The sequence below is a fragment of the Tachyglossus aculeatus genome, chromosome 2, assembly GCF_015852505.1.
Source record: "Tachyglossus aculeatus isolate mTacAcu1 chromosome 2, mTacAcu1.pri, whole genome shotgun sequence".
Classification (NCBI taxonomy): domain Eukaryota; kingdom Metazoa; phylum Chordata; class Mammalia; order Monotremata; family Tachyglossidae; genus Tachyglossus; species Tachyglossus aculeatus.
The window spans coordinates 40,591,105-40,868,204 of NC_052067.1; the positions used below are offsets into that span (position 1 = coordinate 40,591,105).

The window sequence follows — 277,100 nt, forward strand, 5'->3', positions numbered from 1 at the left end:
AAAGCAAAGCTAACCCTGTGTGTGTGTCCAACAGCAAAGAAAAAAAGCATTCTTGCTTCCTCTCTAGTCTGCTTTTCTGTGCTACTGTTTGAAATTCCTCATTGAGTCTCTGCTTGACCTTGAGTTAAACATTCAGCTCTTCCTGTGCCTCACTTGTCCTTTGCTGGTAATACCAGTGGCTCTTAGGGCTACTGTGCAGTGCTCTAAGGTTCTTTGTCATACAACGTTTTCCGTTTTCCCCCACTCCCTCTCCCATACTGTGGATCTACAGAGCATGTAATAATGGCAGCATTAAAGAAAAGGCAGGGTGGTAAACTGACTGGGGTGTGGCGGGGGTGGCGGAGAGAGGATAGTCCTTGTCTCTTCTTTACGGCTCTGTCTCCAAATGTCCACCTTTAATTTTTGGAGAGGAGCGTCCTCCCAACCTTCTGCCCTTCACTGTCCTCACTGGGCCACCCTGAAGAGGTAGTCTGGCCTAATAGAGCACAGGCTTTGTAGTCAGAGGATCTGGGTTCTAATCCGGCTCCGCTGCTTGTCTGCTGAGGGAACTTGGCTTAAATTCTCTGTGCCCCAGTTTTCTCTTCTGTAAAATGGACATTAAATAGCTGTCCTCCTTCGTACTTAGACGGTGAACCTCACGTAGGACATGGACTGTGTCCAACCAGATCATCTTATATCTACCCTAAGACAATATAGTACATAGCACAAAGTAAGAACTTAACAAATACCATTATCATTATTACTAGTATTATTATTAATCAACCTGAGCACTTGACGTTGTGCTTGGCACTTAGTAAGCATTGAATATATACCATAATTAATATTATTGCTTAGTGCCTTAATTTCACTGGAATTCATCCAACCACATAAGAAAACCCACCAGTGAAATGGTTTGATTTTCATTTGGTTGTCACCTTCATAGCTCAGTGCTTGTGTCTTTAGGGCACGGTGTTAGGACACACCTAGCTAGAAAGCAGCATGGCCTAGTGGAAAGAGCTGAAGCCTGGGAGTCAAAGGACCTGGGTTCTAATCCTGGTTCTGCCACTTGCCTGCTACCACTTCACCTGCCTCAGTTCCCTCATCTGCAAAATGGGGATTCGATACCTGTTCTCCCTCCTACTTAGACTGTGAGCCCCATGTGAGACCTGGAGACTGTGAGCCCACTGTTGGGTAGGGACTGTCTCTCCCAGGCGCATAGTACAGTGCTCTGCACACAGTAAGTGCTCAATAAATACGATTGATTGATTGATTGATCTTATATCCAACCCAGTGTTTAGTACAGTGCTTGGCGCATAGTAAATGCTTAACAGAAACCACAGTTGTTATTATTATTAGAAATGAGTGGGTCAATCAATCAAACAATAGTATTTAATGACTGCCTATTCTGTGCAGAGCCCTGTGCTAAGCATTTGAGAGGGTGAAATAGAGTTATTAGATATTATCCCTGCCTTTGTGGAGTTTACATTCTGGCAGGAGATACTGACTAAAATAGATTACTGGAAGTGGAAAGGAACAGAGTTTCAACGAAACATACAGAAGTACTATGGAGAGGAGGAGGGAGAGGGGAGGTGAGTACCTAAATGCTTAGATATCATTCATTCAATCATATTTATTGAGCGCTTACTGTGTGCAGAGCACTGTACTAAGCGCTTGGGAAGTACAAGTTGGCAACATATAGAGACGGTCCCTACCCAACAGTGGGTTCACAGTCTCAACGAAATGCTGACTAAAATGAAAGTAAGGAGGGAACTAGGGTTGGGGAGAGAGATAAATCAGGGAAGATCTCCTGGAGGACAGATGCTTTCAGGAGGGCCTTGAAGATGGAGAGTGCTGTGGCTTAATAATAATAATAATAATAGTAATGGTATTTGTTAAGCGTTTACTATGTGTCAAGTACTGCTCTAAGCACTCTAATTAGGTTGTGGCCCACTTGGGGCTCACAGTCTTTATCCCCATTTTAAGATGAGGTCACTGAGGCACAGAGAAGTTAAGTGACTTGTCCAAGGTCACAAAGCAGATAAATTGCCGAGCTGGGATTAGAACCCAGGTCCTTCCGACTCCAGGCCCATTGAGGAGGGAGTACCAGGCATCAGGGAGGGTTTGAGCAAGAAGTCCGTGGCGAGAGAGACGAGATCGAGGCACAGTGCGTAGGCTGGCTTGAGAGGAGAGATGCGTACGAGCTGGGACGTAGTGGGGAGGATTGAGAATTAATCGGGGAGAGAGAACTGTCTGAGTGCCTTAAAGCCGGTGGTGAGGAGTTTCTGCTTGATGCAGAAGGAATGGATAACCAATGGAGGTTTCTGAGGAGTGGGGAGACATGAGGAAAAATGTGTTAAATTCATTATAATGTTAGTCATCCCAAAATACTGTTATAATGATTTACATTGCCTTTCTCTAGGCTACGGAGCTGCAAATGAATAGGCAATGAGTGTCAGAGGCTCCCTGCAACTAGGCTACACATGGGAGTAAATGACTGTTTTTGCAAGCTGTATTAACTCTTTCAGGGTGCTAGAGTTGTTTGGTGTACTGCAGCATCCCAGTATGCCTAGCAGGCAGCACGGCCTAATGGATAGAGCACGGTGCTGGGAGTCAGAAGGATCCGGGTTCCAATCCCAGCTCTGCCACTTGTCTGCTGTGTTACATTAAGTCACCTCACTTCTCTAGGCCTCAGTTCCCTGAGCTTTAAAATGGGGATTAAGACTGTAAACCCAACTTGGGACATGGGCTGTAGTCTAACCTGATTAGTTTGTCTTTACCCTAGCAGTCCCTGGCACGTACTAAGCGCTTAACAAGCACCATTAAAAAAAAATAAACAGGTACAGAAAATCTGTTTTTCCTTTGGGTCAGACTAGAATTATGACTGTCAATCCTTCAAATCTGACACGTGTCATTTTCAATCACCCATCCGATTTCCAACTTCATCCAGCATGGCTCAATGGAAAGAGCACAGGCTTTGGAGTCAGAGGTCATGGGTTCAAATCCCGGCTCCGCCAACTGCCAGCTGTGTGACTTTGGGCAAGTCACTTAACTTCTCTGTGCCTCAGTTACCTCATCTGTAAAATGGGGATTAAGACTGTGAGCCCCCCGTGGGACAACCTGATCACCTTGTAACCTCCCCAGCGCTTAGAAAAGTGCTTTGCACATAGTAAGCGCTTAATAAATGCCATTATTATTATTATTATCCCTTTGCAGAGATGGCTGTAGCAGACTTCTTTCCTGGTGCACCCTCTCCTAACTAACGTCCCCATGAATTGAAGAACGAGGCCCTAAAAGTTCTGTTCTTCAGGCACCTTGCTCGGAATTGGTATCGATCTCTCGGAAGTAATTTATTGGGTGCAGCTATTTCTCTTAGGACAACAGAAGCTGGGACCCTGTCATTCGGCACTGAAAAGTTGGCATAGACATGGCAAGGAAAACCAGACTCGCAGGGTACCAAAAATTTGCTGCCTCCTTCTGATTTTTCTCTTCGACTCTGCAATGGCTTTTAATGTTTCCTAGACCAGAACCTCCAAGCCCTATCTCTTCTACTGATCCCACGGTCACCAGAGCAGTTTCTTAGGAATCCCCATTAAGAGGGGGTGGGGAGCTTTATTCTGAGGGAGGGAAATCCACTCTTGATCCCTGCCACCTTTTCTTCATTCATTCATTCATTCAATCGTATTTATTGAGCGCTTACTGTGTGCAGAGCACTGTACTAAGCGCTTGGGATGTACAAGTTGGCAACATATAAAGACAGTCCCTACCCAACAGTGGGCTCACAGTCTAGAAGTCTTCCTCCACCAGGCATAGGGCACTGGCATCAAGAAGCAGCATTGCTTCTGGAAAGAGCAAAGGCTTGGGAGTCAGATGACGTGGGTTCTAATCCCAGCTCTGCCACTCGTCTGCTGTGTGACCTTGGACACGTCACTTCACTTCTCTGTGCCTCAGTTCCCTCATCTGTAAAATGGGGATTAAGACTGTGAGCCCCACGTGGGGCAACCTGATTACCTGGTATCTACCTCAGCGCTTAGAACAGTGCTTGGCTCATAGTAAGCGCTTAACAAATGCCATCATCATTATTATTAGCACAGGCTCGGGAGTCGGAAGACGTGGGTTCTAATCCCAGCTCCGTCACTCGTCTGCTGTGTGACCTTGGGCAAGTCACTTCACTTCTCTGCGCCTCAGTTCCCTCATCTGGAAAATGGGGATTAAGACTGTGAACCCCACGTGGGACAACCCGTACCTTGTAGATACTCCAGCGCTTGGCACATAGTAAGCGCTTAACAAATACCCTAATTAGTACTATGGAAGTGGCATTAATAAAGGACCCCACGGTCGCCAGAGCCGTTTCCTAGGAAGCCCCTTATGGGTGTTTCATGTGGGAAACTTTAGTTTGGGGGCCGGGGCCCCACTCTCCAACTCTGCCACCTTTTCTTCCTTCAGCTGGCAGAGGGCACTGGTGATCTTGGGCTGCATTTGACAGGTAGCAGATCCAAGCTGCGGTGCGCCTCAAACAGTTCCTAGGCACGGTGCTCCTGAGCTCAAGGGCTGCATCCCTGTCCTGTATTCCCCTCCCCTGCGATCCAAGGCTGCATCCCTGCCCTGTATTCCCCTCCCCTGCGATCCAGGGCTGCGTCCCTGCACTTTACTTTCATCTCCTGCGATCCAGGGCTGCACTCCTGCTCTGTATTCCCTCTTCCCTACAATCCGGGGCTGCATCCCTGCCCTGTATTCTCCTCCCTTATGATTCAGGGCTGCATCCCTGCCCTGTATTCTCCTCCTTTATGATTCAGGGCTGCATCCCTGCACTTTACTTTCCTCTTCTGCGATCCAAGACTGCATCCCTGCCCTGTATTCCCCTCTCCTGCGATCCAGGGCTGCATCCCTGCCCTGTATTCCCCTCTCCTGCGATCCAGGGCTGCATCCCTGCCCTGTATTCCCCTCTCCTGCGATCCAGGGCTGCATCCCTGTCCTGTAGTCCCCTCTCCTGCGATCCAGGGCTGCATTCTTGCCCTGTATTCCCCTCTCCTGCGATCCAGGGCTGCATCCTGTCCTGTATTCCCCTCTCCTGCGATCCAGGGCTGCATCCTTGCCCTGCATTCCCCCTCTCTGCGATCCAGGGCTGCATCCTTGCACTTTACTCCCTTCCACTTTGTTCCAGGGCTGCATCCCTGCCCTGTATTCCCCTCTCCTACGATCCAGGGCTGCATCCTTGCCCTGTATTCCCCCTCTCTGTGATCCAGGGCTGCATCCCTGCACTTTACTCAATCAATCAATCAATCGTATTTATTGAGCGCTTACTGTGTGCAGAGCACTGTACTAAGCGCTTGGGAAGTACAAGTTGGCAACATATAGAGACAGTCCCTACCCAACAGTCCCTTCCAGTTTGATCCAGGGCTGCATCCCTGCACTTTACTCCCCTCCACTTTGATCCAGGGCTGCATCCTTGCCCTGTATTCCCCTTCTCTGCGATCCGGGGCTGCATCCCTGCCCTGTATTCCCCTCCCCTTTGATCCAGGGCTGCATCCCTGCCCTGTATTCCCCTCCCCTTTGATCCAGGGCTGGATCCCTGCCGGCTGGTGGGCACTTTCTTGCTGCGACCCCGCATTTTCCCGCAGCGGGCTCCGGCCAGCGAGGGCTGTTGCGGGGTGCCCAGAGGGGATTGGCTGGGCGCAGGCGGGGGGCACTGTACTGAACGCCCAAGGGGACGCCCCCCTTCCCCCTGTTGCAGCTTTCCTCCTGTCCGCCGGTGGGGGGTGGGGGGGCGCGTGCACGCGCAGGCTCGCGCCCGGGGAGTGACGTCACTCCCCCCCTCGGGAGCGGGGCACGAGGGCGGGCGGCGCGCTCCCGCGCCTCGGCCCCGCCCCCTGGCCGCGGCGGGCGGCGCTGATTGGCTGCCGGCTGCCAGCCCGGTGCCGGCGGGCGGCGCTGATTGGCTGCCCGGTGCCAGCCCGGTGTCGGCGGGAGGCGCTGATTGGCTGCCGGTTGCCAGCCAGGTGTCGGCGGGAGGCGCTGATTGGCTCTCTGTTGCCAGCCCGGTGTCTGCGGGCGGCGCTGATTGGCTCTCCGTTGCCGGCCCGGTGTCGGCGGGCGGCGCTGATTGGCTGCCGGCTGCCAGCCAGGTGTCGGGCACCGCGCGGCGCGGCACGAGGGGCACGAGGGACACGGCGGGCACGGCTTGGCCGCAGGGAGCCACGGCTCCCCCCCTGCTGCCAGACGCCGGACCCCGGGGGCCGAGACGCCCCCCGTGCCCCCCGGGCATCCCCCCCCCGGTGCCCCCCGTGCCCCCCGTGCCCGCCCTGCCGGTCCCGGGGACGCGCTGCCCGCTCCGCCGGGCCCGGGCCCCGGACCGGGCGGCTGAGCCAGGCGCTGTCCAGCTCCCATCTTGCTGCAGCCCCTCCGGTCTGCCGAGTGAGTAAGGGGCACCAGGGCTGGGGCTGGGGGCCTGATGGGCCGGGGCAGGGGTGGCAGGGGCTGCGGTGCCAGGGCAGGGGTGGCAGGGGCTGGGGAACTGCGATCCCGGGGTTGGGGACCTGAGGTGCCAGGGGAGGGGACGGGGCTGGGGGCCTAGGATGCCAGGGAAGGGGTAGGGGCTCTGGGGTGCCGGGGTTGGGGGCCAGAGGTGCCAGGGCAGGGGCAGGATGGCAGGGGCTGCGGTGCCAGGGCAGGGGAGGGGCTGGGGAAGTGCGATCCCGGGGTTGGGGACCTAAGGTGCCAGGGGAGGGGACGGGGCTGGGGGCCTGGGGTGCCAGCGCGGGGGCCAGGGCAGGGGCAGGGGAGGGGCTTGGGGACCCGAGGTGCCAGGGCAGGGGCCGGGGCTGGGGGCCTGGGGTGCCATCAGTAGGGGTGGCGTCTGGGAGCCTGGGGGGCCGGGGCAGGGGCTGGGGGCGTGCGGTCCCAGCAAGGGAGGGGGCTCGGGGCATACGATCTAGTCTGGGGACCTGCGGTGCCAGGGCAGGTAGGGGCGGGGGCTGGTGGGCCCGGGGTGCCAGGGCAGGAGCAGGGGAGGGGGCTGGGGGCCTGGGGTACTAGTGCAGGGGCACGGGAGGGGCACATGCGATCCCGGAGCAGGGGCAGGGGAGAGGGCTGGGGCTCTGGGGTGCCAGGGCAGGGACAGGAGAGGGGGATGGGGCTCTGGGGTGCCAGGGCAGGGACAGGGGAGGGGGCTGGGGCTCTGGGGTGCCAGGGCAGGGGCCGGGGAGGGGGCTGGGGCTCTGGGGTGTCAGGGCAGGGGAGAGGGCTGGGGCTCTGGGGTGCCAGGGCAGGGACAAGAGAGGGGGCTGGGGCTCTGGGGTGCCAGGGCAGGGGCCGGGGAGGGGGCTGGGGCTCTGGGGTGCCAGGACAGGGGCAGGGGAGGGGGCTGAGGCTCTGGGGTGTCAGGGCAGGGGAGAGGGCTGGGGCCCTGGGGTGCCGGGGCAGGGGAGGGGGCTGGGGCTCTGGGGTGTCAGGGCAGGGGCCGGGGGGGGCGGCTGGGGCTCTGGGGTGCCAGGACAGGGGCAGGGGTGGGGGCTGGGGCTCTGGGGTGCCAGGACAGGGGCAGGGGAGGGGGCTGGGGCTCTGGGGTGCCAGGACAGGGTCAGGTCGGGGGGCTGGGGCCCTGGGGTGCCAGGACAGGGGCAGGGGACGGGGCTGGGGCTCTGGGGTGCCAGGACAGGGGCAGGGGAGGGGGCTGGGGCTCTGGGGTGCCAGGACAGGGGCAGGGGACGGGGGCTGGGGCTCTGGGGTGCCAGGACAGGGGCAGGGGCGGGTCGGGGGGCTGGGGCTCTGGGGTGCCAGGACAGGGGCAGGGGAGGGGGCTGGGGCTCTGGGGTGCCAGGGCAGGGGCAGGGGAGGGGGCTGGGGCTCTGGGGTGCCAGGGCGGGCGGGTCGGGGGGCTGGGGCTCTGGGGTGCCAGGATAGGGGCAGGAGAGGGGGCTGGGGTTCTGGGGTGCCAGGGCAGGGGCAGGGGAGGGTGTTGGGGGCCCGGGGTGCCAGCGCAGATGAGGAGGGGGGGCAGGGCAGGGGCAGGGTGGGAGGTGGTGGCCTGAGGGTCTCAGGGCAGGGGAGGGGGCTGGGGGGCCTGGGCTGCCAAGACAGGGCAGGGAAGGGCTAGGGGAGTGGGGTCCCAGGGCAGGGGAGGGGGCTGGGGGCGTCGGATTCATTATTCATTCATTATTGAGCGCTTAGTGTGTGCAGAGCACTGTACTAAGCGCTTAGCAGGGGCGGGGAGGGGGCTGAGGACGTCTGGATGCAGGGCAGGGGCCGCGCTTTGGATCAGGATATATGGAGAGGAGACAGGGGAAGGGGCTGGGAGCATTGTTGCCGGGGTGTTTAGGGAAGGATGCTGGTCCCTTTGTGGGAGACGAGGGAGAAGGGACAGACGGAGGGACCAGCGCGGGCCGGTATGGACAGAAGGGCCGAGAGGTGGGGAATAAATGGATGGGCAAAAGAGCAGACACGCTGCAGTCGCATGGGGCTTCTGAGATGGCAGGGTTTGGGGCCTGGGTCTCTGCAGGAGTAGGGGACGAGACAGCCAGAAGTGGTCCATTCCTGGTTGGAGCAGCCCCCTCCCCTATGGGCTGCAACATCCCTTCTGCCCCTTCCCCATCCCCCAAGTGGGACCCTGACTTTAGGTGATGCTTCAGGTGTTTGTGGGTGGGGGGAGAGGGGGACAGTTGGGATGTCACTGTTCTGCCCCGAAAGCTCCCTGTTTTGGCAGCAAAATCCCTTGCTCTAAGACTTCTGGTTTGGAGTTTGGTCTCCCCTAGCCCTCCACACCCCATCCCTATTTCTCCCCCATAGGGTCTTCGCTGGGTCAGGCCTGAGGAGCCCAGAGGGACAAGGATCCCCCAACACCCATCCCCACCCTTGACTCCTCTCAGCCTCTGCGGCCATCCTCCTTCCTTCCTGGCTTTGGCTCACGCAGCCCTGGCAGGGTTAATTCCTCGATGAAAATCACCATGCCCTTTGGGTGTGCCTTTGTGAGTGTGTGTGTATGTGTGAGAACGGGTTTGTATATCCACTACTGCATTTACTGCCAGAAAAGAGTCTCCTCTTCCTGCCGAGGTGGCTGAGTGGCCGGCTGTTTCAATAGCCTGGGCTGTGTTGGTGTTGAGTCCTCCCCGCAAATTGACAATTTTACTTCTGCTGAACTTCACCAAGGATACGGAGCATTGGCCTCTTCCCCTCACCTTCCCAGCCCCCATCACCCTGCAGTGTGTCCCCGTGACGGTCTCTGCCACCTCTTCGCCCCCTTCCCCAAGGACCCGTTTCAGTCATGCCAGCCTTGGTGCCATCACAAAAAACGCCACCCTGGCCGGGCTCACTGTTTTTGATTCTGTAGTAGGACCAATCGTTCCAGTTTTATTAGGGGACAATCAATATGCTATCCATCTTGCATCAGCGCGTGTTGTAGACGGTTTGTCTCCTTTCCATATGTCCAGACGCGAGGCCGTGAATTGAGTCTCGAGCTTGGAATTGACAGAGCGTAAGACAGTCTTCTTTTTCTCTCCCCATCCGCTTTTCCTTTTTCATCCACCCTTCTGCTCCAGGCTTTCTCTTCTAAAATTGGAAACCGAAGTATCTAAATCTGTTGATGAGAAGCCCAAGTTCATAAATCACTCTTGACAGGGCCAGGGCTAGACGCCTCAGCCCCACTCCCTAAAATCTCATTTTCCGAAGTGGTCACTTCCTAGAGGATAAAGGTCACTGACGCTGTGATCCTAGGTCCATGTGGCTTTAATCTGCACCCCACTTTCCTTCTTGGATGGGTATTTATGTGGTAGGGAGTGAAAGTTGGGACAGGATTTCATCCAGCATAGGATGGAGAAGCAGCATGGCCTACTGGATAGAGCACGGGCCTGGACTCAGAAGGTCCTGGCTTCTAGTCCCTGCTCCTCCACTGGTCTGCTATGTGAACTTGGGCAAGCCATTTAACTTCTCTGTCCCTCAGCTCCCTCATCTGCAAGATGGGGATTAAGACTGTGAGCCCTATGTGGGACTCGGGCTGTGTCCAAACCGACTATTTTATTTTATTTTATTTATTTATTTATTTTATTTTACTTGTACATATCTATTCTATTTATTTTATTTTGTTAATATGTTTGGTTTTGTTCTCTGTCTCCCCCTTCTAGACTGTGAGCTCACTGTTGGGTAGGGACCATCTCTATATGTTGCCAACTTGTACTTCCCAAGCGCTTAGTACAGTGCTCTGCACACAGTAAGCGTTCATAAATACGATTGATTGATTGATTGACTATCTTCTATCTACCCAGTGCTTAGAACAGTGCCTGGCACACAGTTAAGTGCAACGTGGCTTAGTGGAAACAGCCCGGGCTTGGGAGTCAGAACGTGGGTTCTAAACCCGGGTCCGCCAGTTGTCTGCTTTGTGACCTTGGGCAAGTCACTTAATTTCTCTGTGCCTCAGTTACCTCATCTGCAAAATGGGGATTAAAAGTGTGAGCCCAACTTGGGACAACCCGATTACCTTGTGTCTACCCCAGCGCTTAGAACAGTGCTTGGCACTTAGTTCACACTTAACAAATACCCCTTAACAAATCTCCCCCTCCCCATCCCGCCGCCTTACCTCCTTCCCCTCCCCACCGCACCTGTATATATGTATATATGTTTGTACATATTTATTACTCTATTTCTTTATTTATTTTACTTGTACATATTTATTCTATTTATTTTATTTTGTTGATATGTTCTGTTTTGTTGTCTGTCTTCCCCGTTTAGACTGTGAGTCCACTGTTGGGTAGGGACCGTCTCTATATGTTGCCAACTTGTACTTCCCAAACGCTTAGTACAGTGCTCTGCACACAGTAAGTGCTCAATAAATACGATTGATGAGGAATACGATTGAATGAATGAATGAATGAAAATACCATAATTATTAAATACCATTAGGATGATGACGAGGATGATGAAACAGTTCTTGTTGCCTCATGCTTAGAAAGTTGTATCTGTTTCTTCGCTGGTCTCCCTGGTTCTATCCCTTTCCCCCTCCAGTCCGTGAACACATCTCCACTTGTGAAGAACGTCCTTTGTCTTCCCATTATGCTGTACGTCAAGCAAAAACTGCCTGACCAGCTTCGTCTCTCCTTCGACTTTCCCTATGTCACAGGACCAGCTGTCTTCCCCCGCTCACTCCATTCCTCCCAAGTTAACCACCTAGCTGTACCCTGCCAAATCGGGCAGAACACAGCTCTCCCCCTGGAAGACCCTAAAACCCTTCCCCAGTTCCCTCTCAACATCCCAAGTCATATCAACTCTAGGACTTATTTATCCCTTTCCTTTGCAGTTGTGTATATATGTGTAATCCGTTGGGTAGTCAATTGTTTATTCTGATCATTCCATTTGCGATACCTTTGTGTCGGTCTCCCCCATTAGGGTGGAAGTTTCTTGTGGACAGGGTGACTTGCACATCCGTTGAGCTTTCCCAAAGCTTTCCCAAGTGTTTAGTACAGTCAATGGCACATCGTGGGTGCTCAAAAACTCCCATTACTACTGCTTCCACTGTGGAGCAGGGAGGTTTGAATCACCGCCTGAATTTCCGGGGACACATGATCTTCCATTAGTGACTTGAGCCAGTCTTTCCTATGTCTTCCCCTTGAGATAAAAAAAAAAAAAACTGATATAAATCTCAGATTTCTTATGAATGGACGGGTTGGCTCACTGACAATAGTTGAGGCTTCACAGGTAAATGGGGCCATTCTGATTGTAAGAAGGCCTAGGCAAATGCACCAGGGAGATCAATCAATCATATTTGTTGAGTGCTTACTGGGTGCCGAGCACTGGGCTAAGCACTTGGGACAGTGCAGTACAACAGAATTGGTAGACACATTCCCTGCCCACAATGGGTTTACAGACTAGAGGGAGTTTATTGTGGATTGTCATGCCCCCAAGGTCAAGGTGATGATAACCATAATGATAACAATAACAGTAAAAATAATAATAATATTTGTGGCATTTGTTAAGTGCTTATTATGTGTCAGGCACCATACTAAGCGCTGGGGTGGATTAGAGAAGCAGCGTGGCTCAGTGGAAAGAGCCCCGGCTTGGGAGTCAGATGTCATGGGTTCCAATCCCGGCTCCGCCACTTGTCAGCTGTGTGACATTGGACAAGTTACTTCACTTCTCTGGGCCTCAGTTACCTCATCTGTAAAATGGGGATTAAGACTGTGAGCCCCACGTGGGACAACCTGGTCACCTTGTATCCTCCCCAGCGCTTAGAACAGTGCTTGGTACATAGTAAGTGCTTAACAAATGCCATCATTATTATTATTATTATTATTATTATTATTATTATTATTATTATTATTCAAGCAAATTGGTTTGGACACAGACCCTGTCCCACATAGGCCATACATGTCTCACAGTTTTAATCCCCATTTCACAGATGAGGTAACTGAGGCACAATGAAGTTAAACATCTTGCCCAAGGTCACAGAAACAGGCAAGCAGCAGAGCTGGGATTAGAACGCAGGTAGGGCCTTGGTACCAAGGATGATGGACAAACCATTCCATCATTCTCATTAAGTCCTTTATACAGTGCTCTACACATAGTAAGCACTCAATAAATACCATTGATTGATTAGCATTATAATGTTTGTTAAACACTTTCTAGGAGTCTTTGTGTCCCTTCAGACTGTTATGGGCAGGGAAAGTATCTGTTTATTCTCTTGTATTGTACTCTCCCAAGCCCTTTGTAGTGCTGTACACCTAGTGAACGCTCAATACATACCACTGATTGATGTGTCAAGCCCTGTTCTAAGCACTGGGGTTGATTCAAGTGAATCAAGTTGGACACAGTCCTTGTCCCACAGGGGCCTCATTTCAACCTTTTTGGGCCTCAGTTTCCTCATCTGTAAAGCAAGAATAAGCTGAGCGTAACCCAGCTTCCACAAAGGGATGTGGGACAGACTTTAACTCATTAAGCATTTGGGAACCCTAATTCCTGCATTACTGCATAAATTGACAGTTGTATGCTCGAAGACCGGTGAGATTAGAGCGAAACTTGGCCTGGTGGTTAGAAACTGGGCTTGGGAGTCCAAAGGACCTAGGTTCTAATGCCCGCTCGGCCACCTGTCTCCTCTGTGACCTTGAGCAAGTCACTTGACTTCCCTGTGCCTCGATTACCTCATCTGTATGATGGGGATCAAGACTGTGAGCCCCAGGTGGGACTGTGTCCAATCTGATTAGCTTCTATCTAACCCCAGTACTTAGTACAGTGCCTGGAACAGAGTAAACACCTAACAAATACCACAAAAGCAAATGACCAAAATGTAGATGGACCCGCTGGAACAGCATTGAATATGTACATGGCGTCTCGTAATCCTGGCTCCACCTCTTCTCTGCTGTGTGACATTGGCAAGTCACTTCACTTCTCTGTGCCTCAGATATCTCATCTGTAAAATGGGGATTGAGACTGTGAGCCCCGTAATCCTGGCTCCACCGCTTGCCTGCTGTGTGACACTGGAAGTCACTTCATTTCTCTGTGCCTCAGTTATCTCATCTGTAAAATGGGGATTGAGACTGGGAGCCCCACATAGGACAGGGACTGTGTCTAACTCGATTTGCTTGTATCCACCCCAGCACTTAGTACAGTGCCTGGCACATAGTAAGCGCCTAACAAATACCATCATTATTATAATCCCATCTCCTTCTGTAGGGGACATTCGTTCCCTCTCTCCACTCTCCCACCCAGTGAAATGTCCCAGCCCGAAGCCCAGTGGAGAGGAAGTGTGAAAGGGCCACCTTGAATTAAAATTGTTTTCGAAATTATGGTATTTGAGTACTTACTAGGTGTCAAGCACTGTAGTAAGCACTGGGGTAGAGAGAGATTAACCAGGTCAGCCACAGTCCCTGTCCCTCATGGGGCTCACATTCTAAGGAGATGGGAGATGTTGAATCCCCATTTTACAGATGAGGTAACTGAGGCACGGAGAAGTTAAGTAACTTGTCCAAGGTGTTCACAGGCAGTCAAGTGGTGGAGCTGGGATTAGAACCCAGGTTCTCTGGCTCTCCAGCCTGTGCTCTTTCCACTAGGCCATGTTGGTAGGAGATTGTGGAGATAGGGGAGGGAAAACCTGTGGCATAGAGCAGGCTCTCATCAGACAGCTCCCTCCCTCCCTGACTCCAAAAACACTTACTTTTCCTTTCTTCATTCAATCAATCAATCGATCAACAAGTGGGTTTTTTTTAGTGCTTGCTCTGTGCAGAGCACTGTACTAAACGCTTGGGAGAGTATAATACAGCAGAGTTAGTAGACACATCCCCTGCCCACAACAAAACTTATAGTTTTGAGGGTCTGAATCTCTCTGCTGCTTTTTCCTTTCTAATCTTTAGAAAGGGAAATCAACCTCTCTCCTCCAACCTCGCTGCAAAACCCGTGTCAAAGGGTATAATTCTTTCAGCCTACTCTGGTTTTGTCTGTCTCGTTCATGGTCGCTTTGTTTGCATGTGATTTTCCTGAGGGTCAGCCATGCTAGACTGTAGTGTCCTCAGAGGAAGGAGTGAGTCATTTACAAAAATGTTATTAATTAGCCTCTGCTATCCCTTCAACCAAAGCTAGCACAGTGACAGATAGGGTGGTCCCAAAGGATAAAGAGGGGGCAGACACCCTACGTAGAAATGAGTCTTGTATTTCATTCCCAGCCTACATGTCAGCTGATCCCTCTAGAGCCCCAGAGAAATCCAACTAATAGGATTTTCCTCGGGTGCTCAAAAATCAGGGTCTATCAGTGCTTTTATTGGGTGCTCACTGTGTGCAGAGCACTGTACTAAGCTCTTGGGAGAGTACAACAGAGTTGGTATACACATTCCCTGCCCACAATGATTTTACAGGCTCTTCAGTGGAGTCCAAGGAAGCTTTTTATAAAAGGATCAGTCCTTCACTATATATATATATGCACTTATTCTGAAGCTTCCTTTCCATGTCGCTGTCCATGAACCTGGTACATCCCTGAAGCTTTCCTCAAAATATAGTTGCGTTAGGAAGTGGCCGAGTCTAAACCTGTAAATAATAGAGACTTCCCGTGTTCCCCGACATGGCCTAAGACAACATGCCTCTACATGTCCTGGAACCTTCTTCAGGCCCCCAGAGAGGTGGTCTCCAAGGAGACCCCCATCTCATGCTCCAGGTAACATGGATATTCTGTACAGCAAACAGCTAGATTGTAAGATCCTGAGTGCGGGGATTGTGTCTTCTAACTCTACTGCACCTCTCCCAAATATAAACATTGCCCTGCCCTGTAAGTGTGCAGTAAATACTACTGATTGATTGATTAAAGCCATGCCTGTAGGGAGCTGTTCCCCTCCGGGCTCATCTCTTCACTAGGGAAGAGAAAAGGAAGACAGTGGACAGTTTCAGGCAAAGCCTCTTTCATGGCAGCAGCACTGCCATGAAATTCATGACTTTCATGGCAGCAGCTCTGCCATGAAATCCATGCAATTCCTGCCAGCAAGAATTGGCACTGGATTCAAAAACAACAGTCAACATGCCTGTCGATGACTCTTCAGCAGTGCAAGGTTGCTGAACTAACCCTTTCAAAGAAATATGGGAAGCAGCATTGCTTAGGGAAGAGAGCATGGACCTGGGATTCAGAAGGACCTGGGTTCTAATCTTGCCTCCATCACCTGTCTGCTGTGCGACCCTGGGCAAGTCACTTCACTTCTCTAGGCCTCAGTTCCCTCATCTGTTAAATTGGGATGAAGATTGTAAGTCCCATATGGGACAGGGACTGTGTCCAATCCATTTACTTTGGATCTACCCCAGTTCTTAGAACAGTGCTTGACAAATAGTAGGTGCTGAACAAATACCATCATCATCATTGTCTGGAGGGGGCAATGAACCTTTATTCTCCCTAGCTTTCCTCTGTGCTAGCCCTTCATGGACCCATAATCCATTTTCAAACCTTTCTTAAGGCATTTGTTTGAACCTGTTAATAACCTGAGATAAATTCCTCCTGCTGGTTGAAGAAATGCCAACTTTAACCTTCACTGGGGGTCCCCGGCCCTAGTTCTATTGAAGCGTTTCCCCAGTACACCTCATTACTGGTACAGTTTAAAGGGCTTCAGTCTCTTTCCCTCTCAGCCTTCCTTCAGATTTTTTATTATGCTATTTTTTTAAGCATTTACAGTGGACCAGACACTGTTGTAAGCACTGGGGTAGATACAAGCTAATGAGGTTGGAAGCAGTCCCTGTCCCACATAGGACTCACTACCTTAATCCCTACGTTGCAGATGGGGGAACCGAGGCACTGAGAAGTAAAGCGAATTGCCCAAGGTCACATAGCAGACAAGAGGTGCAGCTTGGATTAGAACTCGGGTCTTTCTGAGGCTGCTTCTCAGCCACTGTACTAAGCACTAGAACAATGTGCATGAATGAGAAACAGTGCATCCCAATGGAAAGAGCAAAGGACTAGAAGTCGAGACCTGAGTTCTAATCCTAGACCTGCCACTTGTCTGCAATATGACCTTGGGCAAGTCACTTAACTTCTCTGTGCCTCCGCTTCCTCAACTGTAAAATGGGGATTAAATACCACTGCTCCCTCCCCACTTAGACTGTGATCTCCATGTGGGCTAGGACTATGTCTTATCTGACTTGATTGTATCTTCTTAAGTGCTTAGTACAGTGCTTGCTTGAAACATAGTAAGTGTTTAACAAATGGCATTATTATTATCAGTGACAGGGACCGTGAACAATCTGATTAGCTTGGATCTACCCCAGTGCTTGGTTTAACAAGCAGATGCTTAACAATTGCCACTATTATTTTTATTGTTATAACGAGAATTACCATAATTGTTTTATAATCATATATTATACATTGTTTTATAATGTACAGTTATATAATATATAATTACAATAATATTGATAATAAAATTAGTTAGGGTTCCTATCTGACAAGGGGATTATAGCCTAAAAATAAATGGGGCAGGCATGGAAACAGTGAAGACAGACATGTAAGGCATTGGGAAAAAACAGAAATGAGAGAGAGAGAGAGAGAGAGAATGCTAAGAAGCAGTGTAGCCCAGTGGAAAGATCATAAGTCTGGGATTCAGAGGACTTGGGTTCCAATCCCGACTTTGCCATGTGCCTGCTGTGTGACCTCAGGCAAGTCACTTAACTTCTCTGTGCTTCAGTTGCCTCATCTGTAAAATGGGGGTTAAATCCTATTCCCTCCTATTTGGACTGTGAGCCTCATGTGGGACAGGGACTATTTCCAACCTGATCAACTTGTATCTACCTCAGTGCTCAGGACAGTGGTTGGCACATAGTAATCGCTTAATAAGTACCATAATTATCATTAATACTCCTCAATAATTGGTTACTGGTGCCTACTGAAAGCCTCAAGGTGGGAAAACCACCCAAGTGAAGTGTTAAATTGAGTGTTTTGGTAATTGGTTCAGCGAAGTCAGCCTATCTGGGCAATCCAGCATCAATTCCCCCAACCACCCTTGAACTCCTTAAGAGAACACAAAGCTGCTCCATTGCTCCTGTTCAGTAATCAATCAGTGATATTTATTGAGTGCTTATGATGTGCAGAGGACTGTACTAAGCGCTAGGGAGAGTATGATACAACAGAATTAGTAGTCATGTTCCCTGCCCATAATGAGCATACAGCCTGGGGGATACCAGTCAAATGATTTTCAGAAGCTGTTGCTTTCCAGTCCCACCTCCTCAGGGCTCTTTCTGTTCCAAGAGAGAATCGTCCCTGAGCACATTGGCTGTTGCTGCCTTTTCTGGCTCTGATTTCCTCTGTTCACAGCCAGGGACTTGTCTGATTCCTGGGATTGAAAGAGACTGAGGGGGAAACCATCGCAGTTAAATAATCAATCAGTGGTTTGAACTGAACCGAGTTCTCAGGAGAATAGTTTAGAGTTGAGAGCTGCGATCCCTGCCCTTAAGGAGCTTATGATCTAGAGGGAGAGGAAATAAATTGTAGGTAGGAGGAAGCAAACAAGTTTAAAGATAGGTACTTAAAGACCGTGGGAGCTGGCTGTGGGGTGACTACTAAAGATGCATAGCTGGTAAAGACTCGAGTGTGTAGGTGACATGGAAGGGAGGGAAGATGGGAGATTAATCAGAGGAAACTACTGAGGGATTTCAGAAGGAAACACAAGGTGAAGAGATAAGAGGTCCCTTCTCAGGTTTCCCTTCCCAGCCTCTTCCTGCTTAGATTGCTACACCAGCATACCCAAGACAGGGGCTTGGGAAGGACCAGAAGTTTGGAAGAGGAGCAGGAAGATGGAGGAGGCAGGCCAGGGAACAGCCACTGAAAAATCACCATCATCTCCCAAAAGCATATCCTATAGCCCTGCTGTGGGAGTCAGAAAGACTTGGGTTCCAATCCCAGCTCCCCCACTTGTCCGCTGAGTGACCTGGGGCAAGTCACTTGACTGTGCCACAGTTACCTCATCTATAAAATGAGGATTAACACTGTGAGCCTCATGTGGGACATGGACTTTGTCCATTGTGATTAGCTTGTATCTGCGCCAGCACTTAGTTCCATGCCCGGCACATAGTAAGCACTTAAATACTGTAAAAAAAAATTCTCAAGCTTTGGGTTTGTCAGTATTTTTTAAGTACTTACTGTCTGCAGGGCACTGAGCGCTTGGGAGAGTACAACACAATAATGTAACACCCACAGTCCCTGCTCCCGATGGCTTCCTAATGAAAATTCTGTCTCTTCATCGCACAGAGACCTTTAATTTCAGGCGATCCAGGACAAAAGCAGACAAGTGGCAAATTTGCCTGCTGCTTAACTGAAAAGCATAGAGAAGGTAAACAATCAACAACAAAACACCCAACAGTTCCTTTAGAGGCTTAGAGCAATTTAAAGGAAACTACCCTCATTTTTATTTGGGTAATGCCATGAACACTTAAAGGATGAATATAGAAGCACTGCGACACACCTTTAATTGTCCTTGAAATAGCTCACTTTAATTAAAGTATGTGTTTCCAAACCTCAGATGTATGACTGAAGTGGAGTTCAATTTGTGAGCTGAGCAGCAGAGCCCATGCATTTAAGAAATCCCAAAGAGGTTTCTCTTCTGCCACTGGGTTAGTTAGCTGGGGAGTCTCTAATGTGGGCAGGGAATGCGTCTGCCATTTCTGCTGCACTGCATTCTCCCAAATGCCCAACACAGTGCTCTGCACACAGTAAGCATGCATTAAATAATAATAACAATAATAATAATGGCATTTATTAAGCGCTTACTATGTGCAAAGCACTGTTCTAAGCACTGGGGAGGTTACAAGGTGATCAGGTGGCCCCACGGGTTGCTCACAGTTTTAATCCTCATTTTACAGATGAGGTAACTGAGGCACAGAGAAGTTAAGTGACTTGCCCAAAGTCACACAGCTGACAATTGGAGGAGCTTGGCATCCTGTGTGTTCTGGGATATATTCAGCTATCCAAATAGTTCAGGTTCAGCCTTAGTCAAAATTGTAGCCTGGTGCAGTTTTTAGTTTGGCGATCTCAGGCTAAACGTCAAAGGTCCCCCTTCACCCATAAGCCCCTCTTTTTTTTTTTTTTTTTAAATGGTATTTATTAAGCACTTACTATGTGCCATGCACTGTACTAAACACTGGGGTAGATACAACCTAATCAGGCTGTACGTAGTCTATGTCCCATGTGGGGCTCACAGTCTTAATCCCCATTTTAGAGGTGAGGTAACTGAGGCCCAGAGATGTTAATGACTTGCCCAAGGTCACAGAGCATCAAGCGGTGGAGCCAGGGTTAGAACCCAGGTCCTTCTGATTCCCAGGTCTGTGCTCTTTCCACTAGACAACACTGCTTCCCTGGTTCTCTGTATGGTCTCACCCACTCCCTACTGTTTGGTTTGGACAACAGTGAGTTCAGATCCAAATTGAGCTTCTGATAGCACTGTCATAATTCTAGTAATTTTTTTGCTAAGGACTTACCAAGCACTGGGGTAAATGCAAGATCATCGGGTCATATACAGACAGCCACATGGGACATGCCATATGGTATTGACACCTGTCTACTTGTTTTGTTTTGTTGTTTGTCTTCCCCTTCTAGACGGCGAGCCTGTTTTTGGGTAGGGACCGTCTCTATATGTTGCCAACTTGTACTTCCCAAGCGCTTAGTACAGTGCTCTGCACACAGTAAGCACTCAGTAAATACGATTGAATGAATGAAATGAATGAATGGGATTTACCATCTAAGTAGGAGGGAGAACAGGGATTAAATCATCATTTTACAGATTAGGAAACTGAGTCACAGAGAAATGAAATGACTTGGTCACACAGCAAGCACGAGGCTGAGGTGAGATTAGCACCCAGATCCTCTGACTCCCAGGGCTGTGCTCTTTCCCCTGGGTCATGCTGCTGTGGCTCCTACCTCTGGACATTATACCAAAACCACCAACTGAGTACTTTTGCTTCTAAGTGTAAATAAAGTGAGGAATAGTAGAGTCTACAGAGCTTTGTAAGAATGAGCTCAGATCACCTCTTCTCTGCCTGTGTCTTGCTGGAGAACCCAAGGTAAATAGTCACTCAGTTTGGATCTTAGAAGAAAATGATGCATGAGATTCTTACCATAAGGGTTCCTTGTCTTGCCAAACCTCCTCCACCAGCTCTAAACATGCTATCTCTCAGCAAAATCATCAAAGAGCCTGAAAAAGCTACCAGGAAAAAATTGGGGTTATGCCAGGAGGCAGAAACTACAAAGTCTTGCTTTGAATCTGGCAATTGCGTGGACCAGGGCTGTGCCCGCATCACCTAGCTCAATGACTCTCCTTGGCATAGATCAAAACCAGCACTCTTGAGGACACTTGTGGGGTACTACAGCAATGAATCTATTGGGAAGGAAGAAAAGGAAGACAAGGAACCCTTATGGTAAGAATTTCATGAATCATTTTCCTCTAAGATTCAAATGGGGTAACTGTTTATCTTGGGTTCTCCAGCAAGACACAGGCAGAGAAGAGGTGACCTGAGTTCATTCTTATAAAGCTTTGTAGGCTCTACTATTCCTCACTTTATTTACACTTTGAAGCAACAGTGCTCAGTTCGTGTTTTGGGTGTTAAGTGCTAAACTCCCATTAAATTGAATGAGTCTGTGAGTTTCTGGTGTACTGTACTGAAAATAGAATGGCACGAACTTTTGATAGTTTACAGATGAACCCTGAGGTGATTACTTTTTATCTACTGCAGCATCGAGCCCAGGGCTGGGTACCTATTTAGCATCCTCTAGACTGTAAGCTCATTGTGGGCAGAAAATGTGTTTACTAACTCTGTCATACTCTTCCAAGTGCTTAGTACAGTGTTCTGCACACAGTAAGCACTCAAAAGCCATTGATCAATTTAATAAATACCGTGACAGTGCACCTGTGATTTTTATCCAGTTCAGCCACCATCACTTCTACACTTAACCACTGATTTTTTTTTAAACATGGTGTCTGTAAAACTCTTATTATATGTCAAACAGTGTTGTAAGTGCTGGAGTAGATAGAAGTTAATCAGATTGGATATAGTCCTTGTCCCACATGGGACTCACTGTCTCAATAGGAGGGAGAAGAGATATTTATTGTCTTTGGGTGTAAATTCCTGTACTAAACATTGTCAGAGTACATTATGATTTAATAATATGGGTCAGACACTGTGTCTGACCTGTTTAACCTGTATCTACCTCAACACTTAGAACAGTGCTCAACACCTAGTAAGAACTTAACAAATACCAGCATGCAGCAGAAGCAGCATGACTCAGTGGAAAGAGCACGGGCTTTGGAGTCAGAGGTCATGGGTTGGAATCCCGACTCCGCCAATTGCCAGCTGTGTGACTTTGGGCAAGTCACTTAACTACTTTGGGCCTCAGTTACCTCATCTGTAAAATGGAGATTAAGACTGTGAGCCCCCCATGGGACAACCTGATCACCTTGTAACCTCCCCAGCGCTTAGAACAGTGCTTTGCACATAGTAAGCATTTAATAAATGCTCTCATTATTATTATTATTATTAAATATCACAATTATAATTATTATTAATTTCAACACCATTTAAATTGAACTGTGTGACTGCTTATAACACCTTTACATCCAAAATGCCTGTCTGGGTTTATTTAGAAGCATTAAATGGTCTAGCTTCCTGAGTTTTCATTCTTATTGAAATCTCAAGATTCAGATTTATCAGAGACTTAGGTATGAACTCAGGAAATCAGTTGGATCAATCAGCCAATCAGTCAATCGTGTTTATTGAGCACTTACTGTGTGGAGAGCCCTGTATGCTATAACAATAAAACAGACACATTCCCGTCCCACATCAAGTGTACAGTCTACAGGGGAAGACTGACATTAATGTAAATAAGTAAAGTTACAAATATGTACCAAAGTGCTATGGGGCTATGGGGGTGGTGGGGAGGGGATAAATAAATGGAGCAAGTCAGGGTGATGCAGGGAGCAGTTGGAGAAGAGGAAAGGAGGGTTTGGTCAGGGAAAGCCTCTTGGAAGAGATGGACCTTCAATAAGTCTTTAAAGACAGAGAGAGTAATTCTGTGTTGGATATGAAGAGAGAACATTGCTTTGCACATAGTAAGCACTTAACAAATGTCATTATTATTATTATAAGAGGGAGGGCATTCCAGGCCAGAGGCAGGATGTGGGTAAGAGGTCAGCGGCGAGATAGATGAGAGAGATGGATGTACCGTGAGAACATTGGCATTAGAGAAGTGAAGTGTTTGGGCTGGGTTGTAGTAGGAGAGTAGCGAGGTGAGGTATGAGGGAGCAAGGTGATTGACTGCCTTAAAGGATCATTTAACTTGAGAGCGATCTTTTTTGAAATAATACCATTTCCCATAAACTCAGTGTTTGCCCTTTCCTACGGCCAGCAATGATAAGGGGCCCAGGGCCTAAGTTGCTTCCACTGTGCTAAACCCTTGTCTTGTATATTCTATCAACTTTTTCCCTTCTGTAATTCCTGAGGAATACAGAAACAGGGGGAATGATTTTCATATCAAAAGGCTCCCACTGCTCACGCACGCATGTGCACACACATGCACAAAGAAAGCAAGCTCTCTTATTCCTACATACGGGTACCTCTATAAGATTTCTGTGAGGCTCACATTACAACCCTTACCTAAGTTTGCCCTCTTCAGCGTGGTCATATGCCACTGGCCAAAGTATGTTTTATCTGTCACAGATCTGAGATAAACTATATGATATAATTGCTCTCAAGCTTTTGAACTAATTTTCAGTGAGAAAATATTGAAGGGTAACAGTAGTACTACTAGTAATAACACTTGTGATTTTTGTCAAGCCCTCTCCTTATTGCTGGGGTAGATGCAAGATATTCAATTCGGACACAGTCCCTGTCCCACCTGGGGCTTCCTGTGTACCTAGAAGGGAAAACAGGAATTAAATCCCAATTTGCAGATGTGGAAAGTGCATTCATTCATTCATTCAATCATATTTATTGAGCGCTTACTGTGTGCAGAGCACATTTTAGGGAAGTTAAATGACTTACCCAAGGTCACACGTAGGAAAACAATGGAGCTGGGATTGGAACCCAGGTCTTCTGACTCCCAACCCTGTGCTCCAGCTAGATTATATTCCTGGGTAGTCGCTAACTTCACCTGAGATCCAGTTGCAGCCAACGTCTTGTTGGTTCTGCCATGGAAATCGCCAGTGATTTTGTCTCCCTTCATGACGCTGACAATAGAATTGGAACGGGATGGAAAAGCAATTTCTCAAATTGAAACTGAAACCTTAATTGAGCTGGACACTGTGATTTGGACTCACAAAGCTATGTACATAGATAAAATTTATTTGAACGCCTGTTACCCCCTCTAAACCGTTAACTCCTTGAGGACAGGGACCTGGTACTACTGTTGCATTGTACTCTCCCAACTGCTTAGTACATTGGTCTTCTCACAGTAGGTGCTCATTAAATGCCATTGATTCCTTGGAGGCTGCGCATGCATGAATTGCTTTGAAATGTTCACGAAATGAGGAGGAAACAAGGCAGTGAGAGAAACGTTATATGCTGAGATACTAGAGCTTGTCGCATTAAACTTCTGCTATGGTGCACAAGAGACGAAAGCGCAATTCAACCCAGAGCTAAAAAGTCAATTCCATTTCCTGTTTTTGTGAAAACTCACTGCCTCCATCCTCCTTGGTTGCCAAGAGGTCACTTTCTCTTTTCCAATGACAGGAAGCCAAAGTAGCAAAAGGAGTTTTACAAAGCTGAGAGGCAATGATTTATTTACAGGGAAACAATGAGGCTTAGTGGATAGAGCACTGGCTTGGGAATCAGAAGGATCTGCGTTGTAATCCCAGCTCCTCAACTTGTCTGCTTTGTGACCTTGGGCAAGTCACTTTACTTCTCTGGACCTGAGTTTCCTTATCTCTAAAATGGTAATATAAGACTGTGATCCCCCTGTGGGACATGGACCATATCCAGCCCAATTTGTTTGTATCCACCCCAGTGCGTAGTACAGTGCCTGGCACATAGCAAGTGCTTAACAAATGCCACAAATATTATTATTGTTTTTATCAAGCCCATGAATTCCTGCACAGGGAGCAAACTCTTCAAAAAATGCAGACTCCCACACAGATTTGCTAATAATGATAATAATAGTCATTATGTTTTTAATGGTATGTGTTAAGCACTTACTACATGGCAGGCACTGTACTAAGCTCTGTGGTAGATAATCAGGTTGGACGCAGTTCATGTCCCACATCGGGCCCACAGTTCAAATCCTCCTTTACAAATGAGGTAACTGAGGCCCAGAGAAGTGAAGTGCCTTGCCCGAGGTCACACAGCAGATATGTGGCACAGCTGGGTTTGGAACCCAGGCCCTCTAACTCCATCATCATCATCATCATCATCATTGGTATTCCGTGGCCTGTTCTCTTTCCACTGGGCCATGTTGCTTCTCAATACTCACTCCTCTCTTTCTCTCTCTCTCTCTCTCTCTCTCCCCCACCCTCCCTTTCTCTCTCTCTCTGTGACACACACTGTCTCTCTTCTCCTCCCTTCTCTCTGCATTGGCAGTTTTCTTAAATTTTTATAACCCGCTCTCTTAATACTGGGATGAATCTGCAGACTTCGGAGGCTGCTGTAGAAGGGCACACTGAAAGCATCTGGAATGTGATGTTCAAAATATCGATGGTCGGGTTGAAAGTCTTTGTGACAAGAGCCTCCATTGCCATCTGCTGCAAAAACCCCTGCCAGACCCTGCCTAGGAAGCAGCTACTCCTGGAACCTTAATTTAGAAGTAGCATTCACCTAGAATAATTGGTGGAAAATTCAATAAGATCTCTTCAGGATAAGGATGATCAGATTACCCATTGAATTTGCAATTTCCAGGCCCATTTTCATTTGCCAGAAATGAGATTATGGGCACAATTATGCTTGATGCAAACACCTGGTACCTAACCAAGAAGGCTAGGTGGTCTCTTAGTGTCGGTGGTCTTTACATGTGTTTTATCTAGTCATTCCCCTTCAGGAAAATCACAGTTCTGGAGGGTGTTACAGGTGAGAGGGATTGGGGTGAAGTCTTGGAAAAATGTATCAGAGCGCACATGGGATTTTCCTAACATATTATCAGGGGAGTCACTAACGACTGATTGATTGATAATAATAATAATGGCATTTATTTAAGTGCTTACTATGTGCAAAGCACTGTTCTAAGCGCTGGGGAGGTTACAAGGTGAACAGGTTGTCCCACGGGGGGCTCACAGTCTTAATCCCCATTTTACAGATGAAGGAACTGTGAGACACAGAGAAGTTGCGTGACTTGCCCAAAGTTACACAGCTGACAATTGGCAGAGTGGGGATTTTATTATATTTCATGAATATAACCCATGACCTCTGACTCAGTTGTATTTACTGAGTGCATACAGTGTGCAAAGCACTGCACTAAGCACTTGGGAGAGTACAAGTGAACAATAAATGGACATATTCCCTGCCCATAATGAGCTTACAGTTTAGGAAGGAAGACAAACATTAATGTGAATAAATACATTACAGAGATGTATGTAAGTGCTGTGGGGCTGCGAGGGGGGATGAATAAAGGGAGCAAGTCAGGGTGATGCAGATGGGCATAGCAGAAAAGGAGAGGAGGGCTTAGTCAGGGAAGGCCTCTTGGAGGAGATATGCCTTCAATAAGGCTTTGAAGTTGGGGAGAGTAATTGTCTGTCAGATATGAGAAGGGAGGGTGTTCCAGGCCAGAGGCAGGAGGTGGGCAAGAGGTTGGCCGTGAAATAGATGAGACTGAGTACAGTAAGAAGGTCAGCATTAAAGGAGTGAAGTGTGTGGCCGGATTATAGTTGGAGAGTAGCGTAGTGAGTTAGGAGGGGGCAAGGTGACTGAGTGCTTTAAAGATTGACAAAACTGAGGAATAGGAAAATGCAGGTATAAGGGAAAGATCAATAATTCAGGCTTCGGGATATTGAGGTGGAGGCAAGATACCGAGGAGAAGATGAAAGATTATGTGGGAGTGGGAAAGGCCAGAAGTTACTGTTAAGGTTTGAATCATTCTAAGAATGGTCCATAATCCTAGTTGATGGGAGTTCAACCTGAAGGAGCAAAGATGGAAAATGATTTTCTTTGGGTATCTGTTGTGAATGAAAATGCTGTAGGTTTACCTCAATGGAATCCAATGCCAAATTGTTTTCTGGACTCGGGTTCGCCAAGGAATGTCACTAATCCATAGAAAATCTGTGAGTGTTTTGATTTGCTTTTCGAGCTTCAATGTAGCTCCAAGCCAGTGTGCATTTGTACAGAGAAAGTGAGAGAGAGGAAGAGACCCACCTTTCCTTGGTTACCCATGTATGCATTACACTTACAAATGATTCCATTTAAGCCTAGAGTTATTTATATTCATGAAATTTACTTCCAACCTCCTACTTCTGATGATGGCCCGACACTGTTCAGGAATGCTAAACTATTGGGACCAAGCCATGGTTGCTCTGATAGTTTGATGCCATAGGCCTGGAAGATAAAGATTTTCCTTAGAGGCTTTATGGCAGAATGCTAACAGCTCCAAGTTCATTAGGGAAGTCTCAGCTAAGTATCTGAAATGCTAAATTAGTCTTTGCTTTTAGAACTAGCCAGCATGAATGTGTGAGAACTGTAAAATATTATGTGAAAATGGCAGTTTATGGCTAACTCTATTATCTAGCAGCTGATGGTGCGATCTGTGGATTTCATCAAGCCTTTTCATTTTCCTCCTCACTCCCTCATTCATTAATTCAATCATAGCTATTGAACACTTACTGGGTGCAGAGTACTGTACTAAGCGCTCTCACCCTTACTGAGAAATAGAGTGGCCTTGTACTTAGACAGTGAGCCCCGTGCGGAACAGGGACTGTAGCCTAATTAATTAATATCTCTCCAAGAGCTTAGAACAGTGCTTGTCACAAAATAAATACTTAACAAATACCATCCTCCCTGCAAAACAAACAGACTAAGACAAAAACCCCAAAGAGCTTCTCATCCTAGCTCCGCTATCTTCCTGCTGTGTGACACTGGGCCAGACACTTAACTTCCCTGAGCCTCGATTTCCTCTTCTGTAAAATAATGATTAGATAACTGTTCTCCATCTCTCCCGCAAACACCTTCAGACTGAAGCCCGGTATAGGACAAGGACTGGCTCCAATCTGATTATCCCATATAGTAATGATGACATTTGTTAAGCACTTACTATGTGCAAAGCACTGTTCTAAAAGCTGGGGGGGATACAAGGTGGTCAGGTGTCCCACGTGGGGCTCACAATCTAAATCCCCATTTAACAGATGAGGGAACTGAGGCTCAGAGAAGTTAAGTGACTTGCCCAAGGTCACACAGCAGCAGACATGTGGCAGAGCCGGGATTAGAACCCATGACCTCTGACTCCCAAGCCAACGCTCTTTCCACTGAGCCACGCTGCTTCTATCCAACGCTGCTTCCATCTGTATCCAATGCAGTGCTTTCCATAGTGCTTTACAACAAAGGGAACTACCTAAATAATTCAAGATCCAGGGCCAGGCAAACCCTATCTTCACTACTATTGTTAACAAAAATTAAAACTAGTTCTGCTAACACCACTTTCTCACCCATTCCTCCACTCCTTCTCTTCCACACATCTGTCCAACGATATCCTCCATAGAATAAAAATAAGCTGCAAATATTCATTTTTGACTCTGAGCCTAGGTTTCATTCTCTACTTTCACCTCCCCCAGTTAATAAGCAAATACATGTATAAGGTTTGATCTTTCCATGATACTAGAGACTTACTTGTTAGTAACAAGAAAGTGATGTTAGAAGCAGCATGGCCTAGTGGATAGAGGATGGGCCTGGGAATCCGAAGGACCTGGGTTCTAATCCCAGCTCTGCCACTTGTCTGCTAAGTGACCATGGGCAAGTTACTTCACTTCTCCCTACTTTAGTTACCTCATCTGTAAAATGGGGATTAAGAATGTGAGCCCACGTAGAACATGGACTGTGTCCAACCTGATCATCTTACATCTACCCCCACGCTTGCAGCACCTGTATATATGTATATATGTTTGTATGTATTTATTACTCTATTTATTTTATTTGTACATATTTATTCTAATTATTTTATTTTGTTAATATGCTTTGTTTCGTTCTCTGTCTCCCCCTTCTAGACTGTGAGCCCACTGTTGGGTAGGGACCATCTCTATATGTTGCCGACTTGTACTTCCCAAGTGCTTAGTACAGTGCTCTGCACACAGTAAGCACTCAATAAATACGATTGAATGAATGAATGAATGCCTGGCGCATAGTAAATGCTTAACAAGTACCATAAAAAAAACTAAAACTTCGAAGAGAAATGCTTAGTACAGTGCTCTGCACGCAGTAAGCGCTGAATGAATGAATGAAGTCCTCTTCCGCTTTTGAATTGCTTCAAAGACAATTTTAGCTGTGTAAAAGCAGCATGTGGCATAGTGGATAGAGCACAGCTTGGAAGTCAGACGGTCATGGGTTCTAATCCCAGCTCTGCCTCATGTTTGCTGGGCGACCTTGGACAAGTCACTTAACTTCTCTTTGCCTTGGTTCCCTTATCTGTAAGATAGGGATTAAGACTGTGAGCCCAATGTGGGACAGGGACAGTGTCCAACCCGATTATCTTGTATGTATCCCAGCGCTTAGAACAGTGCCTGGCACATAGTAAGCACTTAACACATATCATCGTTACTGAGAAGCAGCGTGGCTTAGTGGAAAGAGCACGGGCTTGGGAGTCAGAGGCTGTGGGTTCTAATCCCGGCTCCGCCACTTGTATTCAGGATGACTCTGGGCAAATCACTTAACTTCTCAGTGCCTCAGTTACCTCATCTGTAAAATGGGGATTAAGACTGTTAAGGCACATCTCCTTCAAGAAGCCTTCCCTGACTAAGCCCTCCTCTCCTCCCAATCCCTTCTGCCCCACTCTTACTTGCTCCTTCATTTATCCTCCCTCCCATCCCCACAGTACATATGTGTATATCTATATATATGTATCTGTATTTTATTTATTTATTTAGTTATCTATTTATGTATATTAATGTGTGTATCCCCCTCTAGATTGTGAGTTCATTAAGGGCAGAAATGTGTCTGTTATTGTACTCTTCCAAGTGTACAGTACATTGCTTTGCACAGACTCAGTGCTCAGTAATAGTAATGGCATTTATTAAGCACTTACTATGTGCAAAACACTGTTCTAAGCGCTGGGGAGGTTACAAGGTGATCAGGTTGTCCCACGGGGGGCTCACAGTCTTAATCCCCATTTTACAGATGAGGGAACTGAGGCACAGAGAAGTTAAGTGACTTGCCCAAAGTCACACAGCTGACAATTGGTGGAGCCGGGATTTGAACCTATGACCTCTGACTCCAAAGCCCATACTCTTTCCAGATGCTGCTCACTTAGATGATGAGCCCCATGTGAGACTGGGACCATAACCAACCTGATAAACTTGTATCTACCCTATCGCTTAGGACAGTAATTGTCACATAGTAAGCACTTAACAAATACCATTAAAAGAAAAAAAAGACACTCAGAAGTGCTTTTGTCCCCTAAAATCCAAAGCGAAGTTGGATTTCTGAGCTTCTCTGAGGAAAAGCACTTTGTAAATGTAACCCTATAATGAGAACAATAGTAATAATTCATGCACTTGTAAGAAGTGCAATTCGGGCTGTATCGGGCCTGATTTGATCATAGTGTTTCATGGATTTATTCAACCAGAGGTTATTTTGTCTCTCCACTGCATTGTGCCTGTAACTGATATTTAGAGAAATCACCCACGACTTCACGGTCTTTCCACGAAGCTGGTCGGTTGTCGAATGAATGAATGAATACTTATTCGGAACGTTTTCCTGCAAAATTCAGAAAAAGAAAACAAAATTTAAAATACAAAAATTTCATCGTGCAGCTTGCTGTGCGCAGGGAACCTGTCTGCCAACTCTTTCATACTCTCCCAAGTCCTTAGTACAGTGCTCCGCACACAGTAAATGCATAACAAATATGGTTGATTGATTGATAGATCAATACATAACACTCAGGGGAAAGATAAAAAAAAATCCCAAAAGCAGATTTTACCCTGATCAAATGAGAAACAAAATTAAATCTCAGTTTAATTTTCATTAATAATTTTGGCATTTGTTAAGCACTATGGAGCAAACACTGCTGAACACTGGGATGGATACAGTGCTGTCAGATCAGATACAATGCACAAAAGGGGCCCACAATCTAAGGATATAGGGCTCAGAGTCTTCAATCTTGTCTTGTCTTATGCCGTCGAGTCATTTCTGACCCATAGCGACACCACGGACACATCTGTCCCAGAAAGCCCCGTTCTCAATCCGCAATCACTCTGGTAGTGGATCCATAGAGTTTTCTTGGTAAAAATATGGAAGTGGTTTACCATTGCCGCCTTCCATGCAGTAAACTCAAGTCTCTGCCCCTGACACTCTCTCTCTCACCACTGCTGCCCAGCATGGGTGAGTTTTGACTTGTAGCAGATTGCCTTCCACTCGCTAGCCACTGTCCAAGCTAGGACAGGGATGGACAGGCCTCTACTTGACTCTTCCTCCCATAGCCGAGACTGGTAGAGTACTAGAAACTCCCCAGGTGCGACCCTGAGAGAGGTAGAGTCTTCAGTACATATTTGAAATGTATTTAAGCAGATTTTATTTATTTTTATGATAGCATTTATTAAGCGCTTACTATGTGCAAAGCACTGTTCTAAGCGCTGGGGAAGTTACAAGGTGATCAGGTTGTCCCACCTGGAGCAGATATTTAATCAATTTCATCCACTCCAGAAATATCTAATGCCAGGCATTAGCTTGGGTTTAACCTGAAATATATATCAGCACCTGGAGCTAGCTAACCCATTACTTCTTTTAGCGTAAAGCCAACAGTGCCTTCTGTTTGAGTTTACTGAACTTAATTCTTTTCAGAGAAATAGCAGGATACTAAATGGATTCTTTAATGCTCAGTAACTACTAATCCCAAGACCCGGGAGACCGAAAGCTCATTGTGGGCAGGGAATATGTCTGTTTGTTGTTATTTTGAACTCTCCCAAGAGCTTAGTAAAGTGCTTTGTGTACAGTTAGCGCTCATGAGTCAATGAATGCATGAGGGAATGAATGATACATGTGGAAAAAAGGATGATTGTAGGATTCTGAGGTATACTAGCTAACTACACCTGAAGTAAGTGGTTAGAATGGCAAAAGATGTCTAATAGAAGGGAAATTTTGGTAATATACTGAGGAGAAATGACTGTATTCTTGGTTTACAGAACTTGAATATTCATTTGTGAAGTCTGATGCATGTTTGTGGGACTTGCAACCATACAACATTTAGCTTTTTAAGTTTCAATTCTTACTGAGTTTTTCAAAACAAGATCAAATAGGAAAATGCAATGTTTTCATTGGCGGAGTTGTTTGAAATGAGGTTCCTTTAGACAGGTACTTGTTTCAGGCTCTGTCACCTAGATTAAGCTTTTATCTTTAAATGAATCTAATCTTCTAGCAGAAGAAAGAAAATCCTGTGTAAAGGATTTTTGAGCTTATGAACTTTGTTCCCTGTGAACTTTTAAAACCTCTTCTGCATTTCATTTGGGCTAAAGCAATTGTCCAGGCCATTTTAGATAATGTAGTCATAGAATTACAGGATAATAGTGCCGGAAAGAACCTCCGAAGATCATTGGGGCTGTTGATTTAACGGGAGGCAGCGTGGGCTAATGGAAAGAGCAGGGGCCTGAGAGTCAATAGATCCATGTCCTAGTCCCATTCTGCCATTCGTCGGTTGTGTGACCTTTGGCAAGTCACTTAACCTCTCTGTGCCTCAGTTTCCTCATCTGTAAAATGGGGATAAAATTTCTTTACTCCCTCACCCTTTGCCTATGAGCCCCATGTGGAAAAGGGAATGTGTCTGCTCTGTCTATCCAGCATTTCTCTGAGCATATGACACAAAGCAAGTCTTTAATATATACAACTATTACGATTTGGTCAAGCCCCCTCGCCCCCCCGATGAATTGCCCATTGTTGGATAGGGACCGTCTCTATATGTTGCCAATTTGTACTTCCCAAGCACTTAGTACAGTGCTCTGGACACAGTAAGCGCTCAATAAATACGATTAAATGAATGAATGAATGAATTACTAAATCGTCAAGGGGAGATGATTGTTTAGTGGTTGAACTACAAGAATGCAAAACCAAACATTCAAAATTAAATATGAAGCTACTTAGGGTGGTATAAATGTCTTGAACCCAAACAATAACCCATAAAATTAATTTAAGCTGGAACTGCTTAATGTAATTGTTTTTACACCGCTGTCCCGAAACTGTAATTCTTTCAAATTTCTAATGTAGTTATTTGGGGTGATCAGGACTTGATTGAAACAAGGATCTAGGCCCTTTGATGCTTCACTTAAACTGAGACTCTTCCTGCAACAACCTGTATGTTAAATTACTTTTATGATAATTTGAGTTCTCATCTGAAACCAAGAGGTTTTGAGGAATAAGATCTTCACTAATCACGTAGGGATGGTGCTTTGTTTGGGCTGAGAGATTAAGTAGTGCATGAGAGTATACCGATGTTGATTGTGTTGAGGTTAAGGACTGGAAAAGACTATTTTTTATATCCAAAATATAAATCTATTTAGATGCTCTGATTTTCTGTGTTTTCAAGTATTCATTGCATCCTATGACCATTTGTGCTTGGCTCAGTGTAATGATAATAATAATGACGATGGTACTAGTTTAAGCCCTTATTATGTTTCAAGCACTGTACTACATGCTGGGGTAGATACAAGCTAATCAGGTTGGATACAGTCCCAGTCCCACCTGACGCTCACAGTCTAGGTAATGTACTTTATGGATTTTCTTATTTCAGGTCCGTCTTCATTAATCGTCCTTCTCTCGTGTTGGAGAAACCATGGGGAGGAAACTGGACCTCTCCGGCTTGACAGATGATGAAACAGAGCATGTCCTTCAGGTGGTCCAGAGAGACTTCAACCTGCGCAAGAAAGAAGAACAACGACTGAGGTGGGACCATCTACACATTTACAGTGCCCCCAAATCTCTGCCAATGTTGGTATTCATTAAGTGCTTAGTACATGCCAAGCACCATTCTAAGCGCTGGGGTAGATAAAAGGTAAGCAGGTTGTCCCACATGAGGCTCACAGTCTTCATCCTCATTTTACAGATGAGGGAACTGAGGCACAGAGAAGTGAAGTGGCTTGCCCGGGGTCACAAAGCAGAGATGTGGCAGAGCTGGAATTAAAACCCACATCCTCTGACTCCCAAGTCCGGGTTCTCTGTGATCTGGGACTTGTGTTCCCCAGAAAATGCTCTCAGGGCAAATGGGGTTTCACATCTTTATTTTCATTTGGTTTCATAATTGCATCAAGTTAAACTTGTTAAGCACTTTAGTTTCTTCACCAGTTTATCGCAGTCAAAACAAATATGACTCATCCCAGCCAAGTCTTTTGGTCTCCTTAAATAATTGATCACCAAAGACTCTGTCTTCTATGAGTTTTTTTTTTCAATCATATTCATTAAGCACAAACTATGTGTGAGGCATTGTTTTAAGTGCTGGGGTAGATACAAGCTAATCAGGTTGGGCATAGTCCATGTTCTACATGGGGCTCACAGTCTTAATCGCTATTTTACAGACAAAGTAACTGCAGCACAGAGAAGTGAAATGACTTAACCAAGGTCTCACAGCAGGCACGTGGCAGAGCTGGGATTAGAACCCAGGTCCTCCTGACTCCTGGGCCCGTTTCTATCCACTGGCCTATGCTGCTTCTCTGCTACAGGTTATATTGAAGGAATTACTGAAGCTTCCTCGTAAAATATGTCTTGTGGTAGCTGTGACTGGTCATAATCGGTGATTAGCGGCAGTAGCAGTATTTTCTTTTTACGAACTGCAATCATCTTTCTTTCCATGTGGGAGATTTATATATTTGTGGATGACTAATGAGGCTGATCTAAGACCGGTAAGTTTTGCTGCCAATTAGAAAAAACATCTCTGCCGGAAATGGAGGTGGCTCATGGTTCTTTGCCTAATCCTAGAAAGTAAAAACACGGGTGATTTATCTTCACAATAAAAATAATAATGGTATTTGCTAAGTACTGGGGTAGATACAAGGTAATCAGGTTGTACCAAGTCGGGCTCACAGTCTTAATTCCCATTTTACAGATGAGGTAACTGTGGCACAGAGAAGTTAAGCGACTTGCCCAAAGTCACACAGCTGACAAGTGGTATTAGAACCCATGTTGTCATTCTCCTTTGTGCATGCTCACATTGTTCCAGGCTTTTTCTAGTTAACCGTTAAGCATGTTCGTCATCCAGTGAGCACTGAAATAGTGTGGATGAATGAATCAAGAAAGGCTATTACTTTTACCAGAGTTATGGATTGAGTGAGGGCTGGTTCTGAAGTCCTTCAGCACGTGGTTGTGAAGTGGCATATTCCAAACTTTATATTAATGCCCAGAAGCAGAAAATTTCAAAATGGCCTCTAGTAAGCCCCAAAAGAGATAATTCAGTTCCCTAAATTGCCTCCCTAAAGCTTAGGGAAAAGCACATCTCCTCCAAGAGGCCTCCCACGACTAAGCCCTCATATTCTTCTAATAATGATGGCATTTATTAAGCGCTTACTATGTGCATAGCACTGTTCTAAGCTCAGGGGAGGTTACAAGGTGATCAGGTCCCTGTGGGACACCACGGGGGGCTCACAGTCTTAATCCCCATTTTACAGATGAGGGAACTGAGGCACAGAGAAGTGAAGTGACTTGCCCAAAGTCACACAGCTGACAATTGGCGGAGCTGGGATAAGAACCCATGACCTCTGTCTCCATAGCCCGTGCTCTTTCCACTGAGCCATGCTGCTTCTCTAGACTATGAGCCCGTTGTTGGGTAGGGACCATCTCTATATGTTGCCAACTTGTACTTCCCAAGCACTCAATACAGTGCTCTGTATACAGTAAGCACTCAATAAATACGATTGAATGAATGAATGAATTCTCTTCTCCCACTTGCACCCTTTAACTGTGCCCCATCGCTTAGCCCCACATCACTAATGTATATATCCATAATGTATTTATTTATATTAACGTTTGCCTCCCCATCCAGACTGAAAGATCACTGTGGGCCGGGAACGTGTCCACCAACTCTGTTATGTTTTACTCTCCCAAGTTCTTAGGATAATGCTTTGCCCACAGTAAGTGCTCAGTAAATATGATTGTTGATCCACACTGGATCCATTCTACTGTAGGTTGTGTTGACCAGCTTCTCTTCTATATTCACTTTCTTTCTCTCTACCTTACCCACCTTGAGATTGTTAAATTTTTCTTCAAGGATTAGGTGAACTAAATTCCATCAGTTTTGGTTTTTTGCTATGTTTAAAACTGAATAGATCATTCCCAATGCCTTGTTTCTTCTCCGTTTTATTTCATTCTATGGTAGATTGATCAGCAGCAGTTGAGATTTAGGATGCTATAAAAAGTGAAACAAACTATTGATTTCATTCAAATCGCAATGCCCTTTGGTCTTCCATTTCCTAAATCAAATTTATTGATTAGCCACTCAGTCGTTGTTCAGTTGCCTTTGTCTGACCTGATGCCATTTTTACATTTTACAGCAGGTGAGCAGGGAGTGAGAATCCCTCAGCGGGATAGCCAGTAACTATAATAATAATACTATTTATTAAGTGTTTCCCATATGCAGTTCCTCAGGTTGAGCATGGATTTTCACAAGTTGCATTTGGCAGAGAATTCTTACGTGGTTTATAGAAGTCACGGAAGACAAATATGTTTCTGGGCCCCCAAAATTAACATCTGCAGGAAACTCTTGATCTTGGCCTTTGGCTCTCTTTCATAGTGATTAATTTCTTTCAGCCAGTTTCATCTCAGTTTCTCTATTTTCCAGGAGGGTTTTACTTTTAAAAGTCAAGGTTTTTCCCCATTGGGTTCATTGTGCGCAGGGAATGTGTCTGTTTATTTTTATATCGTACTCTCCCAAATGCTCAGTATAGTGCTCTTCACACAGTAAGCACTCAATAAATACGCTTGTATGAATGAATGGTTAAGGTGCAATAAAAGTATTTAGATCTCACCACCATTTGTAAGCTCTTCGTGGGCAGGTAGTGTGCCCTGTCCTTGTGGTGTTTCTCCCAAGCGTTTGGAATAGCTCAATAAGTCAATCAGTCAAGTATATTTGTTGAGCACTTACTGTGCGCAGACCACTGTACTAAGCACTTGGGAGAACACAGTATAACAGCATTGATAGACACCTTCCCTGCCTACAGTGAGCTGACATTCTTGTTCACTGCCCTTATTAGATGCTCAGTGAATGCCATTATTACAGCTTCCACTCCTCCTTCCCAAGGCCATGGACAAAGGAGGCCAGTGGGTGAAGATAGTGAGTATCCCTCCACTTTAAAGAAGGAGATAATCTTTCCCATCCTGTATCCATGGGTGGTGGGCACATCTCTGTGATTTTATGGGTAGTAGACAACTCTGCTGGATGGTTCACCCCTCTCTCAGCCCCACAGCTTGGCCTAATGGATAGATCATGGGCCTGGGAATCAGAGGATGTTGGTTATAATCCACTCGTCCCCTACTTGTCTGTTTTGTGACCTTGGACAAATCACTTCACTTCATTGGGTCTCGATTCCCTCATCTGTCAATGGGGATTAAGACAGTGAGCCCTATGGGGGACATGGACTTTGTCCACCCCAATTTTCTTGTATCCATCCCAGTGCTTGGCACATTGTAAGTGCTTAACAGATATGACTATTATTATTTTTAGTATTACCTACATACCCATCATTTATTTATATTAATGTCTGTCTCCCCCTCTAGACTATAAATTCACTTTGGGCGGGGAATGTGTCTACCAACTCCAGTGTATAATACCCTCCCAAGGGCATAGAAAAGGGCTCTGCATACAGTAAGAGCTCAATAAACATTATTGATTGGTTCTGGTTCTGGGCATTTCCATCTGAGACTGAGGCAATAATAGTGATAATTAGGGTATTTGTTAAGCACCTACTATATGCCAAGCACTGTACTAAGTGCTGGGGTAGGTAAAAGATAAGCCCCATCTTATAAGTGTAAGATATAAAGATAAGCCCCAGCTTAAAGATAAGTGTAGGTAGGAGGTAGAACATGTATCAAATCCCCATTTTGCAGATGAGTGAACTGAGGCACAGAGAAGTTAAGTGACTTATCCAGGTCTCATAGCAGACATATGGTGGAGCCAGGATTAGAACCCAGGTTCTCTGACTCCTGGTCCCATGCTCTTTTCCTTAGTCCGTGCTACTTCTTGTGGTCTGATTTTCAGCCAAGAATAGTCCTGTTCTTAACAACTACTCTACTTGGCCCACCTATCAAGTATAGGTGTTGTTTAAATGGGTTTTCTATGTCCTGGTGAAGAAATTAGTTGTATATTGTTTTCAATAAGAGGTAAGAAGTCTTACCTCTTGGTATACAAATATTTCCCTAAGGGAATCCCATGCTACAGAAGCACAGCACTGAGGCAAATATACTCACATCCTTCCAAACTCCACACCACTCATGCCAAGAAACAGCTTGGTGCACTGTTTGGATTGTGTTTTTATCTTTTTAATATGGCTTTAATCAAGTGCAGTCTTACTGTCTGCCTTATTGTTATCTCCTATTTTGGCAGTAGTGAAATTTCAGGACTTTATGAACTGCTTTGTAAGGACCTATATCCCTTGGAAAAATGACCTTGTGGCTCTGGATAAATACCAGAAGGCATTTGGAAAAATCTCTCCAGTTCTGGAGTAGGTTACCAAATGGACTTCAGAACATAAGAACAAATGCCTCTTTGCTATTTAACCAAATGGTGGTATTTGTTTAAGTGCTTAAGTAAGCACTGGGGTAGATACAATATAATCAGATCGGACACAATCTTTGTGCCGCATGGGGTTCGCAGTGTAATGGGGAGAGAGAACAGGTATTTAATCCCCATTTTCTAGAAGAGGAAACTGAGGTCACGCAATAGGTGGAGGAGAGTTGAGAACCCCAGGACTCCCAACTCTCAAGTCTATGCTCTTTCCATGGCCACTCTGCTGTGAGTACTCTCATGGAAATGATTTCATTTCTCCAACAAGTGTAGCATGTGCATGCATGCTTACACAAACATGCACACACTCTCTCTCTTTCTCTCTCTCTCTCTCTGTCTATCTCTCTCTCTCTCTGTCTGTCTCAAGTGTAAGCCATGGACAAAGCATGTGTCTACCAACTCTGTTGTATTGTCCTTTCCAAGTGCTTAGTATAGTGCTCTGCACACAGTGTTCACTCAGTAAATACCATTGATGACTAAGTGTACCTGTGCTCTAGGTTTGTTAGGAATCAGGTTATCAGTGGGTGGCAATTGCTGGCTTCTGTGGCCAATACGTACGGCAGGATGAAAGAGTGGAATTCCACTCATGGGCTTTAAGGTCTTCTCAGATCCCTTCTTCCCAAACCAGTCCTCTGGCCAAATGACTTTCAGGGAGCCGCAGGCTTGCGGATTGTTTCTTGGGTTGAACAGTGACCAAGGTCAGAGTGGAAAATGCTTCCAAGAAATGTGACACCCGTGTTGACGGAAAAGCCTGTGGTTTGCTTCAGATTCTGTGCCTAGGAAGACTTAATCAGTCATTGAGGCTGTTTTTTGCTTCCCATTTGCCACCTGGGCTAATTCACTTGAGTTACTAGGAGCTGTCGCTGATGTGGGCTGCCAGACAAATTGCATTCATGCTTAACTTCCACAGTTTTGAGGGTAATAAGTGCCCACTGTTGGTTCATTACTGTGTGTCTGTTCTGGCAACAGGACTGGATTCACTCCCTGGTACACCTGCATTAAGGCAATCTGAGAACAGTGCTTACTTAAGTAAATGGAAGCTCCCTGGAGTGAGTGCAATGTGGGATAGAGACTGTGTCTAATCAGTTTCTAACAATAATAATAATTATGGTACTTGTTAAGTGCTTACTGTATGCCAACCACTGTATTTAAGCACAGGGATAGAGACAAGCTGATCAGATTGGACACAGTCCCTTGACCCACATGGGGCTCACAGTCTTAATCCCCATTTTATAGATGAGATGACTGAGGCCCAAAGAAGTGAAGTGACTTGCCCAAGGTCACACAGCAGACATGTGGCAGAGCCAGAAATAGAATCCAGGTCCTTCTTACTCCCAAGCTTGTGCTCTATTCACTAGGCAACACTGCTTCTCAGCGTTTGCATTGTATCTACCCGGTGCTTATCACAGTGCCTGGCATATAGTAAGCACTGAACAAATACCACAGACCTTATCATTTTTACAGGTTGGAAGACTCCCAGGCAGCTAAATGAATCCCAGTCCTTTAGTGGGGCTGGAGGGGAGAGAAGGGAAGGGAAAAATTTAGGACTTGCATTGCCACAGTGAGCCACAGTGGCATTTTGAGTTCACTTTAATTCTAATTCTGCAAGGTGAAGACTTGCCGGGCCAACTCTTTACTGGATTTTAATAATGATAATAATAATAGTAATAATTATGGTACTTGTTAAGTGCTTACTACATTCTAAGTGCTTGGATTGATACAAATCAATCAGGTTGGACACAGTCCCTGTTCCACATGGGGCTCACAGTCTTTACAGATGAGGTAACTGAGGTCCAGAGAAGTGAAGTGACTTGCCCAAGGTCACACAGCAGACAGGTGGTAGAGCCAGGATTTGAATTCAGGTCCTTCTGACTCTCAGGCCCATGCTCTCTGCACAAAGCCATGCTGCTTCTCTAGAATTTCTTCCAAACTGCAGCTTTGGGCCTTGTGGGGCAGAGTCAGAATTTGTGTGGTGGTTTCCTATTGACAGCAGCCGGTGGTGAAGGAGTCCAGGTGCAAGAAAGATCCCAGTGAGGCGAATGTTCTGCCCAAGGGGACGCGAGGAATTCACTTCAATGACACTGGCTCAGATCACCAGCTGGGATGGTGGAAATCTGTTTTTCTTGACAGCTCATCCACGAACCAGCCAAAACCGTCCTCGGTGTTCTTGGCATCAGTTGTTGCTAAACCACATGGCTCCCAGGAGACAAGGCCCTTTGGATTCAGACTCTGGAAAACAGTAGATTTAATTTGCCAGTTTCTGGTAGTGCTTCATTTTGTGTATCAGTCATTCCGAAATGAAAACAAAGAATAAAATGACTCTTCACGGTCCTTCTCTAAATTTGGACCGTTCCTCTCTCACCCCATTTTTCTGCCCTGGAGGGAGGGAACTATAATGTCCAGCCCAATTCCAATTGAACTGGCTTGGAAGTTGTGTATTGTGTATTCAAAGAGCTAGAGGTCAACTTTGTTTCCATTTTTTGAAAAATCCAGAAGCTTCTTTGAGGATTTCTGCTTGGGTGTTTGGCAAAATGGGAAGCATATAATGCTGGTAATGAAGTTCATTCATTCAATCATATTTATTGAGCGCTCACTGTATTCAGAGCACTGTACTAAGCACTTGGAGAGTACAATACAACAATAAAAAGGCACGCTTCCTGCCCACAATGAGCTTACAGTCTATTATCCACAGTTCCCTTTCTACTAAAAAGAAAGTTCACGTATTTTTAAATATTGAGGTTTGACTTTCTGATGCTATTTTAATCTATTTTAAATGGAAAAGCCATTCATCTCTGTAAACTACTAAGCAAGCCTAGGAGAAAATGGCTTTAATATACTGAATGATCAAATGAGCAATAAACTGCCACTACTGTCTGTGGATTCACAAGCTCAACTGCCCCTGGTGCAGGTTGGAAACTCAACATTAGGAAAACAAGAGAGCCTTTTTAAATTAAAGCTTTAGTATCCAAGGTGCTGGTTAGTCCAAAAGTCTATTTGGGCTTTTTTGGGGTTTTTTAATGGTATTTCTTCAGTGCTTATTATGTGCCAGCTCATTGTGGGCTGGAAATGTATCTCTTACATTGAGCTCTCCCAAACAGTACAGTGCTCTGCACACAGTAAGCGCTCAATAAATACAACTGAATGAATGAATGAATGGTAGATAACTGGGGTAAGGTTCCAAGCAGGGGACTTTGTAGAATAACAAAGGGTAGAAGTGTGGCCTAGTGGAGAGCAAAGACCCTGGAGTCAGAGGACTTGGGTTCTAATCCCGGCTCTGCCACATGTCTGCTGTGTGACACTTGGCTTCTCTGAGCCTCAGTGTCCCCAACTTTCGAATGTGGTTTCAACACTTCTTCTCCCTCCTACTTAAATTGAGCCCCATGTGGGTCAGAGACTATATCTAACCTGATTAAATTGTATCTACCCCAGCTCAGAGAACAGCGTTTGACACAGAGGAAGAGAAGCAGTGTGGCCTAGTGGTAGAGCAGGGGCCTAAGAGTCAGAAGGACCTAGTTTCTAATCCCAGCTCCGCCATTTGTCTGCTGTGTGACACATAACTTCTGTGCGCCTCAGTTACCTTACCTGTAAAATGGGAATGAAAACTATGAGCCCCATGTGGAACAAGGACTGTGTCCAAACTGATTATCATGTATAATAATTATGGTATTTGTTAAGCACTTAGAGTGTGCAGTGCCAGGCACTGTATTAAGCGCTGGGGTGGATACAAGAAATCAATTTGGACACAGTCCTTGTCCCATGTGGGGCTCGTAGTTTTAATCCCCATTTTACAGTTGAAGTAACTGAGGCTCAGAGAAGTTACATGACTTCAGTTGTGAAATTATACTTCCCAAGCGCCCAGTAATTAATTAATTAATAATGGCATTTATTAAGTGCTTACTATGTGCAAAGCACTGTTCTAAGCACTGGGGAGGTTACAGGGTGATCAGGTTGTGCCACGGGGGGCTCACAGTCTCCATCCCCATTTTACAGATGAGGGCACTGAGGCCCAGAGAAGTGAAGTGACTTGCCCAAAGTCACACAGCTGACAATTGGCAGAGCCGGGATTTGAACCCATGACCTCTGACTCCAAAGCCCGGGCTCTTTCCACTGAGCCAGTGCTCTGCACACAGTAAGCACTCAATAAATATGATTGAATGAATAAATGACTTCCCCAAGGTCACATAGCAAACAAGTGGTAGAGCCGGAATGAGAACTCTTGACCTTCTGATTCCCATAGCCACTAGGCCATGCTGCTTCTGTACCCCAGCACTCAGTACAGTGCCTGGCACATAGTAAAGTTCTAACAAATTACATAAAAGAAAAGAGTAAGTGCTCAACAAATACCATAAAAAAGCCATGCAGAGAATTTGAGAGCTGCCTAATTAGGAGTAAATCCCCAGAAAAAAGGCTTGAAGCCTAAGAACGCACTGCAAGATTAGTTAAATAATAAATCCTGGCCTAGCTTATTAAATGCATGTGTTTGGTTTAGTAGGTAGCAGCTCCTGGAAGTTTCAAGCTGTTGATAGAGGAGGGACTGTTTGCTAATCCGATTGGCCGTGTATCTCACTGTCTACCCATTTGGCTGGAATTTAAAGCTTCCTACCGTTTTACTAGGCCAGTCCTTCCCCAGTCCAGGTAGGGTTCGTGGCTTAGTGGAAAGAGCACAGGACAGGACAAAAAGGGGCCTGGGTTCTAATTCCAGCTCTGCCTCATGACTGCTCTTTGATCTTGGGAAGTCACGTAACCTCTGCTTCAGATTCCTCATAAATGCCTGTCTTTGTTTTTCGGGTTTTAAAAAATTCATTCATTCATGTATTCAATTGTATTTTTTGAGCCCTTACTGTGTGCAGAGCACTGTACTAAGTGCTTGGGAGAGTACAGTGTAAAAATAAACAGATACATTCCCTGCCCACAATGAGCTCCTCCTTCTAGACTGTGAGCCCTTTGTTCGGTAGGGATCGTCTCTATATGTTGCCAACTTGTACTTCCGAAGCGCTTAGTACAGTGCTCCATAAGCAGTAAGTGCTCAATAAATGCGATTGAATGAATGAATGAATGAGCTTACAGTCTAGAGGAGTATTTTGTTAGCACTTACTAGGTGTCAAGCATTGCTCTAAGCGCTGGGGTAGATACAAGTTAATCAGGCCAGATATAGGCCTGTCCCACACAGGGTTCTTCTTAAGCAGGGGGAAGAACAGGTATTAACTCCCCATTTTTCAGTTGAGGGAACTGAGGCCCAGAGAAGCTAAGTGATTGTCCAAGGTCACACAGCAGGCAACTGACAAATCAGGATTAGAACCCAGGTCCACTGGCACTCAGGCCCGTACATTATAATAATGATAATAATAATGATAATAGCATTTATTGAGCACTTACTATGTGCAAAGCACTGTTCTAAGCACTGGGGAGGTTACAAGGTGATCAGGTTGTCCCCCGGGGGTGCTCACAGTCTTAATCCCCATTTTACAGGTGAGGTAACTGAGGCACAGTTAAGTGACTTGCCCAAAGTCACACAGCTGACAATTGGTGGAGCCGGGATTTGAACTCATGACCTCTGACTCCGCAGCCCGTGCTCTTTCCATTGAGCCACGCTGCTTCTCTGTTCTTTCTCCCCCTTCGGCTTTGAGCCCCATGTGGGACAGGGACTGATTGATCTGATTGTATTGTCTCAATCCCAACGTTAGGTACATAGTATGCACATGACAACTGCAAAATTATCATCGTTATAGAGTATTTAGATCATTAGAAACTCCACCTGCTGAGGAGACATCCCCTAAAGTGCATTTTTTTAATGGCATTAAGTGCTTACTACTACTACTACTACTAATAATAATGATAGCATTTGTTAAGCGCTTACTATGTGCAAAGCACTGTTCTAAGTGCTGGGGAGGTTACGAGGTGATCAGGTTGTCCCACAGGGGGGCTCACAGGCTTAATCCCCATTTTACAGATGGAGTAACTAAGGCCCAGAGAAGTTAAGTGACTTGCCCAAAGTCACACAGCTGACAATTGGCACAGCTGGGGATTGAACTCATGCCCTCTGACTCCAAAGGCCATGCTCTTTCCACTGAGCCACACTGCCAGTCACTCTACTGAGTGTTTGTACGTATTTATCACTCTATTTATTTATTTATTTAACTTGTACATATCTATTCTATTTATTTTATTTTATTTTATTTTATTTTGTTAATATGTTTTGTTTTGTTCTCTGTCTCCCCCTTCTAGACTGTGAGCCCACTGTTGTGTAGGGACCGTCTCTATACGTTGCCAACTTGTACTTCCCAAGCGCTTAGTACAGTGCTCTGCACACAGTAAGCGTTCAATAAATACGAATGAATGAATGAATGAGTGCTTGGGCAGATACAAGGTAATCAGGTTGGACACTGTCCACATCCCAAATGGGGCTCACAGCCTTAATCCCCATTTTAGAGAAGAGGAAATTGAGATGCAGGGAAGTTAAATGACTCCTCACCCAAGGTCACACAGTAGACAAGTGGCAGAGCCGAAGTTAGAACCCAGGTCCTTCTCACTCCTGGGCCTGTGCTCTAACCACGCTGCTTTTCATGTGCATTCAAAGAAATCGGAAATGGTGACTAATTAGAGCTTTCTGCTTGGTACAGTGCCAGGCAAAGCTGCTTTTGCTGAATAATTCTTAGGTTTGAATTAACTGAAGCATCTGCTGCTGAAAACTTGAGTTTTGTATCTTTCAGTCAATAGGATTTATTGAGCACATACTGAGAGCAGAGCACTGTACTAAGCGAGAAGCAGCGTGGCTCAGTGGAAAGAGTCAGAGTTCATGGGTTCAAATCCCGGCTCTGCCAATTGTCAGCTGTGTGACTTTGGGCAAATCACTTAACTGCTCTGTGCCTTAGTTACCTCATCTTTAAAATGGGGATTAAGACTGTGAGCCCAACTCACATGGGACAATCTGATCACCTTGTATCCTCCCCAGCACTTAGAACAGTGCTTTGCACATAGTAAGTGCTTAATAAATACCATCATTATAATTATAATTATTATTTTTATTAGCATTAAGCACTTGGAGAAGTACAATAGGACGGAAAGAGCCCAGGCCTGGGGGTCAGAAGGACCTTGGTTCCAGTCCCAGCTCTGCCACCTGTCCACTGTGTGACTTTGGAGAAGTCACTTCACTTCTCTGTGCCTCAGTTGCCTCATCTGTAAAATGGGGATTAAGCCCCATGAGGGACATAAACTGTGTCTATCCTGAGCATCTTGTATCTACCCCAGTGCGTAGTACAGTGCCTGGTACACTGTAAGCACTTGTCACAACAGTGTCAGGAAAAAAAACACATAAAACCAAAAAAAAAAATTAGTAGGCTTGATCTCTGCCTTTCAGGATCTTACATCCAAGTAAGAGAGACAGACACTAAAGTAAATTAGAGATAATGATAGTGAATTTAAGATGTGTTAATAAAAATGGTATGCCAATAAAAATGCCAAGCACATACTAAACACTGGGGTACAGACAAGTTAATCAGGTCTGAAACAACCCCTATTCCCCATGGGGCTCACAGTCTAATAATCATAATTATGGTATTTGTTAAGTGCTTACTATGTGTGACGCCCTGTGCTAAGCACTGGGGTGGATACAAGCAAATCAGGTTGGACTCGGTCCGTATTCCATGTGAGGCTCACAGTCTCAATCCTCATTTTACAGATAAGGTAACTGAGGCACAGGGAAGTGAAGTGACTTGCCCAAGGTCACACAGCAGTTAAGTGGTAGGGCCAGGATTAGAATTCAGGCTCTCTATCTCCTCCCGGCCCCTGCTTTTTCCAGTAGGCCATGGTATTTATCACGCGTGTTTGTACATAGTGCTAGAGGATGTTGTTCATAAAAAAATGATGTGGTGATGTGGAAGTATCGTATTAGCATTTGAAGGGAATACAAGCTGGAGAAGATCAGGGAGATCTATACTGCTGCTATTCTTTGCTGTTTTCACCGTGATGATGAATGTTGACTTCAGTGGGTGCTTTTAAGCAAGACTGAAAATAGCATATTCGATCCGAGCTCTTTGTGGCCCAGGTGTATGTTTTTACGTGGGCCTCAGAATGAGACTATTGTTTCTGTACCTTCAAATACAGTGACCTCTTAAACAGTACGTGGTGTTGGAATTTGAACAGCCTGCTGCTATTTCACAATTTGTATCAATAATAGAGCAATAATCAATGCTAATAATAGAGAAGCAGCTTCCTCTCCCCCTCATCCCCCTCTCCACCCCCCCATCTTACCTCCTTCCCTTCCCCACAGCACCTGTATATATGTATATGTTTGTACATATTTATTACTGTTTTTATTTTACTTGTACATATCTATTCTATTTATTTTATTTTGTTAGTATGTTTGGTTTTGTTCTCTGTCTCCCCCTTTTAGACTGTGAGCCCACTGTTGGGTAGGGACTGTTTCTATATGTTGCCAACTTGTACTTCCCAAGCGCTTAGTACAGTGCTCTGCACACAGTAAGCACTCAATAAATGTGATTGATTGATTGATTGAAAGAGCCCGGGTTTTGGAGTCAGAGGTCATGGGTTCAAATCCCGGCTCCACCACATGTCTGCTGTGTCACCTTGGGCAAGTCACTTAACTTCTCTGTGCCTCAGTTCCCTCATCTGTAAAATGGGGATTAAGACAGTGAGCCCCACGTGGGACAACTTGATCACCTTGTATCCCCTCCGCGCTTATAACAGTGCTTTGCACATAGTAAGCACTTAACAAATGCCATTATTATTTAATAATACAATATTGCATTTGTCTATGCAAAATCAACTGTGGGAGTTCCTACGCTTTTTCTTGCTGAGTTATTAAAGTGGATAATCTAGCTAAAGTAAGGATGATTCATGTACAGTTCAAATGTTGCATTGAATATAATCTAGAGAGGACATTTTCCCCGCAAAATTTGATGTTTATGCAATATCACTGCCAGAATTTATGGTTCTAAGGTATTAGGGAAACTACTTTTTATCTTCTACCCCCTTTATAGTTTATTTTATTCATTCATTCATTCAATCGTATTTATTGAGCGCTTACTGTGTGCTGAGCACTGTACTAAGCGCTTTGGAAATACAGATCGGCAACATATAGAGACGGTCCCTACCCAACAACAGACTCACAGTCTAGAAGGGGAAGACAGACAACAAAACAAAACAATCGCAGTAGATTGAACGAAGCATTGGGGTACATAGAAGTTAATCATGTTGGGCACTGTCCCTGTCCCACATGGCTACTCCTCTTCCAGTAACTTAAAAACCCCTTAAAAGAGTTTCTCACACAAAAGAATACAACTCTTGCCCTAATGCATCAGCAAGACTGCATGGTCGTATATCCAATTTATTCATTCACTCATTAAATCGTATTTATTGAGCTCTCACTGTGTACCGAGCACTATGCTAAACTCTTGGGAGAGTACAATACAATAATAAACAGACACGTTCCCTGCCCACACTGAGCATATAGTCTAGAGTGGGGGAGACAGACATTAATATGAAAAAAAATTACGGATAAGTACATAAGTGCTGTGGGGCTGGGAAGGGGGAAGAACAGAGTGAACAAGACAGTGCAACACAGAAGGGAGTGGGAGAAGAGGAAAGGGGTAGTTTAGACGTCCTGGAAGAGATGTACCTTCAATAAGGCTTTGAAGTGGGGGGAGAATAACTGTCGGATTTGAGGAGGGAGGGCATTCCAGGCCAGGGGCAGGACATGGGCGAGGGATTGGCGGCGAGATACGTGGGATCAAGGCAATCATTCAATCAATTATTGAGCACTACGTGCATACCACTGTATGAAGCACTTGGGAGAATACAGTACAACAGAGCTGGCAGACCTGTTTCCTGCCCACAACGAGCTTACAATTTAGTGGGGGAGACAGACATAAATATAAATAAATAATTTATAATGTTTAATTTAAAGATATGTACGTAAAGAAGCAGCAATGCCTAGTTGATAGAACCTGGGGCTGGGAATCAGAAGGGCCTGGGTTCTAATCCTGGCTCTGCCACTGGTTTGCTAGGTGACCTTGGACAAATCACTTCACTTCTTTGTGCCTCATTGACCTCATCTGTAAAATGAGGATTAAAGCTGTGAGCCCCATGTGGGATCTGGACTGAGTCCAACCTGATTATCTAGTCCAGTGCTTAGTAGTTCCTGACACACAGAAGCACTTAGCAAACAGCAATACTCACAAAGCTGGACTCGCATTGGCCCTGGATTCAAAAATGGCAGTCAACACCAAACCTGATGACTCTTTTCAGCCTTCCCTTCCACTGGGGCTGGAGGAACGAAGAATTTCCTGCAGTGCAAGGTTGCTGAAATAACCCTTTCAAAGAACTTTGGAAGAAGTGTAACCTAGTGGATAGAGTATAGGCATGGGAGTCAGAATCAACTGGCTATCCCACTTGCTTGCTGTGTGATCTTGGACAAGTCACTTCACTTCTCTGGGCTTCAGTTCCCTTATCTGTAAAATGGGGATTGAAACTTTGAGCCCTACGTCTAACAGGGACTTTGTTCAACCCGATTTGCTTGTATCTATCCCAGTACTTAGTTCAGTGCCTGGCATATAGTATGCACTTAACAGATACCACTATCATTATTATTACTACAATTATTATTATTACATATCCAGATTCACCATTAGAGGTTTGTTTGCATGCGTGCATCTTGCATATATCTATCTTCTGAATTACATGGCTGTCATTCTGAGGACCTCCCGAGAACCACGTAATTCCCAACCCCGTATTTTCTCACCTTCCAAAATCAACTGCACCCTCTGTTCTCCCCTCCCTGCCTGTCATCTTCAACTGCCATCTTGCAAGGAGTGAAGAGTGTGAGCTGGGCTGCAATGGGAGGTGGGTGAGGATAAGCAGGGAAAAGAGATCTGATTTCCCCGAGGGCAAAGATCAAGAGATTCTGTTTGATCTGGGGAGAAACGGGCAACCACAGAGGATTTCCAGGAGTGGAGAAACGCAGGCAGAACCGTGTCTTGGAAAAATGATCAGGCCACAAAGTGAAGCATGAACTGGAGAAAGGAGAGCCTGGACGCAGGGAGGTATGCAAGGAGGCCGGTGCAGGAGTCGATTAAGGATTTCGGGAATGTGTCTACCGACTCTGTTATATTTTACTCTCCCAAGTGCTTTGTACTGTTCTCTGCAGACAGTAAGCGCTAAATAAATGTGATTGATAAAGGAGCTACTGGAGAAGATCTGTGGGGAGACTGGTACAGTAGTCGAATAAGGACATAATAAACATTTGGACCAAAATAGTAGCTGTTTGGGCGGAGAGAAAGGCGTGGATTCTAGAGATGATGTAGAGGAAGAACCGTCAGGATTGGCTGATGTAGCGAATGTTGGCAAAGAGGTGATAGTTGAAGCCCTGGGAGAGAATTAGCTCCCTGAGGGAGTCGGGGTAGAGCTAGAATAGAAGGGATTCCAGAACTGGGATTCAGTGGGTGGGTAGGCGGAGGGACCCCCACAGCTGGGGGAGAGGAAGACAGAGGAAAAAACTGGTGAAAGAGACCAAAAAGGTGTATCCAGGGGGGTAGGAGGAGAACTAGGTGAGAACAATATCAGAGAAATCAAGGTGAGATGGTGTGACTGGGAGAAAGGATGGTCCAGTCTATTCTCTCTGAATTCTCCTTGCCCTTTCAGCAGTCTTCAACACTGTGATCCACTAGTAGGGACTACACTGAAAGGTGATTTTCAAGTAAGAACAGCAACTATTCCTCAATTCTGGGGTGCAAATTATAGTCTGGAACAATATTTGGCTTCTACATTTATCACTAACTATCATTATCCATCACGGCCAGGGCATTAGAGAGCTAGCCTGTCCACAAAGAGCACATTTGTGTTGATGGCAGATTCAAATAAAATCAATGGTTTTCTTGGCTGGGTAATTTTGGCACTAAGAGCCTGTTTCTTCATTGTATTTTTTTTCAGAGTGGCCTAGTGGAAAGAATACAGGCGTGGGAGTCAGAAGATCTGGGTTCTAATTTCTCCTCTGCCACTTGCCTGCTTGTATGACCTTGGGCAAGGCACTTAACTTCTCTGTGTCTCAGTTTCTTCATCTGTACAATCTGGTTTAAATAATCCATTCTCCCGCCTACTTAGCCCCATGTGGGACAGGGACTGGATCTGACCTGATTAACTTGTATCTACCCCAGTGCCCAGTACAGTGCTTGGCATATGGTAAGTATTCAACAGAAAGCACAATAATAATGATAACCACCGTTATTATTTCTATCATTATCATTTCAGTCTTGAACCTCTTGCTGCTGTCTGCGGCTGTGAGACTTTTTCAAGTATAGTTAAATGGCCGATAGGAGGAGGACCTTGTCTTTCTCTTAAGAGGACAGGAGCGGAAAGAGATTCATGGTCTTAAGGTGTTGGAGTGGACTAAAATTAGAGATTCTGCCAAGATGCAAGAAGCCCTTTGGATTGTTCAAAAATCAGGGCCAAGAGTAGATGGAGAATCCAACCACGCAGCCGTGATGAAAAAAGAAGGAAACCAAAAATGGAGAAAGATGGATGGAAAAGTGTCTAGTGCTAGGCAAGCAGGAGAAAGATGGAGGGGAAAATATCAGGTTGATAGGGAAACAGGAGGGCCAAGGTAATAGTAACAATAATAATAATAGTAGTAGCAATAAGAATAATAATTGTGTTTGTTAAGCACCTTCTAGTTGCTGAGCTCTGTACTATGTTCTGGGCAAGATACAAGATATTTAGGTCACACATATTTAGGTCTCTCCATTTCATGTGCCTCAGTTTCTTCATCTATAAAATGGGGATAAAATAACGCTTTTCTTTCCCTCCAATTGTGGTGCTGAAGCGCTTCTATGTGTCAGGCACCATTCTAAGCTGTGGGATAAGTACGAGGTAATCATGTCAGACCCAGTCCCTGCCCCACATAATGATAATAATAATAGTAATGATGGTATTGGTTAAGCACTTACTATGTGTGAAGCACTGTTGTTAGCAATGGGGGATAGAAGGTGAACAGGTTGTCCCACGTGGGGCTCACAGTCTTAATCTCCATTTTACAGATGAGGTAACTGAGGCACAGAGAAGTTAAGTGACTTGCCTAAGGTCACATAGCTGACAAGTGGCAGAGCCGGGATTCGAACCCATGACCTCTGATTCCCAAGCCCGTGCTCTTTCCACTGAGCCACGCTGCTTCTGGGGCTTCACATGGGGCTCACGGTCTTGTAGGAGGGAGAACAGGTCCAGAGAAGTTAAGCGACTTGCCCCAGGTCACCCAGCGGTGACCTAATGGCGTCGGGAGTGGAACCCAGGTCCTCAGACCCATTCTCTTTCCCACCAGGCCATGGTGCTCCTCAAGACTGTCAGCCTCATGTGGGACAGAGGCTGTCTTATCTGAATATTTGGTATCTTCCCCAGGGGCTGCCTCAGTCTTCTAGACTGTAAGCTCATTGTGGGCAGACAATGAGTCTGTTTATTGTTATATTATAGTCTCCCAAGCGCTTAGTACAGTGCTCTGCACACAGTAAGTTCTCAATAAATATGGTTGACTGACTGTCTGAGTGACTGACTGGCCTCAGTTGCCTGAAAAAGCACCAGCCTGGGGCAGAAATGCCAAGCGAGCCATTAGCAATAGCCCATCAATCAATCAGTGGTACTTAATAATAATAAAAATGATACCATTTATTAAGCGCTTACTATGTGCAAAGCACTGTTCTAAGCACTGGGGAGGTTACAAGGTGATCAGGTTGTCCCACGAGGGGCTCACAGTCTTCATCCCCATTTTACAGATGAGGGAACTGAGGCACAGAGAAGTTAAGTGACTTGCCCAAAGTCACACAGCTGACAATTGGCGGAGCTGGGATTTGAACAAATGACCTCTGACTCCAAAGCCCGTGCTCTTTCCACTGAGCCACGCTGCTTCTCTAAATAATGGTATTTGTTAAGCGCATACTATGCGCCAGGCAGTGTACTAAGCCCTGGGGTGGATGCAAGAAAATCAGGTTGGACACAGTCCCTGTATTAATTGAGCACTTACTAGGTGCAGAGCACTGTACTAAGTGGTTGGGAGAGTACAGTGTAACAGAAAAGGAAGTATATGGTGTTGGGTATGGATGGCTGAGGGGAGATGACAACTTTAGTCAGGGTAGGTTTGTTGGAGAATTTCTTTGAGGTTTTTAAAGTATTGGGACACGGCTGTTATGTCCACTATATCCCATCCCTCACACTCCGTTCCTCTGGTGCTAACCTTCTCACTCTGCCTCGTTCTCACCTGTCCCACCGTCTACCCCTGGCCCACGTCCTACCCCTGGCCTGGAATGCCCTCCCTCCTCAAATCTGTGCCAAACAATCACACTTGACCCCTCTTCAAAACCCTACTGAAGGCTCACCTCCTCCAGGAAGCCTTCCCCGACTAAGCCCCCCTTTTCCTCTGCTCCCCCTCCCCTCCCCAATGCCCAGCTCGCTCCCTTTGCTCCACCCTTATCCCCCCACAGCACTTGTGTATACATGTACAAATTTATAATTCTATTTATTTCTATTAATGACGAGCATATATCTATAATTCTGTTGATTTATACTGATGCTACTGATGTCTGTTTACTTGTTTTGATGCTTGCCTTCTCCCTTCTAGACTGTGAGCCTGTTGTGAGCAAGGATTGTCTCTGTTGCTGAATTGTACTTTCCAAGCACTAAGTACAGTGCTCTGCACACAGTAAGTGCTCAGTAAATTCATTCATTCATATTTATTGAGCACTTACTGTGTGCAGAGCACTGTACTAAGCACTTGGGAAGTACAAGTTGGCAACAAATAGAGATGTTCCCTACCCAACAACGGGCTCACAGTCTAGAATGAATGAATGAATGAATTAGCGCTATCATCATCTTTAGATATTTTTGGAGACTGCGTTAACTCTTTCAGGCCACAAAATGCCCTGTAATAAATTACAATTTTATTACTCTAAATGGATTGTGGGGAGAATCTGACTCAACATAATAAAATAATAATAAGGATATTTGTTAAATGCTTGTTTTGTGTCAATCACTGCTCTTAAGTGCTGGGGTAGTTACATACTAATCAGATTGACATAGTCTCTGACCTACATGAGGCTTACAGTCTTAGTCCTCATTTTACAGATGAGCTGAGTCACAGAGAAGTTAAGTGCCTTGTCCAAGGTCACACAGCAGACAAGTGGCGGACCCAGGATTAGAACCCAGGTCCTTTTGACTCCTACGCCCATGCTCTATCCATTAGGCCATGCTGCTTCTCTATAATGAAAAGAGAAATCCATGAAGATACCTCTAATAAATTCCATTGCTTAATGATGATGTGAAGCTAATAGCTGAAATTTGGGTTGTATTGTTCACTGACATCTGATATATATATATATATATATATTACTCATAAAACCTAAGTTGGGTTTTTGAAGAGATAATTGCCTTTGAACAATGCAATGAAAAATCCCCCCACTTATTCTTGAGAGCCATGGACTACTTAAAGGAGCAGTTGTCTTTTCCAGAAACCAGACAAGGTTTGGATAGATTGAGAGGCCATTTTTTTCAGTTCCGCACTGCATTGCCTGTGGGTATAATGAAAACTAATTGGCTGCCCCGAGGCTCTGTCCTTTGACAGTAAGCAGAAGGATTTTATTTTTAAAGAATCATTAAAAATCCCTGTCCGGTCAGTATAATTAGACCAGACCAGTCTAGACTAGTCACATTGTGGTGACTTTGACTTCTACTCAAATAAACTTGCCACCCAGACTAACTCCCTTGAGAATGAGGCTGGAAGAAGATCGATAGGTTGGAATTAGGGACTGTAGCTCAAAATAGAACCCGGAAGGAAGGCAAACTTTAAAATCTTTATTCAGTACAGGCAGGACAGTCATACATATCAAAGGAACAACTTAGGATAATAAGGGCTCAGTCTCAGAAGCCTGGCCCAAACCGGAATCCAGATTTTCATTCTCTCATAAGCAGAAGTGAGTTTCTACTTATCCTGTGAGCCCCGGGTGGAACAAGTACTTGTGTTCAACCTGATTATCTTAATCAATCAATTAATCATATTTATTGAGCACTTATTGTGTGCAGAGCACTGCACTAAGTGCTTGGGAGAGTACAGCGTAACAGAAGTGGTAGACATGTTCCCTGCTCACAAGGAGCGAGGGGGAGACAGCTCCTGGCATATTGTAAGCTTTGGACAAATACCACAATTATTAATATTAATGTTGCTGTTAAAAGTTGTAAATTACTCGAAGAAGCAGAATTTCTAGTTCCTTTGAAAATCAAATGCTGTTCTTAACAAATCTGGGAAGAAAGACAGCACCCCTAAGCACAGGGTGCAATAAGCACAAAACCATACTGCAATCTTTGGGGTCCAATCAGTCAATCATATTTACTGAGTGCTTAGTGTATGTCGAGCACTGTGCTAAGCACTTGGGAGAGTACAGTGTAACAGAGTTGGTAGCCCACAATCACCAATCTGATGGAAGCTCATTGTGGGCAGTGAATGTGTTCACCAACTCTGTCATATTTTACTCAATAAATACTCATTAAGCACTCAATAAATGCCATTTATGATGATGATGGTGCTTTTAGCAGTCCTGTGTGAGAAGCAGGGTGGCTCAGTGGAAAGAGTATGGGCTTGGGAGCCAAAAGTCATGGGTTCCAATCCCAGCTCCGCCACTTGTCAGCTGTGTGACTTTGGGCAAGTTACTTAACTTCTCTGGGCCTCAGTTGCCTCATCTGTAAAATGGGGATTAAGACTGTGAACCCCACGTGGGACAGCCTGATCACCTGTGTCCCCCAAGCGCTTAGAACAGTGTTTCGCACATAGTAAGCGCTTAACAAATGCTATTATTATTATTATTGTTATTATCATTATGTTAGGAATGGTTTGGTTAGAGGACATTGTGGCGACTTTTTACTTCACTCAAGTAAATTTGCATGTTCCCCATCCTGGCTTCTCTGGGTGAGAGTCAGGTCAGCTCTTCCCTTATTTTACCCCATCCTCTCAACCCTGTCCAACCCTCTCTTTCTGCAGCTCTTTATAGTTTTCATGCCAATTCCCTGCACCTCTCCCATGTCCCTGTGGCTCCAACGTGCACCTCCTGTCCCTGAACCTTCCCATCTTTAGACCCCATGGTCCTTGTCTCCTAACACCACCTGACATCTGACATGGCTCTTTTCTTTTTTCTTTTAACTTTGTTTCCCTGCTGTCTGAGTCCATTCCCCGGCTTGCAGGCCTGTGTTTCAGTTCCCCCAAAGATGCAGGGACCAGACCTGATCCGGGGAGAGAAGCACACTTGTTAGGGGAACGTCACCTTATCCCCCCTTTCCTGCCCAGATTTTGCAGCCCACCACAGCTGTCTATCTGGGCTGGCCACTGTAATGTTAAAAGGTTAAAAAAATTATAATAAAATGCCCCCTGCTCACCACCGAGTGAAGCCAGTCTGGGACAATGGCCCAGATTTCCTCAATGTAGAAGAGTCACCGCACTGTCACGGAATGTTTCGTGCTGTTTAAATCTTTACAAGCAAACAGAACTTGACAAGAAATAAGTCTCTTATCTACTCACCATGAGAGCTTCCATGTAGTTCTATTTGACAACACATTACAGGGATATTTTCCTGGGAATTCTTCCTTTCCTAAGATTACTGCCCAGTCAAGGGAGGGTGATTCCAGTTTCCAGCTGGCCAAAACACCCCTTCCTTCTATGAAGTTTTTGAATTTAGCTCAATAAATTCTATTGATGGACTGCTTCTCTATCTCAGCCATCTCATCTTCATACGAACAAACTCCTGATCGTATCATCCCTCCCAGTGGTTTATTGTTGTATTATGAGCAGCACCTTCCTTTCATTTCATAACATGTTTCCTTGTGGCACTGGGCAGCTTCAGCAATTAATCAGATAATAATAATAATAATAATGGCATTTAGTAAGCGCTTACTATGTGCAAAGCACTATTCTAAGCGCTGGGGAGGTTGCAAGGTGATCAGGTTGTCCCACGTGGGGCTCACAGTCTTCATCCCTATTTTACAGATGAGGTAACTGAGGCACAGAAAAGTGAAGTGACTTGCCCAAAGTCACACAGCTAAGTGGCCAGAACGTCAAAAGTGCCAGTGATACCTGAAATCCTACCAAGGGTTTGTCTATTCCTATTCATCTTTGGGCAGACAAACTTCCGTTTAGCCCCCATAGACAGGGCCATTTGCTTAGATGATGATGGCTAGTTCATTATTAACGTTTCTGTTTCTTTGTGCTTTGATTTCTTAAATAGACCCTCTTCAAACATTTGCTCTTCGCTAGAATCCTGAGGTACAGATGTTAGTTTGGTCAGGTGAGTCAGGTGGATTCTCTGTCACTTCCTACTGCTGGTCGAGTGATGTGGAGTTGGGTAATAGAACAGAGAGAAGCAGCATGGCTCAGTGGAAAGAGCCCGGGCTTGGGAGCCAGAGGTAATGGGTTCTAATCCTGACTCCACCACTTATCAGCTGTGTGACTTTGGGCAAGTCACTTCGATTCTCTGTGCCTCAGTTACCTCATCTGTAAAATGTGGATTAAGACTGTGAGCCCCATGAGGGACAACCTGGTCACCTTGTATCCCCCCAGCACTTACAACAGTGCTTCACACCTAGTAAGCGCTTAACAAATGCCATCATTATTAATGGATCCTGTCTTTTCTATGCCATCCATGCTTGAGGGTGCTGCTAGGATCGGAACGATGCTGTTAAAATAAGCATCGTTTCTTCTGGGAAACTCCTGTAGTTTGCCAGGCTATATCCACATACCTTTCCCCCAGTTTAGCACCCTCACCTGCCACAAATCCACCAAGTCACATTTCTTTCCACTGTCAAATCCCTCCTACAAACACACTGCCTCCTCCAGGAGACTTCCCCAGAAGAACTTCCAGCTCCTTGTTTATAACAACTGCCCCCATTAGCACGAGAATATCAAGTTTTTCTTTAATGCTCTTGTTAAGCACATACTATTTACCAGACACCCCGTACTAAGTGCTGGAGTAGTTTAAAGCTAATCAGGTTGGACACAGTCCCTATCCCACATGGGACTCACAGTCATAATCCCCATTTTACAGTTGAGGGAACTGAGGCACAGAGAAGTTAAGCGACTTGCCCAGGATCACACAGCAGGCAACCGGCAGAACCCGGGATTCGACCCGAGGTTCTCTGACCCCCAAGCACATGCTCTATCCATTAGGCAACACTGCTTGGCTGAGCCCAACAGTTCTAGTGGTAAAAGAGTGGATGGTATCACGGTCTAGATTGTCCAGAATCCAGTCTCAACTAAGGCCTCCTCAATGTTCATTCATTCAATCGTATTTATTGAGCGCTTACTGTGTGCAGAGCACTGTACTAAGCGCTTGGGAAGTACAAGTTGGCAACATATAGAGATGGTCCCTACCCAACAACAGGCTCACAGTCTAGAAGGGGGAGACAGACAACAAAACAAAACATGTGGACAGGTGTCAAGTCATCAGAATAAATGGAAGTAAAGCTAGATGCACATCATGAACAAAATAAATAGAATAGTAAATATGTACAAATATGTACATATGTACAGATATCTACAAAATATGTTCTAAAACTTGTTGCTGTTGCTTAGGGATTTAAATTCCTACTGGCACAAAATAGGGTGGGAAGCAAATTAAAGGGTATTTAAGCAACCACAACCAAAATAATTAGTGATTTCAGTGGACTGCTTCATGAAGATTTAAAGAGCTAAGTCTATATGAACAGATGGCAGCTAAATGATATTCGAGGGAGGGTTTGGGTTTTATAACCTTTGAGGGTTTGGTTGATTACATCTAAGGGGGCTTTTAGGTTGGCTAAGAGATAGTAGAGACTATTAGCCATCGATAAATGTCTATCAGGTATAAACATTGGAAAGAAAGAATAATAATATAGGATTGAACTAGACCCCAGAGTAGGTTGTACTAATATGGAAAGACTAGACTTGGCGGTGAAAATAAATATTTAGGGTGAATTTCAAGAGATTGTTGACAATGACTGTTGGATTGCAGGGGGATGTCTCCAAGGGAAAGGTCAGTCTATTGCCTCGGATATCCTGGTGGTTGTGGTTTGGGTCAATCAATCATATTCACTGAGTAATTACTGTGTGCAGAACACTGCACTAAGCACTTGGGAGAGCACCACATTACAGAGTTAATAGACACATTTCCTGCCACAGTGAGCTTACAGTCTAGAGGGGAAGACACACATTAACGGAAATAAGTAAATTATGGGTATGTACGGAAGCGCTGGGTGGCTGAGGGATGGGTGAATAAGTGGGAGAAATCGAAGTGCGAGGGTGATACAGAACAGAGTGGGAGAAGGGGAAATGAGGGCTTCATCAAGGAAGGCATTTTGGAGAAGATTTGCCTTCAATAAGGTTTTGAAGTGGGGGAGAGTAATTGTCAGATACAAAGAGGGAGGGCATTCCAGGCCAGAGGCAGGATGTGGGCGAGAGGTGGGTGGCGAGATAGACAAGGTGGAGGTAGAGTGAGTAAGGTGGCATTAGAGGAATGAAGTGTGCGGGCTGGATTGTAGTAGGAGAGCACCGAGGCAAGGTAGGAGGGGGCAAAGTGCTAAAATAGTCCATAGATAACGCTTGATCAGCTCTTGCAGAAGTCTTTTTTTCCAGTCAATCAGCTCTCCTCCTACCTTACCTCGCTCATCTCCTAATTCAATCCAGCCCACTCACTTCTCCCCTCAAATACCAACCTGTTTGTTCCACTTTGATCTCATCTCTCTTTCCTCTGACCCCTTGCCCACATCTTTCCTATGGTTTGGACTTCCCTCCCACTCCTTATTCAAGACCACCACTCTCCCCATTGTCTAAGTAACTGAAATCACATCTCCAAGAGGCCTTCCTTGACTAACCTGTCATTTCCCCATGCTATTCCCCCTCCCTCTTGCCTCACCTTTGCATTTGGATCTGTACTCCTTAAACACTTTTATATTTACCCAACCCCTAGTCCCACAGCACTTATGTCCATATCCTTAAGCTCTGTTGCTTTCCTTATCTGTTATTTATTTAACATCAGTTTCCCCTGCTTGATTGTAAACTTCTTGGTGGGGTCGTGTCAGTTGTACAATAATAATAATAATAGTGGTATTTGTTAAGCACTTACTATGTGCCAGACACTGTGCTAAGCATTGGGGTGGATACAGGTAACTCAGGTTGGACAGAGTTCCCTGTCCCACATGGGGCCTCACAGTCTCAATTCCCATTTTTCAGATGAGGTAACTGAGGCCCAGAGAAGTGAAGTGACATGCCCAAGGTCACCCAGCAGGATAGTGGCAGAGCCGGGATTAGAACCCATGACCTTCTGACTCCCAGGCCCGAGATCTCACCACTAGGCCATGCTGCTACTCTACTAGGCACTTAGTACAGTGCTCTGCACAAAGTTAAGCGTTCATTAAATACGATGGGTAGCCCCTGCCTGGCAGCTTTCAGTCCTGGTGACAAGAATCCTGTTTCAGCCAATTGGAGATCATTTTATAAGAAAGTTTTTTGGGGTCCTGAGCTAAGGGTCTAATGAAATTGTGATGTAGCCTGTTCCCTATTATCTGTGCTAACTGGAGGCTGTCATATCAATAGAAAATAACAGATAATCTCAGAGCAGCTCCCAGGCTTTATAGCAGCTCCTAATGAGCCACACATTGTCAGATTTCCATTTCACCTTCTTTCTCTTGTGCCCTTCGAGCTAGAAAGCAGAGAAAAGAAGTCAGGACAAGTTTAGTCTCCAGACTGGAAAATTGAAAGAGGAAGTGGTTTATACATAGAAATGATTATGTTCCTCAAGGCTACGTGGAAGATATCATTATGGACAAGGAACGTTTCTACCAATTCTGTTGTACTTTACACATCCAAGTACCTATTATAGTGTTCTGCACACAGGAAACACTCAGTAAATACCATTGATTGATTAAGCAGTTAGATTGTTTGGGTTGATGTGAAGCCATGGCATTGGGGTAGTTCTTTGCACTACTGTGAGTTTTAACATAATTCATATAAAGCTAGGCCATGTAAGGCCCTCTTTACAAAAGGAATGCACACAACAGTAATAATAATAATTTTGGTATGTTAAGTCCTTACTACATGTCAGACACTGTACTAAGCACTGGAATAGGTACAGGATAATCAGATAAGATGCTTCCATATTGACCAAAGAATACTTGAGGGAGGGGTCGGGAGCAGAAGCATTTGAACAGCTTTACAAAAATCTGAACAAAAAGTGGGAAAGTTCACCAACCTGGAGAAATTGGTCTAAAATGATGAGCCCAGATATATAATGATGAGGCCACAGTCCCAAACTTTAAGCCCTATTGACAAAATATGAGGCAAAACTGTAAACTCACTGTGGGCAGGGAATGTGTCCATTATATGGTTGTGTTGTACTCTCCCAAGTGCTTAGTACAGTGCCCTGCACACAGTTAGCACTCAATAAATGTGATTGATTGTGTAACTTCCTTAAGATCTCTTAGTCACTGACTGTATCCACATAGGACAATTTAAAGGGGATGGTGAGCAATTAGCTAGTTTAATTGGGAAGCAGTGTGGCCTAGTGGAAGGATCACAGGCCTGGGAATTAAAGGACCTGGTTTCTAATTCCAGCTCTACCAATTGCTTGCTGTGCTTCTCTGTGACTCAATTCTTCTGTTCTCCTTCCTACTCAGACTGTGAGCCCCATGTGGAACAGGAACTGTTTCCAATCTAATAAATTTGTATCTACCCCAGTGCTTAGATTAGTGTTTGACATATAGCATGTAACAGATGCCATTAAAAAACTGTGAGCAGCCAAACTAGTTTATTCAGGTCCCCAGATGGCTTTGCCTTGCCCAAGTACACACGCAAAGGCAAGATATGGAACTAGGATCAGTGTAGTTTTTTAGCTCCTAGCCCTGTGCCCTTTCCACTAGGTCAAGTTGCTGTTTACCCATCGGTGACTGGCAGGATGAGATTTTATCCAGGAGTGTGAGTGCTGTAGAAGGAGAATCTCACACATCTTGCCATTCATGTGAGCATAGTCCGAACACCACTACCTACTGCTTCCACGAGCCAGACATGTTTTTTTTTTTTTCTGTAGTTGTTTTTGCTGTAGTGATGTTGTAGTGGTGTTGATGTGCACTGAGCCATCCACACTCTCTCACCTGTTGCTATGTTGACTGTAAGCTCATTGTGGAACATGTCTGCTAATTCTGTCATATTGTACTCTCTTAGTATGGAAAATACTATTGATTGATTGATAGCTATCTTCTAGACTGAAGGGTCTTTTTTTTTAAATTGGTATTTGTTTAGCGATTACTAGGTGCCCAACCCCGTACAAAGCACTGAGGTAGATGCAAGCTAATTATGTTGGATGCAGTCCATGTCCATACTTATGGGGCTCACATTATTAAGCCTCATTTTACAGCTGAGGTAACTGAGGCACAGAGAAGTGAAGTGACTTGCCCAAGGTCAAACAACAGACAAGAGGCAGAGCCGGGATTAGAATCCAGGCCCCTTCTGACTCCCAACATAGTGCTGTACCCACTAGGCAACACTGCTTCTCGTTGTGGGCAGGGAACACATCTACCAACCCTGTTGAATTGTATTCTCCCCAGCACTTGTACACTGTAAGTGTTCAGTAAGTGCCATTGATTATTTTTTGTCTTGAATGATCCGATTTATCCATCTAGCCCAAATTATTGACTTAATTGCTCATTCTGCCTCTACTTTGTTTCATGACAACAGCCAGAGTAGAACCTAGAACTAAATGTAATAATAATAATTATAGCATTTATGAAGTGCTTACTATGTGCAAAGCACTGTTTTAAGCATTGGGGAGGTTAAAAGGTGATCAGGTTGTCCCACGGGGGGCTCACAGTCTTAATCCCCATTTTACAGGTGAGGTAACTGAGGCACAGAGAAGTTAAGTAGGGACTGTCTCTATATGTTGCCAACTTGTACTTCCCAAGCGCTTAGTACAATGCTTTGCACACAGTAAGCACTCAATAAATACGATTGATTGATTAAGTGACTTGCCCAAAGTCACACAGCTGGCTATTGGTGGAGCCAGGATTTAAACCCATGACCTCTGACTCCAAAGCCCATGCTCTTTCCACTGAGCCATGCTGCTATCTTCCCCTATCCATTGTCTACAGGCTAGATCTGAGATTCTTACTAGGCTTTTTGTAAAAATAATGAGAATTCCTAGTGTCTCTCGGCTGTTCCATCTGTCCTTGGAATTCGGGCAAAGCGACTGATCATTTTGCATAAGAATCTTTGAATTTTTTAATCCCTGGAAAGAGGCAGGTCATTGCAATAATTGAAGAGAGAGAGTGCTTTTTAGTTGAAATTAATCAGAATGTTTGCTCTATGGACAATCTCCCCTGAATTGTGGGTCAACATTCATTCATTCATTCAATCGTATTTATTGAGTGCTCACTGTATGCAGAGCACTGTACTAAGTGCCTGGGAAGTACAAGTCGGCAACATATAGAGACGGTCGTCTGGAGTGATCTTTATGATGTTGATCATAAAGTCTCATTAAATGATTTAACTTGCTTGGCTGGGGCAAATGGAACTGTGCTTAGAGAATTAAGGGTGGGCTCCATAAATCTGTGTCTTTTTTCTCTGCTGATTGAATGGAATCTCAATCAGGATAATGATCTCTGCCCATCTAGATTGTAAGCTCCTTTTTGACAGAGGACATGCCTACTAATTCTAATGTATTGTAGTTTCTCAAGTGCTTAGTTCAGGGTTCTGCACAAAGTAAGGGCTCAGTAAATACCATTGATTGATTATCTTTGGCCTGGCCTAACGGAGATAAGAATTCCAAATTAAAGCACCCTTTTTCGTGTTTCATTTTGTGGAAACATATGTTAATTTGCCTTCTGAGAAAGGAATGAGCTTTTGTACTCAGGCATGCATTTAGTAAGAAGTTCAATAAATTATTGTAATACTATTCCTGCATATATTATTAATGATTATTTCTCTTTCCCAGGGTAGAGGGGCTTATTTAACCATGAGAAACTGGATAATTGTATTGCTGAAAGGCTGGACTTCAATTCACAAAAACAATTCTACTATGTCATTTTCAAAACTGTAGTGATGCGTGAGATTTTATCCAAATGAGAGACATATTTCCCAAGCCTTGTCAAATTAGCAACTGCTTGGAGATGCCAGGAGACTAATTCTGGTATCTCATTCTTGAGTGAATATCTTGACAGACGGCCCTACTTGAAAAGGTGTCATCTCTTTAGGACCATTAAATTGTAGGCTGGTTTGAGCCCTGAGATCTTCGTCCTGCCTCTAGTTTAATTTTTGCTTGACACTTTCAGTTCCAGCCTTCTCTTCAGAGAAGCAGCATGGCCTGGTGGATAAAGCATGGATGGGCCTGGGACTTAAAAGGCCCTTGGTTCTAATTCCAGCTCTGCCACTTTTCTGCTGCGTGACCTTGGGCAAGTCACTTCCCTATGCCTCATTCCCTCATCTGTAAAATGAGAATTAAGACTGTGAGCCACATGTGGGACAGGGGCTGTGTCCAACCCAATTTGCTTCTATCCCGCAGCCCCTATCCCCAGAGCTTAGTGCAGTGCCTGGCACATAATAAATGCTTAACAAATACTATTATTATTATTATCCTCCTTTGTAGTAGCAGGAGACAGCCTATTCTCCTGACATTTTCTTTTCATTCATCTTGCAAATGCTTGATGGGCAGGAAACATATTTAAGATCCAAACAGTATGGGAAAATGCAAGAGGTATTTTCTGTTATCCAAATTATACAAGTTCAAGAGGCTTGGGCAAGTCAATCAATCAATCAATCAATCAATCGTATTTATTGAGCACTTACTGTGTGCAGAGCACTGTACTAAGCGCTTGGGAAGTACAAGCTGGCAACATATAGAGACAGTCCCTACCCAACCCAACAGGTTGGTTGGTCCCTACCCAACAGTGGGTTCACAGTCTCACTTAACTTCTCTGTGCCTCCGTGCTCTCAGCTATAAAATGAGGATTCAATACCTGTTCTCCATTGTAGTTAGACTGTGAGTTCCATGTGGGACCTGGTTATCTCGTGTCTACCCCAGCTCTTAGTACAGTGCTTGGCACATAGTAAGCACTTGGAACTCAGTTCAATCAGTACTTATTAGTGTATTGATACCAAATAGACAGTTGTTCAATTAATATGGTGCCCAGAAGTCATCTTTCTATGTAGAGAACAAGCAACATTTGCAACACTGTAAGAATTTGAGAGGGTTGTACAATTGTAACTATCTCATGAATTTTCTAAGTTTCACAGGAATAGTCAAGCTGTAAAGCACAAACCCTGTATCAGCTCAGATTCTTTAATCCCATAAAGGGTTATGGGGATCAAGAAGGAGTCTGGGACTGGAGTGGGAAGGTGGTTAGGCATTCAATCCTCTAGACTGTAAACTTGTTCAGGGCAGAGAAAGTGACTGCTAATTCAGTTGTATTGTACTCTCCCATGTGCCTTAGTTTAGTGATCTGCACATATTAAGTGCTCAATAAATACCACTGATTTGTTGTTAAACAGAATAATAGTTGAATGTTAGTGGCTGTAAAAAAAAAAAAGTCATAATCCTGAGGGACTTTGTGACTTTATTTGGAAGTTGAATGCCTCACCTTCCAAGATAAATGGTCATTTATTATATGGTTTTAATTCTAGGACCTTGAAGGCTTTGCCTTGATGTTATACTAATTATAATAATAAAAATGGCATTTATTAAGCACTTACTATGTGCAAAGCACTGTTCTAAGTGCTGGGGAGGTACAAGGTGATCAGGTTGCCCCATGGGGGGCTCATAGTCTTAACCCCCATTTTACAGATGAGGTAACTGAGGCCCAGAGAAGTTACGTGACTTTCCCAAAGTCACACAGCTGACAATTGGCAGAGCCGGGATTTGAGCCACTGCCCTCTGACTCCAAAGCCCGTGCTCTTTCCACTGAACCAGTCCTTGATATTTAAGTATTTGCTCTAAGGACATCTGTATCGACCTAGGGGAAAAAAAAGCTCCCAAATAAAATCACTAAAATTCTAATTATATTTGAAAACTATACAAACCTGTTGGTTTTATCATAAGATTAGTCTTGTCATAAAATTAATAAACAGCTCTTGTATATTAATAATCAAGGGATAGGTAGCATTCATTTTCTAAGTTTTTCTCCTTGTATATTGCTTGAGGTGATTTGAGTGAAAATGCAACATTTGCTTCTCAGATTTACTTGATCCCGGTGCTTAATCTCAACATAACAGCAGCATAATCCCCTATTTGTGACAACATAATCTTTTCCATAGAAGCTTTTAGTGTTAGAACTGAGACATTAATTTGCTCCATTTGGGGCTAATAATCTCATTAAGTTCTAAGTGCTGGAGTAGATACAAGTTAATTAGGCCAGATACAGTCCCTGCCCAACATGGAGCTCACAGTCAAGTGGGAGGGAGAGCAGGTATTTTATGTCCATTTTGCAGAAGAGAAAACTGAGGCACAGAGAAGTGACGACCAAAATCACATACCAGAGTGATGCTGTAGCACTGGAAAGTACTGAAAAAAAATATTGAAAACGTGCCTGGGGCCAAGAAGCAGTATAATTTAGAGGATAGAACCTGGGCTTGGGAGTCAGAGTGACCTGGGTTTTATTCCTGGCTCTGACATTTACCTGCTGTGTGAGCTTGAGCAAGTCACTTAACTTCTCCTTGCCTCAGTTACCTCATCTGCAAAATGGGGTTTCAGTACCTGTTCTCCCTCCTTACAAAGACTATGAGCCCCATGCAGGACCTTATTATCTCACCAGTGCTTCATATAATGCTTAGCACATAGTAAGCACTTAACAAATACCACAGTTATTACTAGTAGTTGTAGTTGCCCAGTCCCTGGTGGGGACAAGCAGGAAAGTAAACTCAAGAGCTTGAAGGAGCATGCTTCTCTCTTTTCCTTTCTTCTTTGAGGGCTCATGTGAATGAGTCTCACGCTGTCAAATAATAATAATGGCAGGTACCACACTAAGCACTGGGCTAGATAGAAGCAAATCTAGTTGGAAAGAGTCCCTGCCCTTTGTGGGGCTCACAGTCTTAATTCCCACTTTACAGAGGAGGTAACTGAGGCACTGAGAAGTGAATTGTCCAAGGTCACACAGCAGACAAGTGATGGAGCTAGGATTAGAACCCAGGTCCTCCCAACTCCCAGGCCCAAGTTCAATCCACTAGGCCACGTTTCTTCTCTGTCAAATATGCCCAACACAGGTTGGTCTAGCAAAAAGATCATGGGCTAGGAAGTCAAGGGATCTGGATTCAAATTCCTGCTCTCCCACTTCCCTGCTGTGTGACCTCGGGCAAGTCATCATCATCATCAATCGTATTTATTGAGCGCTTACTGTGTGCAGAGCACTGTACTAAGCACTTGGGAAGTACAAATTGGCAACATACAGAGACAGTCCCTACCCAACAGTGGGCTCACAGTCTAAAAGGGGGAGACAGAGAACAAAACCAAACATACTAACAAAATGAAATAAATAAAATAGATATGGACAAGTAAAATAAATAAATAAATAAATACGGTAATAAATATGTGCAAACATATATACATATATACAAGTGCTGTGGGGAAGGGAAGGAGGTAAGATGGGGGCATGGAGAGGGGGGCGAGGGGGAGAGGAAGGAAGGGGCTCAGTCTGGGAAGGCCTCCTGGAGGAGGTGAGCTCTCAGTAGGGCCTTGAAGGGAGGAAGAGAGCTAGCTTGGCGGATGGGCAGAGGGAGGGCATTCCAGGCCCGGGGGATGACGTGGGCCGGGGGTCGATGGCGGGACAGGCGAGAACGAGGTACGGTGAGGAGATTAGCAGCGGAGGAGTGAAGGGTGCGGGCTGGGCTGTAGAAGGAGAGAAGGAGGGGGCGAGGTGATGGACAGCCTTGAAGCCCAGGGTGAGGAGTTTCTGCCTGATGCGCAGATTGATTGGTAGCCACTGGAGATTATTGAGGAGGGGAGTAATATGCCCCGAGCGTTTCTGGACAAAGATAATCCGGGCAGCAGCATGAAGTATGGATTGACGTGGAGAGAGACAGGAGGATGGGCTCAGTGTCCTCCTCTGTTAAATAGGGATGGGGATCTGTTAAATACCTGTTCTCCCTCCCTCTTAGAGTCCCCCCTGTGGGAGAGGGACGGTATCTAACCTGATCATCTTGTGTTTTCCCAAGTGCTCAGCAGAACACTTGGCACATAGTAACTGCTTAACCGCTCTGGTTATAATTAGCACAGTCTGTGTCGATGTGTGTGTTCATCTTTTAGGTTGTAAGCTCATGGAGGGAAGGGTCTGTGTGTTCCATTTTTAACACAGTGCTTCCAAGCACTTAGTCCATCGCTCTGCTCCCATAATAACTGATCACTAAATATGGACGATGATGATGGTGAGGTAGATGTTCTCCTTCCCTTTCTCTCGAGGACTCATCAGAATGGGGTGTGGGGTGGTATTTTTCTAGACCCTCCATATCCCAAGCCCCCAGAGGCTATGGGTTATGAACTGAGCTTGCTCAAGTCTGGATGAGGAAGTCTGAGAAATTGAAGTGAGCTGCCCTGGGGCAGGATAGGCTGCTCCGTCAATACTAGGACACATACTCTAGTTTTAGAATTTCCTGGGACTGATTCACTGTCAGGATCAGCTCGAAGAAGGGAGGTGACTGAGGTAATGTCAGGTATGCCTTTCTCTCATGAAATGGTCAAGCCCTGGGCAGCAGGAGGTGTTTCTAAGATGAAGCCCAGCTATTCAAAAACACCCCTGAGAGATCATTCTCCATTTCCAAAATGAATTATGTTAGGTCAAAGGACAGCTAAAAAGCAGTCAGCAGCTTCCAAATATTGAGATAATTGTGGCCATTTGTTAAGCACTTAATCAATCAATCATATTTATTGAGCGCTTACTGTGTGCAGAGCACTGTACTAAGCACTTGGGAAGTACAAGTTGGCAACATACTTAGAGACAGTCCCTACCCAACAGTGGGCTCACAGTCTAAAAGGGGGAGACAGGGAACAAAACCAAACATACCAACAAAACAAAATAAATAGAATAGATATGTACAAGTAAAATAAATAGAGTAATAAATATGTACAAACATATATACATATATACAGGTGCTGTGGGGAAGGGAAGGAGGCAAGATGGGGGGATGGAGAGGGGGACGGGGGGGGAGAGGAAGGAAGGGGCTCAGTCTAGGAAGGCCACACTTACTATGTGCCAGTCACTGTACTAAGCACTGGGGTGGATCCAAGGTAATTGGTTGGACACATAGGGCTCACAGTCTTAATTCCCATTTTGCAGATGAGGAAACTGAAGCATAGAGAAGATAAGTGACTTGGTCAAGTTCACACAACAGACAAATGGCAGAGCCAGAGTTAAAACCCAGGCCAGTGCTCTTTCCACTAGGCCACACTGCTGTGGTTATTGTGGGCAAGAAATATGTATGTTTATTGTTATACTATACCCTCCCAAGCACTTAATACAGTGCTTTGCTCACAGTAAACGCACAATAAATACAATTGAATGAATGAAAGGTTGATAGGAATTTGGGTATGATGAGTCAGCTACATGCAGGTTTGATTTTATAAGGATATAAGCTCAGCAAAACCCCTTGGCCGTCCCTTCTGATCAACCAGGAAGCTGTATGTGATTGCAGAAAATTACCTCTGTGTTGTTGTGAGTTTTGTAGGTGAAAAAGCAGTGGAGGAAGCTGATTGCTGGAAGCTGATGACCTTTTTTTAGCTGTCCTTTGACCTAACATAATTCATTTTGGAAATGGAGTATTATCCTCAGGGGTGCTTTTGAATAGCTGGGCTTCATCTTAAATGGGTTTTAGTTGAGATGCTTCTGGTAAACACTTTCAATGTGTCTGTAGCCATGTCTTCTGAACCACTTGGTGTTTGCCTTTAAAGGTTTTGCTGGCATTCACAGGACTGTCCTTGCTTTTGCAGATGAGGAAACTGAGATTTAAAAACCCAAGTGTCCTGACTTTTCAACCCATACTAAATAATAACAAGAGGTGTGAAAGGCAGGTTTTTAACCTTTTCTAAATAGAAATAGTCATTACTTTCCGGGGTGAATGTCTTCTCACCACTTAGCTAAGGGAAGTTTGTTCAGCGGAGAGCTTGATTGAAGAAATGCTGGTTTAATTCTCGCTTTTCTCTTCAAATACCATTGACCTCATGACTCTTTGGAATCTTTTGAAGGCAACCATTTCCTCTTCCTTTGACTTGCAGTATTTTTCCGACCAGTGTGCTCCAGTGCCAAGGTTTCTCTGACTGACCTGCCTGGTCTGATCCAGGAAGGAGAACAATCCTCAGAAATGCAGGGCATGGTGTCTAAGATAGGAAATGGAGACTTATTTTTATAGTTTAGAATGCTAGGGTCTCTCTGCAGGATGAGGGGGTGAGAAGAAGAGGCGTGTGTGTGGTAGTACGACCCCACAGCACATATGTACATTTCTTTAAATTATGTATTATATTATATTATATATTGTAAATGATTTACTTATATTAATGTCTGTCTCCCCCACTATACTGTATGCTCGTTGTGGGCAGGGAACGTGTCTGCCAATCTGCCAACTCTGTTGTATTCTACTCTCTCAAGCGCTTAGTATGAAGCTCTTCACCCAATAAGTGATCAATAAATACCAGTGATGATGACAGTGGTGTGAGAGGCTATGGAAACATCCCCAGTTCTGAATGGAGAAGCAGCATGGCCTAGTGGAGAGAGCACTGGCCTGGGATTCAGAAGGACCTGGGTTCTGGCTCCACCACTTGTCTGCTCTTTGACCATGGGCAAGTCGCTTCACTTCTCTGGGCCTCATCTGTAAAATGGGGATTATAGCTGTGATCCCCAAGTTGGACTTAGACCATGTCCAACCTGATTTACTTTTAATCTACCCCAGCGCTTAGTAAAACACCTAGCACATAGTATGCACTTAACATGTACCCAAAAAACGTGGACCGTCTAGGCCAAGGACAGACTCAGATAATACCGATTCAGGAGCCTAAATCCCATCCTCCAAGGCTAGGTACCATATAAAACACAGTCCTTGTCCTCCTGCTTGGAACCTACATCCAGTAAGGTAGGTTGCAACTGGAAAACTCTAGTGCCATGCAGTCATTTATTGGGGTACAAGGATGAACTGAATGTAAATGTTGGCTGTATGTTATGTTTGGCAACTCTTCAGGGCTTGGACTGTAGAGGACACAAGTTCATCCCTCGGTGGGAAGGAACACAGCAACCCAATTTCTCTTTGTTTTAGACAAACTTTAGAAAGTATGTAGGATTTGAAATGAGGTATGCCTGGGGGTCAGGGCTGACTGCTGTCACCCCAACATGACTGATGATATCATCACACCATGCTACGTCTGATATTACTATGCTTCACCTTGCCTCTCCTCCCTTGGTTGAGAAGTAGAATGGCCAAGTGGATAGAGCCTGGGCCCAGGAATCAGAGGTCATGGGTTCTAATCCCAGCCCCACCGCTTGTCTGCTGCGTTAACTTGGACAAGTCACTTTCCTTCTCTGGGCCTCAGTTCTTCTTCAAATGCCATCAAGTCATTTCCAACCCACAGCGACTCTATGTACACTCCCTCTTTAGAATGTCCCATCTTCTGTCATAGAGTCGTTCTGGTATTTGTATCCATAGAGTTTTCTTGGTAAAGGTGTGGAAGTGGTTTACCATTACCTTCTTTCGCTCAGTATAAACTTGAGTCTCTGCATCTCTGCCGTTATCTTTGATCAATATTTTAATCAGTTGATCATCTGCCTCTGACTCTTTCCCATGCCACTGCTTTCCAGCGCAGGTGAATTGGCTTTGTATGACACTTCGGCTTACGCCTTTCCATTATGGGTAGCCCTATATGGCATAGCTCTAAGCTTCATCAGTGTATGCAAACTCTCCTGCTACAATAAGGCGTTGATTCATGAGGAGGTACTTAAGTTACCTCATCTGTAAAATGAGGATTGAGACTGTGAGCCACATGTGGGACAGGGACTTTGCTTGTATCCACCCCAGTGCTTAGTATAGTGTCTGGCACATAAAAAGCGATTAACAAAGACCATTACTATTATTACTATCATTAACCCGGTGCCACCTTGGGCCCATTCATAGTCAGTGGTCCTGGCAGTCAGTCAGCTGTATTTATTGAGCACTTACTGTGTGCAAAGCACTGTACTAAGTGCTTGGGAAGTACAAGCCTATAGAACAGTATAAACCAACACATTCCCTACCTACAATGAACTTACAGTCTAGAGGGGCAGCAGTAGTAATAATAATAATAATAATTGTGGTATTTGTTCAGTGCTTACTATGTGCCAGACACTGGGGTGGATATAAGCGTGGCTCAGTGGAAAGAGCACGGGCTTTGGATTTAGAGGTCAGGGGTTCAAATCCCGGCTCCACCAACTGTCAGCTGTGTGACTTTGGGCAAGTCACTTAACTTCTCTGTGCCCCAGTTACGTCATCTGTAAAGTGGGGATTAAGACTGTGAGCCCCCGTGGGACAACCTGATCATCTTGTAACCTCCCCAGCGCTTAGAACAGTACTTTGCACATAGTAAGTGCTTTGTAAATGCCATCATTACTATTCCAGCGCTTAGAACAGTGATTTGCACATAGTAAGCGCTTAACAAATGCCATCATTATTATTATCAGCGATTAGTGCTTTGCACATAGTAAGTGCTTAATGCCATTATTATTATATAAGCAAATCAGATTGAGCAGTCCCTAGGGAATGCCCATCCCTATTCCGACCCCCTCAGCCTGGCACCTACCTCATTTCACTTCACAAGTAGCAAGCCCTGGTTATTTTTATAGCTAAGCTACTGTATCTGCCTCCTCTTTGAGCTAGACTTGAAGACAGCAGCATTGCCCAGTATTCCATCTGAAACCACTTCTGAAGTAGATTTACCAGCAGGCCTCTATGAGGACAGCAAACATATCTGCTAATTCCTTTGTGCTCTCCCAAGCATGTTCTCTCCGTGCTCAGCACGCAGAAAATATAAGTTGATCGATTAATTCATTAGGGGCTGTGGAAGAAAAGGAGAGGGAGGAAACAACTGCAATGACTAAAGCTAAACTATAGATACTGCAACCAATTTCACAGCCTTGGATTTGCCGAAAGCCCAAGACCTCGGCTATATTCCGCAAAGAATCATTAGATGACATTGCAGTGAGACAGCACTGCAGAAGTCTTTGAAAAATGCTCTCTGGATTGAGCAGTTTACAAGGTTCAGTACCTCTGTGCAGTTTTCTCTGCTGCCACTTCAAAATATGTCCAATCTATTCATCAGTGTTTCAGTCCAACCTGCCTTTCTTGCCCCAGAGAAACAGGAACAACGCCACATCATCATGTAATGACGCTGTTTGGTGTTGACACAACATTAAGCCAAGTTAGTCAACTAGAACTGAAGTCCAAATGAGAAACCTTGTGGCCTAATGGATCCTAATCCTGGTCCTGTCACACTTTTTTTTATGGTATTTGTTAATCAATCAATGGCATTTATGGAGCACTTACTATGTACAGAATACTGTATTAAGATCATTTTACAGAGAAATTAAGTGACTCATCCAAGGTCCCACAGCAGACAGTGACAGCACCAGGATTAGAATTTACCTGCTGTGGAATAATTTAGGAGAGTCACTGAACTCCTCTGTGCCTCAGTTTCCTCACCTGTAAAATGAGGATTCAGTACTTTAGACTGTGAGCTCCATGTGGCCTCGGGACTGTACCCAACCTAGTTAACTGATATCTACCCCTGTGCTTTATACAGAATTTAGCCCCTAGTAAGCGCTTAACAAATATTTATTATTAATACTTATCAATAAGAGCCAAAAAATCTCAAATATTTCAACAAGGGAAAGGTTGGCAGAGAAATGTATAGGCTTTCCAAACTATTTTAGATTGTATGAGAGCCTGGTCTTTCCTAGCATAAACAATTTGACTGTACATTTGCCATCTGCACTGAAGTACTGCTACCAGAATTAGCAGCTTTAATGGTACTTTAGGATTTAATAACCAGGGGACTCATTGATCAAAGTTTAGCCGAACTTAATCAGTGTATGGAGAAGGGGGTGGGCTGGGGAAGCCCAGATTGCTGCTTAGAAAATCCCACGTCACCAAGACGGGAGAGCCAACATTGACTGTGGAAGATACACCGTGTGAAGGAAACAAAAGGAAACGCTTTTTCACACACAGCCGGGGTTGCGTCTCGGAAATTCATTCCCACAGGAATGCGGGCAGAAAATATCAACAGATTCTAAGGGGGTTTAAATATATTCATGAGTGAATGGTCCATAATGGGAAGGAGCCCAGGCTGGAGAGTCAGAAGTCATGGGTTCTAATCTTGGTTCCAGCACTTGTCAGCTGTGTGACTTTGGGCAAGTCACTTCACTTCTCTGTGCCTTAGCTACCTCATCTGTAAAATGGGAATTAAGACTGTGAGCCCCACGTGAGACAACCAGATTACCTTGTATCCCCCCCAGCGCTTAGAACAGTGCTTGCCACATAGTAAGCGCTGAACAAATATTATTATCATTGTCATTATTATTATTTAAAAAATTAGAGAGGTGGCAGGACCAAGTAGAAAGAGCTTGGGATGGCAGTCAGGCCTGGAATCATCTCTGGGCCTTAATTTTGCCATCCAAAAAAGTGGAATGTATAATAGATGGTTAGTCCTGCATTTATTGATGTACATATTGTAAGTATTATTCATTTTTTCCATTCCTTTGGTATTTACTAATTTTATATTTCCTTCTGTTTCCTCTTTGTGTGTAAACTATATGTCTTTCTCCTTTAACCTGCAAGTTTCTCGAGGGCAAGGAGCATGCTTTTTTATTTTATTGGACTTACATGTTCCTGGAAATAAAATCCCGTAAAAAAAAAAGAGCAATTTCATTCATTCAGTCATACTTACTGAGTGCTTACTGTGGGCAGAGGACTGCACTAAGTGCTTGGCAGAGTACAATAAACAGACACATTTCTTGTCCACAATGAGCTTACAGTTTAGAGGGGTCGAGACAGACATCAATACAAATAAATTACAGATATGTACAATCTGTTGTTTTCAGCATTAAGTTTGCAAATGCTACAGTATTTCTTGTTGCCCACTGGCTGAATTGGAACTCAGTAGTTTATAGTCTGAATACCTCTTCACATCTGATTAACATGATTTCTTCCAGATCAATTTATATATCATTTTCTTGGTCACACACTCTGAATTGCAGTATGTCATAGAGAAATAATAAACATGAAAATGTTTTCAATAAATGGCATCTTAATTGGAACACCCTAATTGCAGTTTTTGGTTCAATTAAAATAATTTAGAATTATTTGATTAGGTTTCACAATCCAATTCCTTTTCTTGTAATGGGAAAAAGTGTCTGTTTCATTGCTTAGCGTGACTTTATCATTTCACTTGAAAATCTACAGTTTATGTTTCTTCCTGGGAGTTCCAGGGGAACAATGCACTTCTCCCAAATTTTCTTCCTTTACTAATTGATAAGGAAAAAGTTGCTATGCTGTCTTGGGATGGTTTGTAATGAAAGCTTAATAGCTTTCTTTCTGTCAGAGTTTTTAAATTAAAAAAGTTGAAAAAAGGAGCATATAACGCTCCCTTAAATTGTTGAAATGCTTGTGGATCCACGGTCACAAACGACCATGAGTTAGAAAAACCCAAATGGTTTAAATGCCATGGACAGCTTGTTGTGGGCAGGGAATGTGTCTGTTTATTGTTACATTGTACTCTGTCTCAAATGCTAAGTATAGTGTTTTGCCCACAGTAAGCTTTCAATAAATATGATTGAATGAATGAATACCAAGTCAATAGCCATCTTTTGAAAGAACACTAGTATATGTCTAGTAATAGTAGTAACAGTAATATAATAGTAATAGTTGTGGCATTTGTTAAGCACTTACTATGTGCCAGGCACTGTACTAAGCACTGGGGTGTATACAAGCAAATCGAGTAACATGGTTTGTCTTTTCTATCTCTGTTTTCTTGTTTTATAGTTTTTGCCTCATCTTAAATCCCAGCTCTGCCAATTGTCAGCTGTGCGACTCTAGGCAACTCACTTAACTTCTCTGTGCCTGTTACCTCATCTATAAAATGGGGATTAAGACTGTAAGCCCCCCATGGGACAACCTGATCAACTTGTAACCTCCCCAGCGCTTAGAACAGTGCTTTGCACATAGTAAGCGCTTAATAAATGCCATTATTATTATTATGTAGTCTCTGTCCCACATGGGGCTCACAGTCTTAATCCCCATTTTTCGGTTAAGGTAACTGAGGCAAAGTGAAGTGACTTGCCCACGGCCACACAGCAGACAAGTGGCGGAGTATAGTATAATAGTAGTAGTAGCAGCAGTAGTAGTAAGCATTTTGATACTTAACTCCATCCCCACAATAGTCCTGCAAATATCTTCATAGTCTCTTATTGCTCCTATCTGAGAAGCAGCATGGCTCAGTGGAAAGAGCACGGGCTTTGGAGTCAGAGGTCATGGGTTCAAATCCTGGCTCCACCAACTGTCAGCTGTGTGACTTTGGGCAAGTCACTTAACTTCTCTGTGCCTCAGTTACCTCATCTGTTAAATGGGGATGAAAACTGTGAGCTCCCTGTGGGACAACCTGATCACCTTGTAACCTCCACAGCGCTTAGAACAGTGCTTTGCACATAGTAAGCACTTAACAAACACCATTATTATTATTATTATCATCTTCCTGAATGTCCATCTCGCACTGTAGGCTGTAATTTCCATGCAGACAGGGATCACATCTATCAACCCTGTATACTTTCCAGGGGCCTTAGTACAGTGCTCTGTGTACTGTAAGTGCTCAGTAAACATCACTGATGGTTTGAGCATCTCTAAAGCATCTGATCGAGAGTTCAAGGAGGTTAATGATAGAGTAGAGCCCATTGGTCCTGGCAAGGAGGAGGTCAAAGGGGGACTTTGAAGATGTTAGAGTGTGGAAAAAGGCAGTGGAAGAAAAGAAGTGGAGGTGGTAGATGCTATTAATTCTTTCAAGGAATGGGAACCAAGACTAGGGATGCTAGCTGGAGAGTTTTGGGGTTTTTTTAACGGTATTTGTTAAACATTTAATATGTGCCAGGCATGATACTAAGCACTTGGGAAGCTACAAGCTAATCAGGTTGGACACAGCCGCTGTCCCACATAGGGCTTACAGTCTGAATCCCCGTTTTACAGATGAGATAACTGAGGCCCAGAGAAGTGCGGTGCCTTGCCCAAGATCACACAGCGGGAAAGTGGCAGAGCCAGGATTAGAATCCAAGTCCTTCTGAATCCCAGGCCCATGCTCAATCCACTAGGCCACACTGCTTCAGTGGGAGCACACTGGGAGCTAGAGGAGACTTAGGTAATGAGGGGAGAATGTAAGAAGGTAGATGGGAAGGAGTCATCAGAGAGACAGTCATTGAAGATGGTAGTTCAGGACGGTAATAATAATGATAATCCTTTTGGCATTTAAGCACCTAAGATGTGCCAAGCCATGTACTAAGTGCTGGGGTAGATAAACAATAAGCAGATTGAGGGGGGCTAGGAATGGTCTCCTGATGGAAAAGGAAATCTGATGCAGGAAGTCCTGGGGGCTAGAGTCTCCCCCTCCTCAAGCTCCGGGAGAGCTAACTTTAGGTCTGTTCCTCCAGGCAGAGCCGCGGTGTGAAATCATCAGTCAAACATGAACCATGTGAGCTCCTTTGGACTCCTGAGGTTTTTCAAATCACAGAAAACAGGAGGGATTCCGGGAGATCAAGGCACTGGAAACCAAAGAACCATTGTGCAGCCACCCAATATACAGACAACCTCTTAGGCACTATCTTAGATAAAGCAGCATGTCTCAGTGGCAAGAGCCCAGGCTTTGAACCCAGAGGTCATGGGTTCAAATTCTGGCTCCTCCACTTGACTGCTGTTTGCCTTTAGGTGAGTCACTTCACTTCTCTGGGCCTCAGTTCCCTCATCTGTAAAATGGGGATTAAGACTGGGAGCCCCACATGGGACAACCTGATCACCTTGTATCTATCCCAAGGTTTAGAACAGTGCTTGGCACATAGTAAGCGCTTAACAAATACCAAATTATTACTATCTTACCATCTTATTTATTCATATTAATGCCTGTCTCCCTCTTTAGGCAGTAAACTCATTGTGGGCAAGGAACATATCTGCTAATTCTGTTGTATTGTACTCTCCCAAGCACTTAGTGCAGTGCTCTGCACATAGTGAGTGTTCAGTAAATATGATTGAGGCAAGAATCACTGATGGCCCTGGCTCCGACTGCCTGGAAGAGAAACAGTTCTGGGGGCAGGGGAGGGTGGGAGGGACACATATGAAACCTTTTTTATGGTATTTGTTAAGCACTTACTATATGCCAAGCACTGTACTAAGCACTGAAGTAAATACAAGCTAATCTGGTTGGGCCCAGTCCATGTCCCACATGGGACTCCAGTCTTAATCAGAAGCAGCGTGGCATAGTGGAAAGAACTTGGGCTTGGGAGTCAGAGGTCATGGGTTCTAATCCCAGGCCTGCCACGAGTCAGCTGTGTGACCTTGGGCAAGTCACTTCATTTTTCTGTGCCTTAGTTACCTCATCTGTAAAATGGAGATTAAGATTGTGAGCCCCACGTGGGACAACCTGATTACCTTGTATCTACCCCAGTGCTCAGAGAAGCAGCGTGGCTCAGTGGAAAGAGCACGGGCTTTGGAGTCAGAGGTCATGGGTTCAAATCCTGGCTCCGCCAACTATCAGCTGTGTGACTTTGGGCAAATCACTTAACTTCTCTGTGCCTCAGTTACCTCATCTGTAAAATGGGGATTAAAACTGTGAGCCCCCCGTGGGACAACCTGATCACCTTGTAACCTCCCCAATTCTTAGAACAGTGCTTTGCACATAATAAGCACTTAACAAATACCATTATTATTATTATTATTATTATAACAGTGCTTGTCACATAGTAATTGCTTAACAAATACCATCATCATCATCTTAGTCCCCATTTTGCAGATGAGGTAACTGAGGCACAGAGAAGTGAAGTGACTTGCCCAAGGTCACACAGCACACAAGTGGCGGAGCCGGGGTTAGAACCCAGGTCCTCCGACTCCTAGGCCCGGGCTTTTCCCCTTAGGCTGCTCTGCTTCTCCCGTGCTATGTGTCTGGAAGGTGGACAGTATGAGCCTGCCCCCATCTACAGTCAATTTTGAATCTAATACTTAATGAGGATCTAAATCAAGCCTCCTTTTGGCAGTTGAATTCATTGGCAGCTGGATGGGCTGCAGAGACAGATCCAAGCACAGGGAGGAAGAGATGAGGCAGTGGAAGGAGGCTGCCCAGAACATCAACCCCTCTCCCCTCTCCACAATCCTTCCTTCATCAGTGCATGCAAATTCATTATTCATTCATTCATTCAATCGTATTTATTGAGCACTTACTGTGTGCAGAGCACTGTATTAAGTGCTTGGGAAGTCCAAGTTGGCAACATCTAGAGACGGTCCGTACCCAACAGCCAGCTCACAGTCTAGAAGGGGGAGACAGACAACAAAACTAATCATATAAACCAAATAAAATACATTGAATAAATATGTACAAATAAAATAAGTAGAGTAATAAATATGTGCAAACATATATACAGGTCCTGTGGGAAGGGGAAGGAGGTAAGGCGGGGGGATGGGGAGAGGAAGGAGGGGGCTCAGTCTGGGAGGGCCTCCTGGAGGAAGTGAGCTCTCAGTAGGGCTCTGTAGAAAGGTTGGGGGACACCTGCTCAATTTTCCAAGAGACCACAGAGTTGGCAATAAGGTAGTGAGGGAGGAGCTGTCTAGGGAACAGAAAGATGCTGAGAATTTGCCACGGTTCCTCAAGAGGCCTTTCACCAGCCCCCTGTGGATGTTCAAGGCACACAGGACAGAGAAAGGAGGGATCTGACATAGAACACACCTTCCCGGGCCCCGCAGATCTGATCCCAGGGTAGGGTCTGGCACAATTCTGAATCCTTCATTCCTTGGATTTTTTACATGTTCGCGGAGTGGATACAGGGCTAATTCTCAATTAATAATAATCATAATAATCATAATTGTGGTTTTGGTTAAGCAGTTGCTATGTGCTAAGTACTGGGGAAGATATAAGATAATCAGGACCCACATGGGGGTCACAGTCTAGGTAGGAAGGAGAACAGGGATTGAATCCCCATTTTGCCGGTGAGGGAACTGAGGCACATAAAAGTTAAGTGACTTACTCAAGATCACACAGCAGGTAAGTGGCTGACCGGCATTAGAACCTAGGTCCTCTGACTCCTGAGCCCATGCTAATTTCCATTAGACCACGCTGCTTCTAGACCCCTAACATCCCAGTCTCCTTTCTTTCCTCCAAGATTACCACTGCCTCTCTTTCTCTCCTCCCGGATCCTAGAAGTCATCTCAGAACCCCCTCCCCCGGCCAGACCTTCTTTCTCTCCCATTCTGGGTCCCTCTTCTAGAATCTTCCAGATCCCTTTTGACCTGTAGCCTTCAGGCTGTTCTACCTCTCCTTAACCAACTCAGGATAAAGTCCCTCTAGGCTGTAAACTCCTTGTGGGCAGGTTACATTTCTACCAAATCTTTTGTATTGGACTTTCCCAAGTGCTTAGTACAGTGCTCTGCATGCAGTAAGCACTCAATAAATGCCATTGTTTGACTGTGAGTAGTCTCACCAAAGACTAAGAACACTTGTAGAGCCCAGGGTTTAGGTGGCAGAAATGATTGGGTAGGAAGGATAAATCCGGTCTTCCACCCTCTCGTCCTCAGCATCCTGGCTGCAAAAATACTCCTGCAGGGAGGGGTCTTTCCATGGGAATGACCTTGGGGAGTAGAAGGAAGGGGGAGACTGTGGTTTCAGCCTCATTGGAGTAGGGAGAGGACACCCATCTTCAATTGCATTAGGTACCAGAGAGAAGCAGTGTGGCTCAGTGGAAAGAGCACGGCCTTTGGAGTCAGGGGTCATGGGTTCAAATCCCTGCTCTGCCAATTGTCAGCTGTGTGACTTAGGGCAAGTCACTGAACTTCTCTGGGCCTCAATTCCCTCATCTGTAAAATGGGGATTAAGACTGTGAGCCCCCCGTGGGACAGCCTGATCTCCTTGTAACCTCTCCAGTGCTTAGAACAGTGCTTTGCACATAGTAAGTGCTTAATAAATGCCATTATTAATATTAATATCATTATTATTACCCCTAGGATTCTAGCAGAAAAGCCCACTGGTCATTAGCACCTCACCAGCTAATTAGCATTCAGGGTGGTGTTAGACATCACCCAAGCTCAGGGTGACTTCGGATTTACCATATCATATGTCGATAATCGCAATGTAGCCTAGTGGAAAGAGCAAGGGCCTGGGAGTCCGAAGGACCTGGGTTCTAATCTCAACTCTGCCGCTTTTCTGCTGTGTGACCTTGGGCAAGTCATTTCACTTCCCTAGACTTCAGTTCCCTCACCTGTAAAATGGGGATTAAGACTGTGAGCCCCATGTGGGATGTGGACTGTGTCCAACCTGATTAGCTTCTATTCATTCAATCGTATTTCATCCCATCGTATTTATTGAGCGCTTACTGTGTTTAATACCAGTGTAGTGTTTAAGCACTACACTGAGAACTTGGGAGAGTACAATATAACAATAAGCAGACACATTCCTTGCCCACGATGAGCTTATAGTCTAGAGGGGGAGACAGACATTAGTATACATGACAAATATGAACATAAGTGCTGTGGGGCTGGGAGGGGGGATGAATAAAGGGAGCAAGTCAGGGTGATGCAGAAGGGAGTGAGAGAAGGGGAAAAGAGGGCATAGTCAAGGAAGGTCTCATGGAGGAGATGGGCCTTCAGTAAGGCTTTGATGGCCGGGGGAGCAACCCTCCATCAGATATGAGGAGGGAGGGCATATCTATTCCAACGCTTAGTATAGTGCTCCACACACAGTAAGTGCTCAGTAAATACCATTGATTGATTCCTTGCCACAAACACCTGCAGTTATTTAGTCTGCATCCCTGAGAAGGCATATATCGCTCCAGGTATTCATTCATTCAATTGTATTTATTGAGCGCTTACTGAGTACAGAGCACTGTACTAAGTGCTTGGAAGTACAAGTTGGCAACATATAGAGATGTTCCCTACCCAACAGGAGGCTCACAGTCTAGAAGGGGGAGACAGACAACAAAACAAAACATATTAACAAAATAAAATAAATAGAATAAATATGTACAAGTAAAATAAATAGAGTAATAATAAATAGAGTAATAAAGAGCTCATTTGTGCGTTTTTTCCAGTCCAAATTAGCATTAAGAAGTGGGGGGGCAGAAGGATGTTTTCATATCAAACAAATGATTTTGGATTGCTTCACCAAACAGGAAGCAGAGTGGAAACGTCTCCCCCTGATCTTTCCAGAGCTGCTCCAGGGGTCAGAGGACATCTTTTTTATAAGCAAGAAGTTTACTCTTCATCATCAATCGTATTTATTGAGCGCTTACTGTGTGCAGAGCACTGTACTAAGCGCTTGGGAAGTACAAGTTGGCAACATACAGAGACAGTCCCTACCCAACAGTGGGCTCACAGTCTAAAAGGGGGACTCTTCTTCAGATTCTAGGAACGCAAGCTGAAAGAAATTTCATTTTTGCAATGAATCCATCATTCCTTGCTGAACCCAGGCTCTCTGTGTGCTTCCCATCAGCTAGGCTGCTGGGCTGGGTAAAGATAGGGCCAGGTTTGTTTTAAGAGGAAGCTTCAGTTCATCATATTAAATCTATGAATAAACCATGTGCCATCTGTAGACCAGGGAAACAGTTGAAGAATGCTAATGAATAGATTACTCTTCGATTCCTGAGAAAGGCAGAAATTGAATATACATCCCATCCCGGTGATCAAACCACCACAGTAAAACTGAAAGTGGCAGTTATTAGGCTCAGCTATTTCTAAGTATTAAGTACTCCCAAGCACAGGGCTGGGGGCTTATCGTTCTAAAATCTGCTAGGTAGAAGCAAAAAATCCTCAGGACTTTAAATCTCTATTTTTTTTTCCTTCAATAGCTTAATTCAGACATGGATGGCATAAAAAATAATGATTAGTCATGCTGCCAACTTAGAGGAAATCGATTTACAAACCCTCAAATACATGCTGGAATTAGCCGTTTCAAAGACAATGACTGATGGTCTCACAAAAAAAGCATTTAAATGCTTTTCCCCCACTTATCTCTCCATTGCATCTCTTTGTCAGTTGAATTCTTATTCCAGAAGTAATAAAGAAGTAATAATTATTGGGACAATTTTCTTTCCAAACATGCAGTTGTTTGCATATTAATCTGATTTCTTTAAAGCATTTGCAAAAGCTGGGACAATAGGAGCAAAGGACTGAAAAACAAAAAGAAAAGTTAAATGGTGTGACTCCCAGAGGTTTGTTGACTTACTGGGATCAAAGCCAGGCTCTACCCATTTTCCAGATAATTGACACCAGAAATAAACTTCAGCCTGAATTCCTTTAATGTGTCAGAAAATCCCATTCAGTTGAAAGAGCCAAAATTCAAATAGAAGGGTTTTTGTGGGGTTACTCAATTATCAGGATAGATCGTATTTATGGACAAGGCCAGAGACATTACACTTGGACCAAGGAAGACTTTAACAGGCTGAACAAAATCAGTCGGCATCAAAACAGATGTCAGAGTAATGTTGTGCCTGTACTAATGCACTGTACTATGTGCTGGGGTAGATATAAGCCAATAATAATAATAATGATGGCATTTATTAAGCATTTACTATGTGCAAAGCACTGTTCTAAGCTCTGGGGAGGTTACAAGGTGATCAGGTTGTCCCACGGGGGGCTCACAGTCTTAATCCCCATTTTATAGATGAGGTAGCTGAAGCCCAGAGAAGTTAAGTGACTTGCCCAAAGTCATACAGCTAATTGGTGGAGCCAGGATTTGAACCCCGACCTCTGACTCCAAAGCCCGTGCTCGTTCCACTGAACCACGCTGCTTCTCCAATGGGGTTGGATACAGACCAGGTCCCACAGGGGGCTCACAATCTTAATCCCCATTTTACAGATGAAGTAACTGAGGCACAGAGAAGTGAAGTGACTTCCCCAAGGTCACACAGCAGGCAGGTGGCAGAGCCAGGATTAGAACGCAGGTCCTCTGACTTCCAGGCTTGTGTTTTAACCACTAGATCACACGGCTTCTTGCTGTTCTTGCCCCACTGTCACCTGCCAGGCAGGGTCAACAATTGAACTCACCATCTCTTCTGTTGGAGGTCTCACTAGTCTCCCCAGTCTCTTCTCCTCACGTGTATCTCCCTCCCGGGCACCCTCCGCTCCCCTGCCACTAATCTCCTCACGGTGCCTCGTTCTCGCCTGTCCCGCTGTCGACCCCGGGCCTGGAATGCCCTCCCTCTGCCCACCCGCCAAGCTAGCTCTCTTCCTCCCTTCAAGGCCCTACTGAGAGCTCACCTCCTCCAGGAGGCCTTCCCAGACTGAGCCCCCTCCTTCCTCTCCCCCTCACCCCCCCTCCATCCCCTGTCTTACCTCCTTCCCTTCCCCACAGCACCTGTATATATGTATATATGTTTGTACAGATTTTTTACTCTATTTATTTATTTTACTTGTACATATCTATTCTACTTATTTTATTTTGTTAATATGTTTGGTTTTGTTCTCTGTCTCCCCCTTCTAGTCTGTGAGCCCGCTGTTGGGTAGGGACTGTATATGTCGCCAACTTGTACTTCCCAAGTGCTTAGTACAGTGCTCTGCACACAGTAAGCGCTCAATAATACAATTGATTGATTGATTGTTCTGGGAGGACCAGGTAGGAGGGGAGTGGAGAAGCGGAGGGGAGATATTGAGCCCTGTGAGCCAAATCCAGCCTGCTAAAGCAGGACCCCCTCCCTATAACCCTAATCCTCTCCTGAACCTTCATGGCAGAGGGGAAATGCTCACACCTCTTGCTGGGAAATACCGCCATATTGATTGCACCATTTGATCACCCTTTCCTAAGTCTCCCCTTTCCTCTTCTTCATTCATTCAATTGTATTTATTGAGTGCTTACTGTGTGCAGAGCACTGTACTAAGTGCTTGGGAAGTCTCCCACTCCCTTCTGCATTGCCCTGACTTGCTCCCGTTATTCATCCCCCCTCCAAGCCCCGCAGCACTTATGTACCTATCAGTAATTTTGTTTATATTAATTGTCTGTCTCCCCCTCTAGCCTGTAAATTTGTGTGGGCAAGCAAATGTGTCTGTTCATTGTTACATTGTACTCTCCCAAGGGCTTGATACAGTGCTCTGCACACAGTAAGCACTCAATAAATATGATTGAATGAATGAATCTCCCCTGGCAGTGCCGCAGAAACGATTGAGTGTTTGTGTTAAGCGCCTAGTATAGTGCTCTACACATAGTAAGTGCTCAATAAATACGATTGATGATGATGGTGGTGTTTTGCTCTCAGAAAAGACAGCAGTGTAGGATGCAGCATGGCCTAGTGGAAAGAGCATAGGCTTGGGAGTCAGAGGACCCGGGTTCTAATCCCAGTTCTGCCAATTCCCTGCTTTGTGACCTTGAGCAAGTCACTTCACATCCCTCTGCCTCTGTTCCCTTATATGCAAAATGGGGATTCAATACTTATTCTCTTTCCTACTTAGACTGTCAGCCCCACGTGAGACCTGATTATCTTGTATCTACCCCTATGCTTAGTTCAGTGCTTGGCACACAGTAAGTACTTAGAAAATACCAGATCTAATCCTGGACTTGCCACTTTTCTACCGTGTGAACTTGGGCAAGTCACTTAACTTCTCTGTGCCTCAGTTACCTCAGCTGGAGAGTGGGGATTAAGACCGTGAGCCCTATATGAGCCAGGCACTTGTGTCCATCCTGATTGTATTGTATCTTGTCTCATGCAATTGAGTCATCTCCGACCCATAGGAGATGGACACATCTCTCCCAGAGCGTCCCACCTCCACCTGCAGTCGTTGTGGGAGTTTTCTTGGTCAAAATATGGAAATGGAGACAGTAATGCAGACGGTAAACTTGAGTCTGCAACCTCAACTCTCTCCCGTGCTGCTGCTGCCCAGCACAGGTGAGTTTTGACTTGTAATAGATTGCCTTCCACTCGTTAGCCACTGCCCAAGCTAAGAATGGAATGGGTATGCCTCCGCTTGACTCTCTCTCCCGTAGTCGAGACTGGTACAATACTGGAAACTCTCCAGGTGCAACCCTGAAAGGGGATCTTGTATCTTGCTGAGTGCTTAGTACCGAGTAAGCACTTAACAATGCCATAAATTATTATTCGTATTATTATCATTTTTTGAAAGCCCATCTGAATCGATTTAAAATATAGCAAGGTCAGATGTCGGGCCTACTGCCATGGCAGCCATTTTTAGAGGCAACTGCCGTGATGATTTGAGCCCAGAAGGATGGAAATATAAACTCCATATGGCTCACTGTATTTCAAGATGAACGAAAGTATTTTCCAAGAGTGGAGCATCAAAGACTCAATCTACAAACGAGATTTTAGTTTCAATATTCCAAGCCATCTTAAGTCTCTGAAAATCAAAAGGTAAAAAGAGGAAAAAAACTTTGAGAAGATAGTTGGCTTTCCAAAAACTCAAATCTCTCCCTGAACGTTTTTCCGCTACAGCTGTATTTGCTGTTAGTCATTAAAATTAGGCAGCTGATTTGGAAAATACAGTCATATGTGTGATGTTCTTGCCAAGCGTTGTACTATAGAATATAGTGAGATCGATTTTTCTGACATTTATTAAGTAATTAAAAAATGACAAGCATTCTGGCAGTTAATTATTTTTCTAATTATCATTTTCACCAAGTAAATACAATGTTGTCCTAAATTATCATCAACCCAATTAAAAAAAAAAAGATCAGCCACAACAAAGGAAAATCCTGTTGTTGAGTATATTTTTTTGGCACCAAAAGAAGAAATCTTGCTAAAAATGCTAAATAAGACCCCACATCTTTGAGGGAGAAAAATAACAGGCAGATTGGACTAGTGACCTGAGCCTGAGCCTGGGTCCTGGGTTCTAATCCCGGCTCCACCGCTTGTCTGCTGTATGGCCTTGGGCAAGTCACTCTACAGTAACTGCCACATAGTAAGCGCTTAACAAATGCCACAATTATTATGATCAACGAATGCCATTATTATTATTATTATTATTATTATTATTATTATTGTTATTATTATTAATTTATCTTTGCCTCTGTTACCTCATCTGTAAAGTGGGGATTAAGACTGTGAGCCCCATGTGGGACAGGGACTATGTCCAACCTGATTAGCTTGTTTCTACCCCAGCTGATAGAATAGTGCTTGACAGATAGTAAATGCTTAACAAATGCCATCATCATTATTATTATTATTGCTATTATCATTTTGTGAGAAATCTCTTCCTTTCTTTTAGACTGTCTTTATGGAGACTAAGGACTCCAAAGGACCTTCAGAAATGACCTGTGTTAGTCTGTGCCCTATTCTCAGAGAAGCCTGAACAGAAAACATATTACCAGGATATGGTTCATTTCTCTTGTTCTGCCTTCAGTGAGGATGGAAAATACCAGGACACTGTTTTTAATAGACTGCAATCAACCCTTGATTGTAAGACAACTGATTAGAGATTTGTTGTATCTACCCCCTTTTGTAGAAAGCTTAGCACCTCGACTTTATAAGTCCTGCGAAGGGACTCCTAATTAATCATCCAATAAGTGCAGGCTGAATAGCCATTGATCTGGATAATTTAGGCCAATACATTTTTTCCCCCACTCAGGATGTCCAGGTAATTGGCTCAACTCTATATTCACTTGCCTCTGTCCCTGTAACGAGCAAGTGAAATGCTGAGAACATTCATTTCAACATCGGATCGACTACTCACTGCTGTCAATAGAAGGAATACAGAAAATTCCAAAATTTTATGGCCCATGGGAGTGGAGAGACCGAGATGGAACCAGGATGGCAAATCAGAGTGAGCACTGTGTCAACCTTGTTATCCCCAGGAACTTCAGTACAAAGGAAAGCATTCAGCATGTCCCATGATAGCCATAGGGCACATGCTAGGAAAAGAATGGCACTGTTTTGTACTTCTACTTGCACAACCACCACAAATAAAAGACATGATCTCAACCTTTAAGGGCCTTTTTTTAAGAACCTACCTAGTAACTGTGGTATTTGTTAAGTGCTTTCTAGGTGCCAGGCACTGTACTAAGCACAGGGGTAGATACAAGGTAATTGGGTTTGACACAGTCCCCCTCCCACATGGGGCCCCCATTCTTAATCCCCATTTTACAGCTGAGGTAACTGAGGCACAGAGCAGTGAAGCAACTTGTCCAAGGTCACACAGGAGATGTGTGGCAGAGCCGGAATTAGAACCCAGGTCCTTCTGACTCTCAGGCCTGTGTTCAATCCACTAAGCCATGTGCTCAGGACCATCTGAAGCAAAGTAAACCACTAAGGCTCTTTAGTCAATCCAAGAGTCCTAGCACATACATGAAAGGAAGTAATAATAATAGGGTAATATTAGTGTAATAACATTTGTTAAGGGCTTACAATACGCTACGCACTGTGCTGGAGACAATCCAATCTGATGTGGTCCTTGTCCCACATGGGGCTGACAGTCTAAGGGGGAGGGAGAACAGGGCTTCAAGTCCCATTTGGCAGACGAAGAAACTGAGGCCCAGGGAAGTTATTTATTTATACTGATGCATGTTTACTTGTTTTGATGTGTATATATCTATAATTGTATTTATTTATTTTGTTACCTCTTTACTTGTTTTGTTGTCTGTCTTCCCCCTTCTAGACTGTAAGCCCAGTGCTGGCAGAGATTGTCTCTCTCCATTGCTGAATTGTATTTTCCAAGTGCTGAGTACAGTGCTCTGCACACAGTAAGCGCTCAGTAAATAGAATTGAATAATTGAATGAATGTTAAGTGACATATCCAAGATCACACTGCAGAAGAGTGATGGAGCCTGGATTTTCCTGGCCCTCAGTGCTGTGGTTGTTCCATTTGGCACCTTAAAGCTCTTTGTGGGCAGAGAATATGTTTATTTATCTATTGTACTCTCCCAAGTCTTCGTACAGTACTTTGCACACAGTAAGAGCTCAATAATCATGATTGATTGAATGAATGAATAAAATAATAATAAAAAACATTTTTCCCCATTAGAAAAGATATTCTTTACAACAAATGTCTCACCACTACTCAATTCCTAGCAGAATGCCCATTTATTTTGGTTGTTCAGTTTTGGTTGGTGTAGCGCTGTAGAGATACAGGCCTCAGGAAGATTTCCCAAAGGGCCTGGAAGTCAGAAGGATCTGAGTTCTAATCCCGGCTCCTCCACTTGTCTGCAGAGTGATCGTAGGCAAGTCACTTAACTTCTGTGTCCCTCAGTTCCCTCATCTGTAAATTGGGGATTAAGACTGTGAGCCCCATGTGAGACGTGGACTGTGTCCAACCTGGTTAGCTTGTATCTACTCCAATGCTTAGCACAGGGCCAGGTTCATAGAAATCACTTACAAAATACCCTTCTGAAAACAAAAAGACAAAAACAAAACTATGCATCCGTGGTCCCCATACCCCAGCACTTAGTTCAGTGCCTGGCACAGAATAAGCATTTAAAAAATACTATTCAGAAAACAAAACAAAAAAAACCCAAAACTATGCAACTGTGCTTCCCGTACCCCAGCGCTTAGTACAGTGCCTGGCACATAGTAAGCACTTAAAAAAAATACCATTCAGAACATAAAAGAAAAACCCAAAACTCTATGCAACTGTACACTGTGCTCCCCTACCTCAGCGCTTAATACTGTGTCTGACACATAGAAAGTGCATAACAGACCATTTAAAAAAAACCCAACAGATTAGACTGTGAGCCCACTCTTTTAGACTGTGAGCCCACTGTTGGGTAGGGACTGTCTCTATATGTTGCCAACTTGTACTTCCCAAGCGCTTAGTACAGTGCTCTACACACAGTAAGCGCTCAATAAATACGATTGATTGATTGATTGATTTGGCAGATTCATTTCCTGCCCACAATGAGATGAATTTGTGTCTGGGACATCCCCTGGGGTGAGTTTAGTGGATGTAATGCTGATGTAGCTAGTTAGACCCAAGGGCAAGTACAGTTCTGAGAGTTCACTGAGCTTCTTAAGGAAATTAGCCCTTAATGCAAGTGGTATTTGTTAAGCACTTACTATGTGCCAGACACTGTACTGAGCGCTGGGGTGGATACAAGCAAATCAGGCTAGACACAGTTCCTGGCCCAAGTGGAGCTCACAGTCTCCATTTTCATTTTACAAAGGAAGTGACTGAGGCACAGAGAAATGAAGTGACTTGCCCAAGGTCACACAGCAGACAAGTGGCAGAGCAGGATTAGAACCCGTGACCTTCTGACTCCCATGCCTGTGCTCTATCCACTACGCTATGCTGCTTCTCATGCTTAGTGCACAAATCCTAGACTAGTCCAGTACTGTTCAGAACTTATAGTATTTTGATAATCCAGGCGATCTCCTTATGGGCAAGGGAACGTTTTTGCCAACTCTGTTGTATGGTACTCCCAAGCATTTAGAAAAGTGCTTTGTACACAGTAAGGGCTCAAGAAATACCCATTTGATTGACTGATTGTTTACACAACATAAGCTCTCACTAAATAACATTGATCAATCATTCATTCATTCAATTGTATTTATTGAGCGCTTACTGTGTGCAGAGCACTGTACTAAGCACTTGGGAAGTACAACTCGGCAACATATAGACGGCCCCTACCCAACAACGGGCTCACAGTCTAGAAGGGGGAGACAGACAACAAAAGAAAACATGTAGACAGGTGTCAAAATCGTCAGAACAAATAGAATTACAGCTTTATGCACATCATTAACAAAATAAATAGAATAGTAAATATGTACAAGTAAAATAGAGTAATATATCTGTACAAATATAGACAAGTGCTGTGGGGAGGGGAAGGATGTAGGGCGGGGGTAAGGGGAGGAGGAGAGGAAAAAGGGCTCAGTCTGGGAAGGCCTCCTGGAGGAGGTGAGCGCTCAGTAGGGCTTTGACGGGAAGAAGAGAGCTAGCTTGGCGGATGTTTGGAGAAAGAGCATTCCAGGCCAGGGGAAGTACATGGGCCGAGGGATGACGGCGGGACAGGTGAGAACGAGGCAGTCTCTTTCTGCCCCATACGGTTACTTTCCGAGGTGGAAGAGTTTTCTTCTGGGAAATGTAAAGTATCTGGAAGGGGGAAATGTGGTGACAAATTATGAGTTATCATTTGCTCTTCATCGTGCTCACTGTGGTTTTAATGGTTTGTAAAGTGGCATCTGCTGGAGGGATAGGACATTGACTTTGTTGATGGCAATGACAGATATTTAGACTGTGAGCCCACTGTTGGGTAGGGACTGTCTCTATATGTTGCCAACTTGTACTTCCCAAGCGCTTAGTACAGTGCTCTGCACACAGTAAGCGCTCAATAAATACGATTGATGATGATGATGATGATGACTGTTGATGGCAATGACAGATTTTTAGACTGTGAGCCCACTGTTGGGTAGGGACCGTCTCTATATGTTGCCAACTTGTACTTCCCAAGCGCTTAGTACAGTGCTCTGCACACAGTAAGCGCTCAATAAATACAATTGATTGATTGATTGATCCATTCATTCATTCAATCGTATTTATTGAGCGCTTACTGTGTGCAGAGCACTGTACTAAGCGTTTGGGAAGTACAAGTCGGCAACATAAAGAGACGTTCCCTACCCAACAACAGGCTCACAGTCTAGAAGGGGGAGACAGACAACAAAACAAAACATGTAGACAGGTGTCAAAATCATAGGCAGGTATCAAAATCATGCTCTAACGTTCTGACTTTCTCATGAAGGACTCGTAGAGACCTCCCTTCCCTCTATTTCCTAAGCATTGGGGCTCCCAGAGGATTGTGTAGGAGGCGTAGAAATTTGGCCCAGAAGGGATCATCCATTAATGTCATTTACGCAGTTACCGATTTTGAGAAGGAAATTGCCATTTTTATTACAGAAAATTACAAACGGAACCACAGCCAAGCTGCTTTTAGAAAGGTATTTACAGAGCTAGACTTGACTGTGTCCCTTAATAATAACAGTTAGCAATTGTATTTCAGAAACATTACTTCCTGCCAAGTCTCTTGGGAGCTACACCCAATATTTTCAAAATACAGAAAGAGTAATTACAACATACCGAAGTAGCAAATTGGAAAAGCAGTCTAAACAAGACTAAACATGACAAAGCCCCTTCTTTGACAAAGTCAATCAAAGAGAGTGAATTTGATTTTCAAGGTAAAAAAAAAAAAAAAGCCCCCTTCTGAAACCCTGTCCTTTGCCCAGATCTTAGCCCGGTCTCTAAATCTAGCATAATTTCTTCTTGGAACTAGGGAATTGTTTTAAATAACATATACAATATTATTTGCCAGCGAATGTTGCGAGTCTTTCAGAGAAGTACCCACTTCAACTATGCTTTTCATATGTTCTGAGTACGTAGGTGAATGTAGTGTACCAGGGCACTTTTGTAAAATCACATTATCCATCAACAAACCAAATGGACTTACATAATTATAGAGTTATCATTTTTTCCAAAGGCACATTAGTGTCTTTTCCACAATTACATATTTCGGATATGTCATAATCGAAAATAATCCTCCTCATGCTGCATGTGAATATAAAATGTGACTCCAAACAGTCAACTTCTTTATTAAAAAAGCACCTGTAATATTTCTGTGAGAGGTTGACCACAAAAGCATTCCTCTTTCCCCAGGTAAAAGATGGGTAGGGAGGAGAGTCTGGGAAGAGGAGAAGATATGAATGGGCTTATCTATTTTGTGTCTTCTAACTAGTGAGTTTAATGACTCTAAGTCAATAATTAATTGACTTCAGTGCCTCATAGTCATTGTGGGAAGATTTACATAGATATACATAAGGTAGAGGCTTACTTTGGTGATGATTTATAATTTCCAGATTACACCCTTTCCCTTACTAAAATATAGACATTCTATTGGCTCCTGAGCTATATTTCTTTACATGCAGTTGTATTCCTTTCCTGTAATTTATTTTCATTTCTGTCTTCCCTGCTAGATTGTAAAATCCTTGAGGACAGTGATAGTGTTAACTTACTCTCCTGTACACTCCTAAGCATTTAGTACCATGCGCTACACATCTCAGTACATACATTGGTTTATTGATTAAGGCTTCTCCACAGGCCTCGGTGACTTCAAATTGGCAGCTCTCTTTGCTGATCTCTCTTTTTGGTGCCTAGAGAGTCATTTCATCATCAGCATTGAATTCAGTATATCTATCCTATTTAATGGTCTTTCTCTATTACCTCCTACTCAATCTATAGGTCATCTATCTGTTACTTTTCTTTTTTGAAAGACAGAGGTTTAATAAAATCATCAAATGCCTCTGCCTTTTTGGTGTCTTCTATTATGGGTCTTTCCTTCCTAACAGAGGGATAACAGTTTCCTTTCTCCTTCTTTGGAGCCCATTATATCATGTCCACTTTGGTGCATTGCTATCACAAAAGCTCCAGGCTCTCTCTTTGATGGCTCTGTTTGGCACATTAAGGACTGTTCCATTGACAGCTCATAGAGTGACAGTGTTTTGCAGAGGAGCTGTTGATCGCAAACCTGTAGAATATAGCAAGGAGAAGCTTGCATCTATCCACGATTGCCCATTATTTACTCAAGAGCAGCTCAGTCCTTCACAAAAGTCTGTCTGAACCTAATTTTGCACGTGGATGATTTGCTTTTCAACACCCCGAATTTGCAAACTGAAAAGGAAACTAAATCAAAAGTCGCCTCATCATTGAAATAGCCATACACTTTACATTCCAGCTCCTTAATGAAAGTATAGCAGTAAGATTTTCAGGCCAGCTGCTAACTATAAAAAGCCAGCATAATGAGACTGAAAAGACTGAGTCAGGGTGTTTGTTCTGGGAGATTTTGCCATCTTATTTGTGCCTCCTAATTGGACTGGGAATCACTTGACTCCCAGCTGTTTCTTGGACGTGCGAACTATTCTGATTGCCCCTCTCCTCTCTTTGTCTACCTTTCTGGATAATGGGAACATTCTTGAGGGCCTTCCACCTCCTTCTCCCTCCCCTGCCTCTCTCCCCACTTAAAGATGGCAGAGAGAACTAAACTAAACTGGAACTAGAACTAAAATGGTTCCCAGAAATAAACTGGAAAATTCAGAAATGTACCAGAATATCAGGCAGATTTGGAGTTCAGTGGGGGGATTGAGGGCAGAGGGCTCCCTGGTTGGGGCACACATGTTTTTTGAAAGAGAAATGGCACCTCTTTACCGAATATACCCACTGAAACTCTTCAGGTTAGCGTGGATTGCATCGTGCAAATAGGCTTGGTGTTTTTGGTGTCTCTCTGTCCGTCTGCCCCGGAAATGCTGACGTGGGTGATAGATGGCACACCGAGGTTGTTAATCAATCAATCAATTGTGAGAAATACCATGGCCTTGTGGATAGAGCACAGGCCTGAGAGTCAGAAGGACCTGGGTCCTAATCCAACTCTGCCACTTGTCTGCTGTGTGACCTTGAGCATGTCACTTCACTTCTGTACCTCAGTTCCCTCATCTGGAAAATGGGGATTGAAACTGTGAATACTAAGTAGGACAGGGATTCTGTCAACCTGATTAGCTTGTAGGTATCCCAGTGCTTAGTAGAGTGCCTGGCAGATGGTAAAAGCTTAACAAATACCATAAAAAAATCTATCAATCAATGATATATATTGACACTTTCTTTATGCAGAACACTACTCTAAGCACCTGAGAGAGTACAATACAGTAAAGTTGATAGGCATGGCCCCTGCCCTCAAGGAGTTACAATCTAGCTGGGGAAATAGACATTAAAATAAATGACAGGCAAGAGAGCCCTTTGTTAGGTAGGGACTGTCTCTGTTGCCCGAATTGTACTTTCCAAGTGCTTAGTACAGTGCTCTGCACACAGTAGGTGCTCAATAAATATGATTGAATGAATACAAGTAGAAGGACTTGTACAGATTTCCTGTGGGGTAGGGATGAATGGCAAAATGCTTAAGGAGTGAAAACTCAGGTGCTTAGACAATGCAGAAGGGTTTGGTGAATAAGGTTGAAAATGAGAAAGTTAATCAGGGAAGGCCTCTTGGAGGAGATATGAGTTTTAGAAGTGCTTTCAATCAGTCGTATTTATTGAGCTCTTACTATGTGCAGGCCACTGTACTGAGCGCTTGGGAGAGTACAGCATATCAATATCACAGACACTTTCCCTGTCCACAATGAGCTTACCATCTAGAGGGGGAGACAGAAATTAATATAAATAAATTATGGATATGTACGTAAGTGCTGTGGGACTGGGCAACATAGAAGGGAAATCCCTATTTTACAGATGAGAAACCTGAGGCAAATAGAAGTTAAGCGACTTGCCCGAGGTCACTCAGCAGGTGGTTGGCAGAGTTACAATTAGAACCCAGATTTCCCGACTCCCAGTTCTGTCCTCTTTCCATAAAGCCGTGGTTAATCAGTCAATGGAATTCGTTGGGTGCTTATTTTGTGCAGAGCTCTGTACTAGCTGCTTGTAACAGTACAATACAAAAGAATTGGTAGACACGCTCCCTGTTCATAAGGAGTTTATAGTCGAGAGGTGGAGCTTCTGAAACTTGTTGTTGACAATTTATTTTAATAGCTAAGGGATTAAAATGGAAGCTATTTGGGGAGATTATATGGATAATACCGAGTGATCAAAATTAATATGAGCCCCAACATTTTTTTCAGTCTTTGTTTTCTATTTCTCCTCTTTTGGAACTATTGGACTGACCTATTTAGCTTTGCTGTGTGGCGCTAACCAGTCTGTGGGAACTAATGAAGAGAGGTTTTTCTCCTGTTCTCTGAGGTGGATTAAATGAGTATCTCAGTGGGGGACAAAGTCTTCAGCATAATAAGCTTCTTCTTAAAGAATCTTCTAGGGAGAGACTAATTTTATGGTTGGAGTATTTAAATGAACAGAAGTAATGGAACTTAATTTCTAGATGATGATTTGAATCCTTGTAAGATATTTTGGTACACATTCCTGTCTTCTGTCTCCAAGAAATAGTTAATGTTCAATAAGAATATTCTTTTGAGAACATATCTAGTTTGAACTTCAGCAAGTAGAGTCAAGAAGCAGAATACAGACCACAATAAAAATCAAGACGGGCAGGAGGAAGGGCGTGAGCCAAGGATCACAGATGACAGAGTCAAGAACAAAACGTGGGGAAATAATGAGCCTGGGAGTGATAGGGAGTGTGAGCTGGGGTGTAGTAGGAGAAGAGAGTGGATAGGTACGAAGGAGAGAGCTAATGGAAGTCCTTAAAGTCAATGGACAGGAGTGTCTTTTGCAGAGGCAGGGGGAGGGAGATGAAAGGGTAAGCACTGGAGGTTTTTGAGGAGAGGAGACACGCAACAGGATCTTAGAAAGTTGATCCAAGCAGCAGAACAAAGTATGGGAGAGGGTGGAAGCAAGAAAACTATTAAAGGAGGCTGATCCATCACTGAATTAAAAAATCTGAAGTTGACTTTCCCCTCTGGTCAAGGTTTACTTCTCTTTCGCTACCCACCCCTCCCCTTCCCTGTATATCCCCTTTTTTCCTCTTTCTCCCCTCACCAGCTCTATCAATCAGTCAATCCATCATTCATGTTCGTTGTGTGCTCACTGTGTGCAGAACACTGTACTAAGGTGCTTGGGAGACTTATTCAGTTGCATTTATTGAGTGGTATGTGCAGAGTACTGTACCTAGCACTTGGGAGAGCATAATATAACAATAAGCAGTCACATTCCCTGCCCACAACGAGTTTACAGTCTAGAGGACGAGCTCACCGTCTAGAGTCCAACATAACAGAATTAATAGACATGTTCCCTGCCCGCAAGGAGCTTGCATTCTCTACCTCCTCTCCCTCTAGCCTGAGACTATTTCTATTCCCTCCCAGCCTTTTCTTATCCAATTGTCAACCAGGCTTCCCACTCTTCTTTTCTGTTTCTATTTTTGGTCTTCTCTTTTTTCCCCTTTCTATTCAGTGATCTTACTCTTGTCACATCCCCTCCCTCTCCTCCCAATTTTATGTGTCTCCATTTCTTCTTCCTACTGTTTTTCTTCTCTTCCCAGGCTGCTCCAACTAACTATGAAGGCCCAGGCTAGAAAGCACTGAGCTAGGTCCCCCGGCTCAAAGTTCCAGAGTGCTTTAGGACTTTTATTTCACCTCCCATTTGCTCCCTCCCATCTTGGGTCACCATGCATCTTGTTTTATATGACACAGTCTAGTTTTCAGCTGGTGTGTCAGTTAATCAATTAACTATTTATTGAGCACTTACTGTGTGCAGATCACTGTACTATCTGGTATACTGGGGAGGTAATTAATACCCCCTTGTTAATTAACACCCCACTTGGCTCCCTCTTCCCTCTCCCACTAACAGTCATGAAGAAAGGAGGGAAAGCATTAAGGTTATATGTGCCAGGCACTGTACAAAACATTGGGGTAGTTATATGGTAATCAGGTTGGAGACAGTCCATGTTCCACATGGGTCTCATAGTCTTAATCCCCATTTGACAGATGAGGTAACTGAGGCACGGAGAAGTCAAGTGACTTGCCCAGGGTCACACAGTAGACAAGTGGCGGAGCCAGGATCAGAATCTAGGTCCTTCTGACCTGCAGGCCCTTGACTTCTCCATAAAGCTATGCCGCTTCTCTACTTTTAGCAACTTTGCCCACCTATTTAGACTGTAAGCCTCATGTGGGACCTAATTATCTTATATCACCCCAGCACTTAGTTCAATGCTTAGTACATGGTAAGAGCTTAACAAATATAATTACCATTATTATTATTGTTATTATTATTACTAAGCCCTTAAGGTGCTCCTTAAAAATTGACTGACTGCCTCCATTGAGCCAGAATTGGGTTTTTTGATGAAAAAAATCCACCCTTTGTGGTCTGAGTTCTGTGAAACACTGCAGATTCATCAACGGAATCATTTCCAAACCTTTTAAAAAAAGATGAGCTACACAAAATGTAATGTCCAGGAATTTCAAGACCCCAAAATTTGGTGGCTGCATTTCCAACCTGAATTTATCAGAGTGCTTCTCCTGAGATCCGATGTTCAACCTCATTTTGGAAGGTCCAAAAAGAATAACCGGCCATGGTTGAGGGTAACTGGTGAGTGTAAGCTTGTGGCCAAGGACTTTAACTACTAACTTTGTTATAATGTCCTTTCCCAAGTACTTAGTACAGTGCTTGGCACACAGTGTGTCCTCAGTAAATATCATTGATTGATTCATTGATTGTTTGTGTTAAATCCTAAATGATCCCAAGCTCAGTGGTTTCATTCTTTTTATACATCAGGTGTACTGAGTTAGCTTGATCATTTAATAGTATTAAGCCCTTTATTAAAATTAGATGGAGATAAACGTAGCTGGGAAACATCTGCACACATGCATTTTGCCTAACTCTAAATAGAATTTCTATATTTCTGCTTTAAGTGTGTTATTTTCAGTCAGCATTTGCCATCCAAAGATCCTTTTTTTAGTCCTTAGCTTTGCTCATCTCAATTTCCTATTTCATTTAAGGTGTTAATGGGTACGCAATAAATATCTCTACATCTAACAAGGAAATTGATGTTGTTGATTACCAGTTGATGGAAATAAAGAGCTGCTTAAGGAAGACTAGTATTAGTATTTCTTTAGACTCCACTTGGTCCCTGGTAAGTACAAAGCCCACACTGTTATCACTTTGATCCAAACTGCTATGAAATAGATTACAGAGTCAGCCTCTTCCCTGGTTTCCTTGCCTCCGATCTCTCCCCTCTCCAATCAGTACTACAAGTTGCTGCAATATATCATCTTCTTGAAGTGCTAATCATCTCTCCCTTTAAATGGGAGCCCCTTATGGGAAGGGAACTTGTCTTGGGAAGCTGCGTGTTCTAAGGAAAGGACTATGGACCTGGGCGTCAAAAGACCTGAGTTCTAATCCTAGCTCTGCCTCTTGCCTGCTGAATGAGCTTGGGCAACTCACTTAACCTCTTGGGGCCACAGTGGCCTCATCTGTAAAGTGGAGATTCAACGTCTTGTTTTCCCTCCCACTTAGACTGTAAGCCGTGCGGGACAGAGACTGTATCCAACCTTTCACCTCATATCTACCTCAGAGCTTAATATAGTAACTGGCACTTATTAAGCACTTACCCAATATCATTATTATTATTATTTCACTTCTCTTGTAGTTTCCCAAGCACTTACTTCAGTGCATTGCACTTAGTGGATGCGTAATAAAGATCTTTAACGAGTACTACAAAAGTAAAAAAGGACACTTTGTCTCCCTACAAAAGACGTTTTGAAAGAGTTTAAGTTGAAAGAACTCTGTGATATGCAGTGAATGCTAATTCTCTACCACAGGAGGAGAGAGATTAGATGGTTGTGCAGAATCATGCCTGGCAGATCATTACATAACATTTCCATTTCCCTGGATTATACCACTTCTGGTAAATTGCCCCAAAATATGAATCTAAATCTATAGTAGGTAGATGAGATATTCTTAGAAAATCAACTAATCCACTATTGTCAAAGAGAATGCTAAAATGAATCGGGATAGCCTTCTTTAGAAAAAGCAGTTTCCCTGTACTTAGAAGTAAGGACTAAAATAATTCAACATCATCGACAAAATATGTGAGTAGGGATTGTCTTCATTTAGCCTTACTCAGTGGTGGGCTAATAAAAGGTTAAAAGTCTTAACATCCCGGATCTGTTCCAGGCGATAACGGATGGTGTACTGCAGTGGCATTAAAGCAACACCTAATAACGTATTTATCATGCTGACTGAAAAACCCCAGCCAAGGACCATAGACGACCCAATTATATATTTGAATCGTGAGCTTTCGGTTGTCAAGATGTTTAGCAAAGTTGAACTGATTAGAGCGTTTTTGTTTTAAACGGGCATTTCATTCAGCTCCTATGTGATTATTTGACGGCAGTGCACACACATATGCAGGGTCATTACAACACACTAATTTGTGAAAACTGTGATCCTGGGCTTTTTGGTCTGTATAATCAGCTTCATCTGGTTGGCGGAGCGCCCCTCTCCCACTCTGCTGAAATTAGAGGCCGGCTAATGATCTCTTTCCTAAGGTTAATTCACTGAGCATTTGTCCCCAAGCTTCTGGTTCTTATTGATGCCACTGTTAATCAGAGTGTGTGTGTGTGTGTTATTCTACAGCTTTTGATTTCCTCACGAATACAGAAGCATTGATAGGAGGAAATGGTTCCTGAGAATCGACTAGGAGTGTGTGTGTGTGTGTGTCTCTGTTGTGTGTGTGTGTGCACAGCTCCTGTGGGTCATATACCATCCAGCTCTTGCCTTTCCAGAAAGCCATGGAAAAGAGTACTGGAGCTCCTGTGATCTGAATAAGTAAGTAGGAGAATGGGATGAAGCAGCAGTATACTGTAATGGAAAGACCCCAGGCCTGGGCGTCAAAAGATTCGGGTTCTCGTCCCAGCTCCGCCACTTGTCTGCTGTGGGATCTCGGGCAAGTCACTTAACTTCTCAGTGTCCAGGTTCCCTCATTTGTAAACTGGGGATTAAATCTCCATTCTCCTTCTCACTTTGAGGGTAGCCCCAAGTGGGACAGGGACTGTGTTCATTCATTCAATCGTATTTATTGAGTGCTTACTGTGTGCAGAGCAATGTACTAAGTGCTTGGGAAGTACAAGTTGGCAACATATAGAGACGGTCCCTACCCAACAGTGGGCTCACAGTCTAGAAGGGGGAGACAGAGAACAAAACCAAACATATTAACAAAATAAAATAAATAGAATAGATATGTACAAGTAAAATAAATAAATAAATAGAGTAAAAAATATGTACAAACATATATACATATATACAGGTGCTGTGGGGAAGGGAAGGAGGTAAGACAGGGGGATGGAAAGGGGGATGAGGGGGAGAGAAAGGAGAGGGCTCAGTCTGGGAAGGCCTCCTGGAGGAGGTGAGCTCTCAGTAGGGCCTTGAAGGGAGGAAGAGAGCTAGCTTGGCAGATATGCGGAGGGAGGGCATTCCAGGCCGGGGGATGATGTGGGCCGGGGGTCGAAAGCGGGACAGGTGAGAACGAGGCACGGTGAGGAGATTAGCAGCAGAGGAGCGGAGGGTGTGGGATGAGCTGGAGAAGGAGAGAAGGGAGGTGAGGTAGGAGGGGGCGAGGTGATGGACAGCCTTGAAGCCGAGGGTGAGGAGTTTCTGCCTGATGCGCAGATTGATTGGTAGCCGCTGGAGATTTTTGAGGAGGGGAGTAAATGCCCAGAGCGTTTCTGGACAAAGACAATCCGGGCAGCAGCGTGAAGTATGGATTGAAGTGGGGAGAGACATGAGGATGGGAGATCAGAGAGGAAGCTGATGCAGTAATCCAGTCGGGATAGGATGAGAGATTGAACGAGCAGGGTAGTGGTTTGGATGGAGAGGAAAGGGCAGATCTTGGCAATGTTGCGGAGCTGAGACCGGCTGGTTTTGGTGATGGCTTGGATGTGAGGGGTGAATGAGAGAGTGGAGTCGAGGATGACACCAAGGTTGTGGGCTTCTGAGACGGGAAGGATGGTAGTGCCGTCAACAGAGATAGGAAAGTCAGGGAGAGGGCAGAGTTAAGGAGGGAAGACGAGGAGTTCAGTCTTGGACATGTTGAGTTTTAGGTGGCGGGCAGACATCCAGATGGAGATATCCTGAAGGCAGGAGGAGATGCGAGCCTGGAGGGAGGGGGAGAGAGCAGGGGCAGAGATGTAGATTTGGGTGTCATCAGCATAGAGATGATAGTTGAAGCCGTGGGAGCGAATGAGGTCACCAAGGGAGTGAGTGTAGATCTAGAACAGAAGAGCAATCAGTAATATCGATTGAGGGCTTAAATATGTGTAGAGAGCATGGGAGGACTATAGAGTTCATCAACCCAATCCCTGGCCTCAGGGAGTTTATGGTCTAGCTCAAAAAAGTTCCAGCTCTCTTAATGTACTATGTAGGTTGAAGCTACATTTCCCAACCATTTCTCTCTGTATTCATCAAAAGTGTCCTGGGCACTTAAGAGCACCAACGCATAGGACCATTACAGTTTTTGTAGTCTTTGCCCAGATAATAATAATAATAATAATAATGGCATTTATTAAGTGCTTACCTTGTGCAAAGCACTGTTCTAAGCACTGGGGAGGTTACAGGGTGATCAGGTTGTTCCACGGGGGGCTCAAAGTCTTAATCCTCATTTTACAGATGAGGTAACTGAGGCACAGAGAAGTTAAGTGACTTGCCCAAAGTCACACAGCTGACAATTGTCAGAGCCGGGATTTGAACCCATGACCTCTGACTCCAAAGCCCGTGCTCTTTCCACTGAGCCACACTGCTTCTCCAGACCACATAGGGTTGGAGTCCAGAAGCGATTTCTCAGCTGAGGATGCTAAACTAGGGAGCTGGTCTTTATGCTGTCTTCATTACACGTACTAAAACCTGTCTAAACTAGGGAGCCGTTCTTTATGCTGTCTTCATTACATGACTAAAACTTGTCTGGGTCTAGCCCATGTTATTTTGGAATTAAATGTTAATCTCCTTTGACACACTCTCATATACAGAGGGTAGACCTCAGTGACTCCTTCTCTCTCCTTTCTCCTCTCTCCCTCGTTTTAAAAAGGGTATTTGCTAAGCACTTAATCTCTGCCAAGCACTGTGCTGCATGCTGGGGTAGATGCAGAATAATCAGATTGGACCCCACCCCAATTCTACCCCAGATTCACAAGTCTAATAATAATTGAGGTTTTTGTTAAGTACTTCCTATATGTCAGCCAAAAGCGCTGGGGTAGATACAAGGTAATTTGTTTGGACACAGTCCCTGTCCCACATTTGGCTCACAGTCCTAGTCCTCATTTCACAGGTGAGGCTACTGTGGCACAGAGAAGTGAAGTGACTTGCCCAATGTCACACAGCAGATAAGCGACAGAGGTGGAATTAGAACCCAGGACCTTCCGACTCCTAGGCCCAAGCTCGATCCACTGGGCCACGCTAATCCTGTGGCCTCAGGAGAGATGATTTTGTGTCACAGTATAACCCAGAAGGGCATAAGTTAGTAAGGAATTCATCTCCCAATTTCACATTTTCATAGTATGTTTTTATCCCTGGAGGGCAGAGATAGAATTCTGTAGGCATGTGAGAAATGGTATGTGCTCTGCATATTCCATTTTATAGCCAAAACTTTGTTAATGAAAACCTGTGGGGATTAATATATTCCCGCTTCTTGTTTCAGAAGGGGGATCTAATTTCTTCAGCTAATTAAGCATCACATAGTAAAATAAATCATCACACCTCCTTTGCTGGTCATGTCATCAAATCTAATCTCCGAGACGACAGCAAGGTCGCCTTTGCCCAGAACGAGATAAGAAAACATCATGAAGCCAGGAGCCGGGGAATGGAGTAAAAATGGCAGGCAGGCTATTTGAAACCATCCGATCTGGCCTAATGAGCATTAAAGTGAATTACTCAATAACGGGAAAACAAGCAACATTGCTGATATCATCCACCTCTCACCAGGATGCTTTGATGTGCCTGGTGGAGATTCTTTGTTGCATTTTATTACCCACTGGACAAAAGTGTTTTGTACAGCTGGGGCCCAGACCAACATTGTGAACACAGTGGACGTTTGATAAATGTCTCCCACTGACCTAAAATGAACAAAAGGAGGATCACCCATGAAGTGATGGACACTGTAGAAAATCCTGGCTCCCACCACTTGTCTGCCGTGTGACCCTGGGCAAGTCTTTTCACCTTTCTGGGCCTCAGTTCCTTCATCTGTAAAATGGGGATTAAAACTGTGAACCCCATGAGGGGCATGGACCGTGTCCAACCCGTAGTTTGTTTCTATCCCAGCGCTTAGTGCAGGACCTGGGATATAGAAGCAGCGTGGCTCAGTGGAAAGAGCCAGGCCTTGGGATTCAGAGGTCATGGGTTCTAATCCCAGCCCCACCACGTCTTCTGTGTGACCTTGGGCAAGTCACTTAACTCCTCTGAGCCTTAGTTACCTCATCTGTAAAATGGGTATGAAGACTGTGAGCCCCACGTGAGACAACCTGATCACCTTGTATCCTTTCAGCGCTTAGAACAGTGCTTTGCACATAGTAAGTGGTTAATGCATACCATAAAAAAAGAAAAATAAAGAAAAAGAAAAGAAACCATAACCGTGTAGATGGGTACAGCTGAAAATTTTGAGGCAAAGCCGGGAGCCCATTCCACACTGGGAATATAAAGATACAGGTAGTCCTCAACTTAAGGTGTTTTGAGGTATGACAAGCAATGATTAGCTTGTATCTACCCCAACAGTTAGTACAGTGTCTGGAACATGGTAATCAATCAATCAATCAATCAATCATATTTATTGAGCGCTTACTGTGTGCAGAGCACTGTACTAAGTGCTTGGGAAGTACAAGTTGGCAACGTATAGAGACAGTCCCTACCCAACAGTGGGCTCACAGTCTAAAAGGGGGAGACAGACAACAAAACCAAACATACTAACAAAATAAATAGAATAGATATGTACAAGTAAAATAAATAAATAAATAGAGTAATAAATATATTATATTAATATAATAATATAAAATAATATAATAAATAAATAAAGTGGTAATAAGTACTTACCAGATACCATAAAACAAGCAAGCAAACAAAAAACCACAAGTTTACTCTCCAGAACAGAACCATCCTTTCAAGGCACTGCTGAAATTCTTGTTTCTCCTCCCAGAATAACTAAAATAATAATTCAAAGCAAACTTTGATATGGCAAAGGAATGATATAACTCATGGATGGGGCAGGGTGGTTTGGCATAAGAGCACGTGGTGGTCTATGTGGGCACTTGTCATGCTAGAGTAAAACCATCCATTTCAGCTCCTCCCTGGGCTCAGAGTCCAGGTAAGAGAGGGCTTGGGGGTAACTAGCAATGACCTTTGGAAGGCCCGTGGGCAAGTCCAAGATGGTCTGGCAAAAAGAGGACCACCCCTAATTGTGAGGATGAGTTGAGGTATTTGTTAAGTCCTTATTGTGTGGTGGCACCATGCAAAACACCGGGGTTTATCCAAGATAATCAAGTTAGCCCAGTCTGAAGGGTTGCAGAGGAGAGAAACAATGTTTCATCCCCATTTTACAGAGAAGGAAACTGAGGCACAGAGAACTTACATGACTTTCCCAAGGACACAAAGCAAGCAAGTGGCGGAGTTGGGATTAGACCCCAAGTCCCCTATTTCCCGGGCCTGTGCTTTTTCCACTGGCACATGGTTTGGGTTCGTTTTTGTTTGTTTTGTTTTTATGGTATTTGTTATCTATTTACTATGTGCCAGGCACTGTACTAACTACTGGGGCAGATGCAAATTAATCAGGTGGGACACAATCCCTGTTCAACATGGGGCAGACGGTCTTAATCCCCACTTTACACATGAGGGAACTGAGGCACAGAGAGGTGAAGAGGCTTGCCCAAGGTCACACAACAGACAAGTGGTGGAGCCAGGATTAGAACTCAAGCAGCGTGGCTCAGTGGAAAGGGCCCGGGCTTTGGAGTCAGAGGTCATGGGTTCAAATCCAGGCTCTGCCAGTTGTCAGCTGTGTGACTTTGGGCAAGTCACTTAACTTCTCTGGGCCTAAGTGACCTCATCTGTAAAATGGGGATGAAGACTGTGAGCCTGTGGGACAACCTGATCACCTTGTAACCTCCCCAGCGCTTAGAATGGTGCTTTGCACATAGTAAGTGCTTAATAAAAGTCATTATTATCCAGTGCATAGAATAGTGCTTTGCACATAGTAAGCGCTTAACAAATGCCATCATCATCATCATGTCCTTCCAACTCCCAGGCCCATGCTTTAATCACTAGGCCATGTTGCTTCTCCAGCTGAGAAACTGAGCACAGAGTGGGGGCCAGAGGGTCTGCAATTTCTAGCTCATGTAAGCAGGTCCTGCTGATAACCTGCTTCTCATCATATTTATTTCCCCTTGCTTTCTGGGAACGAAGGCTTTGATACCTTTGACTGCAGATTCTTTTTTTAAAAACAAATCCATACAAACCTTACCTGCAGCTAGGCACCAATGAGTTTCCGTCGATTTTCTGCACTTCAAAAACACCAACCAAAAAAACAGGGAGAATGGTAGACTTGAAACAGGAACTGTGGCCTTCGGCAGCAGAATGGCCTCCGTGGATGTAAAAATCAATCAAGTGAACAGACATGTTTATTGAGCACATTTTGTGTGCAGAGCAGTGTACTAAAGCGATTAAAAGAAGACAGTATAACAGAGTTGGTGGACACGTTCCTTGACCACAACAACTTAACAGTCTAGAGGGGGAAACAGTGTGGTCTAGTGGAAAGAGCACGGATCTGGGGGTCAGAGGTGCTGGGTTCTAATCCCCGCTCTACCACTCGTCTGATGTGTGACCTTGGGCAAGTCACTTCTCTCTGCCTTAGTTCCCTCATCTGCAAAATGGGGATTCAATCCCTGTTCTCCCTCCTACTTAGACTGTGAGCCCCATGTGGGACCTGGTTATCTTCTATCTACCCCAGTGCTGAGTACAGTATTTAGCACATAGTAAGCCCTTACCAAATACCAAAATTATCATCATTATCATTAGGGGGAGACAGACATTAAAATAAATTATGGCCATGTACTTAAGTGCTGTGCGACTGAGGGTGGGATGAATAAAGGGAGCAAATCCATGATAATGAGAGAAAGGCGGGTGAATATGTTACAGAAAACCTCCTCCTTAAACAAAAAACACAAAGGCTCAGGGAGCAAGAGTAATTTTATCATTGTCTGAGCCCTGCAAACACAGGAGGAGGTTTTTTAAACCATCTGAGACAGCCATAGAAAAGTCAAGCAATGCTGACACGGACCTAAAAGAGGCCCTTCTTGAAAAAGCTCTCTCTCAGCAGGGAAGGCTTGTGTGACTCATTTTCATTCCAGTTTCAATTCATCGCTCTTCAAACATTTCCACTGTTCACTGCAAACACAAGACTCCAGATGCTTTCATGGTCCTCAAGATAAGGTAAACAGCCTGGAGAAAACAAGAACCATTAGCCCACTTTCAGCAACCCCATCTCAGGTGGGATAAAATATGTGGTTTAAATGCGCTCAGTGAAACTTGCCCGAGAAAAAAAAAAGATGTACTGTCGACTTGGGACAAGTTTATGGCTTGTAGGACCTGGGGTAAAGAGTATATTTGAAATGTATGTTCCCAACCTGTCATCTTGCTTACCTTGGGGCGAATGTGAAGTGGAGGGGCTGGCGGTTTGAGAGGGAATAATGGGGGTGAGGGATTGCCTAATGTGACAGCATATCCACATTGCAATCTACTGTTATCCAAGTGATTAAGGGCAGGGTGAAGTGTAGGGCAAGAGTTTAAAGAAAATCCAGTGGAGGACCCACCGTCAGCCTCACAGCACTACATATCTGTAGTTTTTTCATTTATATTTATCTCTCTCCCCTTCTAGACTGTAAGCTCTTTGTGAGCAGGGAATGTATCTGTTCATTGTTGTATTGTACTCTCCTAACTCTTAGTATAGTGCTCTACACACAGTAAGCACTCAGTAAATGATTGAATAAATGAAAGAATGAATAATGTCTGTTTCCCCTTCTAGACCTCAAGCTCACTGTGGGCAGGGAATGTGTCTACCCACTCTGTTGATATTGTACTCTCCCAAGTGCTTTGTTCTGTGCTCTAGGCACAGAAAGTGCTCAAGAAATCCCATCGATTGATTGATTGTTTGATCCACTGCCTCCCAGTCCCCATGTCCATTTTTCTGAGCAATTCTGAGCCTTTTCTAACCCCTTTTCTCTCATTTTCCTCCCTTCTACTGATCCTCGGAGATATTGGCATTCAAGAGGGGGTTCCTGTGGACCACTCAGGTGCCCGCCTCCTCTCGCTTCTCAACTCCACTGACCCCCAGGCCACCAAACCTCACCCACTCACCAACTTTGGCATGTGACCAGTCGCGTTACCATCTCTAAAACCCCCCGACTCTGATACCCCACTCTCTGACCACAAACTCCCAACCCGCCTTCCCTCCCCGATCCCTCCTCCCAGCAAAATTGTTGCCTTCCCCAACAAAGACCTCTAACGACCCTCTTCACTTATAATAATAGTAATAATGGTATCTGTTAAGCGCTTACTAAGTGCCAAGCAGTATTCCAAGTGCTGGGGGGATGCAAGGTAATCAGGTTGTCCCACGTGGGGCTCACAGTCTTATTCCCCATTTTACAGATGAGGGAACTAAGGCCCAGAGAAGTTAAGTGACTTGCCCAAAGTCACACAGCTGACAAATGGCGGAGTAGGGATTAGAACCCATGACCTCTGACCCCCAAGCCCGTGCCATCATGCCCCTTTGGGTGCCTAGAAAACTCCCCTCTCTTGTAAAAATCCGCACCCACTCTGCCAGTCTTGACCCACTTGGACTTCTGTCCCTTCACCGATCACATCCAACCAGCCTCAGCCACGGATCACCTCCAGAATATGTTTCGTCTGCTGCCGTCCTTGAGTATCCCCACCTCTTTCCATGGTCACCCCCAAAGACCTTTGCCAACTACCTTGGTCACAAAAATCAAAAGAATCTTGTCTTCCAACTCTGTCACATTGTATTCTGCCAATTGCTTAATACATCACTGTGCATATAGTAAGCACTCAGTAAAAACTACTGATTGATAAATCAGGCACAAGCTCCTCAAAATCACACCTTCCCAGCTCCCTCCTACCCTCTCACGTCTATTCTGTCATCCTTCTCAGGTATCTTATGTGGTAGCAGCATGATTTAGTGGAAAGAGAACGGGCTTGGGAGTCACAGGTCATGGGTTCTAATCCCAGCTCTGCCACTTATCAGCTGTGTGTCTTTGGACAAGTCACTTACCTTCTCGAGGCCTCAGTGACCTCATCTTTAAAAGACTGTGAGCCCCACATGGGACAACCTGATTACCTTGTATCTACCCCAGCACTTACAGCAGTGCTTGGCACATAGTAAGCACCTAACAAATACCATCATCATCATTATCTCCCAGGAAAAGATCCCCTGCCAACTCTCCAAATCTTCCTCCACCTGTTTTTCTGAGCCCATCCCTTCACACTTTTATAAAATCTCTTGCACCCACTCTTCATCCCTCTTGATTACCATCCTCAATTGCTCCTCCTTCTCAGCTTTCAAACATGACCATGTCATTCCTATCTTTATTTTTTTAAAGTCCCTCTGGGTTCCACTGCACCATTCAGTCATCTCTCCAACTCGCTCCTCAAATTCCTGCCCAAAGCAATCAATCAACGGTATTTATTGAGCACTTATTGTGTGCAGAGCGCTGTACTAGGCACACGGAAGAGTACAATACAACAGAGTTGGTAGACAGCCCACAAAATGCCCAAACCTCTTGAACCAGGTACATACACCTGCAACCTCCATTTCCTTAATCAATCAAGCAATCAAACAATTGTATTTATTGAGTGCTTACCATGTCAGAGCACTGAACTAAGCGTTTGGGGGAGTACAAAATAACAGAGTTTGTACAAACATTCCCTGCCCGTAGTGAGCTTACGGTTTAGAGAGGGAGACAAATACTAATATAAATCAATTATAGATATGTCTATAAATGTTGCGGGGCTGAGGGAGGAGTGAATAAAGGGAGAAAATCAGGGTGATGCAGAAGGGAGTAGATGAGGAAAGGAGCTGCTCAGTCAGGGAAGGCCTCTTTGAGGAGCTGTAAGGGCTTTGAAGGTGGGGAGAGGAATTGTCTGTCAAATATGAAGGGGAAGGGCATTGCAGGTCAGAGGCAGGACATGGACAAGATGTCTGCTGTGAGATAGAAGAGATTGAGGTACTCTCAGTTTCCTCTCTTCCGACTCCATCCAGCATCCTCTACAATCCACCCCTTACCTCGCGTCACTTCACTGAGACAAGCAGAAGAGAGTTCTGTGGTTCAGACCTTAGTCCGAAGGAAAGGAACAATCCTCAACTCCACCGAAATCTCAGCCACTCACCAACTTTGGCACATCACCAATCATCTCACCATCTCTAAAATCATCCGACTCTGATACCCCAGTCCTTTCACATTACTCAACGTGCTTTTGCCACATCGTTAACTTTACTGAAAAATGGCCTTATTAACTTTCATTGCTCCAGGAAACAACATTCCTCAAGGAAGCATCCATATAGGGGTGGGTTTCCAGAGGGAAGAAGGAAAGATGATATGGGGGAAGGAAAAGGAGGAAGAGAGGAAGATTTGGGTGGGGATCCCAGTCTTTGAAATCTTCAAGCAATCCAAGTGTTAGTCCATTATGGCACTATTATTTTTGCTTCCCGGCTGCAAATGGCAATCTTTCTCAAGAGCTGCTCTTGTTCTCTGGGCCCTTCAGGCGCTTGCTTTTGCAATTACCTCTGAAGAGCTCTACAGTTTTGCATTTGGAAATGTTCTTCCCTTCCTCATCCTCCGATATTCAAAATGGGCCCTGAGGCTGGAGCACTCGTGCCCAAAGCTTTCTTGCTTAGACAACTCAGAGAAGCAGTATGGACTAGTGGGTAGAGCATGAGCCCGGGAGCCAGAAGGACCTGAGTTCTAATCCCAGCTCCTCCAGCTGTGTGACCTTGGGCAAGTCACGTCTCTTCTTTGGGCCTCAGTGGCCTCATGTGTAAAATGGGGATTAAGACTGTGAGCCGTATGTGGGACAGGGACTATGTCCAACCCAATTATCTTGTCTCTACTCCATCGTTTAGTACAGTGCCTGGCATAGAGTAAGTGCTTAACAAACACTACAATTATTATTATTGTTATCATTTTTGTCATTGTTATTAGTTGAGTTGAGGAGATCATTTAATCATATTTATTGAGTGCTTATTGTGTGCAGTCAGGTGGACTGATTCTCTGGAGAAGACACTAATGCTAGAAAAAGTCCAGGGAAAACTTGGAAGAGGTAACCAGCAGCTATATGGATAGAGACCATAACAACGATAACAGAAGAACTGTTAGAAAGGTTGCAGATTATGGCAGAGGATAGGATGTTCTGGAGAAAGTATATCCATGGAGTTGTTATGAATCCGAAACGACTCAATGACACTTAATAGTAATAATAATAATGTGTGCAAAGCACTGTTCTAAGCACTTGGGAGAGTGCAATACAACAACAAGCAGACACGTTCCCTGCCCACAGCGAGCTCGCAGTCTAGAGAGCTAGAGCTAGGTGAGTTAGGAGCTCTAGGCATCCCAGGGTAGCAATAATCCTGGTTCCAGTTAAGGGAGAGTGTACCTTTCTACATTTCCACATTTCTACATTTCCACATTTCTAAGTAGCTGCTACTTTCCTACTATAACCCAATCCATAAACTTTGCTCCTCTAACACCCACCTACTCACTGTTCCTCGAGCTCATCTATCTCACCGCCGACCCCTTGCCCACATCCTCCTGTTTAATTTATAGTGCACGCCAGCCCGTGAATTAGCAAACTCCAGCTACTCGCAATCTAATTAGATATAACCTATTAGTTGTTATACATCTGCAGAAATCTCAGTGACGAAGAAATGTCTTTGTAGCCACTAAATCATCCAAATTTCCCGGGCCTCTGTGCAATTTAATATGCTTTACAATGACCTCCTTTGTAGGATAGTCTTCTGAGAATTAAATAGCCTAAATGTATGCTTCCATCTTGGTTTAATTTCCGTCCTGAACACTTGATGTGTTAGAGACTAGATCTGTCTTCAGGTATATACAGGCCTGGAATCGGCAGCATCAAAAAAGCCAAGTAGGGACATGGTGAGCATGCTTTTGAAATACATTTTTCAGAGGAAGAGTTCATTTTTGACCCTGTCTGGAGAAGACAAAATTAACCTATTCATCCAGGAATTGTCGGCAGGGAATAAAAGGTAATGATTTTCCATCCAGGTACCACTTGTCGTATCTCAGATTCTGCAGCAAACATCAGCCTCCTCTGTCTCTCCTCTCTCTCCCACCACTTCTCCCTCGGATTATGGGAGAACTTGGGCAGCGTGGTCCTTTTGCTCTTTACACTTAGGTTCCAGTGAGAACTGTTTGTTTAACCAATCAAGACTTCCTGAAGTCTTATTCCTCCTCTTATTCCCTCTGTGGGAGTTGCTCCATAGAGGAAAAATCTGAATTACAAATCTTTTCAAATCCTTAGCTTAAGAACAGAGCAAGAATCAGCACCAAGGACAACACCTCTCCCTGGCCTAACGAAAAAACCTCCACCTTGAAAAGACATCTCGGAAAAGGTCTTTATATGTAGAAGTCAAATGGATTTCAGTGGCTCCTTACCAATTTACTTCAGAAAGCTCTATTTGTAAAAAATGAATAAGAAGCAGCGTGGTCTAATGGGTAGAACACGGGCCTCGGAGTCAGAAGGACCTGGGTTCTAATCCTGGCTCCGTCACTCCTCTGCTATATGTGGCTTTGGGCAAGTCACTTCACTTTCCTGGGCCTCAGGCAGTCAGTCAATCATATTTATTGAGCACTCTCAGTTCCCTCATCTATAAAATGGGGATGAAGACTGTGAGCCCCAGGGAATGTATCCAACTTGATTACTTTGGAACTACCCCAGCACTTAAAACAGTGCCTGGCACATATAAGCACTTAACAAATACCCCAATTATTATTATTATTATTGTTAAATCTCTCTTTAACTGGGTTGATAAACATGCGAACCACTATGATCTACAGTTTTTTAATGATATTTTTTAAGCACTTACTATGTGTCAAACACTGCACTAAGCACTGGGGTAGATACAAGCTAATCAGGTCAGACCCATACTACCTGTCCCACATGGGTGTCAAAATCTAAGTAGGTGGTAGGATAGTATTAAATCCCTGTTTATGCAGATGAGGAAACTTAGGCACAGAGTAGTTAAGTTACTTGCCCAAGGTCATACAGCAGTCAACTGATGGATCCAGGATTAGAACCCAGGTCCTCTAACTCCAAGGCCCATGTTCCTTCCACTAGGCCATGCTGCTTCTCATCCATTTCTTTTTTTAAACAGATGATTGGTGACTTTACCAAAGGACACAAAATGGGTCACCTTTTTTATATAGAACCAGGACTGTCTATATTATATGCTTGGATGTGAGGTATGGAAAGTGTGTTCTTTGGGGGCACAGAGGCAAGAGGGATTTCAGAATCTTCTATAAAAATAAAATTGCTAAATTAGAGTAATTGTATCTGTTGAACACTTACTTTATGCTAAACCCTGGGTCTTTACAATGCAGTCAGATCAGACATAGTCCCTGTCCCACATGAGGTTCACAATCTATAGAGAAGGAAGTACAGGGAGCCAATCTCTATTTTACACATTGGAAAACACATGGAAGTCATACAACGAGCAAGTGGCAGAGATGTGCTTAGAACCCAGGTCTCCTGAATCCCGGTCCTATCCACTTTCTGCTAAGCCACGCCGCTTCTCTGTGAAAGCACTCAAATATTTTCCCATCTCTCAACATATTTTGAGAGACTTTATTTTCAGTCAAAAGTAGAATTTGTCTTGGAATGTTGGCTTTATTTTTAATATTTATTGAATCCTCACACAGCATGGAGAAGCCTGCAGAAGGCTCAGTTCACCTCGCAGCATGTTTTATGTTCCAAAAGAACCTGCTGGATGAACATTAAGCAGAGGATTTGATTGGACCAAATGTATGGCTGAAATCAGTAGAACAGAGGAAACAGTGTGAGGAGATTTGGGAAGGACTAATTTTTTTTTTCTTTATGGTATTTTTTAAGCACTTACAATGTACCAGGCACCGAACTAAGCACTGGGGAGATATAAGCTCATCAGGTTGGGCACAGTGCATGTCTCACATGGGGCTCACAGTCTTAATCCATAGCTGAGGCAACTGGGGCCCAGAGAAATTAAGTGATTTAGCCAAAGTCACACAGCAGACAAGTGGCAGAGCTAGGATTAGAACTAAGGTCCTTCTGACTCCCAAGCCCGTGTTCTATCCAATAGGTCATGCTGTTTCTCCCAAGTTGATAGATGACCTTGAAGCCAAGATCTTGAAGCTTCAGTTACCTCTTCAACAGGAATTTTAAATGTGCAATTAATACTACAGCAATTTTCCAATGGTATTGGCATCAACTGAATCAGAGAAGTTGCAATCAAGATTCAGTTTTACTTCTCCCCATTGAGTAATCCTAACTCAAGCCCAATGAAGTGGAATTACTCTTAAGTAACATTATGCAGTGTATACTAGTAGATTGTACCAGGCACTGAACTAAGCACTGGGGAGATAGGGAGATATAAGCTCATCAGGTTGGGCACATTGCATGTCTCACATGGGGATCACAGTCTTAATCCCCATTTTATAGATTGGTTTGAGGGAAGTTTTCATAAAGAAGACTCTTTGCAGAGTCAAGGGCTATTTCAACTCTGTTGTGCAAAGTAAGCTTAATGGCATACTATTGACGTGTTGAGAAGCAGCATGGCTTAGTGGAAAGAGCATGGGTTTGGGAGTCAGAGGTCATGGGTTCTAATCCTTGCCCTGCCACTTGTCTGCTGTGTGATCTTGGGCAAGTCACTTAGCTTCTCTGTGCCTCAGTTCCCTCATCCGTAAAATAGGGAATAAAAATGTGAGCCCCACGTGGGACAACCTGATTACCTTGTATCTACCCCAGCACTTAGAACAGTGCTTGGCACACAGTAAGCGCTTAACAAATACCATCATCATTATTTTATATATTAACACTGTCATCATCTACCTTTTCTCAAAACTGTGATGGTGGAATTACATTTTGCCTAACACACTTGGGTAGGTGTGGCTTTTTTATGCTTTGTGGTAAGCAATTACTATGTGCCAGGCACTGTACTAAGTGCTGGGGTAGATACAGCTAATTGGGTTGAATATGGTCCCTGAGCTACGTGGGGCTTCCATTCTTAATCCCCATTTTACAGATGAGGGAACTGCGGCACAGAGAAGTGAAGTGACTTGCCCAGGTTCAGACAGCAGACAAGTGGCAGAGCTGGGATTAGAACCCAGGTCCTTCGGACTCTCAGGCCTGTACTCTAACCAAAGGACAAGCTAGGATGCCTGGAGGAACTGTGTAATGGTTGCCTTACCCATTCTGTGGTTAAGGATACTCTATCTAACATACCCAATTCTTCCCTTTTACTTCTCTTCATTTCCTTTTCATCGTAGAAGGGTCACAAGCATATCCAAACCCATCTTAAACCTACTAATAGCTTCTGCCTGTACAACTTCCTGTGGTCAAAGACTCCGTCCATTCTCTCAAATGCTAAGCCCAGTGCTCTACACATAGTAGGTGCTCTATAAATATTGATTGATATTTATCACAAATATGTGAACCTTACTTTTTTGATCCTTTTTGCCCCACAGAAATTTTTTACTCAACTAAAAAGACTGTCCCATGTGGTTTCTGGGTAATTTAGTCCAATGGTTTATGATCCTTAACATTACAGAAATGAACCACTTCAATCTAACACAAATTCCCCCTGCTGCAATATAAATCTCCCCTCAGAAAACTGCTGGCTGCCTCTGGGTTGAGCTGTTTTCATCATTACATACTGCCAAACACTCTGTTCTCCTTTGGCTCTTTAATTTGAAATGTCTTTCAAGGTCATAAAATAGACATCAGCATCAAATGCAACTGTTCACCTGCCACAAGACTATTTGCTTTGTCTAGAGACACAGTGCATCATTTTATTATCATCATCATCACTATTGTTATTATCACCTTTATTATTGTATTTAAATGCTTACTATGTGCTAAGCCCTGGATAAATACAATATGCTTTCATTTCTAAATGCTAGAAAAGGTAACACTTTTTTAATGGTATTTGTTAAAGCACTTATTTTGTGGCAGAAACTGTGCTAAGTGCTGGGGTAAATACAAGATGATCAGGTTGTCCCACATGAAGGTCACAGTCTAAATTAAAGGGAGGACTTATTAATCTCCATTATACAGATGAAATAACTGAGGTACAGAGAAGTGAATTGACTTGCCCAAGGTCACACAGTAGCAAGTGGCAGAGTCTGGATTAGGACCCAGGTCCTTTTTTTTTGACAGCATTTATTAAGTGCTTACTATGTTCAAAGCACTGTTCTAAGCACTGGGGAGGTTACAAGGTGATCAGGTTGTCCCACAGGGAGGGCTCACAGTCTTAATCCCCATTTTACAGATGAGGTAACTGAGGCCCAGAGTAGTTAAGAGACTTGCCCAAAGTCACACTGCTGACAATTGGCGGAGCCGGGGTTTGAACCCATGACCTCCCAGGCCCAAGCTCTATCTTCAGCACTTGGTATGTGATTGGCACATAGTAAAGCCCTTAAGAAGCATTACAGTTACCATTATTATTACTACGTACCCTTGAATGAACTCCCAGAGAGGAAAGAGTAGCTGTTTAGTGTTTCAAAGAGAATTCCATTTTTCTTTTTGAACGAATGTTGGATTCCCCAAAGAAGGTCAATACAGTATTTGCAGTATTTTACAGTTAGGTTAATTGTGTGGGGCTGTCACCTCAAGACAAGGTTTCTTTAGATGGCTGGGTAATGTGTTTGAAAGCCTAGAGGAAGTGAAATAGGCAGGGGGACCCATTTTTAATAAAAATGAAATTACTCGGCATTAGTTGATGGTGGCTGGCCTGCCTAAATTGTTTTCTGAACTGTTACTCAATCAGGAGGATAAACAAATAGTATTGTTGTCATTATTATTTCATTTTGAGGATTGTTTGGGCCTGTCCTTGGGCAAATCACTTCTTGGGAAATATGGGTAGAGAATCTGTCACCTCTCTTGCTACAGTTTTTTAATCCATATTTCCCCTTTTTTGCACCCCTAGTGCACAGCTTCTTTTAATAGAGAAATTGTTCGATGCTGCTGGATTCACCCCCCTCTATCCTCATCTTCCTCCAGCTTCCAACCAAAGGCTTTTCATCATCTCCTTTTATAATCCAACTCACACCCTTAGTGACACCCAATTTACAAGGGTTGATTAAGAGAATTAATTCAAGCTCCTTGTGGGTAGGGATGGTGTGTACACACAATAAGCCCTCAAACCTGAGGAGCAGTGTGACCTAATGCATACATAGAGCATAGGACGGGGAATCAGAAGGACCTGTGTTCTAATCTCGAGCCTGCCACTTGCTTGCTCTGTGACCTTGGGCAAGTGGCTTCACCTCTCTGAGCCTCAGTTCCCTCATCTGTAAACTGGGGTTAAGGAACAAGGACTGTGTCCAACTTGATTTGATTGTATCTACCCCAGTGCATACTGGGACCAGGAGGAAGAACCTAGATACAACTGATAAAGGCGGCAGCGTGGAAAAATCAGTGGAGTAAATAAATGAATATATGGGTAAAATGCTAAGAGAACCTATTGGGATGACACAATTGGAGCAGGGAGAAATTCTCTGGGGAATGCTTCCTGTGGAGGGAGGCATTTCAAAAGGATTTTGAAGATGCAGAGGGTTGTGCGCTGGTGGATTCGAAGGGAGGGAGAGTTCCAGGCTGGGGAAATGGAATGAGCAATGGCTCAGGTATGGCATCTCTCCTTTAGTCTGTAGTGTCTCTGTGCCGGACTTCTCTTTCAGGCCTATTAACTGGCAGATCCAATCTCCAGTTTCCCCTCCTCTGGAGTCATTCGGGAGCAGAAAGAACAATCGATTTTATTTTTTAAAGCCACCTGCGATTTCCAGGCTTTCACAGAAATAAGTCGGCCGGGCTGCAGGAAGGCCTAATCTCATAGGCGAGACAGCTGGCTATGAGGGCATCGCTTGGGTGGCTTCAGTCCATTTGCTTTCGCTAAAGAAATGAGCATCAAAGCGCAACTTCCCCTGAACTTAGCCCTCTTTAACCTCATTACCCCCACGATAGGTGCATCGGGCCTCTGATTCATTGTAACCTCCCCAGCGCTTAGAACAGTGCTTTGCACATAGTAAGCGCTTAATAAATGCCATTATTATTATTATTATTCATCAGTCGGTTGGAGGGTCTTTACTGTGGGAAACAGTTTCCGCTTTCCCCAATTGAATTCAAGCCACCAGCTCAGTCTTGTGCTCTTCACTTAATGGCAAGGGCCCAGGACAGATGGTCTTCCTGTCTCCCGTAATGCTCTTGGCTTACAGAATAATAACGTCTCTTTATATTGCTCCTTTATTGCTCTCCCATCAGCCTTGCTTCAGAAATTACCCGCTCAATGAACTTTGTCCCTGGAGGTTGGGAGACTTGGCCAGTAATAATGAGAATTATAGTACTTGTTGAATACTTGCTATTACTCTATTTATTTTGTTAATGATGTGTATATAGGTATAATTCTATTTATTCTGAGGATTTGGACACCTGTCTACTTGTTTTGTTTTGGTGTCTGTCTCCCCCTTCTAGACTGTGAGCCCGTTGTTAGGTAGGGATCGTCTCTGTATGTTGCTGATTTGTACTTCCCAAGCACTTGGTACAGTGCTCTGCACACAGTAAGCATTCAGTAAATATGATTTGAATGAATGAATGATTGTGCCAGGCAATATTCTAAGTGCTCGTGTAGGTACAAGCTAATCAGGTTGGACACAGCCTGTATCCCACATGGGGCTCACAGTCTTAATCCCCATTTTACAGATGAGGTAACGGAGGCCTAGAGAAATTAAATGACGTACCCAAGGTCACACAGCAGACGTGGCAGAGCCGGGATTAAAACCAATGTCCTGTTGAATTTCAGGCCCATGTTCTATCCACTAGGCAACACTGCTTCATCAATCAGTCTTATATCAATCGGTGGTTTATTAAGTGCTTACTGCATGCAGAGCACTGTTTTAAGCATTTGGGAGAGTACATTTACAGAGTTGGTAGACTCGTTCCCTGCCCTTCACAAGCTTACAGTCTAGAGTCATCATTCAAGTTGAGTCTATATCAATCAATGGCATTTACTGAGTGCTTACTATGTTCAGAGAACTATACTAAGCACTTGAGAGAGCATGATGTAACAGAGTAGGTAGACATGTTCCCTGCCCAGAAAGAGTTTACCATCTAGAGAGGGAGACAGAAAATTATAGGAATATGGATATGTACATAAGTGCTGAGGGTGAGGTGAATGAAGGGTGCAAATCCAAGTTCATATCTTTTTTTACTGATGATTTGGGTAGGGGGAACAATCAATTAGTAGCATTTATTGAGCACCAACTAAGTGCTTGGGAGAGAATGCAATACAACAGAATTAGAAGACACCTTCTCTGCCCATAATGAACTTACAGTCTAGAAGGGGGACAGGCATTATTATGAATAAATAATTTATAATATATAATTTAAAGATATGTCCATAAGTACTGCGGAGTTGGGGATGGGGTGAATATCAAGCATCCAAAGGTCACAAATCGAAGTGCACAGATGATGCAGAAGGGAGAGCAAGCTGGGGAAAAGAGGGCTTAATTGGGGAATAATAATAATAATAATAACTTTGGTATTTGTTAAGTGTGTACTCAGCACTGGCTTGGTTAAATCAAGGTAAACACAATGTTAATCCCCATTTTACAGGCAGGGTAACTGAAACCCCGAGAAGTGAAGTGGCTGCCCAAGGTCACACAGCAGACAAGTGGCAGAGCCGGGATTAGAACCCAAGTACTTCTTACTCTCAGGCCCGTGCTCTATCCACGAGCCCACACGGCATCTCTTTCCCTTCAAGAGGGATAGGCCTCTTGGAGCAGATGTACTTGTCCTGGAACAAGTACAGCTGTAACAAATCCAGGAAGCTACCCTCTCTGTCGTATTAGTCAGCTATATCGATTGAGAACTCACTGCAGGCGAGAAAAACAGATACGTCAAAGCTCTCATTTTGATCTAAACCTGAGCACCTTCCCATTCTCTCTTGGTGACTGTGAGAGAGAGAAAGGAATAGAGACCTATGGTAAAAATCCCCACCTAGATCTGGGACATTGTAACTGTAAGTCCCAAAATACTCTGGGGTCTAAAGTGAGCACGGACTGAGTAAGAGTGCCCCAGCCCAAATGTGGAAACCTACTCATTTAAACCCCATTTTACAGCTGAGGTAACTGAAACCCTGAGAAATGAAGTGACTTTCCCAAGGTCACACAGCAGACAAGTGGCAGAGCTGGGACTAGAATCCAGGGCCTTTTGACCCATGGGCCCGTTCTCTATTCACTAGGCCACACTGATTCTCATTTCACTTCTCTGTGCCTCAGTTCCCTTATCTGTAAAATGGACATTAAGATTGAACCCCATGTTGGGCAGGGACTATGTCCAACTTGATAGCTTGTATTCACCCTAATGCTTCATATGGTGTCTGGCACATAATAATAATAACAATAATAATAAGAAGAAGAATGGTATTTGTTAAGCACTTACTATGAGCCAGACACTGAGCACTGGGGTAGATACAAGATAATCAGATTGGACACTGTCCCTGTCCCATATAGGGCTCAAAGTCTTAAGCCCCATTTTACAGCTGAGGGAACTGAGGCACAGAAAGTTAAGTGACTTGCCCAAGCTCACAAAGCTCACTAGGCCACACTGATTCTCATTTCACTTCTCTGTGCCTCAGTTCCCTCGTCTGTAAAATGGACATTAAGATTAAACCCCATGTTGGGCAGGGACTGTGTCCAACCTGATAGCTTGTATTCACCCCAGTGCTTCATACGGTGTCTGGCACATAATAATAATAACAATAATAATAAGAAGAATAATGGTATTTGTTAAGTGCTTACTATGAGCCAGACACTGAGCACTGGGGTAGATACAAGATAATCAGATTGGACACAGTCCCTGTCCCATATAGGGCTCAAAGTCTTAAGCCCCATTTTACAGCTGAGGGAACTGAGGCACAGAAAGTTAAGTGACTTGCCCAAGCTCACAAAGCTCACTAGGCCACACTGATTCTCATTTCACTTCTCTGTGCCTCAGTTCCCTCATCTGTAAAGTGGACATTAAGATTGAACCCCATGTTGGGCAGGGACTATATCCAACCCGATAGCTTGTATTCACCCCAGTGCTTCATATGGTTTCTGGCACATAATAATAATAAGAATAAGAAGAAGAAGAATGGTATTTGTTAAGCGCTTACTATGAGCCAGACACTGAGCACTGGGGTAGATACAAGATAATCAGATTGGACACAGTCCCTGTCCCATATAGGGCTCGAAGTCTTAAGCCCCATTTTACAGCTGAGGGAACTGAGGCACAGAAAGTGACTTGCCCAAGCTCACAAAGCAGAAAAGTGGCAGAGCCTGGATTAGAACCTATGACCTTCTGACTCCCAGATGCTCTAGTAAGCACTTAACGAATATCATAACTAAAATAAATAAGATGAAACAGAACAGAACAAAACAAAATGAAATGAAATAAACCCCCAGGAAGAATCTGGCTGTGGTCTATCTTATCAAACTCGTAGGGTGTTGTAATGGAAAGCATGGTGTTGGCCCTTGTGTTTCCAGTCTAATGGGCTTGCAGTGATCTCTCCCCACTCCTCTCAGGGATCTTTGAAGAGAAAATGAGACAACCTATAAGGGTGCAGTGTGGTCTAGTGGATAGAGCTCAGGATTGAGAGACAGGAGACCTGGGTGCTAATCTTGATTCTACATCTTACCTGCTGTATGACCTTGGGTTTGCTTTCCTGTACCTTGCCTTCCTCATCTGGAAAATGGGGACTCAGTCAGTCAATCGTATTTTCTGAGCTCTTACTATATACAGAGCACTGTTCTAAGTGCTTGGGAAGCAGCATGGTTTAGTTGAAAGAGCACAGACTTGAGAGTCAGAGGATGTGGGTTCTAATCCCGGCTCCACCACTTGTCTGCTGTGTGACCTTGGGCGAGCCGCTTAACTTCGCTGTGCCTCAGTTGCCTCATCTGTAAAATGGGGATTAAAAGTGTGAACCCCACATAGGGCAACCTGATTACCATGTATCTACCCCAGCGCTTAGAACAGTGCTTGACCTGTCCACATGTTTTGTTTTGTTGTCTGTCTCCCCCTTCTAGACTGTGAGCCCATTGTTGGGTAGGGACTGTCTCTATATGTTGCCAACATGTACTTCCCAAGGGCTTAGTACAGTGCTCTGCATACAGTATGCGCTCAATAAATATGATTGAATGAATGAATAGTAAGCGCTTAACAAATGCCATCATTATTTTTATTTGGAGAAGCAGCGTGGCCTAATGGAAGGAGCACGGGCTCGGGAGCCAGAGGTCGTGGGTTCTAATCCTGGCTCCACCATTATCAGCTGTGTGACTTTGGGCAAGTAACTTAACTTCTCTGTGCCTCAGTTATCTCATCTGTAAAATGGGGATTAAAAGTGTGAGCCTCACGTAGGACAACCTGATTACCTTGTATCTACCCCAGCACTTAGAATAGTGCTTGGCCCATAGTAAGTGCTTAATCAATCAATCAATCATATTTATTGAGCGCTTACTGTGTGCAGAGCACAGTACTAAGTGCTTGGGAAGTACACATTGGCAACATTTAGAGACACTCCTTACCCAACAGTGGGCTCACAGTCTACAAATACCATAATTATTATTATTAAAATAGGACAATGTGATAGACACATCCCCTGCCCACAGTGAGCTAACACTCTAGAGGGAAGATAGACACCAATGTGAATAAATAAATTGCAGCCTTAGACATTACTATAAATAAATAAATTATAGCTATGACTCAATACCTGTCATCCCTCCCGCTTAGACCGTCAACCCCACCAGGGATGGGGATTTTTTCCGCTCTCATCAGCCACGGCACTGGGCGTGCAGTCAGTGGGAACGTGTTTATTGTTAGATTGTACGCTCCCAAGCTCTCAGTATGGTGCTCTTCCGCCAGTAAGCGCTCAATAAATATGATTAAATAAGTGCTTAACAGGTGCCAACATCATCATCGAGTTCTCGGGGTGGGAAGGCCACGACAATCTCCGGCATCGTCGGATCCGGGGCCGGGGCGGAGGGGGAAGCTGGGAGGCCGCCCTCCTTCCTGACATGAGGTGTCCTTCCTTCCCCAGTGAGATGAAGCAGAAGCTGGACGAAGAGGGCAGCAAGTGCCGCGTCCTCTGCAAGCACCAGGAGTTCACCGAGCGCTGCTGCATGCGCTGTTGCTCCCCCTTCACCTTCCTGCTCAACAGCAAGCGACAGTGCCGGGACTGCAAATACAACATCTGCAAGGGCTGCGGTTCCTACCAGAAGCCGGAGAAGGCCTGGCTCTGCCACATTTGCCAACAGACCAGGTAAGAGGCCCCCCCAGGCCCAACAGTTCAGGGTAACACAGCCTCTCTTCCAAGCTGCAGAGATAAGCCCTGATGCGTCCTCTCCCCAATTCACCTGCCTCTACACTGGCAGCTCATCGTTGTTATTTTTTATTTTTTCTTTCTGGTATCCGTTAAGCGCTTACTATGTGCCAGGCACTGTACTAAGCGCTGGGGAAGATACAAGCTGATCAATTCTATTTGTTCTGATGACTTTGACACCTGTCTACATGTTTTGTTTTGTTGTCTGTCTCCCCCTTCTAGACTGTGAGCCCGTTTTGGGTAGGGACCGTCTTTATATGTTGCCAACTTGTACTTCCCAAGCCCTTAGTGCAGTGCTCTGCACACAGTAAGTGCTCAATAAATACGATTGAATAAATGAATGAAAAGTTGGACACAGTCTATGTCCCACACAGGGCTCACGGTATTGATCCCCCTTTTGCCAAGAGAAGTGAAGTAACTTGCCTAAGGCCCCTCAGCAGAAAAATGGCAGAGCCGGAATTGGAATCCAGGGCCTTCTGACTCCCAAGCCCGGGCGCTGTCCACTAGACCACATGGCTTCTCGTTGTGGGGAAGGAGCATGTCTACCAACTCAGATTGTACTCTCACAAGTGCTTAGTACAGAGCTCAGCACACAGTAAACGCTCAATCAGTCATTCATATTTATTGAGCATTTGCTTTGGACAGAGCACTGTACTAAGTATTTTGGAGAGTACACTGTAACAGAATTGGTAATAATAATAATAATAATAATGGCATTTATTAAGCACTTACTATGTGCAAAGCACTGTTCTAAGCACTGGGGAGGTTACAAGGTGATCAGGTTGTCCCTTGAGGGAATCATGGTCTTAATCCCCATTTTACAGATGAGGTAACTGAGGCTCAGAGAAGTGAAGTGACTTGCCCAAAGTCACACAGCTGACAATTGGCAGAGCCAGGATTTGGACCCATGACCTCTGTCTCCAAAGCCCAGGCTCTTTCCACTGAGCCACGCTGCTTCTCTGCCTACAACGAGCTGATTTTTGAGAGGGATTGTCAGGATTTTTTTTAGCATTTATTAAGCGCTTACGATGTGCAAAGCACTGTTCTAAGCGCTGGGGAGGTTACACGGTGATCAGGTTGTCCCACATGGGGCTCACAGTCTTAATCCCCATTTTACAGATGAGGTAACTGAGGCCCACAGAAGTTAAGTGACTTGCCCAAAGTCGCACAGCTGACAAGTGGCGGAGCCGGGATTTGAACCCATGACCTCTGACTCCAAAGCCCGTGCTCTTTCCACTGAGCCACGCTGCTTCTCTGAGGATTGCTCAGGGTTGTCACTCCCACCTATGGATCAATCAGTGGTATTATTTATTGGGCACTGACTGTGTGCAGAGCACTGTACTGAGTGCTTGGGAGAGTGCGGTATAACAATATAACAGGCACATTCCCTGCCCAAAATGAGCTGCCAGTCTAGAAATGCTCAGGAAATACCACTGGCTGATTGATGGATGCATTGAGGATACAGCGCTTGGCCCTATGCAGACACAAAGGTCCCCACTCCCCTCCACAAGGCCCTCCCTGGGGCATGGGGAGTGAGAAGGGATTAAAACGCGGGCCTGGACTCCTTCCACTATCACTAATAATGATCTCATTTATTAAGTGCCTTTTCAGTAATAAGCATTGGGTTAGACACAAGAAAATCACATCAGACACAGTCCCTGTCCCACATGGGGCTCATGGTAAAAGGCCACACTGCTTCTCTTTCTCTATCCCTCTCTCTCCCTCCACCTCCCTCACTCTCTCCCGCTGTGGAGAAGTCACACCATTTGTGAGCCCCGTGTGGGCCATGAACTGTGTCCGACCTGATTAGCTTGTATCTACCCCCGCACTCAGCACAGTGCCTGGTACAGAGTAAGTGCTGAACAAATACCATTAGAAAACAAAAAAAAAAAGATTTATCAATTGGAGTGGGCATACTCATGTTGTTCTCTCCCAAGCACTCAATATAGAGCTCAGCGTACAGTAAGCGCTCAATAAATACCATTGTTTATTGGGATGAGACTGTGAGCTCGTTATGGGTCGGGAATGTGCCTGTTGTTATATTGTACTCTCCCAAACGCTTAGTACAGAGCTTTGCACACAGTAAGTGCTCAATAAATATGATTGGGTGAACAGTAAATTCATTGGGCAAGTCACTTCACTTCTCTGGGCCTCAGTACCTCATCTGTAAAATGGGGATTAGGACTGTGAGCCCCACGTGGGACAACTTGATCACCTGGGATCTACCCCAGTGCTTAACGCAGTGCTTGACACATAGTAAGTGCTTAACAAGTACCATTATTTTTATTATTATTGATGCTTTTTGCCGTTTTTCCCTGGGTTCTGTCTGGGGCCCATTTGTCTGCTATCTTCCTCCCTGCCCTGCCTCTCTGACATTCCGGGGCTTCCCTCCTTGAGGTATATTCCCCTCTCACTTCCATGTCAGCAAATGAAACCTACCACCCCACACTTCCTCCAGCTAGGAGAAAATGCCAAACCTCTCAGTGATTGGCCTTGCTTTCTTGAAGATGACTTCACCCCATCTCCTAATCGGACACCTCTGGCTTTGGCTCTCTGAAGGAGGCGGTGTCCTCTTCTGGCCCATTTTGGGACCTTGGATTCATTCATTCAATCGTACTTATTGAGCACTCTTATTGAGCACTTACTGTATACAGAGCGCCATACTAACCGCTGGGAAGAGTACAGTATAACAATAACCAGACACATTCCCTGCCCACAACGAGCTTACAATCTAGAGGACGGGCTTACAGTCTAGAGGATTGTTTCGTCTTGCTTTCAGCAAAGATTTTCCCTGCACCTCAGATCCTCTCCCTACCTAGCCGGGGCTTTGTCAGTTCCAAAGTGCCGAAAAGGGGATAATCTTGCAAACTGTAGGCCGGTTGAAGGGCTTGTGTGGTAATCGTGGAAAAGGAGTTGCCAAGTATTGTACAGAGTGCTGCATAATAGCAATAAATGGTATTTTGGAAATGCTTACTTTGTGCAGAGCACTGTACTGAGCCCCTGGGGGACTACAATACAGGAGACACGATTGTAGACATTAGTAGACACAAATCCAGCCCGCAGATAGCTTACTGTCTAGCTGGGGAGACAGATGCTAAGATGAATTACAGGTAGGGAAAGCGACCAAATATAACATGGAGGCAGTGTAGTCTAGTAGGAGAGCAAAGAGCAGGAAGTCAGGATGCACAAATTTGAGTCCCAGAAATGCCTATGGCCTGCTGTGTGACCTAGGGTAAGTCACATAAAATCTCTGTGCCTCAGTTTCCTCATCTGTCAAATGGGGTTAAAATACTATCTTTCCCTCCCTCTTTTACCATGAGCCCCATGTGGGACAGGGACTGTGTCTGATGTGATTTTCTTGTCTCTAACCCAATGCTACTTACTGAGAAGGCACTTAATTAATGGGATCATTATTAGTGATATAATACAATCAGATCAGACACAGTCCTTGTCCCATATGGGGCTCATGGTAAAAGAGGTAAAAGCTTAGTACAGTGCTCTGCACATAGTAAGCGCTCAATAAATACGATTGATTGATATGGGGCTCTAATCTAGGGAAGAGAGAGAACTGGTATTTAATTCCCATTTTACAGGTGAGGAAACGAGAGCACAGAAAATAATAAGAATAATAATGATGGTATCTGTTAAATGCTTACTCTGTGCCTGGCACTGTACTAAGCATTCGGGTGGATACAAACCAATCAGGCTGGACACAGTCCCTATCCCACAAGGGGCTCACAATCTCAATCCCCATTTTACAGATGAGGGACCTGAGGCCCAGAGAAGTTAAGTGACTTGCTCAAGGTCACACAGCAGGCAAGCCGTGGAGCTAGGATTAGAACCCAGATCTCCTGATTCGCCATCCTGTGCTCTTTCCACAAGGCCACGTTACTTTGCCAATGTGGTAATACTGTCAGAAATGAGCAGGAGAATGCTCAGTAAGATCACAGGAAAGACATTCACTTAGGGAGGAAAAACAAATTTCATGAGTTCAAATTGTTAACGTTCAGCTCTGTGAGGGAGCACATCACAAAGCAGATTACTATTATCATCCTCATTATCATCGTTATCATTACCACTGTATTGTTAAGCCCTTATTTTGTGTTAAGCACTGTTGTGAGTGCTGGGCTAGCCGAAATTAATCAGTTGGGCACTGTCCCTTCCCCGCAGAGGGCACACAGACTAAGTAGGAAGAAGAGCAGGTATTTCCTTTCCATTTTACATATCATCATCATCATCAATCGTATTTATTGAGCACTTACTGTGTGCAGAGCACTGTACCAAGCGCTTGGGAAGTACATATGAGGAAACTGAGGCACAGAGGAGTTGTAACTTGCCCAAGGGGCATCAGAACCCAGGTCATCTGACTCCCAGGCTTGTCATCTCATCTAACAAAGCTTTTCAGTTGGATTTCCCTGGAAATCAATTGTGTGTGTGTGTGTGTGTGTGGTTTGTTTGGGAGGAATGGGGGGAGGCGGGCAGGGAACTGAACGTGCTTGCTATAAGAGTCACTCAGAGTCAGTCAGTTGTATTTACTGACCGCTAACTATGTGCAGAGCACTAAGTGCTGGGGAGAGTTCAACAATAAACAGACACGTTCCCCGACCGGGTTGCCTGTGACTGTGATCCGTGAGCTTGGTGATTGGAGAGACCGAAGTCATAGGTAGGGAGGGTGGGGAGGGTTTAGCATTAATGCGTGGGTTGGTCCAGTTCAAACCACAGGATCCGCTTTTTGTCAACACTTTGCCCCGATGGCCTGAGTCATCATCATTAGACGTCCATCTGACGTCACACCCTCTCAGTAACGAAGATTTCTTGAAAACCCCAAGCCCCAATAATACCTGGCTTTCAGCCAGTGGATTGGCAAGGGAGAACAGACACGTTCTCATTTGTACAGCTCGGCTCCGGGCAGGCCTTTGAGTCATCAATTCCCTGTCAAGAGCTCTTGCCCGGAAGCCCTCGGGGGAGTCCAACTGGGAGAAGGAAAGGCAGGCCGGGATCATCTCTGGCCCTGAACAATATCAGCTGCAATGTCAATTAAGTCCGAGCGTAAGCACCGGAGTTTGCCAGTCTCACTGTAGGGCTGAAGTCATTTGGGGGCTTGGAGAGCGGAGCCAATTTAATTGGGGAAGAGAGAAAATCCTACGGAGTCTTAGCTTAAAAGGACGGTTTGTTTCTTCCAAGTTGATTTCTCTCAGGTTTCCTTGCCTCGACGTACATTATGGTATTTGTTATTCATTCAGTTGAATTTATTGAGCTCTTACTGTGTGCCGAGCACTATACTAAGCGCTTGGAAGGTACAATTCAGCAATAAAGAGAGACAATCCCTGCCCACACCGGGCAAATGCCACCCCTCTAGCCTGTAAGTATGCCACCCCTCTAGCCTGTAAGTATGTTTGAGGCAGGGAAAGTGTCCACTTATTCCCTTGTATTGTAATGATAATGATGGCATTTGTTAAAAGCTTACTATGTGCAAAGCGCTATTCTAAGCGCTGGGGGGATACAAGGGGATCGGGTTGTCCCATGTGGGTCCCACAGTCAATCCCCATTTTACAGATGAGGTAACTGAAGCTCAGAGAAGTTAAGTGATTGGCCCAAGGTCACACAGCAAATATGTGGCAGAGCCGGGATTAGAACGCATGACCTCTGACTCCCAAGCCCAGGCTCTTTCCACTGAGCCACGCTGCTTCTCTCTCCCAAGTGCTTAGTACAGTGCTGTATGCATAGTAAGTACTCAATAAGTACCGTTGATTCACTGATTGCTCATTATGTTCTAAACACTGTGCTGGAGGAGCTTCAGACAATCAATTTGTACATCTCTCCCGTTCCTTATGGGGCTCATCGTCTAAGTAGGATGGAAAGTGCATATTTATTCCTCACTTTTCAGATGATAAAACTGAGACCGAGACATGAAGTGACTCACCCAAGGTCACACAGCAGGTATCAGGCAGAGCCGGAGTTAGAAGCAAGGTCCCCTGACTGTCAGGCCCCCACTCTTTCCACTAGTCCACACAACAGCCCCCTTGTCTGTCAGGTAGATGCTGTGAGGGTAGTGAGAGAGGAGAAAAAATGCGATGTCATCTTCGATGCTTCAGCAATGCTTTCCCCTTTCAAACAAGGAAAGTTGCATTTTACTCTCAAACCTCACATCACCGTTCCATTGTCCACACCTTTCTGCCTGCTTTCAAATCAACCAATTGGTCAATCGGTCAATCAGTGGTATTTATTAAGTGCTTACTCTGGGCAGAGCACTATAGTAAGCACTTGAGAGAGGATAATAGCATTAGTAGATACAATCCCTGCACTCAAGGAGCTTACAATCAAACGTGGGAGACCAGCACTGAGGTCAAAGACAGGTAGGGATGAGCAAGAATGTGTAAAGGTAAGTCCATAGTATTATAATAATAATTATGGTACTCCTTAAGTGCTTACTGTGTGCCAAGCACTGTTCTAAGCCCTCAGATAAATATAAGTTAATCAGGTCAGATATAGTCCCTGTCGCACCTAGGGCTCACAGTCTTAATCCCCATTTTACAGTTGAGGCAACTGAGGCACAGAGAAGTGAAGTGACTTGCTCAAGATCACACAGCAGACATTTGGAGAAGCAGATCCTTATGCTCCCAGGCTCATGCTCTCTCCACTAAGCCACACTACTTCTCATAAGAGCAATAGCGGGTGGGGGAAGTAGGGATAAGTGTTCAGAGGCTTGGGTGTGTGGTCTGCTCACAGTTAGTGCTTATTAAATACGATTGAATGAATTGAATCAATGAAAAGCACCGGAGTGACCCTAGGCGGCGAGGTGATTGAATAATCAGGGAAGACTGCCTGGTGGAGATGTGATTTCAATACTAAGAATAATTGTGGTATTTGCCAAACATGGGGGTAGATAAAGGTAATCAGATTGAACACAGTCTTTTTCCACACAGGACTCACAATTTAAGAGGAAGGGAAAACAGGTATCTTAGCTCCATTTCATAGATGAGGAAAGCGAGTTCCAGAGAGGAAAAGTGACTTGGCCAGGGCCATAAAGCAGACCTGTGACAGAGCTAGGATTTGAACCCAGACTCCTGATTCCCAGTCCCAGGATCTTTCCCGAAAGTGACTTGCCTCCCTTCGTTCACCCTTCCAACCCCACAGCACTTTTGTATATATTGTAATTTATCGATTTATATTAATATCTGTCTCCCCCTTTAGACTGTAAGCTCACAGTGGGCAGGGAATTTTTCTGTTATATTACTATCCTGTACTCTCCCATGCACTTAGTACAGTGCTCTGCACCCAGTAAACGCTCAATAAATACGATTGACTGACTGACGTAGTCCAGATTTCTCCAAACCAAACCTAGCAATCTCCAGAGGATTTTTCACCGACTTTTCTTATGGTATTTGATAAGCGCTTACTATGTGCCAGGCACTATACTAAGCTCAGGAGTAGATACAAGTCAATCAGTTTGGACACAGTCCATATCCCACCTGGGGTTCACATTCTAAATACCCATTTTACAGATCAGGTAAGAGAAGCATAGAAAAGTTAAGTGGCTTGCCCAAGGTGCCACAGAAGACAAGAAGTGGAGCCAGAGTTAGAACTCAGGTCCCTCTGACTCACAGGCCAATGCTCTATCCACTAGGCTCACTGCTTCTCTTAGACTGTTCCATGAATTCCCAAGGGATTGGGAAGGGGCCTTATGTGGCTGGGAGTTCAGGATGGATTTGGAAATTCGCCCAGAGTTTCTGTCCAAGCAAAGTATCTGGGTTTTCCACTTCTCATAAGCATCTTGCCTGGATTTTGTCTTCCTTGTAGTAGAGTGTCCTCTTTGTTACAACTGAAGTTGAAAACTTTAGCCGTTTTTGCAGATATCTGAATGTTATGAAAAAGTAGAGTTTTCTTTCCCTGGTAGAAAGTGGTTTTGTTTTTCCATCCGTCCGCAATTCAGAAGCAGCAGAATGCCTTATGCACAACTTAAAAAAAATGTATGCGTTTTGGCTTGGATCGAGCTTGGAAAATTCAACCAAATAGAAATTTTTTGAATTAAATTTGTAGCCACTGAGGGTTAGTTAGAGGGAAGTCTAATCAGCTTTAATTATTGAGCTTGCTTAATAAAATTGCTACATGGCCACTTTGATATTTGGATTTTCTTCATCCACGCTGATGGTCTCTCTGCTTCAGGCTCATCAGAATATTGATTTTAATTTAAAATACATTATGGGTTTCAGATTCAGATTACCTTGGGAATCCTCCCCCCAACCCCATGTGCTTTTCTGTGATTAAAAATAAATTATATCTCCGAAGTTAGGCAAAAACACTTTATAAACAGGTTTCCATAAAAAGGAAAAGTATGCTTCATTAAAATAATAATGGCAAATAGGCAGTTAAATCTGCCCCGTAAACAAGCCGCTACACCCCCATTTGTCCAGTGTCAATGAGGATTTGGCGAGATTCATGAATATTTACGAAGTGAAATGAGGGAAAATTGTTAACTTGAATGTACTTCAATTAATGTGGTGAGATATAAATTTTCTAAAATGTACAAGAAGGCGATTAAAGTGCTTAGAGGAGCTCTGTGTTGCCTTCCTAAACCTTTTTTTAAACTTAAGGCTAATTTCAACCTGCACAGCTTTGCAAAGGTGAAGAATCCAATCTGCTCACTGTGCCCTGGATGGGAAAAATATTGACGTCAGCTGATTTTAAATCAACCAGGTTCCAGCTCCAGTGGGTGCCCCCTTGCCCTAATGCTATGGGAAAAGATAAACAACAATTGGCAGTCCCTGACCCACATGGGGCTTGCAGTTTGAGGGGGAGGGAGAACAGGGATTCAATCCCTATTTTATAGATGAGGAAACCGAGGCCCCGAGTAAACGGATTGGTGAGTAACAGTAGAACAGCGACTGTCAGAAAGACAGGCCTATGGCTGAAAGTCCTCCCCTCCCCTTCCCTCCTCCTCCTTGCCCAACTGACCAAAAGCTCATCCAATTCAATTTCATTTACCCAAAAGATGCTGACAGTCTGAGTCCCTCCTCATATTCAACAGACAACTATTCTCCCCACCTTCAGAGCCTTATTGAAAGCACATCTCCTCCAAGAGGCCTTCCCTGATTAAGCCCTCCTTTCCTCTTCTCCCACTCCCATCTACGTCGCCTTGACTTGCTCCCTTTATTCATCACCCCCTCCCAGCCCCACTGCACTTATGTATATATCTGTAATTTATTTCTTTATATTAATGTCTATCTCCCCCTCTAGACTGTAAGCGCCTTGTGGGCAGGGAATGTGACTGATTATTGTTATATTGTACTCTTCCCCAATGCTTAGTGCAGTGTTCTGCACACAGTTAAGTGCTCAATAAATACCACTGACTGACTGTTAGTAAGAATAATTGACTTTCTATTATACCTTACTTTCGTAGTATCCCACCAAATTAGTCATCCATTTTTAGATAAAAGGTTGAAGTAGGAAATTTGTGAACCATTGGCTCAATGGGTCTGAACAATGGCTCAGAGAAGCAGCATGGCCTAGTAGCTAGAGCAAGGGCCTGGGACTCATAAGGACCTAGGTTCTAATCCTGACTCCTCCATGTGTCTGCTGTGTGACCTTGGGCAAGTCACTTCAATTCTGGGTGCCTCAGTTACCTCATCTGTAAAATGGGGATTGACCGTGAGCCCCACGTGGGACATGGACTGCATCCGTTTCGATTAGCTTGTTTCTGCCCCAGCACTGTGTACAGTGCCTGGTCCATAGTAAGCATTTAACAAATACCATTTTTAACAAAAGGGGCTAGGGAGAAGGCAAGAGAACAGGAGAGAGATGAAGGGCAAAAATAGAGTGGGAGAAATGAAGGAAATGGAGGAGAGACAGAAATATTTTTCCAGTCTTTTTCAATTAGAAGCATAGAAGAAAATATTCTGGAGGCTTCTGGATATTTAAATTGTTACTTCTTCTGCTAAGTCTAATTTAAATGCAGCAGGTCAAAGCACATGGATTTCAGGTCAATGAAAAGGGGCCTTGCTGCATTAACGGCATTATTAAGGCAACGTCAGGATAAATTTCAGCCTGGTAGAAATGTTAAAAATGGCACGTTCTCAGAATGTGCCGTCTTCCTGCCAAATTGGCATTATCTCCATTCTCAGATCCCAAGTCTTCCCCCTTTCATCCCATGTACCCCTTCTTACCATGTGCTGGGCCGATAGCAAGAAAGTGCACCTGCAGTTAATGGATTTCCTTGAAAAAATGAGAAGAGATCGAGTTCATTAAGCACCTTGCTAGCCTTCTCCCTGATTTTCTTCAAGCCTCTGGCTCATGCATATTTGCTAATGTGGGCAGCTAGAATAAGGTTTTGAAAAGATCCTTGTTGTTGAGGAACCATTTCCATCCCCCACATAAAGGCTGTATCGAGGATATTGCAGTTTGGGCTTTAAATGATGAAACAGAAAAAAGTAGACAAAAATACGATTGATGTTGAGCTGGAATCTTCTGCAGTGTGAAGGATGGATAGATTCAACTCTGTGGAATGGATGCAATCTAAGGTGCTTAGGATGCATGAAAATCACCACGATGACCCTCCCATCCGTGTGGAAGTGACTTATAAACGTTCCACACAGTGGGTGAATCGGCCTCATCACATTATTGAAGGTGGCCTCGTGGAAAGAGCACAGGCCTGAGAGTCAGTGGATCTGGTTTCTAACCCCGCCTTTGCCTGCTGTGTGATCATGGACAAATCACTTAACTTCTCTGTGCCTCAGTTTCCTCATCTGTAAAATGGGAATTCAGTGCCTGCTCTCCCTCCCTCTAGGATTGTTAGTCCTGTGGGGGTATGAGGACATTGATCTGATTATCTTGTATTTGTCACAGCGCTTAGCACACTGCTTGGAACTTCTTGGTCTAATGACAAGAACATGGGCCTGAGGGTCAAAGGACTTGGGCTCTAATCTTGGCTCTGCCACCTGCCTGTTGTTGGACAAGTCAGTGGCTCAGTGGAAAGAGCCCGGGCTTTGGAGTCAGAGTTCATGGGTTCAAATCCCAGCTCTGCCAATTGTCAGCTGTGTGACTTTGGCCAAGTCACTTCACTTCTCCGTGCCTCAGTTACCTCATCTGTAAAATGGGGATGAAGACTATGAGCCCCCTGTGGGACAACCTGATCACCGTGTAACCTCCCCAGCACTTAGAACAGTGTTTTGCACATAGTAAGCGCTTAATAAATGCCATTATTATTATTATTATTATTATCATTATTATTATTATTATTCTCTGTGCCTCATTTACCTCATCTGTAAATTGAAGACTAAGACAGTGAGCCCTATTTGATTCATGGACTGTGCCCAGCCTGATCATTTTGTATCTAACTCAGCTCTTAGTACAGTGCTTGTCACATAATAAGTGCTTAACAAATACTGTTTTTTTTAAATGCCATCCTAAGTGAGTAGCCTGTGTGCCACCTTGACCGAACCATTGCTATCTGATGCCCACCTCTCATTCCCTGCCTCCCCTTCTCCCCAGCCTCAGGCCTGTGCTCTGGTGATCCGAAGAACAGAAGTGGCACCTGGCAGAGTAATATTGGGCATTGTCTAAAGCTTTTTCCCCTTTAACCCCTCTCCCTTCTTCTTATAATAGTACAAATGCATAAGTGACTCAGAAAGAAGGGAGAACAGAGTGGGGAGATGAAAAGTTAGTCAGGGAAGGCTGCATTGTACTGAACGCTGGGGTAGATCCAATACAGTCCTATTAGACACAGTCCCTGTCCCTTAAGGGGCTCACTGTCTAAGGAGGAGGGGGAATAATTTATTTTGTTAATGATGTATATTTATCTTTAATTCTATTTGTTCTGACGACTTGACACCTGTCCACATGTTTTGTTTTGTTGTCTGTCTCCCACTTCTAGACTGTGAGCCCGTTGTTGGGTAGGGACTGTTGCTATATGTTGCCGACTTGTACTTCCCAAATGCTTAGTACAGTACTCTGCACACAGTAAGTGCTCAATAAATATGATTGAATGAATGAAGGAATGAATAAGTATCAAAGGCCCACAGCACTTATGTACATATCCATAATTTATCAATTTATATAAATGTCCATCTCTCCCTCTAGACTGACTGTAAACTCTCTGTGGGCAGGTGTACCAAGTACTAGTACAGTGCTCTGACCACTCAGTAAATGCCATTAGAGGGAAACTAGAGGGAAAATTTGAGAGGTAAATGGTGCATCCCTAGCCATTAGAAGAATGTCAACAAGAGCAACAATTGCATTGTTCTTCCAAACATCCTGGTGTCACTTCAGACGCAGCAGCAGTGGCCTTATCAATCAGTAGTATTTATTGAGCACTTACTGTGTGCAGAGCACTGTACTAATCAATCAATCAATCGATAAATCGTATTTATTGAGCACTTACTGTGTGCAGAGCACTGTACTAAGCGCTTGGGAAGTACAAGTTGGCAACATATAGAGACAGTCCCTACCCAACAGTGGGCTCACAGTCTAGAAGGGGGAACTAAGCACTTATCCATTGCTAAGGCCAATGCTTGTTCCTTTAATCATCTTTATTGAATGCTTACTGTGTGCAGAGCACTGTACTAAGAGCTTAGGAGAGGACAATATAACAATAAATGGACACATTCCGTGTCCATACTGAACTTACAGTCTAGAGGGTGAGAAAGACATGAATATAAATAAATAAATTACAGATATGTACGAAAGTGCTGTGGAGCTGGGAGAGGGGATGAATAAAGGGAGCAAATGAGGGTGATGCAGAAGGGACTGGGAGAAGAGGAAATGAGAGTTTAGTCAGGGAAGGCCTCTTGGAGGAGATGTGCCTTCAGTGAGGTTTTAAAGGTAGGGGAGAATAATCGTCTGTCAGATTTGAGGAGGGAGGTGATTCCAGGCCAGAATCAGTACATGGGCGAGGGGTTGGCAGCAGGATAGACAAGATCGAGGTACAGTGAGAAGGATAGCATTGGAAGAGTGGAGTTTGTGGGCTGGATTGTGGTAGGAGAGTAGCGAGGTGTAGACTTGGCAGAAAATACCCCCTCACCCCCACCTCCCTCCCGATACAGATCCCTGAGGGTTCTGTACAACAGAAAGTGATAGATAGTGGTATGCGACTCTGCCTTGCAAAGCACAGACATGACCAGCAAACCCATGGCTAAACAAGAGCCCTGGCTTGGGGTAACGGAGCAATTGTTCAGGGCATCCATTCTCTTCAGGGGTCAATCCTGAAGAAATGTGAAGTAAATCGGGGCAGGCAACTCTGAAATCCCAGAGTGCAGAGCGTGGAGGAAGCTCAATGTCTTTCTTCACAGTGTCATAAAATGGAGTCATCATTATTCCAGTGCTGACAGGAGAGAGGCAGGAACAGGAAGGTGAAGTGGAAGGGGGACAGGTTGAGCCGCCAGTTATTATTCAGGTTTGGGGCTGACATTTCCCTTCTCTCTCCTACGCCTCAGGGATTAAGACAGCTCCTTGGCGGCCTTATTTCTTTTTTAGTTTCACCCTTTGTTCCCTGATCTGAGTTCCTGTGTAGGCCTGGGGGGGTGCCTCTAGGGGAGAGAGCAGAGCAGGAAACTATTAACCTGTGTCCTCTTACCAGGCTTGTGTCCAATGGGGAAATCCACTTTCAGGGAATCCCTCCTAGGAAATAGATATATGGTCCGGAGCTGTTGAGGAGCAGCAATGAATCCTTGATATGAGGACTGGTTTGCATGGCCCCTTAGAGGTACTTTGTTTAACCACTATTTACTGGCCTTGTTAACTAATCTTACCTTGTGACAAATGCTTTCAGTCTGTGACTTTCAAACCTCAAAAGTTAATCTCATGTGTGTCTGTGCTAAGAAGCCAAGACTTTTGTTTTTATGTTTTTATGATATTTATTTAAGTGCTCACTGTGTGTCAGACGTGGCATTAAGCACTGGGGTAGATACAACCCAATCAGGTTGGACACAGTCCATGTCCCCCTTGGGGCTCACGATCTTAATCCCCATTTTGCAAATGTGGTAATGGAGACACTTGGAAATGCAGTGACTTGCCTGAGGTCACACAGCCTACAAGCGGAGGAGCCAGGATTAGAATCCAGGACCTTCCAGACTCATATTTTACCCACTGAGCCATGCTGCTTGTATTGAATAAGTCTTACCCTACTGCTAATGTGCAGGCCAGTTTTTATTCTTACTGGGTAGCTCCAGTTGGTGGACAGATAGAGTGTATAAAAGAGTTGTGTGTGTGCACACGTGCAGGCACCTGTGTGTCCTAGTATATGGAGGAAGAGAGGCTAAAGAGATGGAGGAACTGACTACCAATTCTGTTGTATTGTGCTTTCCCAAGAGGTTAGTGGTGTGCACTACACACAGAATGCGCTCAATAAGTACAACAATGATGGGTGGTTTTGATTTTTCCAGCATTCTCTCTTCCGTGCTCCTCCCTCCCCTTCCGCTGTAATCAATCAATCAGATTCATTGAGCACTTACTGTGTGCCGAGCACTGTCCTAAGCACTCGGGAGAGGACAGTATAGCAGAGTTAGGAGACACGTTCCCTGCCCACAACAAAGTTACAGGCTAGAGGAGCAGACAGATGTGAATAGAAATGTTACGGATATAAGTACTTCCCAAGTGCTTAGTACAGTGCTCTGCACACAGTAAGCGCTCAATAAATACAATTGAATGAATGAACAAATAAGTTGTAGAATTTGTAGTGGGGTGGAGGTGCTCGTGGCTCTGTGGCCCAGAACATATGTCATAGTATCCCCTAAACCCTCAAACCTTCAGAACAGATTAGACTGAATTCCAGGGGCCCCTCCTGGCTTCATGTGCATGGTCTTCAACTCATGACTGACCTATTTCCCCGAAAGAGCAAGGTGGTTGTTTGGGTGGGGGATTTTTTTTTTTAATGGTATTTGTTAAGCACTTATTATGTACCAGGCACTGTACTAACCTCTGGGGTAGATACAAGCTAATCAGACTGGACACAGCCCATGTCCCACATGGCACTCACAGTCTTAATCCCCATTTTACAGATGAGGAAACTAAGGCTCAGAGAAGTGAGGCGACTTGCCCAAATTCACACAGCGGACAAGTGGCAGAGCTGGGATTAGAACCCAGCTCCTTCTGACTCATAGGCCCGTGCTGTATCCACTAGGCCACACTGCTTCTCAAGGAGGGGGTCCTACATACCATTACAAACAATATCAGTAGCTAAGGTTCAAGGGCCGGTGGCTGGACAAGATTGTGGATTCATTCATTCATTCAATCGTATTTATTGAGCGCTTACTGTGTGCAGAGAACTGTACTAAGCGCTTGGGAAGTACAAGTCAGCAACACATAGGGACGTTCTCTACACAGCAATGAGCTCACAGTCTAGAAGGGGGAGACAGACAACAAAACAAAACAGGTAGACAGGTGTCAAAATCGTCAGAACAAATAGAATTAAAGCTATAGGCACATCATTAACAAAATAAATAGAATAGTAAATATGTACAAGTAAAATAGAGTGATAAATCTATACAAATATATACTGGTGCTGTGGGAAGGGGAAGGAGGTAGGGCGGGGGGGATGGGGAGGAGGAGAGGAAAAAGGGGGCTCAGTCTGGGAAGGCCTCCTGGAGGAGGTGAGCTCTCAGTAGGGCTTTGAAGGGAGGAAGAGAGCTAGCTTGGCGGATGTTCATCAAATAGAAAATGTTCATCAAATAGAAAAATTCAGAAAGAAAGATTCAAAGAGGAGCAGGGAAAGATTAGTGTCTAAGGCAGAAGCCTCTTTCTTTTCTTTTTCTCAATCCCGGTCTCTCATCACTTTAGGATTTCCCAACTGACATTTATTTGGAAACGAACTTCAGACCTCATTGTATTTGTCAATCTCATCCAGATGATCTTTGTGGAAGGATTAACTGTTCTTGAACATTTTTTTTTTCCAATTAGATTCATGTGGGCTTTCTTTCAAACTGTCAAATGTGTTTGCTCCAGGAGGTTTCTACCTGGAAATGGGATCCTTTCTCTTACTCTGCAAGCCCTCCACTCACTTTGGGTGTGCTGTGAGCCCACTGTTGGGTAGGGACTGTCTCTATATGTTGCCAACTTGTACTTCCCAAGCGCTTAGTACAGTGCTTTGCACACAGTAAGCGCTCAATAAATACGATTGATTGATTGATTGATTGATGATCTCCTGTCATCTCTGCCCCTTTCCTCTTTCCTTATATTTGGTCTGGGGGCCAGAGGCAAGGCCACTTGTGGAAGATGGAACCAGCGTCCACATTATGGGCTTGAGTAGTGGCTAGTCGTTGTGCCCTGGGTTTGGGATTTGGGGCTGATTTAATTCAGTTAATGGCCTGGTTCCTGCTGTCATGGCCTAATGGAAAGACCATCAGCCTGGGAGTCAAAGGACCTGGGTTCTAATCCCTGCTCTGCCACTTGTCTGCTTTGTGTCCTAGGACAAGTCACTTCACTTCTCTGAGCCTCAGTTTCCTCATTGTAAAATATGGAGTCAGTTCCTGTTCACCCGCCTGCTTAGACTGTGAGCCCCTTGTGGGACAGCCTGATATAGAGAAGCAGCCTGGCTCTGTGGAAAGAGCATGGTCTTGGGAGTCAGAGGTCATGGGTTCTAATCTTGGCTCCGCCACTTATCAGCTGTGTGACTTTGGGCAAGTCACTTAACTTCTCTGGGCCTCAGTTACCTCATCTGTAAAACAGGGATTAAGACTGTGAGCCCCATGTGGGACAACCTGATTACCTTGTATCTCCCCCAGTGCTTAGAACTGTGCTTGGCACATAGTAAGCGCTTAACAAATATGAAAATTATTATTATTATTATTATCATCATCATCTTATAGCTTCCCCAGTGCTTAGTATAGAGCTTGGCACATAGTAAGCGCTTAACGAATACCACTATTATTATCATCATTACGTGCTCTTTTTCCCAAGGATCATTTACTCTAGCTGCTTTATTCTCCCATACTTCTAGACTGTGAGCTTGTTGTGGGCAGGGAATGTGTCTACCAACTCTGATATTGTACTCTCCCAAACACTTAGTACAGTGCTCTGCCCCAAATAAGTGCTCAATGAATGCCACTGATTGATTTTGTTCTGACATGGTGAGTTGTCAGATTAGGAAAGTTCTTCTTTGTGGGCAGGGAACATATCTACCAACTCTGTTATTGAGCTCTCCCAAGCACTTAGTATGGTGCACTGCACACAGTAAGTGGCCAATAAATATGATTGATTTATTGCTCCTTTCTCCGTTCAATTTGCTGCATGTGGATTGGACCCATGTGCCAGTTTCCTACCATTCTGTCTCCAACAGTGGCTACAGGATCCTTGGAGGAATCTAAAAATTATTTCCTCCATCCTAATATATTACGCATCTATTATACAGTGTCAAATGAAGTGATTTAAGGATTATATCAAGACTTGATAACAGCTTGGCTCTGAGATGGCTTACGTTGGGTGTCATGGAATTTCAAAGGACTATATGGGTGGCTTTTTATTTATTTATTGGTTTTTCATTTATTTTCATGGCGATTGTTAGGCATTTACTCTGTACCAATCAATCAATCAATCGTATTTATTGAGCGCTTACTGTGTGCAGAACACCGTACTAAGCGCTTGGGAAGTACAAGCTGGCAACATATAGAGACAGTCCCTACCCAACAGTGGGCTCACAGTCTAAAAGGGGGAGACAGAGAACAAAACCAAACATACTAACAAAATAAAATAAATAGAATAGATATGTACAAGTAAAATAAATAAATAAATAAATAGAGTAATAAATATGTACAAGCATATATACATATATACAGGTGCTGTGGGGAAGGGAAGGAGGTAAGATGGGGAGATGGAGAGGGGGACGACGGGGAGAGGAAAGAAGGGGCTCAGTCTGGGAAGGCCTCCTGGAGGAGGTGAGCTCTCAATAGGGCCTTGAAGGGAGGAAGAGGCTCTATACTAGGAGCTAGGGTAGACACAAGTTAATCAGATTGGACACAGTCCCTGTCCCAAATGGGGCTCACAGTCTTGATCCCCATTTTACATGAGGGAACTGAGTCACAGAGAAGTTAAGTGACTTGATCGGTTATTGATTGATTAATACGAACAATTGATTGTTGGATTGATAAGGAAATTTCCCTAAAATTTTCCTTCCTGTTCCACTGGGCTATAAAGAGGGACTGGATTTTCAGCGAACAGGGTGAGCCCCCCATTATTGCTCACACACAAAAAAAAAACTCCTCTGGAAGTCAAAAGCACCATTGTGTCTTAAATTAATATTAACCAACAGCTCTAATCCCATCACAAAAAAAGTCAGCTGGAGGTGTGTTCTCTGAAATGGATACTTTCCGTGCCACTCCAAATCTGGATGGCAAGCACTGCACAGTATTTACACTGCCTGTGAGCCTTCATAAGTCTAAAGAAATTAAAAACAGACTCTGCATTGCTCTTCACAGTGAGATTTATCAGGGGGATGGCGTATTGAACACTCCTGATATAAAACTTGACAGGGTATGGAGCGGAAAGCAGTTCTAACTTAGGCACTTGTGAGAGGACAGTATAATAGTCTACAATATAATGTGGCTACTGAGTGCTCTATCCTGTGAATCAATGCCTTATCGTGGCAGGAGAGTTTGAGTACACTGATGAAGCTTAGAACTATGCCATATAGGGTTACCCAAAATGGAAAAGTCTAAGCCAAAGCTTCAGACAAAGTTGATTTACCTGTACTGGGAAGCAGCAGCATAGGGAAGAGTCAAAGGCAGGTGATCAAAGACAACGGCAGAAACTCAAGTTTTTACTGTGCGGAAGAAGGCAACGGTAAACCACTAGCATATCTTTACCAAGAAAAATCTATGGATACATATACAAGGACGACTTTAAGGCAGAAGATTGTACGTTCTGGAGAAGGTGTGTCTTTGGGTCGGTAGCGATTTGGTGGCATTTGAAGAAGAATGAAGACTAAATACTAGGCACTGTACTAAGAGCTTGAGCGAGTACAACAGTACTAAGAAAAGATTCCTGCCTGTAAGGAGCTCACAATCTAATGGAGGAGATGGAGGAAAATTAGTGATTGCCAGAGTAAGAACAAATATCAAAGGGTAAGCAGGACCATCCAAACAGGATGGAAGAGCGGAACAAATAATTATGAAGAGATAAATGTATAAATGCTTTATAGAGCATGGACCAGGGATTAATAAGGTCCTGGGTTCTAATTCCAGCTCTGCCACTTACCTTCTGTGTGACCTGGGGTGAGTCACTTCACTTCTCTGGACCTCAGTTCCCTCATCTGTAAAATGGGGATTCAGACTGTGAGGCCTTTTTGAGATAGGGACTGTGTCCAACCCGATTATCTTGTATCTACCTCCAACACTTCAAGCGGTGCCTTGTCTTGTCTTATGCTGTTAAATGGTCTCCGACCCATAGCGACTCCATGGACTCAGCTCTCCCAGAACACCCCACCTCCATCTGCAATCGTTCTGGTAGTGTATCCAGAGAGTTTTCTTGGTAAAAAAAAATCAAGGCAGTGATTTACCATTGTCTTCTTCCAAGCAGGAAACTTGAGTCTCCACCCTCGACTCTCTCCCATGGCACTGCTGACCAGCATGGGTGAGTTTTGACTTGTAGCAGATTGCCTTCCACTCGCTAGCCACCGCCTAAGCTAGGAATAGAAGGGTATGCCTCTGCTTGACTCTCCCTCCCATGGCTGAGACTGGTAGAAGACTGGAAACTCCCCGGGTGCCATCCTGAGAGGGGCGAACAGAGCCTAGCACCTAGTAAGGGCTTAACAAATACCACAGTCATTATTATGTTACAGTGTATGAAGTACATGAGAAGCAGCGTGGCTCAGTGGAAAGAGCCCAGGCTCTGGAGTCAGAGGTCATGGGTTCAAATCCTGGCTCCACCAATTGCCAGCTGTGTGACTTTGGGCAAGTCACTTCACTTCTCTGGGCCTCAGTTACCTCATCTGTAAAAAGGGGATGTAGACTCTGAGCCCCTTGTGGGACAACCTGATCACCTTGTGACCTCCCCAGTGCTTAGAACAGTGCTTGGCACATAGTAAGCACTTAATAAATGTCATCATTATTATTATTACAGGCCTGATTTCTTCTGAGTCATAGGATCTGGGTTCTAATCCTGGCTCTTCCAGTTGCCTGCCGTTTGACCTCGGGCAAGTCACTTACCCCCTCTGTGCCTGGGTTTCCTCAACTGTAAATGCCTGCTCTCCCTCCTAATTAGACTGTGAGCCCCATGTGGAACAGGGACTCTATCCGATCTGGTGAACTTGTATCTATCCCAGTGCTTAGAACAACAGTGCTTGACACACAAGTAAGCGCTTAACAAATATCAAAATAATAATCTCAAACAATGGGAAATAGCAGAGAGGGCAGCCTGGTTGGCTACAAGTGAGTAAGGGATGGGTTTCCTTTAGCTCCTTTGTCTAGTATAGTACTCTGCAGTCAGCAGGTTGGTGCCCAATAAATACCTTTGATTGAATGGGATTTTTTTTATCTTAGTAGGTTTAAACCATCTGTGAACATCTCAGAGCTGGTGAACTCCCCAAGAAATCTGGAAATACTAATTTTTCGTAGTAGAAAACTCATTCCTCAAGCATTCAAAAATCACCTGCATGATTTTCTGAAGCTATAATTGAAAGTAGAAAATGAACAAAAGATGCATTTTTCTCATCACTCTAAATCTTATTTTGATCCTTTTAGCATATCATTGTCAATCCTGGGTAGCACATTTTGACCTTTTTTTCATCGTATGTATACGTCTTCAGTAAAATATGTGCATTCATGCATAAAATCAAGACTACAAGTGTGTCATTTAAACCCACTGCCAAGGACTCTACCAGAACCTTTCACCATGAATACCACATATTTGTCTACTTCATATAGAGGCAGTGAAAGTTAAAAGTAAACAAACACAAGCACCACCTTCCAGGTCAGCCATCTGTTGATTTGATTAATTTTACCGAGATGAAATGAAGGTAGTTAATTGACTGAGTAAAGTAACCAACAGCCTAGGCTAGTAATTAAACTTCCAGATGTTCTCAGCCTGTTAAATTCTGTTTCTAAAATCAAGCAAACCCGCTCATCCTCCCAGCTTCTTGACTCTACCCATCTGTCTCTCTAAGGACATCTACTTACACCTTTTCTCTTCCCACACAACAGTCAACCTTCACTCTCTCTCTCAGTTATTCTGTTTTCTTCCCAGGTGCCTTGCTGCTCTTTCCCAACTTTTCTTCTTATTTTATTTTGTCTTCCGTTTGTACCATTGTTCCATCTTCCTTTTGGTGATGTCCTTGAGAAACAGTGTGGCCTAGTGGAAAGAACACAGGTTTGGGAGTGGGAGGACTTGGGTTCTAATCCTGGCTCTGTCACTTATCTGCTGTGGGACCACTGGGCAAGTCACTCTATTTCTCTGTGCTTCAGTTACCTCATCTGTAAAGTAAGGATTAAGACTATGAGCCCTATGTGGAACGGGGACTGTGTCCAACCTGATTCAGTGTGGCTAAGTGGATAGAGCATGTGCCTGGGGATCAGAAGGACCTGGATTCTGATTCCAGCTCCTCCAGATATCCGCTGTGTGACCTTGGGCAAGTCATTTCACTACTCTGGACCTCAGTTACCTCATTTGTAAAATGGGGATTAAGGCTGTGAGACCCGTGTGGGACAGGGACTGTGTCCAACCTGATTAACTTGTATCTACCCTAGTGTTTAGAATAGTGTTTGGCACATAGTAATAATAATAACAATAATAATGGTATTTGTTAAACACTTACTGTGTGTCACACACTGTTCTAAGCGCTGGGGTAGATACAAGGTAATGAGGTTGTCCCACGTGGGGCTCACAGGCTTAATCTCCATTTTACAGATGAGGGAACTGAGGCACAGAGAAGTTAAGTGACTTGCCCAAAGTCACACAGCTGATAACTGATGGAGCAGGGATTAGAACCCACATCCTCTGACTCCCAAGCCCGGGCTCTTTCCACTAAGCTATGCTGCTTAGTACCATAATAATAATAATCATTATTATTATTATCTTGTATCTATCCTAGCACATAGTACAATGTCTCGCCCAGAGTAAATACTTAACAAATACAAATGCTTAAAGAGTCTTCGAAAAGCAGCAGGTGAACTGTTGGTTTGTCAAAGCAGAGTCATCGAATATTGGAACGTCTCTCAGTGATATCTTGTTGGAGCTCCTGGATTTATGGTCGAACAGGGTGGGCCTTGTCTCTGGAAAGGAGAGGACCTAAGTTTAAAAATTGCATTGATTTGTAATGCTATGGAAAAGTAGGAAATTCCACCGTCTATCTGTATATCAGATACACTGTAAGTAGTAAATGCTTATCAATCATATTTATTGAGCAGTTATTGTGTGCAGAGCACTGTACTAAGTGCTTGCAAGAGGACAGTATAACGGAATTGATAGACAAGTTCCCTGTCCCCAGTGAGCTTACAGTCCAGAGGGTGCAACAGACATCAGTATAAATAAATAAGTTATGAATATGGACATAAGGAGTGTGGGGCTGAAGGAGAAGGTGAAGTACAAATCAAATCAAATCAAAATGCAAAGGTGACACACAAGGGAGAACATTCTAGACTGTAAACTCATTGTGGTCAGGGAATAGGTTTACCAACTCTGTTATTTTTCACTCTTCACTGCTGTGCACACAGAAAGTGCTCAATAAATATGATTGATTGATTGACTGAGACCCTGCAGAGAAATACTACAGAGAAATAGCAGAAGTGTGTGGCCAGACTTCTGAAATTTGGACATCTATTACTAGTCGTCAGTTATTAATGACATTAAACACAGTAATGGACAGGTTAAATTTCCCCTTTGGTTTTCAATTTCTGATGTTGATACATTTGTTGATAGGACACCGTTGGGATTTTGGAGAATCACTGTGTTTTGCTCTTTCAGTTCCTTCTTTGTTTGGGAGTTTGTTTCTACAAAAACGAATGCGAGAGTCTTAAGGCTTACGTTAGGAACATGTGATTTCTTTGGAAGCCTTTAACCAAGTTTATATTTACATACAGGGAATTTGGCTTGTCAAGCATAACATGTTTTTCATCTGTTCCTGTTGTTTACAAAAGAGTCAGTTAAATTCTAGTTGGGCCAGCAATGATTCATGAAATTGACACTAATTTCTCGTCAGCAAATCAAAACCAAATGGTCTGTCTGTGAGGAAAGAGATAGATGTGTTTAAGCCTGTATATCAAATGAGAGTTGCTGTTTTTTTCTGAGAAAAAAAGCACCCCCATTTGGACCTAGTAGTAATCATTGTAATTGGATCTAGCAGTAGTAGTAGCCATCGTAATATTTATTCGTTTATTGCGAGCTTACTTGTTCACTTATTGAGTGCTTACTGTGTGGAAAAGAAATGGCTGAGAATTAAGCATGATTCCTAGCTCTCAGGGGACTCAGAATCTAAAAATGAAAAGTGGGGAGAAGGGACTGGCTCCTGGAGAGATGAAACAAAACACTAAGACTGTTGCCGTCTGCCTCCACGCGTCCAGCACAGCGGGGAGACGGGCACGCGCAATGGAAGAACACAGGCCAGGCGAGTCTCAAGGTGGACAAGGAGACTGTTTATTCAGCACACCGTGGAGGATTTTATATAGTGAGGAGCCTCAAGGGAGTTAGGTGACAGGCGGATAACTGCAAGCTTATCAGCAAGGCTGAGCTTATCAGCAAGACTGAGCTCATCAGCAAGGCTGAGCTTATCAGCAAGGCTGAGCTCATGCCTAGATGGGCACGTTCCCAAGGCAATTCTCAGAACAGCCCCAAATTATTTATCCAGCAGCCTGACTTCCTTCATTGTTCCTTGTAGGTCTTCCTGTGAGCACGGAAGGCCTGGCTTACTACCTAGGCCCAGATGTTAGGTCTGCCACAAGTCCCCCTTTTTGTTTTTGAAACAATTGCAAAGCATGGATTTGAGTAAGAAGCGGGCGAAGGAAGACGGATAGCCATCGGGCAACGCAGGGCAGGCAAAACATAAAGGAGTCACAGGGAATTGGCGTTCCTTCACCTCGGTTTACAAAGACTGGAAAAACCCCACAGAAGGACCATGGCCCTCCAAAATGTCAGGAAGAGAAACAGGTTGAGTAAAGAGGAAGAAGGGATTTTAAAGAGCTACCCTGCCCATCCTCCTGACACCTCACCAAATTGCTAGACTCCTCTGGCCCCTCTGCTCTGGTCTCTGAACCCATCATTTTGAAGGAATCTTTCACAACATATATTCCCCTAATAGCCCTCACCCCTAACTCATAGCCAGGCTCAGATCCAAGAGGGGGTGCTTCCTGGACCTTTTCTACGCAGGAAAAAGAAATCTGGCCAACCCAAAGACGTTTCACAAAATAGTCTTCTGGGTAGATAAATTTGTCCTCACAGTTTGCCTCAAATTATCCACTCTTGCACAACTTAACAGATGTTGCAAGTATGTCTATGCATTGTGTAATATAAGATTTAATTACTGAATGCACTCTCCCAGTGGCATGATTACATTTATCCTTTAGTCCATCTCATTTTTATAAAAAATTGAGCCCTTGAAAACCAGGATATTACAAGGGATTGCATTTCTTTAATTGACAAGCGGGTAAAAAAAAATTTCAGTTTTAAAAAGACTGAAAATCTGTGGAATGTTAACATAGCTCAGCTATCAAAAAGCCATAAAAATTAGAGCCTGCTTTCTCTGTGGAAGAGAAAGAAAAGAATATCCTAATATCCTAATGATGTACAATTAATTATATTATTTTACACTGTCTTTCAATTTAGTTTTTCAGGTTCACCCTCATCTCTCAAGAGGGCTTTCCCACCTCCGTTTGTCACAGAGCCTTTCAGTTCTAACTAATGCTTAGAAACTGCAAGGAACGGGACAGCCATTTGGTAGAATATTCTAGAGGAAGCTGTGAAAATTGGGTCTTAAAGATTGCTCTTGGCTCTTATGCTTGCAGTAGCTGGATCTTGGTGACCCTCTGCTGTGCCTCTGCTAGCCTCAGCTGCACTTTGGCTAGCAGCCTGCAATGCACAGAGGGCAATACCCCTGTAATAATAATAATAATAATAATAATAATAATAATGATAATAGTATTTGCTAAGTGCTTACTATGTGAAGCAGCGTGGCTTAGCGGGAGGAGCATGGAATTGGGAGTCAGAGGTCGTGGGTTCTTATCCCTTCTCCACCACTTGTTGGCTATGTGACTTTGGGCAAGCTACTTAACTTCCCTGTGCCTCAGTTACCACATCTGGAAAATGAGGATTAAGACTGTGAGCTCCACGTGGGACAACCTGATTATTTTGTATCGATTCCAGTGCTTAGAACAGTGCTGGGCACATAGGAAGTGCTTAACATATAGATGCCAACCCTGTTACACTGTGCTCTCCTAATTGCTTAGGACAGCATTCTGCACCCAGGAAGTCCTCAATAAATATGACTGATTCATTGATTGAAGAATGCAAGAATGCTGCTTTGAATACTGAGGTGACTTCCTCAAAGGTTGGCGCTAAGATCAAGCCCCCATATGCCAGATGATTTTCTTGAGGAGCAGTGTTAGCCTAGTGGGAAGAGCACTGGCCTGGGAATCAGAGGACCTGGATTCCAATCCCGGCTCTGCCACCTGCCTGCTGTGTGAACTTGGGCAAGTCACTCCGGTTTTCCGTGCCTCAGTTCCCTCATCTTTAAAATGGGGATTAAAACTGGGAGCCCCATGTGGGACAGGGGCTCTGTCCAACCAGATTTGCTCGTACCTACAGCGCTTAGTACAGTGCCTGCACATAGGCAGCTCTTAACTAATACCACAGTTATTATCATTATTGTTTTCAGTGCTTTGAAGTGTCTCAGTGAGGGTGGAAGGTGTGTTCAGGAGTTTTTCAGAATCTTCCTGCCGTCAATGCAGGATTTCTGCTTGGTCAGTCAGTCGTATTTATGGAGCGCTTACTGTGTGCAGAGCACGGTACTAAATGCCTGGGAGAGTACAATATAATAATATAACAGACACATTTCCTGTGCACAGTGATCTTACAATCCAGTGGGGGAGACAGACGCTACTATGAATAAATAAATTACAGGTAAATAAAGCTGTACATAAGTGCTGTGGGGCTGGGATCTAGGGGATGAATGAAGGGAGCAAGTCAGGGTGATGCAGAAGAGAGTAGAAGAAAAGGAAAAGAGGGCTTAGTTAGGGAAGGCCTCTTGGAGGAAGTGTGCCTTCCATAAGGCTTATCAGCAGGGGAGAGCTTGGACTTATGTTGCTGACTTGTACTTCCCAAGCACTTAGTACAGTGCTCTGCACTCAGTAAGCGCTCAATAAATACTATTGAATGAATGAATGAATGAATGACTTTAATTTGGGCCCAGTGGGCAGAGCTCTTTGACTTTGAGTTCCCACCGTGGGCCACATGTTTTGTAGCCCGAGTCGTTCACCACATGACAGGTCCTCACAGACCTCTGTTTCCTTATGATAGTGAAGAATCACAAAATGTGACTCTCCTGCCTCCAACTTAGACTGGCAGCCCTATGCGGGACAGGGATTGGATCCAACCTGATTATCGTGTGTCTACCCCAGCTCTTAGTACAGAGCTTGGCACATAGTAAAACGCTTAACAATACCATAAGCAAACGGTCAGGTCATCGATGGAGAGGAAGGGAGTGGCAAGCCAAAGCTCCAGAGCAGGCTACCCGTGGTGACACCACATTTTTCTTTGGCATTTCCGGCAAATGTCCCTGTCCCCCTCAAGGTGGTGGTTTGTGACTGAGAGCAAATCCATCATAGCACAACAGCATCCTTAAACAAGATTGAATGGAAAACCTGAAAGCTATCAAACTGCCAGTTCAGTTAAAGCATCCACCCTTTTTGGGAGTTATTCAAGATGGGATCCAACATGCAGCCCATTGATTGAGAAAATGCATTCAAAAGACCCTGCTCTTAAATCACAATCAAACGATAAGGGAGCCAAGCTTACACTGCTTTAGTTAGTGGGAGAGAGACAAAAATGATTTTGTAGGCAGAACAGTATGTTTCCTCAAATACGTTTATCCACAGCCTATAGGAGGCTTATGGATTTTCACCCCCTGTGTTTTGGTGAATATCATTCAGAAAATCCCAGAAGTCATGAAAAGTGGTAAAGTGTAGGGTTCCTCTTAATTCTTTTTCACTCTTCATAATGGGGTGGGGTGTGGTTGAAAGCCAAGGAGGTGGGGAGAGAAAGGGAAGAGGGGGACAGACTGTCAGAAGTGCACAGAAAGCTGCTTCTACAGTGCTGTCATTGAAGGGGAAGTGAGAATGTTTCTCCCACTGAGACTGCCCTAATATGCCAGTCAAGTCAATGCCCAGTGGCTGGCAGAAAGGATTATTGGAGAATATAGCTAGGGGCAGGGAGATTCAAGTAGCAGAACCAGAAAGAAGCAGCATGGCTTAGTGGATAGAGCACGGGTCTGGGAATCAGAAGGACCTGGGTCCTAATCCCGACTCTGCCACTCGTCTGCCGTGTGACCTTGAGCAAGTCACTTCAGTTCTCTGTGCCTCGGTTCCCTCATCTGGAAAATAGGAATTAAGATGGTGAGCCCTGTATGGGACAGGGACTGTGTCCAACCCAATTACCTTGTATCTACCCCAGTGCTGGATACAGTGCCTGGCAAAAAGTGAGCGTTGAACAAATACCACAATTTTTATCATTATTATTATTATTATTATTAGACTTCTCTGCACATCCTTAGCTTGTCCTGCATCCCCTTCTCTGGACAGCAATTCATCGATTTGCCTCAAGCAAAGACCAGGAAGTGGATTTTGAGGGAAGTAGTTGGAAGCCTATTTTATAGCCAAAGCACAAAGCTTCTGTAAATTCTTCACTTTTTTTAATGGTATTTATTAAGCACTTACTTCGTGGTAAGCAAAGTTCTAAGTGCTGGGATAGTTACAAGGTAATCAGATTGGCCAAGTCCCTGCTGTACAAAGAGCTCACAGTCAAAGTAGGAGGGAGAACAGGTATTAATTCCCCTTTTTACCATTGAGGAAACTGAAGTACAGAGAAGTTAAGTGACTTGCCCGAGGTCACAAAGCAAGTAAGTTGCAGAGCTGGAATTAGAACCCAGGTCCTCTGACTCCCAATAATTCTTATTATTATTAAGTGTCATTGAATCATTTCCAATCGATAGCAACTCCATGGATATACTTTCTCCAGAACATACTGTCTTCTGCCATAATACACACCATTTCTAATGGTTCTTCTGTTATTGTTGTCATGGTCGTTATCCATCTAGCTGCCGGTCTGCTTCTTCCATGTTTTCCCTGGACTTTTCCTAGTATTGGTATCTTCTCCAGAGTGTTAGTCCACCTGATTATGTGTCCAAAATATGCTAATCTAAGTCGGGTCATTTGGCCTTCCAAAGACCACTTTGGTTTAATTTGCTCCAAAATCCATTTGTTTAAACCCACACTCTTTCCTCTAAGCCACACTGCTTCACTTCCAGTCTCTTAACCATAAGAGGAATACAAGAGAACCCAGAAAACAAGAAATTAGCAGTAACTTAAACCAGCCACGAGGTCTGAGCTGAATATTTGCAAATCCCCTTCATGGCCTAGTGGAAAGAGCAAAGGGCTAGTAGGGAAGAGACCTAGAATCTAATCCTGGCTCTACCACCCATCACTTCACCTCCCTGTGCCTCGGTTTCCTCATCTGTAAAATGGGGACTCAGAACCTTGTCTCCCTACCCCTTAGACTGTAAGTCCAGCATGGAACCAGGATGGTGACCGCTCTCATTATCCTGTATCTACTACAGGGCTCAGCATAGAATAAGCGCTTGACAAATATGTGAATTGAGAAGGTGGAGGCATGGTCAGAGCTAAATAGAGCACTGCAGCCTGGCAAGGCAGGATTCTTTTCAAAAAGTCTCCTCTTTTTTCCAAGTTTCCCGGTTGACTAGGGAGCTGATGAGGCTTTGGTCTAGGACCTACTTCTAGAAAGTCGTGGGCCCTCACAGGGTCGTGGGATTTTTGCAACTTAGACAAGAACCTACCTGCCCAGAAAGGCATGATTGGAGAAAGGTTCTTCGTGAAAGTGTCGTTTTTTTCTCCCCCCAGGTCACTTCTGCCGCAGATCTCTGTGCATATCCCTAAATTAGTAGGAGCAGAAGTAACCCGTGACAACGCAATCTATTTGCACAGTGGAAAGAGCATGGACTTTGGAGTCAGAGGTCAGGGGTTCAAATCCCGGCTCCGCCAATTGTCAGCTGTGTGACTTTGGGCAAGTCACGTAACTTCTCTTTGCCTCAGTTACTTCATCTGTAAAGTGGGGATGAAGACTGTGAGCCCCCTGTGGGACAACTCGATCACCTTGTAACCTCCCCAGTGCTTAGAACAGTGCTTTGCACATAGTAAGTGCTTAACAAATGCCATTAAAAAAAGCTAGTTTATGTAGCAATTTCAAATAATTAAAAAACATCCTCCATCCTCCCCTACCCCTGGGGCAAAGTCCAATGAAATATTTTTGACCTTCCTGGGGTAGATATAGAATAATCACATTGGACACAGTCCCTGTCCCATACGGGGCTCACAGTCAGTAAGAGGGAGAACTCTAGACTGTAAGGTCATTATGGGCAGGGAATGTCCACTACTTCTCTTGTAATGAAACAGAATGGTCTAGTGGTGAGAGCACAGGCCTGGGAATCAGGAGGAAGGGGATTCTAATCCCGGCTCCGCCACATGTCTGCTGTGAGACCTTGTGCCAGTCACTTCAGTTCTCTGTGTCTCAGTTCCCTCATTTGTAAAATGAGGCTTGAGACCATGAGCCTCATGTGGGACAGGGACTATGTCCAACCTGACTTGCTTGAGTACACCCCAGCGCTTAGTACAGAGATTGGCTTATAATAAGCACTTAACAAGCACCACCATTATCATTATATTATTATTAATAATAATCATAGTATTAGTGTACTCTTCAAATACTTAGTGCAGTGCTCAGCACACAGTAGGCACTCAATAAGTGATTGATTCAATTGATAGATCGTTGGTATTTATTGAGTACTTACTGTGTGCAGAGCGCTGAACTAAGTGCTTGGGTCTCGGCTTCAAGGCTGTCCATCACCTCGCCCCCTCCTACCTCACCTCCCTTCTGTCCTTCTCCAGCCCAGCCCGCACCCTCCGCTCCTCCGCCGCTAATCTCCTCACCGTACCTCGTTCTCGCCTGTCCTGCCATCGACCCCCGGCCCATGTCATCCCCCGGGCCTGGAATGCCCCCAATCCCTCTGCCCATCTGCCAAGCTAACTCTCTTCCTCCCTTCAAGGCCCTGCTGAGAGCTCACCTCCTCCAAGAGGCCTTCCCAGACTGAGCCCCTTCCTTCCTCTCCCCCTCGTCCCCCTCTCCATCCCCCCATCTTACCTCCTTCCCTTCCCCACAGCACCTGTATATATGTATATATGTTTGTACATATTTATTACTCTATTTATTTATTTATTTATTTTATTTTGTTAGTATGTTTGGTTTTGTTCTCTGTCTCCCCCTTTTAGACTGTGAGCCCACTGTTGGGTAGGGACTGTCTCTATATGTTGCCAATTTGTACTTCCCAAGCGCTTAGTACAGTGCTCTGCACATAGTAAGCGCTCAATAAATACGATTGATTGATTGATTGATTGGGAGAATTAATACTTTATAACAGAGTTGGTAGAAACATTCCCTATCCATGATGAGCTCTTGGCATCATGGATTGATTGACTGATCTCTCGATTGCTTGATAGGTGTAAGCTCATTGTGGACAGGGAACGTGTCTGCTAATTCTGTTGTATTGTACTCTCCCAATAATTTAGTAAAATGCAGAGGAAGAACCTAATAAATGCCATTGATTGATTGATTGATAGGACGAGAGCTTGGATAATCTCTGTGGCTGCAGAAAGAAAGGCAGGCCAACCAATACGACATTGACATGATTAGGAAAAACCCAGGTCTCCAGCTTGGTGAAATTATTCAGGAAATCTCTTCAGGATCAGCTTGCTCTGACAGGCTAGAAATAACTCTGGGAACAGCTTTTCTCCCACAGATCTCTAGCACTTCTAGTGCCCAGCTAGAGCCAGGAACCATAGAAGAACTAATAATAATATTGGGAAAGAGAACTGGGATATTTTGATTCGGGGAGTTGGGTTGGTGTTAAGTTTGGACTCAGTTCTTCTATCCAAAGAAGTAAGTAAAACCAAAGCCTCAGTGACTTCAGATCGTTGCTATCCTTGCTGTCCCAAAGCCCAGAAAACCTTTGACCCTTCACCAGAGTAGGTGGGTACCACCTTGGGATGGTCCTATCTAAAGAAACTCAAGATCAGAGAATCTACTAAGGATTTTGGGGTATACACAAAGATATCCTCTGAAAGGACAGCGTTTGAAGGTCTTTCCTCTCTGTCAAGCATTGCCTTTTTTTTTGTAATGGAATTTGTTTAGTGCTTACCTTTATGGACAGGAAATGTACCTATTATTATATTGTACTCTCACAAATGCTTAGTACAGTACTCTACATACAGTAAGGACTCAATGAATATGATTGATTAATTTTTTAGACTGTGAGCCCACTGTTGGGTAGGGACTGTCTCTATGTGTTGCCAATTTGTACTTCCCAAGCGCTTAGTACAGTGCTCTGCACATAGTAAGCGCTCAATAAATACGATTGATTGATTGATTGATTGATTAATTTACTGATTGATTACCACAGTGCTAAGCATACAAGTTAACCAGGTCAAACACAGTCCCTGTCCCACATAGGGCTCACAGTCTAAGTAGGAGAGATAACAAGTATTGAATCCTCAGTTTACAGTTGAGGAAACAGAGGCACAGAGGTACAGTGACTAGCCCAGGATCACACAAGCCTTCACTTATTCCTATTCCATTCGCAGCTGATGACTTCTGTGAAGTGTAAATAATAAACCATTAAGTATTTTTTTTCAAAAGTTTTCATTTCAGTAGTACTATATCAGTTTCTAATTTAAAGCCATTTTTATAAAGCTCTTAGTATAGTGGTCTGCCCACATAAGTGCTTGGTGAATACCATGGATTGATTGACTGATAGGACTGTTAGCTGATCAGAATAGGAGCTGTAATTTATTTTAATGTTTCTCTCCCCCCGAAGAATGTAAACTTGTTGTAGGCAACACTTTCAACGCTGTTGTACTGTACTTTCCCAAAGGCTTAGTACATTGGTCTTCACACAGTAAGCACTCAATAAATACCATTGATTGATTGATTACAGAAGATAATTGAAGTACATTAGTGGCATAAGTCTTGTTCAGTGCTCTGGAACTAGTTGAAATCTATGAACCATTCCAGGGATTTTTGTTTTGAGTTTGTCTCTTCGCTGTCTATCCTGTCTTCTCCTTCTTCACCTGGCCGTGACATTGTATCTTATTTTTCTGAGAGCCAGTGGTTTGAAGTTTCCACTTGATTTTGGAGAGGATGGGCAACCATTCCACTGGTGATTGGAATTATTAATTTTTATTATTGTTATCATTATGATATCATCATCATCTTTGTATTTGTTAAGCATTAACTATATGTCAAACACTGTTCTAAGTGCTGGGGTAGATACAAGCAAGTCAGATTGGACAGTCCCTGTCCCACATGGGGCTCGCAGTCTAAGTAGGTGAGGGAACAGTTACAGAACCCCCATTTCACAGTTGAGGAATTAGAGGCATAGAGAAGTGAAATGACTTGCCCAAGGTCAATCAGCAGGCTATTTGCAGAGCCAGGATTAGAATCCAGGTCCTCTGACTCCCAGCCCCAGACTCTGTCCTCTAGACCACATTGCTTTAAAACCCCAGCTCTGAGTCCACCTGGACAGTCAAATTTACTAAGGCACTGCTTGTGCTTGGCTTTCCTGATGGGCGCTTTCTCCAAGGTCTAGGAGAACTGAATACAGGTTAGCTATTTATTCATTCATTCAATCGTATTTATTGAGCGCTTACTGTGTACAGAGCACTGTACTCAGCACTTGGGAAGTACAAATCAGCAACATATAGAGACGGTCCCTACCCAACAACCATATTTATCTTGAGAGATAATAGACATAATCGCACTCACTCTCGGCTTCAAGGCTGTCCATCACCTCGCCCCCTCCTACCTCACCTCCCTTTTCTCCTTCTCTAGCCCAGCCCGCACCCTCTGCTCCTCTGCCGCCGCCAACCTCCTCACTGTGCCTCGTTCTCGCCTGTCCCGCCATCGACCCCCAGCCCACATCCTTCCCCTGGCCTAGAATGCCCTCCCTCCGCACATCCACCAAGCTAGCTCTCTTCCTCCCTTCAAAGCCCTACTGAGAGCTCACCTCCTCCAGGAGGCCTTCCCAGACTGAGCCCCTTTTTCCTCTCATCCTCCCCATCCCCCCCGCCCTACCTCCTTCCTCTCCCCACAGCACTTGTATATATTTGTGCAGATTTATTACTCTATTTTTCTTGTACATATTTACTATTCTATTTATTTTGTTAATGATGTGCATATAGCTTTAATTCTATTTGTTCTGACAATTTTGACACTTGTCTTCATGTTTTGTTTTGTTGTCTGTCTCCTCCTTATAGACTGTGAGCCCGTTGTTGGGTAGGGACCGTCTCTATATGTTGCCAACTTGTACTTCCCAAGCGCTTAGTACAGTGCTGTGCACACAGTAAGTGCTCAATAAATGCGACTGAATGAATGAATGAATGACAAACATGGTCTTTGTGGAATAGGCCAATACATGAATGTGCCCCATGATCATTATTTCTCAGCCTTCTTCCCCTCAAAATGCTAGGACCAGAGAAGGCTAATCAGGCACACCAGTATTCGGGTTCAAAACTTGGTAATTGAGTATTTTGTGGCCGGTTCCTTTAGCTTAATAATAAGGATAATGGTAAATCAGGACAGTGTGCACAGTGATGATCAAATCTCTACCTTGAATAACCGTACTAAAATGAGAGATAGCTTTACTCTGAATATTATTTGTGGCTAGATATTTCATTCTGAGAAATGAGAAATGAACATAAAATTGAAATGATGGTAATACTTCTAACTTCTAAGGCATTTTTATTCAAGCACCATAAAAAACTACATATGCAATAAGAGCTAATTTATATGTGCCCTTGACTGTCCTCAGAGAAAGAAGCTCTTCAATTATCTCCTTGAAACTACGTCTGAATGGTATCTATGACTTGAGCAGTAATAGTCACTGATGTTGTTTCACTGAGAAACAGCATGACTTAGAGGAAAGAGCACGGGCTTGGGAGTCAGAGGATGTGGGTTCTAATCCTGATTCCACCATTTGCCTGCTATGTGACCTTGGGCAAGTCACTTAACTTCTCTGGGCCTCAGTTCCCTCATCAGGAAAATGGAGATTAAAGACTGTGAGCCCCACAGGGGACAACCTGATTACCTTGTATCTACCCCAGCGCTTAGAACAGTGCTTGGCACATAGTAAGTGCTTAACAAATACCATCGTTATCATTTCTTCTTCTCCCAATCCCTTCTGTGTTGCTCTTGCACTCACCTCCTCCAGGAGGCCTTCCCAGACTGAGCCCCCTCCTTCCTCTCCCCTTCCCCATCCCCCCCCACCTTCTTCCCCTCACCACAGCATCTGTATATATGTTTGTACAGATTTATTACTCTATTTATTTTACTTGTACATATTTACTATTCTATTTATTTTACTTTGTTAATATGTTTTGTTTTGCTGTCTGTCTCCCCCTTCTAGACTGTAAGCCCGTTGTTGGGTAAGGACCGTCTCTATATGTTGCCAACTTGTACTTCCCAAGCACTTAGTACAGTGCTCTGCACGCAGTAAGCACTCAATAAATACAATTGAATGAATGAATAGTTTGGCACCCTTTAGTCACCCTTCCCTCAGCCCCACATAATGTACATATCCGTAATTTATTGGTTTAGTGGACTGAGCCCAGGCCTGGGATATATGTTGCAAACTTGTACTTCCCAAGCACTTAGTACAGTGCTCTGCACACAGTAAGCGCTCAATAAATGCAATTGAATGAATGAATAGTTTGGCACCCTTTTAGTCACCCTTCCCTCAGCCCCACATAGTGTACATATCCGTAATTTATTGGTTTAGTGGACTGAGCCCAGGCCTGGGAGTTAGAAGGACCTAGGTTCTAATCCTGACTTGGCAATTTGTCTGCTGTGTGACCTTAGGCAAGTCTCTTAACTTCTATATGCCTCAGTTTCCTCAACTGTAAAATGGGGATTAAGACTGTGGGCCCCATGTGGGCAAGGATTGTGTTCAACCCAGTTTCTTTATATCCACCCCAGTGCTTAGTACGGTGCCATACACATAGTAAGCACTTAAATACCACAGTTATCTTCTAGATTGTAAGCTGGTTGTTGGCAGGGAATGTGTCTGTTGTTATAACTCTGCCAAGCACTCAGTAAATACAATTAAATGATTGACAGATGTCTGTCTTTCCCTTTATACTGCAAGTACATTGTGGGCAGGGGACATATCTACCAACTCTGTATATTGTTCTCTACCAAGCACTTAGTACAGTGCTTGGCACATAGTAAGCTCTCCATAAATATAATGGTGGTATTTGTTAAGTGCTTACTACGTGCAAAGCACTGTTCTAAGCCCTGGAGGGATACAAGGTGATCAGGTTGTCCCACGTGGGGCTCACAGTCTTAATCCCCATTTTACAGATGCGATAACTGAGGCACAGAGAACTTAAGTGGCTTGCCCAAGGTCACACAGCTGACCAGTGGCTGAGCTGGAAATCGAACCCATGACCTCTGACTCCCAAGTCCATGCTTCTTCCACTGAGCCATGCTGCTTCCCATAATGAATATGATTGATTGATTGATTAATTGATTTTAATCGGTGGGCAGGAGGTTTGGCTATGGATGAAAGACTTCAGATGCAGTAGCCGATAAAGCAACCTTGATTTTTATCCATGTATTTACAATAAGGTCTTCAGTTCCTAGGAAAGAATGTACAGATGGAGTTATTTTACTCCATTTAATAATATGAAACTTGTGGACCCAACTGCCTTTTGATCCGTTTAGAGAGACAGTGCTTACCCTCTTTCTTTCCTCTCCTTTTTTTCCTCTCTTCTGCCACTGAAATTCTCTGCCACTCTTCTCCTACAGTCCTCAGCTCTTCTGTTAATAATAATTAGAGCATTAATTAAGCACTTACATGTGCCTATCACAGAGGTAGGCACAATACAGGCACAGTCCATGTCTCACTTCGGCTTCACAGCGTGAAGGAGAGGGAGAACACGTACTAAATCCCTACTTTTAAGATGAGGAAACTCAAATCACAAAGATAAGTGACTTGTCCAAAATCACCCAGCTGGGAAGTGGCACAACCAGAATTAGAACCCATGTTCTCCTGTCTCTCCATCCTGTGCCCTTTCCACTAGGCTACACTGAGCTGTCTGCTCCTCTCTCCTTTACCTGCCTCATTGTCTGTCTCAATCAATCAGTCAGTCATATTTATTGAGCACTTACTTTGTGCAGAAGGACTATCTGACCCTCCATCTCTTCCTATCCTTTTCTCCTCCACCACCTGCTTTTTCTTGTCTCCTTTCCGCATTTCCCCTTCCCATTTTTTTTCCCTGTTTTGCAGTATTACTCCATCTTTGGGGTCCTTGTCTCATCTGACCTCACATCGCCTTGCACTCTGACCCATTTTCTGTCCCCCTCAGTCAATTGTATTTATTGAGCACTTACTGCATGCAGAGCACTGTACGAAGTGCTTTCCTACTCTGCTTTTCACTCTCCCCATACTTCCCCCTACATCCTGTTTTAATTTATTCTCTTTCAGCATGCAGTTCTCACACTTACTGCCCATTGCCTTTCACTGTTCACTGTCTTTCACGGCTCGCTCTCTCCTTCTGTCTCACTGCTCACTCTCACCCTGCCTCACTGTTCACTTACTCTCCCTGCTCACTCTCTCTCTCTCTCTCACTGCTTGCTCTCTCCCTCTCTCTCTCACTGACCTTTCTCTCTCTCTCTCTTTTTGCTCTTTCTCTCTACCTAGCTCACTGTGCTGTCCCTCACTTCACTCCCACCTCTCTGCTATCTGACCTCACTGCCCCCTCTCTCCCATCCTGTTTCTCCCCTACATGTCCCTTTTCAATCCCGTCCCTAAATCACTCCATCTCTCTCTCAACACTGCAAATAGGGAAACAGACTCATTTGCCAGGTTGGCAGCAGGCAGAAGAGAGAGGGGCAGGAATGGGTGTCTGGAGTTTTTCATTGGAGGCCAGGAGGATACCATTAGACTCCCTCTGGGATCCTCTGCCAGGCTCAGGGCAGTTCAGAGCCAGGATGAAAGCTGCCCGTGGAGATTTTTTGCATGCATAGACGTCCTGAAATATGAAATCGAAAGGATGTTCCTGATGAATCAGATCATCCCGACAGCTGTCTGTGCTGGCATTCAGGCCCAAGAAATGAGTAGTAAATACATATGAAGATGAAATCTCGGGTCTCACAAATCAGTGCCTCCACACAAGCACTCAAAGTTGCAGAGAGGTCATTAGAGAAAAAAAACCCAAGTCATGAATCTTTTTAAATTGGCTTCCAAAAATGTAACATCCAATTTGTGGAGGGGAAAAAAAACCAACAACATATTTTGCTTATTATAATGTGTCTGATTTCCCCGCAACACCGTCTCTCTCCTTCATCGGTTCTTGATACACGGGGGCAGTGTCTGCTGGCTTTCCTAGTTGATGGTGAGAGAGGCTTCTGCCGTGTTTTCTCCTTTCCTCCCCCTCGTCTCTCCTAGATTAGTACTTGTGAAATCTCTTATTATTCTGCTGCAGGCGGCTGATCAGACGAGAATTAGCCTGTGAGATGGGAAGAAGAGCCCTATCGAGGAGGAGCTGTGTCCTCTGTCCCTTCAGCTCAAAAGAATTCACCAGCTCCAGTCTCTTGCACTTAAAATAATGATTTAAACTTCCCATGCAAAGCTGCCTGTCACTTAGAGGCTGCAAACCTCTCCCTTCCATCTTTCTCTCCTTCCCCCCCGTCCCTCAAGTCCTGATTATTCTTCAAGGCATAGAGCAGGGCTCTTTGCCATTGGAGAGGTCCCGCTTAGAGGATAGAATGTTAAAGGAGAAAACCGTAAGCCTGATTTAGCCAGGATTAACCCAAGAAGAACAAGAGACAGATCAGGAATGGTGAATGCAGAGACCAGCAGGTAAACCTCTTCGTTCCATTGCTTTTCCGGGTGAGTTGAGACGAAAAGGTCAGACATTCGTGTCACGTGGGGAAACAGGATTTGATTCCAGAGTTCCCTTCAGTCGTCAGTGGGTCGTAATGATTTCTAAATCCAAGTTTAATTTCCTCCTTCGGGCTCACAACAAGAGGGTTGGAGTTAAGTGTGGAGTTCAGTGTCCTGTTGGAATGGTTTTCTGTGGGCATGGTGCTAGGTTAGGTTAACAGAGGGGAGGCTGAAAAATATTAGCACAGATACCATCAGGTAGTTTGTCTTTTCTCTGTGTAATTTCCATTCTGTACTATGGACAATGTGAGAAAAATGGGGAAATTAAAAAGTGGGGATAGTTTGTAGAAAATAGGTTGTAAGCTCACTGTGGACAGGAACTGTACCTGTGATATTGTTATATTGTGCCCTTCCAAACACATAGTATACTGCACTGCACATAGTAAGCAACTCAGTAAATACGATGAATTGATTGGTAGCAATGCCTTGTCTGTGATTTTGGGTGGAGGGACACAATTGGGTTTTTTTTTCCAAAGCACAGAACACTGGAGTTTTCTCAAAAAGCAATGTGCTCTTGTCTATGGCCCCTCAAAATGAAAATCTGATCATTAATTCGCAGCTGCTGTTCCTTATTCATGTTCCCAAAGGGGGAAAATTTGTAATTTTTTTGAGAAATGTGTTTTCTTTGTATTTGTTATTTCCTGGAGCTATAGCAGGTCCTTCTAGCCAGCTATTAAGTCATCCCCATACAGCGTGGCTCAGGGGAAAGAGCCCAGGCTTGGGAGTCAGAGGTCATGGATTCTAATCCTGGCTCCACCACTTACCGGCTGTGTGACTTTGGGCAAGTCACTTAACTTCTCTGTGCCTCAGTTACCTCATCTGTAAAATGGGGATTAAGACTGTGAACCCCACTTGCGACAACCTGATCACCTTGTATCCCCCCAGGTCATAGAACAGTGCTTTGCACATAGTAAAGGCTTAACAAATACCATCATTATTATTATCCCCATGGTCATTTAAGCCCCACCGAGTCTCTGTGGACAAAGTTTGTATTTTTTCGGAGTTGGTGAAATTGGGAGAGGATGAAAATGGAAGGGGAAGAGGCGGGCCCTATAGAAAGAAAAGCAGAAGCACCTTATCAGTTTCAGCATCTTCCTAAGGCAAAGCAGCATGGACTTGTAAGTCCGAGAATGTGTGTTTTAATCCCAGCTCCACCACTTGTCTGCTGTGTGACCTTAGGCAAGGGACTAAAATTCTCTGGGCTTCATTTACCTCATCTGTAAAATTGGAATTAGGACTGTGAGCCCCATGTGGGAAACCTGATTACTTCGCATCTACCCCAGCACTTATAACAGTGCTTGGCACGTAGTAAGTGCTTAACAAATACCATAATTATTATTATCATTGGTGATAAGGAGAATCCTTTCCAATTAATTAATACAGGAAAGGGAAATCCAATCAGCGTAGATAGAGGGTGAAGAGGATGAAATGGAAAAGCACAGTAAATTGTGGAATTCACTGATGCCCTTTCGTCAAGATGACCAAAGTGTGGACTATTTTCTGGTTGCAACTAATTCCAAGGCCAGCTGGGAAGCCCAAGTGGCACACTTTGATGAATTAATCCAGATGTGCATTCTTTTCCCCCAAGCCTGGCTCAAAATGGCCCTAGCTGCTCAAGGCAAGGTGCCGATGAAAAAGACCGCAAGTTGGCAAAAGAAATCATCACCCATGTTAGTCTACTAGATGGAAAGCTGCTACTCTCCAGCCTCTACAAGATTTGTTTCTGAGGGAGAGCAAGCTTTAAGAGTAAGGATGGGAGTAATTTGGGGGTGGTTGAGTTTGTGATTGTTCATTACGGGCTGGGAGTCATGGTGCATTAAATCAATGGACACAGCAGTGATAGCTCCCTAATGAGGAACGGAAATCACGGTGAAGGGAAAACAGTACAGAGTGCTCTTTTATATGACTAATGACACCGTGACATTCGTTCTTTTAATTAATGATTTATCTTGAAATTCAGTCTTTAAACCTATTTTCAGTTTCATTTCTTAATCTATATTAAGGAAGAAGGATTTTCACCAGACAGTGAATTCACCAGAAATTGAAGGAGAAGCAGCATGGCCTAGTGAAAAGACCATAGGCCTTGGAAGTTAGAGGTTGTGATTGTTAATTATGGCTTCAACAGTTATCTGCGCTTGTGGTCTTGTGCAAGTCACTTAACTTCTCCATCCTTCATTGCCTCATCCGTAAAATGAAGAATGAATACCTGTTCTCCCTCCTACTTCTAATATGAGCCTCATGTGGGACAGGGACTGTGTCCAATATGATTAAATACATGGTGCTCAGAAGAGCACCTAATAATAATAATTATGTTACTTGTTAAGCACTATGGGACAAACACTCTTCTAAGCACTGGGGTAGGTACAATTTAATCAGTTTGGACACAGTCCCTGTCCCACATGGGGCTCACTCTCTTAATCCCCATTTTACGGATGAAGTAACCGAGGCACAGAGAAGTTAAGTGACTTACCCAAAGGTACACAGCAGACAAGTGGCGGAGTCAGGATTAGAACCCAGGTCCTTCTGACCCCCAGGCCCATTCTGTGTCCACTAAGCCACCTGGTGAGGGCTTAACAAATATAATAATAATAATAATAATAATAATAATTTAATTTGGAGCTCTGACAAGACTACTAGAAGATCTTGGCAAAAGCTGCCATGTACATTTAATATTCCTGGTCAACTCAATGCAGTCTACCATGTCTCTGCCAAAAAGACTTTTTTTTTTAATGGTATGTATTAAGCACTAACTTTGTGCCAACATTCTACTAAGCACTGGGGTAGATACTCCTACTTAAACTGTGAATCCCAGGTGGGATCTGATGTCTTGCATCTACCCCAGCACTTAGTACAGTGCTTGGTACATAGTGCTCACAATTATTATTATTGAAATCAGCAGGCAGATGTGCTTCTTTCAAGGGTTTCGAACATCATGCCTTGAAGTGCTCTATTAATGCGATTATTTGTAAAGATCTCAATGAATTATAATTTGAAATGAAAAAAGAGTTTCAGAGGATAACACAGAATCTTTTTACTCGTAAGTGTGTTCCTTCTCCCTCCACCCAAGTTAGGTTTAAGGACATCAGACCAAAACCAAGACAGTCACTGGTCCATCCAGCTATGACTGATCCGACTCTGACACTTAGCAACAAGTTCCTTGTAGAAGCCATGGGTTGGATGCCCTCCTCAACGACCATCCTAGCCGCATGGGCTAGTGGAAAGAGCACAGGCTCAGGAGCCAGAAGACCTGAGTTTTAATTCCTGCTCTGCCCCTGGCTTTCTGTGTCAAGTCACTTAGTTTTTCTGCACCTCAGTTACCTCATCTGTAAAATGGGGATTCAATCCCTGTTCTCCCTCCTACTTAGACTCTAAGCCCCACATGGGACAGGGACTGTGTCCAACCTAATAACTTGTATCTTCCCCAGTGCTTATCAATCAGTGGTATTTATTGAGTGTTTACTATGCTATATCAATCAATTAATCAATGGTATGTATTGAGTGCTTGGGAGAGTACAGTACAACGGAATTAGCAAGCATGTTCCCTGCCCCTAATGAGCTGACAGTCTAGAGTGCTTAGGACAGTGCTTGACACATAATAAGAGCTTAATAAATACCATAATAATAATTCATCAACATAATGCTTGCAGCAACCCTAACTTTCCTTCCCACCACCCATTATTAATTAAATTGTATTTACTGAGCTTTTTCTGTGTGCAAATCACTATACTAAGCACCTGGGAGAGTACAACATAACAGTAGACAGACACATTCCCTGCCCACATTGAGTTTACATTCATTCATCCATCAAGTTGTCTGAATCCTTCTTGAACCTCAATATAGTTTCCGCCTGCACAACTTCCTATGGCATTTATTAAGCACTTACTATGTGCAAAGCACTGTTCTAAGCACTGGGGAGGTTACAAAGTGATCAGGTTGTCCCACGTGGGGCTCGCAGTCTTAATCCCCATTTTACAGATGAGGTAACTGAGGCACAGAGAAATTAAGGGACTTGCCCAAAGTCACACAGCTGACAATTCGGGCCTGAGAGTCACAAGGACCTGGGTTCTAATTCCAGCTCTGCCACTTGTCTGCTGTGTGGCCTTGGGCAAGCAACTTTACTTCTTTGTGCCTCAGTTACTTCATCTGGAAAATGGGGATTGAGACTGTGTGCCTCACACGGGAGAGGGGCTGTTTCCAACCCAATTTGCTTGAATCCAACCTAGTGCTTAGTTCAGTGCCTGGCACATAGTAAGTGTTTGACCAATAAGATGATGATTATTATTATTAGGCGCAGTATGGTCTAGTGGAAAGAGAATGGGGTCTGGGAATCAGAGGACCTGGGTTCTAATCCCGGCTCTGGCAAATGCTTGCTGAGTGACCTTGGGCTAGTCACTTAACTTCTCCCTTCCTCAGTTCTCCTGTTCTCCCTCCTACTTTAACTATGAAGTAGGAGTAACTGCGCCACGTGGGATAGGGTCTATGTCCAATTTAATTCATTTCTATCTACTCCAGTGCTTAGAACAGTGTTTGACCCATTGTAAATGCTTAGCAAATACCATTAAAAGAAAAAAAGGAAAATAAAAGGAAACGGTTCAGAGGGGGTTGCAGATATTAACATAAGTAGACATTAACACTTTAAGGAAACTTGTATTAGAACACTCACTTCAAACAATAGGTGGTAGACTGTAAGCTCCTTATGGACAGGGAACACATCTACCAACTCTGTGTTCTCCCAAGCACTTAGCACAGTGCTCTGCACACAGTAAATGCTCAATAAATGCCATCAATTGATGGCTTGATTGATTGCCATGGGCTTCTTCCAAGGCCCCATTGTGTTCATTCATTCAGTCGTATTTATTGAGCTCTTACTGTACGCAGAGCACTGTACTAAGTGCTTGGGAAGTACAAGTCGGCAACGTATAGAGATGGTCCCTACCCAAAAACGGGCTCACAGTCTAGAAGAGGGAGACAGACAACAAAACCAAACATGTAGACAGGTGACAAAACATGTAGACAGGTGTTGGGCATTTTACCTCTCTGTGCCTTAATTACCTCACCTGAAAACAAGGGATAAAATACCAGATCTCTCTGCCTCTGAGACTGGTACTGTGTCTGAGCTAATAACAATAATAATAACTGTGATTACCATAGGCCAAACACATATTAAAATATTAAATACATATTATGGTGCCAACTTGTACTTCCCAAGTGCTTAGTACAGTGCTCTGCACACAGTAAGTGCTCAATAATTATGATTGAATGAATGAATGAATATTAAATGCTGGAGGAGCTATAATATAATTTTGTCAATCACAGTCCCTGGCCCCCATGATGCTCACAGTCTATAGGGGAGGGAGACCAGGGACTGAACTGCATTTTACAGATGGGGAAACTGAGGCCCAGAGAAGTTTAGTGAGTTGCCCAAGGTCATACAGCGGGCAAGTGGGAGAGCTGGGATTTGAACCCAAGTTTTTACTCCTAGACCTTGGCCTTTTCCATGAGGCTATATGTGAGCCTGGTACCTGGCATGTAATAAGTACTTATTACTGAAGACACAAAGCTCAGGTCTCTCAGGGTGCCTACTGTTGGAATGCCAAGTTATTCTCATTCTGGCTTAGTCCCGCGCTAGACTGTAAGCTCCACAAAGGCAGGGATTCCGTCTACTGTACTCTCCCAAACACTCAGTACAGTGCTCTGCACACAGTAAAGGCTCAATAATCAATCAATGGTATAATACCACTGATTGATACGATCATCAGGGTGCATTTTTGGAGACCATTCCCCGATTCTTCAATAGCACTCTTATCAAAAGTGTATTAGTGAAAACGCCCCTTACAGGAGAACTGATGGTACCCAAATGTGGGTGATGGGACAGAGATGAGAGACTCGAGAATGAGATGTAGTGAGACATTTAGCTTGGGCAGAGCAAAGAATGTGAACTTGGGCATAGCTGAAGAGTGTGAAAAATGTGTATTTGCCCAGCCCACAAGATGGAAAACATTAAAAGCAAGCCAGCATGCATCACGTATCTTGTATTGAGCCCAATTTTCAGAAATTCCCACCCTCAAGGATAGAACCAGCAAACTGAGCTCTGCAGCTCTCTATTGTCCATCCACAAATTATACTCTAGACTTTAAGCTCCTTGTGGGCAGGGAACATGTCTACCTACTTTCTTATACTCTCCCAAGTGCTTAGTACAGTGTTCTGCACACAGTAAGGACTCAATAAACACCACTGATTAATTGATGTACAAAGTTTCAAAACATTAGCATATGAAGTGAATTGGAGCATGAGTCAAATAAGCTGATTCCATTCGTTTATCTAAGTCTTCCTCAAGTCCCCAAAACTAAGAAATGTAGTTTTCTTACTGAATCATCTTCAAACACATCCAGAGGATGATTTTAATACAATGCTAAAGGCAGGAGGATGAGTTGAAGTCACGATTGGGACAGTAGATTGTCCCAAGCAATCTTGGGACATTAGGGAGCTTGAATGAATATTGATCTGAAGTAGAGAAGCAGTGTGGCCTAGTGGATAGAGCACGGGCCTGAGAGTCAGAAGGACCTGAGTTCTAAGCCTGCTTCCACCACTTGTCTGTTGTGTGACCTTGAGCAAGTCACTTCTCTGGGCCTCAGTATCCTCATCTGTAAAATGGGGATTACAATTGTGAGCCCCCTGTGGGACATGGACTGGGTCCAACATTGATTAGCTTGTAAAACAAAAAAAAATAAATGATGATATTTGTTAAGCGCTTACTATGTGCAAAGCACTGTTCTAAGCGCTGGGGAGGTTACAAGGTGATCAGCAGCATGGCTCAGGGGAAAGAGCCTGGGGTTTGGAGTCAGGTCATGGATTCAAATCCCGGCTCCGCCAACTGTCAGCTGTGTGACTTTGGGCAAGTCACTTCACTTCTCTGTGCCTCAATTACCTCATCTGTAAAGAGGGGATTAAAACTGTGAGCCCCCCATGGGACAACCTGATCACCTTGTAACCTCCCCAGCGCTTAGAACAGTGCTTTGCACATAGTAAGCACTTAACAAATGACATCATTATTATTATCAGGTTGTCCCACGGGGGGCTTACAGTTTTAATCCCCATTTTCCAGATGAGGTAACTGAGGCACAGAGAAGTTAAGTGACTTGCCCAAAGTCACACAGCTGACAGTTGGCAGAGCTGGGATTTGAACCCATGACCTCTGACTCCAAATCCCGTGCTCTTTCCACTGAGCCACGCTGCTTCTCAAGCCATGCTGCTTGTAGCTACCACAGTGCTCAACACAGTGCCTGGCACATAGTAAGCACTTAGCAAAAGTCATTTCAGAAAATAGTAGGAGGGAGAATTAAAGGCCAATAAGGAAAGGACATGGTTGTGTCGCTTTCTAATCATCATTTTCAGTAATATTTATTGAGCACTTACAGTACAAAGTGCTTGGGAGCAAACACTACAAGAGAGTTGGTGGACACATTCCCTGACCATAATGAGCTTACAGTCTAGAGAGGGAGACAGACGTCAATATAAATAAATAATTTATAATATATTCTTCATAAAAATGTACATAATGGGGTGCCTTGTGATACCTTAGCAAGAAAAGACTTCCTATCTGGGTTTTAATCTTTCATGTCATCGACTTTAAGTCCAGTATTTTGGTATTCTTTAAAGTGGTCTTTTGGCCTGCTGTTGTTTTCATCTTTATCCGAGGCATCGAAACGCAAACAAGAACCATCTCAGTACTTCATTCTTCGGGTGAGAAGGAAAGGAGAGCAGTAGGCTCATTTGGGCTGGTGTCATAGAATATTCAAAGCCATCATCGAAGGACCCTAAGTTCCCAGGAATGAGGGGCTTAGAGGAAGAGATGCCCTGGGAAGAAAAGATTTGGGCAACAGCGATGGGAAAGTCAAAAGCCACCAAATCAATTGTCAATATGGCTGCATCATTTGAATCATTACTTGTCTTTTACTTCAAATATGTAGGACTGATTCTTATTTATTTTTCTTTTGACAAATGAATTGACTGTCGTTGAGATGAAATTGCTTCACAGAGGACAAAATGCAAATCATTTATGTCCTTTGGGCCCTAGACAGATTCATAAATATTGGGAAAGGGAGAGCATTGGAGCGAAAACTGAAATCATCAAGTATTTGTCTTCTGTTCCCCTGCAAACCTCCTGGCTTCACTCTAACTTCAAATTTTCCACATTTCATTTTATAAACCCTTTGATTGGGTGTTGTTCATTCCCGATGGATCCAGATTCAATAGAAGGGAACTTGCAGTGTAGAGGAGCGAAAATGAGAAAATGCCGTAGGCTTTATCTAGTAGAAATGGCATCTATTCTGAAGTACCTGGCATCAATAGCCCCTTCATTTCATCTAACCTGTTTCTCTCCTTTGTCCCTTACCCTCCTTATTATCATATTTATTAAGCCCTTCCTATGTGCCAAGCCCTGTACTAAGCACTGAGATAGATACAAGTCAATCAGGTCAGACACAATCTGTATCCCTTATGGGGTTCCCAGTCTAAGTAAGAGGGAGACTGTTACTTGCCATGACTGATTTTCCCTTCAGTCTGTGTTTCAAACCATTCTGGAGTGGTGGCGAAAAACAGATCATTTCTCATCCACAGCAGCGGTGTTGGAACAGTGGGCTCGAGCAGAGTTCACTTGCCTCTGGAGTCATTTGGAGGAATCAAGGTCATAAATGCCCTCCCAAAACATATTCTTAAATAGCTTCCATTGCTATTCAAATGTTTCATATTAATTGACAGGGATCAGCGGTCACTGCTACATTCAGTTCATTCATTCTTCGATCGTATGTGTGGAGTGTTTACTGTGTGCAGAGCACTGTTTTAAGCACTTGGGAGGGTACAATATGATAGTTGAGCTTTGCGTTCTTTTCGTCATCTTGTCATCCTCAGGGCCTGATACCTCATCGGTCCCAAAGTTGGTGGAGAGACTTGGCATGAGTCAGAGAGCCAAAAGAAAGATCAGAAAGAGCCATGGGCAAGAGAGAAAATAGCAGTCCATTGACACATCACTGCTGTCATTAAACACATGGGTACAAGGCAGAAGAACCACAAAGGTCGTAAGATTCAAAAGCTGTAGGTTTGTTCTGGCATGTGTGAATGACAAATGGAGACACTCTGGGAAAGAGGGGAACCTAGAGAAAATGAAATATCACCTTTCAAAACCAGTATCTCCCCATAGGAATGGAGCAGTAATTGAATGTTAGCAATAGCGATCATTGATATCAAATTATGTACAAATACGTCAGGTCAGATGCAACTTTTGAGAGGTAACAGTTGATCCCAAGGAAGAACCAGGTCATGGACAACTGTCTCTGTAGTTGAGTCCCAAATGAGGGAGAGAGAGAAGCTAAGAGAAAGATGAGTCCTTCACTTTGCCTAGTCTAGATTGAGCTCTGGGAGTTGGCCAGACTCACCTCATGGTCCGGTTGTCAATATTATTTATTATTATTTAACTGCTACATTAGGCTCTGAGATGTTTTGTTTGAAAATGATGAAATCCTATAGCGTGCTTTATCAATGACTGCGAGTTCCCCTCCCCGCCCCCATTAAAGTATGTACGGCCTCAGTCAGCTTTCAGTGACTCTGAGAAGTTATTTATTATCATTATTGTTATTTCTCTCAGGGGATTTTTGTCCATGATGATTATCGTTCCAGATATCTTTGAGCTATGGTAGTGACATGAATAGAAATGTGTGAGTCATCCATATCCAGAATTTGAAAGGATTGTCCAGTCGCACACAGATTTCTGGACTTCATGTAGGGTAATTTATTTTCCCTGGAACTTGGCATTTGTATTATACGTAATGCTTTCCTCCCTCCCTTTTCATACTAGCTAATTAGCTAATTGGTCCAAGGCTCTAATGAAACCTGGCAGTCACCAGCCAAAAGATTCAGAGGCCCAGGCATGTTAACCAGTTTCGCTGTTCAGCGTTCCTGAGTGAAGGGGACGGGCAGAAGTGTTCCAATATGGCCAGGCCATGGGATGGATGAGAGTTGGCGTGAGATTATGGGTTTTGGAAGCGGAGAGCGGAGGCTGACTCTCCTGGCAGTTTCCACTGCTTTCTCCTTCCCTGCAAATGTGATCTAAACAAAGAACAGCTTCCTCAAAACCATGTCCCTTCTCATGAATCCATCCCCTCTAAACTGTAAACTCGTTGTGGGCAGGGAATGTGTCTGTTGTATTGTTATATTGTAGTCTCCCAAGTGCTAAGTATAGTGCTCTGCACACGGTAAGTGCTCAATAAATACGATTGATTTACTGACTGACTGATCATGGCAAGCTTACTTCCTGGCAGGGCACAGTGGGTCTAGTCCCATGGTAGCAGATACCCAGTGCCCCACTTGTGCCCACATTTGTAAGCCCCACTCTCCCTCACTCCACCCTCACCGGAGCTGTGGGATAACTCCCGATGGCTTCCCTGCCCTCCCCACTCTCTGCCACCTTTCATTCAGTCAGTCAATCGTATTTATTGAGCTTTTACTGTGTGCAGAGCACAGTACTAAGAGCTTGGGAGAGTACAAAACAACAACAGAAATAGTCCCTGCCCAAAACGAGTTTACAGTTTAGAGGGGGAGAGAAACATTAATATAAATAAATAAATGAGAGATTTATACATAAGTGCTGTCACACTGGGAGGGGGGATGGATAAAGGGAGCAAGTCAGGGTGATGCAGAGGGAGTAGGAGAAGAGGAAAGGAGGGCTTAGTCAGGGAAGGTCTCCTGGAGGAGATGTGCCTTCAACAAGGCTTTGAAGGTGGAGAGAGTCATTGTCTGTGAGATTATCTCTCTTCGCCTCCCTTCCCTGTCCCTCAACATCCATCCACTCTGCCCTTTTTTGATGGTATTTGTTAAATCCCACATTTGTTCAATGTTTACAGTGTTCTAAGCACTGTACTAAGCTTTAGGGTAGATACAATATGCTCAGGTTGGACAGAGTGAGGCCAGTAATGAGAGTGGGAAGGATCCAGCAGAATAAGTGAGAACAAAAGAGAAAGTTTGCTTCCCCCAGTCCCTGGCACATAGTAAGCGCTGAACAAATACCATTAAAAAAATTAAAACTCTGTCTCCCCAACTATATTTTCAGCTCCCTGAATGTGAGGTTGTATCTTCCAGCTCTATTATAGTGTACTCTCCCCAGAGATTTTTTTTATGGTATTTGTTAAGCACTTACTATGTGCCAGGCACTATACTAAGCACTGGGGTAGATACAAGCTAATCAGGTTGGGCACAGTCCATATCCCACATGGGGCTCACAGCCTTAATCCCCGTTTTTATGGATGAGGTAACTGAGGCCCAGGGAAGTTAAGTGACTTGCCCAAGGACACACAGCAGACAAGTGGGAGAGCCGGGATTAGAACTCAGGTCCTTCTGACTTCCAGGCTCATGCCCTATCCACTGAGCCATACGGCTGCATAGTTCATTGCTCAGCACATATAAGTAATCAAAAAATAATATCGATTAATTGAATTATAATAATAATAATAATGATGATGGTATTTGTTAAGCGCTTACTATGTGCAAAGCACTGTTCTAAGCGCCGGAGAGTTTACAAGGTGATCAGGTTGTCCCCCGTGAGGTTCACAGTCTTCATCCCCATTTTACAGATGAGGAAACTGAGGCACAGAGAAGTTAAGTGACTTGCCCAAAGTCACACAGCTGACAGTTGGCAGAGCCGGGATTTGAACCCATGACCTCTGACTCCAAAGCCCGTGCTCTTTCCCCTGAGTCACGCTGCTTCTCAGTTGTGAGCGGTAAGGATCTAGGAAAGCCACAAAGAGCTTTCAACAAACCCTGTAGGGGGTGGGATAAGGGAAAGAGGGCAGAACAAGGGAAGGAGAGCAAATCTGTTAGACTGGGAAGGGATAGAAAATTAATCAAAATTCACCTTATGGAGTAACTTCCAACTGGCAGACAAGATGAGCTCTGTTCTAGTAAAATTAAATGGAAAGCTGCATGGCCTAGTGGAAAACACACAGGCCTGAGAGTCAGAGAACTTGAGTTCTAATCCTGGCTCTGCCACTTGTCTGCTGTATGACCTTGGGAAAGTTGCTTAAATTTTCTGGGCCCGTTACCCCATCTGCAAAGTGGGGATTGACCGTGAACCCCAATGGGGCATGGACTTTGTCCAAGCGGATTATCTTGTATCTGCCCTGTGGTTTAGTACAGTGCCTGACTCATGGTAAACACTTTACAAATATCTTTTAAAAAAAGAAAAAAGTGATTTCTTAGCCCTGCGAGAGAGAAAAAGTGAATTTGTCACTAATTAGAGAGAATGATTTGCATCTAAACCGATTCTTTGTCCAAGGGAGGAACCTACCTAAGAAATCACAAAACACATTCAGACTCAGAGTAGAGGTGCTTTCAATCGAGAAACACTTAAACTTCCTTGAGCCCGGAATATCATTTATGATGCAGCTCATAAAACTCTTTGGGCTGCACTTTGGATTGCAATGCAGGATTTTCAGAATGGGAAGGTAAAATAACACAAACTGCTGAATAAGGCTTCAGGGAACTCTTCTGTTCAGAAGCAGTGGAAATAAAATTTGTTAGCCAATTTTGAACAACCAATTTCTGGGGGCAAAAGAAATTAACGCCATGACCTCAATGACCTTGAAATATGTTCCCTAACTTTAAGAAGTCATTGCAACCTTATCAACAACAGGCTATTGCACAGCTTGAACTTTCCCTAAAGCTTGCTTAGAAATGCTCAGTTCTCTCCTTTTAGGGGGATGTAACCTTTTGGCTCCCCTATAGACTGTAAACTCCCTGTGGGAAAGGAATATGTCTACTAACTCTGGTATATTTTTCTCTCCCTAGCGCATAGTACAGTGCTCTGCACATAGTAAGAGTAGCAGCATATCCTAGTGGAAAGGGCATGAGCTTTATCCACAAGGCCACAGTGCTTAGGAGAGGACAGTAGAGTTAGAAGACAATGTCAGCCCTGAAGGAACTTGCAATTTAGATCCTAAAATAAATTACAAGTAAGGGAAGCAACTGCATATAAAGATCGGATTAATGGACAAGCAGTGATCCATCCTTTATATGCAATGTCCACTATCCACTGCTGTTAGAATGTTCCTTTCCAGCAATAATAATCATAATTGCGGTACTTGTTAAGTGCTTATTACTGTGTCCGGAGCCCTGGACTAAGCTCTGGGGTAGATATAAGTTAGGTTGGACAGGACATCGTCTCTGTCCTATATAGAACCCCCAGTCTAAGTGAAGAACGGGTATTGAATCACCATTTCCCAGATGAGGAAATTGAGGCCTAGAGAAGTGATATGACTTGCCCAAGACCACACAACTGGCTAGTGATGGAGCCAGGATTAGAACCCAGGTCCTTTGACTCCTAGGCCTACGCTCTTTCCATTAGGCCAAACAGCTTCTCAAGCAAGAGCTCCAGATGAGTCTCTCAAATCCCAAACTCCTGAGGCATTCATTAAAAGGTCCCCTAAAAATCAGGTGAATTACCTTTAACAGAAGCAAATCCCATGTTCAAGAAGTAACTAGGTAGAAACATCTTACCTACTGTCTTCCAGGTGAAGAATAGTAGACATAGTAGCATTTATTGAACACCCATTCAGTGTGGTTCATTGTACTACTAGATGCTCAAACATAAGCTCAAATTCAGAATAACAGAATGAAGCCTTCCCCGCCCACAATCACTGGAGTTTATTGAACACTTACTATTTCCAGAGCACTGTAATAAGCACCTGGGAGAGTATAATACGATAGATAGTTGGTAGATGTGAACCCATCCCATAAGGATCTTGCAGACTATTGGATAAGTAAGACATAGTAACTAGGGAAGAAAAGATAAGGATAGAGAAGGAAAAATAGATGAGGGAATGTAAAATAATAACTGTAGCATTTGTTCAGCACTTACTATGTGCCAAGCAGTCTAGTAAACACTAGGGAAGATCCAAGATAATCATATACCACATGGGGCTCACAGTCTAAGTAGGAGGGAGAACAGGTATTGAATCCCCATTTTGTACATGAGGGAACTGAGGCCCAGAGAAGTTGTGACTTGCCCAAGGTCACACAAGCAGATAAGTGGTGGAATTAGAACCTAGATCCTCCAACATCCAGGCCCATGCAGTTTCCACTAGGCCACACTGCTTCTCAAGAGAGCAAGGCTAAAGAAAGGGTAGGGAGCAAAGGTGAGGACTGACGAGGGCTAGAGTTCAGGAGAAAGTGAATAGGTAAAGGCCATCAGAGAAGACGGGGGATAATGGGAGGCTAAATAGGAGAGGAATCATAATCATCATCGTCATCATCAATCACATTTATTGAGCGCTTACTATGTGCACAGCACTGTACTAAGCGCTTGGGAAGTACAAATTGGCAACATATAGAGACAGTCCCTACCCAACAGTGGGCTCACAGTCTAAAAGGGGGAGACAGAGAACAAAACCAAACATACTAACAAAATAAAATAAATAAATAAATAAATAAATAGAGTAATAAATATGTACAAACATATATACATATATATATATATATGTATATAATGCCAGTGGGATCTGTTAAGCATTTATTATGTGCTCAGCATCATGCTAAGCACTGGAGTTAATGTGAGAGAGGCAGAATGTACCCAGCCCCTGTTCTATTTGAGGCTCACAGTCTAATGGGAATTCATTCATTCAATCGTATTTATTGAGCACTGTACTAAGTGCTTGGGAAGTACAAGTCGGCAACATATAGAAACGGCCCCTACCCAACAACGGGCTCACAATCTAGAATGGAACACTGATACTGAATTCCCATTTAAAAGTTGAAGAATCTGAGGCACAGAGAAGTTAAGTGAGCTCCCCAAGGCCACCCAGCGGGCAAGTAGCGGAGGCAGAATTGAAACCAACATCTCTTGATTCCCAATCCTCTGCTTGTTCCACTATGCCAAGAATAAATATTTTTTTTTCTGCTTTGTAAAATCATCTGTTCATCCTCTGAATGTGTGAAATTCATTTTTGTCCCTAAATGGAAGCTTTATCCATCCATGCATGCCCAGTTTTTTAATGGTTGGTTATCATATATTGCCACGGTCGCACGATCAACCTTTGTTGGAATAATATTTCAGAACTCTTTTTGACCTCCAATCACACATTCAGCTTAAGAACACCACTTGTCTGCTGTTTAACCTTGGACAGATCACTTAACTTCTCTGTGCCTCAATTCCCTCATCTATAAAATAGGGATTAAGACTGTGAGCCCTTTGTGGGGCAAGGGCTGTGTCCAACCTGATTATCTTGTTCTTCCTAAGTGCTTAGAACAGTAAGCGCTCAATAAATAGGATTGAATGAATGAATGAATCTTGTGACTTCCCCAGCACTTAGTCCAAGCTCTGGCACAAAGTAAGTGCTTAACAAATACCAAAAAGAAAAACCCCTCAAAAAACACACATTTTAGTTCCGCTAGTTGCCTTTTTCAGTTTTTGGCTGAGAAAACGTTCTGTACTTCTGGAGTTCTGTGTGGGAGTGCTAATGTGGGGTGGAGACAAGTGGAGGACACTGAGACCCAGGGAGTTAAATTTTACCTGAGGTCATCTCAATTTTACCTGAGGTGGGGCATGGCAGGGGTGGGGGAGGGACTCCCTGGTAGCCCACCATCACATGCCACTAGCCCCCACTGCCGCCCTCGGCAAAGGGCCCAAACACACCCCAGAGAGGACAGATTCTCAGATGGAGGGCCAGGGCCATCCTTAACCAAGGGACCAAAAGGGCCGTTTTCCTGAGCCTCCCACTCTCAGCCAAGAACCCTGCCAGCATTTCCCCATTTACTTCCTTCCTCTATCTGTCTCCTCCATCCCCTGCGGCCCCAGCTGTGGTGGGGAAGGAGCACTGAAACATGTGGGGAGGGTCAATTTTGACCCCAGGTGACTACTGCCCGGGCATTCCGGAACCAGGATCCGGTCCCCAAGGTTGGCACAGAGGTAACCGCGGGGTCCCTTCATCCCATCACTCTGCCCCATCCCTCAGAGTCTTTCTGGGAGTCAGAGGCATGGGGGAACCCTTATAATAATATTAATTATGGTACTTCTTAAGCACTTATTATGAACCAAACCCTGTTCTAAGCGCTGGGGTAGATACAAGGTAATGAGGTTGGACGCAGTCTCTGTCCCACATGGGACTCATATTCTTAATCCCCATTTTACACAGGAGTTAAGTGAGGGACCACCGAGAAGTTAAGTGACTTGCCCAAGGTCACACAGCAGACATGTGATGGAGCCGGGATTAGAACCCAGGTCCTTCTGGATTCCCAGGCCCGTGATCTATCCACTAGGCCGTGCTGCTTCTCTAGACATCCCCACCCCCACTTCTGGCTGCCACCCTCACCCCGGATCCAGTTCTTGACTTTGAGGCCAACGGCTGGGGGTGGGTCTGGGCACCGTTTTTTGAGTGGTATTTGTTAAGCACTCGCTAGTGCCAGCCACTGTACTAAGCGCTGGAGTAGACACAAGTTGATCAGGTTGTACACAGTCCTTGGCCCACATGGGGCTCACGATCTCAATCCCGATTTTACAGATGAAGTAACTGAGGCACAGAGAAGTGAAGTGACTTGCCCAAAATCACACAGCAGACAAGTGGCAGAGTCAGAATTAGAACCCAGGTCTTTCTGACTCCCAAGCCTGGGCTCTACCATTAGGCCATGCTGCTGCATTAATAATAATGATAATAGTTTTTGAAACGCCTCCGCTATCATTACATTTCTACTGTACTGGAAGTTGAGTAATGATTTTTTTTTCCTGTGTATACCCTATGAAGAGAGGGAGACTTGGTGCTATAATAATAGCAATGATGGCATTTATTAAGAGCGTACTATGTGCAAAACACTGTTCTGAGCACTGGGGAGGTTACAAGGTGATCAGGTTGTCCCATGGGGGCTCACAATCTTAATCCCCATTTTACAGATGAGGTAACTGAGGCACAGAGAAGTGAAGTGACTTGCCCAAAGTCACACAGCTGACAATTGGCAGAGCCGGGATTTGAACCCATGAACTCTGACTCCGAAGACCGGGCTCTTTCCACTGAGCCACGCTGCTTCTCCAGCCATTGGCCCACCACCTAATGCTGGAAAATCACTCTGGGTGCCCATGATTGTTGATTAGTTGGATCCAACCTGGCACCCTTCTTCTGTCCTCCTGGGAGAGACTGCAGAAGTAAGGAGAGAGTGGAAACCCCTCCAACTCATGAATGTATTACATTATTACATTATTCATGAATGTAATAACTCAGCCCTGAACTGTTGATCCCTTTCTAAACTCCAGTTGGTCCCATCTGCTAGAAGATTCAAGTGTTCCAGAGGATTTTGGGAAAGATAGCCCTTCAGGATCTTGGGGAATGACATTCCCAAGAAGAAGAGGGCTACAGGAAAAAGCTTCTTAATTGTCATTCCTCCTTCAGAGCTCTCTGGTTCAGTTCTGCCCCCAGTAGTGTCTGATTGTTTTCTCAGTCTTGCAAACACTGAGGTATTTTGAAACTGTTAATTCTGCGGATCCCAGTCTCAGGGTCTTAATAATTTCTTTCCATCGGTACTGAAAGCGTTGCCACAGTCTTGTTTCTCCTCCATTTCCTTTCAGCTCCTCTCATTTCTCCCTCCAATCTGATCTTTTTCATAGATTTCCTCCTGTGCTTGAGATAGAGAAAGCACACACTAGCGAAAGGACTTACCTTTCTCGACTCATTCTTTCTTTCTTCTGTTTGAGGGCTTTGGTATGTGGAAATTAAGCATCAATCATTCAATCAATCAATCAATCATATCTATTGAGTGCTTACTTTGTCCAGAGCACTGTACTAAGCGCTTGGGAGAGTACAGTAGCCGGTAGACACATTCCCTGCCCATAACAAGTGAGGTCACCCAAAATAGTGCTTTCGCAATAGTGGTGATTCTTCCTGTCTCCTCATGTAAAAAGCTGAAAAATAAACTCTTTTCCAACGTGTGTGTGTATTTGCGTGTGTGTGTACGTTTGTGTATACATACTCATGGGATTGTGTTTGAGTGAAAGGTTGGCTTGGGTGTTCTTTTGGTGCTGGAGTGGGGAATGAACATTTCATTTAAGTAATCTGGAATGCTTTTGACAAGTTTCTTTTGTTGTTGGATTTTTTTAATTATCAAAGTGGCAGCCTTCCAAATGAATATTTTTTCTCCGGGGGCCTGATGAGAAAGTCTGGCTTGGATATCGGGAAAAACAGACCAAAGACGGAAGATGCTTTCTGAATTAGCGGCTACTGTTAAAAAAAAAACCCAAAGGTCCCATCTGGTTGAGACTTCCTCTTTGTAATCTATATGCTGGTGTTGGAAAACAGGAGGCCCTACCTGGGTTTCTTAGCGACCGTGAAATATTTACTTGGAATATGTGAGTGATGTGGGAATGTGCAAATGCAAATTGCTTGCATGGACTCCAACCCTGATAGGATCAAATCAACATATTCAGTTTGTGGCCTCGATTTCAGAGGATTTGTAAGTGAAAGAAAATACACCTTCTAGGGTTTGAATATATTCTCATTCCTTCCCTTGACCTCCTTGTGCCGATTTTTCAGCCTTGATCCACAAAAACCAGAACTATTCTAAGACCCTACAGACTGTAAGCTCCTCCTCTAGACTCCTTGTGGGCAGGGAACGTGTCTACAAACTCTATATTGTATTCTCTCAAGCACTTACTACAGTGCTCTTTGCACACAGTAAGCGCTCAATACGTCACCTCACTGCTCTCCTACTACAACCCAACCTTCAAAGCCCTGTTGAAGGGACATCTCCTCCAAGAGATCTTCCCTGACTAAGCCCTCATTTCCTATTTCCCTACTCTCTTCTGCATCACCCTGGCTTGCTCCCTTTATTCACCATCACCTCCCAGCCCCACAACACTTGGGTACATAGCCATAATTTATTTATATCAGTGTCTGCCTCCCCCTCTATACTGTAAGCACACTGTGGGCAAGGAATATATCTGTTATATTGTTGTGTTATACTCTCTGTAGCTCTAAATAGAGTGTGTAGAGCACACAGTAAGCACTCAAATATGATTGATTGAGGTTAGGATCCAAATGGCCTATTTTATGCCAGATTAAGGTGAAGCAGCATGAACTAGTGGAAAGAGCTTGGGCCTGGGAATCAGAAAACCTGGGTTCTCATCCCATCTCTGTCACTTGTTTGCTGTATGACTTGGGCAAGTCACTTAACTTCTCTGGGCCTCAGTTTCATCACCTGCAAACTGGGGACTAAACACCTGTTCTCTCTTCTACTTGGACTGTGAGCCCCATGTGGGACAGGGACTGTGTCTGATGAGAAGCAGCGTGGCTTAGTGGAAAGAGCACGGGTATGAGAGTCAGCGGTCATGGGTTCTAATCCTGGCTCCACCACTTGTCAGCTGTGTGACTTTGGGCAAGTCACTTAACTTCTCTGTGCCTCATTTACCTCATCTGTAAATGGGGATTAAGACTGTGTGCCCCACGTGGGACAACCTGATAACCTTGTATTTACCCCAGCACATAGAACAGTGCTTGGCACATAGTAAGTGCATAACAAATACCATTATTATTATTATTATTATTATTATTATTATTATTATTATCATTATTATTATTATTATATCTTGTATTTACCCCAGCGCTTAGAAGAGTGCCTGGCATATTATTAATAATGCCGCAATTATTAACAGTCTTTAATAGTTTGCCAGTGAATTCTGAAAACATTGGCCGGGCTGGATCCTAGTAGAAAATCCAAGAAAAATTAAAATTGACCGCAGTGCTTAGATCCTTGTTAAATTCACTGAGCATATTGATGTTTAGCACCTGTTGAAATAATTAACTGAATAGAAAAATGAGAAACCGTCTAGCAGCTGAGAACCTCAGAACAATGACCTAGACTATTTTAAGAATCGGTCTTTCTGTGGCCAAGTTTGGAAAAGTTCAGGCGGCATTGACATCTTTCTTATACAGAATCTGATTTCCCCACACAGTCATCTGGTAGTTGAGTTAATTAGCCTGAAGAGGAAAGGAGAACTCTGCTTATCAGTTTTGCCAGCCACTCAACAGTTTTGATTTGGCGACTTTGAATCCAATCCAATCAATCAATCAATCAATCGTATTTATTGAGCGCTTACTGTGTGCAGAGCACTGTACTAAGCACTTGGGAAGTACAAGTTGGCAACATATAGACACAATCTTTCCCTCCCTCAAACTAAAACTCTTAGGAGGCTGCAGTTTCTTGCCTTTGTAATAGTAGAAAGAGTATTTACCTCAGTGCTTACCAAATGCCAACTTGCTTCCTTTAAGCACTTAATATTCACCCCACCGTCAGCCCCGTAGCACTTACGTACATATTGGTTATTTATTATAATGTCTGTCTCCTGCTCAAGACTGCAAGCTCCTTGTGGGCAGGGAACATGCCTACCAACTGTATCGTACTCTCCCAAGTGCTTAGTACAGCGCTCTGCATACAGTAAGCACTCAATAAATTTCAGTGATTGATTGTCTGATTGATTCCTGCTCCTCGTCCTCCACTGCCTCAGTTCTCCCTTTCTTTTTTTGAAGGTATTTGTTAAGTGCTTACTCTGTGCCACACACTGTTAATAATGCTGGGGCGGATATAAGATGATAAGGTTCATTCATTCATTCATTGAGTGCTTACTGTGTGCAGAGCACTGTACTAAGCGCTTGGGTCCCTGTCCCACATGAGGCTCACAATCTTAATATTCTCTCCCTTGAGAGATTTGCATCTTCCTTCCCCAAAGAATGTCTTTCCGGATGTCTTCCAACCCAGCATGATGAAATGTGTATTTTTCCAAATTGAATCTCATTTATTTTCTGGCTGTTTTTCCAATTTCCTGCAACACCTGGTAGTCCTTTCTTCCCTCAATGGTGTTACCAACACCTCCTAACATAGCGTCTCATGCTGACTTCATTAAACTGCAGCGTACTCTTGGTTCCGGTCCAGAAATGAAATGCTCAATGCAGTCCTGCCTATCATGACTCCCAAGTCTTCAGTACCTCAGCTCTTTGCTAACCAACCTGAACCTATCAATTTCTTCTTATGAATAATAATGATTCAGTCAAATCCCATTTACTTCCCTTTTTCAAGAAAACCGTTCCATAGATAAGCCTGAGGTTAGATCAATCCTTGCCAGGGCCGGGTCTAGCTGCCTTGGGAGTCACTCCCCTCACCTATGTAATCATCATAATCATTGTTGTTTTTGCTAAATGCTTACTATGTATCAAGCAGTGTTCTAAGAGCTGAGGGAGATAAAAGATAATCAGGTCAAATACAGTCACCGTGGCCTAGAGAATAGAGCATAGGCCTGAGAGTGAGAAGGATCTGTGTTCTAATTCCACCTCTGCTTTGCATCCGCTGTGTGACCTGGGGAAAGTCACTTCACTTCTCTTTGCCTCAGTTGCCGCAACTGTAGACTGTGAGCCCCATGTGAGACAGGGACTGTGTTGGGTTAGACATGGAGTTCACAGTCTTAATTGGTCAGGGGCTGTGTCCAACCTAATTTGCATGTATCCATCCCAGTGTTTAGTACAGTGCCTGGCACATAGTAAGTGCTTTAATAATACCACAATTATTATCATTACTACAGTCCATGTCCCACACAGGGCTCACAATTTAAATAGGAAGGAGAACAGGTGCTGAATCTCCATTTTACAGAGGAGGTAACTGAGGCACAGAGGAGTCAAGGGACACAGAAGAAGCACATGGTGGAGCCGGGATTAGAATGCAGTGGAGGGGAGAGGTGATTGGAGAGACCCATTCCCTCCCCGAGGTGGAGAGGAGAGCCCGGGAAGACTCAGACACTGTCCAGCTTGGGGAATGGGGGAGCAAGAGCCATACTGAGAGGGAAGGGGAAACTTGGGTATTGCTAGTCCTGCCTGAGCAGCCAGGGTTTTTATGTCAAGAGCTGACACCCAAAACTCCACCTTTTCACCTGAAGTTGGGCCTTCAAAGCCTGTTCCCACCCAGCCTGAATCCACCCCCTTATGCCACACACCATTTCCTGATTGTCTCAGTGCTAAAAGGCTGCCTAATAATAACTGTGGTATTTGTTAAGCACTTACTATGATGTGCCGAGAACTGTTCTAAGGACTGGAGTAAATACAAGATAATCAGGTTGTGTATAGTCCCCGTCCCACATGGGGCTCACAGTCTTGATCCCCATTTTACAGATGAGGTAACTGAGGCACAGAGAAGTTAGGCGACTTGCCCAAGGTCACAAAGCAGACATGTGGCAGACCAGGATTAGAACCCACGTCCCATGGCCCATGCTCCTTCCGTTAGGCCATGCTGCTTGTCATCTGGAAGAATCAATGTATCCAGAAGTTCCTTTCACAATTCTTGACCAAGCAATCAATCGATCAGTGATATTTACTGAGTGCTAATTATATGCAGGGCACTGCACTAAGTGCTTGGGGGAGTACAGTACAACAAAATTAGCAGACATATTCTCTGCCTATAACAAACTTAAAATAAGTGTGGCCTTGGAAGGCGCCATTGATCTTGGTTTACGGTAGCTACGGTTGGAACTCTAGAACTGTAAAGGCCGGAACAGTCAAATGAGGGGAAGGGTGATGGCAACTCAGTGGTCAAACCAGAAATTACGATCTGTAAGAGCAGCAGCTCAGACTATCAATCAATCAATGGTGTTTATTGAGCGCTTACTGTTTGCAGAGCTCCGTACTAAGTGCTTGGGGCGGGGGGGGTACACTAAAGCAGAGTTGGTAGAGAAGTTCCCTATCCACAACGAGTTTACTTTGGTTATGTTCCGTAACAGCAGCAAGCCATTCCATTTATTGATACTCATGAAGACACAGCTTGGTGAGAGTCAAAACGATCGACCTATAAAAGAAATGAGAAAAACAAACTGTGCTAAAGCTGATTCCCTAAGAACAAGTATTACAGTGGATTGAATAGAGCAAGCAGGATAGCCGTAGTTTGGGATTGATCCCTTCGAAGTGCGGTTTTCCGGATTGTACCTGTCAAATCCAGGACTGGGAAGTCCAATGTCCATTCTATCTCTAAATTCCCCATGGGGACATGGGGTCCATTTCCAAAACTAGGTTTGAGGCAGAACAGATCTGCACATCACTTTCCTTTGGTGGATTCTCCAAAATGAAATCATTTTCATCTCATTCAGCCACCTCTTTTTCCAGGACAGGGCCTTCAAGTGTACTTAGCCGCATGAAAGGAAATGTAATGATTCCTTTTCAGTGAAATGCCCTTTCAAAAGGAGTTTGAACTCCAAAGCTTTGCCGTTCAAAAGAAAGTGGTTTATCTTCCCACTACAAAGTGTCCTTATAGTTTTGGGGTTGTGAGTTTCTTCAGAAGTAAGGGCTCTGTTTTAAAGTTCCATCTTGCACATGCATAAAGCGCAACAAATGTGGTTTTGGTCATCACATTTTGTCATGGTGCATCCCCAAATCCATGGGAGCAGAGGCATCATGGAGAAGGTAAAGGATCTCTCAATCAATCAATCAGTGGTATTTATTGAGTGTTTACTGTGTGCAGAGCACTGTACTAAGCTCTTGGGACAGTACAACATACCAGAGGTGGTAGAAATGTTCCCTGCTCACTACAAACTTACAGTCCCCTCCTTTTGTTAGTTTTATCGCCTCCAACTTCAGGTTTCAATGGTGGTCCCCTTCCTCCTGGAACTGTGGGATTTGGAGAACAATGATTCTGTGTTTGCTCTTATAATAACAATAATTATGGTATTTGTTAAGCGCTTACTATGTTCCAGGCACTGTACTAAGCACTGGGGTGGCTACAAGCAAATTGAGTTGGACACCGTCCCGTCCCTCCTGGGGCTCACAGTGTCAATCCCCATTTTACAGATGAGGTAACTGAGGCACAGAGAAGTGAAATGACTTGCCCAAGGTCACACAGCAGACAAGTGGCAGAGCTGGGATTATAACCCATGACCTTCTATCTCCCAGGCCCATGCTCTTTCCACTAGGCTACGGTGCACTGGAGTGCCAGGAGTAGGATTTGAACCCACCCCTCCATTTGGGGACTGGAAACCCCAAATAGGGGAAGTGACAATTTGAGTCCAACTCCTTAGACCACTCTGCCATCCTGAAACGTACTCTGCCATCCTGAAACCTACTTTCATGATTCCCCCTCCTTGACTTTACCCTTCCATAGTGAATAATAATAATTATGGTACTATGATAATAATAATGATAATTATGGTGCTTGGTAAGGACTAATTTTGTGCCAACCATTGTACTAGGCGCTGGGGAAGATACAAAATAACTGGGTCCCACATGAGGCTTACACTCTAAGTAGGAGGGAGAATAGATGTTGACTCCCCATTTTGCAGGTGGGGAAATCAAGGTCCAGAGAAATGAAATGACTTGTCCAAGGTCTCACAGCAAATGAGTGGGGGAGACAGGATTAGAACCCAGGACTTTCTAACTCCCAGGCGCTTGCGCTATCCACTAGGCAACACGACTTCTCCTATCTGCTCCGCTTTACATCTGAGCCCATGTGTGGCTCAGGTGGGCAAAACAGAGCATAAAATCACTGGAAAAGAGTTAGCAAAGCACAGACAATGATTTACCAAGAGCTGAGGATGACAAATGATGTGTTTGGGAAGTCAAAACGATGTGTTTGGACCGTGAGTGAATGTGTAGGGAATCCCTGAGAAACTGTGGGGATTTTAATCAATCAATCAATTAATGGTATTTATTGAGCACTAACTATGTGCACAGTAGTACTAAGCACTTGGGAGAATACAATACAGTAGAATTAGCAGACACGTTCCCTGACCATAACAAGCTTACAGTCGTTACAGTCTAGAGCTAACGAGTCTAGAGGTTTATTAAGGCTGTGAGTCCTTTGTGGGACACGGACTGTGTCCATCCCAATTATGTTGCATTGTCCCCAGTGCTTAATACAGCGCCTGGCACATAGTGTTTCCAAATACTATTTTGATAAAAGGTTTTCATTTGATACGGCTGCTTTGTTTTGCTTATTTGATTTTAAAGTGAGCATAGGAGGAATCCCAACAGGATTGTGAGTTTTTAGCATTGTGGAGGGTTTGGGCAGAGAGGGAACTCGATGCAACAGGTTTGAGAGGTGCCTGGTGAGCTCTGGGCCCTGTCTTCTCTGTTGGCTCTGGGGATGGTGCTCTAGGAGACTCATTTCCAGCCAGGAAATTCAAAGCCCAACCCCTTCATCTGAGAGTTAGATACGGAGGATCCCAACACAGCCGGTCTCTGGATTTTCAGTCAGCCCATGTTCCCCACAGAGCCTTGGCTGAATCTTACTTTCCCCCCAGGCTAAGGAGCTTCTGTCAGGAGGTGGCACTGTAGGTCAGGCTCAATTTGGGTTGGTTTCATGACTCTCAGATACTCACATTTTCTTCATTTTCTTTTTTTAAATGGTATTTGTTTAGCACTTTCCATGTGCCAGGCACTGTCCTAAGCTCTGGGGTAGATACAAGCTAATCAGGTTGGAAGGGGCTCACAGCCTCAATCCCCATTTTGCAGATGAGGGAACTGAGGCCCAGAGAAGCCCAAGGTCACATGGAAGACAGGTGGTGGCCAGGATTAGAGCCCAGGTCCTTCTGACACCCAGGGCCATGCCCTAAGCACTAGGCCATGTAGCTTGTTGTGATCTTTTAATTGAAGATCAGTCCTGATTTTTGTGGTGGAGGTGAGGAGGGACTTCACAATCTGCTGAGCTATTGCCAGGCTAATGGCAGGATCACCGCTCGTGGACTGCCTCCAGATGACAGTATGTATCTTCAGACATTGCCAACTGAACCAGTAGTCTTTCTGACTTAGTAAGGTGAGTCCATATTATAACCTCCTCAGGCTAAGTCTGAGGAGCCAAGAGTGGGAGAGGAGAGAGAGGATGCATTCTCTCCTAATCCTTGATGTCCACAAACTATCTTCCCTCCTAGAATGGGGGAACTCAAGTTCAGAACCATTCAGTTCTCTTATGAAATCTCATATCCAAAGGATATTTGCTCCGGCTGGTGTACAGAAGATGCCATTTCTTCTTGCTCAGGGTTTTTCTCATCTGTCTCTCTTCTTTAGGCTCTTAAGGACCCAATCTCTGGAATGGTATTATAATAACGTGAAAAGCCGCTTCAAGCGTTTTGGCAGTGCCAAGGTCCTGAAGAATTTGTACAGAAAGCACAGGTTGGAAAGTGGAGCGTGTTCCGACATAATAGGTATTGTGCACTCCCCGCACCCTTCTTCCCCACATCCCCTGCCCCATCCTCTCCTTCTCACCCCCCGGGGACATTCAGGAGCCTGATAGGTGGGAAACAGGGGAATTTTGCTTGTGGAAAGCAGAGGCAGATATTGGTAAATGAATCCTGAATTTACTGAATGCACCTTCTCTCCCTTCTTTTATCTTATTTGCGCAATGAGGGGAGAAGGGAGAGTGATGAGGTACCAGGGTGGAGAGAGAGGGAGAGAGAAAGATGGAGAGAAGGAGAAGGAGAGGGAGAGAGAAGGAGGGAGGGAGGGTGAAAAGAGGGAGAGATGAAGAGGAGAGAAAGAGGGAGGGAGGGATAGAGAGAAAGGGAGAGAGAAGGGAAGAGAGGGAGAGGGAGGAAGTGGGAGGAATGAGGATGGTGGGAATAAGCATTGGATCTGGGCCATACGAGATGCAGGAGCAGGCAGAAGAGTGACATACACCCTGAATTCTCCCTCCCAGTTAGAAAGAAGCCTCGTCCTGGACCTCAACCCCAACTCAGCCCCACAGCACTTAATGTTCATTTTTGTAATTTATTTATTTATTTCTATTAATGTCTGTTCCCCCACCCCCACCCCTTTAGACTATAAACTCATTGTGGGCAGGGAATTTGGTCTTCCAACTACATTATACTTTACATTCCCAAGTTAGTAGAGTGTTCTGCAAATAGTAGGCACTCAGTAAATATGATCAACTGATTGATTGGTTCTTGGAAGACCAATTGATTTCGGGTGATTGGTGAGGTCCTCCCATCCATGTTCCCCTGATGGAAATTCCCCATCTGTTTCACTGAAGGACCTCTGGGGCCCCTCCTGGACATTCCTAAATCCAAAGTCCAGCCAAACCCAACAGCTCAGCTGACATAGGTAGGAAGAGCAAAATGCGGCTTAGAATTCACCAGTAGTATTAAAAGGAGAGTTTTGCCCGTGGCACCACGTAAGGTTTTGCCTGCCAAGTAAACTGGAAGCAGATTGCTGTGTGAAGTCAGTTGAGAGGGAAAAAAGCAACCAGTGAGAAAGGACCAGAATAGCCACTAAAGGACTCTCCATATGGTCCTAAGGCCCCATTTCTCCACCCATTAGACTGATCCAGGGGACGAGCAGATGACTGGAGAGGACTGAATCTCATCCATCTCCTTCAGAGCTCTCTTACTTTTCATTTTCTCATATTGTTTGGGTTGGTTAAAAAGCCCTCTGTTCCCTCTGATGTAAAATGAGCCGGCAGTTGCGGTGTGGGGACAAAAGAAAGGTGCTATTCAATTTGCTGAAATGATTAGTGTTGCTCGAAGCATTTATTAGAATTTCTTTCCGACAAGCCAACTGGAGAGTCAGTAGCCAGGAGAAGAGCGATCTCACTGCTGTAGGCTGTTCAGGTTGAAGGGGTGAGTGTGTGGGTTTGTGCCCGTGTGCTCATGTCCCCTCCTAGGGTAAGCTGACTACCCTCTGTCTCAGAGAATAATAACAATAATCATAGTAATCGTAATGATAATAATGGTATTTGTTAAGCCCTTAATATGTGTCAAGCACTGTTCTAAGAGCTGCAGTAGATTCGAGGTAATTAGGTTGGACACAGTCCTTGTCCCACGTGGGGCTCAGAGTCTTCATCCCGCATTTTACAGATGAGGGAACTGAAGCACAGCGAAGTCAAAGAGATTTGCCCAAGATCACACAGCAGACAAGAGGCAGAGCCGGATTAGAACCCCAGTCCTTCTGACTCCAAGGCCTGTTCTCTCTCCACTAGGCTGTGCTTCTTCATCCTCCAAGAAAGGATGAATTGCTCCCCCACCAGCTAAAGACCTTGAAACCCTGCACAATGCATCCAGAAAACCTCCCTGTTAACACCTGATGAGGCTCAGAATGGCCAGTACTTATCTTCATGGCTATCCTAAAAAGAACCTGGGTGACCTGAACGTTATAGTGCAGCTTCCCCAAAGACAAGCCTACATTAAGGAACACTTTAAACCTTGGGAGACTCTCATTCCATTTGTCTGGAGACCAATTGCTAACATTGTGAGACCTCAATCCCAGCCGTGACAATAAACTCTGGTCAGTCGATCAGTCAGTTGATCATATTTATTAAGCAATTAACATGTGCAGAGCACCGTACTAAGCGCTTGGGAGAGTACAGTATAACGGTACAACAGATACATTCCCTGCCCACCACGAGGTTATAGCCCAGGGCTCCGAAGGAAGTTTGCCAAAATGAGATACCAGCAAACGGGTCTTAAGGCTTCATCAGAATACTGTTTGAGGGTGAAGACGTCCAAGAATGATTTGCTGATGCTATTGATGCTATTGTTTTGATGACTGTCTCCCTCCTTTTAGACTGTGAGCCCATTGTTGGGTAGGGATTGTCTCTGTTGTTGAATTGTACTTTCCAAGAACTGAGTACAGTGCTCTGCACACAGTAAGCTCTCAATAAATACCATTGAACGGATGAATCTGCTGCAGGGACAGTCCTCGATTCTTAGTTTATGGAAATGGGTGCGGGAGAACACATTGAAAGAAAGCAGTGTTGTTGCCATTAATCAATCAATGATATTTATTGAGCACTTACTGTGTGCAGAGCACTGTACTCAATGCTTGGGAGAGTAGAATAAAGCAGAGTTGGCAGGCATGTTCCCTGCCCACAACAAGCTTACAGTCTAGAGGAGGAGTCAATTATATAAATGAATCATTTATAATATATAATTTATAGATAGGTCTATGAAGTGCTGTCGGACCAATACAAACTTTGAGGACTGGATAGAATTTCTCCAGAGTGGTAACTTGGTAACCTGGTTTTCAATCCTGACAATGACAACATAGAGATCCAGTACTGTGGCATGATGTTATCTGGTGTGACTTGTTTTTCAAACCCATGGACACTAGAAGGAAGCCTTCTTGAGGGGAACCTGGAGAATGGAGGAAATATCTGTGGCAATGATTCTACGTTTTACAGACAGTCGGAAGGTAACTTTGCTTTTTGCTCAGTGATCCTGAGCTAATTTCAAGGTTTTGGGGTTTTTTTTGGTTTGTTTCTTTGTTTCTATGATATTTGTTATAAAATATCACTGTACTAAGCGCCGGGGGTAGACACAAGCTAATCAGGTTGGACACAATCCAAGTACCACATGGGACTCACCATCTTCATCCCCATTTTGCAGATGAGGTAACTGAGGCCCCGAGAAATGAAGTGACTTGCCCATGGTCGGATCCGGGATTAGAACCCGGGTCCTTCTGTCTTCCAGGCCCGGACTCTATCCACTGGACCACGCTGCTTCTTGGAAGGTTAGGCAAGCACCCAAGGAAACCTGGGCTTTCAAGGAGCAGAAGTACTTGTCTGTGCAAAAGGGTGAAAGTCCAAGGGCAGAAATCATCATAATTTCTGGGAATTGCTAGAACCTGTTGAGGGTCAAGCCAGACTGCAGGTCCCCTTTGACACTTACTTCAGAGCAGTTTCCTCGCTATTACTGTCTCTCACCATCTTTCTCCTCACACCTACTCAACCCACAACCCCCAGCATTCAGGCACCATGACAACTCCAGTACAGTCATGAGGCTAAACAGCAGCTGCATCTAAAAAGTGAGCATTTTGCCCTATTTTCATGTTAATTTTTCCAGGGCAAGATTGATTATTTTTCCTTCAGGCGCAGCACCACTGCTTGCAGTATCTTATCATCTCCAATCAGTTCTGGCATTTTCTAGCCTCCACCAAAAAACTGAGTCTATTCCTGGACTTGTTAATTGAGGAGTCATTGATGTGTGAGGAACAGCAAGGCCTACTGCGCAAAGCACGGGCTGGGAGTCAGAAGGACCTGAGTTCTAATCCCGGCTCTGCCACTTGTCTGCTGCGTGAACTTGGGCAAGTCACTTCATTTCTCTGGGCCTCAGTTCCCTCATCTGGAAAATGGGGATTAAGACTGTGAGCCCCTTGTGGGACAGGGACTATTTCCAACCTGATCATCTTATATCTACCTGAGTGCTTAGGATAGTGTCTGGCACATAATAAGTGCTTAACAAATGCCATAATAATAATTTATTACTAAAAATATTACTATTATTACTTTCCCAAGCACTCAAAACAGTGCTCTGCCCACAGTAAGCACTCAGTAAACACCACAGATCTCTCTGTTGATATCACTGTGGTCTCAGGAGAAAGGGCCACAGAGAAAGAGCTCATGATTACTGTTCCCATTATGAGTTCAGTGACAATCCTTTTGCCTAACCCAATGCCATATATATGAATTTAATCAATAAAGCAAGCAATCAATTGGTGGTATCTATTGAATGCTTACCGGGGGCAGAGCACTGTACTAAGCACTTTGGGAGAGTACAGTATAACAGAGTTGGTAGACACAAGCTCAGAGTCTAGAGGGGTAGACAGACACTAATATAAGTAAATTATGCCGCATGTACGTCAGTGCTGTGGGACTGAGGGTGGGGTGAATGCCAAGTTCTCAACGGGTACAATTTAGGGGGCAGTCTACTTCCAGGCCTTTTCTTTTTAATGTGAGTGGGACTGCTTTTGATGATATCCACTGGTAAAGAAAGTAATTCACTTTTTACTCTTTGCCCTGCAAAATGGATCAACAGGCTGTCAGGACTGCAAATTTCAGTAGCATGGCCTAGTGGATAGAGAACAGGCCTGGAGTCAGAAGGACCTGGGTTCTAATCCCAGATCCTCCACTTGTCTGCTGCATGACCTTGGGCAAGTCACTTGACTTCTCTGGGCCTCAGTTCCCTCATCTGTAAAATGGGGATGAAGACTCTGAGCCCCATGAACCCCATGCATGGAGTATGTCCAACCTGATTAACTTGGATTTACTCCAGCACTTACTAGAGTGCCTGCTACATAGTCAGCACTTAATAAATGCCAAAAAATATAAGCAAACTTGAAAGAGCTGAAGAGTGCCTGTATTTTGTGTTCTGGACAGGACACAGTATGGTGGACACGCTGGCTGTAGCCCTCCGGGTTGCTGAAGAAGCAGTAGAAGAAGCCATTTCCAAAGCAGAAGCATTTGGGGACAGTCTGGTAAAGTACATCTGAACACCTTGTTTCATGGGGCAGCTGTGCCATCGGGACACCCGTGTGCATTTCTCGGGGTGACATCAAGAGAACGGGCTTTTCTTCTCATGAGGGAATACCTCTCACATTGAATTTCTTTACTTTGCCACGTGAAACTCACCCTGCAGATTCCTCTTTGGTTTCCTTTTGCGTTGGAGCCATTTTGGCTCTCTCTTCGCAACTCGTGTAAGTTGTTATCTCTGTGCAGGACAAGCAGAATGAGGCCTGTTATCTGCGAGAACATAAGGAAGAGTTGATAGAAGAGCTGGCCAGCACAATAGTGCAGAAGGTAAGTTGGGTAGTTCTGCCCACTATATGCAAACCAACCGAATGGATGTTCAAGGGTTCTGAGGAATCAGAGAGCTTGCTGAAGTCTAGTCAGTTCCCTTCCTTTGGCTCTCTGCCTTTTTTTGTTCGATTTTCATGGCAGTTAATGTTCGGGGAGGAAAGTCCTGCTGTTGTTTGATTTCAGGCTCTCTTTTTCGTAGTGATATGGATCTCCTCAGGGATTTCAAAGGATAATGAAATCATACTGCTTTGAGCTTGGGGATTGGTGTCAGCAGGGAATATGTCTGTTTTTGTTATATTGTACTCTCCTCAAGCACTTAGTATAGTGCTTTGCACACAGTAAGGGCTCAATAAATGAGATTGAATGAGTGAACAAATAGATCTAACACTAAGATTGTCTTAAATAGCAAAGATGTTAGCTCACTGTGTGCAGGGAATGTGTATCCTAACTCTGTTGTATTCTCACAAGTGCTTAGTACAGAGCTCTGCACGGAGTAATCACTCAATAAATACCACAGATTGATTTCTTTCTTTGTCCCTTTTTCTCCATTGCAAAGATGGCCAACCCCTTACTTTTACAGTAAATAACCAGGTGGATAAATGTGCATTCCTGAACCAAAGGCCCTTGAATTAGTTCCTCCTGGCTGAGAGATCTGGTTTGTGACCCTCTCAACACTCCACATCAATCAATCAATTGTATCTATTTAGTGCTTACTGTGTGCCAAGCACTCTACTAAGCACTTGGGAGAGCACAATACAAGAGTTGTAGACGCACTCCCTGCCCAGAAAGAGCTTACATGACCCACCTTTATTTGTTTTCCTTTCAGCTTAACCTGACCACTCCACTTCTCTCAGTTTCTTTTTCCCAGATTTCTGAGCTAAAGATTTATGATGCCTAGGCAACACAATGCCCCTTTTCTCCTTGTGCTTTTTCCTTTTTTTTTTTGACCCTTCCTGATTTAATGTCTGCCCTTTCCTCCTCCTCCTCCCCCATCCATCCTGGGGTACAAGCCTTCCCCCACGGACATCTTTCTCCTAATCTTCTTTCAGCCCTGAGCAGGCTGTCAGAATGAATCATTCTGGCTTCAAGGCAAAGTTAATTGACCAGTACCTACCTCAGAGCTTAGAATGGTGTTTGACTCATAGTAAGCACATAAAAAAATACTATAAAAAGAGCCTTAGGTCAAAGACTGGCAATCTTATTGAGTAGAGGAGCCTACTGTAATGTTGGCATCATGTAGGACACAGGTAATTTTGTCAGGACGCGTAAAAAGGTGGCCACCCACTCAGAGCAACATTCATTCATTCAATCGTATTTATTGAGCACTTACTGTGTGCAGAGCACTTTACTAAGCGCTTGGAAAGTACAATTCGGCAACAAATAGAGACAGTTCCTCCCCGACAATGGGCTCACAGTCTAGAAGAGAACTGTTGACAGTTGGCCACACAGTAGGGGCAGGGAGCAGGGTGAAAAGGAAAGGAAAGGCAGTAGGAAGGTAGCAGGAAGGCTGGAGCAGCAGGGAGTCACTCCACGCTACGACAAGTGGCAGAACACTTCCAGAGCCCTTAGTCTGTCCCCCGGCAGTCAGTCAATCATCTTTATTGAGTGCTTACAGTGTGCAGAACACTGTACTAAATGCTTGGAAGAGTACGGTATAACAATAAACAGATACATTCCCTGCCCACAATGAGCTTACAGTTTAGATGACAGAGTGGACAGTGTTGGAGAGGGGAGGAGGAGGGCACAGTACTGGCTCTAGGAGTGGGGGTTGAAGACCCTGCCTGTTGCCTCCTGGGGCCAGGATTTGCCCCCCGAGCTTTGGGCCTGTAGCTTCCCCTGAGCCAAAGCGAGTCACAAGAGCCACATACAGGCCCAGAGCCAGGATTCACCAACTCCCTTTCTAAGCAATGCCAGATATATTATCTGGGACTAGTTCTCCCACTTCCTACTCCCGGGCCCCTCGGGAAGTATACAAGCCCAGGCTCTATAGTGACCGCTCCTTCTGCTTCCGCCACAGATCATAAAGAAGCAGAAAAACAAACGGGAGAGGCCAGTGGAGGCCAAATCGGAATGGCCGCAGCCCGGGAACGGCTCGCTGACTCCAGCTGGTCTGAGGTTGCCCGTCCTTCCTGCACCACCCCGAGGAAAGGGTGCTCTCTGGGTGAGTCAGGAAACCCTCCTCCCCACCCCGTGGCAGTGCCCTCCTGGATTCATTCATTCATTCATTCATTCAATCATATTTACTGAGCGCTTACTCAAAGCACTGTACTAAGCGCCTCTCTTCAAAGCCCTACTGAGAGCTCACCTCCTCCAGGAGGCCTTCCCAGACTGAGCCCCCTTTTTCCTCTCCTCCTCCCCATCCCCCCCACGCCCTACCTCCTTCCCCTCCCCACAGCACTTGTCTATATTTGTACAGATTTATTACTCTATTTATTTCACTTGTACATATTTACTATTCTGTTTTGTTAGTGATGTGCATGTAGCTATAATTCTATTTGTTCTGATGATTTTGACACCTGTCTCCATGTTTTGTTTTGTTGCCTGTCTCCCCCTTCTAGACTGTGAGCCCATTGTTGGGTAGAGACCATCTGTATATGTAGCCGACTTGTACTTCCCTAGCTCTTAGTACAGTGCTCCGCACACAGTAAGTGCTCAATAAATATGACTGAAGGAATGAATGAAAACACTTGGGAAAATACAATGTAACAAGAAACAGGTACAATTCCTGCCCACAACCATTCAATCGTATTTCTCGAGCACTTACTGTGTGCAAAGCACTGTACTAAGGACTTGAGAGAGTACAATATAACAATAAACAGACACATCCCCTGCCCATTATAAGTCAGGCCTTGGTCTTCTAACTGAAATAGAAAGAACTAGTGAGAATGAGCCCAAAGCAGTTGGTTCGTCTCTGGTCAGGGGAAGGGGCTTTGCAGACATCTCCTGGACCTTCCGCTGAAATAGTATCTCCCCTACTTAGGTTTATAGCAGCATGCATATCCATGCCCAATCCCGATTAGCTTGTGTCTACCCCAGCAGTTCGTACAATGCTCAGCACAGAGTAAGTGCTTAAAAAATACAATTATTATGACCATCATGACTATTATTTTTACTGTTTCTATTATACTCCCAGTTCTAGATGACCAAAATACATCATATCCGGAGATGAGTCAGGCCCAGATTGCTGATATAGCCCAGGTCTGCCAAACCCCGTCGGGTGTTGGAATTCAATCACTGCAGGGCAGATGATCCCCTCCCCACCTCTACCTCCCCTCTCGCCTCCTCTTTCACCCCACTTCCCATCACTTGATTGCCAGCTGAGAAGCTGCACGGTTTAAGCAGAAAGAGCATGGGCCTGAGATTCAGAGGAGCTAGGTTCTATTCCCAGCTCTACCACGTGCTTGCTCTGTGACCTTGGACAAGTCACTTCAAGTCTCTTTAATATGTGGGTTGCATTCCTGTTTTCCCACATCCTTAGAGTGTGGCTAAAGGGCTGACTGTTTTTCCATGAATTATAATTATTGCTAATGAAAAGGTATTACCAGTGTTCTAATGATAATCATAGACACCATGCCATTTGAGTTCAGTATGTTTTCACAGTCTGTGAGAACAGTCAGAAAGATAACGTTGCAGTTAAGTCAAATACAGTGATGTTCACTACTCAGTTAGTGCCCGGAGAATCCACCTGACTCGGCCTAGAAATATTGCTTTTTGTAACTTCATTAGAGAGGAATGTAAATTTATGTTCATATCTAGGCTCCGAGCAAAGTCTCTTGGTGTCTCTGTTTTGTGATTTATTTTATTTTATTTTATTTTACTTGTGCATATTTACTCTTCTATTTATTTTGTTAATGATGTGCATATAGCTATAATTCTATTTATTTTGATGATTTTGAAACCTGTCTTCATGTTTTGTTTTTTTGTCTGTCTCCCACTTCTAGACTGTGATCCTTTGTTGGGTAGGGACCGTCTCGATATGTTGCCGACTTATACTTCCCAAGCACTTAGTACAGTGCTCTGCACACAGTAAGCACTCAATAAATACGATTGAATGAATGAATGATTGACTTTCCTTTGTGAAGAATTAAATCCCCCTCCCTCCAAATTAGATGGCAGCTGAGCCCAATGAGGGACAGGGACTGTGTCCAACCTGATTATCATCATCATCAATCATCAATCGTATTTATTGAGCACTTACTGTGTGCAGAGCACTGTACTAAGCGCTTGGGAAGTACAAGTTGGCAACATATAGAGACAGTCCCTACCCAACAGTGATCTCATATCTACCCCAATACTTAGAACAGTCCTTGGCATATAGTAATCGCTTAACCCTTATTGAGAGGGTTAGGAAGTTTTAAGTGGTCTGGGCATGCAAAATATTCTAATTTTCCATCTGGCATTGGGAACCGATTCAGTGAAATAGTGTTGGGAGTATGAGGCTTCTAAGAATCAATCAATCAGCCAATCAATCATATGTATTAAGTGGTTGCTGGATGCGGGGCACAGTGCTAAGCACTTGGGAGAGTACATTATAACATAGAAACTAACCCAGGAACTTAGTGCTTGGCACTTAGTAAGCTTTTAACAAATACCATCGTTATTATAATACCAACTGAGAGTCCTGAGAGATTTTTAACTATTGCTTCCCCCCATATAACCCCATGGCAGCCAAATACTGACAAGATTTCTGTAAGAGAAATGAAAAATCTAAGCCGTAGAGTATCACAAGGGAGCTCCTTGCCACCACCCTGCTATTTGGAAGAAGAGAATCGGATATGGCGTGCACAGCTGCAGTGCCATCTCCTGGCAATGGCTTCTGAAATGAAATGCCACTCAGAGACTCGTTTTTTTACCGCCGATTGGTATTAAACATAAACCCACGGGATTATTTGCGAACTGAGAGGTATGTCAAATGAAGAAAGATCAAATAATGCTGCTTCTGCCAGCGTGGTTTGGCAAGCAGCGTGGTCTGGTGGATAGAGCACGGGCCTGGGAAGCAGAGGGCCTGGGTTCTAGTTCCAGTTCTACCACTTGTCTTGCCGTGTTACCTTGGACAAGTCACTGAACTCTTTGCCTCAGTTCCTTCATCTGTAAAATGGGGGTGAAGACTGTGAGCCCTATGTGGGACATGGACTGTGTCCTATCTGATTATTTGTACCTATCCCAGCTGAGCAAAAGACACTGTGCTAAGTGTGTCTGTACCTTTTGTTCAGGCTTGGGACATACTCCAACCTTGACCTTTCATAAAACACAACATTGGGAATCTTTTTTTTCAAGTGGTATTTTTTAGATGCTTCCTATGTGCCAGACACTGTTCTAAATGATACCAGGTAATCAGGTTGTACACAGTCCATGAATGTCCCACATGGGGCTCTAAAGTCTTAATTCCCATTTTACAGATGAAGGAACTGATGCTAAGAGAACTGAAGCAACCTACCCAACATCACACACAGCAGAAAAGTGGCCAGCTGGGATTAGAACCCAGGTCCTTCTTATTCCCAAGACCATGGTTTAACCACTGGGCAAAGCTACTTCACATACTTAGTGCAGTGCCTGACACATAGCAAATACCTAACAAATACCATTTAAAAAACAATAATAATTATGGGATTGGTTACCATATGATTATTAAGTCAGTGCCCATTGAGCACAAGAGACAACCAACTTGGAGGGAACCTTATTTCTGGGTGCTTCTAAGACCAAGTGATCTGGAAATGATCTCTGCATGGAAATTACCATGTGGAATAATATCGTGTTATGGACTGGGGCCTGAAAACCCATAACTGGAATGCTGTAACCCCTCACCAACCCACAATACCACACACATATATACGCACATGCACACGAAGCACCTCGCTGTGCAGTAATAATAATGATAATTGTACTTGTTAAGAGCTTCCTATGTGTCAAGCACTGTTCTAAGCACTGGGGAAGATACAACATCATCAGGCCAAACACAGTCCTTGTCCCAAACCGGACTCACAAATGAGTAGGAAGGAGAACAGGTATTGCATCTCCACTTCACAGATGAGGTCACTGAGGCCCAGAGAAGCGAAGCGACTTGCCCAAGTTCCCACAGCAGACACGGGCAGAGCCAGGATTAGAACCCAGGTCCTCCAACTCCCAAGCCTATGCTCTTTTCACTAGGCCACGCGGATCCTCAGGCCACACTGCCCTTTCAGGCAGAGTTCATGTCAGTCGGGGACCAAATCCTACATTGATGGAGGCCCACCCCTTTTAAACGAGTGCCATCTCTCTCTTCTTCAGAGGTCGCAGTCTGCGTTCACGCTACCGGTCGAAGATGTGCCCAGCCAGGAGCGGAGCCTGAAGAGCGTGACCCTGGAGGTCCTGTGGAGCCAGCAGCAGGACCAGGTTAGAAAACAGAAGGAGCGCAGGCTGGCTGCCTTGCCCAGCTGGAAGAGCGTGGACAGATTGGATGAAACAAGTAACTATTATTAAGCTTTTACCCTCGCTCTTCGGAAGGGGCCCTGCCCTTCACGCTTCCCTGGACTTCACGCTTCCCTGTGGGAACCGGAAAGTGTGAAATTCCAAGTGTGCAAGGGAGGAAACGGAATTCTCCCAAGGAATGGGGCAGCTGCTGTGTGTGGTGGGATGTGGAGTTGGAAGGGAAGGGGAGAAGGGGGATAGGGGAAGGAAGGAGCAAAAGTAGCCTTTCCCCCGGTGATTCCCAGGTATGAGCTAGAGCTGACCACGAGTCTGGGATAGGGGTGCTTAGTGATTACTTCTGTCCAACAAGTCTTCATTTAATAATAATAATAATGATATTTGTTAAGCACATACTATATGTCAAGAATTGTTTTAGGGGTTGGGTAGATACAAGCTAATTAGGTCGGACACAGTCCCTGTCCCATATGGGGCTCACAGTCTTCATCCCCATTTTACAGATGAGGTAACTGAGGCACAGAGAAGTGACGGGACTTCTCCGGTCACACAGCAGACAACTGGCAAAGCTGGAATTAGAACCCAGGTCCTACTCACTCCCGGGCCTGTGCTCTATCCACTAGGCCATGCTGCTTCCTGTGATGCCTCTAGACCGTCAACTAGTTATGGACAGGAAATGTGTCCACGAATTCTGTTGTATTGACTCTCCCAAGCACTTAGTACAGTGCTCTGCACTCAATAAATATCATTGATTGATTGATCGATTGATGCCAGGCTAAGGGGTGGAGCTTCCAGCGTGGAGTTCCAGGGGATGACTGGCCCATTACAATAATAATAATAATGGCATTTATTAAGCTCTCCCTATGTGCCAAGCACCATTCGAAGCAGTGAGTAGATACAAGTTAATCAGGATGAACACAGTCTCTGTCCCACATGGGGTTCACAGTTTGTAGGAGGGAGAACAGGTACTGAATCCTATTTTATAGTTGAGGAAACTGAGGCACGACTAAGTTAAGTTCTTGCTCAAGGTCACACAGCAAGCAAGCTTGGATTAATACCCAGGTCTTCTAAATGCCAGGTCCAGGCTTTTTCCCCTAGACCAGGATGCTTTTTATTGTCTGTCTCTTTGTTTTGTTTTGTTGTCTGTCTCCCCGCTTCTAGCTGTGAGCTCATTGTTGGGTAGGGACTGTCTCTGTCTGTTACCAAATTGTACTTTCCAAGTGCTTAGTACAGTGCTCTGCACACAGTAAGCACTCAAGAAATACGATTGAATGAATTGTCTGTCTTCCATCTAGAGATACTAGCATTATGCACCACACATGACACCTGAGCTTTCCTTTCCTGAAGATGCTCTAGCTAGCTTTCCAGTCTGCATTATGATCCATGATTTTGATTTCTTTCATGGAGGAAAGGAAATGAAAAGGAAAATATTTAAGATAAAAACCGTGCTTGGTATAAATACTTCATTATTTTCCCTCTCTTGTTTCAACTACCAACCATTCTTCGGCTTATGAACTGCCATTATCATTCCAGATCAGAGAATTGAAGAGCAACTCAACTAGCAGTTCGGTCCCGATCGCGTTGATGTGTTTGCAAGAAAGGTCATTTCCATATTAGAATTTCATCTGCTGAATGAATGAATCGGGGTGGGTGGGGGGCGGGGGGAATGCAGAGTCTTTTTTAAAGATTTTGAGGATTGAAAAGATATACTTCTGCATGTTCTACAGCCCAAACACCCTAAGCACTTTGGGACACACCCTTAGCCTCACTGTACATCATTCTCCTCACTGTACCTCATTCTCTCCCGTCCGGCCGTCGACCCCTGGCCCACGTCCTTCCCCTGGCCTGAAATGCCCTCCCTCCACACATCCACCAAGCTAGCTCTCTTCCTCCCTTCAAAGCCCTACTGAGAGCTCACCTCCTCCAGGAGGCCTTCCCAGACTGAGCCCCCTTTTTCCTCTCCTCCTCCCCATCCCACCCTACCTCCATCCCCTCCCCACAGCACCTATATGTATGTTTGTAGAGATTTATCACTCTATTTATTTTGCTTGTACACATTTACTATCCTATTTATTTTGTTAATGATGTGCATATAGCTTTAATTCTGTTTGTTCTGACAACTTTGAGACCTGTCTACATGTTTTGTTTTGTTGTCCATCTCCCACCTTCTAGACTGGGAGCCCGTTGTTGGGTAGGGACCGTCTCTATATGTTGCCAACTTGTACTTCCCAAGCGCTTAGTACAGTGCTCTGCACACAGTAAGTGCTCAATAAATACGATTGAATGAATGAATGAATTGAGCGCGTACTGTTCTCTCCCCTGCTGGATCGTAAACTCCTTTAGAGCAGTGATTGAATGAATGAATGAATGAATGAACCCCACCCGCAGTCCTTATGTCAATATGATGATGATGATTGCTTCCCTTACCTGTAATTTATTGCAATGTCTAGCTCCCTGACTAAATTGTAAGGTCACCGAAGACAGGGTTCCCATCTACTTACTCTTTTGTGCTCTACCAAGTGCTTTGTACACTGCTCTGCATCCAGGGAGTACTATAGAAATAACAATGATTGATTGATTGAGGAGATGCTACTGATTTAGCTTGGAGGGAGTCTTAAACTATCAGGATTGATTAGAACAGTTTGGAAGAGGAAAAACTAAATGTCTAACTCCCTCCTCAAATCCCCTGTCTCCCCACCTCCCTCATCCCATGCCCTTAGTGACCTGGCTACTTACTTTATCAAGAAAATTGAAGCTATCAGGCGTGATCTCCCTAAAATCTCACCTGCCCTTTCTGCAAATCTCCCATTTTTCCCAGCAGTATCTCAAGAGGAACTCTCATGCCTTCTCTCAAAATCCACCCCCTCCACCTGCAAATCCGACCCCATCCCAACTTATCAAAATACTTGCCCCCTTCCATCTTCTCTCCCTAACTGCCATCTTCAACTGTTGCCTCTCCAATGGCTTCTTCCCCACTACTTTCTCACATGCCTATGTCTCCCATATCCAAAAAACCCCTCCCTTGACCTCACGGCTCCCTCCAGTTATCACCCCATCTCCCTCCTACCATACCATTGGAGAAGCAGCGTGGAAAGAGCCCAGGCTTTGGAGTCAGAGGTCATGGGTTCAAATCCCGGCTCCGCCAACTGTCAGCTGTGTGATTTTGGGCTAGTCACTTAACTTCTCTGGGCCTCATTCCCTCATCTGTAAAATGGGGATTAAAACTGTGAGCCCCCCGTGGGACAACCTGATCTCCTTGTAACCTCCCCAGTGCTTAGAACAGTGTTTTGCACATAGTAAGTGCTTAACAAATACCATCATTATTATTATTATCATTATTATTCTTCCCCAAACTCCTTGAGCAATTTGTCTACACCTACTAGCCCAGGTTCCTCTTCTCCAATTCTCTCCTTGACCCCCACCAGTCTGGCTTCTGTCCCTTTCTCTCCACAGAAACCACCCTCTCAGAGATCATCAGTGACCTCCTTCTTGCCAAAGCCAATGGCCTTTACTCCATCCTAATCCTCCTCAATCTCCCAGCTGCCTTCCAACACCATCCACTGCCCCTTCTTCCAGGAAACAGTATCCAACCTAGGCTGGAGATGTAGATTTGGGTATCATCCACATAGAGATGGTAGTTGAAGCCATGGTAGAGAATGAGTTCTCCAAGGGAGGGAATGTACAGGGAGCAAGAGGAAAAACAAAAGGTTAATACGTCTGATTGGAATAGCAGACTAAATCATGCAATGCATAACAAATTACATATATGTGAAATACTTTGAATTTGTAGAGTAGTTTTTTTCCCCTATGCACCATCAGATTATTTATCTCACTTTCTCCTCATAAGAGATTGGCAGGTATTATTATTATCCAATCACCCAATGGTATTTATCGCACATTTACTGGGTGCAGAACACTGTACTAAGCACTGGGAAAACAGAACCAATAAGAACCAACACATTGTTAGTATCAGTATCTACAGCTACATGCTCTGCACACTTTAAATGCCCCATAAACTATTGATCGACTGAAACCATTCCACAGTGAAATTTGGACACAGTCCCTGGCCCTCAAGGGGCTCATAAGCTAAGAATAAAGGAGACTGAGGGATGAGTGGACAGGCAACAGACATATAAGGAAGGATGAAACAATCAAAACAAATTATATATAAAGTGTAATCTGTGACCATTCCAGAATACAATTGCTGAATTGTACTTTCCAAGCGATTAGTACTGTGCTCTGTGCACAGTAAGCGCTCAATAAATATGATTGAACGAATGAATGAATAGGAAGGTAATCATCTGGTCTGGCTTCCTCCTTTCGGACAAGACCACATTTACCCTGCGTCCAAAGCCACGCTCAAGTCCTTCTCATTAGACTTTCTCATTATTCAATTAATCATATTTATTGAGTGCTTACTGTGTGCAGAGGACTGTCCTAAGTGCTAATGGCGCTTGTTATCATTGAGGGGCTTCTGGGGTCTCATCTCTAGCATGTTACTTCCTCCCCTACCACCCCTGGTCTCCCCTCAAGTATGCTATGTTGCTTATCTCTGGTGGAAATCTACTGGGAAGGGTTTTGTCAAGGGCAGTGAAAGTGCTCAAGTAAGTTAGTCTATTGCTCTGCACCCAGTAAGTGCTCAATAAATACGATTGAGTGACCACTAGGTGTTTACTAGGTGCTTACTACTGTGTCAGCCTCGTCACTGACCTCCCTGCCTCCAGTCCCTTCTGCTGCCCGTGGAAAAAACTGTTCTGCCCGTGATTTTCCGTGACTCAGAAACTTCCAGCGGTTGCCCATCCATACCCTCCTCCATCCAAAACTCCTCACCATCACCTTTAAGGCATTCAGTCAGCTTTCCCCCTCCTCCCTAATTTCACTCATTTCATTCATTCAGTCGTATTTATTGAGCACTTATTGTGTGCGGAGCACTGTACTAAGCGCTTGGGAAGTACAAGTCAGCAACATATAGAGACGGTCCCTACCCAAAAACGGGCTCACAGTCTAGAAGGAGGAGACAGACAACAAAACAAAACGTGGTCAGGTGTCAAGTAAACAGAAGTAAAGCTAGATGCAAGTCATTGACAAAATAAATAGAATAGTAAATATGTACAAGTAAAATAAATAGAGTAATAAATCTGTACAAACATATATACAGGTGCTGTGGGGAGGGGAAGGAGGTAAGGCTGGGGCGATGGGGAGGAGGTGAGGAAAAAGGGGGCTCAGTCTGGGAAGGCCTCCTGGAGGAGGTAAGCTCTCAGTAGGGCTTTGAAGGGAGGAAGGGCCTGTTCCTTGCTCTCCCCTCTCATGCTTGGAACTCCCTGCCGCTTCAAATAATCTAGACCATAGTCGACTTGGGGAAGTTCATTCATTCATTCATTCAATCGTATTTATTGAGCACTTACTGAGTGCAGAGCACTGTACTAAGCGCTTGGGAAGTGCAAGTTGGCAACATATAGAGACAGTCCCTACCCAACAACAGGCTCACAGTCTAGAAGGCGGGGACAGACAACGAAACAAAACATGTGGCCAGGTGTCAAGTCATCAGAATAAATAGAAGTAAAGGTAGATGCACATCATTGACAAAATCAATAGAATAGTAAATATGTTCAAGTAAAATAAATAGAGTAATAAATCCGTACAAACATATATACAGGTGCTGTGGGGAGGGGAAGGAGGTAGGGTGGGGGGAATGGGGATGGGGAGAGGAAAAAGGGGGCTCAGTCTACAACACCCAGCCTACAAACTTGGCTCCTCTAACGCCAACCTACTCACTGTACTTTGAACTCTCTCGCCTCACTGCTGATCCCTTGCTCATGTCCTCCCCTTCCGACTCGCTCCCCTTCATATCTGACAGACCATCACTCTCACCATCAAAGACCCCCCCATTCCTATCTCCTCCAAGAAGCCTTCCCTGATTAACCTCTCATGTCCTCACCCTCTTCGCCATCCCTTTTGTGCCATCTGTGCACTTAAGTCTGTACTCCTTAAGCACTGGTGAGTGGGACTTGGTCCTTTCAGTTAAGGTGAGGAGTAGTGTGGCCTAATGGATAGAACACAGGCCTGGGACTAGGAAAGATCTGTATCGAATTCTGATTCCTTCACTTATCTGCAAGTCACTTCACTTCTCTGTGCCTCAGTTACCTCATCTGTAAAGGGGAGGTTAAGACTGTGAGCCCTATGTGGGACAGGGACTGAATCTAACCTCATTAACTTGTATTTACCCCAGTAATTAGTACAGGGTAAGTGCATAACAAATACTGTAAAAAAAAAAAAAAGTGATGGCTAAATCCATTTGTCCTCTGTGTGACCTTGGGCAAGTCACTTCACTTCCCTGTGCCTCAGTTACCTCATCTGTAAAGGGGGGGGTTAAGACTGTGAGCCCTGTGTGGGACAGGGACTGAATCTAACCTCATTAACTTGTATTTACCCCATTAATTAGTACAGGGTAAGTGCATAACAAATACTGTAAAAAAAAAAAAGTGATGGCTAAATCCATTTGTCCTCTGTGTGACCTTGGGCAAGTCACTTCACTTCCCTGTGCCTCAGTTACCTCATCTGTAAAGGGGGGGTTAAGACTGTGAGCCCTGTGTGGGACAGGGACTGAATCTAACCTCATTAACTTGTATTTACCCCAGTAATTAGTACAGGGTAAGTGCATAACAAATACTGTAAAAAAAAAAAGTGATGGCTAAATCCATTTGTCCTCTGTGTGACCTTGGGCAAGTCACTTCACTTCCCTGTGCCTCAGTTACCTCATATGTAAAATGGGGATGAAGAATGTGAGCTCCACATGGGACGTGGGCTGGGTCCAACCTGATTAACTTGTATCATCATCAATCGTATTTATTGAGCGCTTACTATGTGCAGAGCACTGTACTAAGCGCTTGGGAAGTACAAATTGGCAACATATAGAGACAGTCCCTACCCAACAGAGGGCTCACAGTCTAAAAGGGGGGGACAGAGAACAAAACCAAACATACTAACAAAATAAAATAAATAGAATAGATAGGTACAAATAAAATGAATAAATAAATAAATAGAGTAAAAACAATATGTACAAACATATATACATATATACAGGTGCTGTGGGGAAGGGAAGGAGGTAAGATGGGGGGGATGGAGAGGGGGACGAGGGAGAGAGGAAGGAAGGGGCTCAGTCTGGGAAGGCCTCCTGGAGGGGGTGAGCTCTCAGCAGGGCCTTGAAGGGAGGAAGAGAGCTAGCTTGGCAGATGGGCAGAGGGAGGGCATTCCAGGCCCGGGGGATGACGTGGGCCGGGGGTCGATGGCGGGACAGGCGAGAGCGAGGTACGGTGAGTACTTGTATCTACTCCAGCGCTTAGTACAGTGCCTCTCATATAGTAAGTGCTTAACAAATGCCATCAGAAAAAAGAAAGAGTGATCACACAGTCTTCCTGTGGTGTTTCTTCGTCTCCTCAGGCCCAGCCCCTGCCCTGCAGAGCGTGGATGGGAACTGGATGGCCCTGCAGAATGCCGAACGGCCCCGGCCAGGGATGCTGGCCCAACCCAAGAGCCCTCTCTTCTGGGCCCTGGAGGAGGAGTCCAGCATGGTGTCCGCCTACGACGAGATGGGCACAGACAGCGAGGACGACTTCGACTGGAACGCGGCCTTGCACAAGCTGAGCCCGAGGCCCCGCCACCCGTCAGAAAACTCCAATGGGGCCGACTCCCAGGGCCCCCCAGACTGGGCCTACGGACGAGACTCCTGCCCCCCGGTGACCTCGCCGTCCTCCGGCCTGTACACCAACACCGAGACCGTGTACTCCGACTCGGAGACGTCCTCGCTCAACTCCTCCCGGGAGGCCCGGGGACCCTCGGCGCACCCCCGCCAACAGCGGAAGCCCCCCGGGGCCCAGGCCGGGGGGCCGGCCCGTGGGCGCGGAGAGCTCGACGTGAACTTCAACCCCCAGGCATCCTCCGTGGAGGACTCGGAGAGCAGCGAGGCCGAGGAGGGCCATTACGTCGCAGACAAACGCGCCCGGCGGTGGCGCCGTCCTAGGGGGGCCGCCTCTGAACTGGGCGAGGAAACGACCCCCACCAGAAACCACGGGATGAAGGCGGGAACTGATCAGGTAACGGCCTCGTCGACCGATGCCCCAGAGAGACAATTAGCCAGACCCACTGGGTACGAGGCTGCTTTAGGATTTCAAAAGTTTCGCTGATCGAGCCCTGGCTGAGTTGGGTTACCAGACATATGCTTGCCCAGTCTTGTTCAATCGTACAAGGCTTTAAAAACAATTGTCTGAGTCAGCCTCTATTTGAATAACTTATAATTTTAGTTGGCCTCCATCAAGCAATCGATCAGTGACATTCATTGAGGGCTCACCATGTGCAGAGAACTGGACTAAGCATTGTCTGCCTCCCTCTTCTATACTGTGATCCCGTTGTTGGGTAGGGACCGTCTCTAGATGTTGCCAACTTGTACTTCCCAAGCGCTTAATACAGTGCTCTGCACACAGGAAATGCTCAATAAATACGATTGAATGAATGAATGAATGAATGAATGTGATCCCTGCCCACAAAGGAGCTGAGAAGCAGTGTGGCCTAGTGGATAGAGCTCGGACTTGGGAGTCAGAAGGACCTGGGTTCTAATCCCAGCTCCTCCATGTATCTGCTGTGGGACCTTGGACAAGTCACTTCACTTCTCTGTGCCTCAGTTACCTCATCTATAAATTGGGGATTAAGACCTCAAGTCCCATGGGGGACAGAGACTGTATCCAACCTGGCAACCTTGTATCTACCCCAGCATTTAGTACAGTGCCTGGCCCACAGTAAGCAATTAACAAATAGCATTAATAAACGGGGTGGGGGAAGGACAGCAATTCCATGGTAACATTCTTGACATCCCACATCAATCAGTGGTATTTATTGAGCTCTTATTATAAGCAGAGCACTGTACTAAGTGCTTGGGAGAGTACAATACAGCAAAATTATCAGGCATGTTCCCTGCCCATAATGAACTTACAGTCTAGAGGAGGAGGCAGACATTAATATGAATGATAAGTAGTTTATACTATGTAATATATAATTTAAAGATATGTACATAAGTACTGTGGGGTTGGATTGGGGTCAATATCGAATGGCCGAAGGTCACAGATACAAGTGCGTAGATGATACAGAAGGGAGAGAGAGTCAGGGGAAAAAAGGGCGTAATCGGGGAGGGCCTCTTGGAGGAGATGTGAGGGAAGCAGCGTGGCTCAGTGGAAAGAGCCTGGGCTTGGGAGTCAGAGGTCATGGGTTCTAATCCCGGCTCTGCCACTTCTCAGCTGTGTGACTTTGGGCAAGTCATTTAACTTCTCTTTGCCTCAGTTACCTCATCTGTAAAATGGGGATTAAGATTCTGAGCCCCACGTGGGACAACCTTGATTACCTTGTATCCCCCCAACGCTTAGAACAGTGCTCGGCACATAGAAAGCGCTTAACAAATACCAACATTATTATTATTTAATAAGGCTTTGGAGGGTTAATTGAGTGAACTCTGCGAGGTCATAAAAAGAGGGCTAAATCAGGGAAGACCTGGTGGAGGAGATGTGCCCTTAATAAGGCTTTTGAGGTTCAATCAAATGAACTCTGAGAGGCCATAAATTCAGTTGGTCATTCACAAACAAATGCCCAGATAGTTTTGGGACAAATAGTCTTGATGAAGAGAGGAGAAATTTGAGTAAGAATGGGTTTTTGAAGGTGGTGGTGGTGGTCTGGATAAATGAATGAGGCCCCCCAAAAGACTTCAGTCATAAGGTTAATGGGAGGCACAGATTCCTTTCGATTGAGACCTGGAAACTGGCATTTACCAACCCATCATCAATTCCCCAAGTGCATTCAGTATTACTCTTGGCATTTCAGTGATACTCCTGAAATTTCATTCATTCAATTGTATTTATTGAGCACTTACTGTGTGCAGAGCACTGTACTAAGCACTTGGGAAATACAAGTAGGCAACATATAGAGACGGTGTGGGCTCACTGTCTAGAAGAAATGAAGAAAGGAGTGGAATTTTGGAAACATGCAGTCATTTCATCAGGCATCCTGTAGTGGGTAGGAAATGTAACACTGAAGACACACTTATGTATCTGTTATATTGTTCTGTTTCACTCTCCTAAGTGCTCAGTACAGTGCTCACACACAGTAAGCACTCAATAAATAGAATTGACTGACTGTTGAAACGGGGAGGCGTGGTAGTGGGATTTGAAGGGACAGAAAGGGGAGGGAGAATGGTGGGAGTGGAAATGGTGCGCCCTAATGGATTCAGCAGTTCTGATTCCGCCTCTTGTCTGCTGTGTGACCTTGGGTAAGTCACTTCACTTCTCTGTGCCTCAGTTACCTCACCTGTAAAATAGGGATTAAGACTATGAGCACAATTTGAGACAGGGACTGTGTCCAACCTATCTTGTAACTGCCCCAGCACTTAGTACAGTGCCTGGCATGTAGTAAGCTCTTAAAAATACTATCATTATTATAAGAACCCGCTGTTGGGTAGGGACCATCTCTATATGTTGCCAACTTGTACTTCCCAAGCGCTTAGTGCAGTGCTCTGCACACAGTAAGCGCTCAATAAATACGATTGAATGAATGAATGAGTAATTATCATTACTATTATTAGGTGGGAGGCTTGAGGGCTTCCCGGGGCTGGAAAATTTGAGCATTCCTGCCCTTAATTCCATCTGAGGGATAGGGCAGAGGTTGACAACCATTGGGTCTCGAGCTATTAGCCGGGTTGCTGGGGGGACAGTATTTAAAACCCGCCATCCAGGGCCTCAGGCTGAGTTAACATCAAACACGCCACAAAGCTACCCTCAAAGGAAGTTGGAGGACTAAGGGTGCAAAGAGAAGAAACATGGCCTAGTGGAAAGAGCCTGGGAGTCAGGAGTCCTGGGTTTTAATTCCGGCCCTACCAATTGCTTGCTTTGTGACCTTGGGGAAGTCACTTAACTTGTCTGTGCCTCAGTTTCCTCAACTGTAAAATGGGGATTCAGTACCCGTTCTCACTCCTACTTAGACCGTGAGTCCATTGCGGGGCAGGGACTCCGTCCGACCTAATTAACACGTACCTACCCCAGCCCTTAGAACACTGTTTGATGCCTAGTAAGCACTTAACAAATACCATATAAAAAGCAGGAAGGAATAAACGAAGAAAAAGACTAAGAGAATTTGCAAACTGGATGTCGCCGTACTAAACCGGCCAGGCATGCTGAAAGGAGGAACAGGGTAGATTATCAGAAAGGAATTGGAAAGAGAAATTTTTTGAACCACAGGGTGAGTCCAACATTTCACTCATGAAAAATTGCGGGAACAGGAGCCAGCCTCCCCCGGATGATATCAAGCGCCACGTCTGCTCTCTGGCCGCCTCCTTTAATTAAAAGTGATTTCCCCTCCTCTGTCTTTTTAGTTACCCGTGATGAGCACCCAATGACTACTGCTTCCCTTTAACCGGACCACTAGATGGTGATGATGTTTCATTTTCCAGAGATTTCCCATTCCAGCTCATTCATTTTCCTTCTCAATCCATCGTATTTACTGGGTGCTCACTGCGTGCAGAGCACTGAATGCATATTTTACAGATGAGGTAACTGAGGCACAGAGAAGTGAAGTGACTTCCTCAAGGTCACAAAGGAAACAAGGGTCCGAGCCGGGATTAGAACCCAGCGCCTTCTGACTCCCAGTAGTATGTGCCTCTGAAATTTGAGTTTGACTACCGGAGCGTGCCAGAGCTCTTCTATCCACTGGGAATTTTGCACCCTTGGGGATCCTCTCCCCCCGCCACCCACCACGACCAACATGGGACCCATCAAAATGCTGCCATCCTTTGCTAGTCTGACTTCCAATATCCCCCCCACCCACCCCAAATTTAAATTAGCCCCAAAAGTCTGGGGAAAGTGGAGTGGATGGCAGGGGACCCTGGAAACGCACCCAGATCAATCGACAGTCAGTCAGTCAATTAATGGTATTTATTGAGTACTTACTACATAAGGAGCACTGTACTAAGTGCCTGGGGGGATATGATACAGTAGAGTCGGCAGATGGGATCCTTGCAAACAAAGATCCTACTGTCCAGAGGGGGAGGCGGACATTAAAATAAATTACAGAGAGGGGAACTGTTAGAGTATAAGTACACGTTCATAACTGTTGTGGGACTGAGGATGGGATGAACGTCAAGGGCCGAAGGGAACACACAAGTGTGAAGGGAGGTTGAATAGGGGAGATGAGGGATTTTAGGAGGGATTTGAAGATGGGGACAGTGTGGTATGTCGCTTAGGAAACGGGAGGGAGTTCCAGGCCAGAGGGAGCATGCCGACAAGAGGAGGCAGATGACGGGTGTGTCTTTGTGCTTACTTAAAAGACTCTGAATGTACACTGTAGACTTTAAGCTCCCCTCCAGACTATAAGCTCATTTTGGGCAGGAAACATGACCACTAATTCTGTTGCATTGTACTCTCCCGTGCACTTAGTACAGTGCTCTGCGTACCGTAAGCATGCAATAAATACCACTGCTGGATCGATTGATCTCTGAATCAATCTAGAAGATTGCCATACAAGAAATAAAGCACATCCACTCGGCACTTTTTACAAATTGATAAGAGAAAATGTCCAAATGTAAGAAGCCCATCTGTGGATAAAAGTCAGCTCAGGGAAAAATTCAGCGCAGCTCTCCTATCCCAGATTGGGTCAAGTATCCGGTTGAGTGGGGAGTGTTATGACAGGAATGTGGGTGCAGCATTCGCTCTCTTTCTCAGCAGCGTGGCTCACTGGAAAGAGCCCACGCTTAGGAGTCAGAGGTCATGGGTTCAAATCCTGGCTCCGCCAATTGTCAGCTGTATGACTTTGGGCAAGTCACTTCACTTCTCTATGCCTCAGTTACCTCATCTGTAAAATGGGGATGAAGACTGTGAGCCCCACGTGGGACAATCTGATCACCTTGTATCCTCCCCAGTGCTTAGAACAGTGCTTTGTACATAGTAAGCGCTTAACAAATGCCATTATTATTATTATTATTATTATTATTATTATTCACCATTTTGTTGGGGTTTTTGTCCTAGATGTTACCCAATTTATCGGAAATGGAGATGACTAATGAGAATCAGCTCCACAGTGCCAAAGCAGACCTCGGGGATGAGAAACTAAAGTCCAGGTTATTTGAATTAGCTGCGAAGATGAGCGAGAAGGAGACATCTTATGGGGAGGAGCGGGAGTCGGAGCCCAGGACGGAATCCGAAAACCGGAAGGAAAGTCTGTCCTCAGAGGACAACGGCAGGTGCCTTCAGGAGGAATTGAAGAAGGTACGTTCTCACCATCCGGCCCCAGAAACTAGAGTTTCCGAAGTTAATTGGCCTTGTGTAGCGCCGAGCCAAGGGTACCTAGTGCATACTGGGACATGTCACAAACCTCTGGATAACACTGGCTAAAACCGAATGCCTCGTGAGATTATTTTCCTTGTGGTTCAGGAGAAAACTCCTCTTTTTGGATTAACCATATCTACGGTAAAGCAATGATTGATTAATTGATCATATTGATCATATCTATACCTCATAGCCTTGGCCATTTTCTAATTCCCTGAGCCCTTTAAATTCATATCAGTGTCTCTGCTCTCCGCCCATAAAATAGGGGCTATGTTTTGAATCATCTGCATAATGTTACCTATTGACCGGTGATGATTGATCTTTAATCGGATGCGCTATTTCCATATTATCCCTTGCTGACCTCCCTGCCTCCTGTCTCTTCTCTCTCCAGTCCATTCTTCACTGTACTGCCTGGCTCATTTATCTAAAAAACTCTTCAACACATGTCTCCCCTCCCCTCGAGGACCTCCAGTGATTGCCCATCCACCTCCACATAATAATAATGATAATAATAATAATGGTATTTGTTAAGCACTTACACTGTGCCAAGCACTGTTCTAAGTACCGGGGTAGATACAAGGTAATCAGGTTGTCCCACATGGGGCTCACAGTCTTAATCCCCATTTTACAGATGAGGGAACTGAGGCACAGAGAAGTGAATTGACTTGCCCAAGGTCGCACAGCTGATACATGGCAGAGTTGGGATTGGAACCCATGACGTTCGACTCCCAAGCCCGGGCTTTTTCCACAAAGCCATGCTGCTTCTCATCAAACAGAAACTCCTTACCAGTGGCTTTAAAGCACTCAATCAGCTCTCCCGCTCCTACCTTACCTTGATGGCTCCTGCAATAGCCCAGCCCACAAACTTCACTCGTCTAGTGCTCACCTACTCACTGTACTCCAGTCTCATCTATCTCATCATCAATCATATTTATTGAGCACTTACTGTGTGCAGAGCACTGTACTAAGCGCTTGGGAAGTACAAGTTGGCAACATATAGAGACAGTCCCTACCCAGTAGTGGGCTCACAGTCTAAAAGGGGGAGACAGAGAACAAAACCAAACATACTAACAAAATAAAATAAATAGAATAGATATGTACAAGTAAAATAAATAAATAAATAGAGTAATAAATGTGTACAAGCATATATACATATATACAGGTGCTGTGGGGAAGGGAAGGAGGTAAGATGGGGGGGATGGAGAGGGGGCCGAGGGGGAGAGGAAGGAAGGGGCTCAGTCTGGGAAGGCCTCCTGGAGGAGGTGAGCTCTCAGTAGGGCCTTGAAGGGAAGGGGTCTCGCCACAGACCCCTTGCCCATTTCCTCCCTCTGGTCTGGAACTCCCTCCCCCTTCATATCTGCCAGACCACCATTTTCCCCATCTTCAAAGTGTCATTAAAATACCATTTCCTCCAAGAGGCCTTCCCCAACTCAGCCCTCATGTCCCCTACTCCCTCTCCCTTCTGCACCACCTGTGGACTTCAATCTGTACCCTTTAAGCCTTGAAATTCACCCCACATATCCATATTCAATTTTTATGTCTGCCTCCCCTTCTGGATTGTAAGCTCCTTGTAAGCGGGGAATTCATTCATTCAGTCATATTTATTGAGTGTTTACTGAGTGCAGAGCACTGTACTAAGCACTTGGGAAGTACAAGTTGGCAACATATAGAGACGGTCCCTACCCAACAGCAGGCTCATAGTCTAGAAGGGGGAGACAGACAACAAAACAAAACATACTAACAAAATAAAATAAATAGAATAGTAAATATGTACAAGTAAAATAAATAGAGTAATAAATCTGTACAAACATATATACAGGTGCTGTGGGGAGGGGAAGGAGGTAGGGCCGGGGGGATGGGGAGGGGGAGGAGGCGGAGAGGAAGGAGGGGGCTCAGTCTGGGAAGGCCTCTCCCAAGTGCTAAGCACAGAGCTCTGCACACAGTAAACACTCAATAAACACCACTGATTGATAGTAAAATTCACTATAGAACCACCTGGTATCTTACATGGTATTCGTTTTTCCAATCTGCCAATATTTCCCCCTTCACTCTTGATTTTTCTACGCAGACATTACTAAGAACTGCCATTGAAACCATGGGCTCAGATCCGCTTTGCAGGTGTGATTTTGCCTGGTAATTTAGAAAGATTTATTTCCTCTACTGCTCCTGGCAGCTAATCAGAGTTCTCACGTAATTCAAAGGCTAGTGGCTGTGCTTTGGGGGGAAATTATCATCCGCTATTAGCTCCAGTTTTCTAGGGGCAGTGTAGCCAATAACTGCATAGACGTGCATAAATCACCCCCTTTCAGGCTTCTGAAAGATAGAGTCCTATTATTTCAGCAGCACCCTAGTCCAGAATCATAGGAATTCCCCCTAATTAATAGCATTTGGTGTTAGAACCCAGAAATAGCATGTCCTAGTGGTTAAAGCAGGAGCCTGGGAGTCAGATGCACTGCACACGATTTGCCTTGACACCTTGACATGTGGAAAGAACTTAACAAATATCACAATTATCATTATTACTATTATTATTAGGACAATAAGCACTCAACAAATGCTTTTGGTTCATTCACTGATTTCAAAGCACTGAACTAAGCTCTTGGGAGAGAACAAATACCAAAGTTTTCTAGCACAACTTCTGCCCTCAACGCGCTTTCAATCTAGCAGGGTTAGTAGACACAATCCTTGTCCTTGAGGAGTTTACGAGTATTTAGAAAATATCAATCCATTCGTCTTATTTATTGAGAGCTGAATGAGGTCAGTGCTTTGTGCTAAAAGGAGCCCTAGGGAAGCTTGCGATTTTAATGGATAAAGACAAAAATTGTTTACATATAGTGGGAGGGGGAGAAACAATGAGGATCTAATAGGCATATGTCCAGATGAAATAGCTGAATAAATTATTGAATTTACAGCTGACTATGCCTATATATGCACAGAAGTATTGCACCGGGGTATAAAATGCACTGATGTTAAGGGTAGCTGTCTGGTTGACATGACTTTAGGTGTTGAGAATTAATCGGGAGAGGCTTAGTTTAAACCTGGGGGTCCAGCAGTCATTTTCCAGGAACTGATCTATCTTTATTGTAATTCTTTTGGATTTTCAAAGTTTCTGCTGGATGACTCACAATTTACTCCTCTTCAGAGACAAGGGCAATTATTGGAATATAGCGACTATTGACCAGCTTTCATATAAAGTATGGAATTCTTAAAGCCTCCCTGCAATTTAGAGTTCCACATCTGAATTTATTAGCATAGCAGAGTGCTGCTAACATTTTCCCCAATTGTCTTTTGAGTGAGCAGAATGATTTCTCTGGCTCTGAGGAAGTACAGGAAATACCCGACGTTCTTGAAAATTCCAGTTTTTGTTGGAGGATTCAGCTGCAATAATTGGATCTTACTTTGCTAAAAAATATGGGCTTATGTGGGTGTTTTCCTTCAGCTCCCGGTAGAACTAACACAAAAACCCATCCCCATGCCAGTGTCTTAATGTCCACAGAAAGTGAATGTAGAACTCACACCACAGAATAATGATGATGATGATGATGATGATGATGATGATCATAATTGTTAAAAACCTAGGTGCTTGACACATATTAATCCATCAATCACATTTATTGAGTGTTTAGTATGTGTGGACCACTGTACTAAGGGTTTGGGAATGCACAACAGTACAACAGAATTAGCAGACACATTCCCTGTCCCACCACGAGCTTATAGTCTAGCAGGGGAGACAGGCATTACTATGAAGAGATAGATATAAAACTGTCAGGTCAGAAGTGCTCACAATCCCACATGGCGTTAAATTTCCTTATCAGTACATTACGAGGGGGGACAGGTAAAACATAAAATAAAGGATGGCCATAAGAATCTATATAATACCAATTTGGGCCAAACCTTTCACCTAGCCAAGCCCCATTGCTGACCGGTTATCAGGTCCTGTTTGGGGAATGTCACCCAGGTTCAGAAATCCCCAAGTTTCTGGGTTCTGATGCTGCCTCTGCTACTTGCCTGTTGTGCAGTAAATGTGTCACTTTGTTGCTATATTATACTCTCCCAAGCACTTAGTACAGTGCTCTGCACACGGGCAGCATTCAGTAAATATGATTTACTGACCGACTGACTGTTGGCTGAATTTGGGCAAGTCACTTAACTTCTCTGTGCCTCAATTCCCTCCTCTTTTCTTCCTCCTAGTTAGAATCTGAGTCCCATGTGGGATAGAGACCATGTCTGACCTGATTAATTTGTATCTTCCCCAGTGCTTAGTATGGTGCTTGGCACATAGTAAGCACTTCATAATATATTAATAAATTAAAAACTATTAATGTTATTATTATCATCATCATAACTAACTTCAGGAGCATTGTTTAGCCGGTTCCCATAATGCCATAAAAGCTGTGGACCTCAGTATGCCTAAAGCAAGTATATAATAATGAGTCTAGTCATGATTGTACTATGCAGGACTCTCATTTGTTAAGTGCTTACTATGTTCCAGGCACCGCACTAAGCGCTGGGGTAGATACAAGCTAATCAAGGTGGAATCAGTCCATGTCCCACTTGGTAATCCCCATTTTACAAATGAGGTAACTTGAGGCAGAGAGAATGGTATCTATTGAATGCAGAACATTGAACTAAGCACTTGACAGTACAATGAAGTTGGTAGACACAATCCCTCCTGTAAAGAGGCTTGCACTCTAACTGAGGAGACAGATGTTAAAATAAATTATAGTGAAGGCCAGTGACAGGACGTGGGCGAGGGGTTGGTAGCGAGATGGACGAGATCAAAGTTCAGTGAGTAGGGCGGCATCAGAGGAGTGGGGTGAACGTATGGGGTTGTAGTACGGAATCAGTGAGATAAGGTAGGAGGGGGCAAGGTGCTGAATGCTTTAAAGCCGATGGTAAGGAGTTTCTGTTCGATGCAGAGGTGGATGGACAACCTCTGCAGGTTCTTGTGGAGCGGAGAAACATGGACTGAACATTTTTGTAGAAAAACGATCCAGACAGCAGGGTGAAGTGTAGACTGAAATGGGGAGAGACAGGAGGCAAGGAAGACGGCAAGGAGGCTGATGCAGTAATCCAATATTTATATTAGAGGTCCCAGAAATTGTAATTTCTTGCAGTTAGCAAAGTGTCTGTGGGTAATGTGAGTGAGGAGTGTCAGCTCTGTGTCACCAGGACACCTTATGGGACTTTTGTTATATCCTTTAGTCCAGTTCCATAAGCTGCTTAGAGTCCAGCTCGGTTCTTGTAGGGTACAGGAATTCACACCTACAGAGCCGTAGGACACCCAGTTATCAGTCCCTGACAGACAGGCAGAGAACTACTTTGGCTTAATTAACAGCATAAAATAAGAAATGGTGCTTAAGATGCCAAATAACAGTTGAGTAGTATTGATTTCCTTCTCATTCCTTTGATAATATGGATTTACCTCAACATAATAGGTTCTTGCAAAGATAGAGCTAAAAAACACAGGAGGCTATAGAGAGAGGAAAAAAATACTTTTGGATTCAAGTTCTTCATCTCTTTACTAAGAATCCTTACCCTGCCCATTAATGCCTGCTTCCGAGCCTCATTTACTTATAAAAATAATAATGATGGTATTTGTTAAGTGCTTACTATAAGCAAAGTACTGTTCTAAGTGCTGGGGAGGTTACAAGGTGACCAGGTTATCCCATGGGGCGGCTCACAGTTTTAATCCCCATTTTACAGATGAGGTAACTGAGGCACAGAGAAGTTAAGTGACTTGAACAGTCACATAGCTGACAGTTGGCAGAGTCAGGATTTGAACCCATGACCTCTGACTCCACAGCCCGTGCTCTTTCCACTGAGCCATGCTGCTTCTTATAGAAGATCTGTGTGCTTTTCTTGGCACCATTTTTGTTGTTCACAATCCTTCATGCCTCTCACTTTTCCAACCATAACCCAGTAACATCACTAAAAACACCCTCAAAACACCTGTTCCACCAGATGAAAAAAAAAGACAGACATTTTAAAAATTGAGTCTTACTATGCCTTCTCTCACTTCCTGCGGTTGCCTTCTTTAAATGGAGTTTTTAAATAGAAAAAAGGACTGATTGAATTAATTCCATCATGATCTCCCCTAACCACAGCACCCTACTGATATTGGTTTTTATTTGGGGCAATCATCCTTGTCTTCTATGCTGTTTTAGTGTTTCATCTCCCCATATGTTGCCCTCTTCCCTCTTAGATTCTTAGGTTGTGAAGCTCCTTAATGTCCAAGGACCATGTTCAATTCCCCTCTCTGTATCCATTCTCAATGTTTAGTACAGTGCTCTGAGCAGAATCAGTGCTTCGTAAATACTATTACTACTAATTCTATTGCAGAAAGACATCATTTTGACTATTGTTTCTTGAACCTGGCAACACAAATTATTGAGATTATGATTTAATAAATCCCATATAAACCCCCAGAACTACCTGTGGCCTTTTTCTAAATAGTAGTCGTACCAAGATTATTTTTTGTCACTATTTTTTTGAGATCAAAAATGTGTTTGTTGGGAGGGAGAGCTTTCTTTCTAAATTGTTTAGAACCTGGGCTTTCTTTCTAAATTATCACCAAGACTGTGTCACAAATCACTAGGGGTTTGTTTATTTATTTATTTATTTATTTATTTATTTATCTATTATCTATTTATTTATCTATTTACTTATCTATTTATTTATCTAGACTGTGAGTTCTCTGTGGGCAGGGATTGTATTTGATGTTATAATGCACTCTCCCAAACTCAGTACAGTGCTTTTCACACAGTAAGTACTCAATAAATGTGATTAATAATAATAATAATATTAATAACAGGGGTTCATGTTCACCCCACATTTTACATCATGCCTTTATTCCTTCTTGAGGACATTAAGAAAGGGTTGTTTTATGAAGGAAGTTCATAGGACCCTGAACCTATTCCATTTTACTTCAAATACACCAAGAAGCGGTGTGGCGTAGTAGAAAGAATGTAGGCCTGGGATTCAGAAGATTTAGGCTCAAATCCAGCTGGCTCCTCCATTTGTCACCTGTGTGACCTTGAAAGAGTCATTTAACATCTCTGTGCTTCATTTTCTTGATCTGTAAAGTGGGGATAAGATACTTGCTCTCTCTCCCGTTTAGACTGTGAGCCCCATGTGGGACAGGGACTGTGCCTGACCTGATTATGTCTATCCTAGCGCTTAGTACAATGGTTGGCACAGAGTAAGTGCCCAACTATCATTAATGGTATTAAAATTTGTTTCAGATCCTAAATGACTAGGAATATGTGAGTTTCTAGTCTTAAGAACCGATAAGAAGTAGGAACTAGCATCATCTCATGGAAAACGCTCGGAATCAGCAAATGAAGGACCTAGTCCAGCTCTGCTTACTTTCCCCTGTGTCAATCACTCTGTGTCTAAAATGGGCATAATTCTTACCTCTGGGAAAGCAAGTAAGATCAAGGAGCTGCAGCTGCTGGAGGGTCAGGAGTCCAGTTTATTATATTGTTGCACTGTACTCTCCCAAGCGTTTAGTACAGTGCTTTGCCCACAGGCCGCTGCACATTATAGTTTCACCCAATTCCTCAGTTTATTCTTTTTTTTTTAACAAACTTTTATGCCTTCTTAAACTGTCTCAGGGTTTTGGTACGTAGCTTGCGTATGTTCTTTGTACTAGTGACTGAGTCATTCTTTTTGGAAAAGCGAAATAGCTGGATATCTGCCTTTGTTGAAAATACAAGCAAAATTCCCTAACCTTGGCTAACCCTTGTTCTCGTTGATTCCGTCACCCCCCCGCCGGCTCTCGGACCGAACAGAAGTATTCCGCCGTCTCGCTCTGCAACATATCCACTGAAGTCCTGAAGGTCATCAATGCCACGGAGGAATTGATCGCGGAGACGGCCGGCCCCTGGGATCCGCCGGTGGTGTTCCCGGAGCGGGAGAAAGAGGCAGTGTTCCCCATGGGCACAAACCCCATCCACCTGGATGAGCAGCTCACTTCCCTGGAAGAAAACGTAAGAGTGAAAAAGGTGGTCAGGTGTGTGCAGCGTGGCTCAGTGGAAAGAGCACAGGCTTTGGAGTCAGAGGTCAGGGGTTCAAATCCTGACCAATTGTCAGCTGTGTGACTTTAAGCAAGTCACTTAACTCCTCTGTGCCTCAGTTACCTCATCTGTGAAATGGGGATTAAGACTGTGAGCCTCCCGTGGGACAACCTGATCACCTTGTAACTCCAACGCTTAGAACAGTGCTTTGTGTGTGCATGTGTGAGTGTGAACCGGTGTGGCAGTGGATAGAATATGGGCCTGGGAATCAGAAGGAACTGGGTTCTAATCCCAGCTCCCTCACTTGTCTGCTATGAGACCCTGTGCAAATCACTTACCTTCTCTGGGCTTCAGTTGCCTCATCTGCAAAATGGGGATTGAGTCTGGGAGCCCCATGTGGGACAGGGATTGAGCCTGGGAGCCCCATGTGGGACAGGAACTGTGCCCAACCTGATTATTTTGTATCTACCCCAGAGCTTAGTACAGTCCCTGACTGTAAGGGACTAACAAGTGCATAGTAAGCACTTAACAAATACCACAATTATTATCATTATTATTCACCCTGCGTGTTGGGCCGGGAGCATGGGGGAGACCAGATTGTCACAATTAAAGATCAATTTGTTTGCATCGGCTATTTGGGCGGCTCCGTCCTTCTGGAATATCCACTTGTTTTCTTCAGCCTCTCACCACTGGGTATCAACCCTACAGAAGAGGAGAAGATAGATTTCTTTTTTCTTTTCCTCAGTTTGAATCTGAAAAATCAATAGGCTTTATTCTCCCCTTCCAATTCCAGTTCTGAGGAAACTGAAGCGCCTCCCCTTCATCCCTCCCGGACCGGTCTCCAGGCAGCGTGTCCCTTCGAAAATCTCCTGGGGTTCTGGCCTCAAGCGGGGGATTGAGGGGGTGACCTGCTTGTACACCCCAAGACCCCTTTTTGCAGAAGAGGGATGGGAGGATCTGCTCAGTTAATCTGTCAGTATTTCCTGAGTGTTTACTTTAAGCAGAACACTGTACTCAGCGCTTGGGAGAGTACAGTTCAACAATGTAACAGACACATTCCCTGCCCACAAAGAGTTTATAATATAGAGGGGGAGACAAACATTAGTATAATATGTACATAAGTGCTGTGGGGCTTGGAGGGGGAATGAAGAAAAGGAGTAAGTCAGGGCGATGCAGAACGGAGTTGAAGAAAAGCAAAAGAGGGCTTAGAAAAGATGTGCCTTCAGTAAGGTTTTGAAGAAGAAGCAGCATGGCTCAGTGGAAAGAGCACGGGCTTTGGAGTCAGAGGTCATGGGTTCAAATCCCAGTCCTGCCAATTGTTGGCTGGGTGACTTTGAGCAAGTCATTTAACTTCTCTTTGCCTCAGTTACCTCATCAGTAAAAATGGGGATTAAGACTGTGAGCCCCCCATGGGACAACCTGATCACCTTGTAACCTCCCCAGTGCTTAGAACAGTGCTTTGCACATAGTGCTTAATAAATGCCATTATTATTATTATTATTAATTTGAAGATGGGAAGAGTCACTGTAAGTCAGATATATGGAGGGAGGGTGTTCCAGGTCACTGGTGAGGCGACCAGTAGATGAAGGAGAGGGCTGTGAGTAAGAAGATCTGGGGGTCTAATCCCAGCTCCATCACGTCCTTTCTGTGGTACCTTGATCAAGTCACAGTTATTTGTTTTGTTTTTTGTTTTTATGGTATTTGTTAAACGCTTACTATTTTTCAAACTCTGTTATAAGCACTGGGGTAGGCCCAAGTTAATTGTCGGACACAGTCCCCGTCCCACATGGGGCTCCCAGTCTTTATTTAATACTAGCACAGGCAACCTCGGCTGTCAGAAATTTAAGTTGGCCACTTGGACGGATGAAAGTTCCAAACTCAGTTTTTGGTTTGAGCTGGTGAGCCATGCTGACCTGGGGATTTTCTGACAAGGTTTTCCAACAAGAAATCAGATTCTTTTGCTCATTTTGTGACCATCTCCTCTCTGAGGATAATTTTGGCCATTTCACCCCGGGGGAACCTTCCAGGTCTGATGTGGGCATGGAAAGTATCAGAACACCCTGATCAGAAGATAGGATCAAACAAGAAAGGATGAAAACCTGGGGAAGCAGTGAGGCCTAGTGGATAGAGCTTGGTCCTGGAAGTCAGAAGGACCTGGGTTCTAATCCCAACTCCTCCACTCGTCTGCTGTGCGACCTTGGGGAAGTTCATTCATTCATTCATTCAATTGTATTTATTGAGATCTTACTGTGTGCAGAGCACTGCACTAAGCACTTGGGAAGTATAAGGTGGCAGCATATAGAGACGGTCCCTACCCAACAACCGGCTCATAGTCTAGAAGGGGGAGACAGACAACAAAACAAAACATGTGGTCAGGTGTCAAGTCATCAGAATAAATAGAAGTAAAGCTAGATGCACATCATTGGCAAAATAAATAGAATAGCAAATATGTACAAGTAAAATAAATAGAGTAATAAATCTGTACAAACATATATACAGGTGCTGTGGGGAGGGGAAGGAGGTAGGGCAGGGGGATGGGGAGGGAGAGAGGAAAACGGGGCTCAGTCTGGGAAGGCCTCCTGGAGGAGGTGAGCTCTCAGTAGGGCTTTGAAGGGAAGAAGAGAGCTAGCTTGGTGGATGTGCGGAGCGAGGGCATTCCAGGCCAAGGGGAGGACGTGGGCCGGGGGTGGACAGCGGGACAGGCGAGAACGAGGCACATTGAGGAGGTTAGCAGCGAGGAGCGGAGGGTGCGGGCTGGGCTGTAGAAGGAGAGAAGGGAGGTGAGGTAGGAGGGGGCGAGCTGATGGACAGCCTTGAAGCCGGGAGTGAGGAGTTTTTGCCTGATGAGTAGGTTGACTGGTAGCTACTCGAGATTTTTGAGGAGCGGAGTAACATGCCCAGAGCATTTCTGCACAAAGATGATCCGGGCAGCAGCATGAGGTATAGACTGAAGTGGGGAGAGACAAGAGGATGGGAGATCAGAGAGGAGGCTGATGCAGTAATCCAGTCGGGATAGGATGAGAGATTGAACCAGCAGGGTAGCGGTTTGGATGGAGAGGAAAGGGTGGATCTTGGCGATGTTGCGGAGGTGAGACCGGCAGGTTTTGGTGACAGATTGAGAATAATAATCACGATAGTGGTACTTGTTAAACATTTACCGTGTGCCAAACACTGTTCTAAGATCTGGGGTAGATACAAGTTAATCAGATTGGACACAGTCCCTGTCCCTCATGGGGCGCACAGTCTAAGTAGCAGGGAGTAGGATTTTTCATTTTACAGATGGGGTAACTGAGGCACAGAGAAGTTAAGTGACTTACCCAAGGTCACTTGGTGGGCATGTGTCAGAGTCAGGATTAGAACCCAGGTCCTCTGACTCCCAGGCCCGAGTTCTTTCCACTAGGCCACATGATTTCCCTAATAAATGGTATTTATTGATCGCTTAATGATTCTTCATACTCCCTGGCTTTTTACATCAGACAGAGATAAACTGAATTTGGTTTCATGATTCCAAAATGTCCTCAAGCCCAGGGTATCAAGAGCGAAGGCACTGTGGCTTATACCTAATAGGACAGAAGCACGTTTTACCCATTCCCCATAGAACATGTAAATTATCCCGTTACTCAAAATATTTAGATTTAAATGACAATGGCAAATCCTCAAGCCTCCTGTTCCTCGACATTGCATTGTTAAATAGAATGATTTCCCTGTCGAGTATTTAACCGATCCTTCTATTACTCCATCACTGTTCATTCTGTTTCCTTTTCACGTGTGTTCATTAATGCATCCTAATCCCAAGACATCTACCGCTGACTAGGTTGTAAGTGACACCGGCAATCTTGTAAGTTAGCAGGAGATAAAAGCAATGATTTCTCATTCACGAATACTGAGCACGGTGCAGTGGGAGCTTTTGAAAACCACAATTTCCCCATCAAGCACTTTTCAGACGTGTCGCTTGAATTACAGTCTAGCTGAGCATGCTTTCGTAGAGTTTCACCCGTGGGAGAAGTCTGGTCGTAGTCCTGAGCTTCTAACAAATCCCAGAAGAATTGGCGGTTTCAGGGTTCAGTGGAATTGAGGGTGGGAAGGAGACCTTCGCTGTGTCTTGGGGGATTGGTCCAGCTCCACAGCATGTCTGAGGGACCCCCGGTTCTGATCCACCTGGGGAGCCACATCATCATCATCATCATCATCAATCGTATTTATTGAGCGCTTACTGTGTGCAGAGCACTGTACTAAGCGCTTGGGAAGTCCAAGTTGGCAACATATAGAGACGGTCCCTACCCAACAGTGGGCTCACAGTCTAAAAGGGGGAGACAGAGAACAAAACCAAACATACTAACAAAATAAAATAAATAGAATAGATATGTACAAGTAAAATAAAATAAATAAATAAATAAATAAATAAATAAATAAATAAATAAATAAAGTAATGAATACGTCGTGCCGGGGGCATCCTTCAGTGAGAGGATATGGGACTGCGGATCCAGAGTTGGCATAGAACCTCGACCCTGAGGTCGAGCGTTAAATTGGGACTTTTTTGGGTTTTCCATCCTCAGAAAAATTCCTAGGTCTGCAAGCTCATTGTGGGCAGGGGACATGTCTACCAGCCCTGTTGTATTGTACTCTCCCAAGTGCTTAGTCCAGTGCTCTTCAAACAGTAAGGGCTAAATTAATATGACTGATTGATTCCCAGTTGACACAGACCTCATTGCATTCTCTTGTTGGTCTCTCCAGGAGAATGATAGAAAGTCCACTCTTGTCTCCCTTGTATTATAGTCTCCCCCAAACAATAATGAATAATAATTATGATATGTGGCCTAGTGGATAGAGCACGGTCCTGGGAGTCAGAAGGACCTGAGTTCTAATCCAGGCTCCACCACTTGTGTGCTGTGTGACCTTGGGCAAGTCACTTCACTTCTCTGGGCCCAGTTATCTCATCTGTAAAATGGGGATTAAGACTGTGAACCCCATGTGGGACAGGGACTGTGTCCAACCTGATTAGTATGTATGTACCCCAGTGCTTAGAAGAGTGTTTGACACACAGTAAGGGCTTAACAAATACCAGTTATTATTATTATTATTACTGCCATGTGTCAAACACTGCTCTAAGCACTGAAGTAGATAAAAATCAAAGAGGTTGGACACAATCCCTGTCGTAGGGTTCCCAGTCTAAGTAGGAGGTAAAACAGGAATTCAGTACTGAGGCACAGAGAAGTGAAGTGACTTGCCCAAGTTCACACAGCACACAAGTGGCAGAGCCAGGATTAGAACACAGATCCTCTGATTCCCAGACCCATGCTCTTTCCACTAGGCCATTCTGCTTTTAAAAAATAAAGGCCTGGGATTTATAGAGCATTCTAGATTGGAAAGTCAGTCAGGAGATGCAGGACTGTAGTGGATACCCAATAGATGTTTGGTTTCTTCGTTTAAGTGCTTAATTATCAGGTTAAAACTTTTCTTAGTACTTGGAGCAGTCACAACTGTTATTCTACATGATCTCAACTTAATTATCAGGTTAAAATTCTTCTTAGTACTTGGAGCAGTCACAACTGTTATTCTACATGATCTCAACTTTTATCAGATTAAAATTCTTCTTAGTACTTGGAGCAGTCACAACTTATTCTACATGATCTCAACCTATGAACTTATTCGTAATTTATTTATTTATTCATATTAATATCTGTCTCCCCCTCTAGACTGTAAACTCGCTGTGGGCAGGAAATGTGTCTGTTACATTGTTGCACTGTACACTCCCAAGCGCTTAGTACAGTGCTTTGCACCCAGTAAGCCCTCAATAAATACAATTGAATGAGTGAATGAATGAACTCCGGGCACCATAGAGCAAATTCAGTGAATTTTCTAGCTTGGACCCAACCAGTGTGGTATATCCATGGATCTGTGGAAAGAGAGTTTCTTGTTTTTTGTTCCTTTCTATTCATTCCTGTCTTCATCATCAATCGTATTTATTGAGCGCTTACTGTGTGCAGAGCACTGTACTAAGCGCTTGGGAAGGACAAGTTGGCAACATATACAGTCATCATCAATCGTATTTATTGAGTGCTTACTGTGTGCAGAGCACTGTACTAAGTGCTTGGGAAGTACAAGTTGGCAACATATAGAGACAGTCCCTACCCAACAGTGGGCTCACAGTCTAAAAGGGGGAGACAGAGAACAAAACCAAACATACTAACAAAATAAAATAAATAGAATAGATATGCACAAGTGAAATAAATAAATAAATAGAGTAACATATATACATATATACAGGTGCTGTGGGGAAGCGAAGGAGGTAAGATGGGGGGGATGGAGAGGGGGACAAAGGTGGAGAGGAAGGAAGGGGCTCAGTCTGGGAAGGCCTCCTATCCTCTATATGTTGCCAACTTGCACCTCCCAGGCGCCCAGCACAGCGCTCCGCACGCCGCAAGCGCTCAACAAATACGATTGAATGAATGAATGAACGGACTTCTATCTATTTGCCTATAGGGGCAGGCGGGATTTTTTTTTTTCCTCCTTGGCTTTCTCCGTGAAACCCTCCCAGCCACCCAGGCTTCCCGAGCGGTTTCTGGAGCCCCCAATCTGTTCCCTCAGGTGTACCTGACGGCCGGCACGGTGTACGGGCTGGAAGGCCAGCTGAACCACCTGGAGAACGCCGCCCGCAGGATCAACAGCGTGACCACGGAGTCGGAGCTGGCCGACTTAGAGGACCAAGTAGCCACGGCTGCGGCCCAAGTCCATGACGCGGAGCTGCAGGTAAGGTCATCGCCCTCCGCCTTTCGCCCAGTGGGCGGCAATTTCAGAACAGAGATTTAAAATCTGCCGTCTTCATCAGCAAGAGTATTTGTTGGATTTATTGAGCGCTTACTGGGTGCAGAGCACGGTACTAAGCGGTTGGGAAAATACACCATCTCAATATAACAGAATAAGAACGCGGTTGGGCACAGGGCTGTTGGAAAATGAGTATTCTGCGAAGCCTTTGGGAAATAAATTCCTAAGCAACTGATGGAAGGGGAAGTTTCTGAGAGGTTTGAGATAGTATTTGCTGTACCATGTGCAGAGCGCTGAACTGAACGCAGGAGGGAAGTACAATATAACCAAGTTGGTAGACAGGTTCCCTGCCCACAATGAGAGAAGCAGCATCGCCTAGTGAATAGAGACGGGCCTGAGGGTCAAAAGGACCTGGGTTCTAATCCAGCTCTGCCATTTGTCTGCTGTGCAACCCTGGGCAAGTCACTTCCCTTCTCTGGACCTCAGTTACCTCATCTGTGAAATGGGGATTAAGAATGTGAGCCCTCTGTGGGACTGGGAGTGTGTCCTACCTGAGTAGCTTGTCTCTACCCCATTGCTTAGTACAGTGCCTGGCACATGGTAGTAGTAGTAGTCTTTTAGACTGTGAGCCCACTATTGGGTAGGGACTGTCTCTATATGTTGCCAACTTGTACTTCCCAAGCGCTTAGTACAGTGCTCTGCACACAGTAAGCGCTCAATAAATGCGATTGATGATGATGATGATCATGGTAAGAACTGCTCAGGAATTTTCTATTTATTTATTTATTTTATTTGTACATATTTATTCTATTTATTTTATTTTGTTAATATGTTTTGTTCTGTTCTCTGTCTCCCCCTTCTAGACTGTAAGCCCGCTGTTGGGTAGGGACCGTCTCTGTGTGTGGCCAGCTTGTAATTTCCAAGCGCTTAGTACAGTGCTCTGCTCACAGTAAATGCTCAATAAATACGATTGAATGAATGTATGAATGAATGAACTGGACGAATACCATAAAAAAAGAGAAATTACAGTCACAAAGGCGTTACTGGTCCAGGATACTTTTCACCTTGTAAAACAAGTATGCCATTTTCCTTTATAATGATAATAACTGTGATATTTGTCTAGCACTTACTATGTGCCTAGCACTGTACTAAGCCCTCGGGTAGATACAAGATAATTAGGCCCCACATATGACGCCGCAGTCAAAGTAGGAGGGAGAAAAGGCATTGAGATTCCCTTTTGCAGGTGAGAGAATGGAGGTACAGAGAAGTTAAGTGATTGCCCAAGGTCACACAGAAGACAAGTGGCAGAGCCATGATTAGAACCCAGGTCCTCTGACTCCCAGGCGGGTGATCTAACCATTAGACCACTTGTTTGTGGCAATAATCTGTTCCAAAGTCTAAGGAGAAGCCACAGCAGCAATCCTCTAAACTGTAAACTCATCATGGGCAGGGAACGTTTCACCCAACTCTCTTATATTGTAATCCCCCACGAACTTAGTACAGTGCTCTGCACACAGTAAGAACTCAATAGTTACAACCGATTGATTGATTGATCATTGTATATATGTATATATGTTTGTACATATTTATTACTCTATTTATTTTACTTGTACATATCTATTCTATTTATTTTATTTTGTTAATATATTTGGTTTTGTTCTCTGTCTCCCCCTTCTAGACTGTGAGCCCACTATTGGGTAGGGACTGTCTCTATATGTTGCCAACTTGTACTTCCCAAGCGCTTAGTACAGTGCTCTGCACACAGTAAGCGCTTAATAAATACGATTGATTGATTGATTGATTGATCTGAAGAGAGGGTGATCTAGCTGAATGCCTGGGCACCCCAAAGGGAAGCCAGACATTTGACAGTGACCCACAGAAACATCTTCACTTTTCCCAAGAGTCAGTGGGGATGCTGAGGTGTAATTTTTTTTTAATGGTATTTGCTAAGCCCTTTCTATGTGTCAAACACTGTTCTAAGCCCTGGGGTAGATACAAGTGAATAAGGTTGGACACAGGGCCTGTTCTGCATGGGGCTCACAGTCTACGTAGGAGGGAGAACAGGAGAACTGAGGCATGGAGAAGTCAAGTAACTTGCCCAAGACTGACTTGCCCAGCAAACATTTGGCAGACCCACGATTAAAACCCAGATCCTCTCACTCCCAGGCTCATGCTCTTTCCACTTCTGTGAGCTCATTATGGGCAGGGAATGTGTTGGCTAATTCTGCTGTATTGTCCCCCAAGCACTTAGTACAGTGCCCTGCCCATAATAAGGTCTCAATAAATGTGATTGATTGATTGATCGATTGATTGATAGGCCACACCACTTCTCCATATTCTGAATTCTTTCTAGCCTGACCCCTATAACAGCCCAAGGATCTGCTCTCCTCTAGACTGTAAACTCATTGCGGAGAAGCGGCGTGGCTCAGTGGAAAGAGCCCGGGCTTTGGAGTCAGAGGTTGTGGGTTCAAATCCCAGCTCAACCAACTGTCAGCTGTGTGACTTTGGGCAAGTCACTTAACTCCTCTGTGCCTCAGTTACCTCATCTGTAAAATGGGGATGAAGACTGTGAGCCCCCCGTGGGACAACCTGATCACCTTGTATCCTCCCCAGCGCTTAGAACAGTGCTTTGCACATAGTAAGCACTTAATAAATGCCATCATTATTATTATTATTATTATTAGGGAATGCATCTGTTATATTGTTATACTGTACTCTCCCAAGTGCTTAATACAGTGCTCTGCACACAGCAAGTGTTCATTAAGTACAACTGTCTGATTTAACCTCCAGGAAGTCCTGCCCTCAAAGGTTTCATACTGGAAAGACTATCCCCATACAGTCTGCCCCATTCTGCATTTTAAGACTCCTCAAAGCCTCCTGAGAGGAGGGCAGCCCAGACCTGCACTGCCTTCTCATCGCATTTCCCTCTGTGCAGGCAACCAGAACATCGTCCACACAAAGTATTTCCTCAGCAGCAAGCATGTAGGCAATCAGTCAATCAATGGTATTTATTGAGCGCTTACTGGGTGCAGAGCACGGTACTAAGCACTTGGGAAAATACACCATAACGATATAACAGAATAAGAACGCGGGTGGGCACAGGGCTGTCGGAAAATGAGTTTTCTGCGAAGCCTTTGGGAAATAAACTCCTAAGCAACTGATTGAAGGGGAAGTTTCTGAGAGGCTTGAAATACCCGGCGCTCAGTAAATATCAATGATTCATTGACTGATTGACGTGCTGAGGTCTGCTCAAGGTTTGAGGTTCCCTTTATTTGCCCCCTTTTTTCACCCCTCCCTCAGCCCCACAGCTCTTCTGCAATTTATTTATCAATCAATCGATCAGTGGTGTTTATTGAGCACTTACTATGTGCAGAGCACTCTTTTAAGCACTGGGAGAGAACAATACAAGACAATGAGCAGATACGTCCCTTGTCCATAATGAGCTTACAGTCTAGAGGAGGAGACAGACATGAATTTGAATAAATAAATATCAATGTCTGTTTCCCCCTGTAGACTGTAAACTCCTATTAGGAAGGGATCATGTCTACCTATTCTGTTGCATTGTGATCTCCCAAGTGCTTAGGACAGTGTTGTGTGCACAGAAAGTGCTCAATAAATATGATGGATCAATTGAGACACTTCAGGCATCCTTGGGGGAAACTTACACGTGCTTATTGCCCTCCTCCCCTCACCCACCGTGCCCCTGCTGAAATCCCCTGGATGCCCGGTTGACTGGCAGGAGAGGAGGAAACTGTGAACATCTGAGCATCTGTGGATCTCCACAGCATCACAACAAGCTCATGGGCATGGCTTTATAGGGGTACCCAAGCAGAGAGCATCACGGAACCCGTCCCTTCACCGAGAACACATTGGGCCCAGACGAGGGGCAGGAGCAGAAAACCATCGTTTCCTGGTTCATGGCCAACATCCCTGGGAGAAACTGAACTGAGCATGGAGGGAAATGGACATGGCTAGGAGCCAACAGACAGGGCCCAGTGGCCTCATTTCCTCTTTTAGAGCCTCTTTCAGACTGTGAGCCCACTGTTGGGTAGGGACTGTCTCTATATGTTGCCAATTTGTACTTCCCAAGCGCTTAGTACAGTGCTCTGCACATAGTAAGCGCTCAATAAATACGATTGATGATGATGATTTCCTGGGCACTGTGGGCTGGAAACTGCCCAGCTCCGTTGGGTCATTCGTAACCAGGATCCTCTAACCAGTAGTTGTGTGTTCAAGGTGGGGAAGGGAATAATCAGCTCAGCGGCTCACGTCACCCAGTAGCAAATCTCCTTTTATGACTAAAGGTCACTTTTCATAGCTAAAGGCGGGGAGAACGAAGCAGCAATCCTCTACATTTTCACTCGGGTAAGTTCCATCACCTGCTTTGTGGAGATCTGATCTCTGTATGTTTGGGGTTTGGGGAAGGTGAAGGAAGGTGGGAGAATTCCTTATGCACCCAATTAATGATGCTTCCTCTACACCAGAAAATATTTTAACACCCTCTCTCCCTCTGTCTTTCCTTTTTCTTTCATTCCTTTTTCTTTCTCTTTCTCTCTATTTCTGTCTCTGTTCCCTACTCTTTCCCTCTCCCTTTCCTTTACTGTCTGATCTCTCTCTGTCTCTCTGCCTGACCTTCTCTCTCTAATATTTCTCTCTTCTTTCTCTCTTTGGTATGTCTCTGTCTCTTTTATTCTCTTTCTTTGTCTCTCCTTTTCTCACTTATCTCCCCTCTCTAATCTTTCTGTCTCTTTCCTCTTTATTTTCCTCTCTCTTATCTCTAATATTTCTGGCTCACTTATCTCTCCTCTGTCTCATCTTTGTCTCTTTTCTCCTGTCTAATCTTTCTCCTCCTTTTATATTTCTCTGTCTCACTACTCTCTGCTAATATTTCTTTTGGCCTCACTCCTGTCTCTCCTTTCCCTCTAATCTTTCTCTGTCTCTTTTTCTTTTTCTCCTCTTTAATCTTTCTCCTTCTGTTTTCAATATTTCTCCATCTCATTCCTTTCTTTCTTTAATATTTCTCTCTCCTGCACACCTGTCTCTTTCTCTGATCTTTCTCTCTGTCTCCTCTTTCTCCTCTCTACTCTTTCTCTATCATATTCCTCTCTTCTCTTTAATCTTCCTCTCTGTCTCTTTCCTCTTTCTCATCTCTAATCTCTCTCCTTCTCTCTACTCTCTATCTTACTCCACTCTCTTTCCTCTCTAATCTTTTTCTCCGTCTCTTTCTCTTTCCTCTTTCTCCTCTCTAATCTTTCTGTCTCACTCTCATCTCTCTCCTCTCTGTCTCTCCACCTCTCCTCTCTCACTGTCTTTCCCCCCCTCTGCCCCTCTGTTTAAAGATTTCAGATATCGAGAGCAGAATCTCAGCCCTGACCATCGCAGGTCTGAACGTGGCACCGTGTGTCCGTCTGAGAAGAAAGCGGGATCAGAGGCAGATGAGTCAGGTAGCCTTCTGTCCCCTCCAGAGCTTGCACTCCACAACTCTCCCACTCCGGGATTTCTGTCTCTGGGGCTAGGAGGAAAGCCTTTGACCCTTATGTTTTGTTTGTAGGTTCAAACCATAGATACATCACGGCAGCAGAGGAGAAAGCTTCCTGCACCACCAGTGAAAAGTAGGTCTGAAAAATCAGATCAGTTGGTACCGTCTGAAACCATGTGACCAGACAGGCAGAGGAAGCCAAGTTTGGGTGCTGAGAAAACTCTGAGAAAGCCATTCCAGATGGTGGATTTGGCCCTCACTGTTTCTTTTCTATTTTTTCCTTAAGGTATTTGTTAAGTGCTTACTATTTGCTAGACACTGAACTAAGTACTGGGGTAGATACAAGGTAATCGGGTTGGACACAGTCCATGTCCCACATGGGGCTTACAGTCTTAATCCCCATTTTACATATAAGTATAGTGCTAAGTGCTTTGCCCACAGTAAGCGCTCAATAAATACGATGGAATGAGTGAATGAACATGAGATAACTGAGGCACAGAGAAGTGACGTGATGCCCAAGATCATACAGTGGACAAGTGGAGGAGCCAGGATTAGAACCCAGGTCCTTTTGACGCCCAGGCCCCAGGCTGTATACACTAGGCCACACTGCTTCTCAAGGACTGTCTTCCTTCCTGCTCCTTTCAAGGACTTTCCGGTGTTCCCCTGTACATCTCCAGTTGCACAGTGGGGCCTCAGGCATTTGAAAAGAGAGTGAACTTTGTTTCTGAAACAAAAGGGGAAGTCAGGGCACAGAAAAGGAACAGGATCAGTCGATCAATCAGTCAATCAATTGTATTTATTGAGCGCTGACTGAGTGTAGAGCACAGAGCCTGGGAGAGTAGGACACGACAATACGGCAGACACAGTTCCCTGCCCACAACAAGCTTCCAGTCTAGGATGGTCCGGGAGTTTGAATTCAAGACGGGGTCGGAGGGTTTGAACATGGGCGAGCCTAGGACAAGCTTTCAGTACAGAGCTCTGCACACGGGGTCGCCAATCTCACCCCAGACGAGCAAAGCAGAGTGAAGGATGGCTACAAACCAAGATCCAGGCTATTTCTGTCCTCTAACCAATGCCCTTGAGTTAGCCTTCCTATATCACCCGGTTCCTCTCCGTTTCCTTTCAGATGAAAATGCGGAGGCTTCTCCGGGTCCCACCGGTAAGGCGTTCAATCGAAATTTTGTGCTCCAAGGATCTTTGACCCAAAGGACGAAAGAAAGGAAAAGCCCTGCACAGGATCTGATGGTAACTTCCCTCTCCTCCACTGTTTGTGTAGACTTCGGTTGTTTTCCGTGATAGTGGTCAACCGCCCCCGAAAAGGTCTTCCAAGCTTGCTTGCCTGAGGCAGGCATAGCGTCAATCAATCAGTGGTATTTACTGAGCACTTACTCTGGGCAGAGCTCTTCATGAAGTGCTTGGGAGAGGATAACAGAATAAGTAGACAAGATCTCTGCCCTTGAGGAGCTTACAGTCTAGTGGGAGAGGCAGACGTGAAAATAAATTACAGATAGGGGAAGGAGCAGAATAGAAGAATATGTGGCAGGTGGGCCGGGGATGGGCTTAGTATCAAAATGCTTAAGGGGTACGGACCCGAGTGCATAGATGACACAGAAAGGAAGGCAAAAAGGGTGGGGAAATGAGAGTTTAGTCAGGGAAGGCTTCTTGGAGGAGATACGACTTCCAGTAGTGTCTGAAGGTGGGGCAAGTGGTGGTCTGTCAGAAGTGCAAGGGCTGGAAATTCGAGCAGGAAAGGTCAGTGAGGGATCAACAATATGAGAGACGAGATTGAGGCCCAGTGAGTAAATTGACAAAAGAGGAATGAAGTGTGCAGGCTGGGTTGTCATGGGAGATGAGTGAGGTTAGGTTTGAGAGGGAGAGCTGATTGCCAGCTCAATTGAATCTTCTTTGAAGCTTCTCTGTGCCTCAGTTTTCTCAGCTCTAAAAATGGGTATTAATGATCTGCTCTCTCTCTCCCTCTCTTAGACTATGAGCCTCGTGAGAGACAGGGACAGTGTCTGATCCCATTGTATCTACTCCAGGGCTTAGCTTCGTGCTTGGAACATAGTACGTGCTTAACAAATACCATAACTATCATTATTATTCTTCCCTAGCAATGTTCTGCAGAATTTCTGCCAAAATTGACTCTGTTCACAAAGAAAGCCTTGGGAAAATGATACTCTTCATTTTACCGGTATAACAACATCCGTGGGGTCGGTGTCGGGAAAAGGAACCAGCGAAAGCAACAGTGAAAAAGGCATCATCTTAATTTGGCAAAAAGTACTAAAAACGCAGTAAATCTTCTGCTAATCCGTAAATTTCTTTTTTTTCCCTAGGACCCAACTAAAGGATCTGCTGTAATGTACTAGGAATACCAAACTCTACTGCCAATAACACACTGCCTCTGGCTGTACACTTAGTGCCTTTACTTAGCAGCCACTGTATACAAAGAACATCCAAAAGAAAACAGGCCCTCGAGAACCCGCAATGCCTCAGTCCTAGGGCTTTGTATGGATACCTCACTGAGAAAGCTGTCTAAGTCTTCAGCATTGTGGTCTGCTCCTCGAAACTCTGCCTTACTTTCCCATGAGACTCCAGGGAGATTACTGAGATGCTGAGTTTCATAAGCAAGGCTCCAGCTTTTAAGATGCACTTTTCGGAAGTCGATTTTCCTTAAAAGTACGTTGTCTTTCCAATGCTGTCTGTATGTTTTGTCCACTTGAGCCATCTGTCAGTAGTTCACGTGAGAGGAAATGGCAGAAACAGTCTTATCAGTCATCCCCTCAGAGGCTTGCCAGACCCTTGGTTCTTTAGGTAGACTCTCTAAAAGTGCACCTGCAGTGAACATTTAGTTCCCAAGACTTTGAGAAAAAGGAAAATTGACTGGCAGTTATTTTCCTAAGGAAACACTTCCCACCAAATAGTTTAGACATCTATTCTTACACTTCCCTCCTGATGCTAGATGTTGCTCTCCTGGTTAAGGTTTTTATTTTGTACTTCAGGGCCCCTATACCAAATTTCTCCAGAATAAGATGTGGCGGCCTACCCTGCCTAAAATCAGAAGCCTTTACTCCTCATTTCACATTGGCTGAGTCTGGGTGGAGTAACTGAGGATTGCCTGTCTCAGACTGTGCTGCATTCATTTATTCATTCAATCGTATTTATTGAGTGCTTACTGTGTGCAGAGCACTGTCCTAAGCGCTTGGGAAGTACAAGTTGGCAACATATAGAGATGGTCCCTACCCAACAACGGGGCAGAGTGTGGAATTCATTGGAGGGTGATCTTCGACAGCAGCTTCTGTCATGAATTATACGGATGAGCTGACCTAAAAAACTTGTGTTTTTTAGCTTAGAGTTTGCTCTGAGGACTGCCAAATGTTTTGTCCCTGATGGGCTGCCATGAATCTCCCTGCCCCTCTTTCACACTTTGGCACAGGAAATGGGGTGGACTTGAAGTTTGGATGTTTGGTGTCTAGGGTGTAGCACTGAGGAGATTGGTAGTAATAATAATAATAATTATGGCAATTCAGCACTTGGCTATGTGTCAAGTCCTGTTCATTCATTCATTCATTCATTCAATCGTATTTATTGAGCACTTACTATGTGCAGAGCACTGTACTAAGTACTTGTTCTAAGAGCTAAGGTAGATACAAGTTAGGTCAGACACAGGCTCCCAATTTAAGTAGGTCTATTTTTTTGTTTGGTCTTTTTTATGAAATTATATGTTAAGCACTTACTATGTATCAAACACTGTTCTAAGCGCTGGGGTAGGTACAAATTAATTAAGTCAGACACAGTCTCTGTCCCTCATGGGGCACACGGTCTAAATAGGAGGGAAGCAGGTATCCTCATTTTATAGTTGAGGTAACTGAGGCACAGAGAAGCCAAGTGACTTGCCCATGGTCACACAGCAAGCACTTGGCTGAGTCGGGATTGCAACTAGGCCCTCCTGACTCCCAGCCCTGTAATCTCTCCACTAGAATATGCCACTTCTATGTTCTGACAGCGTCAATGCCGGAAGAAAATGGGAGTCTTCCTCCAGAGACTAGGCCCCTCAGTGATTGTAGGTAGGGAAAGGCCAGCCATAGAGACCCTTTGACACTTCTGAGGGTTAAACTGATCTTTAAAGGAAGCTACCCACTAAGAGGAAAGGGGAAACCATTTTCACTGACTGAAGTTTTGATGCGGGAGCCTGGGCTCGGTCAGGTCAGCTCTGATTTGTCCATCTAGGCCATGAGGGGAACAATTGGGTTTCAGCCCTTCCCCAGAATGACAAACCAGAAAGCGGAAATGAAGGGGAGAGAGACAGGCGGGAAGGTGGGACTTGAAGGCACATCTATTCATGGGAGATATCTTCAGGCTCCCTGTCCTGAACCCGGATATGAGAGCATTTTGGGAAGAGCACCCCAACACAGCATCAATGATATTTATTGAGTGCTTATTGGGTACACAGCACTTTACTAAGCTCTTGGGAGAGTACAATACCACAGAGTTGGTAGACATGCCCCCTACCCACGACGAGCTTACAGTCTAGAGACTCATGAATGCCCCACCTTCCCTAGATGGAACAAATGAAGATTAGGGGACCACCCCCCTACTCAGAAACCTCATGTGGGTTCTCACACTTCCAGGGTCCCAGGGCAGTCAGTCAGTCTTTCAGTCAAATTTATTGAGCGCTTACTGTGTACTAAGTGCTTGGGAGAGGACAATATAACAGACACATTCCCTGCCAACAACTAGCTTACAGTCTAAAGGGGGAGACAGGCATCAATATAAATAAATTACAACCACCCTGACTTACCCTGGGTAATCCAGTTCTGCCATTTGGAAACCCGGCCCTAATCAGAATTGGAGACCATCTGGACCAATCAAAGTTAGGGTAACGTTTCAGATTGAGCCTGGAATTAGAAGTGGCTGAATCCACTAAAACCGGATGATTGATCTTGCTCCTTTTTATTCCAAAAGGGGCGATGATAAATCTATTTGGAGGAGCACTCCCTGCCCTTGAATCTGACCCGAAGGAAGGGGACCTCCGCTTTCACCCTCCTCCTCCTCCACCTCAGTCCTTTGTCCTCCCTGCATCCCCTAAAGTCCAGGGTGGCAGAAGAAAGAATGCAGTTAAACCCTCAGGACAAATCCTGGAGAGGAGTTGCCAAATGCAGATAGCCAGGAACAAGCCTAATGGGTGCCAGCTAGGCTATAGGGGTGACCAGTAGTAATCATCGCCCAAACTCTCCCCTTGCTGTCCAGGACAGTCCCCTCAGACATTTTTATTTGAGGGTCCAGAATGAACTTCACCCCTTGCCGAGTTGAGGCGGATTGAGCACTAATTGTGTGCAAAACACTGGACTAAGCCCTTGGGAGAGTACAGGATAACAATAAACAGACACGTTCCCTGCGCACAATGAGTTCACAGTCTCGAAGCTGTGACCAGATCTGGCAGTCTTTAGAAAAAATGGCCTTCATTTACCCAACTCAGACTCAATCACTGATGCCCCCAACCAAATTAGAAGAACTTCTTGCTGCCACCCAGGAGTCAGGGGTCTTTCATTGACTGTGCCCATTTGTGCACATCAAGGGAGATTGATGATGGGAAATTCCAAATATCTACCCTTCGGCGCTGACAACGTTAATGGCTTATGGTGTTGTGTCGTTTGGCTCTGAATCAGGTTGGGCTAACATCTTAAGGTAACTACTGAACAGAGAAGGAAAATTTTCTGGATATACCTGGGCTGACAGTTCTGTTCTGCGGAGAATTTGGAAAGACAGTGGGACCAGAATTGCTTCAGAAGAACTACTGAGTGCAGTTAGAATTTTTTTAAAAAAATGGAATGCTAAAGAAATTGAATCCCAGCCACCACATAGAGTATTTGAAACAGCACCTTCATATGTAAAGATGTATCTAAATTCCATGCACTATCAGTCAATTATTCAGTCGTATTTATTGAGCATTTACTGTGTGCAGAGCACTGAACTAAGCACTTGAGAGAGTACAATATAACGGTTGATATGTTCCCTGCCCACGGTGAGTTCACAGTATAGAGGGGGAGACAGACATCAAAAGAAATAAATAAAGCACAGATACGTACATAAATGCTATGGGGCTGAAGGAGGGGATTTACTGCACTAAAGCCAGTAAGTCTAAAAAATAAATGAAATAAGTTGGGTCCAAGTACAATCCTATCATTCCCATCCCGGAAAATCCTAAAGTGTAATAGAAAGAGGGCGCTTAAATTTAGATGTCTCGTGTGCATTTCCATTTCCATCAGCTGCACCAGGCCTGAGAGATTACCTCCCCTGAGGAAAGTCTGCATATTCACGTAATACTACTATTTACTAATCCTGTGTATGTGTAATCCAACAAAAAAAAAATCTCATTTGAATAGAGTAAACCTTCAATGCTTGTTACGCTGGTTGTGATATTTCAAACCAAAAAAAAAAAAAAACCACAGCAACAAAAAAAAATGAGATCAGAGTTTGGAGTAGAATGTTTTCAATTAAAAGGCATGAAAAGCAACTACTGTGGTGTAACAGTGTTAAAATATTCAGTCTTCTTTGACAAAAATGTGTACTGTGTAGGCATTGCAAAAAACAAACTGCTCATGGCATTTGAATTTTTACAGAAGTTTTTCCTTGTGCCAAATATGTGCAAAAATTTAATTTCCTGTTTTAAAACAATCATCAAAGCATATGTTAGAGCCCCTAAATTTTGTCATTAAGTGATTTCAATATTTTGTGTTAATATTTATATTTAGATTAATTTTTATAAATGAAACTATTTTAATGGTTTACAAAAATGAGGACTATGTAATCATCTGTGGGATGAAGTCTGAGTGAAACTTTAGCTTGCCTTCACGTTCCCTGCATATTCGCCAAGAACTTCTGTCAAGACAAATGATAAAGGAGTAAAAGTCATTGATGAAAAATATGGTCTGTGGTGGTGGTTGTTTATTCTTTGTTTAAAGGAAGTAACCAAGTTGGTAATCGTCCAGAGGGGGGAATCAACGCTATATTAGAGAAATGTACTAATAATAATGGTGGTATATGTTAAGCACTTACTATGTGCCAAGCGTGCGTTAAGCACTGGGATGGATAATGGGTACAAGCTAATCATCATCAACCATCATCAATCGTATTTATTGAGTGCTTACTGTGTGCAGAGCACTGTACTAAGCGCTTGGGAAGTACAAGTTGGCAACATGTAGAGACAGTCCCTACCCAACAGTGGGCTCACAGTCTAAAAGGGGGAGACAGAGAACAAAACCAAACATACTAACAAAATTAAATAGAATAGATATGTACAAGTAAAATAAATAAATAAATAAATAGAGTAATAAATATGTACAAACATATATACATATATACAGGTGCTGTGGGGGAGGGAAGGAGGCAAGATGAGGGGGGATGGAGAGGGGGATGAGGGGGAGAGGAAGGAAGGGGCTCAGTCTGGGAAGGCCTCTTGGAAGAGGTGAGCTCTCAGTAGGGCCTTGAAGAGAGGAAGAGAGCTAGCTTGGCGGATGGGCAGAGGGAGAGCATTCCCTATTCCAATAATCAGATTGGACACAGTCCCTGTTCCACAATGGGACTCACAGTCTAAGTAGGAAGTGAAGAGGTATTGAATCCCCATTTTGGAGATGAGGAAACTGAGGCATGGCGAAATTAACTGACTTGCCCAAATCCATTCATTCATTCATTCATTCATTAAGTCGTATTTATTGAGTTCTTACTGGGTGTAGAGCATGTGCTTGGGAGAGTACAATACAACAATGAGCAGACACAATCCCTGCCCACAATGAGCTTACAGTCTAGATTCCCTGATTCCCAGGCCTGTGCTCTTTCCAATAGGCCACACTGCTTCTCTTAAGCCTCGCTACTCATCTCCCTGCCCAGACATAAGTGTCCCATGAAGCAAGTCTAGAAAAGCCCCCGTATCACAGAGAAACCATGGAATCTCCTCCAAGAGGCCTTCTTCAACTAAGCCCTCATTTCCTCTACTCCCTCTCCCTCCTAATAATTGTGGTATTTGTTAAGTGCTTACTATGTGTCAGGCACTGTACTAAGCACAGGGTTGGATACAAGCAAATCAGGTTGGGCACAATCCCTGTCCATGTGGGGCTAACAGTCTCAATTGCCACTTTACGAATGAGGTAACTGAGGCCCTGAGAAGTGAAGTGACTTAATAGTAATATTGATAATAAAATTATGGTATTATTCAAGTGCTTACTAGGTGCCAGGCACTGAACTAAGCACTGGGGTGGATACAAGCAAATCGGGTTGGACACAATCCCTGTCACAGATGGGGCTCTCAGCCTCAATCCCCACTTTACAGATGAGTTAACTGAGGCACAGAGAATAATAATAATAATAATAATAATAATGGCATTTATTAAGCGCTTACTATGTGCAAAGCACTGTTCTAAGCGCTGGGGAGGTTACAAGGTGATCAGGTTGTCCCACGAGGGGCTCACAGTCTTAATCCCCATTTTACAGATGAGGAAACTGAGGCACAGAGAAGTGAAGTGACTTGCCCAAGGTCACACAGCTGACAATTGGCAGAGCCGGGATTTGAACCCATGACCTCTGACTCCAAAACCCGGGCTCTTTCCACTGAGCCACGCTGGAGTGACTTGCCCAAGGTCGCACGGCAGACAAATGGCAGAGCCAGAATTAGAATCCATGACCTGACTCCCAGCCCTGTAACTTATCCACTATGCCATGGTGCTTCTCAATTTTCTGCCTTGCCCTTGCATTTGGATTTATACCTTTAAGTATTTCATATTCACCTCACCCTCAGCCCCATAGCACTTATGTGTGGATCTGTAATTTATTTATTATTATTAACGTATCTGTCTCCCCCCCAACCTGGACTGTAAACTCGTTGTGGGTAGGGAAAGTGTCTACCAACTCTACTGTATCATACTCTCCCAAGATGATCCCTCCCTTGAAACACTAACACCGAGCATCCTCTGGTAGCTTAATAGAAGCTTGGCTATGGAATTGGCAGAGGATCTGGAGACACGTTGCCAATTTGAGGCCCCGGGCCACTCCTGTCCTTAATCTGCTCGCCAGCAGCAATAATGGCATTTGTTAATGGTATTTGTTTAGCAGTTATTCTTTGTCAAGTACTAAGTGCTGGGGTAGATTCAAGTTAATCAGGTCGGACGCTGTCTCTGTCCCACTGAGGCTCGCAGTCTAATTAAGGAGAACAAGTACTGAATCCCCTTTTTACAGAAGAAAGTGAAGCACAGAGAAGTTAAGTGACTTGCCCAAAGTCACACAGCAGGTAAGTGGCGGGACGGGGATTAGAATCCAGGTCCTCCGGCTCTCAGGCCTGGACTTTCTCCACTGGCCCACGTGGCTTGAACAGGAATCGTCCTTGAACACGAAATGTTCAGGTACAGTTAGAGGAGGGACCATCCATCCTCACTGAGGCCTCGGGAAAATCCTTTTTAGCAAACTCGGTCTGGTTTTTGCATGTTCAGTCCAGTGAGAGAGGAGAGAAAAAGGCAAGGCTCCAGAGGGGGAAAGAATCCTGGATCCTCTGTACTCTGCTATTTCTCTTAGTAGAATAGTAGTATTTATTGACTGCCCTCTTGGTGCAGTGCTCTTTATGAGGAGCTTAGGACATACAGGTGATAATAATTGTCATATTTATTAACAGCTTACTATGGGCAAAGCACTGTAGTATTAGGGTAGATGTAAGATAATCAGGTCGGACACAGCCCCTCTTCCATATGCAGCTCATAATCTTAAATAGGAGGAAGAACAGATAGTGAATCTGCTTTTTACAGATGAAGAAACAGGCCCAGAAAAGTTAAGTGACTTGCCCGAGCTCTCACAGCAGGCACGTGGCTGAGCCACATTTAGAACACAAGTCCTTCCCCTCCCCACAGCACCTGTATATATGTATATATGTTTGTACGTATTTATTACTCTATTTATCTATTTTATTTGTACAAGTTTATTCTATGTATTTTATTTTGTTAATATGTTTTGTTTTGTTCTCTGCCTCCCCCTTTTAAACTCAGTATTAACTTGTATTTTTTTTTCTTAGATTTACTGGGGGGGTTTTCCTTCATAATGAAAATTCTTGACAAATAATATATATTTCCCATGAAATTTCTTCTGGGAAATTTGGATTTTAGCCACAACTGCCCCTAATCTGGGTGTTTGAATCCTGAATATTTATATTATATTTATTTATTCTATTTATTTTATTTTCTTAATATATTTTGTTTCATTGTCTGTCTCCCCCTTCTAGACTGTGAGCCCGCTGTTGGGTAGGGACCATCTCTATATGTTGCCAACTTGTACTTCCCAAGCGCTTAGTACAGTGCTCTGCACACAGTAAGCCCTCAATAAATACGATTGAATGAATGAATGAATGAATGAACCCACTGTTGGGTAGGGACTGTCTCTGTTGCCAATTTGTACTTCCCAAGCGCTTAGTACAGTGCTCTGCACACAGTAAGCACTCAATAAATACGATTGAATAAATGAATGAATGAAGTCAGAGGACTCCCAGGCCTGTGGTAACCACACTGCTTCTCATTTGTCAATTGTTTTGAGCCCTTATTGTGTGTGGAATATGGTTCTAAGCCCTTGGGAGAGTACAGTATAACAGTATAACAGACACATTCCCTGCCCACAAGGAGCTTACAGTCTAGAGGTGGAGACAGGTGGTAATATAAATAAATTATGGATATGTACATAAGTGCTGTGGAGATGGGCAGGGGAATAAAGAGAGCAAACCAGGGCGATGCAGAAGGGAATGGGAGAAAAGGTAATGAGGTCTTAGAGAAAGCCTCTTGGAGGACACTTCTTGATAGAACTACTTCCTTTCCTGTCGCCAGAAGGAGAGAGCAGAAGTGCAGGAACTGATAACTCGGCTTGGTTTAATTTCTTTATCACGCAAAAAAGGCTGAGTGGCCTATTTTCTACTGATTGATTGAACCCAGGCCCCTGCTTCCCACTGTCTGTCTCCCGGACCAGACTATAGGCACCTTTTGGGAAAGAATCGTGTCTACCAACTCTGTTGTAGTCTCCCAAGGGCTTAGTACAGTGCTCTGCACACAGTAGGAGCTCAATATATAGCACTGATTGATCGATTGATTGGTCAGTGGGAGGCTGAGAGTGGAGGCTGGAAGAGTCTGCAAAACGTTGCTTCAAACCCACCTTTCTCCCCCAAACCTGGGACTTCTTCCCTTTATTATCCTGATGGTGGTATCCGACAAGTCAGGTTGGAAATAAGGATAGAGTCAACTGAAAAACCAAATCCCACCTGCAGTCTAGGCTCTTCCAGTGACTTCTACAGCCCAGCCCGCACCCTCCGCTCCTCCACCGCTGATCTCCTCACCGTACCTCGCTCTCGCCTGTCCCGCCATCGACCCCCGGCCCACGTCATCCCCCGGGCCTGGAATGCCCTCCCTCTGCCCATCTGCCAAGCTAGCTCTCTTCCTCCCTTCAAGGCCCTATTGAGAGCTCACCTCCTCCAGGAGGCCTTCCCAGACTGAGCCCCTTCCTTCCTCTCCCCCTCGTCCCCCTCTCCATCCCCCCCTTCTTACCTCCTTCCCTTCCCCACAGCACCTGTATATATGTATATATGTTTGTACATATTTATTACTCTATTCATTTATTTTACTTGTACATATCTATTCTATTTATTTTATTTTGTTAGTATGTTTGGTTTTGTTCTCTGTCTCCCCCTTTTAGACTGTGAGCCCACTGTTGGGTAGGGACTGTCTGTATATGTTGCCAATTTGTACTTCCCAAGAGCTTGGTACAGTGCTCTGCACATAGTAAGCGCTCAATAAATACGATTGATGATGATGATGATGACTCTGCTTCCCAGCCCGAGCGAGTCTTGGTTATAAAATGGTTGCGAAGATTAGGTCTTAAGCAGTGTGGCTCAGTGGAAAGAGCCCGGGCTTGGAAGTCAGAGGTCGTGAGTTCTTATCCCACCTCTGACACAACTTGTCAGTTGTGTGACCTTGAGCAAGTCATTTAACTTCTCTGGGCCTCAGTTCCCTCATCTGTAAAATGGGGATTAAGACTGTGAGCCCCACGTGAGACGACCTGATCACCTTGTATCTACCCCAGGCTTAGAACAGTGCCTTGGCACACAGTAAGCGCTTAACAAATCCCATTACTATCATCATCATCATCAGCCCTCCACCATAAATCCATCACCTCGCTTCCCGGCTTCAGCAAAGAGTTAAGTCAGCCTTTATGAAATGAACTGACAACGCATTTGTCTAATGAATAAACTGAAATGTCACGAGTGTCAGGGTGCTTTACCACTAATCTGTGATGAACGATGTAGGAAGTTTGCTAATATCCTTGCAGGCCAGTAAAACCCACAGTATTAATTTTCACTTAGTTCATTAACTGGGTAATAAAAGAACGTTTTAATACCGATCATAAATTCTCCACCCTTTGGGGTGCATTTTAATGGTAATAAATGCTAACTGAGATTAAAAATGATCCAACAAATCTGCTGAGTATCTTTCCCCACTTTTTTCTCAGAATTACGCTGATGAATGGTCTGAAATGAATAATCATTGCAACCCAACATAATAGGATGGCTTCTGTGGCTTTTGAGAGGGACTTTTAACCAAACAATACTATCCCTGGCATAATAATAATGAGAGTTTTAACCAAACAAATACGATTCCTGGAATAATAATAATAATCGTAATGGCATTTTTGAGTGCTTACTCTGTGCTAAGCACTGTAGTAAGCTCTGGGGTAGATACAAACAAATCAGGTTGGACACAGTCCCTGTCTCACATGGTACTCACAGTCTTAATAATCCCCATTTTACATATGAGGTAACTGAGACACAGAGAAGTTAAGTGACTTGCCCAAGATCACCCAGCAGATAAATGGCAGACCTAGGATTAGAACCCAGGTCCTTCTGACACCCAGGTCTGTGCTCTACCCACTAGGACATTGTGCTTCTCTTAATAACTGTACTTCTGCAAATAGCATTATCATTTGAGATTAAAATCCAACATCACACATGATGCTAACTTTAGAGCATAATCCCAGCCCTAAAACAAGTTTATCCTATAAATTAACATAATAAGATTTGATCCACCCAGCCTAGTATTCTGTTTCTACTCTTTCAGTGGGATTCTAAGATGGTGGCTTGCACTCCTTGGTGTCCATCCTATTGGTTTTAGATAATAATAATAATAAAAACAATAATAATAACGATAGTATTTGTTAAGCGCTTACTATGTCTTTTCTTGCTTTATGCTGTCGAGTCATCTCCGACCCATAGCAACTCCCTGGACACATTTCTCCCAGAACACTCCATTCTCCATCTGCAGTCATTCTAATAGTGCATCCGTAGAGCTTTCTTGGTAAAAATATGGAAGTGGTTTACCAGTGGCCTTCTTCTACTCAGTAAACTTGAGTCTCTGCCCTCAACTCTCTCCCATTCTGCTGCTGCCCAGCACAGGTGAGTTTTGACTTGTAGCTGATTGCCTTCCCCTGGCTAGTCACTGCCCAAGCTAGGAATGGAATGGGTAGACCTCTGCTTGACTCTCCCTCCCATAGTCAAGACTGGTAGAGTACTGGAAACTCCCCAGGAGCTATCCTGAGAGGGGGCTTACTGCCTCATCCTCCTTTCTGACCTCCCAACCTCCTGCCTCTCTCCACTCCAGTCCACGCTTCACTCCGCACCCGGATTATCTTTCTACAGAAACGTTCAGAACATGTTCTCCTCCTCAAAAATCTCCAGTGGTTTGCCTATCCACCTTTGTATCAAACAAAAACTCCTCACCATTGGCTTTTAAGCACTCCATCACCTTACCCCCTCCTACCTCACCTGGCATCTCTCTTTCTACAACCCAGCCCATACACTTCACTCCTCTGGTGCTATTTAGCGCTTACTTTGGGCAAAGCACTGTACTAAGCGCTTGGGAGAGTACAATACAACAATAAACAGACACATTCCCTGCCCACAACAAGTCTATGGGGGGTGACAGACATTAATATAAATAGATAAATTACAGATATAAAACAGGGTGTCAATGGAGTGGGAGCCCTGGGGGTAGATGTTCAATTTATTGCTTGTATTGTACTTTCCCAAGTGCTTAGGACAGTGCTCTGCACACAGTAAGCATTCCATAAATGCGACTGGATGACTGAATCCTGATTTGGCTAAACTCTGCCTTATACTGCCAACAGGATGCTGGAGAGAAACAATTGACTGTCCCATCACCAACCCCGAAGAGGAAGGTTGACCCAACTGAAAAGTGAAATCTGGCTTTTGTTTATTATCTAGCTCTGACAGGGGCTCGAGGACACATCTGTCTTTGAGTTATTGGCTCTTTCTACAATGTCCACAGAGAAAGCAGCCAACTGCTGTTGTTACGTGGTCTCTAAGTTTCCGACTTGGGCCTGCCAGAGTTGGGAAGGGAGGACTGTGGATTCTAGGTATCTTTGCTGCTTGGAAGCTCATTGTGGGCAGGGAACGTTCCTGTTTATTTTTATATTGTACTCCCCATAGTGCTTAATACAGTGCTCTGCACACGATACGCGCTCAATAAATTCGATAGACTGACTTTGACCCAGCATTTCTACATCAGAAAGCAGGTGCCAGGAAATACATAATGCCCAAACCTCCCCTCTAAAATCCACCCCCCATTGAAGCCTCCTTTCCTGCTGAGGAACTCACAAGCATCATTTTTCTAAAACATGATACTGCACACATCTCCTCAAAACCTTCCGATGGTAGCCCATCCATCTCCGCATGGAACAGGGACTCCTTACTGTCCACTTTGAGGCACTCCTTCAGCTCTCTCTCCCTCCTACCTCTCCTCGCTCCTTTCCCACTACAGCCCAGCCCATTTACTTCCTCACTTTCCTCTTCTAATACCGGCCTACTCCTGGCATCTCGTTCTCATCTCATTGTTGACCATTCCCTCCCTCTTGCCTGGAACTCCCTCCTTGATCCATATCCAACAGCCCACTAATCTCCCCAACTGTAAAGCTCTGTTAAAATCCTGTCATCCTCCAGAACTTCTTCCCTGACTAATCTCTCCTCTCCCCATCTATTTTCCCTCCTTATTACATCATCTGTGCATTTAGGTCCAAAATCTTAAGCCCTCACCCTACCTCTCAGTCAGTCAGTCAATCGTATTTATTGAGTGCTTACTATATACAGAGCACTGTACTGAGGGCCTGGGAGAGTACATTATAACAATATAACAGACACATTCCCTGCCCACAACAAGCTTACAGCCTAGAAGGGGAGACAGACATTAATACAAATAAATAAATTACAGGTCTGTTCATAAGGGCTGTGGGGCTGGGAGGGGAGCATGAAAAAAGGAATAGAGTAGGGATAACACAGAAGGGAGTGGGAGAGGAGGAAAGTAAGGAAGGCCTCTTGGGGATTTGTGGCTTCATTCATTCATTCATTCAATCGTGTTTATTGAGCGCCTACTGTGTGCGGAGCACTGTACTAAGTGCTTGGGAAGTACAAATCAGCAAATTAGGTTTTGAAGGAAGGGAGAGTAATTTTCTGTTAATATAAGGAGGGAGCACCCGGCTCAGCCCCACAGCACTTATATACATATGTGTACTTCCCCTTTTCCCATTCCCTTCTGCATCTCTCTGATTTACTCCCTTTATTCACCTCTCCCTCAGCCCCACAGCACTTACGTACATATCCACAGTTTCTTTATTTCTATTAATATCTGTCTCACCCTCTAGACTATGAGTTCACTACGAGCTGGGAATGTCTCTACCATTACATTGTACTCTCCCAAGCCCTCAGTATAGTGCTCTGCACACAGTAAGCACTCAATAAATGCAATCGTATTGATGGATTGATTCTGTTGCCCCCCATACCTGTTATTTATTTTAGTGTCTATCTCCCCAGCTAGAGTGTAAACTCCTTGAAGGCCGTAATGGGTCTACTTATTCTGTTATATTGTAGTCTCCCGAGCACTTAGTATGGTGGTTTGCACAAAGTAAGCTCTAAATAAATATGATTGGATAAATGAATGAATAAATAAATACTGTATTCTCCCAAGAGCTTAGTGCAGTCTCTGTGTATAGAAAGTGCGCAAACAATATCATTGATTGACAGATTAATTGATTGATGGGCTCCTGGAGACCTTGGCCTGTTCCAAAAGTGGACACGAGTCCAGAATGAGTCTTCCACAGACCAAAAGACCTTGTCTAGACTAAATCTCCAAGATCCCTATCTGACCCTCGCTAGACCAGTGCTGCTTCCCTTTCAGCCTGACATGAGAAGCAGCATAGCCTAGTGGAAAGATCACAGGCCTGAGAGTCAGAGGACCTATTCATTCATTTATTCATTCATTCATTCATTCATTCAATCGTATTTATTGAGCGCTTACTGTGTGCAGAGCACTGTACTAAGCGCTTGGGAAGTACAAGTTGGCAACATATAGAGACAGTCCCTACCCAACAGCGGGCTCACAGTCTAGAAGGTGGGGGCTCACAGTCTAGAAGGGGGGCATCTAGAAGGGGGACCTATGTTTTAATCCTAGCTCCACCACTTTCCTGCTGCGTGAACTTGGGTGAGTCACTTAACTTTTCTGTCCCTCAGTTTCCTCATCTGTAAAATGGGGGGGACTGTGCCTGACCTGAATAGCTTGAATCTGCCCCAGGGCTTAGTACAGTGCCTAGAACATAGTAAGCTCTTAACAAATACGATTATGGAGGGAGAAAATAGTGCTTGATCCACGACTGGCACGTGTGCGGTTTTTTCATGAATTGGGATTTCTGGGATCAGTAGTCCCAGAAAATGCAGGTGAACATTCCCCTCAGATGGAATGACAGCAGCCAACATTGTGAGAGCCATGATACCCCTGGTTCCACCCCACCTTTCATGGGAAGAGGAAGGGGATGGGGAGGAAGAGCCTTCTTTGCTTTCATATCTGTGACCTTTGGCTCAGTGGAAAGAGCACAGGCTTTGGAGTCACAGGTCAGGGGTTCAAATCCCAGCTCCGCCACTTGTCAGCTGTGTGACTTTGGACGAGTCACTTAACTTCTCTGTGCCTCAGTTACCTCATCTGGAAAATGAGGATGAAGATTGTGAGCCACTGTGGGACAACCTGATCACCTTGTAACCTCCCCAGTGCTTAGAACAATGCTTTGCACATAGTAAACACTTAATACATGCCATTATTATTATTATGTGCTCTACCTTTGACCCCATAGCATGAGGTCAAGTGTAGACATTTATATCAATGTCTATCTCCCCTCTAGACTATAATCCCGCGGTGAGCAGGGAATATGTCCGTTATCTCTGTTGTCATGTATGCTCTGCACAAAGTAAGTGCTCCTAGTGGATAGAGAATGGGCCTCGAAGTCAGAAGGACCTGGGTTCTAATCCCGGCTCTGCCACTTGTCTGCTGTGTGTTCTTGGGCAAGTCACTTAACTTCTCTGTGTTTCAGTTCCCTCATCTGTAAAATGGGGATTAAGACTGTGAACCCCATATGGGGCATGGATTGTGTCCAGCCTGGTTAATTTGCATCTACCCGGGTGCTTAGTACAGTCCCTCGTGCATTGTCAGTGCTTAACAAATACCATTAATAAATAAATACCATTGATTGATTGATTGAGCCCAACACACAAGCCAAAGCAGTGTAGAACTTTACAAGAAGGTAATGGACCCTTCTTCTCCCTAACAGTCTTGAATCGTGGGATATTCATTTCAAAAAGGCAAAAATCAGCTGGGTCTCAACAGAGTGTCTCCACAGGGGAAGTGCTAGCGTCCTTAAAAACTACTTTTGCCTCCTCTGAGGAGTGACAAGGAAGAAATTTGCCTGGCATCTACCTTTCTTCCTCAGTTTTTGTAACTGAACCTGGGAGAGGAGGAAATTCTGGGACTTTTTCTTTCCTTGTTGCTATTGTCTATGGAAAAGTGACAAGTAAGAGTGACAGAGGCCTTCCCCAACTAAGTCCTTATTTCCTCTTCTCCCACTCCCTTCTGCAATGCCCTTGCACTTAAATTTGCCCCCACAGCACTTACATACATATCCGTAATTCATCTATTTATATTAATGTCTGTCTTCCTTCTAGACTCTAAGATCATTGTGGGCACAGAATGTGTCTACCAACTCTGTTACATTGTACTCTCAAAAACATTTAGAGCAGTGTTCTGCACACATTAAACACTCACTAAATATGATGGTTTGAAGGTTGCTTTGCTGACTGGATGTGACGTGAGAGGAATATTAACAGAAAGCCTTAAATTTTTTGCATTGTTTAATATATAAATGCAATGTTGTTGAGAAAAAATAACATTTTCCTTTTTGCCCAACTCTTTGTCCCAAAATACAAGAGGCAATACAGGTTTGCAAGCAGAAGGAACACATTTTACATAGAGAGCCCATTCAGAGAGTGAAAGCCTCTCTCTGCCTCAAGTAGCTGGATTCTGGTGGTGAATTCAGCAATCTGAGTAAGAATACAAAGGAGGAAAAATTTCAACCCCAAAGTGCTTGATTTGAAATGAATACTTTGGTTCCCACCTGTCATTCAGCCTCAGAATCCAAGAACTCCCTCTGAAAGATAGAGATGGATAGGTCGGGGGTGGACAGGAAAGCAGGCCAGAAATGGCATAAAAAGAGTGTTTTGGTTGGTTGTTTTTTTTTTTTTTTAAGAGGCAAGGAAAAGAAAAAGAAGGTACCCGAAAAGAAAGGAACTGTGGAGTATGCATCACTAAGACTTATGTTCCAACTTCAGCAACTCTTGCTCCCACAGGGCATTTAAGAAGAAGTCCAGGCTGTTGTCTTTCGGTATCCACATCCCAAGTCGGACTTCCTGCATCCCAAACCAGCCACTGGGCCAGACCCCTCGGCCCATGTACAAGAGAGGTTCGATTTTGGGACTTGAGAAACAGAGCAAATCGGGTTGGGAAGGGAGTTGGAAAGTATCACCTGGAAAGGACACGAACCTGGAATAAACCAGTCCACACAACCTTGTGAAGCAGTGTGGCCTAGTGAATAGAGTGCAGTCCTGGGAGGGAGAAGAACCTGGGTTCTACTCCCGGTTCCTCCACTTGTCTGCTGTGTAACCTTGGGCAAATCACTTCACTTCCCTGTGCCTCAGTTATCTCATCTGTAAAATGAGGATTAAGACTGAGAGCCCCATGTGGGACGGAGACTGTGTCCAAGCTGATGATCTTGTATCTATGCCAGTGTTTAGTATAATGCCTGGCACATAGTAAGAGCCTAACAAATACCTAAAAAAAAAATCCTCCCAAGAAACCAAACTTCTAACATTGGTGGGACAAGGGCAACTCAGAACTCCAGGGTCTCAGCAAGCCCATAGGATGCCCAGCATATCTTCTTACACTCGGGAAAACTGGGTAGTGGGTAAATTGTTCAGACATATTAGAGTGTAGAGATCAATAAGACATGCAGATTCCTTGTGGATAGAGCCCAGGCTTGGGAGTCAGAAAAACCTAGGTTCTAATCCTGCCTGGCTCTGGCATTTGTCTGCTGTGTGATCTTGGGGAAGTCACTTTGTTTCTCTGGGCCTCAGTTACCTCATCTGTCAAATGGGGGTTCAGATGGACACCTGTACTGTGTCCAATTTGATTAGCCTGTATCTACCCAAGCGATTAATATGGTATCTGGGACATAATAATAATAATGATGATAATTATGGCATTTGTTAAGCACTTACTACGTGTCAAGCACTGTCCTAAGCACTGGGATAGATACAGGGTAATCAAGTTGTCCCACATGGGGCTCACACTTTTGATCCCCATTTTATAGATGAGGAAACTGAGGCACAGAGAAGTTAAGCCCTTAACAAATACCATTATATATATAGAGAGGGAGAGATTATATCTATATATATCTATATATCTATATATAGATATATATAGATATATAATCTCGAGAGAGAGAGAGAGAGAGAGAGAGAGAGAGAGAGAGAGAGAGATTCTGGAGAAGTAGTGTGGCCCAGTGGAAAGAGCCTGGGCTTTGGAGTCAGAGGTCATGGGTTCAAATCCCAGCTCCGCCAATTGTCAGCTGTGTGACTTTGGGCAAGTCACTTAACTTCTCTGGCCCTCAGTTACCTCATCTGTAAAATGGGGATTAAGACTGTGAACCCCCCATGGGACAACCTGATCACCATGTAACCTCCCAGAGCTTAGAACAGTGCTTTGTACATAGTAAGCACTTAATAAATGCCATCATTATATATATATATATATATGTTTGATATAATGGTATATATATACATATGTGTGTGTGTGTGTATGTGTGTGTGCGTATGCTTGTGTATGTGTATATCTACCAAGTTGTCCATCCCAACCTGGCTTAGTGGAAAGAGCACAGGCTTGGGAGTCAGAGGTTGCGGGTTCTAATCCCACCTCTGCCACGTCAGCTGTATTACAATAATAATAATTTGAGAAGCAGCATGGCTCAGTGGAAGGAGCCTAGGCTTGGGAGTCTGAGATCATGGGTTCTAATCCCGGCTCTGCCAATTGTCAGCTATGTGACTTTGGGCAAGTCACTTAACTTCTCTGTGCCTCAGTTGATTGGTTGTACTTTCCAGAGAGGCGAGATGGAATCGGAATAATCTCTCTCTGGAGGAGGTAACTTCCAGTTTCCCTCCCTGTCCATGTGGGGGTCAGTGTCCCCATCCCTATTTTTCATTTAGGCCTAGAGAAGTGAAGTGACTTGCCCAGTGGAGGATCTGGAATTAGAACCCATGACTTTCCGACTCCCAGGGCCGTGCTCATCCACTAAGCCCAAGGACACACAGCAGACAACTGGCGGAGCCAGGATTAGAACACAACAATTGTGCAATTCCCACACGCTTCTTGGGAACTGCTTAGCTATGCCCAGAGGTGCAGGGAAATTACCTTAATGAGCTGCATGGCAAGCAGTTTATAATGGGAACAGAACCCTTCCCTGCCTTGGAAATCAATCAATCGTATTTATTGAGCTCTTACTGTGTGCAGAGCACTGTACTAAGCGCTTGGGAAGTACAAGTTGGCAACATATATAGTCCCTACCCAACAGTGGGCTCACAGTCTAAAAGGGGGAGACAGAGAACAAAACCAAACATACTAACAAAATAAAATAAATACAATAGATATGTACAGGTAAAATAAATAAATAAATAGAGCAATAAATAAGTACAAACATATATACATATATACATTCTGCCATTCAGTATTGATTGCTGTCCTCAACTGCCACCCTTCTCCCTTGCGCAGATCACTTCACTTCCTTGTGCCTCAGTCACCTTGTCTGTAAAATGGGAATTAAGACTGTGAGCCCCGGGTGGGCCGTGGACTGAGTTCAACCTGATAGAGCACAGGCCTGGGGGTCAGATGGTCATGAGTTCTAAACCCAGCTCCTCCATTTGTCTGCTGCGTGACCTTGGTCAAGTCACTTCACCAGTTCCCTCATCTGTAAAAGAGGGATTCAGACTGGAAGGGAGGGAGAAGCAGCGTTGCTCAGTGGAAAGAGCACGGGCTTTGGAGTCAGAGGTCATGGGTTCAAATCCTGACTCTGCCAATTGTCAGCTGTGTGACTCTGGGCAAGTCACTTAACTTTTCTGTGCCTCAGTTACCTCATCTGTAAAATGGTGATTAAGACTGTGAGCACCCCGTGGGACAACCTGATCACCTTGTAACCTCCCCAGTGCTTAGAACAGTGCTTTGCACATAGTAAGCACTTAATAAGTGCCATCATTACTACTATGCCCTCCCTCTGCCCATCTGCCAATCTAGCTCTCTTCCTCCCTTCAAGGCCCTGCTGAGAGCTCACCTCCTCCAAGAGGCCTTCCCAGACTGAGCCCCTTCCTTCCTCTCCCCCTCATCCCCCTCTCCATCTCCCCATCTTACCTCCTTCCCTTCCCCACAGCACCTGTATATATGTTTGTACATATTTATTACTCTATTCATTTATTTATTTATTTTACTTGTACATATCTATTCTATTTATTTTATTTTGTTAGTATGTTTGGTTTTGTTCTCTGTCTCCCCCTTTTAGACTGTGAGCCCACTGTTGGGTAGGGACTGTCTCTATATGTTGCCAATTTGTACTTCCCAAGTGCTTAGTACAGTGCTCTGCACATAGTAAGCACTCAATAAATACGATTGATTGATTGATTGATTATTATATGGGACAGGGACTGTGTCCAACTTGATTATCTTGTAAGTACCCCAGCTCTTAGAGAGTGCCTGGCACATAGTAAGCACTTGACAAATGCCATTATTATTATATACACCAGCACTTAGAACAGTGTGTGGCACAGAGTAAACGTTTTACAAATAAAAACAACAACAACAACAAAAAAGGTGGGGAGTGTGGTGGGCTGTCAGATATGAAGAGGGAGGAAGTTCCAGGCCTGAGGAAAACTATGGGCCAAGAAGCCAAATATCAATTGGAATAGCTCCCTGAGTCAAAACTTCCTCTCTTTCTTTGGAAAGAAAGTCAGTCAGCGTGGCTCAGTGGAAGAGAGCCCGGGCTTTGGAGTCAGAGATCATGGGTTCAAATCCTGGCTCTGCCAATTCTCAGCCGTGTGACTTTGGGCAAGTCACTTAACTTCTCTGTGCCTCAGTTCCCTCATCTGGAAAATGGGGATTAAGACTGTGAGCCCCCCCATGGGACAGCCTGGTCACTTTGTAACCTCTCCAGCACTTAGAACAGTGCCTTGCACATAGTAAGTGCTTAATAAATGCCATTATTATTATTATTATTATTATTAGAACAGTGCTTCGCACTTAGTAAGCACTTAACAAATGTCATTATTATTATTATTATTATTGTTTATCTTCTTCACTAAGTGCTCCGGCTACTGCTGTCACTATGGCTGCTACTGATGAACATAAATGGCCACCTGAGGTGTGCAGGGCTCAGAACTCCAGGGGCTGGGGTGTATGTGGCAGGGGGAGCCAGGGGGAGAGATGGATACCACTGGAGCTCAGGGCCAAAAAGAAGAGAGGGGGAGAACACACAGTGGAATAGAGACAGAAAGAGAGTGAGGAGGAAGAGAGAGAAAAAGAAAGAGAGAGTATCAGAAGGGAGAGAGGGATGAAGGTGGTGGGGAAAAGGTCTGGGCCATAAGTAAAAAAAGTGACATACACCCTGAGTTCTCCTTCCCTGTAAGAAGCCTGGTCCCAGTCCTCCCACTGCAGTTCATCCCCACAGCACTTACGTACATCTCCTCGACCTCTCAGCTGCCTTCGACACTGTGGACCACCCCCTTCTCCTCAACACGCTATCCAGCCTTGGTTTCACAGACTCCGTCCTCTCCTGGTTCTCCTCTTATCTCTCTGGCCGTTCATTCTCAGTCTCCTTTGGGGGCTCCTCCTCCCCCTCCCATCCCCTTACTGTAGGGGTTCCTCAAGGGTCAGTGCTTGGTCCCCTTCTGTTCTCGATCTACACTCACTCCCTCGGTGAACTCATTCGCTCCCACGGCTTCAACTATCATCTCTATGCTGATGACACCCAAATCTACATCTGTGCCCCTACTTTCTCTCCTTCCCTTCCTCTCTCGGGTCTCCTCCTGCCTTCAGGACATCTCCATCTGGATGTCCACCCACCATCTAAAACTCAATATGTCCAAGACTAAACTCCTTATCCTCCCTCCAAAACCCTGCCCTCTCCCTGACTTTCCTGTCACTGTAGATGGCACTACCATCCTTCCCGTCTCACTAGCCCACAACCTAGGTGTCATCCTCGACTCCGCTCTCTCGTTCACCCCTCACATCCAATCCGTCACGAAAACCTGCTGGTCTCACCTCCGCCAAATCGCCAAGATCTGCCCTATCTTCTCCATCTAAACTGCTACCTTGCTGGTTCATTTACTCATTCTATCCCGACTGGATTACTGTATCAGCCTCCTCTTTGATCTCCAATCCTCCTGTCTCTCCCCACTTCACGCCGCTGCCCGGATCATCTCTGTGCAGAAACGCTCTGGGCATGTTACTCCCCTCCTCAAAAATCTCCAGTGGCTACCAATCAATCTGCCCATCAGGCAAAAACTCCTCACTCTCGGCTTCAAGGCTGTCCATCCATCACCTCACCCCCTCCTACCTCACCTCCCTTCTCTCCTTCTGCAGCCCAGCCCGCACCCTCCGCTGCTAATCTCCTCACCGTCCCTCGCTCTCACCTGTCCCGCCGTCGACCCCCAGCCCACGTCCTCCCCCTGGCCTGGCATGCCCTCCCTCCGCACATCTGCCAAGCTAGCTCTCTTCCTCCCTTCAAAACCCTACTGAGAGCTCACCTCCTCCAGGAGGCCTTCCCAGACTGAGCCCCCTTTTTCCTCTCCTCCTCACCATCCCCCCGCCCTACCTCCTTCCCCTCCCCACAGTACCTGTATATATGTTTGTACAGATTTATTACTCTATTTATCTTACTTGTACATATTTACGATTCTATTTATTTTGTTAATGATGTGCTTCTAGCTTTACTTCTATGTATTCTGATGACTTGACACCTGTCCACATGTTTTGTTTTGTTGTCTGTCTCCCCCTTCAAGACTGTGAGACCATTATTGGGTAGGGACCGTCTCTATATGTTGCCAACTTGTACTTCCTAAGTCCTTAGTACAGTGCTCTGCACACAGTAAGCACTCAGTAAATACAATTGAATGAATGGAAAGTGGTTGTGGTGTTAATTAAACACTTAGTATGTGCTAAACACTATACTACGTCCTGGGGTTGATAGCAGACAATCAGATGGGATAAAATCCCCACCACACACGGGGCTTTCAAACAAAGGGGGAAGGGAGAATGAGTATTTTATCCCCATTTTCCATATGAGGAAATTGAGGCACAGGGAAAGTGACTTGCCCGAAGTCACACAGCTGGCAAGTGGCAGAGCTGGCAGGCTGGGTGACCTTGCGTAAGTCACTTTCCTTCTCTAGGCCTCAGTTCCCTCACCTGTAAAATAGGGATTCATTCATTCATTCAATCATATTTATTGAGTGCTTACTGTGTCCTGTGTATATGTATATTTATTTATTTTATTTGTACATATTTATTCTATTTTATTTTGCTAATATGTTTTTTTTGTTGTTGTCTGTATCCCCCTTCTAGACTGTGAGCCCACTGTTGGGTAGGGACCGTCTCTAGATGTTGCCGACTTGTACTTCCCAAGCGCTTAGTACAGTGCTCTGCACACAGTAAGCGCTCAATAAATACGATTGAATGAGTGAATGAATTAGAATCTGGGTCTTCCGTCCGCCTTCTGTCTCCGCCAGGCAGTAAGCTCATTGTGGGCAGGGAACTTGTCTACGAACTCTGTTACACTGTACTCTTCCGAGCGCTTAGTACGGTGGTCTGCACAATGGTAAGTGCTCAATTTCTTATGGTATTTGATAATAATAATGATAGTAATTGTTGTATTTGTTAAGGACTTATAATGTGCCAGGCACTGTACTAAAGCTCTGGGGTAGATACAGTCTAGTCAAGTTAGACACAGTCCTTGTCCCACATGAGGATCCCAGTCTTAATCCCCATTTTAATAATAATAATAATGATGGTAGTTGTTAAGCGCTATGTGCCAAACACTGTTCTAAGCGCTGGGGGAGATACAAGGTAATCAGGTTGTCCCACATGGGGCTCACAGTCTTAATCCCCATTTTAATAATAATAATAATAATGATGGTATTTGTTAAGCGCTATGTGCCAAACACTGTTCTAAAGCGCTGGGGGAGATACAAGGTAATCAGGTTGTCCCGCATGGGGCTCACAGTCTTAATCCCCATTTTAATAATAATAATAATGATGGTATGTGTTAAGTGCTATGTGCCAAACACTGTTCCAAGCGCTGGGGGAGATACAAGGTAATCAGGTTGTCCCACATGGGGCTCACAGTCTTAATCCCCACTTTAATAATAATAATAATGATGGTATTTGTTAAGCGCTATGTGCCAAACACTGTTCTAAGCGCTGGGGGAGATACAAGGTAATCAGGTTGTCCCACATGGGGCTCAGTCTTAATCCCCATTTTAATAATAATAATGATGATGGTATTTGTTAAGCGCTATGTGCCCAACACTGTTCTAAGCGCTGGGGGAGATACAAGGTAATCAGGTTGTCCCGCATGGGGCTCACAGTCTTAATCCCTATTTTAATAATAATAATGATGATGGTATTTGTTAAGCGCTATGTGCCCAACACTGTTCTAAGTGCTGGGGGAGATACAAGGTAATCAGGTTGTCCCACATGGGGCTCACAGTCTTAATCCCCATTTTAATAATAATAATAATGATGGTATTTGTTAAACGCTACGTGCCAAACACTGTTCTAAGCACTGGGGGAGATACAAGGTAATCAGGCTGTCCCACATGGGGCTCACAGTCTTAATCCCCATTTTAATAATAATAATAATGATGGTATTTGTTAAGCGCTATGTGCCCAACACTGTTCTAAGTGCTGGGGGAGATACAAGCTAATCAGGTTGTCCCACATGGGGCTCACAGTCTTAATCCCCATTTTAATAATAATAATAATGATGGTATTTGTTAAGCGCTATGTGCCCAACACTGTTCTAAGTGCTGGGGGAGATACAAGGTAAGCAGGTTGTCCCACATGGGGCTCACAGTCTTAATCCCCATTTTAATAATAATAATAATGATGGTATTTGTTAAGCGCTACGTGCCAAACACTGTTCTAAGCACTGGGGGAGATACAAGGTAATCAGGTTGTCCCGCATGGGGCTCACAGTCTAAATCCCCATTTTAATAATAATAATAATAATAATAATGGTATTTGTTAAGCGCTATGTGCCAAACATTGTTCTAAGCGCTGGGGGAGATACAAGGTAATCAGGTTGTCCCGCATGGGGCTCACAGTCTTAATCCCCATTTTAATAATAATAATAATCATAATGATGGTATTTGTTAAGCGCTATGTGCCCAACACTGTTCTAAGTGCTGGGGGAGATACAAGGTAATCAGGTTGTCCCACATGGGGCTCACAGTCTTAATCCCCATTTTACGGAGGAGGTAACCCAGGGAAGTGAAGTGACTTCCCCAAAATCACTCAGAAGACAAGTGGAAGAGATGGGATTAGAACCCTGGTTCTTTTGACTCCCAAACCCGTGCTGCTTTGTAGATACAAGGTAGTTGTATTGGACACATCCCTGTTCCCCTTGGAGCTCACATTCTTATTCCCCATTTTGTAGATGAGGTAATAATAATAACACTAATAATAATGATGGCATTTGTGAAGCGCTTACTATGTGCAAAGCACTGTTCTCGGCGCTGGGGAGGATACAAAGTGATCAGCTTGTCCCACGTGGGGCTCACGGTCTTAATCCCCATTTTACAGATGCGGTAACTGAGGTACAGAGAAGTTAAGTGACTTGCCCAAAGTCACACAGCTGACAATTGGAGGAGCCGGGATTTGAACCCATGACCTCTGATTCCAAAGCTCATGCTCTTTCCACTGAGTCACGCTGCTTCTCTGGGAAACACTAAAGCGCTTGGGAAGTACAATTCAGCAACAAATCCATTCTTTCAATAATAATAATAATGATGATGGCATTTATTCAGCACTTACTATGTGCAAAGCACTGTTCTGAGCACTGGGGAGATTACAAAGTGATCAGGTTGTCCCACGGGGGACTCACAGTCTTAATCCCCATTTTACAGACGAGGTAACTGAGGCACAGAGAAGTTAAGTGACTTGCCCAAGGTCACACAGCTGACAAGTGGTGGAGCCGGGATTTGAACCCATGACCTCTGATTCTCAACCCCGTGCTCTTACCATTGAGCCACGCTGCTGCTGCTTCTCAGGTCGGTTACTGGGGCGCAAAGAAATGAAGTGATTTGCCCAAAGTCACACAGCAGATTAGAAATCAGGTCCTTCTGACTCCAGGCCCACCCTCTATCCACAAAGCTACACAACTTCTTATTGTGGGCAAGGAACATGTCTACCACTTCTGTTATGCTTTATTTTCCCAACGTCTTCGCCCAGTGCTCTGCACACAGTATGTGCTCGGTAACTTTGATTGATTGATTGGAAGCCACGGAGAGGTTGGTTTGGGACCTCCGGCCTCCAATCCAGGTTGTGACAGTGTCACGGTATATTGTGTGTGATATCATCAGAGAACAGGCTGGACATTTTCCTTATTTTCACGCTTGGTGTGTCCTGACATAGGGGTCATGGCATGGGAGCGTAAAGCGATGTAAGGGTGAGGTAATGATGTCTGAATGGCTTTTGGCGGATGGTACACAATTTAATTTTCCGTAAATCAGTCTAATGGAAAGACCACAGCCAGAGAGTAAGACGACCTGGGTTCCCGGCTCCTCCAAGTGTCTGCTGTGTGACCTTGGGAAAGTCACTTCTCTTCTCCACGCCTCGGTTTCCTCAGCTGTACAATGCGTATAAAGACTGTGAGTCCCATATGGGACGGGGACTGTGTCCCACCCAATTATCTTGGAACCCTCCCCAGCTGCTAGTACGGTGTCTAACACATAGTAAGTGCTTCTTGACTGTGAGCCCACTGTTGGGTAGGGACCGTCTCTGTATGTTGCCAACTTGTACTTCCCAAGCGCTTAGTCCAGTGCTCTGCAAACAGTAAGCGCTCAATAAATGTGATTGATTGATTGATTGATTAACCAATACCACAGTTATCATTATTATTACCACCATCAGTCAGATCCCTGTGTTGCCCTTGGGCTATCTAACATGGTGGTTGCCCTTGGGCTTCCTAAACTAAGCCCCCCTGTTCCTCTGCTCTCCCTCCCCTCCTCATCACCCTGTCTCGCTCCCGTTGTGCTACCCCCCTCCCCACCCCACAGCACTTGTGTATATGTATAGATGTACATAATTATAATTATAATTCTATTCATTTTTATTAATGTTGTGCATACATCTATAATTCTATTTATTTATAATGATGCCACTGCTGCCTGTTTACTTGTTTTGATGATGGCTCTCCCCTTCTACATCTATAATTCTATTTATTTATAATGATGCTACTGCTGCCTGTTTACTTGTTTTGATGATGGCTCTCCCCTTCTAGACTGTGAGCCTGTTGTGGGCAGGGATTGCCTGTATTTGTTTATTACCGTGCTCTGCATACAATAATAATAATAATGGCATTTATTAAGCGCTTACTATGTAAAAAAGCACTGGTCTAAGCGCTGAGGAGGTTACAAGGTGATCAGGTTGACCCAAGGGGGGGGGGGGGTTCACAGTCTTAATCCCCATTTTACGGATGAGGTAACTGAGGCCCAGAGAAGTGAAGTGACTTGCCCAAAGTCACAAAGCTGACTGTTGGCGAAGCCGGAACTTGAACCCATGACCTCCAACTCCCAAGCCCGTGCTCTTTCCATTGAGCCACCCTGCTTCTCTATGTGCTCAATGAATTTATTCTATTTATTCTGAGGGTTTTGACACCTGTCTACGTGTTTTGTTTTGTTGTCTGTCTCCCCCTCCTAGGCTGTGAGCCTGTTGTGTGGCAGGGACCGTCTCTATATGTTGCCAACTTGTACTTTCCAAGGGCTTAGTACAGTGCTCTGCACACAGGAAGTGCTCAATAAATACACTTGAATGAATAAATATGATTGAAGCAGCGTGGCTCAGTGGAAAGAGCTTTGGAGTCAAAGGTCATGGGTTCAAATCCCAGCTCTACCACTTGCCAGCTGTGTGACTTTGGGCAAATCACTTCACTTCTCTGTTCCTCAGTTCCCTCAACTGTAAAATGGGAATTAAGACTGTGAGCCCCCTGTGGGACAACCTGATCACCTTGTAACCTCCCCAGCACTTAGAACAGTGCTTTGCACATAGTAAGTGCTTAATAAATGCCATCAACATTATTATTATTATTGAAAGAATGGATTTGTTGCTGAATCGTACCTCCCAAGCGCTTTAGTGCTTCCCAGAGAAGCAGCGTGTCTCAGTGGAAAGAGCGTGAACTTTGGAGTCAGAGGTCATGGGTTCAAATCTCGACCACCACTTGTCAGCTGTGTGACTTGGGGCAAGTCACTTAACTTCTCTGTGCCTGTTACCTCAACTGTAAAATGGGGATTAAGACTGTGAGCCTCCCATGGGACAACCTGATAATAATAATAATAATAATAATGGTATTTATTAAGCACTCAATATGGGCAAAGCACTGTTCTAAGCACTGGGGAGGTAACAAGGGGATCAGGTTGTCCCACAAGGGGCTCACAGTCTTAATCCCCATTTTCCAGATGAGGTAACTGAGGCCCAGAGAAGTGAATTCCACTGTTGGGTAGGGACTGTCACTATATGTTGCCAACCTGTACTTCCCAAGCACTTAGTACAGTGTTCTGCACACAGTTGGCACTCAATAAATACAATTGAATTGAATGAATGAATGAAGTGACTTGCCCAAAGTCACACAGCTAACAACTGCAGCCTCCCCAGCACTTAGAATGGTGCTTTGCACATAGTAAATGCTTAATAAATGCCATCATTATTATTATCATTTTTGAAAGAATGGATTTGTTGCTGAATTGTACTTCCCAAGCGCTTCAGTGCAGCACTCTGCGCACAGTAAGCGCTCAGTCAAGACGGTTTCCATGAATGAATAGGAAAGAAGCAGCATGGCTCAGTCGATAGAGCATGGCCTGGGGAGCCAGAGGTCGTGGGTTCTAATCCCAGCTCCGCCACTTGTCAGCTGTGTGACCTTGGGTTAGTCACTTAACTTCTCTATATATGTTTGTACATATTTATTACTCTATTTATTTATTTTACTTGTACATATCTATTCTATTTATTTTGTTTTGATAGTATGTTCGGTTTTGTTCTCTGTCTCCCCCTTTTAGACTGTGAGCCCACTGTTGGGTAGGGACTGTCTCTATATGTTGCCAACTTGGACTTCCCAAGCGCTTAGTACGGTGCTCTGCACACAGTAAGCGCTCAATAAATACGATTGATTGATTGATTCTCTGGGCCTCAGTTCCCTCATCTGTAACATGGGGATGAAGACTGTAAGCCCCACGTGGGATGTGTACATTATTTGCACATATTTATTTTATCAATTTTATTTTGTTAATACGTTTTGTTTTGTTCTCTGTCTCCCCCTTCAAGACTGTGAGCCCGCTGTTGGGTAGGGACTGTCTCCATATGTTGCCAACTTGTAATTCCCAAGCGCTTAACAAGGGGATCAGGTTGCCCCACGAGGGGCTCACAGTCTTAATCCCCATTTTCCAGATGAGGTAACTGAGGCCCAGAGAAGTGAATTCCACTGTTGGGTAGGGACCGTCTCTATATGTTGCCAACCTGTACTTCCCAAGCGCTTAATACAGTGCTCTGCACACAGTAAACGCTCAATAAATACGATTGAATGAATGAATTGTATCTACCCCAGCGCTTAGAACAGTGCTTGGCACATAGTAAGCGCTTCACAAATACCAACATCATCATTATTATTATTATTATTTTATTATTATTATTATTATTATTATGTCAGCCAGCTCCTCAGGCCTGACCTAACAACAGGCCCAGGGCCGGGCCGTTAGGAGCGCGCGCGTTGCCTCTCGGGAATTGTAGTCCTTTGAGCCCCTCGGGGGGGGTCGAGAAACCGACCTCTCTTCCGTTATCAACTACAACTCCCAGCAGCCCCCGCGCAGAGGCCGGGGTGGGAGGGGCGTGGGAGAACCGTTAAATAGGGCCGCTCGGCCATTTTGCTGGAGATCCTGCAGCCTGTCGTTTTTCGCAGTTATTTTCTCCTCTTTCTTCCTTCTTCACCGCCCGCTTCGGTGTTTTCTTCCTCGTCCCTGCAAGCCTCCTGACGCAGTGATCCGGGTGGGACCCGCAGGCCTTTTTTGTTGTTGTTTGGTTTGTTGTTGTTTTTTTAACCTCCTCACCGGCCTCACATTAGTATCGCATGTCCTCTATCCAGAACCTCCAGTCTTTCGGTAAGAGCCGCCCAGGGCTTGTGGGGAGACGAGGCCGGCCCTCGAACCCCCATCCTCGGCCTGGGGGGGCTTTGTCTTCTCTCCAGGAAGTGGCTGACTGGGATCCGGGCCTGTCAGACTCTTCCCTTCCTTTTCCCCTGTCCTCTCCCCCTTCTCTTTCCTCTCCCCCTTCTCTTTCCTCTCCCCCTTCTCTTTCCTCTCCCCCTTCTCTTTCCTCTCCCCCTTCTCTTTCCTCTCCCCCTTCTCTTTCCTCTCCCCCTTCTCTTTCCTCTCCCCCTTCTCTTTCCTCTCCCCCTTCTCTTTCCTCTCCCCCTTCTCTTTCCTCTCCCCCTTCTCTTTCCTCTCCCCCTTCTCTTTCCTCTCCCCCTTCTCTTTCCTCTCCCCCTTCTCTTTCCTCTCCCCCTTCTCTTTCCTCTCCCCCTTCTCTTTCCTCTCCCCCTTCTCTTTCCTCTCCCCCTTCTCTTTCCTCTCCCCCTTCTCTTTCCTCTCCCCCTTCTCTTTCCTCTCCCCCTTCTCTTTCCTCTCCCCCTTCTCTTTCCTCTCCCCCTTCTCTTTCCTCTCCCCCTTCTCTTTCCTCTCCCCCTTCTCTTTCCTCTCCCCCTTCTCTCTCTCTCTCCCCCTTCTCTCTCTCTCTCCCCCTTCTCTCTCTCTCTCCCCCTTCTCTCTCTCTCTCCCCCTTCTCTCTCTCTCTCCCCCTTCTCTCTCTCTCTCCCCCTTCTCTCTCTCTCTCCCCCTTCTCTCTCTCTCTCCCCCTTCTCTCTCTCTCTCCCCCTTCTCTCTCTCTCTCCCCCTTCTCTCTCTCTCTCCCCCTTCTCTCTCTCTCTCCCCCTTCTCTCTCTCTCTCCCCCTTCTCTCTCTCTCTCCCCCTTCTCTCTCTCTCTCCCCCTTCTCTCTCTCTCTCTCCCCTTCCCTCTCTCTCTCCCCCTTCCCCCCCCCCCGCCCCCCTCTCTCTCTCTCTCCCCCTTCTCTCTCTCTCCCCCTTCTCTCTCTCTCTCCCCCTTCTCTCTCTCTCTCCCCCTTCTCTCTCTCTCCCCCTTCTCTCTCTCTCTCCCCCTTCTCTCTCTCTCTCCTTTTCCCCTTCTCTCTCTCTCTCTCCTTTTCCCCTTCTCTCTCTCTCTCCTTTTCCCCTTCTCTCTCTCTCTCCTTTTCCCCTTCTCTCTCTCTCTCCTTTTCCCCTTCTCTCTCTCTCTCCTTTTCCCCTTCTCTCTCTCTCTCCTTTTCCCCTTCTCTCTCTCTCTCCTTTTCCCCTTCTCTCTCTCTCTCCTTTTCCCCTTCTCTCTCTCTCTCCTTTTCCCCTTCTCTCTCTCTCTCCTTTTCCCCTTCTCTCTCTCTCTCCCTTTCCCCTTCTCTCTCTCTCTCCCTTTCCCCTTCTCTCTCTCTCTCCCTTTCCCCTTCCCTCTCTCTCTCCCTTTCCCTCTCTCTCTCTCCCTTTCCCTCTCTCTCTCTCCCTTTCCCTCTCTCTCTCTCCCTTTCCCTCTCTCTCTCTCCCTTTCCCCCTGCCCCCTCTCTCCCTTTCCCCCTGCCCCCTCTCTCCCTTTCCCCCTGCCCCCTCTCTCCCTTTTCCCCTTCCTTCTACCTTCCTTTTCCCTTCCTCTCAGCGCCCTTTCAGCACCGCCCCCCCGGTCCCCCCTCCATGGCTTCCCTGGTCACCCCAACTTGCCTGTCCCCTTCTCCATCCCTTCTCCCCCACCTTAATACGAATTTTATTTGGCGTCCTCTGCAGTGCCCCCCCCCGCCCCCCCCCCGGTCACCTGTCTGAATGGCATTTAAGCGCTTAGTATCAGTCAGCTGTAACAGTGCTTGGCACATTGTAAGTGCTTAACAAATGCCATCATTATCATCATTATTATTGAGCTCTTCGTGTGTGTAGAGAGCACTGTACGTGGCACTCAACGCGAATGAATGACTGTTGAGCACTTATTCTGCGGAGCACTGTGCCAAGCGCTTGGGAAGCGGCATGCTGTAATGGATAGGGCCCGGGCCTGGAGTCAGAAGGTCATGGGTTCTAATTCCGCCTCTGCCACTCATTCATTCAGTCATATTTATTGAGCACTTACCATGTTGCAGAGCACTGTACTAAGCGCTTGGAAAGTACAATTCTGCAACAGAGAGAGACAATCCCAACTCAACAGTGGTCTCACAGGCTAGAAGTCTGCTGTGTGACCTTGGGCAAGTCTCTTCACTTCTGTGGCTCAGTTACCTCATCTGTAAAGTGGGGATTAAGACTGTGAGCCCCACGTGAGATAACCTGATTACCTTATATCTACCCCAGCGTTTAGAACAGTGCTTGGCACATACTAAGCACTTAACATGATTATTGATGTATTATCATTTATTATCAGACACGACCCCTACCCTCAGGGAGCCTGCTGTCTAGTTTCAGCTTCTTCCTCCAAACCGCCCTCCAAGCTTTTGCTTCGTAGTAGTCTCCCTCCGACGAGAGAAGCAGAGATTCCTCGCCTGGTGGAAGTGCCTTTAGTACGGTTAAAATTGTTTTTTTGCAAACGTTGGGGTGGGCGTTAGGGCCTTGCCAGGGTAAGGAACAGTGGTTCAGAGGTCGGCTGGTCTCTGCTCTGGCATCAGGGTGTTAATGGCATGTATTTCTCTAGATTTATGAGATTGTATTGCCTAAAATCTAGTTGCCCCAGGACACGTTCAAGGTTAAAATGGAAGCAGGGGAAGCTGAATTTTTGTCTTTTCGTGGGTGATGGTGTGTGTCATGGCGATGCTTCCCCGGTCACCCAATTGCCTTTCCCTTTCTCCATCCTTCCCCGTCCCCACCCCTGCCCCCCCACCTTAGTATGACTTATTTGGTGTCCTCTACAGCCCCGCTTGTCACCTTCCTGAATGGCATTTAAGCACTTACTATGTCAGCCATAACCGTGCTTGGCACATACTAAGTGCTTAAGAAATGCCGTCATTATCATTATTATTGTTGAGCACTTACTGTGTGTAGCGCACTGTACTTGGCACTCAATGCGAATGAATGACTATTGTGATATATGCTAGATCCCTGGTGTGTGTCAGATGAAAATTTATAATTATATTTTGGCCCAGATCATTTTTTCCTTAACCGAAAGAGTTCGAAGAACCTTGTTCAGGATTAAATGTTTAGGTCATGTTACTAAGTTGCACTACATTATCTGTTTAGGTTGCAGCTGATGTTTTCTCTGTAATATTGTGTGAAAGGAAATGATAGGGCTCCTTCTCTGCAGAAGTTGAGTAAATGAGTCTTGTCTCCGAATTGATTCCTAAATTGTACCGTGTTTTCTGGTTTGGACTCTTGCAGACCCCTTTGCTGATGCAACTAAGGGCGACGACTTACTCCCGGCAGGGACCGAGGATTACATTCATATAAGGATCCAGCAACGGAACGGCCGGAAGACTCTGACTACCGTTCAGGGGATCGCGGATGATTATGACAAAAAAAAGCTTGTGAAAGCTTTCAAAAAGGTAAAGGATTAGTGATGATAACTGGTATTAAGTGTGATGTGCCTAGTGAGGAATTAAACATTGGAAAGGATATAAGATCGTCAAGCCAGGCACAGTCCCTGCCCCTTCACGGGGCTCACTGTCCAAATAGGGAGTATACGTATTTAACTTCCATTTTACAGATGAGGAAACAGAGGCACAGAGCAGTAATTACTTGCTCAGAGGTGATAGCTGGCTTTAGAATCCAGGTCTCCTGCACTTGCTCTTTTCCCTAGGCTTAGCAAAGTTTTTAAGTGACTGGTTTTAAGACATTGACTTAAATTTCAGAGCATGTTTAATGCGTATTTTCATGCTGGACTAAAACCTTTGGCTTGTCTAGTCCCAAACTTGTAACTGAACACTGTTTGGGCTGTCTTTGTGGCTGTTTCAATGTCAACTGTAAGGTCAGAAATAACTTTCTCTGAATAAAAATCCCGCCTAGTCATTTGAGCGTTCCCTCTGATTACTTTTTAAAGGCTCAACAATAAATTCGTTGTTTAGCAACCAGAACGATAAAGTGCTTCTATTTTTAATTCCTAGAATGAGTTGAATATTTGGCCACTTCGTGTCATGATGCGGCATTAAAATGAGGAAGTTAGTGTGAATGCAGGTTTTTTTCCTCTTGTGAAAATTGAATATTTGAATGCGTTGTATTTGACTGCTAGTACTGTATTTTTGCCAGAAATTTGCTTGCAATGGTACTGTGATTGAGCATCCTGAATACGGTGAAGTCATCCAGCTTCAAGGTGACCAAAGAAAAAACATTTGCCAATTCCTCTTGGAGGTGAGTGACTGCAGATGAATTTTATGCAGCATTTAGATTTATTTCAGGTTGACAACTGAGCATAAAAATTCTCTGCTTAAGGATGTTATACTATTAGTTGTACCGTTAACACAAGTTTCATGTTCAGTTCATGGTAAAAAGGGTCGTTCATTTATTTGTCTTGCTAAATTTAAACCCAAATATTTAAGTGTTTTTGCACATCTCAGTTGAGATTAGCTACTTATTAGTCGTATCTGGCTCTGAACGTAATGTAGCAGGATGCTGAAGGGATCTTCACTGCAAGCTCTAACTGCCCAATATCTGAATTAAACTTCTGATAAATGTACCTATTTCAGGAAAGTAATGGACTCTAAAGGACAAACTCCCTGAAAGGTGGTGTGTTTTTGTCTTTATTTTTGGTAGGTTGGCATTGTCAAGGAAGAGCAGCTCAAGGTCCATGGCTTCTAATGTGAGCATAACCACATGAAGAATTCCTCAAATAATTTTCTTCTCCAAACCAGCTTGGCTACCTTGTGAAATGAGTCTTTGCAGTTCACGGACTTTTCACGTACCTGGTGGTTCAAATTTCCCTTCACATTTGCATGATTACAGAGTGCATGGGGTGTGGAGGCTTGTAACACACAAGAAAATTGCAGTGAGATGGTAACTGAAACCCTTGTGTATTTTAACCCATTTCCAATGGAAACGTCTTCATTTTAAGTGTTTATTCATTCTACTTTTTTGTTTTAAAACATTTTTGTTGTAATAAACCATGTATGTTGCAACTGAACATGTTTGTGAGAGGTTATGCTTTCAGTTCTGAAACAACTGACACAACATTGCTATCCTCTTTGGATTGAGCACTCATTCAATTGTGTGTTGCTTTTGGAAGGAGTAACTGAACGTGACTGGCATTTGGAGTTAAATGCTCTTCGAATTAAAGGTAGTTTCACAGTATACGTGAACTGAAAGGTTTCCAAAATCAAACTTCCTTTCTTTGTGAGAATTTAGTTGTTTGTGCCTTCACAAAGCAATCAATCATTTATTGGGTGCTTACTTTGTGCAGAGTATTGTGTTCAGCACTTGGGAGAGTACAGTAAGAGTTGGCAGACACGTTTCCCACCCACAAGGTGCTCAGCCCATCCGCAGAGTAAACACAGATACTTCCCATGAAAGTCTTCAAATGCTTTGTATTGGAGTCAGCATCTGTATTCTTTTTTCAGTAGTATTATTGTATTAAGTGCTTAATACCTGTCAAGCACTGGGTAAATAGAAGGTAATTAGATTGCATACCCGGCCTGTCCCATATAAGGCTCTCATTCTGAGGGGGAACCAAGCATGGAATGGCCATTTTACAATTGAAAAAACTGAGGCACAGAGAACTTGATTTGCCCAAGGTCACAAAGTAAGCACTTTCATTCAATCGTATTTATTGAGCGCTTACTGTGTGCAGAGCACTGTACTAAGCGCTTGGGAAGTACAAGTTGGCAACATATAGAGACGCTCCCTACCCAAGAGCGGGCTCATGGTCTAGAAGGGGGAGATAGACACAAAACATATTAACAAAATAAATAGAATAAATATGTACAAGTAAAATAGAGTAATATGTACAAACATATATACAGGTGCTGTGGGGAGGGGAAGGAGGGAAGTTGGGGGGGGAAGGGGAGGGGGAGAGGAAGGAGGGGGCTCAGTCTGGGAAGGCCTCCTGGAGGAGGTGAACTCAATAGGGCTTTGAAGGGAGGAAGAGAGCTAGCTTGGCGGATGTGCGGAGGGAGGGCATTCCAGGACGGGGAGGACGGGGGTCGATGGGGGGACGGGTGAGAATGAGGCACGGTGAGGAGATTAGCAGCAGAGGAGGGTGCGGGCTGGGCTGGAGAAGGAAAGAAGGGAGGTGAGGTAGGAGGGGGCGAGGTGATGGACAGCCTTGAAGCCGAGAGTGAGGAGTCTTTGCCTGATGCGTAGGTTGATTGGTAGCCACTGGAGACTTTTGAGGAGGGGAGTAACGTGCCCAGAGCGTTTCTGCACAAAGATCCGGGCAGCAGCGTGACGTATAGATTGAAGTGGGGAGAGACAGGAGGATGGGAGGTCAGAGAGGAGGCTGATGCAGTAATCCAGTCAGGATAGGATGAGAGATTGAACCAGAGCTGGGATTAGAACTCAGGTCCTCCGATTCCCAGGCCTGTGATCTTTGCACTAGGCCATGCTGCTGCTCAGTTCCTTTTTTTTTTTTTTCTTTAATGAAATAGTTTCATTTAAATACTTGGAAATGAAGCAGAGCTTGGAACAGAATCCAAAATTAGAACAAAGATGTCACTAATGGGCTGCAAGAGTTGACGCTAGCTGGAGGATTTGCTGATAATACTCGCAGAAAGAATGGGTGTGAAATGTCAAATTCCCTTTGAACTAAATTCACAATAATGCTCACATAAGCCTCAAAGATTCTTGTCCTTGTTTGTTTTTTAAGCTAATGGGTTGGGCAACTATTTTGGAAACTGATTTTTCTCTCTCCATTCTGGTCTATTTATTCCGTACTCAATATTTGGAGGCTTCATTCTGGTCTATTTGTTCCATACTCAATATTTGAAGTCTGGAAGCCTCTCCCAGTTAAAAACATAAGACACTACCTACACCTGAGTCAGCCGTGTGCTTCAAGGGCATTGTGAATACAGATCAGGCTTCAAAGCCCAGCATTTGTGCTTGCAGGACTTGTCGAGTGTCACTGCACTCTTGCCTTGTAAGAAAGTCTATTTTCCATTCTTATTGTTCTTGAATGTGCTTTCTGAGGTGAGAATCAAGCTATAACCTATTGGAAAACAAGTTTGAGGGTCTGTCTCCCTCTAGATGACTGCAAGTGCCTTCATCAGTGTTATTGAGTGCTAACTGTGTGCAGAGCACTGTACTTGAGCAACAGAGAGACAATCCCACCCCACAACAGGCTCACAGACTAGAAGGGGGGAGACAGACATCAAAACAAGTAGACAGCTATCAATAGCATCAGTAGAAATAGAATTATAAATATATACACCATTACTTATAAACAGAATTATAAATATTCACATATACACAAGTGCTGTGTGGGGAAAGGGGTAGAGCAAAGGGAGTGAGTCGGGGCGATGGACAAGGGAGAGGGAGCAGAGGAAAAGGGGGGGCTTAGTCTTGGAAGGCCTCCTGGAGGAGGTGAGCCTTCAGTAGGGCTTTGAAGGGGAGAAGAGGAATTATTTGGCAGAATTGAGGAGGGAGGATGTTCCAGACCAGAGGTAGGACGTTGGCCAGGGGTCGACAGCCGGATAGAAGTGAGAAGCTTAGCACCGGAGGAGCGGAGTGTGCAGTGTGCGGGCTGGGATGTAGAAGGTGAGAAGGGGCAAGGTGATGGAGAGCTTTGAAGCCAACAGTGAGGAGTTTCTGCTTGTAGTGGAAGTTGATAGGCAACCACTGGAGATTTTTGAGGAGGGGGGGTAACATGCCCAGAAGGGTTCTGTAGAAAGATAATCTGGGCAGCAGAGTGAAGTATAGACTGAAGTGGGGAGAGGCAGGAGGTTGGGGGATCAGAAAGGATGCTGATGCAGTAATCCAGTCGGAATAGGATGAGTGATTGTACTCAGCCACTCAGCCACTGCCTGGCTGCGAGACCTTGAACAAGTCAATTAATTTTTCTGTGTCTGTTTCCTCATCTGTAAAACGTGGGTCTAATTCTCACCCATGTATTCTTTCCCATCACTTAGTACAGTGCCCTACCCACAGTCGGTGCTTATTGAATACTATTATTACTAAAGTAAAATACGGGCTCTGTTAGTCATCTGGGCAACTGCATTAAGTGCCCAGAGGAGATCAAGAATTGATTTCAGTTTAGGTAGCTACCTGTAGCCAATCTTCAACTGGGAAGTTTTTGTGATTTTTTTTTTTTCCTCCTGTATCTTTCCTTATCTTTGTAAGGCATCCAGGTCTGCGACCTTGATTTGCCAGAGAAAGTTGGTTGTTTCTGTCTAATGTGTCTCATGTGTTTCACACAACAAAAAGATGTTTATATCTGCGATCTAATAGAACGTTTGTGCAAAGGGGGAGTGGGCTGGGCATGGAGGGAAACTTTCCTGGTTCAAAGAGAAATGGGGACGAAGACTATGAATCAATCAGTTGTCTTTATTGAGCACTTATGTGCAGATCACTGCACTAAGCGCTTGGGAGAATACAGTATAACAGAGCTGATGAACATGTTCCCTACTCACAAGGAGATTAAAATCTAGAGGGTCTGTGAGCAAGGAAAAAGAAACTTGATTTTTACTTTTCTAACCTGGCTGCAATTTGGTTGGGCATTTGCTTTCTGGACAGATCTTCCTGCTCCTTCCTTGAATACCCATTGGGTTCAGGGAGAGGATGAGTGTTGGCAAGCAAAGTTTAAAACATGATCCCTGCTCTTGAGAAGCTTATAGTGTAATGGAGAAGACAAGCTGAACATGTCTACCAACTCTATTGTGTTCACTGAAACAGTTGTATTTATTGAGCACTTACTGTGTGCAGAGCACTGTACTAAGCACTTGAGAGAGTAAAATATAACAATATAACAGACACAATCCCTGCCCACAATGAGCAAACACTTAGCCCAGTCCTCTGTATGCAATAAATGCCACTGGTTGATTGATGAAATAATAGTGTGACTGAGATTAGGTATAAAGAGGACAATGAATGGATGCATTTGAGAGTTTTGAGGTTAACTGTAACAGAGTTTTCTGTTACAGAATCACATTTTCTCTGAGTCAATAAAGAATCCCCCATCAGTTAATTTGTGTCTTGTTTTCCTCAACTGGAAAATGGGAATTAAATACCTTGTCTCTCTCCCGCATAGACTTTGAGTCCCATGTGGAACAGGAATGGAATGGGTAGGCCTCTGTTTGACTCACTCCCGTAGCCGATTCTGGTAGAGTACCAGAAATTCTCCAGGTGCGATCCTGAGAGGGCTAACAAAGACTGCAGTTACCATTAACCTCGCTGCTTGATCTTAGCTGAAACGCAGTGCACGATATGCTGGGTTTACCCATCCTCTAAAAAAGGTTTTGTGGCTTCTTGCCTTTTCCAATAATGAATCCAAGTTCCCTCCCCAGAGGAGTGTGATTTCTACTTCAGGGCAGCAACCACCCAACTCCGAAGGAAAGGACAATCCAGAGGAAAGAGTCTTGGGCAGATAATTCCAGTTAGAGCCTGTTGTGGGCAGGGAATGTGCCTACCAACTCTGTTATATTGTACTCTCCCAAGTGCTTAGTACAGTGCTTTGCACACAATAAACACTCAATAACTACGATTGATGTAAAGAGCCAGGACACTGAATAATAATAATAATAATGGCATTTATTAAGCGCTTAGTATGTGCAAATCACTGTTCTAAGCGCTGGGGGGGAATATAAGGTGATCAAGTTGTCCCACATGGGGCTCACAGTCTTAATCCCCATTTTACAGATGAGATAACTGAGGCTCAGAGAAGTTAAGTGACTTCCCTAAGGTCACACAGCAGATGTGGCAGCGTGATTCGAACCCATGATCTCTAACTCCAAAGCCCGGGTTCTTTCCACTGAGCCTTGCTGCTTCTCTGGAACAGCTGAACTGCTGCTAGGCTTTATTTTATGAATACCTTTGAAGATGCCAGACTATTGTTTGGGTCTTCCTACTCTCGGGACTTTTGCAGCTCCAGTATGTCCTGTATCCAAAAAGATGAAAAAAATTAAGTAAACCCTATCGGTGTGGAAAATAAAAGTTGTTAAAGAGGGTTGTTGTTTCCCTTCCTGATCCCCCACAATCAATCCCCTCTCCCCATTCCCTAGGAAGCACGTAATACACTCCCAATTAACTAATTTAATGCCATATTGAGTGCAGCAAAATTTTCTTGCAGTGATAAGGCCTCAGGGGTGGAAGCATTTTGTTTCAAATTTTTCACAATCCACATGCTGTGTTGCTCAAAAGGGAAAATATTTTTGTATGATCGTGGGGTGGATTTATTTTCTCTTCTCCTTGGCCAACTCACAGTAATAGTATGATTACTTCCCAGTCTGGACAATTCCACTCAAGACAGTGTTTCCTTTTTTGTGTCAAATATTTACATGAATTTTATATTGACGTAACTATAAACCCAGGGAGACACCCTCTCCTGTGGCGACTGAATCGTTCAGCCCAATCTCTCATTTCTGATTTGTCTTCCACAGCAGGTGACCTGGAATGGATTTGCATGGCAGTCAAAGCAGAGTAGCAGATGCGGGTAACTAGTCATTTGCAGCAGGGGAAGCTGAGAAAACCAAAGTGAGGATGAAATGAGGGGTGATGAGAGATACTTTAATGATGGAGAGAGAGACACACATGCATAGAGAGAAGAGGGAGAGAGATAGAGAAAGATGATGGTGATAGTGAACTGGGGAAGGGCAAAGAAAAGGAGGTGCTTGTCATAAGCCCTCCTTTTCTGCCTGAAACGAATTCCCCATCTTCAAGGCTCTTCTGAAATCGCAGCTCCCCTCAGAAGGCCGACCCAAATTAACCTCTCTTTTCCTTTCCCTATATTGTTTGCATGGTACTTGTCAAGCACTTACCAGGAGCCAAACACTGTTCTGAGCACTGCCATAGATCAAAGACAATCAGGTTGGACATAGTCCCTGGCCCACATGGGGCTCACCGACTTAAGTATTTTCTCTCCCCTCTGCCATTTCAGCCCTTCCATGGCCCTTAAGCATTGATTACTCACACTCTTTTAGGCCCATGTGTGGAGCTTTACACTCCTTTTGTTTCCCCTTTCTCTAAATTATTGTAATGTTTGTCTCCCCCACTAGATTGTAAACTCCTTGACAGTAGAGATCAAGACTCTCCAAAGTATTTATTGCAGTTTGCACATGATAGGTATTCAATGAATCCCGTTGATTGAAAGACAAGCTTCAATTTCCACTTCAGAAGGTCATGGGTTCTAGTCCCAGCTCCACCACTTGTCTACTATGTGATCTTGGGCAAGTCAGTTCACTTCTCCGTTTCCCAGTTACCTCATCTGTAAAATGGGGGTGGAGACTATGAGCCCCACATGGGACAGGGACTGTGTCCAACCCAATTTGCTTGTATCCACCCCAGCGCTCAGTACAGTGCCTGACACATAATAAGCCCTTAACAAATACCATCATTATTATTATTATTATTAATAAACCAAGCAGTAGCTTGGGGAATATGTGGTCCAGATAAAGATTTTGAGTAGTCCTTTCCCGGCTTCAGGTATCTCCTCTTTTTGTGTGAAGGGAGAGAAATTCCCAACTGAGTCCAGGGTAAAGAAAGAACATTAAAGACAAAGGTAATATTTAAATAAAGATTATATTTGTTGAGCACTTACTGTGTGCCAGGCACTGTACTAAGTGTTGGGGTGGATACAAGCAAATTGGGTTGGACACAGTCCAAGTCCCATATGGCTTACAGACTTAATCCCCAGTTTTACAGATGAGGTAACTGAGGTACAGAGAAGTTGTGACTTTTCCAAGTGGAGGAGCCAGAATTAGAACTCTGGTCCTTCTGATTCCCAGTTCCAGGCTGTACTCATTAGGCCAGGCTCCTTCCAACCCAATTTGCTTGCATCCACCGCAATGCTTAGTACAGTGCCTGGCACATAGTAAGCACTTGACAAATGCCATCATTATTATTACCATCATTATTATTCTCACAGCCATTTGACTTAGCCCTATGCAGGGCAGGGAGTGGGTCTGACATGATCAACTTATACCTACCCTAGCATTTAAAACAGTGTTTGACGTATAGTAAGCGCTTAGAACAATGCTCTGCACACAGTGAGCACTCAATAAATACATTTGAATGAAATGCCATTAAAAAAAAAAGATAATCCTGGAGTCCCTCTAGACTGTAAGATGTTATGAGCAGAGAACAAGTCTACCAACTCTGTTGTACTCTCCTAAGTGAGAAGCCCCCTCTCAGGGTCGCACTTGAGAGTTTCCAGTACCCTACCAGTTTCGGTTACAGGAGAGAAGAGTCGAGCAGAGGCTTACCCATTTGCATTTCTAGCTTGGGCAATGGCTAGCGAATGGAGGGTGATTTGCTACAAGTCAAAACTCACCTGTGCTGGGCTGCAGCAGAATGGGAGAGAGTCCAGGGTGAAGACTCGAGTCTACTGCATGGAAGGCGTAAATGGTAAACCACTTCTGGATTTTTACCAAGACAACTCTAAGGATACACAGCCAGAACGATTGCAGATGAACGGGGCGTGGATTGGAAACGACTCGACGGCATAAGACAAGACAAGAATAATAGAGGGGTGACGTCCAACCCAATTTGCTTGTATCTATCCCAGTGCCTGGCACAGAGTAAACGTTTAACAAAGACCACAACTATCATCATTATTATTGTTACTAGTAATAATTAGTATTATATAATTATAATAATTATAACTAATACAATTCTCAGCTGAAGGTCAAGACTCATGGAGATTAGCCTTCCCTGCTATATCAGAACTGGGCAGGCCCAGTTAGCATTGAGACCACAGCTACACGCAAGGAGAAGCAGCGTGGCTTTGTGGAAAGAGCCCGGGCTTGGGAGTAAGATGTCTTGGGTTCTAATCCCACTTCTACTGCTTGGCAGCTGGGTGACTTTGGGCAAGTTACTTAACTTCTCTGGGCCTCAGTTCCCTCATCTGTAGAATGGGGATGA

At 44.5% G+C, this 277,100-nt stretch overlaps 2 protein-coding genes and 1 non-coding gene across 4 annotated transcripts; 2 read left to right on the top strand and 1 right to left on the bottom strand.

The window, feature by feature from the left end:
* The first annotated feature begins 6,307 nt into the window (after positions 1 to 6,307).
* Positions 6,308 to 235,852, top strand: LOC119922897 (myosin VIIA and Rab interacting protein). 2 transcript variants are annotated; one of them, XM_038742511.1, is made up of 17 exons: positions 6,308 to 6,390; positions 33,299 to 33,450; positions 122,290 to 122,511; positions 186,820 to 186,956; positions 189,856 to 189,936; positions 191,900 to 191,997; positions 192,239 to 192,319; positions 194,337 to 194,480; positions 198,587 to 198,764; positions 206,162 to 206,814; positions 211,777 to 212,016; positions 219,870 to 220,067; positions 226,683 to 226,844; positions 232,199 to 232,303; positions 232,411 to 232,471; positions 233,465 to 233,583; positions 234,672 to 235,852. In XM_038742511.1, the coding sequence occupies exons 2-17, from the start codon at positions 33,341 to 33,343 to the stop codon at positions 234,702 to 234,704; spliced, it is 2,622 nt and encodes an 873-aa protein (XP_038598439.1). In that variant the 5' UTR covers positions 6,308 to 6,390; positions 33,299 to 33,340; the 3' UTR covers positions 234,705 to 235,852. The 2 variants fall into 2 exon arrangements, with proteins under 2 accessions (XP_038598439.1, XP_038598449.1); XM_038742521.1 differs by having other exon boundaries at positions 189,859 to 189,936.
* Positions 30,911 to 31,048, bottom strand: LOC119924592. Its single transcript, XR_005449297.1, has one exon. It is a non-coding gene; the product is annotated as a small nucleolar RNA SNORA7 (small nucleolar RNA).
* A 28,102-nt stretch (positions 235,853 to 263,954) lies between the features above and the next one.
* EIF1B (eukaryotic translation initiation factor 1B) lies at positions 263,955 to 269,220 on the top strand. Its single transcript, XM_038769118.1, has 4 exons — positions 263,955 to 264,196; positions 267,486 to 267,649; positions 268,350 to 268,451; positions 268,854 to 269,220. Exons 1-4 carry the CDS (start codon positions 264,166 to 264,168, stop codon positions 268,896 to 268,898), a joined length of 342 nt encoding a protein of 113 aa, XP_038625046.1. The 5' UTR covers positions 263,955 to 264,165; the 3' UTR covers positions 268,899 to 269,220.
* Positions 269,221 to 277,100: the final 7,880 nt, after the last annotated feature.

Coding starts and splice junctions, on each gene's coding strand:
- LOC119922897 (XM_038742511.1), top strand. CDS start 33,341: ATGGGGAGGAAACTGGACCTCTCCGGCTTGACAGATGATGAAACAGAG. Junction 186,957..189,855: donor AGCGTGTTCCGACATAATAG/GTATTGTGCACT, acceptor CATGGACACTAG/AAGGAAGCCTTCTTGAGGGG. Junction 212,017..219,869: donor TTCAGGAGGAATTGAAGAAG/GTACGTTCTCAC, acceptor CGGACCGAACAG/AAGTATTCCGCCGTCTCGCT.
- EIF1B (XM_038769118.1), top strand. CDS start 264,166: ATGTCCTCTATCCAGAACCTCCAGTCTTTCG. Junction 267,650..268,349: donor TTGTGAAAGCTTTCAAAAAG/GTAAAGGATTAG, acceptor TATTTTTGCCAG/AAATTTGCTTGCAATGGTAC. Junction 268,452..268,853: donor TTTGCCAATTCCTCTTGGAG/GTGAGTGACTGC, acceptor TATTTTTGGTAG/GTTGGCATTGTCAAGGAAGA.